Source organism: Megascapheus bottae, chromosome X, assembly GCF_031878675.1.
Source record: "Megascapheus bottae isolate mThoBot1 chromosome X, mThoBot2.hap1, whole genome shotgun sequence".
Lineage (NCBI taxonomy): Eukaryota > Metazoa > Chordata > Mammalia > Rodentia > Geomyidae > Megascapheus > Megascapheus bottae.
Genome location: NC_143547.1, coordinates 31,314,623 through 31,602,980, shown reverse-complemented (window position 1 = coordinate 31,602,980; position 288,358 = coordinate 31,314,623). Strand labels below are relative to the sequence as shown.

Genomic DNA, 288,358 nt, shown 5'->3' with positions numbered 1-288,358 from the left:
GTTCTCCTTTTATTCATTTTATTTTATTCTTTGGCACTTGTAGGGGACTCGAATTCAGGGCCTAGGCATTGCCACTTAGCCTTTTCACTTAAGAATAGTGCTCTACCACTTGAGTCACAGCTCTGCTTCTAGTCTTTTAGTGTTTAATTGAACATAAGGGTCTCATGGTCTTTCCTATCCAGGCTGACTTAGAACCACAGTCCTCAAATGTCAGCTTCCTGAGTAGCTAGCATTATAGGCATAAGCCACTTCTCCTGGTCCATTCATTTTAAATACCAGCTTAACAATGCTGGTATTGATCCCATTAGTGTTTTGTTGGCCAAGGGCATGGCTGTTAATAATAATCAAGAGCTTTAATCTGAACTGTCATACTGACTGACACCCAGTGGCCAAAAGGTTGGAAGGCTGTGCCAGCAGAGCTGTGAACTTTTGCCCCCATTTGCAGCAAAAGGTAAAGGACATAAACTACGAAAACTAGACCTCACAGGATAAAATCCTTCTTTCATCTTCAAACATTTTAAGTACATCCATGTGAACTTACATATTATACACCTAACCTACTTTACTGAGTGCATGGATCTTATTTTTTTAAAGAGAAGATCAGGACCTTTTACACAGAAACTCTTTAATGTCTTGACATCCCAGAATACTTTTAGAAGTTGGCATTCCAACTCATGCTCAACACACCCTCAGGTTTATGGCGCCAGCCATCAGGCACACTAGGCCCAAACTAGACTTCTATTTGTTTTCTCAAACTATTCCACACTCCCATCTTACAACAGTCTTTCCAAGAGGGCCCACCCATACACCTGCCCCACCCTGCCTGAAAAGGAACCCAAACCCAACCTCTTCAGCAGGCTGTCTGGGGGAGGAACTGCCTTTTCCTTTGAGTCCTTGACATTACTCGTTTCCTGAGGCAGGGTGTGGTTGCTAAGGAATACAGCCAGGAAGGGTCTGCTCTGAACTCTTCAGGGAAAGGAATGATTCACACATCCTGTGTGATTGAACCTGTCATCTGCGGCTGAATCCTTTCCAGAGTCCCTAAATGCCTGCATGTTCCACACTCAGCCCAGGACACTTGCCTAATCTTAGGTATCCTTCTTTTTAGTCTCATATAATGTGGACAAACTTCATTTGTACAGCTCTCTGCTGCATTTCAGAAGGAAATCCAGATCCCTTTTTGTGACCTACAAATCTCTGCCTCTTATCAGCCTCCTAAACCACCATTCCACAAAATGCTTGTAAGCTCCATCTTCTCCTTGCTCTTCTAAAGCTTGGTTTATCTTACAAGCTTCAGTTCACTTCTTCAAAAGTACCTTTCCTGATTATATATAGAGATTCTCTTCTTGAATACTTGTTTAACACGTCATTTGAAATATGATGTAAAAATCAATGTTAATAAATTCTTTAAAAAGTACCTTTTCTAATAACACCAGGGAAGCAGATAATTGTTATTCCCCATCCCAACAACTTATTTCAAAAATAAAAGATATGGACCGGGAGTTTGGCCTAGTGGCAGAGTGCTTGCCCAGCATGCACAAAGACCTGGGTTTGATTCCTTGGTACCACATACTTAGGAAAAGCCAGAAGTGGTGCTGAGCCTCAAGTGGTAGAGTTCTAGCCTTGAAAAAAATCTAAGGACAGTGCTCTGGCCCTGAGCTTAAGCCTAGGACTGGTAAAAAAATAAATAAAAAATAAAAGATATGAGTGTAAAATATGAGAAGGATTTGGGAAGGATTTGGGGTGGGGGAACCAGTGGGAGGAGGGGATGAAAGGAGACAGTTAAGATGGGAGTGGATATGACTGAAGTATTTTGTATGCTTGTCCAAAAATAGAACAATGAAACCTGTTAAATTGTGCTTAAAGTGGATGGAATGGACCATAAGAAAGAGGAATGGGGGTTAGGGGAGGGAAGGGAGCAAGATGATGAAATAAAGAACAAAGGATGAACTAATGTAACAGCAATAATACCAAGACAATATGTTGGAAATTAACTTTACAACTTGGGGTGGTGGGGGAAAGAAAGTGGGAGAAAAAACATGAGCAGGTGTAACAATGTTGGAGCAATGTACTCAATATTTTATGTTCTTATGTATGTAAGTGTAACTCCCCTGTACCTCACACTGACAATAAAATGAAATTTAAAGGGGCCAGGAGTTTGGCCTAGTGGTAGAGTGTTTGCCTACCATGCATGAAGACCTGGGTTCGATTCCTCAGTACCACATACATAGCAAAAACCATAAATGGTGCTGTGGCTCAAGTGGTAGAGCCCTAGCCTTGAGAAAATCCAGGGACAGTGCTCAGGCCCTGAGCCCAAGCCCAGGACAGGCAAAAAAAATTAAATTAAAAAAAAGAAAGTAATAGATAAAATTTTTATCACACACATATATACTTGCATATATATAAAATTATACAAAGTAAATATATAAAAGTATAAAGTAAATATAAGTATGTAAGTATATATATATACAAATGTATATACACTTCAATATATATACTTTGATATGTAATGGTATATTTATATGTATAGAAATAACACCGAAACCCCTTTCTACAATGTACATTAACAAACAATGTAAAAACAACCTATTCAATTATTTGATAGCACCATTTGCCATTATTAAATCCTCCATAAGAACATGGAGTTCACGGGAGTAGGGTGTTTTACTTGACTTCATCACATCCGTATGCCAAGTACTCAGTAATTGCTGAATACACATTGATTGAATTCATCTTCACCCACACCAAGCTATTTCCTCTTTCCTAAATCAGAATATATATTTCACAGCCTATATGCACAGTCTCCTTTTTTCACCTGTACCAGTTCAAAAATGATTTCCTCAGAGAATCTTACCATCAGTCTTCTTGCTTGCTTTTTTTTTTCTCCAAGCAGCCATTTCTTTGTGGAGCTCTGAGTGCTCTATTGTTTAACACCTTCCAAAGTCTTGTTCCTATTGTAATACTGTTATGCAATTATCTATCCATTCTACAGTATGGATCTCTAGATCCATAGAGGTCAAAGAAGTATCTCACCCAAATCCATTCTCAGGTACTCATTTCAAATATGTTGCGACTCGAGGCATGGCTCAAATGATTGAGACCCTGAGTTCAAACTCCAATTTCACCAAAACAACAACAACAAAAAAGAAATCTGGGGGCCGGGAGTTTGGCCTAGTGGTTAAAGTGCTTGCCTAGCATGCATGAAGACCCGGGTTCGATTCCTCGGTACCACATATATAGAAAAAAGCCGGAAGTGGTGCTGAGGCTCAAGTGGTAGAGCTCTAGCCTTGAGAAAGTCCAAGGACAGTGCTCAGGTCCTGAGCTCAAGCCCAGGACTGGCAAAAAAAAAAAAAAAGGAAATCTGTTGGTGATTCAACATGGCATAGTAATTTAAAAAGCTCAGGATCTGGAGCATCAGATCCTATGTTTGACACTTAGTTGCACTGATTACTAGCCACATGGCATGGATAAACACATTCTAAGCCTTAGTTTCCTCATCTAAAGAGCGATTGTTACTACTATGAAACAAAGGAAGATTAGGTTAAGGGGCATGTTAGTAAAATAATGTTTTACAGTGTCTGGCATACAATCAGCTCGTGCTAATGGATAGTTCCAGAGGGTTTTCTTACTTGGAGATGGGGAGTGTGGATTCTGTCCACAGTCATCTCTGGAACTAGTGAAAGTTCTGGATTAATTTCATCAGGTCCCCAAGAGTTCCTTGAAGTTGAAGGGTTTTTTTTTTTTGTTTTGTTTTTTTACCTTCCTTAGAGATTCCAGTACTTCTGCTCTTTTCTAAGGACAGTATTTAATGTAGTTATTCAAAACAGAATTGAGCATGATGGGAACAAAATTCCAAAGCATGTTTGGTACTTAAATCCCAAAGGAGCCAATAGGATTGAATAGGAAAACTGCTCCTCATACAAGAATGACAGGGGTATTACATTTTATTTTATTTTTTTTAAACATTTTTTTTTGCCAGTCCTGGGCTTGAGCTCAGGGCTTGAGCACTGTCCTTGGACTTTCTCAAGGCTAGAGCTCTACCACTTAAGCCTCAGCACCACTTCTGGCTTTTATCTATGTATGTGGTACTGAGGAATTGAACCCGGGTCTTTATGCATGCTAGGCAAGCACTTTAACCACTAGGCCAAACTCCCGGCCGGGTATTACATTTTAAGACTTTAGTTATGAAGTAGTTACAAACAGATTTTAGAACTAGTCTTGAGCTCAGATCTCCTCTTTACCATCTACTGTGTGACATTTGCAAGTTACCAAACTTCTGTGGGTCTTAGTTTTCTTATCTTTAAAATTAAGCTAATTGCTCCTGGACAACCTACTGTAGTGGCTATCGTTAAGGATTGGCTACGATAAGGAAGATCAGAGTCAGACATTCAGACCTTCAGATGTGAGCTTGTTTCAATCCTATCTGAAGCCATATAGTCATGCTGTTGATGGGCCTCTGCTTTGTTCTCATAACTCAATGTTGTTCTCATGGTCTGCTGACTAGTCTCCTCCTGGCCCACAGGGAACTTCCTGATTGTGGGGAAAACTTCACCCCTGACCTTATATAAAAATCAGAAGGATACCATAAAGCCCAAACAGGACAGGACAAAGGCATGCCAAAGACGACCTTACACTTGAATGTATAAAATCCTTAAACCTGCTGGGCACCTGTGGCTCACGCCTGTAATCCTAGCTTACTCAGGAGGCTGAGATAAAAGGTTCATGGTTCAAAGCCAGTCAGGGCAGAAACATCCATAAGACTCTTATCTCTCATTAATCACAAAAAAAGCTGGAGGTGGTGTTGTGGCTCAAATGGGAGAATGTTAATCTTGAGCAAAAAGAAGCTCAGAGATAGCACTCTGACCCTGAGTACAAGCCCCAGGACTGGAAAAAAAAATCCCACCCCCCCCCCAAAAAAAAACCCCACAACTTTAACCATCCACACTCACCTGCTCTTTTTAATTCTCTGACCCTGCTAGGTGTTACATGAGGTCCCTCTTCAGCAGTGATTAAAGTCGGTTTGTATCTGCCAAAGTCTGCCTTCTTTCTCTCCTTTCATTCCCTTTATTTTTCCTAACACCTGTACCCTTTGCCTGCTTACAGCAAATCACCATATAAATAATGCATCACAGGAATGGAGCTGGCTATTTCTCAATTCATTTTTCAGAATCATAACAAGCCCTAAGACTTTTTATAGTCAATAGAGGCTAAAACTTTACTTGGTTGTCCCAGGGCCTGGAAAGTAGGCCCCAAGGCAATCTGGTGTTAAGTTAGAGCCCTAACCCTAAAAGGAAGCAGGATTTCAGAAGGGTTTATTTTTCCCCAAGTTTGCCATCCTTTCATTTTTTTTTTTAGCCTTGAGCCATCAAAGCCATCACCAGGCAATGAAAATCGACAGTAAAGCCAAATTCCTTTTTTCTCCCTTCTAAAGCAGTCTGGGGGCAAAACTCACCTCTGAGAGGCCTTGCAACATTGGCTGAGGGCCTCACCAGCCTCACCATTGTGGCCCCAATGGTGCGGTTCTCCCTTGGGTGCCCATGTAGGTCAGCTGAACGTTGGTACAACTTCAGCATGTACCGCAAAGGATACCCTTGGGGCCATGGCTTTATTTGCTGCTTGCCAGGGGCTTCTTCTAGCAGCTCCTGAATCAGAGGCAAAGCAGGGTCCTCAGCAAGGGGAGTCGCAGAGGGCTGCTCTGCTTTGACAATTTGGACTCTCTGTTCCATAAAAAACACCAATCCCCCAAAAAGAATTCGAAGAATGATGAGGAGGGCCATCTTGAAAAGCCTGGTGTTCAGCAACAAGTTCCAACCCAAACCCAAAGCATGTCTCTCTGGCCCCTTCTTTTCATACAGGTAACCACATCCTGGCTCAACAAACACCATGGATGTGACAAGGAAAAAAGGCAAGGAGGCAGGCAGACAGGCAGGTAGGCAGGCAGGCAGGCAGTCTCTGGACTGCTGCTTCCTGGATTAAAGCAGGTTTCCTAATAACTTGGCCTCTTGACATCAAAACAAAGAGAAGCAGAAGGGACAAGGCAGCATGCCCTTCCCACCTTCTAACAGTGGGAACAGGAACCTCTTCAGGAGACTGAGATAATCCAAAGGGAGAGAGCCATTCCAGGAATGGTGACCTCTCCTTAACCAGGAAGATGAAAGGAAGCAGCTTTGCCTTGTTGGGCTCTGCAGCTTTAAAGGAAATCCCTTCATCCGACCTTAAAGGGCCAGATGCCTCCTGTTCCTACTCTACTTTCATACCCCTAAAGCACTTTTCCTCAAAATATCCTCCTGCTGCGTTGGGAAGCCATCTGGGATGATTGTGAAGAAGGCAAACACCTGAGTCCAGACTCAAACATGGACTCTCAGGGAGCCTAGCAAGTACTGAAAAGTCCCCAATCCATTAGCACTAACATGTGGAAATCACTGCGCCATTTGTGAGGCTGAAGCTTGAAGATTTGCGCCTTTACCAGGGCCTTTCAATCCCAGCACTATTCACTGGAATCACCTGGGGAATTTCCACAATTCTTGATGCTTGTGTATAAGCCTTGGAGATTTGGATACAATGGGGCTAGGGTATAACCAGGGCAGTAAGACTTTTTTAATTTCATAGATCATTTTAATATGTACCCATGTTTGAGAACTGTACCTTAGAATTCTCTAGTTTACTGGGGACTGAGTGGTTCTCATCAGAGAAACCTGAGGCTGTGGAAGATGAATCTGTGGAAGCTTGCCTAGCCTGGCTGGTTAATGGAAAGCAGCAAGTCTAGGCCATTTGGTTAAGACTGTCATAGATCATGATTCTGTAAGTAGTGGGTACAGACCTAGGAGTGATGGAGAAAAACTAACGGTCAAGATGTAGGCCTAGAATATACCGAGTGTGTTGTGATTTGTGGAAAGTGTTTACCTCATAAGGAGCCTACCTAAAGATCTGCAGCATTATTGTGAAAATATATAGATTGGATTATGTGCGCGTGTGCTTGCGAGCATGCTGATTCGGGTCTTAAATTCGGAGCCTCAGCACTGTTCCTGTGCTGCTTTTTCTCAAGGCTATATAGCTCTACCACTTGAGCCACAGCACTGCTTCCAGCCTTTTCTGAATAGAGAGATTAGAGTCTCACATATTTACTTGCCTGGACTCATTTTGAACTATAATCCTCAAATCTCAGCCTCTTGAGTAACTAGGATTATAGGCATTCCCATTGGTACCTGGCTTTTCCCCCCCACATACTTATTATTATTATTATTATTATTATTATTATTATTATTATTAAATCTATTTATTTTCCAGTTCTGATACTTGAACTGAGGGCCTGGGCTCTGTCCCTGAGCCTCTCTGTGCTCACGGCTAGTGCTCTACCACTTGAGCTACAGCATCACTTTCAGCTTTTTTTTCCCTCTTTAGGTGGTACTGAGGAATCAAACTCAAGGCTTCATGCATGCTACCACTAGGCCTCTTTCCCAGCTCTCCATATACTTTTCAGTTAATTATATTTATTTGAGCACTCTCCTTGAGCTTTTTCAAGGCTAGAGCTCTACCATTTGAGCCACAACACCACTTCCAGCCTTTTCTATGTATGTCATATCAAGGAATCAAACCCAGGTCTTTGTGCATGCTAGGCAAGCACTTGTCACACTTTCCAATCCCATTCCTTTTTTTCTGCCAGTCCTGTGGCTTGAGCTCAGGGCCTGAGCACTGTCCTTGAGCTTTTTCAAGGCTAGAGCTCTACCACTTGAACCACAACACCACTTCCAGCCTTTTCTATGTATGTCATGTCGAGGAATCAAAATCAAGTCTTTGTGCATGCTAGGCAAGCGCTCTACCACTAGGCCAACTTCCTGGCCCTCCAATCCCATTTTTTAGCCTCAAAATTAAAAGGAAGATTATTTCCTAATATTGCATCACTCCCTCTTGGTTCAATATATTGTACTGCCCCAAATCTCCAGAAGAGGGCACCAACTTTCTAGCCTTGGATGGGAAGAGGCAGGTTGTAGGTAAGTCAAACAGGATGTCCTGAATGATAGTTACCAGCCTTTTCCTCCTTCAGAAAAAGTCAGTAAGTGGGGAAAAAGGAAAAAGAAAACCTACTTACATAAATTGGACAATTTAGGAGGTGATTATTGGCATGACAAAAGGGTTTTTTGACACAACAAAATGGGTCACCACAAGCTGCTCTAAACAGCAGGAACTCTTAATGTGTGCACTGTAGGTTAATTTTCCAAACTACAATATGCTGGGTATAGCTGTGAAAGAACATAAAATTTACAAAGGATAGATCTGTAACCAATTTGGGGGCAAGGGAGGGGCTGTGACCATTGTGTTAAGTACACATGTATAACGAAAGCCTTTCTTTAACTAATTCAACCTCAGATTTTTATGAAACCATATTCATTCAATAAATATGTCTACTAAGTACATCCTATGTGGCTTTCCCTATTAAGGGTGCAGTCCCGGAGTGAGATCCCTATGTTCAAATCCCAGCTCCACCACTTAACTGCTTTGGCAATTTGGAGCATTTGACTTAATCTCTGTGCATCCAGCTTCCTTGTCTAATAACTAGGACAATAATAGCACAGTTTTAGATGGCTATTGTAAGGAAAGAATATAGTAATTCACTTAATAAGCATGCTGATTTCTGAATTATACACACAATACCCAATCCTAGGAGCACAGAAATTAATAAAATAGTACCCCTGTCCCAGCACCCAGGCCCTATACTTAGCACTATGGTTAGTTGTCTGAGGGGACGGCGTCATGATAAAATAGATTCTTTCTTGAGAAGGTAACAGCTTGGATAGGGACATAATAGATAGGAATAGATGTTCTATAACCATGACAGTTCTTCTGATTATCGATTCTGAGGTCCTAAAAAAAGGAATCCATTCTCTAGAGAGATTAAAAAAAACTTTTCCAACTTAAAGTGCATAGGGTAATTTATACCAGTATTTGGTGATTTTTGCATTTGGCTCTATCCTTTTACATACTACATAGCATTGAATACTATTAACTTTGTAAATGGAGTGTTAATTAAAGGTGAGAAGGATTACAAATCAGAAAAGGCAACTTGCACTAGCTGTGAAGTACTTCAATGGTAGAATCCACTGAGATGTCAGCCCCCTGGCAGGCTGACCTCTGAACTCTTTTCTTTAGACTTGTAGGATAAAGTTTCTAATGAGCATTTAGCACCATAAGAAGAAACAATTCGGGTTGAGAGTTTGGCCTAGTAGTAGAGTGCTTGCCTAGCATGCATGAAGACCAGGGTTTAATTCCTCAGTACCACATACATAGAAAAGCTGGAAGTGGTGCTGTGGCTCAAGTGGTAGAGCTCTAGCCTTGAGAAAGCTCAAGGACAGTACCCAGGCCCTGAGTTCAAGTCCAAGAACTGGCAAAAACAGAAACAATTCCTCCCCAAGAACTGGCAAAAACAGAAACAATTCCTCTAAAAGGAGTTCCACAGAGATTCTTCAATGTGGCTTTAAAAATATAAGCTCTAGGGACAAGAGCATAGCCTAGTGGTAAAGTGCTTGCCTAGTATGCATGAAGCCCCAGGTTTGATCCTTCAGTACCACATACACAGGAAAAACTGGAAATGGTGCTGTTGTTCAAGTGGCAGAGCACAAGCGTTGAGCAAAAAGTGTCCAAAGACAGTGCCCAGGCCCTGAGTTCAAGCCCCAGGACTGTCAAAAAAAGTTAAAAAAATAAGCTCTATTCAGCCCGATAATATTATATCCAGTTCTTCATACATGATCTAATTATGTGGCTCTGACTGGCCTTAAATTCCCTACATAGTTCAGGCTTGTCTTAAACTAATGATCCTCCTGTCTTAGCCTGTTGAATGCTGGGATTATAGGCATCTACTACCATTCTCTACCCCTTCAACTGTTTGGTTTTTTTTTTGTAGGTGCCCAGTCACTATCTGTAGAACAACTGCAGTAAAATCTTTTCTTATACATTTTAAGATATTTTCTTGTAAACATCTGTGTTGATGGGCAAACTCTTGTTGAAAATGTTGCAATGTGTCCTCAGAGTAAGTGCTCCTGAGTTGTGAGGTAAAGTTGGAAATAATCACATTCCATTTTGGTTTCAACTATTTTTGTATTGCCAGTATTGAGTTTCTTGTAAACCTCTCCATCCTTAAAGATGTGGGGAGGCCCCCTCCCCCCAGGAAACAATATGTCCCTTTGTCATGCACGGGGGGAAGAGGTTATTTTTCTTAACATGAGGAAATGGACATGGCACCAGCCTCCCTAACCTAAAGAGTGAGACAGATCTAACCAAACTGCAGTTGGTTTGGACTCAAACTAAGGGAGCTTCAGGTCACAGTACACGAAGTCACATTTACCAAGCCTCAGTGGTGTGGAAGCAGTGTTGCATGCATAATAGTAAAACCCAATATAAAAAAACAAACATTGGTCTAGATTGAGTACCAATGACTCACATGGGTAATCCTAGCTACTCGGGAGACTGAGATATGAGGATCAAGGTTTTAAGCCATGCCTGGGCAGGAAAATCCAAGAGATGCTAATCTTCCAATCATGTATCAGAAAAGCTGTGCATTGTGCTGTGGTTCACATGGAAGAAGAGCACCTAGTTTGAACAAATGCAAAAAGAGAGCAGAAGATCCTGAGGTCAAGCTCCACAACTGAAATAAAATAAAATGGCAAACATGTACTGTGGTTCTGAGTCTGCAGCAGATCTGTATGGCTGGAGCATAAAAAAGAGAATAGAGATGAGTCCCAGGTCAGGATGGTGTGGTAAGGATGAACCGTAATATGTGTGACCTTTTAGAGGATGCTGGTAGCACAGATGTTGTTCTGAAAATGAAAAGAATAGACAAATTAGTCAGAAGCTGATTGGCTCACACCTGTACCCCAGCTTCTCAGGAGTTTGAGATCTGAGGATCATGGTTAGAAGCCAGCCTAGGCAGGGAAGTCTGAGAATCTTCTTGCTAATTAACCACCACAAACCCAGAAGTAAGATAGCAAAATAGTTAAGAGACAGGGCCTAAGCCCTGAGTTCAAGCCCCATGACACAATCCCCCAGACACAGATGAAACAAAGTACAGAAAGGTGAAATAGATAATTTTGTGAATACATGAACAGAACACCAGCTAGATTTTAGTCATTGCATGCCTTATTAACAGGACATCTTTGTGTACTGGACTAGATGTGCAGCCATTTGCAGCTGCCAACGGCCCTATTTGTAAGGCTTTTAGTCTACTTAATGACTTGCGTCTTCTTGTTTTCTTTGTTTTTCCAGCAAACTAAAGACCTTTTTGCCTCAAGAGCTTTAAATAATATATACTACCTTCCCTAACTAAAATACTCTCTCCTCTTCTCTTTTCCCAGGGTCCTTTCAATCCACCTTTATATCTTAGCTCAAGCTAAGAGAAAGTTCTTCCCTAGGCCATAGACTAGATCTAAAGAGCATATGCAGAAGATTTGCTGTAAAGCTGACATTTGAATCACATTACAAATTATGAATATGAGTTTGATAAGTAAAGGAAAGAAGCTATGCCATTTTTAGATCCATTCAAACAATGTTGCCCTGAAAAGGTTAAAGGAGGATTGAAGAGACTTGAAAGATTCTTCAAGCAAGACCTACAGGGCATTTTGAGACCCTTAGAGAGAGGTGGGCAGCAATTGTATGGAATCACAGTTATAAAGAACAAATTCAGGGGCAAATGACTCATTAATCATCTACTCCATACTGTGTTTATTTTGTGTTATTTCATTAACTCTCATGTGAAGTAAGTATAGGCATCCATGTTTATCAGAAAGAGGGCATGAAGTTCAAATCAGTTATGAAGTTTAACATCAATCAAAGCAATTATTTTATTGTATTTTTTATGGTAACATTAACATATACAGGGGTTACAGTTACACAAGTCAGATAATGAGTCCATTTCTTTTTGAACAGTGTCACCTTATTTTCTCCAAGGTTTTCCTGTCTCCCCTCCCTCCCTTCCAAGTTGTATAGTTCATTTTCAGCATGGTGTCTAATGAGTAGCACTGCTAAATTAATTTACCCTTTGTCCCATTGTTTCTGTGCAGGCCTTCTAACTGCAAGTCCAGAACTCTGAGATGTCTGTGCTTGTATTCTGTAACATTTTATAGGCCTAGCTTACTTTGCTTTGCTGGATTTCCAGAATGCGCTTTTACTGTGGGAACAGAGAGATTTCTATCTAAATGGTCTCTACAGGAGTTCCTCCTCAGTATTCCAGGCATCTTTGGTTTGGAGGATCTCTGGAAACAGTGGTCTAGAAACAGAACCTCTCAAACTTTAGCATGAGAATGTAAAATGTTAACATGTGTGTGTGTGTGTGTGTGTGTGTGTGTGTGTGTACGAAGTTGTTCAGATTACACTGTATGAATCTATGGCATCATCACAGTGAAACTCCCTTGTACTCTGAATAGATACTAAGAAAAATTTTAGCTTTTATTATTGCTTATAAACTATAATCATTCCAAGGGCAACCAGGAGATATGCCATCATTTAGTCAAGTAATCCAGCAAAAGCAATGTATGAGCAATGTATGATAATCCTTTGAGGAGTCTTTTGGCTCCTTCATTGGAAGCATTAGTTGTAGTAACCATTCAAGTTCACGGTTATCTTTGAATAATCAAATCACCAGTAAATCATCAAGCCTATTCACCCATTCCCATTCTCTGGTCTCTGTAGCCATTTCTATATTTTTGGAATTTTATAAAAAAAGAAAATGGCTAGGTGACTGATTTCCTCCTTAGAGAAAGGTTGACCTTTTAAATGCCCAGAGACTAGCTTTGTCAGAATCATTCCACTTTCTTTTGCTTATCAGCTTTTTGAACCCTGGGCATAGCAGAATCACAAAGGAACCTGGGCCAGAAAGATTAACTACACAGCAAAACTTCTGGATTCTTAAGTCAAAGGGAAAGGAGATTCAGAATATTTTACAAAGAAGTAGAACACAGCAGTTTAAAGGGTCCCATTGCAAAGAAATGCTCAACACTTAAGGAGGTAGAAATTCTAAGTATCTTGAATTTATCCTTATACATTGTATAACTGTATGGAATTATGACTCTTTGTGTTATAAATATATGACATTATGTATAAACTAAGAATACAGATAAGTAAAAATTTCCAAAAATAATAAAAAAGAGGAAGTGTAGGTATTGTTCAGTGGTAGAAATTTTATCCAGCATGTACAAGACCCCAAGTTTAATCCTCAGCACTGCAAATAAATAAAAAAGTAAATAAACATATGAAAGGCTTCTTTGAGGATCCAACAGCCAATTTCCTTCTTTGCAGACCTACAAACATCTTCCTCTCAAAAAAAAGGGTAGGACCAGCTGGATATGGAGGCAGACAACTATAATTCCAGACACTCGGGAGGATTGAAGTTCAAGACCAGCCCGTGCAAAAACCAAGCCAATTGTTGTTGCTCATCACCTGTGTAACCCCATTTATGTAGGAGAGAGAGAACGGAAGGTCACAGTCCAAGGTTGGACTGAATAAAAATGAGCACAACTTGAATTATAAATGAAACCAAAAAGGGCTGGTGATGTGATTCAAGTAGTAGAGCGCAAGCACAAGTCTCAGAGTTCAAATCTCAGTACCAGAAAAAATTGAAAATAAAAAAAACCAAGGGAAAAGATCCAGAGCTTAAAATCAAATTAACCATCTAATAGTAATAGTGATGAGTAAAAGAGGCTTCTTTTTTGAGTTGTCATTTTCTCTCTCTAAATACATTCTTGACAGTTGCTGGAGTCAGGTAAGTCCATAAATGCTGCTGTCTCACTTATTGATACTTGGAATATAGTAAAAGTTGCTTTGCTTTGCCTTGCCTACCCTCCCTTGTTTCCTTCTTTCCTTCCTTCCTTCCTTCTTTCCTTCCTTCCTTCCTTCCCTCCCTCCCTCCTTCCTTCCTTCCTTCCTTCCTTCCTTCCTTCCTTCCTTCCTTCCTTCCTTCCCGCCTTCCTTCCTTTCTTCCCTTTCTCTCTTTCTCTTTCACTTTCTCTCTCTCCCTTTCTCTCTCTCTTTGTCTATTTCTCTTTCTTTCTTTCTTTCTTTCTTTCTTTCTTTCTTTCTTTCTTTCTTTCTTTCTTTCTTTCTTTCTTTCTTTCTTTCTTTCTTTCTTTCTTTCTTTCTTTCATGAGGCTTAAACTCTGGGCCTAGGTGCTATCCCTGAGCTCTTCAGCTCAAGGCTAGTGCTCTACCACTTTGAGCCAAAGTGCTACTTCTGGGTTTCTGATGGTTAATTGGAGATAAGAGTCTCATGGTCTTTCATGTCAGAGCTGGTTTTGAACCTCGGTCCTCAGATCTCAGCCTCCTGAGTATCTAGGATTATAGGTATGAGCCACAGGCACCTGACTCTTGTCTAACTTTTATTATGTTTCCTTCCCATACTGCTATGAAAAGCCTTTTATAAAGATTCGGCAGCACTTTCATGGCTGTGAGACAATCTGGACATAGCCACAAAGTCTCATAGCCTCATGAGGTTTGAATGCACAGATCTCTTATTTCAATTTTTCTACCTTGGGCCCTGAGTTTTACTGCTTCATTTGAGTCATGAGGAAAGCCCAACTTTCTCTCTCTCTCTCTCTCTCTCTCTCTCTCTCTCTCTCTCTCTCTCTCTCTCTCTCTCTCTCTCTCTCTCTCATTGACACTGAATATTGAATAATAAACATTTATGAATGATCAATTAACTCCAGAAAAATTGATTGTCTAAACTTGAAGACAATCCAACACGTTGAACCAAATTTCTAAGAAGACCTTATCTTTTTTGGATTCCCAGAAAATGAAATTCTATTGTGTTTGTTTCTTTTCAGGTTAAAGAAAAACCAGGAAGAGGTCTGGGATTTACTACACTACAACTTGTAGAGGAAAACTGGTTTGAAGTATTATTGAGAATGTCATTGAGTTTTCAAAGATAGTTTTGTGTATTTACTCCCCTGACCCTGAAGTTGGCTCCCAAACTCAGAAGGTCCTTCCTCTTTAATTGAGAAAACCTATATTAATTCAATTATTCATATATCTGTTCATTGAGTGGGTATTATCTCTTTGCTATGTGTCTATTCTGTGTTCCTATCCTTGTAAAGTGTACAGGCAAAGGAAGACAGACAGTATGTAACAATCCCACAAATAAATATTTAAAGATATTATGATAGAATATTATGAAGATAGATAACGAACTGATATGAGCACACCATTCTGCAGAGAATGAAGATGGTACATAGAGAAGTCCAGAAAGGTTTACACTGAAAGATTTTATCTTGAAGATTTCAGGAAAGAATATTTCAGAAAGATGCAACATATAAAGACAAGTGTAAAAAAATTAGGTCTGGCTATACCTAAAAGAATTAAGAGAAGAGCAAGTTTGGCATGAACCCAGACAATATACTTCAGGGAATAAGCCATGGAAATTAAAGTCTCAAGAGTGATCATTTTGGTACATTCTATTTCAATCTTAGTTGCCCTTATTACTGAATTTCAGTGCACAGGAAAATTAATGTATTTAGACAGGAAAGGAGACAATGAGTTTGATATTGGATATTATGAGTTCAAGTGCATGTCAAATAGGTAATTGGATGTAGTAGTCTAAAGTTTAGAAGAGAAATCTGGAAATATAAAATTTGGAGTTGTTGACATATGCATAATTACTGAAAACTTGAGATACAGCTGAGTTTATGGAAAGTAGAATGAGAAAATGAGTGTCTAGGAAGAAACATTGAATAATTCTTTTTTTAATACAGGATCATATAGCAAAGGCTATATGTAATTCAAACGTAAAAATCTGCTGCTTCAGCCACCCAAGTAGCTGGGATTACAGATATGTGTCTCCACACTTGGCTTATTCTCACATTTTAGGATTGGTTACAGGTAAAAGTTCAAAGAGGCAGAAGGAGAATCAAGAAAGTGCTGAATTCAAAGACTAAAGAAAGTGTTTCAAGGAGAAGCAAATGATGAACTGTTATTGAACTGGGCACAAAAGTAAAGAAAATGAAAACTAATCAAGTGATCTTTTTCAAATGTAACACCCAAGTTATTAATAAACCTTAATGAGAGTTGTGTGTTGCAATAGTACTCATATGATCAGTTTGAGTTTGAGAACACGTGATAACACAATGGAAAAATAAAGCTGAAAAATCATTTCAGAAGTTTGTTGTAAGAAAGGGAGATAGGGGGAAGAGTGGAAGGAGAGAGAGAGAGAAAGGATAGGGCTAGAGCTAGGGCTGGGAGTGTGACCTTGTGTACTTGCCTCACATGCATGAAGCCCTGGGTTTGATTCCTTGGTACCACATATACAGAAAAAGCCAGAAGTGGTGCTGTGGCTCAAGTGGTATACCAGTAGACTTGAGCAAAAGAAGCTCAGGGATAGTGCCTAGGCCATGAGTTCTAGCCCCAGGACTGGCAAAAAAAGATAAACTTTTAGCTCAAAGAAAAGATAAATCCAGGTTTGAAGTCAGCCTGGACAGCAAAGTCTATGAACCTCTTATTTCCACTTAATCAACAAAACTCAGAAAAGGAGCTATGACTCGATTGGTAGAGCACTAGCCTTGAGCCCAAAAACCTCAGGGACAGTGCTCAGGCTCTGAGGTTCAAGCCTCATTTACAAAAAAGTAAAGTATTACCTGGTGAAGATGGCTGAGAACTGAGGATCACAGTTCAAAGCCAGCCTGGGGAGAAAAGTCCAAGTTAATCGTATCTCCAATTAACCACATAAAGCCAGAAGTGGAACTCTGGATCAAATTGTAGAGTGCTAACCTCAAGCATAAAAGCTCAGGGACCACTCTCAGGCCCAGAGTTCAAGCTCTGGGACCAGCAAAACAATAAAAATAAAAGCAACAAGAACTTATCAATGGAAATTTGTCATATATTAAACTCTTACTAGTCAGACTGAGTCAAGGTGAGGCATAGATAGGAACCCTCGGCCTTAAGCCCCAAGTCCAGATTCCTTTTGAGTGCCTTTTGAGACTCAACTTGTTCCCTCACAATTGTTTTAAGTAAACTATACTTGATTTTTTCAATACGGCCTTCCAAGGGAAAGGACTTTGCAATAATTTTAATAGGCTATGGCCTGTGTTTTACTTCAATGATATCTAAATTCTAGCCTTAGTTTGGCTCTACCTCATCAATGATGATTAGTAGAGGAGTCTTTCTAGAACACACATCTGATCATGTCACTGTCCCTGTTTAACATATTTCAATTGTTTTTAATTATTTTTGAGATAAAGTCCCAAATTCATCAAAATGACAAACAAGACCCCTTCTGGTCTCTCTGGCTTCATCTATGTTCATGTCTTCATTTGCATCCTACATTGCATTCAAGCCAAAGTGCTCACAGTCTTTGAACCAGCCTAGTTCTCCCTTTAATCACTCTTGCATTTCTCATACTCGTTGCTTTGGCCAAATGTGTTCAGCTAAGATTCACTAAAATAAATGAGTTTACCTTCGTTCCCTTGGTGCTTTTTGAGTGGGAAGTGGAGCTGTACATGTTAAAGAGTGTAATGTTTATTTTGTAAATTAGCAGGGAAATATTTTAGTGTGTGATTTCAGTAAGATCTTTCCTTCATTAAACCATCATTCTTGTTGCCTTGTTTTTTGACTATACTCCATGATCATTTCATTTCCCTGAGCAAGGAACTGATATTACTGAAATTCCCTGCAAGAGGAAAGCTGCCATAATGGAGAGGGGTCTATGCAAGAACCTGGAAGGGAGAGACTACAGATGGAAAAGAGCTAACAGTAACATTTTGCTTAGAACTAATATTGCAGTGGCACTGGATGAAGCAAAACAAACCAGTCTAAATGTAATCAAATTGAATAAATAGGTTGCTTTGGTATAGAAATGATACTTTACCAAATTTAAATAATTAAAATCACTTGTAATCTCTATCTCAAATACCCAAAGTAGAGAACTAAGTGGATTGCAGCAGCAGGAAGACGCAGGCCATTTCCAGACACAGATCACTTCCAGCAAAGTTCTTTTTGTTGGAGATGGAGGGAGAGAAATGGGTTAGGATCTCCTTGAAGGGCCAAGTTTGTGACACAAATAATCCCCAGGAAGTCTCAGGCTTTTCATAGTTCTGGTAAGGGATAGGAAGACCTGGATCATAGGTTTCACCAGTTTGGTACAAGCAAGCCAAGAAATTTCCAACTCTGGCCATTGGCAGGTTTGCCCAGATGGAGATCAAATCCAGGAAGACCTTTGGGCTTTTTCTGACCTAACTCCCTGACTAAGGGACCTATTTGTTTTTTCTTTTTAATTCTGATTGTAGTGGCCCAGATCAAAAAACACTCCTAGTCTTCTAGAAAAACATGGAATGCAATGGAGGATAGGAAATACAAAACTCAAAAAGCTGAATAATACATGTTATTGCTTATATATAGAGTATAGACCTAGCGATGATGATGACCCACATGATAGGAATGGGTCACAAGTATAAAAAGGAGATTGTCTAGGAGAGGACTAACTGGAGAAAGGAGAATAAAAGGGGGAATTCTGAGGAGTAAAGAGAACCAAAAGGAGATAATATATACATACATGTGTTAATGCCTAGATAGATGTATATATCTCTATACACATATACATATACATATGTCAACAGAGCATACTGAAACCTTAGCAAACACTGTCTGAAAAAAGAGAGTGGAAGAAGAAGAACAATGAGAACATGGTGGAGGGGGTGATATGTTCAGAATGTCTGTGCACATATATAAAATTACCACAATTAATCCCCCAACTTAGGTTACACTAATTCAAAGATAAAATAAAATATTCAAACCTCACTATACTTTCTCTTTGATACTCTAATCTCTTTTAAGTACTAACATAATTTTCTTCCACTGGCCAATTCAGTTCTGTTTTTGTTGGGCTGGGCATTGCACTTAAGGCCTTGTGCAAACAGATAGACATGCTACTAGTAGGCTATATTCCCTGCGTCCATTAACTGATTTTATCTGTTCTTTGACAAAGAAGAAAATTGGGGGGTTGGATAGAAAATAGCTTGTTTTGTTTCCAATAGTCACAGGATATAAATGAACCTTTGAGTGTGTTTAAATAAATCCATAGAAGTTGTAAAGGGGTGGTGGAAGGACAACAGACCTTGGATTTACGTTATTCAAATTCCACAGTAGTCTCTGATATTAGAAATGTTGTCTACTGGGTTTTATTTTCCCCACATGCAAAATGAACTTAGTTAGTGGGTGCCAATGACACCCATATAAGGATTTAATTTTGGACACTGAGGAAGTGGTCAATCTATGCTAATTAATCTCTCCCCCAATTTGTGGGAAATGATCAGATGTTAGGTGAATTCTGTCTGGAGGGAAGAGGATGGGTGTGTGTGTGTGTGTGTGTGTGTGTGTGAGTGTGTGTCCTAGGGATTGAACTCAGGGCGTGAGTACTGTCACTGAGCTTTTGTAATCAAGCTAGTGTTCTACTGCTTTGAACCACATGATTCTAATCCAAGCTTTTTGGCAGTTAATTGGAGACTTTCTGAACAGACTTTGCTGTATGGGCTGGCTTCACATGAAGATCCACAGATCTCAGCCTCCCGAGTAGCTAGGATTACAGGCATGAGACACTGACACCCAGCCATTCTTATCTTCTTTTTCTTACAACTGTTACTTTCTATTCTTGTATTAAACACATGTCTATTTCCCCAATCCATTTCCTCATCCATTGTTTTATCTTCTATTTGATTATTATCCCTATGAAAGAGACAGTCAAGATTTCAGTCGTCCTTTATCCCCCTGTCTCCTTCCAACTTCGCATTTAATTCCTGTAGTCTACTTCTTAAAATGTGCTGTAAACCTGGTAGCCCAATGCTGTTTCCATTGTCACTGCTGTAGGTGTGGTTCTCATTACCTTACCCTGAACAATTATGATGACCTTTTTGTACATTTTATTACTGCAAAAGTAACACATTCCTTCAACAACAATTTATTAAGTCAATTATAGTGTGCATGGCCTGGGGGTGTACAACCACAGATCTCTCCATAAGCGTGCAGTCCAGAAGGGAAGATAGATGACTAAATCAGAAATGGTCATATGGAAGTAACTACTGTGCTAGATACAAATACTGACTGAAAACTGTGGTACATAGAGGCTGCTCTTAACCAAGAATGAAAGTTGAAATATTCAGGGATGATACCAATAAAAATAAATATAGGAGATCATCTGACACAAGGGGATTGACAGATTGCTGGGCTCTGATGGCTCATGCCTGTAATATTAGCTACCCAGGACCCAGAAATCTGAGGATCATAGTTTGAAACCAGCCTGAGAAAAAAAGTTTGTGAGATTTTTATCTCCAATTAGCCCAAAAAGTTAGAAATGAAGCTGTGGCTGAAGTGGTAGAATATTAGCCTTGAACACAAAAGCCAAGGGATAATGCCCAGGCCCTAAGTTCAAGCCCCAAGACTGGTACTAAAACAAACAAAAAAAGCCAGGAGAGTATTAGCAAAAGCGTAGGAGAAAGAACATACTCCATTGGTGGAATGCAACTTGTAGAGGTGACTAGAGCATAGAAAAAATGAGACAGGAGCCTGAAGTCGTTGGCAGGATAAGATCAGGAAAGAAAAGGTCTAGTGACCCTGTTGAGGAATTTCCAAGCACCTGGGAAACCATCAAAACATTGTAGTCATGAAAGGAATAGGTTTTCTTTGTACTTGAGAGAGTCTTCCCAGCAGTATTGTGGAGACTAAATTGAAGATAGGTAGTTCCAATAAGCTTGAAAAATGAAATACATGTACACAGTTAAAATGATTAAGAAAGCCATACAAAAGACCATTTACTAAGGGTCTGACTAGGCAGGCACTGGCAAAGTAGCCCTATGGTTAACTACTGTGATGGTTAATTGTATGTGTTAACTTGACAAGGCCACAGAGTGCCAATATAATTGGGCCAATTATTTTACCTTTGGTCAGACATTCTGGGTATGTCTGTGAACAGAACAAGAAGGCTACAAAAGGAAACTTCTAGCTAGGGATTGGGCTGTGGCTCGGTGGTACAGTACTTTTGTAGAAGGTACTGGATTTGATATGTAACACTTAAAAGAAAGCAGACAAAGCATATTCTCCTATCTTTCCTCTTGAACTAAGGCATTGGTGTTTGCCATTTGATTCAAGGCCCTGGGTTTCATCTTTAGTTAGCACTTAAAACAAAACAAAACAGTCACATCCTCCTATCTTCCTTCTTAAGCTAGGGCATTGTTTTTTTTTGCCTTGCTCTTGTCAGTCCTGGGGCTTGAATTCAGGGCCTGAGCACTGTCCTTGAGCTTTCTCGGCTAGCACTCTACAACTTGAGCCACAGTCCAATTTCTGGTTTTTTGGAGTTGGCTAAGTGGAAATAAGAATCTTCTGGACTTTGCTGCCTGGGCTGACGTTGAAAGGTCATCTTCAGATATTAGCCTCTTTAATAACTAGGATTGTAGGCATGAGCCACCAGTGCCTGGCAGTACAAAGGATTTTCAAGGTGAGTCCGGAAAGGTCTCAAACAGAAATAAGGCTTTGGAAACCAGAAGAAAATTCATTCCTATAAAGTGGTAAATGACTTAAGTAAATTATTTTTTAGGGTTTGGTGTAATGTAGAATTTCTGAATAATTAAATTATTTAGAAGAGAATATTTTTGTTGTGGGGCTTGAACTCTGGGCCTGGGTGCTGTCCCTGACCTCTTCAGGTCAAGGTTAGATCTCTACCACTTGATCCACAGGGCCAGTTCTGGTTTTCTGGTGGTTAATTTGCGATGAGTCTCCCAGACTTTCATACTAGGGCTGGCTTTGAACTGTGATCCTCAGATCTCAGCCTCCTGAATAGCTAGGATTATAGATGTAAGCCATCAGTGCCTGGCAGAAGAGAAGATTTTTATAGCAAGGTTTAAATGATATACATTGGGTCTTCCTTATTGTATATAATAAAATATGAAAGGAGAGAGCTACATTGACAAATAACTTGTTAGGCAAAAGTCACCATGACATGGAGATTTGGAAAATGTTCAATCTATGCTGCAAAAAGAAAGAAACTTTATTATGAAGAGAACACTACTGACTGATCATTTGATTATGTCTCTATTTCATCAAGCATTTCAACATAAATCAGAAGTAGAAATGGGATTCCACCAGCAGAAACACTGTCAAAGAAAACGGCAATATAAGAAGACTACCAGGCTTCTTAGAATAAGCTGGACATGTGCGAGGTGCTAGTGGTTCATGCCTGTAATTGTAGCTACTCAGGAGGCTGAGATCTGAGGCTCACAATGCAAAGCCATCCAAAGCAGAAAAGTCCATGAGATTCTTATCTCCAGTAAACTACTCAGAAAAATCCAGAAGTGGTACTGAGACTCATGTGGTAGATTGTAGCCTTGACCACAAAGAAGCTCAGGAACAGTGCCTATGCCTTGAGTTCAAGCCCAAGGACTGGCTAAAAAAAAAACACCCAAAAAACAAAACAACAACAACAAAAAAAAAACAAAAGGGAAGTTGGAAAATGACCTCAAAGGCATTTCAAAAGTTATCAGATCTGTCTACTTGATTACCTAGACAAGACCATTTCCTCAATTTTAGCAGATCAGCTTTTGGCCAGAGCCACTGGGTTAGAGGCACCAGCCCAGGAGGTGTGGATTGTAGATACCAAGCCAAAGAACATAGATGGTTGTTATTTTTGTTGATAGTGCTGCTAGGGATTGAACTGGAGGCCTAGTATATGCTCACCAAGTGTTGTACCATTGAGTGATACCCCTAGCCCCAAAGGGAATTGCTTTTAGGTTGTAGGGAAATTTGTCTTATCAGATTTTGAATTTAATTGTGAGCTTTCACTCTTTTTTTTTCTGTCCTACTTAGTCCTTTTAAAACGTGAATAGTTACCTTACTCCTGTTCTACCATTCTATTTTGGAAGCACTTAACATGTCTGGTTTCACAGGCTCTTAACTGGAGAGGAATTCTGCCTCAAGATCCATCCATCTCTCGTTTAGATGATGTTTAGATGAAGCTTTAGACTTTAGAATTTAGAGTTGATCCTGAAATACATTAAGAATGTATGATGTCATGATTAAGATGTCATGAAAAAAATTTTGCATACTCTAAAGACAAATTTTACAGATCCTTGGACAAAATGTTATGAGTTGAATTATGCCCTCTCAAATGCATTTGTAGAAGCCTCAACCCCTGTGTGCTTGTCTCATAGCCTTTGGGAGTGATTAGGTTGAAATGTGGTCATCAGGGTAGATCCCTGATTTAAGAACTTTTTCATAAAAGAGAATGATACAACAGAAATCTCTCATTCCCTTCCCTAACATGAGGGCATGACTTCTGGAACTCAGAAGACAGGCAACATCACAAACTGAACTCTGCCAAGCCCTTCAGCTTGGACTTTCTAGCCTTCAGAATACCAAGAAAATAACATTCGTTGGTTTAAGACTCTTGGTTGGTGATATTTTATAGTGGCAATACAAGTCTACCAGAGCACATTCAAGGACTGATGTTGCATTGTATGGATTTAAGTTTCAGATTTACTACTTAGTGATCAGATAAACTCAGATCACTGGGTTGACTTTCCCATGTTTCTGACTTCTTCTCTGTAACTTCTGTATAGTCAAATGTTCTTGGAGATTTCCTGATAGGCTGTATTTATATAATGCCGATTTTAGTTCTTTTTGTCTTTTTTATCATTATAAAATGACACTATATAACCTTTTTTTTCTTGTTGGTCGTGGACCTTGGACTCTGGACCTGTGTGCTATCCCTGAAATCTTCAGCTCAAGGCTACCACATTCATCAGGTAATAGGTACATTACTATTTGAACATGATACCCCTTCCTATGTTTTTCTTGCACTTTCCCTCCCCTCATCCCCCCCAATCATCTTGTTCTTCCACTCCTCTTCTCTATTTCAAATAAACAATCATATATACAATATACCAGGTACCAAAGTCAGCTACAGTAACAACAGAAAATAAACCATAGGGGAAACAACAGAGAAAAGAAATAACTTCACCTAGTACATTAAGAACAACAAACACAAAGATAAGTCTCTTGTTTCCATAACCTGGAGTTCATTTCACTTAGCCTTATCCTATATGGCCATATGTACATACCTTTTGAGCTATTATGATCCTCTGCTAGGGGAATCCTAGACACATACTAATTATTACAAATAAGGGACATCATAGAGCCTATGTTTCTTTGGGTCTGGCTTACTTCACTTAATATGATTTTTTCCTAAGTCTTTCCATTTCCTTACAATGGGGTGATGTCATTCTTTCTGATGACTGCAAAGATTCCATTGTGTATAAATACCACATCTTCTTGAACCATTCATCTGCTTACGAGCATCTGGGTTGGTTCCATATCTTAGCTATGGCAAATAATACTGCAACGAACATGGTTGTGCTAGTAGCTCTATGTTTAGTGTTTTGAGGAACCACCATACTGCTTTCCAGAGTGGTTGAACAAGTTTACACTCCCATAAACAGTGTAGTGGAGTTCCCTACTCTCCTCATCCCTGCCAGCATCTGTTGTTATTAGATTTCTTGATAATGGCCATTCTAACTAGAGTGAGGTGGAATCTTAGAGTTGTTCTGATTTGCATTTCTTTTATGGCCAGAGATGTTGAGCATTTCTTCACGTGTCTATAGGCCATTCTTATTTCCTCTTCAGAGAAGTTTCTCTTTAAGTCGTTAGCCCACCTTTTAATGGGATGGTTGCTTCTTTGAGGATTTTGTTTTTGAGAGACTCAATTATTTTTTATTTATTTATTTATTTTTGCTAGTCAAGGTGCTTGAACTGAGGGCCTGAGTACTGTCCTTGGGCTTTCTCAAGGCTAGTGCTCTACCACTTGAGCCACAGCCCATGTCCTGGTTTTTCTATGTATATGGTAACTAAAGAACCAAACCTGGGTCTTCATGAATGCTAGGCAAGCACTCTACGAGTAGGCCAAACTCCAGCCAGAGACTCAATTTTTTTCAGCTATAGATATATTTTAATATGAGACCTTTGTATGTTGTATGGCTTGTGAAGACCTTCTCCCATTCTATGGGCTTTCTGTTTAACTTGGTAGCTATGTTCTTTGCCATACAGAGTTGTTATCTTAGAAGAGCTTCACAAATTCTAGATAAAAACATGGAGCTGATAACTGTGGCTGATTGCTCTCTATTGATTGTTACAAGGAAATCTTCAGATCTCCATGTTGACTTTCTCCCTATCCATAAAATGGAAGCCTGACACACAAGAAAACTATGTAACAAAGTAAATATCTTCCATGGATGTAAAAGATACAATGTGAATTTCTAAAATACACTACCTATACAGTAATATCCAATTAAAACACATTTAATAGAGGCTGAATATAAATATGCCACTTGGCAAGTAATTGTACATTGCATGGGTAAACAACCTCAGACTTTTTAGCAGTTCTATTATTTTGTTGTACTGAAAAAAAACCCACAGGAAATATAAAGCACTAGTCTGTGTATTGATCGGAATATATTAGGTCCTGCTTAGGTAACAATTAAGAATTACAATAGATGAAAATATTTAAGGTGGGGATGCATGACACATACTTGTCATCATGGCTATGTGTGAGGCTGAGATCCAGATTTTCAGTCTAGCTCAGGAAAAAAAATTGGGTGCATCACTCCAGTTAGAATGGCCAGGATGAAGAAAACTAATGACAATAGATGCTGGAGGGGATGTGGCCAGGAGGGATCACTACTGCACTGTTGGTGGGAGTGCAAACTCGTTCAACCACTATGGAAAGCAGTATGGCAGTGCCTCAAAAGGCTAAACATAGAACTCCCCTATGACCCAGCAATTCCACTACTTGGCATTTACCCAATCATCCAGAAACAAGGACATACTAAATCCACCAGCACAACAATGTTCATTGCAGCATTATTTACCATAGCAAAGATATGGAACCAACCCAGATGTCCCTCAGTTGATGAGTGGATCAATAAGATTTGGTATTTGTACACAATGGAGTTCTATGCTGCTGTCAGAAAGAACGGCATCGCCCCATTTGTAAGGGAATGGAAAGACTTAGAAAAAATCATATTAAGTGAAGTAAGCCAGTCTCAAAGTAACATAGGCCCAATAGTCTCCCTCATTTGTCATAATCAGTAGAAACCTTGGGCTTTTCCTAGCAGAGATTTACAATAGAACAAAATCTAGAGATATTAGGCCAAATAGTACGACACTAAATGTAAGGAACTCCAGGATAAGGAAACAAAAACCATATAACGAGTGACTGTTGTCCTTAATGTACTATGTTATCTCTCATCTCTTTTGCTGTCCCTTGGTTATCTCATATTTTTACACTATTTCACTTTGTTATCTGATATATTGGCTATATTTGTATTTGGTTATTTGAAATTGGATAGGGAAGGGGGGAAAACAAGATGAGGGGTGGGGGTGGGGGGAGGGAAATGGGGACCAAGACATGAGAAAGGGTATCAATGTATGTGAAGCAATGCACCTTCTATCTGGTGAATATAATGTAATCCTTCTATTAATTACAATAAAATATATATGAAAAAATTCTCTACTGACTTTTTCCCATCCCTGTCCTTCTTACTCTCTCCATTCTGTGGTAGCCCACTGCTTGACTCTTAACTTCTCTGTCACTCAAAAAAAATGACAGGGAGTAATGACTAGGGTGCTTGCCCAGTATGCCCAAAGCCCTGGGTTCCATTGCTCAGTACCACATACACAGAAAAAGACAAAAGTGGTGCTGTGACTCAAGTGGCAGAGCACTAGCCTTGAGCAAAAAGTGTCCAAGGACAGTGCCTAGGCCTTGAGTTCAAGCTCTAGGACTGGCAAAAAAAATGACACGTCGAAGGTGAAGTACTGGGATTTTAACTCAGGGCTTCATGCTTGCTAGGCAGGTGTTCTGCCTTTTGAGTTATGCCTTCCAGCCTTTTGTGCTTTATTTTTTTTAATAGAGTCTCATGTTAATACCTGTGACTAGTCTAGGATGAGTTCTTCCTATATCCCAGGTAGCTGGGATTACAGATATACATTGCCACATTTATTTTATTTGTTGAAAAGGATGTCTCAGTCATTTTTGCCTGAAAATTTCTATTATCTCAAAATTTCTATTATCTTTCAATTTCAATTTCAGTTTATCGTTACAAAGTTAAAGCAACAACCCAAACAATTTTAAGACCTGCAGTCCTTTCTTTTATGTCTGAGTCTTCAATGTGAGCTTCTTCTATAAAGTGTGGTGATCTCAGAATGAAATCTCACACAAAGAACCACTCAGTAAATACTTTTTAATACACTAACGGACTGCGTAAGTGACAGAATGGAATGAATAGGTGAGGTGGTTCCATTGTCATTGAAGAACAGGCCTCTGCAGAGAGCGTTGGGCTTCTTTGCAGGGCAAGCCTGAATGTTAGAAGCTATTGTAGAGAGCTTTCTGGCCTTGAGTGGGAGATTTAAAGAGCTCTACTTCATCCATTTCCTCTAAGGCCACATCTTCTCTGACAGTTACCAATCGGAATGAAATAATGGGACTTGGCCACAGCAGCAAAGAAATAAAACCCAGCATGAGTGCCTTTGCCTTTGTCAGTAATTTGAAAGGTTTCAGGGTAAGAGTTGAGGCCTACTGAACTCTTAAGACTTTCTTTCTTTCTTTTTTCTTTCTTTCTTTCTTCTTTCTTTTTTCTTTCTTTCTTTCTTCTTTCTTTCTTCTTTCTTTTTTCTTTCTTTCTTCTTTCTTTCTTTCTTTCTTTCTTTCTTTCTTTCTTTCTTTCTTTCTTTCTTTCTTTCTTTCTTTCTTTCTTTCTTTCTTTCTTTCTTTCTTTCTTTCTTTCTTTCTTTCTTTCTCCCGAAGATAACAAGCTCAAGGTTTGCAACAACAACAACAAATGTCTCATGATAACAATCTAGCCTAAGGAGTGATCAATTTTTGTTCATCAGTTAAGGGAATAGACGTGTGTCCCTAAGTCCTGGCTTAGAATCCTAGGTCATCTGACCTATGGCATAAGTTTAAAAGAGAGTGGGCTTCTTAGATTTGCTCTAATGAGTAACTACTAAATGCATCACGGAACGGTGTGCATGAATGTGAGAGGATTGGGAATGGCTGTCATATATTCCTAGTAGCAAGAGCACTAGAGATAAAGTGACACAAACAAAAATTAAAGTGGCCGCTCAATTTTCCACATTTTGGTGTATATGCCTCTTGTGCATGAACTTCCCCTTGAATGTAAGTTAGAACCTATGAGTGATTTCTGAGCAATCCAGTATGACAAAGGTAATTCAATGTCTCTGTCTTGCTAGCAAATTCACTCTTCCTGGCTTTGAAGAACCAAACTGCTGTGAATCCTACTGGTACAAAGAAAAACACATTGTCCACAATTGTATCAATGGCCAAGCACATTGTTACTTAGTCAATATATTGTTACTTAGTCCCTATAGGATCTTTGAACCCTGGCTGACATATTTTTTGTTTGTTTGTGGTACTGGGGTTTGAACTCAGGATATCCTGTTTGCTATACACATACGCCTTCCTTTTTTTTGTTGGCTTTTACTTATTTTTCAGACAGGTTCTCCTGTGTTTGCTGGGTCTGACTTCAAATCACATTTCTTTTACATAGGCCTTCTGTGTAGCTGGGATTATAGGCATGTGCCACTGCATGGGCATCCCAGGTTCATATTTTGGCAGAACTGGTTTTGGAACGCAAGGCTTTGCATTTGCTTAAATAATATTCCATTGCTTGAACCTTGCCTCTAGTCCTTTTATCTGAATAATAGATAGGGTCTTGCTTTTGCTCATGCTACCATGTACTGAGATCTTTCTATTTTGTGCTTCTTGATTGTCTGGGATGACAGGTACATGCCACCATGCCCAGATATTTCTGTTGAGATAATAACTCTTGAATTTTTTTCTCAGGCTGGCTTGGATCTGTAATCCTCTCAATCCCAGCCTTCCATGTAGCTTTGAAATCAGAGGATCAGGGTTTGAAGCCATTCTGGGCAGGAAAGACCATGAGACTCTTTTATTTCTCATTAAGAATCAAAAACGCTGGAAGTGGAGCTGTAGCTCAAATGGCAATGGCTCAGAAAAGTGCTAGACCTGAATTCAAGCCCCAAGACTGACAAGGACTGACACAAAATAAAGTAAAATAAGAGCCATGCAAGAGCATGGCTTAATCATTCTATGCTCATTTTGCCCAATTATTTCCCCTGTTGATGTCAAGAGCCTATGTAAAGCAATTTTATGCTCAATAAATGTATAGTATAGTATTTGGCACACAGAACTACTTAATACAAATTTATTGGATAAGTAAATAAATGAACATGCATAGAATTTTGGGTCAGAAAGCAACATCTCCAGTCTTTTTTTATCATCTAGATGATTTTTACAGCTTTGAGTAAATTATTTTTCAATTTCTTGCATTCAATTAGTGTAACATTTCCATGCATGTATACACACACACACACACACACACACACACACACACACACACACACGGCATTCCCATTTGCTGTCTATGTGACCTTGGGCTAGTGTCTTATTTTTCTAAGGCTCCCCTTCCTAATCATAAAAAGTAGGGTAAGTACAAAATATGATTTGATCTGTACATAATTCTTAGAGCACTGTCTGCTACATTGCAAGTTTATGATGAATGTCAATGATTAATGTTACTTTTTTTGTGTTTGCTTGTACTGAGGCTTGAACTTAAAGCCCCTACTCTCCTCTTGCTCAAGGCTAGCACTTCATCATTTCAACCATAGTTCCCCTCCCAGTGTTTTGGTGTTAAATTAGTGATGAGAGTCTCCTGGACATTCCTGCCTGGGCTAGCTTTGAACTGTGATCCTCTGATTTCATCTTTAGTAGCTACAATTATGTGTGTGAGCCACTGCCACCTGATTAATTAAGGATACTTTTATGTTCTAATATTTTCACATATAAATATCAGGCTAAGATATGTTTAATAGCAAACACCTGTAATCTCTGCACTCAGGAAACAGAAGCAGGTGGATGGTAGTTTGAGGCCAGCCTGGGGTATGTACTAAGTTCCTGTCTAGCCTAAGCTACATAGGAAGATCTTGCTTCAAATGAATATTATTTACTGTACCAGAATATCTTAGGAATCCTATAAGGCAATGGATATAGATATAGTCTGTCAATGGAGAGCACAGCAGAGATGCTACAACTAAACCTAGTAAATATCCTGAATCAGTTTCCTGAAGTTTAGGATCTATGTAGTTTAGCTTTACATTCATAAGTGAGGGGTATTCTCTACCCCAGGAGCCTGGAGAAACCTTAAAGATTAGCCCTGATAAGGGTAAAAAGCTCACTAGTCCTATACTAGATGTGAACATGGTGTTCTGTAAATAGTTACATTCCTTCATGTAGAGATCATGGACACATTTTTCTTGACTGGCATTTATTTCTATGACAGCCCAAGATCTGGCTGGAAGAATTCTTGGACACTGAAAGAAACAGACTACATTAAGCAACATGACAAGCAGAAAGAATCTATAAAGCCTTAGGAAAAGTTCTTCCCTATGAATTTTAGGTCTACACTAAGAAAATGGACTGACAAAGACACAGAATGAATTGAAGGGCTTGAAGATCATGATTGGTTGAAGTGGGGTGGACAAGAGTCAAGCATTTATCCAGTAGCTATGGTTCCCAAGAAGAAAGGGAATAGGGAGAGAAACAATCACCTGGCTGTAAACTTTCTGTGCAAATAGAAATGGCTTAAAGAGTATTCTTTATATGTACCAAGATTTCCATAGACAAGTGTGACTACATTCTTCTCAGGCAATAGACCATCTTTGATTTGTCTAGAACACATGCCTCATCCATCCAGCCTCACTGAGTGCAAGAGGAATCCATTTCCTTGTAGTGAGTAACCCGCATTTTTTAACAATGAGGAAATCATGAGGTGTCTGGAAAATTCCCAGGTAGGTTTTCCAGTCCCCTTACTGCTAGTAGCTGCTGACTGAGGTTGGAGAGGAGGGCAGGAAAGGATGGGAGGGAGAAAGATTTATGAACATATGAGACTGGGGTACTGATCTAATGGATGTTGTGGTGAGTACAACAACAAATAATAGCTGGACTGGAACCTGTGCAGACTGCAGATTTTGTGAGGGCAGGCTTGAACAGTAGCCTAGAGCAGATATGTGATATTTTTGTCTTGTTTTACAATACACACAGTGACTACTCTAGGCACACAGGTGTCCCAGTGGGTCTGCTGGGTGAGGCTTCAGTGCAGTTTGTGAAAGCCCGGGTAACTTCACATTGGGTGTGGGAGTAGCACTATATGTGATATGTAATTTTAATGAGATTGTAACAGAAATATGCTGCTAGAGCTCTGAGGTTTGTTTCTTTCCTGGATTATATTGGGTCCACTGCGTATCAACTAGATTTTAATTTTAATTTGGGTTTCCTTTATAATGAGCCATTAATTTGGGTGTAACCTTAAGAGAAGGGGATTGTAGCAGTTATTAAAAATCTTAATCCTTTATGTAACCAGGAAGATAAAAATATAACTTAGATTCCAGCTGAGTGCTGGTTGCTCATGACTATAATCCTAGCTACTCCAACAGGCTGAGATCAGAGGATCACAGTCTGAAGCCAGCCTGAGCAGAAAATTCTGTGAGACTCTTATCTCCAATGTACCAGAAAAAACAAAGGCCAAAGTGGAAGTGTGGATCCAGTGATAGAGCACCACAGGCCCTGCTTTCAAGCCCAATAATGGCACGTGCACATGTGTGCATGCATTCTCTCTCTCTCTCTCTTCTCTCTCTCTCTCTCTCTCTCTCTCTCTCTCTCTCTCTCTCTCTCTCTCTCTCTCTCTCTCTCTCTCTCACACACACACACACACACACACACACACACACAGGCTCACTTACTCAATCCTTAAGTTCCAATGCAAATTGTACTAAGGGCTATTTTTTTGAGTAATAGTATCTTTTATTTTTATTTTATTTTTTTGAACTCAGGGCCTAAGCACTGTCTTTGGGTTTTCTCAAGGCTAGTGTTCTACCACTTGAGCCATAGAACCACTTCTGCCTTTTTCTATGTATGTGGTACATGCATGTCAGACAAGCACTCTACCACTAAGCCAAAATCCCAGCCCTATTTTTCATTTTATTTTTAAGTAGTTGTAAAAAGGGTAATCAATTTCACAAGTCAAAATATAAGTGCACTGTATCTTGATCAATGTCATCCCTTCAATTGTTCTCCTGTCCCCTTCTCATCCATGCCCCAAATGATATCTTGACTCGGTTTACAGACTCCAGAAAGGCAAAAGCAGAATGAGTTATTTGATCTTAAAGAATGGAAGGATTTCTAAGGATGAAAGAAGGAAGGGAAAATGGTATACCAGACAAGAAAACAAAAATAAACCATAGAAAGCTGAAATAAACAGTCGGTTCCAGATACAAAAATGACATGTGATATAACTCATGAGCTTTATTCAAGACACTTCTCCTCTGATTTTCTTTTTAAAAAAGGATTTATGTGGATAGACAGAAACTCATTGTAGATAAGAGTAGTCTGGGCCAGGAAACAAAATCATGGTAAATATCTGTGGATTTGTCACTAATGTACTATGTGATCCTGGACAGGTCATTTGGTCTCTGTGGCCTCTGCTTTCCTATCTCTGTGGCAGACTGGGAACAGAAGTAAGATACTCCTTAAAACCCATAAACTTTAATGATAGGAGTGTTCCTCCTACTTTAACATTCTTCAGAAACAACTAGAAAAGCTTTCTAAGACTGCAGAGCCCAGAGATTTTAGTTTATTAGATGTAGGAAATGACCTGAGGAAGTACATTTCTAACAAAAATACAAACACATGAACACTGTTATCTCATGCTTGTAATCATATCTGCTCAGGAGGCTAAAATCTGAAGGCCACAATTCAAAGCTAGCCTGGGCAGACAAATCCAAGAGACTCTTATTTCCAATTAACCAGCAAAATGCCAGAAATGGAGGGTGTGGCTCAAGTGATGGAGGGCCAGCCTTGAGTGAAAAAGCTAAGCAAGAGCACGAGGTATGTCATTCAAGCTCCAACATACACACACACACACACACACACACACACACACACACACACACACACACACACTCACGGAACAAATGATCCTGCAGCATATGACTTATGGCCCAGACAGTGAGCAAATGTCCAATGGATTTGTATTCAAACATGTGCCAAGGTCTGCTCCAAGGGTTGTAGCAGGAACTTCCCACGTCCCTTTTACTTAGACGGATCACCAAGGATCACATCATGCTATAGTGTGGTATTTCTCTTCTATATTTATGGGGTCATGGTAATACCATGGAGGGACTATGAATGTCATCTGAGCTGCCTCAGAATGAAGGCAGCCATCCAAAGTCTTAACTTGAAGGATATTTGCCTTCAAAGCTGCCTTTCTTTTCCCCAAACACTCCTAACATCCCTCTGGAAAAGCCCTGTGAAAGCTGGGAAGGCCTAGTGGTAAAGTGCTTGCTAGCATGCACGAAGCCCTGGGTTTGCTTCCTTGGTACCTCATACTGAGAAAAAGCTGAAACTGGTGCTGTGGCTCAAGTGGTAGAGTGCTAGCCTTGAGGAAATCCCAAGGACAGGGCCCAGGCCCTGAGTTCAAGCTCCAGGACTAGCAAAAAAAGAAAAAACCCATGAAGTGAACAAGTATTTCAGATCTAACCCGAGGCAATAATGCTGAGATCCAACATCTATGACTGCTTGAACCCATACCGTCCTCAGGAAAGAGTGCAGGAGAAAGGGACACCTTGTGGACTTAGGACCTTGACTTCTGATAGACTGGCAGGTCATGGCCCTGAAGAAGTAGAGGTTCTAGACTCCCACTCTGAGCACCACAGTCTTCTCCCTTGGCCACTCAGGAAACATGGGGCTAAGACCCAGAAGCCTAGAGGCAGAACCAAGCTAGGCTATTAGCATATCAGTCCTCCTCTCCTACTTTGTCCATCTTTGGCCCTCTCCAGAAAATTTCTAAGAAACTGCTCCCACCTTCTTTACCTTCTGCCAAACACTTCCTTCTCCCAGCTTCCAAGCACCCTGGCTGGAGCTGGAAGCCCCTTGCCTTTACACATATGTAGTTCTGCTTGATTTCAGTTTCTTCTTGCTAGTGAGCCAAGAGTGTTTCCCTCCGATTTTTACGTGCTACCCCAAGATCTGCCATCAGGACCATCATTTCTTCTCAGGAATGCCCTTCAAATACACAATTCCAACTGCTGCTGTCATTCCTTATTCCCCAGCCAGTCTTCTGTATTCTTATACTTTCACCTTATTTTGTCAGTGGTGGGGCTTGAACACTCCATTTAGGCATTGTCCCTGAGCTTTTCTGCTAAAGGCTAGTGCTCTACCACGTTGAGTCACAGTACCACTCCTGGTTTTCTGGTGGTTAATTGAAGATAAGAATCTCACAGACTTTTCTCCCTGGGCTGGCTTTGAACTGCAGTCCTCAGATCTCAGCCTCCTGAGTAGCAGGGATTACAGGCACGAGCCACCACACCCATCTTTATACTTTCATCTTATTGGGCTTTGCGTCACCATTGCCAGTGAAGATGATAGTTATCCTGCTGCCTGAGGAATATTGGAGTAAGACAGCTAATTAGCCACTAATGGGCACCTTGGCTTTCATTCAGACTTGTAAGACTTTGAACAATTCATTTTGCCTCTTCATAATTGTGTTTTCCATTGGGTCTTAATGGTTTTATATCTGATAATAGAATTTTTTGTCAGTTGTGGGACTTGAACTCTGGGCCTAGGTGTTGTCCCTGAGCTCTTCAGCTCAAGGCTACTGCCCTACCCTTGAGCTACAGTGCCACTTTCGGTTTTCTGGTGGTTAATTAAAGACTTTAGTGCTAGGCTGGCTTAGAACTGTGATCCTCAGATCTCAGCCTCGTGAGTAGCTAGGGTTACAGGTGTGAACCCCCACATCCGGCTTGGTAATAGAATTTTTTACATTCAATTCCAGCACAGTTAACTGAGAGAAGGATGATTTGTTTCTAGAAATCTCAATGTAGCCCTGAGTGTATATCTTATGGTGTTGAAGAGATAGCTACACATCTACTTTCACAGAAGCACTACTTACATAGTAAAGATATGGAAACGACTTAAGTACCCATTGACAGACAAAAAAGTTAAAAGAAACAAATAACACACACACACACACACACACACACACACACACACACACACACACACACACAGAATGCTACCTGAAAATAAGCTAGGCACAGTAAGGTGAATACTAAATGTTCCGTGTGTGTGTGTGTGTGTGTGTGTGTGTGTGTGTGTGTGTGTGTGTGTGTGCCCCATTCCTGGGGCTTGGAATCAGGGCCTGGAAGCTTTGCTGAGCTCTACCACTTGTTTCACAGATCCACTACCAGATGCTTTCTGGTTAATTGGAAATAAGTCTATCTGGCCTTTCCTACCTCAGCTAGTTTTGAACTGCCATCCTCAGATCTCAGCCTCCTGAGTACCTAGAATTACTGGTGTGAGCCATCAGTGTCCAACTACTCTTACTTTTATGTAACATCTTTAAAAAAAAACGTTAAACTCAGCAGGGCGCGGTGGCTCACACCTGTAATAATAGCTACTCAGGAGGCTAAGATCTGAGAATCATGATTCAAAGCCAGCCCAAGCACTAGTAGATTTTTGTCCCCATTTCCCTACCCCCTCCCTCTCCCAATCATCTTGTTTCCCCCCCTTCACTTTCCTATTTCAAATAAACAAACATGTCTACAATATGCCAGGTAAACAAGTCATATACTGTAACAATAGAAATTAACCAAAGGGCAACAAAAGAGAAGAGAAATAACATAGTACATTAAGAATAACAATCACACAATATAAAGCTCTTGTTTCCATATCCTGGAGATCCTTTCATTTAGCCTCATCATATATGGCCTTATGTATCTAGGCTTAGTGCTATTGTAATCCTCTGTTAGGAGAGTCCTAGATGTGTACTAATTATTACAAATGATGGAAAACATTGTGCCTATGTTCCTTTGGGTCTGGCTTGATCTAAAACTATCCTTCCTTCCTTCCTTCCTTCCTTCCTTCCTTCCTTCCTTCCTTCCTTCCTTCCTTCTCTTTTTTTAAACCCATCATGGGCCTTGAACTCAGGGCCTGAACACTGTCCTTGGACTTTCTCAAGGCTAGAGCTCTACCACTTGAGCCTCAGACCCACTTCTGGCTTTTTTATATGTATGTGGTACCAAGGAATCGAACCTGGATAGGTGAGCATGCTAGGCGAACATGCTACCACTAGGCTAAACTCCCGGCCCCCCTTGAGCTTTCTTAAGGCTAGTATTTTACCACTTGAACCATAGCACCACTTCCAGCCTTTTCTATGTATGTGGTACCGAGGAATCAAACCCAAGTCTGCGTGCATGTTAGGGAAGCACTCTACCACTAGGCCAAACTTCTGGCCCACTTCCTTCTCATTTTTGATCCTGTATAGTGCCTTCCTAGCAAGTGTGAGACCCTGAGTTCAAACCCAATAATCCTCAAAAGAATATAAAAAACAACATGAATTTCTGTTACAATTCCTTACCCACTATCATGCTTAATGGCATAGGATTATCTATTAGAACAATTTCTAATATTTGAAAGTCCTATGGAGTATTTTCAGTTGGAGTATTTTCATTTGGAATGTTTTGGACATATGCAACAGCAGTGGTACTGAACTTTTAGTCTAGTTATCACTGAAAACATCCTTCAGAAGTAGGTAATGTTCACTTAAAGACCATTTTGTGATATTTGATAAATGTTGTGTAGAATCAGGCTATATTCAACATTGACAAAGGAATGGCTTCACCTGCACCAATGAAAGCTATTACAGTCATATGAATAAAAGGTGTATCTGAATGTCAGTTTCTACTTAGTTTCATTTTAAGAAGTGTTGGTGGCCAATAGTATGCCTAGTGGATTTGACTCAATATTGAAGAAAAGAGTAAAGATCAACCTGGGCTGGGAGTTTGGCCTAGTGGTAGAGTGCTTGCCTAGCATGCACGAAAACCCGGGTTCGATTCCTCGGTACCACATACATAGAAAAAAGCCAGAAGTGGTGCTGAGACTCAAGTGGTAGAGCTCTAGCCTTGAGAAAGTCCAAGGACAGGGCTCATGCCCTGAGCTCAAGCCCAGGACTGGCAAAAAAAAAAGAGTAAAGATCATGGGGTTATGGTAATGTATCTTCCATTGAGAGTTCATCTTTGTTTGATACTCATGGAAGAAATGGGCAGTGAAGAACAAGTCTACTCTATCTTTCAATGCTGATTTGAGATGACTATCATGGGAAAAGATATTCTCCCAAAGTTTTTGACAATGATAGTGATAACTGCAGAAAATACCATGTGTTTGAATTTAGTTTAATTGTTCAAGAGCTATATTTGGCGATAGATTCTGTATTTTGAACAACTTGAGCCTATAATTTTTGAATTTGTTACTATTTTATGCTATCTGTATTTTTTGACTTAACTGTAGAACAAAGGTAGCACATAGTTTTTGATTTGATGATTGTGGTCCCTTACCCAAGAGGGAAAATGTCATATTTAAAAATCATATCCACATGATTTAATAAAATGTGAAAAAATATATTTTTGAAATGACTAATATTGAGGACTGGATCCATTTACTATCTTCCAAGCTGAAACATTTGAAGCATGAAATGCTTGTCCTCATGTATGTAAACTGCTAAAGGTAGACTTTAGTGAAAACATCCCATAATTTGGAGATCTCAAATTATCTGCTAAAGCCATTCCTAAGAAATTAATTTTGTGAAATGGAATTTTCTCCCTTTGTACAAACAAAGGCAAAGAATAGAAAATAAATAGATGTCTAGTTTGATCGAAGTTGATCTAAATTGACTAATGCTAGTCAATTTTTATTTAGATATAGGGATCTTTATAAAATATTGCAAAGAACTTATTTTCCACTATAATAAAATGACTATTATCATTGACTGATTTTTAAAAAGTCAGTTCCCGAGCTTTTAATGGATATTTGCATACAAATATGCATATGTATATACCTATATTATATATACATATATGTGTCTACATAAATATACATATAAAACAATACACACATACACATGTACATATGCAGGAATTATGGGCTGAGAAATGAATGCTTCCAATCCAACTATATATTCTCCAGGGCCTTGTTTTTGCTAGGCTGATGCTATGTCATCTGATCCATTCTTCCTGCCCTTTTTGCTCCAGTTATTTTGGGGATAGGGTTTTGTGCCCAGGTCACCATGGACAGGGAGCTCCTACTATTTAGGAGCCAGGATGGCTCAAGTAGCCAGGATGGCAGGCATGCACCCTACACACAACTTTTTATGGGGTTCTCAATACTGTTTTTGCTGTACTACTTTGAACAATATACTGAATCACTGCTTCTTGAGTAGCTAAGATTAGAGGCATGAGCCACTAGCTCCCAGCATTTTTTTTCTGTTGTTGTTGTCATTCAGTCATGGGGCTTGAACTTTGCTGTCCCTGAGCTCTTCAGCTCAAAGATAAACACAGCATCACTTCCGGTATTATGGTGTTTAATTGGAGTCACAGCACTGCTTCCAGTTTTATGGTGGTTAATTGGAGCCACAGCACCACTTCCGGTTTTTTGGTGGCTAATTGGAGTCTCACATACTTTTGTGCTCAGGCTGGCTTTGAACCGTGATGTTCAGATCTCAGCCTCCTGAGTAACTAAGATTACAGTTGTGAGCCACTGGTGTCCAGCTTCCCAACATTTGTAAAGTAGTTCTGTGGACTGAACTCAAAGACCAGTTATTTCATACAATTAAAAAATATCTTATGGGGAGAATAGTATGCTGAAGTTATTCAGTAATATATTATTGGAGCCTATCACTACTGTATTTGTTTTATGATATTCAGTACAATCATTCTCAGTGCATACATAGTCACAATTGTTATTTCCTCTTGGTGGATTGTTTTGTTTTGTTATTGTTGTTGTTCATAGGCTTGAACTCAGGGCTTGGGCACTGTCCCAAAGGTCTTTTGCTCAAGGCTAGTGCTCTACTATTTTGAACCACAGCTCTGCTGCTGGGGCCAGCCGGCAGCAAACCAGGGTTCGCAGATTGGGGTTCCTGAAATAGGGGGCAAGGACTAGGAAGAAATAGAAGAAAGACAGACACACCGGGTCCGGGATGTCTGCAGTCCAGGTAAAGACTGCTGCGTTTATTTTCCACTCCAGCTTCTTCCCTTCTTGAGACCCAGGGAACTTCCAGGTGTTACATTCATATGGTAAATCTCAGGTCATTTAAACAGAATAAGGCCAGAAAACAATAAGACAATAAAGCCATTGTCTGATGCAAATCAAGGTACAGTTTGATTCCACTCTGGCTCCCAACACTCTGCTTCTAGTTTTCTGGTGGTTAATTGAAGATAAGAGTCTCACAGACTCTCCTGCTGTACTAGCTTTGAATTGTGATCCTCAGATCTCCGGCTCCTAGGTATGTAGGTTTGTAGATATGAGTTACCAGTGCCTGGCTAGATTGACATTTTTACCAATATGAAGTGAATTTCTTTGTCTTTCCTGACTAATTTTGCCTTGAAGTTTGCTTTATACAGAGGGTGGTTAATGTTGATTATAAACTTGATTATACTGAGGAATTCCTAGGAGATTAGTAAACATGCCTCTGGATATGCGTATGAGGGCATTTCTAGACAGGATGGACTAAGGAGGAAAGACCTGTCCTGAATATCGGTGATCACTTCTCATAAGGTGGAAATCTACAAAGGGAAAAAAGGAGGAAGGTAACTATCACAGGGATTCTCTAAATTTCTCTGTTTCTTGGCCACCTTGATGTGAGCTGCTTTATTCTGCCATGCCCTCTCCACCAAGATGGACTGAAGCTTCTGAAATCTTGAGCCAAAATAAATGTTTCCTCAAATTGTTTAATTTGTCATGACACTGAAAATTTGACCGACACAAAAATTGCTTACCAGATCATAAAACAAGATCCACCTTTTTGCTGTCTTCTAGAGACACATCTTGCCCCCCCCAAAAAACAAACATTTTCAGAGTGAGAGGCTGGAATAAAATCTATCAAGGCCTTCAAAGCAAAGCTCACACCAATACTCCTCAATATCTTCAATGAAATAGAAAGCAAAGGCTCTGTACCAAACTCGATCTATGAAGCCAGAATAACCCTCCTCCCAAAACCAGACAGGGACTCATCAAAGAAAGAGAACTATAGACCCACTTCTTTGATAACATTGATGCAAAACTTCTCAATAAAATACTGCCCAATCATCTTCAACAACTCCCCCAAAATATACATTATGATCAAACAGGATTCATCACAGGGATGCAAATCTGGTTCAATAAATGCAAGTCAATTAATATAATTCATCACACTGACAGGAACAAAGGCAAGAATCACGTGATTATTTCAGTAGATACAGAAAAGGCATTTGACAAGATCCAACACCCATTTATGCTAAACGCTCTGGAAAAACTAGGAATCCATGGAACATTCCTCAGTATTATAAAGGCTGTGTATGACAAATCTTCAGCTTGCATTATGCTTACTGGCAAAAAGCTAAAGCCATTTACTCTAAAATCAGGATCTAGACAAGGATGCCCACTCTCTACACTCCTCTTTAATATAGTATTAGAATTCCTAGCAAGAGCAATAAGGCAAGAAGCAAGCATAAAATGTATCCAAATAGGGAAAGAGGAAGTGAAACTTTCCCTCTTTGCAGATGACATGACGCTATATTCAAAGAACCCTGTAAACTCCACTCCCAAGTTGCTTGAGCTGATTTGAAACTTTGGCAAAGTAGCAGAGTATAAAATTAACCCTCAAAAATCAACCACCTTCCTGTATGCCAGCAAAGAGAGGAACGAGGCAGAAATCAGCAAAGCAACTCCTTTTACAATAACCTCAAAGAAAATAAAGTACTTAGGAATTAACTAAGAACGTAAAGGATCTTTGTGATGTAAACTTTAAAATCCTGAAAAAGGAAAAAAAAAAACAGAACAGGAAGTGGAAAACCTCCCATGCTACTGGATCAGACGAATTAACATCATGAAAGTGGCAATCTTGGCAAGGGCTATCTACAAATTCAATGCACTACGCATCAATATCCCAATGTCATTCTTTAAGGAAATAGAAGAAGCCATCCAAAATTTCATATGGAATAATAAAAGACCCCATATAGCAAAAACACTTCTTAGCAGAAAGAACAACGCATGATGAATATCAATACCAACCTTTAGACTCTATTATAGAACTATAGTAACCAAAACAGCTTGGTACTGGCACAAAAAGAGGGCTGAAGACCAATGGAATAGAGCTGAAGACCCAGAAATCATTCTGCAGACCTATGGCCACTTAGTATTTGATAAGGGAGCAAAAAAAATAGAATGGAAGAAAGACCGCCTCTTCAACAAGTGGTGCTGGCAGAATTGGTTAAGCTCCTGCAGAAAATTAAAGTTGGATCCTTCTATGTCACTGTGCACCAGGATTAATTCCAAATGGATCAAAGACCTCGAGGTAAAAGCAGATACCCTGAAAATTTTATAAGAAGGCATGGGATACACTAGATCTCCTTTGCACAGGTTGAAACTTTCTTAATAAAGACCCAGAAACACAACAAATTAAAGTTTGGACAAATGGGACTGCATTAAACTGCAGAGCTTCTGTATGGCAAAGGACATAGCTAGCAAGCTAAATAGAAAGCCCACAGAGTGGGAAAATATCTGCATTAACCATACAACAGACAAAGGCCTCATATCTAAAATATATCTACAGCTAAAAAAATGAATCTCTCCAAAACAAATCTTCAAAGAAACAAACATCCCATTAGAAGGTCGGCTAAAGACTTAGAGAGTTCTCTGAAGAGGAAATAAGAATGGCCTACAGACACATGAAGAAATGCTCGACATCTCTGGATATAAAATAAATGCAAATCAAAACAACTGAGTGCCGGGGCCAGCCGGCAGCAAACCAGGGTTCGCAGATTGGGGTTCCTGAAATAGGGGGCAAGGACTAGGAAGAAAAAGAAGAGAGACAGACACACCGGGTCCGGGATGTCTGCAGTCCAGGTAAAGACTGCCGCGTTTATTTTTCACTCCAGCTTCTTCCCTCCTTGAGACCCAGGGAACTTCCAGGTGTTACATTCATATGGTAAATCTCAGGTCATTTAAACAGAATAAGGCCAGAAAACAATAAGACAATAAAGCCATTGTCTGATGCAAATCAAGGTACAGTTTGATTCCACTCTGGCTCCCAACAACTGAGATTCCATCTCACTCCAGTTAGAATGGCCATGAGCAAGAAATCTATTAACAACAGATGCTGGTGGGGATGTGGCCAGGAGGGATCACTACTACACTCTTGGTGGGAGTATATATTAATTCACCCACTATGGAAAGCAGTATGGCGGTTCCTCAAAAGACCAATATAGAGCTCCCCTAGGACCCAGCAATTCCACTCCTTGGCATTTACCCAATAGTGCCGAAACAAAGACATACTAAAGCCATTATTACAACTATGTTAATTGTAGCAGTACTTACAATAACAAAGATATAGAATCAACCCAGATGCTCCTCAGTAGATGAATGGCTCAAGAAGATGTGGCACTTATACACAATGGAATTCTATACTGCCATCAGAAAGAATGATATCACCCTATTCGTAAGGAAATGGAAAGACTTGGAAAAAATCACATTAAGTGAAGTAAGCCAGACCCAAAGGAACATAGGCTCAATGGTTTCCCTCATTTGTAATAATTAGTACACATCTAGGACTCTCCTAGCAGAGGATTACAATAGCTCAAAACTTAGATACATAAGGTCATATAGGATGATACTAAATGAAAGGAACTCTAGGATATGGAAACAATATATCTGGTGTGTTTTTTGTTCTTCATGTACTGTATCATTTCTCTTCTCTTTTTTTTCCCTTATGGTTGATCTCATATTGTTACTGTATCTGACCTTGTTACCTGGAATATTGTATATGCATTTATTTGTTTATTTGAAATAGGAAAGGGAAGGGGGAAAACAAGATGATTGAGGGGTTGGGGGGGGAGGGAAATGGAGACAAAGGCATGATAGGGTGTATCAATGTGTGAGAAGTAATGCACCTACTACTTGAGGAATGTAACTGTAACCCCTCTATACATTATCCCAGCAATAAAAAAAGAGGACAAGCTTTGAAACAAATTGTTTACAGTAAGAAAGTTGAACTAATTTACCTGTGATACTCACTAGATACTATGTTGGAAATTTAGTATAAAACTTGGGGAGACTTGGTAATATGCTATATTTTGGGGGAAATCTATGCCTGACCAATCACAAGTGCCTAAAACATTCATCATTAATCAAAGGTGTCCTGGTGAAGGACAAAGGTCAGTGGACATCGGATACATTCTTTGTAAAAACACTTCAACCAGTTCCATTTGTTGGCTTTCTCAGGTGTCCCAGTCCCTTTATGCATTGCTGAGCGAGGTGGAAGCTAGGGGACTGGGATTTGAGCCTTCCTCTGACTTTGTTCCTTGGAGCCGTTGCGGCACTATCTCTGATGGAGAGAGGAGGGCCGACTCCTTCTCCCCAGTGACACGAAATCTTCCAAGACAGCGCTTCACCTGGGTGCTGTGGTTCCAGCTCGTGAAAGAAACATCTTGGGCCAAGCTGGGATTCTTCTTCTTCTTCCTCTTCCTCTTCCTCTTCCTCTTCCTCTTCCTCTTCCTCTTCCTCTTCCTCCTCTTCTTCTTCTTCTTCTTCTTCTTCTTCTTCTTCTTCTTCTTCTTCTTCTTCTTCTTCCTCCTCCTCCTCCTCCTCCTCCTCCTCCTCCTCCTCCTCCTCCTCTTCCTCCTTGTCCTCCTCCTTCCTTTTGTTGGTCATGGGCCTTGAACTCGGGTCTGGGTGCTGTCTTAAGCTCTTTCTTGGGGAGGGGGGGTTCAAGGATAGCTCTCTAGCATTTTGAACCAAGGCTCCATTATTTCCAGTTTTTGACTGTTTAATTGGGGATAAAGGTCTCATGGACACTTTCCTGCCCAAGCTGGCTTTTTACTGTGATCCTAAAATCTCAGCCTCCTGAGTGGCTAGGATTACAGGCACGAGTCACCAGCACCCAGGCAGACTGGATTCTTAGTAATGGATTTTATAGATACCATTCTACTTGGGATGAAAAACATGGCTATCCTCCAGAGGATTCATTGTTTAGACTCCTGTCAAAACAGATTTAAATATTTTTATAACAGCCTTTTGTCATCAATGCAGATATAGTATTTTTAGATATCTGCCTTGTTTTGTACCTTCTCTACCAGTGTGCTGTATAAATAAATGCCTTCTGGGGCCGGGAGTTTAGCCTAGTGGTTAAAGTGCTTGCCTAGCATGCTTGAAGACCCGGGTTCGATTCCTCGGTACCACAAACATAGAAAAAAGCCGGAAGTAGTGCTGAGGCTCAAGTGGTAGAGCTCTAGCCTTGAGAAAGTCCAAGGACAGTGCTCAGGCCCTGAGCTCAAGCCCAGGACTGGCAAAAAAAATGCCTTCTGGTTGAAGTAGAATTTTAATCTTCATGACTTTGGGAATGAGGTAAGCTTTCTGAAATGCAGCTTTTGCACCTTATACTTCCTGTACTACGATAACTGTTTAATTTTAAAGACATAAGTAGCATTTCCTGTGAATAAATATGTATATATGTCTGTGTTTATTTATAAGATGTTTTCTGAAGTATCTGTAAAGAAAAATACATTTTATGGACTGCAGAGCAAAGCATATTTGCTTGTTAATTTGTTAATAAATTTGGATATCATTACTAAAAATATAAAAAATAAAACTTGGGGAGAGGGGGTCTGGAGGGGAAAAATGGAAGAAAATAAGGTAAAGTGTGGCAATGTCCAAAGAAATGCACTTATTGCCCGATTTGTGTAACTGTAACCCCTCTGTACATCACCTTTACAATAAAAAATTAAAAACTGCATACCAGAGAAGTGGGATCATCGCTCTTTGTGGGCGGAATTTAGAAGGATTTGGAGAAGCACGTTAGAGAAAGCCTAGAATGCTATAAGATCAGTTTTATGTGGAAGTCTAGAATGTCAATTGAAGAAGGTAAAGACTGTACTTGTGAGGTTTCAGGTGGGAAAAAAGGACTCTATTAAGAAGTAGACTAGAAATCATTTGAGTTACATTGTTTAACAGAATGTGTCTACATTCTGCCCACAGTCTAAGATCTGACTAACTTTAAATGTGAACTAGTCAATCTGGTAGAAGAAATTTCAAGGCAGCCCAGCAATCAGTTGGTTACATTTTTATTAATGGCTACCTTTGACACAGTTTCCAATAAGAATTGTGAGCAAAAAAAGAAAGCAGTGAGGAAAGTTTTGAAATAATTGCAGAAGTGGCTCTTGCCTGTAATTCTAGCTACTCACAAAGCTGAGATCTGAGTTCAAAATCAGCTTGTGTAGGAAAGTCTGTGAGACACTGATCTTCAATTAACCACTAAAAAGTCAAACATGGAGCTATGGCTCAAAGTGGTAGAACACTAGCCTTGAGCATAAAATCTTAAGGACAGAGCCTTCACCCTCAGGTCAAGGCCCAAACAAGCCAAATAAAAAGAAAAAAAACTTTACCTAGAAAAGAAGTGTTGAGACCAAGGAAAGTAAGGCTGCTCCAGAGCTTAGGGTGATTATAAAGACGCCAAGAGTTTGGTATCAGAATAATAGAAATTATGATTTGGAAACTCTGAAAATCGGCAGCAGCAAATTTTAGTGTGGGGACCTGGACAGAATAAAGGAGATAAAGGAGAGAACCCATGAGTACAGACATTTTCTGTCTGTCTGTCTGTCTGTCGGTCTGTCTGTCTGTCTGTCTGTCTGTCTCTGGTCACCATGAAGTGTGTTTGCATGGATGAAACATTATAGATTGCAATCATTCTTACTGACTGGAGTCAGCAGAGAATCCTGTGGGTTACCATGGCTAATTTTCCATAGCTTTACCTCTGCCCTTTCCACTATGGATGCCAACAACATGCTTTTCCTCTTGCTACTCTCGCTCTGGTGGTCCAAAACAGCCCCCACACTTGCAATCTTCGTTTCTGCTCTTTCTGGGGCCACTGTAGCTAACTTCCCAAATTGATGGTTCTATATGGGAAGGCACTATGGTTCCCTTTTGGTTAAGCCCGGTTTCCCACTGCATAGAGCTCTCAATACCTTTGATTCAGTTTATCTTCCAAAGCCAAATTGGTTCTTTAGGCCAATATTTGCTGGATCTGCTTGTGTCCTTGCTGTAGGTTCCCAGAGATAAGAAAATGTGACCTTTAACCTTTGATCTTTTTTATGGGGAAGGCCTTCTAAAGATGGCTCCCTTACACTTTACTGCCTTTAAGTGTTAGAGGAGAACTTGCCTCCAGTGCCAGTATACTATGCAGATTCTAGTCCCCTGTCTTTTCAGGCCGCTTCATGGTGCTGAGCTCTGTGTTTGTATTTTCTAAGTTTGTCTACTTCCTCTTTTCCCTCTACTTTCACCCTTTGCCACTACATTGTATATGGTGGTATGGTGCTCTTTCTCACTCTCTGTTCCTTTCTAGAATCTCTAAATTTTATTAATTTTCTCTTAACATTTAAATTTAAGTGCCTTCTCACCAGTATCTACCTGGAAGGGTAGCTACTCTTCCACTGTTCTGAATCTGTTAATAAAGTTGGTGATGGTTCAATGCTTCTAATCTACCATCTTGGAATCTTCCCACTTAAATTTGACATAAGGAGGTAGGGCTATGAATTTTACTTTGAAATCTTACAGGCAATTCTGAAATCTTCAGAATTCCCAAGTAACTATCCTCAACTCATACAATTTCCTACCTAATTCTTTGACATCATGTACCAACACAGCTCCTAAGGCCACATGGAATTAGTAGAAAAACCTGAGAGACTTGAACATCAGACGCACCTGCTCTGCTCTCATGACGTGTGAGATCCGAGTCTAGGTACTTTGCCTTCCTATGGTGCAATTTCCTCATTTGTAATAATTAGACCTATATTTCTATAAACATATCTCAGTCCAGAAATAGTTAATGGATGTGTTTAGCAGAACATGTTGTTTTGAATACTAGATTAATCTCAATTAATAAAGACAACTTCCTCTGTCTATCACTTTTATAATAACAGTTTTAAAAGGAAAGACAATTTTTAGCAATAAGGAATATGTTTTTTCAATGAAATCAGAGGTATTTTGTTTTGGAGCAATCTACTACTTGGAGCTACCAAATATAATTTCTCATCTGAAATCACCTATGTGACCTGAATCTTCTCTGGATAATATCTATACAACAGTTGATGGGCAATCCTTATCTCACCGTGGTATACCTCTGCCTATTTGTGTTATTCGTGAGTCTCGGGCAGCCCAAACACGGTTCACATCCGCTCTTGAAAGCTGATTGTGTACTTTTCAGGAAATGTGCAAGGAAGTTATTAAACACAAGCATCATTCAAAATCAAAGCGCATTAACTTATAAATAAATGAAAGTAATGACCATTTATCATACAACATTAACTATGATTTGGGAGTTATTGATATTTCTCTGTTTTGTCTAGATGATGGAAATCCTATAGAATGTTCTACTGTTGAGCATCTCCTATCAGCGCTGCACCCAGTGATGTCCTATTGGTAGCTTGAATTTGGCCAGGGGAGGGTATTTACAAGAAGTGACAATTTCTACAAAGTAAGACCTCCACCTGCCTCAGAGAGCTAATTGTTAAATATTTACCAGTATACCTCTGAACTTACTTCCCTTCACTCTCTCAGCAATGCATCTCTTTAGTCCCTAGGAAACTGATCTCAAGTGGAACTCTAAGACTAATTTCCATAGCATTACACCGCCAAATGGCATCTCAGCTATTACTCTTCACCGCCTTCTTCACATTTTTTTCTGCACTATAAACTCCCTCCTAGTTTCTTTCTGCCTTCTGTCTTTGTAAAAGGATTTTTTTATTGAGAATATGTATCAGATTTCTCTCCTTTTAATTCTTAAGACCAGGAGCTCTAAACCCTTTCAAATACAAAAAAAAATGAAAGAAATCTGGTTTATACCATAAGGCAGCAGAGATATGATGACAATATTACACATTAATTTAGTCATCCATCTATTCAAATGTTTTTAATCAACCCTTTATTATGTGTCCAATAGCTGGGTATTGAAAATTCTAAGAGAAAATAAGACATATATCTACTCTCAAGAACCTCTAGTCTAGAAAGGGGACAGATATGAAATATAGTTTAATCAGACATTGTAAGTGCTGAAACCGAGATGGCATAGTATTATGGGAAGCCAGAGGAGATAATCAGCCACACTTTCTTGGGGAGAGTGAAGATTGGGAAAGTTTTCACAGCAGGAAAAATGTTTGAATTGAATATTGAGTGATGAATGGACAGCCTTTAAAGCAAGAAGACCTGGAAGGTCACTATGAGGCTTGGAGAAAAGCTGGGGTATATTGGAGGATGGTAGTCATTCAAATGGAAATTTTTTAGACTTAGGCAAATGAGTAAATATAATTGATAGAATCATTGTCTTCCTGTAGCCATGGAAGTAGTAGGCAGGCTATTACTATTGTAAATCTTTGGATTGCCTCACTTTCTCCTGATTGGTCTTTCATTTCTCCCTATCGTCCTCCCTATTAAATGTCTTATATGGACATTTTATATAGGCTCTGTTTACCTAACTGATATAGTTCCTATTCTCTCTGCCAGGCTTATAGCTGACAAAATTCAACATGGGTCTACTGGAGTCACCATGGCTCATCTATCAAAACTGCAAATAGGGCAATTCCATGCATATACCTTGACTTTACTGTTTGAACCACTAGTGGTAAGCAAGATTGGCAAAGGAGGCTGAAATGTCACAGTAGTGTATCAAGGGCAAAAGAAGTAACTATGAACTGTAACCAAACATTTGCCAAGTTTTTGTTTTGTCCTATAACTTCATGGGGGGTATTTTTAAATGAGTTTTCCATGGACTTAGTTAATTATTATAGGTGTTTTCTTTTGACCTTGTCCCTTTGGGGGAATGCTTTGCTGTTGTTGTTTTAGAATATAATAATGCTATGTCTCAGCTCACAGCATGTGGGTGAGGGGGTTGTGTATGGTATGTGAACTTGGAGAACCATGTGAGTGTGGGGGGCTGGGTGTTCTTGACTTTGAGTCTGGTGACTGTAGTTTAGACTTTTCATCTTTAATGTTTGTGTTGGAGCACCTTGTCCCTGGAAATTGAGGTTGGAGAGTTCTGCTGATTCAGTGAGCTTGTCCTTTCCTCTAACCCCTCAAGTCCATTTCTGCAGATGATTGGTTATTGTTGGCCAAGAACACTTAGGAACAGGCAGTGAAGAGACACTTGGGTTGGTATTCAGCCAGAGGTAGGGATTTAAACTCCTTATTCTCTTCATAACACACTACCAAAGTTTCCATCAGAACATGCAGGCTTATCGAAATGAACTCCAGGAAATTGAAACAAGAGAGTTTATTCCTTTCTTGTTCTTGTTTTGTTTTGCTTTGTTTTTTTTTGTCTCATTTGTTTATGTGTCTTAGGGCGGGTAAGGAGGACCACAGAAATGGAGGGACGAAGAATGAAAAAAATGTAACAGTAGTACTCACTACACACTATCTGGGAAATGAACTATACAACTTATGGGTGGCAATGTGAGAGAAAATCTTGGAGAGAGTGAAAGGGTGACATTGTTCAACAAGAAATGTACTCTACCTGACTTATGTAACTAACCTTTCTGTACATCACCTTTATAATAAAAAAATCATTACCTAAAACAAACCATACAATCTGATTTGAAACTATACTGTTCTTCAAATGGAGCTTCCTCCATTTACAAACAGAACACTTATCTAGCTTCTCCTGCTTGAAAAATAAGTAGTGTCTGCTGCCCACAAATCTCATTTCTTTGACACTGAATTTCTTTTAGTCTTTGGCGTTTTGGTCTATGGCCTTTTGCATGGATATGAATTCCAGTAACTTTATCTCTGTAGAATGGGATTAAGCTAGGATGTGTGTCTACTGATAGTTGGTCTGGGTCTACTTAGGTTTTGTGGAGCACATGGTGAGTGACTATGGCTGTTTTCTCTCTTGGGCACAATAGGAAAGGGAGATGATGACTACAGGTAATCTCATGACTAAATCCTTAATCTAGATGTCTCCAAGAATCTAGTCATAGAGATGCTACAGAATGCCAGTCTCTAGTTATACTCCAGAAATAAGTCATATGCATAGACAAGTGTTATGTCTAGACCAGAGATTCCCAGCTGAAGATTTTTCTTTTTTGGGGGGGCCAGTCCTGGAGCTTGAACTCACGGCTTGAGCACTGTCCTTGAGAAAGCTCAAGGCTAGAGCTCTACCACTTGAGCCACAGCACCACTTCTGGCTATTTCTATGTATGTGGTGCCGAGGAATTGAACACGGATCTTTGTGCATTCTAGGCAAGCACGCTACCATTAGGCCAAACTCCAAGCCCCCACGCCCCCACAACTGAAGATTTTATCAGACTTACCAAGAGTGCTTATGGGAAATCTTTGTGGAATTTGGAGTGGCCTTTTCCCATACGCCAGAGTGAAGCCTTGGACCCTAGTTCCAAAAACAAAAGAGAAAACTTATTTTCATAAATAACAGGCATGTATGTTCTAAACGGTCTGGGAAATACCTGAAGGATGGACACAAGATACTTATCTTTCTTATTTTTGTTTGACTTAGAACTCAGGATGGAAAAGCATTTGATGTTGCTCAAAAACACTGAAAGCTGAACTGACAACCCACAGATTTCTGTGGTAAGAGAATACTTTTCATATTTGTACCAGACTATCTAAATCCTGGAACTAAAGCTTGGAGGATTTATTTGGCAAATTAGGACATTAAAAAACACCACGTATGTAGGGGAATTAAGAAGGTTCCATATATACCTAAGGCAAAGTACATGTTCAGAAAATAGATGTTATAGCCCTAAACATTAATCCTGGGCTGATTCCTAACCAAACTACAAATGCAGGGAAAGGTTTTTCTCTTTTAAAACCTGTATGTTGGACCGGCATGGTGGCTCACGCCTCTAATCCTAGCTACTCAGGAGGCTGAGATTTGAGGATCAGAGTTCAAAGCCAGTCAGGCACTAAAGAATGTGAGACTTATCTCCAGTTAAAAAAACTGGGAAGTGGGACTGTGGCTCAAAGGTAGGGCAGTAGCCTTGAGGTGAAGAGCTCAGGAACAGCTCCCAGCCCCAGAGTTCAAGCCCCATGACCAACCAAAAAAAAAGCCCCCCAAAAACTGTGTGTTGAAGAAAACTGCTACAAAGAATTAACAAAATACAAACTAAGAACATCTTCAGTGAATACACAACATACCAAAATGTGTAGGATTCAGCTAAGGCAGTGATCAGAGGGGAATACATAGCATACACACACACACACACACACACACACACACACACACACACACATAGCCTACACTTAAAAGAAGATGTGTCTGTGCCGGGAGTTTGGCCTAGTTGTGGAATGCTTGCCTAGCATGCCCAAACACCCAGTTTCAATTCCTTGGTACCACATACATTGAAAACGCTGGAAGTGGTGCTGTAGCTCGAGGGGTATAACTCCAGCCTTGAGAAAGCTCAAGGACAGTGCTCAGGCCCTGATTTCAAGCCCCAGAACTGGCAAAAAAAGAAGATACGTCTCAAATCAATTACTCAAATAGACACTTGTGGAAATAGAAATAAAAGAACAAACAAAAGTGAGAATAAAGAAGAAAAGAATAGTAGCTAGAAGCTAAAAATAAGATAAAAATGAGGTAATCAATGAAACAGAAAGTTGTTTCTCTGAAAAGATTGAAAAATAGCAAATTTTCATCAGGTGTGGTGGCTTACCACTGTAATCCTAACTACTCGGGAGGCTGAGATCTGAGGATCATGATTCAAAGCCAGCCCAGGCACAAGGCTCAAGGGGTAGAGCTGTAGCATTGAGCTAAAGAGCTCAGAGACAGCGCCCAGGCCCAGAGTTAAAATCCCACAACCGAGAAAAAAATACAAACAACAATAAATAATTAAAATATTAAAGTGGGGCCATTACTATCAATAGTATACAAATATAAAAGGATTTGAAAAGTATGTTATAGAGTTAAGTATGGTACATGCCTATAATTCCAGCACCCAAAAGTTGAGGAAGGAGGATCACAAGATTGAGACCAACGTTTGCTACATAGTAAGAGCATGTCTAAACATATACATATATGCCAATTAAAATAACGATTAGTTTTACACTGAAATATTAGATAACCTAGATAAAATGCATAAATTATTTGGCACCAACTACTTACCCTAACTGAAGTGGAAAATCTCAACACATTTATAAAAAACAAAGTATTTAGTCAATGATTTCAAGGAAAAAACCTTCCAACAAAGTAAAGTTCAGGACTCACAGTTTCAATAGTAAATTTACCATATACTTAAGGAAAATTGAGTACCAGTCTATCTTAAACTTTTCCAAGAAATAAAAGAGGAAGGATCATTTTTCTAATTTGGTCTTAAATCAGAACTGCCCTGACACCAAATCCAGATAAGATATCAAAAGTAAATAACAAACCCATATCCCATGTGAATATTGAAGCAAAAATCTTCAATAAAATATTAGCTAGCTGATCTGAGTGCTGATGGTTCACACCTGTGATCTTAGCTACTCAGGAGGTTGAGATCTGAGGAACACAGTTCATAGCCAGCCTGGGCAAAAAGTCTGTGAGGCTCTTATTTCCAATTAACCACCAGAAAACTAAAAGTGGTGCTGTGGCTCAAGGGGTAGAGTGCTAGCCTTGAGCAAAGAGCTCAGGGACAGTGTCCAGGCTCTGAGTTCAAGTCTCATGATTGACAAAAAGCATAGCCAGCTGAATCGAACAGCATATTTAAAGAATCATACACTATAATTACATAGGATTGATCAAATAAATACAAGAAATCTCAGAATACAAGAATGAATCAACATGAGAAAAACAATGGACCATGCCATATTAATAGATGGGAGAATAAAATTTGTATGATAATCTCTATTCAGTCAGAGGTAGTATTGGGCAACGTCTAATCCCTTTCTTAATTAAAAAAGGCAAAAAACCTAAAAAGTAGTTGCACTGGAGTTTGTCAAGATGTAAAATTTGTGTACATTGCTTTTCGTCATACTGGTGTTTGAAAAACTTTTAGGCATAAAGGGACATGATCTGGAATGTGAAAAAAAATCATCCACAGCAGGAGAGAAATTTGAAAATCATATATCTAATAAGGATTTAATTTTGAGAATATATTAAGGCCTCCTACAACTCAACCCAAACAAAAACAACACAATTGGAATAAGGAAAAAGGTTTAGACCTTTCTTCCAAGAAAATAAATGCCTGACATTAAATATATAAAAATTATTCAAGTGTGTGTGTAGGGGTGTAGCACATGCTGCAGTACTCGTCTTGCATGTTCAATGTCCTAGGTTTAGTACCCAGCACCACAAAAAAGTTTCACATCATCTGTCTTCTGGGAAATGCAAATTAAAACTACAGTGAGATACCCTCTTTTTTTAACCTAGTGGGCTGTCTATAATTAAGACAATGAGAAATAATGAGTAAAGCAGCTCAATTCTTATGGAAAAATAGTTTGATGATTCTCAAAAATCAAAACATACAATTATTCTGTGACACAGTAATTCTACTCCCATATACATATCCTAATGAACTGAAAGCCCATTTCAGACAAGTACTTGTTCAGCAATATTCACTATTACATGCTTCAGCATAGTCAAAATGTAAAAGTAACTGTGGTGTCCATTAGTGGATGGGTAGATAAACAAAGCAATAGATTGAATAGTATTAGACCATAATAAAGGGACAGAGTTTCTATCCACAGTACAATATGCATACACAGTATGTTAAGTGAAATAAACCAGACACAGAAGACAAATACTTTCACTCTACTCAGACATAATAGCTAGAAGAAACAAATTCCAAGAAAGTAGATTAGCAGGAGTTCTCAGGGTCTGGGGAGGGGAGTGATGAGGAGATAAGTACTTACTGCTTTACGAAGTTTCTGTTTTGTTGATAAGAACTGGTTGAAATAGTGGAGATGATTGCGCAATGCTGTGACCATAATTAATGTCACCAAACAATATATTTCAAGTGGCCAATTTTCTGCTCTATCAATCTTACTATAAAAAAATAATAAAAAAGGAGGTAGTTAACTTGGAGAGAAAGATAACAATAAAAACAACTTCCTTCTTGCAAAATCAAAAGTGGACAATGCAAACTAGTGCATAATGACAGAAAGCAAGTGTATGGTTGCTTTGAGAAGGAGAGAATCTGATGGGACATGAGGACAATTTGGGAGGTGATGAGTACAAACATTTTACAGTCATATATTGTTGTTTTTGTTGTTGTTCTTCTTCTTGCCAGTCATCAGGGGGCTTGAAATCAGGGCCTGAGCACTGTTCTTGGACTTTCTCAAGGCTAGAGTTCTACCATTTGAGTCATAGCACCACTTCTGGCTTTTTCTATATATGTGTACCAAGGAATTGAACCCAGGGCTTCGTGCATGCTAGGCAAGCACTCTACCACTAGGCCATGCTCCCAGCCCTGTTATTGTTTTTTGAGCACATAGCATAAGATGAAGTAGAAGGAACGCACTGGGACATTCCAAAGAAAAAGTCCCCCAAAGATGAGTCCCCATGTATCCTTGCATAGTATATGTAATTCATACCACAACAATGCCTGTTTAAAATGAAAACTTATTGAAAGCCAGTTTTGTTAAAGATGTTTCCATGAATCAAAGACACAGATGATAGACAGAGTCTCTGCTGTTGTAGACCTAATGGCATAGTGGGACAGAAAGGCTTTAATTCAAATAATCATAGAAATCACTACATAATTATAAACTGGGACATATTCCTGGAAGAAACATTATGAAGAGCTCTGAAAGTAAATCAACAAGAGTTTCTTCCAGCCTGGGAATGATTGTGGATGACTTTTGATTTTGGGGGTAGTGACTAAATAGGGTTTAATTATATATGGGTTAAGCAGTCTTTTAGGAGAAAAAATCTAAGAAAGTTAGACAGGATCAGACCACGTAGTGCGTTATAAACCATAATAAGATAATAAGAGTTGGTATGGAAGCAAGGCACTGGTGGCTCACACCTGTAATCCTAGCTACTCAGGAGTTTGAGATATGAGGATCAAGGTTTGGAACATGCATGAGCAGCAATATCTTATACTTTTATCTCCAATTAACTACCAAAGAGCTGGAAATGGAATTTTGGCTCCAGTAGTAGAAAGCATACCCTTGAACGAAAAGCTCAGGGACAGTGTCCAGTCCTTAAATTCAAGCCCCAGGAATGGTACACACACACACATACACACACACTCACACACCTGGGTTTTTCTTTTTCATTTTATTTTTTATTATCAATGTAATATATAGAGGGGTTACAGTAACAATCGCCAGATAGTAGGTTCATTACTTTTCTTTTATCTTTTTTGCCAGTCCTGGGTTTGAGCTCAGGGCCTGAGCACTGTCCTTGGATTTTCTCAAGGCTACAGCTCTACCACTTGAGTCTCAGCACCACTTCTGGCTTTTTTCTATGTATGTGGTACCGAGGAATCAAACCCGGGTCTTCATGCATGCTATGCAAGCACGCTACAACTAGGCCAAACTCCCGGCCCCTGTGCATTACTTTTCAGACGTTGATATCCCTTCTTATGTTTTGTCTCCATTTCATTCCCCCACCCCTCCCAATCATCTACTTCCCCCTTCCCTTTCTAATTTCAAATAAACAAACGTATAAACAATATACCAGGTAACAAAGTCAGATAGAGTTACAATATGAGATTAACCAAAGTGTAACAAAAGAGAAGAGAAATAACATAGGACATTAAGAACACCAATCATTCAAGATAAAGGTCTAGTTTCCATGTCCTAGAGACAATTTCATTCAGTCTCATCCTATATGACCTTATGTATCTAGGTTTTGACCTATTGTAATCCACTGTTAGGAAAGTCCTAGATGTGTACTAATTTTTACAAATGAGGGAAACCATTGAGCCTTTGGGTCTGGCTTACTTCACTTAATATGATTTTTTCCAAGTCTTTCCATTTCCTTACAAATGGGCAATGTCATTCTTTCCAATGGCTGCATAGAATTCCATTGTGTATAAATACATCTTCTTGATCTAATCATCTACTGAGGAGCATCTGGGTTGGTTTCATATCTTTGCTATGGTAAATAGTGCTGCAATGAACATTGATGTGCTAGTGGCTTTAGTATGTTCTTGATTCTGCACATTAGGGTAAATACCAAGGAGTAGGATAGCTGGGTCATAGGGGAGCTCCATGTTTAGTCTTTTGAGGAACTGCCATACTGCTTTCCATAGTGGGTGAATGAGTTTACACTCTCACCAACAATGTACTAGCGATCCCTCCTGGCCACATCCCCACCAGCATCTGTTGTTATTAGATTTCTTGCTCATGGCCATTCTAACTGGAGTGAGATGGAATCTCAAAGTTGTTTTGATTTACATTTCTTTTATGGCCAGAGATGTCGAGCATTTCTTCATGTGTCTATAGGCCATTCTTGCTTCCTCTTCAGAGAGCTCTTTCCTTTAAGTCTTTAGCCCAACTTCTAATGGGATGTTTGTTTCTTTGAAGATTTGTTTTGGAGAAATTCAGTTTTTAGCTGTACATATATTTTAGACATGAGGCCTTTGTCTGTTGTATGGTTAATGAAGATCTTCTCTCACTCTGTGGGCTTTCTATTTAGCTTGCTAGCTATGTCCTTTGCCATACAGAAGCTCTGCAGTTTAATGCAGTCCCATTTGTCCAAACTTCATTTGTAATGTTTCTGGGTCTTTATTAAGAAAGTTTCAACCTGTGCCGAGGAGACCTAGTGTATCTCCTATTCCTTCTTGTAAAGTTTTCAGGGTATCTGCTTTTACCTCAAGGTTTTTGATCCATTTGAAGTTAATCCTGGTGCAGTGTGACAGTTTTCTGCACGTGCCAGCACCACTTGTTGAAGAGGCTGCCTTTCTTCCATTCTATTTTTTTGGCTCCCTTATTAAAGATTTGGTGGCCATAGGTCTGTGGGTTGATTTCTGTGTCTTCAATTCTATGCCATTGGTCCTCAGGCCTGTTCTTGTGCCAGTACCAAGCTGTTTTGGTTACTAAAGCTCTGTCATCAAGTCTAAAGTTTGGTATTAATATTCCTACTGTGCTGTTCTTTCTGCTAAGAATTCTTTTTGCGCTATGGGGTCTTTTATTATTCCATATGAAATTTTGGATTGCTTCTTCTATTTCCTTAAAGACTGACATTGGGATATTGATGGGTAGTGCATTGATTTTGTAGATAGCCCTTGGCAAGATTGCCATTTTCACAATGTTAATTCTTCCAATCTAGGAGCATAGGATGTTTTTCCACTTTCTGAGTTCTGCTTTAATTTCCTTTTTCAGGTTTTTAAAGTTTTCATCATAGAGGTCCTTTACATTCTTAGCTAGGTTAATTCCTAATTACATTATTTTTTTGAGGCTATTGCAAAAGGAGTTGCTTTGCTGATTTCTGCCTCGTTCCTCTCCTTGTTGGCATACAGGAAGGTGGTTGATTTTTGAGTGTTAATTTTATACTCTGCTACTTTGCCAAAGTTTTGAATCAGCTCAAGCAACTTGGGAGTGGAGCCCATAGGGTTCTTTAAATACAGAATCATGAGCTTGGCATGGTGGCTCATGCCTATAATATTAGCTACTCAGGAGGCTGAGATTGGAGGATCAAAATTCAAAGCCAGGCTGGGCACAAAATGACCTGAGATTCTTACCTTCGGATTAGCTCTAGAAATTGAGAAGTGGAGCTTGACTCAAGGGTAGGGAGGTAGCCTGGGGCTGAAGAACTCTGGGACACAGTCCAGGCCGAGTTCAAGCCCCATGACCCACAATCAATCAATCAACAGAACAGAATCATTTCATCTGCAAAAAGGGAAAGTTTCACTTCCTCTTTCCCTATTTGGATCCCCTTTATGCTTGCTTCTTGCCTTAATGCTCTGGCTAGGAATTCTAATACTATATTAAAGAGGAGCAGAGAGAGTGGACATCCTTGTCTCATTCCTGATTTTAGAGGAAATTACTTTAGCTTTTTGCCATTAAGTATAATGCTAGCTGTAGGTTTGTCATACACAATCTTTATTATATATTGAGGAATGTTCGATGGATTCCTAGTTTTCCCAGAGCTTTTAGCATAAAGAGATGTTGGATCTTGTCAAATGCCTTTTAGAATTCAGCTGAGAATCCATCAGGTTCTAGGCTTTTCTTGGATGGGAGGTCTCTTATTGCTATTTCTATTTCAGTACTTGAAATAGGTCTGTTTAGTTGGGTCAGTTTGTGTATGTTAATATTGGCTAGAAATTCATCCATCTCTTCTAGATTCTCAAATTTGTTGACATAAAGGTTTGAAAAATATTCCCTTGTGATACACTGGATCTTGGTAATTTCTGTTGTGATATTTCCATTCTTGTCCATGGTTTTGTTTATTTGGGTGTGCTCACTTCTTTTTTTTGGTATTACTTGCTAAGGGTCTGTTCATTTTTTTCTAGGAAACAACTTGTTTAGTTGATTCTTTGTATAGTTTTTTTTTGACTCCAATGCATTACTTCTGCTTTGATTTTAATAATTTGCTTCCTTCTATTGGGATTGGGGTTGGTTTGTTGTTCTTTTTCCAAGAGTTTAAGGTGCGCCATTAAATTGTTAGTTTACAATTTTTCTAGTTTGTTAATGTGGGCACTCAGAGCTATAAATTTTCCTCTGAAAACTGCCTTTGATGTGTCCCAAAGGAGCTGGTATTTTGTGTGCTCCTTTTTGTTAAATTCCATAAACTGTTGAATTTCTGTTCTGATCTCCTCAATGACCTACTGGTGATTCAACAATATGTTGTTCAATCTCCATGAGTTACAGGGTTTTCATTGATGGAGACTGGTGTTCAGCTCCAATTTTATGCCGTTGTGGTCTGAGAGAAATGCAGGGCATAATTTCAGTGTTTCTGAATCTGCACAGGTTTTCTTTGTGCCCTAAAATGTGGTCTATTTTAGAAAATGTTCCATGTGCTGCTGAAAAAAATGCATTTGCTTGTGTTGCTGGGTGGAATAATCTGCAGATTATTATTATTACCCTGTTAGGTCTACTTGGTCTATACAATTGTTCATTTGTGAGGTTTCTCTGTTGAGTTTTTGCCTGATTGATTTATCCAGATTTGACAGTGGTGTGTTAAAGCCACCAACAATCACTGTGTTTGGGTCTATGTGTGGTTTTAGTGTAAGTAAACATTGCTTGATGAATTTTGGTGCTCCAGAATTAGGTGTGAAGATATTTAGGTTGGTTATGTCTTTCTGGAGGAGAGATCCCTTTATGAATATGTAAAAACCTTCTTTTTCTCTTCTCACTAATTTTAGTTTGGAATCTATTTTATCTGATATAAGGATGGCAGCTCCAGCCTGTTTATGGGGAGTGTTAGCTTGATAGATTTTATTCCAGCCTCTCACTCTCAAAATATGTTTGGTTTTTTGGGCAAGATTTGTCTCTTGATGCCAGCAGAAAGATGGATGTTGCTTTTTGATCCAACTAGACAGTCTATGCCATTTAATTGGAGAGTTAAGTTCATTGATATTGAGGGTTAGAAATGAAAAATATTTACTAGTTCCTGCCATTTAAAAAAATTCATTAGGGCCTGTGACTTGCCCTAAAGACAAATAACTAGCAATCAAGAATACTTACTGTACCCAGCTAAGCTCTCATTCATAACTGAGGGAACAATAAAAACCTTCCATTCCAAGAAAAAGTTGTAACAAGTGTAGTGACCAAAACAGCATTACAGAAAATTCTCAAAAATGTTCTACACATTGAAAATCAACACAATTATGTTACTGACAGAGAAATTGCACCTAAAAATCATACCAGCTAATTACAGCAAGAATTGACAAATCTGGGGGTTTTGTCTCAAGGCAGAAACAAAACAATCAACAAAAAGGTAAAATGATCAGGTACAAACTTTGAAAGGTGCACCCTAGGTGCTATTTGATGAATGGAGCATACAGTGTTTGGACATTGTAAAAACCTCAGAGATAACCAATCAAGAATCTCCTGGCAAGAGATGACCATGGCTTGGCAGATAAGTGATCTGATGAGATATGGACAGACTTGAAATAATTTCTATGAACAGGTTAAGTGAGTGGAATTTGAGGATAATGTTATGCTTTGTAATAATTCTTAGTGAACTCTAGCCTGCAGGCCAAACTGACCCTGTCTTTGTTTGCGAATAAAGTTTTATTGGGATAGACTCACCACATTCAATCTGTGGTGGTTCGTTCCAGAAAAAAAGTAAAAGTTTGCTGTTCTCTGACTGTCAATGATAAGTTAGGTATCTATAAAGGTTTGTATTAAGGAAATGAATGGGGAACCAGTGCACATAGGAAACAAAGGCTGAGAAAAAGAGAAGACAGAAAGAAGACATCTGGCAGAAGAAGTATGCAATACATGACAGTAGAAGATGTGAGGAGCAGTTTTAGAACAATACAATAAATGTACAAGGAGGAACCACAGCATTTATAAATGAAGGCATCAAAAGTGTTGGGATAATTCAGATGATCAGATGGGGAGCTGGCATAGGAAGTAGAGATTTCTTTTTGTCTCCATACCATTTTTTGCCAGTCCTGGTCTTGAACTCAGAGCCTGAGCACTGTCCTTGGGCTTTATCAAGGCTAGAGCTCTACCACTTGAGCCACAGAACCACTTATGGCATTTTTTTTCTCCTTATGTGATACCAAGGAATTGAACCCAGGTCTTTGTGCATGCTAGGCAAGCACTTTACCAATAGGCCAAACTCCTGGCCTTCCACATCATTGTTAGTTGCTTACTTAGACACATTTACAAGGCAGAAAAGGCCAGAAATATATTGGATAACAGAACCCAAATCATGTTTATTGAGTTCTCCATACCTACTAAAGTCTGTTCTATGAACTTCATCTGGGCTGTAATTCCTTGGAATAGTCCTGTGATGCAGATCTCTTCATAATAATTTTATAGATAAAGAAAGTGAGTCACATGGAGATGAAGCAATTTGCAGGAACAAATAGCTAGTAAATCTTAGAATTTGAACCCAAGCAAGGACTCTGTTTTTTTTTCCTGTCTTCTCCCACTTCTTCCTCCTCTTAATCATCTTCCTCTTCCTCCTCCTCCCGCTCACCCTCTTTTTCCTCCTTTCTTCTTCTTGTGGTTTTACAGGGGGTTTGAACTCAAGGTTCAGGTGCTCTTCCACTTAAGTAATGGCTAGAGTCATTTTGGTTATTTTGGAGATGGTACTTCAGATTTTTCTTCCCAGGTTAGCTACTCAGACTCTTGAATAGCTAAAATTACAGCCATGAAGCACAAGTTCCAAGTGCAGAAACTCTACTTTTAATAACAATTCTATAAGCTGAAACTGGGAGCTGGGGGTTCATGTCTGTAATTCTAGCTATTCAAGAACCTGAGATCTGAAAATGGAGGTTCAAAGCCAAGCTAGGCAGGAAAGTCTAGGAGACGGTTGTCTCTAGTTAACCAGCATAAATCTTGGAATGGAGGTGTGCACTAAGGCCCTGATTTCAAGCCCCATAATAGCATGCAAAAAATAACAATGTTATGAGCTGAGATAAAGTCAAAGAAAGACCAGGCCTGGAGAAGAGAATGTATTCTGAAAAAAAGTCTGAATTTAACTTTGAAGAAATCATATCCTTTTCCTTTAAGACAGCCCAATATTTTTCATAATGAGCAGTTAGAGCAGAGTGTTAAAGGTTGTACGATTGAAATCAGCATCAGACCAGAGGTCTGCACAGGCTATCGTATGATCTTTTGAATAGCTGCTCCCTATCCTACAACAGAATATTAAACTCTCCTTGCATCCCCCATGCTGGGATGAAACCCAGGGCTTCACACATGCTCACAAGTGCTCTGTCATTGAATGTCACTCCAGCCCATCTTATGATCCCCAGAATTCCTCTTCTCCAATGCAACACTAAAGCCACAATTCTACCCTTTTTCTTTTCCTCTGAGCTGCTCTATTTCCTTTTTGAAGAGACACTTTTTTTGCCATCAGGTCTCCATATGCCAAAGTCTTTCTCAGTACACCAGCTGCTTAGTTCAAAGAACCCCCGCCTTTCTTACTAGACTGGCTGCCAGCATTGCCACACAGACTCTTTGGATCCTAATCCTCAACCCATATGGAGCCATGCCCTGACTATCCACACTGGCTCACTTTTCTCTCGCATTTGAAGCACCGCTGAAAAGCCAGCTAGACAAATGGCCACAGTACCAAATCTCTAAATAGTAAGACTGGAAATACTTGTTTGTCTGGATGCACTAATACCACTTGCATCTCATTTACCTGCCACTGCCCCCACCCCACAGTACCATCTTCCCAGAAACTTCCTTGTTTTTCTTGTGTTGGGGTGGTTTCCTATTCACATCTTTCTGCTTTTCATATATATATATATATTTCTTCGGTTATATTTCCCGTAATGTCTCTATTTTGCCCAAGGCTCATTCTGCCAACCCTTCTGAAGCTTCTTTCCTGTCTCCTGATCCTAGATGACTATCTGAAAACTACTACAATTGGTCTGGCTTTGCTGTTCCTCTGTTTAAACTGGAAGTTCCATCCTTGTTTCATTGTCTTGCCATGTCACTCCCCTTTCTTCCCTCAGGCCATCTCATCTTCCACATATTGGCTGTTGTCAGGACAAAGCTAGAAAAGTCCTTTCCACCTCAGAAGAGACAAAATATATGTGGGGGACAGATGTCATTTCCAGTCTTTCCAGCCTACCTCGAAGAGCCCATATATATGTGCTAAGAGAGAGAAAATGATGATATGATTGCAACTGTGAGATTATTTGAGGAGTATGGGGGAGGAAAATGAGAATAAGAGAAGGATAGAGAGTGAATTATACCAAAGTATATTGTACCTATGTATAAAGATGGCCTAAAGAAGCTCACTAAAAGCTATTTAAATATTAGAGGGGTCAGAGGGACTTGGAAAAAGAGAGCAATAGAGAGGGTTAACCTGATTAAAGTACAATGCATGCATGTATGAAATACCATGGTGGAAACCCTTTGTACAGTTCATGTACCCTAAAGAAAATGAAGGAGGGTAGCAGTACAAGGGAGGATAGTGAATAGAGAGGGTGAATGAGGGTGAATAGAATTAAAGCATTTAGTATACAGGCATGAGTATAGAACAATGAAATATGTTGAAATGTTATTTTTGTTGTCGCTGGTCCTGGGGTTTGAAGTCAGGGCACAGGTACTATATTTGAGCTTTTATGTGCTCAAGGCTAGTCCTCTACCATTTGAACCAAAGTTCCACTTCCAGATTTTTGGTGATTAATTAGAGATAGGAATAGACTTATCTAAGTATAGACTTTTCTGCCTGTGTTGGTTTTGAACCACCATCTTCAGATCTCAGTCTTCAGAGTACTTAGGATGACAAATGTGAGCCACAAGTACCTGGTTGAAATGTTTTTAAGAAGCAGAACATGTGGATGTGGGAAAATGTTAGGGTGAATTTGATCAGGAGCATTGTATGCATGTACAGAAATATAATGAAACTCCCTTGTATCATCAATGTGTGCTAATAAAAAAGAGAAGAAATTAGTGGGTGTGTGCTAGACCCAATGCAGAGCCCACACAACCTAATTTAGTACTCAGCTCAAGCTGAAGGGTTAGGTCTATGCTTTAAAAGGTTACTACATACATTGTATATCACCTAAATACTTGAATACATGCATGGCTATGTATAGAAATACATACGTACATGTATACATTGGATAGTGCCTCAGTACTTGGATAATCACTCACATTCTTTTCTAGTCCATCCCAATAAAAACATACCAGATGAAAATGACAGCAAGAGTCAGAAAAGTCATTTTCTAAAAGTCAACTTTATATGCTGGGTGTGGTATCATACGCCTTTAATCCAGTTCTCAGGTGGCTGAGGGAAGAGAATCACAGATCCAAGCTGCCTGGGCTCCCTGGGCTCCCTGGTGAGATCTTGGCTCAAAAAACAAAGCAGAAATAAAATAAAACTCTTTGCTAAGTGTTTTATACGCATTAGCCTAGTTAACCCACATTCTGAACCTATGAGGTAGAAACTAATATTGCTTCTTTCTGTAATGGGGAAACTGAATCAGAGAGAAGTGTTTCACCCAGTGTGGATCAAACCCATGCTGCCAAAATCTGCATATTGTTTCCAGCAGAGAGAAACCCATAGAAATATGAAATGGGTAAACAGGTATAAATGGACTGGAGAGTCATATAGGATTTCCTTTTGGAGCAAATAAATAGTTGCATAAATGATTGTCAAGATGTTACTAACTCTGTAAATAAACTAAAAGCACCGGTTACCAAAAATCAGGGAAAACATGCAACTTATGTATCTTTGGGTCTGGCTTACTTTGCTTAATATTATTTTTGCAAGTTTTTCCATTTCTTTATGCATGGTATAATGTCATTCTTCCTGATGGATGAGTAGAATTCCATTATATATATATATATATATATATGTTTCTGTGTATGTGTGTATCACATTATCACATTTCCTTGTGCCTATAAATCTACAAATAAACACACTGGATGGTAAAAGAAAGAAATACACTGGGAAATGATAAATTATACAGGTCTCTAGACAGTCACGTACAGGGAGGTTACAGTTACATAGTCAGGTAATGAGTACATTTCATTCTGCAGTTTCACCTCTTCCTTCATTTTCTCTCAGAATTTTTCCTCCCAACTCCCCTTTCCCATGAATATGGTTCATTTTCAGCATAATGTCTACTGAGTATCACTGCTGCATTTGTTTAGCCATTCTCCCACAATTTCTGTGCTCCCCTTTACCCTCCCCAAATCAGATAAACTTACATACCAGACAAAAGGTACAGAAATCAAAAACAGCAACAAAGGAGAAAAAAACAGACAAAACAAAACAAAACAAAAATGTCTTGTTTCCAATTCTTGGAGTTCATCTTTTTTTTTTTTTTTGGTCGGTTGTGGGACTGGGTCTGGGAGCGCTCCCTGAGCTTGTCACCTCAAGGGTACTGCTCTACTCTTTAAGTCCCAGCAGCACTTCTGGTTTTCTTGTGGTTAACTGGAGATAAGTGTCTCACGGACTTTTGTGCATGGGCTTGCTTTGAACCACGATCCTCAGATCTCAGACTCCTGAGTAGCTAGGATTGCCAGCACCTGGTCTGGATTTCATTTCTATAGGCACCATTTTATACAATTATATTCACATAGCTATTAAGCCTTTGTGATCCTTTCCCAATAATATCCTTCTGTAGTTTCACTGTGTGAATGCTTAGAGTTCTGTGTAAATTATCAGGTCCAAGTATAATTTTTTTGGTCTTTTACCATCCGTTGTGTTCACTTGTAGATTTGTAGGCACGTTTTAATTATTACAAATGAGGGGAAACATGAAACCTATCTTTCTTTGGGTCTGACTTACTTAAGTTACTATAATTTTTCCAAGATTTTACATTTCCTTATGAATGATACAATTACATTGTTTCTGATGGAACATAGAATTCCATTGTGTAGGGGCAGGAGTTTGGCCTAGTGGTAGAGTGCTTGCCTAGCATGCACTGAGACCTGGGTTCGATTCCTTGGTACCACATAGTAGAAAAAGCCAGAAGTGATGCTGTGGTTCAAGTAGTAGGATTCTAGCCTTGAGAAAACCCAATGACAATGCTCAGGGCTGGAACTGAAGCCCAGGATTGGCAAAAAAAATCTCCATCGTGTACATGTGCCACATTTTCTTGATCCATTAATGTACTGAGGGGCATCTTGCTGATTCCATATATTGACTACATTAAAAAATATACTGCAATGAACATGGTTTTGCTGGTAGCTTTAGTGTAGCCTTGTTTGTAGTTTATTGAATAAATGCTGAAGGGTTAAATTTTGGGGTCTTAGGGAAGCTCTATGTTTAGTCTTTTGAGGAATCACCATACTGCTTTCCAGCATGGTTGAACAAGTTTGCATTCCCAGGAACAACAGTGTAGTAGCATTGCCTATTTGTACGGAAATGGAAAGACTTGGAAAAAATCATATTAAGTGAAGTAAGCCAGACCCAAAGGAACATAGGCTCAATAGTTTCCCTCATTTGTCATAATCAGTATAAACCTTGGACTCTCCTAGTAGAGGATTACAATAGCTCCAAACCTAGATACGTAAGGCCATATAGGATGAGGCTAAATGAAAGGACATCCAGGATATGGAAACAAGAGCCATATAATGTGTGATTGTTGTTCTTAATGTCCTATGTTATTTCTCATCTCTTTTGTTTTCCCTTGGTTATTCTCATATTGTTACAGTATCTTACCTTGTTATCTGGTATATTGTATATGTTTATTTGAAATAGGATAGGGAAGGGGGGAAAACAAGATGAGGGGAGTGGGTGGGGGGAGGGAAATGGGGACAAAAACATGAGAAGGGGTATCAATGTATATGAAATAATACACCTTCTATCTGGCGAATATAATGTAACCCTTCTATTGATTACAATAAAAATACAAAAAAAGAAATTGTGGGGCAAAGGATAAACAAAGGCATCAGTGGTACTCACTAGACCCTATGTTGATAATGAACTACATAACTTGTGGATGGGGGTGGGAAAGAAAAATTGGGAGATAGTAAGGGATGGAGTGACATAGATTATTCTTTACATGACTTATGTATCTGGACATCTGATCTACAAATAATAAAAATAAATCAAATAAAAAAATTCAAACATCACTCAGTTTTGTACTCTGAGTGTGTGTCTGTGTGTATCTGTGTGTCTCTTCTCTGACAATACTGAGACTTAATTCCAGGAACTGAGTGCTGTCCCTGAGCTTTTGGCTTTGCTTTGTTTTGTCAGTTTTGAGTCTTGAAATCAGGGCCTAATGGCTGTCCCTGAACCTCTTTGTGATCAAGGCTAGTGTACTACAACTCAGCCACAGTGCCACTTCTGGATTTTGACTGGTCAATTGGACATAAATATCCATGGAGGCTTTTCTGCCAGGGCTGGCACTGAATTATAATCCTCATATCTCAGCTTCCTGAGTAGCTAGAATTACAGGAGCAAGCCACCAGAACTTAGCTTCCCATAGCTTTTTTTTGGTGTGTGTCAGAAAAAAAATTTCATTTCAGTAGTACAGACTATTAATAAAATCAGATTATAGTAAATACCATATAAATATGCATATGCTGCATAATAAAAATATTTCTAATCTATCCACAGTTCATCTTATCCTTTATAGCTTTTTAATTTTTATTAAAAGATTTCATTAACATTGATTTTTACATCATATTTAAAATGCCATGTAGCGTCCCTTAGCTATTTATCAAATATTTTTGTGCTAGTCCTCAAGCTTGAACTGAATCTGGGCATTATCCCTGAGATTTTTCCCCCAAGGCTAGCATTCTACCACTTGATCCCCAGCACCATTTCTGACTTCTTTTTTGTAGTTTGTTAGAGATAAGAATCTCACAGGGCCAGGAGTATGGCTTAGTGGTAGAATGCTTACCTATCATACATGAAGCTCTGGGTTCCATTCCTCAGTACCACATATACAGAAAAAGGCAGAGGTGGTGCTGTGGCTCACATGTCAGAGTGGGAGCATTGAGCAAAAAGTATCTAAATATGGTGCCTAGGCCCTGAGTTTAAACCCTAGGACTGCAAAAAAAAAATCTTTCCCAGGCTGGCTTCGAACCTTGATCCTCAGATCTCAGCCTTGCCTCCTGAGTGCCAAGGATTGATTATAAGGTGTGAGCCACTTATGCATCACCAAATGTGTATACTCTAAGTAGGTGAATTGTGGGCATGTGAATGGTATGGGAAATTAATTCAAAGAGGTGAATCTGGCTAGGGAGTAAGGAATGACAAGAACAGATGGGATTGTGGATGCAAAGGGCATTCCTGAGTAGAAATGATGGTCTTGATGGAAGAACTCAGGAGAGCATGTGGAAGCCGGAGGGGAGCAGCCTCACAAACAGGAGGAACAGGCAGACAACAGAACTGTGTGCTTGTAGGAGCAAGGGGCTTCCAGCTCCAGCCAGGGTGCTTGGAAGCTGAGTGAAGGGAGAATGGCAGAAGAGCCAAGGAGTGGCCATCCTACAGGAGGCAGAGAACGTAGGAGCTGAGAATCTGAGAGATTTTCTAGCCTGTCTGGTGAGGTTCTGTAGGGATAAAGATGGACAAAGTGGGAGAGGAGGCCTTCAGTCTTCTGTCTTATCTCTACATAGTTAGGCTTTAGCTCTGTGTTTCCTTGGTGGTGAAGAGGGAGCCTGTGTGGTTTACAAGGGTAGTCTGGAGTCTCTGCTTCTCTAAGACATAGGGGATGCCAGTCCTGAGGCTTGAACTCAGGGCGTGGGCACTGTCCTTGAGCTTTCTCAAGGTTAGCATGCTACCACTTGAGCCACAGAATCACTTCTGGCTTTTTCTGTGTATGTGGTACTGAGGAATCAAACCCAGGGCTTTGTGCCTGCTAGGCAAGCACTCTACCACCCCAGAAATTAATATTCTATCTCCACAAAACAGTACTTTCTGCACTCTGTCCTCAATATGAAGTCTTATTCTAGGACCAGAAGGATAGAAGGGGCTCAAGGCATCATCTTCACTTAGCAACCAAAGATGGAGAAATTTGAGCATCTGAGAAGTCTCATCTTAAACCTTAGCCATTCTCAAACTACATGTTACCTTCTACTTCAGGAATACTCAGAAACCCTCTAGCCTAACTCCACTATGCCGCAAGGTGTGAGATCTCAATGTCTTCATAGACCTCATGGTATCTTTAAGTATAAATATAGCAGCAATAGAAGAACGTAACACAAAGCCAAGAACTTAGGTATCATCTGGGTTTTGCTTTGGAGAGAGTCATATTATGAATGTTACTTCTACTCTTTACTAAGAGCAATCATAGAAATTTTTTTTTGGTCAGTCGTGGGGTTTGAACTCTGGGTCTGGGAGCTGTCCCTGAGCTCTATCAGATAAAGGCTAATGCTCTACCCCTTGAGCCATAGCGCCACTTCCAGTTTTCTGGTGGTTAATTGGAGATAAGAGTTTCACTGTCTTTCTTGCCCGGGCTGGCTTTAAACTGTGATCCCCAGATCATAGCCTCCTGAGTAGCTAGGATTACAGGTGTGAGCCACCACTGCCTGGCTGCAATCATATATTTTAAAAAGTTAGTTAAACCATGTGTTTGCTTTGATGTTGGCTGAATGCCTAATCATAGCTGGCAGAAAAAGCTGAAGGAATTTAAAAATTCTCTATGACAGCATTAGGGGTGGATGCTAAATAGTTGGCAAAGCATGCTTTACTAGACCCAGGACTGATATATGACTGGAATGCACTGGAATGAAGGAAGCTGGCATTAAAATATTAACATACTTCTCTATGGATTTTGTAAATAACCATTCTCCCAGGTCCTTTGAGTACTCATCTTGGCCTGGCCACTTGACCACCCCCTACTCTACATCTCCTCTCCATGGTCCAGTAATGCCAGAAACAACTGGGAGGAATCTTCTAGTATCTAGATCCTATGGGAACCAAATGTGGTTAGATATTTTCAGTTTTAACCCCATTAGGCCTGTCATTATTTTGTCTGGGAAAGGGGACACAATGTCTGGTGCTAAACACTTCCCTAGTAAGAAAAGAATTACACTATGCTAGCCATATAGGTGAAACATGGACCAATTTAAATCAGGAAGAAAAGTCAGTAACCAGCTGGGTTCTAATTCCCAAGGTCATGACTTGTGATAAGACACTTAAGCTCAGAGTAACAAAGTGGATTTACTATGATAAAGTCTAAATAACAGGATTCAAAAGTTTCTGATAAAGAACTCTGGTTTTCTTTGAATCTTTAAAAGTCTTATTTAATCTTTAAGTTAGGGGCTTGTTAATTATTATTGTTGTTCCTCTGAAATTTCTTAATACAGTAAACACCCATTTTTTTGTAATGCAGTAATCCTCCTTGAAATACATCACATTTAATGATAACAGCTAACAATTGCAAACACTTATTCAACCACACACTATTCTAAGCATTTGTATATGTAGAGGCTAATTCAAAGCAATTGAAGTAAGCATAACTATTGTCAATATTTGATGTTAAAGGATCAGAAATCCAGAGATCATTTTTAACATTCTGTACACCCAACTGGTAAGTACTTGAACAGTGCTGTGAACTGAGCAGTCTGACTTCAGCATGCACATGGTTATCTGCTATGATATATTGACTTGATTGATCTGGCTATATATTCCTGCTACATAGCAGGGTACTCTCATACAAATTACTTCATTTCATCTTCCAATAACTACCTAAGGCAAGTGCCATCTTCTTCATTTTGCAAAGAGGAAACTGAAGCTCAGAGATAAGCTATTCACTCAAGGTTCATGGATATTGATTTTATGCAGTTCTACTCATGACTCCCTACAATAGACACAAAATCAGTTTTTGTTGTTGTTATTATGTCCAGTACAGTGGCATAAAGTCAGGACCTCATGCTTTCATTTGGCTTTTTCTCTGAGCTGGTGCTTGAAGCCTACCTTCACTTCTGATTTATTGCTACTTAATTGGAGACAAGAGTTCCATGGACGTTCCTGGCTGAGCTGGCTTTGAACCACACTCATCAGAGCACAACCTCTAAGCTAGGATTACAGGCAAGAGTCACTAGTGCCCAGTTTAGCATCCTTTTTGTGACACTTCATCCTGTAACATAGCCTAAATCTAATCCTGAGGAAAAAATCGGTAAACACAAATTACAAACATTATATATTTTTTAAAAATGGGGGGAAATGAATTATATTCATCAAAGAATGCTGATATCATACGAAAAAGAAATGCTATGGAAATGTTCTAGATCAAAGGAGAGTAAAGATACATCACAACAAAGTTCAGTATGTGATCCTAAACTAGATCCTTCACTAGCAGTAACAAATAAGCAAAAATACCACATAGGACATTTGATAGCCATGATTGGAATGTGGGATATTGTATTGTGAATCACGCAAAGTAAATTAAATTGAAATATAAAATGGATATCTAATGATGTTGATTATGTGCTGAAGTTATATAGGAAAGGTATTTATGAGTAAAAGAGTCATGAAATATACAACACATTTTCAAATGACTCAGGGAAAATCAAAATATATATATATATATCTCTACATATATAAATGTAGATTGGCTGGGAGTGTGACCTAGTGATAAAGTGCTTGCCTAGCATGCATGAATCCATGGGTTTAATTCCTTAGTACTACCTCCACAGAAAAAGCCAGTAGTGGCACTGTGGCTCAAGTGACAGAGTGCTAGCTTTGAGAAAGCTTAAAGATAGGGCCCAGGCCCGAGTTCAAGCTCCAGGAGTGGCAAACAAACAAACAAATAAATAAATCTATGTATATATATATATATACATATATATGCATGTATATTTATGATAGCTTAGACATATCTAAAGTAAACAAAACAAATAGGGAAAATGATAGCCATGGATAAAACTGGATAAAAACATTGGCTTGTCTTTGCAAAATTCTATTCTTATATAATTCTTGTATAATCTTATATAATTCTTATATAATCTATCCAAAGCAGGAATTAAAAATACAAGATCTATCTTAGCTTGGTGGCTCATGCCTGTAATTCTAGCTACTCAGGAGGCTGAGATCTGAGGATCTCCCTTCAAAGTCAGCCAGTGCAGGAAAGAACGAGAGACTCTTTTCCCCAATTAATCACTAGAAAAGGGGAAATGGGGCTGTGCCTCAGGTGTAGGGCAGTAGCTTTGAGCTGAAGAGCTCAGGGACAGCACCCAGGCCCAGAGTTCAAGCCCTATGACCCACAAAACAACAACAACAACAACAAAAATACAAGATCCAGCTGATCACTGGATCTTGCCTGTAATCCTAGATGCTCAGGAGGCTGAGATCTAAGAATTATGGTTCAAAGCCAGTCTGGGCAGGAAAATCTAAGAGACTCTCATCTCCAATTAATCACCAGAAAATCGGAAGTAGAACAGTGCTTCAATCTTGTAGAAAGTTAGCCTTGAGCAAAAGAATTCAAGGATAGAAACTAGGCCTCATGATTGACTTAAAAGAATTAAAAAAAATACAAGATCCAGTTGGGTGCCAGTCGCTTGTGGCTGTAATCCTAGCTACTCAGGATGCTACTGAGGATTGTGGTTCAAAGCCAGCCTAGAAAGGAAAGTCTGTGAGACTCTTATCTCCAATTAATCACCTAATGTCCAGAGGTAGAGCTGTGGCTCAAGTGGTAGCGTACTAGCTCTGAGCAAAAAAGCTCAAGGACAGTACCCAGGCCCTGAGTTTAAGCTCCAAGACCAGCACACAATAAATTTTACAAGATTCATTCTATCCTATTTAGAAACCCTCCCTTCTTAGTTCTGTGGAAGCTTCCAGGACTCCAGAGTACTGAAGTCTGTCACTTGTGAATTTGTGTGTGATAAATATGAGCTCATTCTAATTGGTTGTGAGAGATCTTCCAGAATACTCAATAAGCATTTACTATGTGTCAGGCACTGTGCTCTCTATATGCTGGTATAAAAAGCAAGTAAGGTAAGCACATTTACCTCCAGAAGGTCATGAACAGACACGTAAGCTGTGTGTCAAGTGCTGTGATTAGTGTGCAGAGGTTCTACAAGAAGCCAGAAGAAAGATACCTTATTCAGCCAGGGGTGGGGATCAGAGGTAGCAAAGGAATGTGGACAGGTTGAGAATATTTCCCAGGGAAGTCTCTTGAGTTAATCTTTAAAGGATTTAGCATGTTAAACAATGGGAAGGAGGAAAGAACATTCTTGGCAGATAGAAAGGAATGAGAGAAGCAAGGTATGTGTTAAGAATACAAAACCTTAAACCAGACTGCCTGGGCCCAAGTCCTAAATTTTTCACTTACTAACTGCATATTTACATGTGTATATTAGCTAGTTCTCTCTGTGTCAATTTCTTCATTCTTCACATGGGAGTAAGAGCAACTACTATACAGTATGTGGCTCATGATTAAATTGCAGAAGATGATACATTTAAGCCACTGCTTGGCATATAATAAGTGCTAAGGTATTTTTACATTAGCCTAAAGGCAATATAATTGTTATTAAGGAGTTTTAATGACTTGATCTTATTTATGTTTTAGTAAAAGCCTTCTAGCTTGAAGGATGAAGCAGACTCAGGCCTTGAAGTAAGTTAAAGAGGTCTAGGTATCAGATGACAGGATATGAGACACTGACATAGGGTAGATAGCAGGGCAGAGTGTTTACTGAGGACAGAATATATTCAAGAGACATCAAAGAAATAGAAGTCAAGGTTGAATGCTAAGAGTCTAAGATAACAGGTTTTAGAGGTGGTCTGAAAATTTCAACTACCTGTGAGCTCTCCCAGAAGAGATGTCTAATAAAAGGTAGGTTTGCTATCATCGAAATTAAGATTTGCTATCATCAAAACTCACAAAACAAATTCTGTGTTTTTTGTGAGGCCTTCAAGTAACATATGTCTTTTGTTCCATTTTCTCAATTATAAAATAATTATGATGATTAAAGATGCCCTGAGTAAGTGAAAGGCACTCAAAGTACAAAATATAACATGGATACTAGATATTTTTCTTTGGGATAAAGTTGATGCAGAGTAAAAGAAAATCTTAATTCTTCAATCGTTTTTTATGAAATTTCAGGAATATTTTCCCCTCAGGAGGAATAAAAATTGTGAAGAATCTACAGGTGTAGCTCTCCTCCCCGTTCTAAGCCTGTCTTTTTCTCTCCTGATTTATCTAGACTAAATATAGTTAGCTCAGAGACTTTGAAATGAATCCTACATGGGCTAAACAAAACCAGAGCTCAATGAGGGAATACACAGACCAAATCTTGCAGTATAATTCAAAAGTCAAGGAGTATGTCACTTTTATTGAGATTTAGATAGCTTCCCAATACAGTGGTGAAATTCTAGAATCTAGCTAGAAGTAGGCTGTGAGGCCTTTTATAATGCACTTGATTGTCATCTGCCCTTACGATAGTTACCTACTAAAAAGGGCTTCATAGGAGTTGCCCTAATTCTCAGTACCACATCCCCTTTTTTTCTTCTTTAAAAATTGTACCTGTGCTTCAAGGGCCTTTAGTCACAATTTTCCTATGAATATACTGATTACCTCCCAGATTTCATTTAGATCAGAAGATACAGAATTAAAGCGGGGAGTGTGGCCTAGTGGTAGAGTGCTTGTCTACAATGCACGAAGCCCTGGGTTAAATTCCTCCATACTACATAGGGAGATAAAGCAGGATGTCATGCTGTGGCTAGAGCCACAGAGTTCTAGTCTTAAGAAAGGTCAAGGACAGTGTTCAGCCCCTGAATTCAAGCCCAAGGACTGGCAAAAAAAAAAGACAAAGAATTATTTTATTCTATACAAAAGTGATTCTATCAATACAAGGTAGAATATTTGGAGAGAGATCGTAGTGTTTCGTTGATAGTGTTCAACTTGGTAGATATTTGCATATTAATTATTACTTTGATTGGGCTAATATTTTTGTTACATTCTCAAATCTTGTGATTGTGATCTGAATGAATCATATCTTGAACTTCGCAGGTCTCAATACATATCTAGTAGTTACACAAAATCTTTGTTATTCTCTGTGTAGTTAATGGCAAGCTTCATTTTACACACCGATAAAATACTTCAGAAGCCAGGCACCAGTGGCATATACTTATAATTCTAGCTACTCAGGAGCCTGAGAGCTGAGAATCTCAGTTTGAAACCATTTTGAGTAAGAAAGTCCATGAAACTCTTTATTTCCAGCCAACCAATCAAAAGCTGGAAATGCTCAGGCCCAAAATTCAAGCCCTATAGCCAGCACCAAAAACAACAAAAAACAAACCAAAAAAAAAAAACAAAAAAAACCCTAAAAATAAAAATAAAATTTAGTAATTGCACTGTAAGTTTGTTATTAGAACTATACATAGATTATACATGGGCTATACATATGGTTATATATGCAAGGATATGACTATCTCTTCTCTCAGGCATGATTTAAATTATGTTGTTTGCTTGAAAAAAAATGGATGGAACTGGAGATCATTAGGTTAAGTGAACTAAGCCAGTCCCATAAAAACCAGTGTTGAATATTTGCTCACATATGTGGAATCTTGGGGGGAAAACAAGATTATAACACTAAAGGGAAGCTGGGTGCAGTAGCCTGTAATCCTAGATACTCAGGAGGCTGAGATCTGAGGATCAAGATTCAAAGCCAGCTCTGACACAAAAGAACCTGAGACACTTATCTCCAATTAACCTCTAGAAAACAGGAAGTGGGACTTGGCTCAAGGGTAGGGTGGTAGCCTTGAGCTGAAGATCTCAGGGACAACGCCCAGGCATAGTTCAAGCCCCATGACCACCCCCCCCAAACAAAACTAAAGGGAAAACTATTAGGGATATGGAAAGGCAAAAGATGAAGGATAAGAAACAGTAAAAGAGGAAGCGGTCTGGGCAGTGTCCTTGGGCTTTCTCAAGCACTCTACTACTTGAGCCACAGCATAACTTTCAGCTTTTTCTGTGTATGTGGTACTGAAGCATCGATCCCAGGGCTTTGTGCATGCTAGGCAAGCATTCTACCACTAGGTCACACTCTTGGCCCCTCAAAATATTTATTTAAAAAGAAGAAAGTAATAAAAAAGGAGACAAACCTCTGGGATCTCTTATTTCTATATCTTGGAGTTCATTCCCATATATGTATATATATATATATATATGTGTGTGTGTGTGTGCATAAATATTATTTTTATAAATATAAAGAGGTATGTAGGCATTATGCTTTTGCTTTTCTCTCCTAAGAGTATCCCTCTTTTGGACTCACTGTGTGTGAGTATCTAGAATCCTGTACAATTTATCACATCCCAGTGTATTTTCAATCTAATTTCCACATTTCAGGGAGAGCATGCACCATTTCTCTCTCTAAGCTTGGCTTATCTCACTTTGTTCTAGTTCTGTCCATTTCCCTGTAAACAACATAATTTTAATTCTTTCTAATGTCTGTGTAAAATTCCATTGTGTATAAGTACCACATTATTTTTCAGTTGTGGGACTTGAACACTGGTCCTGGCTCTATACCTGAGCTCTTCAGCTCAAGGCTAGTGCTCCACCACGTTGTGCCACAGTGCCACTTACAGTTTTCTGGTGATTAATTGGATATAAAACTCTCATGGATTTTCCTGCCTGTGCTGGATTTGAACCTCAATCCTCAGATCCTAGCCTTCTGAATAGTTAGGATTACAGGTGAGAGCCACCAGTGCCTGGTTCCACTCATCTATTGTGAGGCATCTCATTTGTTTCCAATATCTTGGCCATTGTGAATACTGAGGCAATGAAATTGGCTGTGTAATTGTCTTTATGATATCCTGGTTCATGATATTCAGGGTAGATGCCCAAGAGTGGTATGGCTGGGTCACAGGGAATGTCTATGTTTAGTTTTTTGAGGAACCTACAGACTGCTGTACAGAGTGTTTGTACTAGTTTACATTCCACCCACATCCCCACTAACCACACTAATTCAAAATAGTCATAAAACTATATACTGATAATCTACTATTGCCAGGCCCTACAGTATGTTAAGGATTCATTAATGACCAAATATAAGCACTCCTATTCTTTGATAGCTGATCTTATAGTGGGGGAATTCTGACACACAAAAAGTAAAATGTATAATATGAAAGCATCAAGTGCTGTGGAGAAAGACAGACAGAGTAGAGGAATAGAGGAGGCCGGGGTCAAAGGTCATCATACGGTTGAGGCTTTTGAAATTATTATTGCTTCTGTTAGGTTTCTAAGCCCCAAGCATTACTTGGATACAGATTTTACACACTTGCAACAGTTGAAAAACATATATTCAGATCTATTATTTGTCAAACACTATTATTTGTTAGGTGGGTAGGGGGGTTGAGTTTAACAAGACACGATTCAATATACCATAAGTGATCAGATATGGGATGGAGAGTGCAAAAGGTTGAGCAGAGTCACTTAGCACAGGAGTGAGGAAAGGCTTCCTGGAGACGCTAATACCTATGTTGAGACTCAGTGGTCAAGAGGAAAGGAATTCAGAGAATGACTTTGACATAGGAAATAACAAGCAAAGTCAAGAGAAGATGAGGTACTGATTTTTGCAAGAGAAACTATATAAAGTTCAGAGGCTGGAAAGTGGCATCAGATAAAATAAGAGAAGAATGCTCAAGTCAGGTTATGTAAAGTTAGGTCACTGACATCACTCAGAGGATAATTATGGAATAATTGAAAGTTCTCCGAAAGGAAATGATATGGTCATAGGTAGCTAAGAAAGGTTTCTTTGTAGAAAAAAGGGAAAGTTAAAAGGCACCATACTGGCTCTAGTTTAAACTAGATTACAAGGAAGACAAAATTAGAAGCAGCTGGGTACTGGGTACAGCTCATACCTGTACTCCTCGCTACTCAGGAGGATGAATGAGATCTGAGGATAGTGGTTCGAAATCAGCCCAGGAAGGAATGTCCATAGGACTCTTATCTCCAATTAACCAGAAAAAAATACAGAAGTGAAGCTGTGGTTTAAGTGGAACACTGCTAGATTAGAACAAAAAATATTCAGGGACAGTACCCAGTTCCTGAGTTCAAGCCTCAGTATTAGCATGCACACACACACACACACACACACACACACACACACACACACACACATGCACACACACACACACACACACACGCATACACATATGCACCTAAATGCAGATTGTCCAGGTATGATGGCACACACCTATAATCTCACCTATTCCAGAGGTAGAAGCAGTACTACAAATTCAAGGCCAGCTCAACCAAAGTTGGTGTGACTCTATCTCAAAAGCAAAAATATAAACAAAACATCTAGGAGAATAGTTCAAGTGGCACAGTGCTTTTCTAAAAAGGGCAAGGCCCCAGGTTCCATTCCCAGTACAGCCAAAAAAAAAAAAAAAAGAAAAGAAAAGAAAAAGAAATTAGAGACAGTGACTCAAAAAGGACACTACTAGAATAAGTGTGTATAAGGGAAGATGAGAACTTGGATGACAGGAGATTGAGAAGACAATATGAATTTGAGAAATATTTAAAGACCAAAATTATAAGAAAGGCTTTACAGGCTAATTCATTAAAAGAACTGAAATATTAGCAGTGCCTCCTAAGTTTCTGACTTAGGTGATTTAATTGGTGGTAGTTCTATAATAGAGCAGTGAAGACTGTGGACCGGCGGTGTGGCTCAAGAGGCAGATCAGAAGCATGAGTGCCTGAGTTCAAATCCTACTACCACAAAAATTTAAATGGTTAAAAAAACAATGGATTGCCCTTGGATATGGGGATGAATTCATTTGGGAATATATTAAACCTGATTCACTAACCTATTTCCAGGGTTACTCTTTGGGTCTTGGTATACTGGACTACCAACAAGCCATATCTGAGCCTAGGCAACAATATGGGGTAACAATAAAACAATTACCTCATAGGATGACAAGGAACAGAATAATGTATTTGAATTGCTTAATTCAACGCTTGCCACAGAGCAAGTTCTAAAGATAGACTATTAGCTATTATCATTAGTCTTTTTCTTTTCTGAATTCAGATCACATCTCCCATATTTTGCTCAACTCCCTTAAGATGGTGTTAAAGATTTTTCTGGCTGACATGCTTCTGACCTTTCAGTGTATTCCTTTGGGAACTACCCCCGTGAATTTCTACAATCTACATTAATCATCCTGCTTACCTTTGAATTTCTTCATGATTGTAAAAAGAGCTTTGTCTTTATTCTGCACATATTTTCCCTGCTGAGTCACCATCTCATGCTCCCCTTGACCTTCAGTTGACCAGGCTTCATATTACTTGTTTAGAGGAATTTTCAACAGTGTATCTCTCTGGGATCCACTCTGATTGGCAACAGCATGAACATTGTCTCTTATATCATCTAGTCATTTAGAAATATTATTTTTGCATTATTAGCAATTGAACTCAGGGCCTTGCACTGGCTAGGCATGTGCTCTACCATTTGAGCGATTTCTTTGGTCCTTTTCACTTTGGTTATATTTTAGATAGGGTCTTAACTGGGCTGCCTCTGAATGGTAATCCTCCTGTTCTCTGACCCTTGGCTAGCTGAGATTACAGGTGTAAGCCACCACCCATCTGGGTTTTTCTTTTCTTGAGATGAGAGCTCAATACATTGTCTAGGATACCTCAAACTCCTGGACTCAGGTGATCAGCTGTCAGCCTCCCGAGTAACTGGAACTATAGGCATGTACCATACCACCACAAACCCAGCTCAGCTTATAATATTGTTACTGACAGAGACTTCCCAGTACAACCATTATGGCAATGACAGCTATCATACATTTCACACCTAATTGGCAAGGGGCTTGACATTTATTCTCCCATTTCACCTCTATAAACTCTCTGAAGTAGTTTCTAGTATCATCTTGTAGCAAGAAGCTAACATTTAGTGAGCATTTTCATAATACCATCTATGTGTCTTAGTCTGTGTGAGCTGCTATGAGACAATACTGTTAAACTTGATGGTTTATTTATTTATTGTGGGTCATGGTGCTTGAACTTGGCTGTCCCTGAAATCTTCAGCTCAAGGCTAACGCCCTACCCTTGAGCCAAGCCCCACTTCCCGTATTCTAGAGGTTAATTAGAGATAAGAGTCTCAGGTCTTTTTATGCCAGAGTTGGCTTTGAACCTTGATCCTCAGATCTCAGCCTCCTGAGTAGCTAGGATTACAGGCATGAGCCACCCGGCCTGGCTAAACTTGATGGTTTATAAAAGACAAAAATGTATTTTTCACAGTTCTGGACTTCAAGATCAAAGTGCACGAAGATTTAATTTCTATGAGGGTCTACTTTCTGATTCATAGGTAGTGTTCTTCTAGCTATGTCCTCACTCTACAGAGAATAGAGAGAGAGGAAGCAATCTTTCTTGTATCCTGTCTTCTTTTTGTTGTTGTGGGTCATAGGGCTTGAACTCATGGCCAGGGTGTTGTCCCTGAGTTTTTTCACACAAGGCTAGTGCTCTACCACTTTGAGCTTGTGGTTTTCTAGTAGTTAATTGGAGATAAGATTCTCATGGACTTTCCTGCCTAGGCTGGCTTTGAACCATGATCCTCAAATCTGCCTTTTGTGTAGCTAGGATTATAGGAATGAGCTACCAGTGCCTAGCTTGTATCCTGCCTTATAAAAGCACTAATCCCACTCTTGAAGATCAACTATCATGACCTAAGAATCTTCCAAAGGCCCTACCTCCATTTATCCTCACATTGGAGACTGGGATTTAACATCTGAATTTAGGGAAAGAGGAATATGAATATTCTGTCCACAATATACTGTTAAGCATGCTAGTGAGAAACCCTATTCATGAAATATTAAATTATTAAGTGAAAGCTATAGTAAATATTATTTACAATGTTTATCATTACTATTGAATTTTTTTTGCCGCTCCTGGGTTTGAACTCAGGGCCTGGATACTCTCCCTGGATCTCTTTGTACTCAAGGCTCTACTATGTGAGCCATAGTGCCAGTTCCAGCTTTTTCTGTGTATGTGGTACTGAGGAATTGAACTCAGGGCTTTGCATATGCTGAGCAAGCACTCTAACACTAGATCAAACTTGCAGCCCCTAAAATATCCAATTGTAATGTCAATAATCAAAGCTACTGACTAAAGAATAGACCAACAATGTTACTCAGAAAGTTACACAAGATTTTATTTTCTATGGTCTTTTCTATTTTGTATTCACTTATTTTAAATGGTTGTAATGATTTTGCTTTTCCTTGTAGTCATTGAATGTTGAAAAATAAGTATTTTTTCATTCATATTACATTTATTTTTTAGCCCTTACATAAAGTTGCTAAACATTTGGATTATTTCCAGTTTCTCATTAATACAAACAATAATGCATTGTCTGTATTTGTGCTTATAGACTTTTGTTTTCCTCTTGCAAAAGTTTGTCCTTAGGATAGAATTCCCAGGGAGAAATTGCAGTGTCAAAGGGCAGAAACATAATTATGGCACTTGATGCAAATTACCAAACTGCTTTCCCAAAGGAGTGGCCTTATTTGCATTGCAGTTGTAAGAGTGCAAGGGTATGATGAGTTAATAAGTTTTATAGTTGCTGTTTTCTTCATGTTTTTAGTTTCATCTTGATCATAGTTGTTTCTATGCTTAGGAATAAACTCAGAAAAATACCAATAAGAAATTAAATAACTAGCCATAATTTAAAATCGCTTTCAGGTGGATTTGTGTCCTGGCGTCTCCCAGCATGCTGGCCTTTCAGTCCTTTGCAGATCCACTTTCTGTAATTACATGACAGGTGGGAATATGGCCAGCCTGGCAGGAACCCCAGAGGGAAGGTTAAGTGGAGAGTGGGAAGGGAAATCAGCCAGCATTAGGGGATCTGATGAGTGGCATGTGTAACTAGGAGACAGAGGCAAAAATCACAGTTTGAAGATGGAATAAAAAAATGATCCTCAGCTTCCAAGTTTTCTCCACTAAGTAACTAATCCAGGCGTCCCTACATTCTTCACACAAAAACGACATTTATGTTGGGCAGCAGTGACTCACACCTGTAATAGCAGCTACTCAAGGGACTGAGATCTGAGGATCATGGCTCCACATCAGCCCCAACAAATCCAAGAGACTCTATCTCCAATGAATCAGCAAAACCTGGAAGTGGAGGGTGGCTCAAAGCATTAGCTGTGCATAATTGTGTGGTTCTAAGTTCAAGCACCACTACTAGCATGCATGTGTTCACATGTGCACACACACACTAATTAGTACTCAAGCTCATTAGAATCAAGAAATAATTCGCACCGGTAGCTAGGAAGAAACGTTTCAGCTATTTACTCCTGGAGACAATGGAGAGACTGAATAATAACTCCTTGGTTTTAGAAAACCTCTTCCATGTGTCCACTATTATACTAAACACTTTTCATAAGTAATGTCTAATCTGCATAACAACACCATCTGATGGGTATATGTAAGTCAATTTTATACATGAGAACTCTGAGGACCAGAGCTGGCAGGTGATGTGGAGTGGTTATTATAAGAATAGGTGCTACTAGAGGAGCAAGAAAAATTGAACTCTAAAACAACTAGAAGAACAGAAATAGCAAAAATCTGAAGTATCAGACATTGATGTGAGATCTACTATACATAAAATTAATAAATCAAGGTAGGTGCAGTGGTTCACGCTTGTAATCCTAGCTACTCAGGAGGCTGACATTTGGGGATCAAGGTTCAAAGTCAGCCCGGGCACAAAAGGACCTGAGATTCTTATCTCCAATTAAAGTCTAGAAAATGGGAAGTGGGGCTTGGCTCAAGGGTAGGGGGATAGCTATAGGAGCTCAGGGACAATGCCCAGGCCGAGTACAAGCCCCATGATCCACAAAAAAAATTAATAAATCAATAAGCTGTCTTTTGAAAGAGTCAACAAAATTGACAGACCCCGGGCAGGAATAATTAAAAAAAAAAAAAGAAAAACAAAAAGGAGAGGGGCCGGGAGTTTGGCCTAGTGGTAGAGTGCTTGCCTAGCATGCACAAAGGCCCGGGTTCAATTCCTCAGTACCACATACATACAAAAAAGCCAGAGTGGTGCTGAGGCTCAAGTGGTAGAGCTCTAGCCTTGAGAAAGTCCAAGGATGGTGCTCAGGCCCTGAGCTCAAGCCCAGGACTGGAAAAAAAAAAGGAGAGTGGAGATTCAAACAAGATTAGAGATGCCACGGGAACAATCACAACCAATATACAAAAAATCCAGACCAGACCTTGAATAAGTACTTCCTGGGCTTATATTCAATGAAACAGTAAAATTTAGTAGAAATGGATTTTTTTAAATAAACATAGGCTGCCCACATTGAACCAAGAAGAGATAAATCAACTGAACAAACCAATTTAATACAGTGAGATAGTGGAAGCAATCAAAAATATGCCAACTAAGAAGAACCTAGACTTTTTCACTGTGGAATTTTATAAGACTTTTAAGATGAATTAATACCTATACTCTTGAAGTTTGAGAAATAGAAGCAGAGGAGCCATCCCAAACTCATTCTATGGAGCCAATATCACACTCATCCACAAACCAGGTAAAGACCCAACAACAGCAAAAAAAAAAAAAAAAGAGAACAACAGACCAATCTCTTTGATGAACACAGATGCAATAAAATACTAGCCAAAATAATCCAGAAACAAATTTTTAAAATTATACATTATGATCAAGTATGCTTCATCCCACAGATGAAAGGCTGGCTTAAAATTGGCAAATCAATTAATGTAATATATCACATTAATAGAACTAATGTTAAGAATCATATGGTAACTTCTCTGATGCCGAGAAGGCATTTGACAAAATACAGCATCCATTCATGTTGAAAGCACTAGAAAAATAGGAATAGGAGGTACATTCCTTAAAATAATTAAAGTTGTATATGACAGACCTACAGTTAGTATCATACTAAATGGAGAAAGACTGAAACTTTTACCCTAAAATCAGGAACTGGACAGGGAGGAGCACTCTCTCCACTTCCATTCAATATAGTGCTGGAACCCTTAGCCAGAGCAATAAGGCAAGAGAAGGACATCAAAGGAATGCACATAGGGAAAGAAGAAATTAAACTATCCCTATTCACAGATGATATGATCCTATACCTGAACAACCCAATAAACTTCCCTCCCAAACTCTTAGAACTAATAAACCACTTTAGCAAAGTGGCAGGATACAAAATCAACCTCCAAAAGTCAGTAGCCTTCTGTATGGCAACAATACACGAACAGAAGGAGAAATCAAGAAAATGACCCAATTTGCCCCCCCCAAAGAATAAGATATTTAGGAATTAACCTAACCAAGGATATAAGGGAATTATTTAATAAAAACTATAGAAGCCTAGGGGCCGGGAGTTTGCCCTAGTGGTTAAAGTGCTTGCCTAGCATGCATGAAGACCCGGGTTCGATTCCTCGGTACCACATACATAGATAAAAGCCAGAAGTGGTGCTGAGGCCCAAGTGGTAGAGCTCTAGCCTTGAGAAAGTCCAAGGACAGTGCTCAGGCCCTGAGCTCAAGCCCAGGACTGGCAAAATAAAAAAAACTATAGAAGCCTAAAGAAAGAAATCAAAGAGGATACCGGGAAATGGAAAGATATCCTATGCTCACAGATAGGGAGAATCAACATTGTGAAAATGGCCATACTGCCAAAATTGATATACAAATTCAATGCACTCCCCATCAAAATCCCAAGGACATTCTTTACTGAAATAGAGGGTGTAATCCAAAGGTTCATGTGGAAAAATAAAGATCTAGAATATCCAAATGAATTGGATAGAATATCCAAATGAATTCTGGTAAAAAAAAAAGAGCAATGCAGGTGGTATTACAATACCAGACTTCAAACTCTACTATAGAGCCATAATAACAAAAACAGCATGATATTGGCACAAAAGTAGACCAGAAGATCAATGGAAAGGAATAGAAGATCCAGAAATAAAACCACATACTTATACACATCTTATATTCGACAAAGGAGCCACAGATATACAGTGGAATTAACACAGCCTTGTCAATTATTGGTGCTGGGAAAATTGGGCAGCCACATACAGAAAACTAAAAATTGATCCCAGCTTGTCACCGGGCACAGCATTAACTCAAAATGGATCAAAGACCTCAATATCCAGCCTGAAATTCTGAAACTGCTACAGGCCAGAGTAGGAGAGACAATAGAATTCATAGGCACAGGAAAAACTTCATAAACAGAGTCCCAGGTTCACAACAGATTGGAAAGAGCCTAAACAAATGGGACGACCTAAAAATAAAAAGTTTCTGCCCAAAGACATAGCTACCAAAGTAGAAAGACAGCCAACCAACTGGGAAAAGATATTTGCCACTAATACATCAGACAAATGCCTAATATCCAGTATCTACATGGAACTCAAAAAAACTAATTTCCCCCAAACCAATCACTAAATGGGCAAGGGAACTAAATAGAGACTTATCAGAGGAAGAGGTTAAAATGGCAAAGAAACATGAGAAAATACTCATCATCCATGGTCTTAAAGGAAATGCAAATGAAAACAACCCTAAGATACCACCATAACCCAATTAGAATGACCAACTTTCTGAACTCAGACAATGACAAATGTAGGTGGGGATGTGGAGAAAAAGCAACCTTAGGCTCCAGGAGTTTGGCCTAGTGGTAGAGTGCTGGCCTAGCATGCACGAAGACCCAGGTTCAATTCCTCAGTACCACATACATAGAAAAAAAGGTAAAAGTGGTGCTGTGGCTCAAGTGGTAGAGCTCTAGCCTTGAGAAAGCCCAAGGACAGTGCTCAGCCCAGAATTCAAGCCCCAGGACTGGCCAAAAAAAAAAGGAACCCTACTGCACTGCTGGTGGGAATATAAACTAGTTTAGCCATTCTGGGAGGCAGTTTGGAGGTTCCTCAAAAAACTGAAAATAGACCTTCTGTACGATCTCACCATACCACTCCTGGGCATCTACCCTGAGCATCTTAACCCTGGATGTGATAATGACACCTGCTCAGCCACATTCATCTCTGCACTATTCACAATAACTAAGCAATGGAAACAACCCAGATGCCCCACTACAGATGAATGGCTACAAAAATATGTGGTACATATATACAATGGAATTCTACATAGCCACCAGAAAATATAAAATAATTGCATTCTCTGGGAAGTGGATGAAACTAGAGCAAATCATGTTGAGTGAGATAATTCAAGACCAAAGAAACAAAAGGTACATGGTATCCTTGATATGTGGCCATTAGAGCCAAACAGTACAAGAGCAATGACTCAATACTCGGGTACTAAAAGTCATTGACATTGACTTGGAGATATAAGTATAGACATATAAAAATCTATGATGGGATATACATTCTATAAACATATTAATATATAGATGGACATGTATCTATGACATACAAAGTCTCAGCTTAATTTTAATTTTGCTCTTAAATTTATGAGCCAGTGATTGCATATAGAGATTCCATTCTTGAATACTTGCTTTTTAAACTTCACATTTGAAATGTGATGTAAAAAAATCAGTGTTAATAAAATGACTTAATAAAAAAGAATAGGTGCTAGAGCTAAAGGACCTGGTTAGAAATCCAGGTTGCTTCTCTGTCCTTTGTTTCCATTGATAAAAGATAACGGAAAAAACTTACCTTGTAAGCTTGTTTTCAGAAATCAAAGAACATGGTTACACAGTAATAATCTGATGACCCAAGATGCTACAACCAGTGAAAAAACATGATCTTGGAGGCCAGCCCATATCTGTTGGCCTGTAAACATTTCCCTGGTTACCTAAAAGGACCCACTTAGAACTAGTATACATTGTTACCACACTCTGTTCAGCCATAGAAACTATTTTATTTTCTTGTACTCTGATCTTATGACAAATATTAATGTTGAGATTTAAGAAAGGAAAGCCCTAGTCCTTGTGGCGTATCAAGTTCCCAGTGGGAGCATACCACTTCTCCCATTCATAAGTCCTTCACTATCACCTTTCCATTCATAAGTCTTAGCTCACTAGCTCACTAGCAGTATCGGAGACAGCACTTCCTGGAGGCATGATCATTTTATACTAAGAAAGCAAAGATAGGGGAGAATGATGGGAGGGGTGAGTTGATCAAGGTGAACTGTACTTAGTAAACTGAAATGTTGAATTGAAACCCCTTTGTGTAGCTATGTAAAGACAAAGATACCAGCCAGATGTTGGTGGTTCACACCTATAATCCTAGCTACTCAGGAGGCTGAGATCTGAGGATTTCCAATCAAAGCCAGCCCAGGTACTAAAGAACAAGAGACTCTAACCTCCAATGAACCACCAAAAAATTGGAAGCGGTGCTGTGGCTCAAGTGCTAGCCTTGAGCTGAAGAGCTCAGCGACAGAGCCCAGGCCCAGACTACAAGCCCCATGACTGACAGAAAAAAGATAATTTTTAAAAGAAAAGATTCTAGATTCTACATAAAAATATTATTTTCCATGGCAGAGATATATTTATTGTCTGTCCTGTTTTATCAAAGCCAAGAAATTGTACTAAATTCAAGTTAAGTCCCTGATCCAGGGCCTTAATTCAGGTCAAATTTAATGGGGAAAGATAAATTGAAAGATGCTGCTATTAATAGTTTACAATAAGAGTTAACAGGAAGTACTCAGTGTATCTTCAATATATAGCTTCTACTTCTGCTTATAATCCCCAGATCAGATCGGTCCTCTGTGCTAAATAATATTCCTATTGTCAGAAGAGGGAACTGGGCATAGTGAATAAGTAACAAGTTGGAGATAACTGAATCAATGATTATTAACGCTAACATTTTAATACAGGGTCCTAAAGCCCACACATACAGTGACTATACTATATCCGCTCTCATTAATAGGAAGAGCCTATTTAGTAGGCATAGGCTATACCTTAGGATATAGCATAGTCTCTAACACATAGAACGTATTTATACATAATTTTGGATGTTGAATGAACTGTTCTGTTCACTCTTTATTTTTCTTTACCATGCAACCCAATAACAATTATGCATTTAGTCCAGGTACATTAATCGTGTTATTAATTTGTCTAAATAGCAATTGAAACATATTTGCCTGGACTTGGCCTTCAGTATGGCAGTATTTAATTCAATCACCCATTCATTCATCCTTCATTGACTGAGAACATTTTCTGGAATGCAAATCCCTTTATTATTCCTAGCAGTGCAGAGATATATAGAAGAATAGGGAGACACTAGTGGAAGAGACACATACATGCATATAGACATAAATTCATACACACAAATACAGATGATACAGTAGTCTAATCAGTTCTGAAAGAAGAATAAACATGGGAGTATATGGGACTGAGTATGAGTGTATATGCTTTTCTACTCAGGGTGTCTTTCTGGTGACAGATCTCATCCCACCTAGATAGGCTCATCTATGGCCAATCACAGGATTCTGTTTTTCTGGCCATTGTGATTAGTTAAGCAGTGGACTAAATCCTGGAACTGTTGCTGATTTAAGTGAGAGGGTAGGCCTGTGTTTGCACTGGGTTGCTAAGTGGTAAGAAACACATATATAGCTCTTGGTGGCTATCTTGACCATCCTGTGGGAGTGTCTGCCTGAGGACTGAGTCAACATAAGAGGCAGTCAGAGCCAAGAGACAAAAACAGATTGCTGATATCATTTGAGTACCTGACTATAGCTCTGCTAAAAAAAAATCCTCTTCTTTTGGCTTCGGTTGATTTGTATTGAACTTCTGTAACTTGTAAACAAGAGTATTCATATAGAATTGTGTTGAGAATCTGTTCATGTATACACATGGGTGGCTGTTCATTCGTTGGAGGGCTTCCTGGAAGAATGAGGCCTGAGCTAAATCTTAAAGTGCTGGTCAGTTATCTAAGTGTGGATGAATGCTGTAACTCACACCTGTAATTCAGTTACCAAGGAGGTGGAGATTAGGAGGATGGCAGTTTGAAGTTTATAGGCAAAAATGTGAGATGGTACCTGAAAACTAACTAAAACAAAAAAAAAGTTTATGGATGTTGTTTCCCTAGTAGAGCTCCTATCTAGCAAGAACAGAACTATGAGCTCAAACCCCAGTATTTCCAGAAAAAAATCAGTTTCCAAACCAAACAAAGAAACTACTCTAGGTAGAGACAGCTTGCGAAAACACAGACACATTACAATTTATGGAGTATTGTAGGTGGTTTAGTGCAGCTAGAGTGGAAAGTAAAAGTCAGAAGTGGGAGACAAAACTGAGGAGCCAGGCAGGAGCCAGTTTCTGAAGCATCTGATATGCTCTGTTAAGAAGATAATAGTTCATTAGAGATGCAACTTCCTGATAGAGCGAGTGACAAGTCTTGGGCTCAGTCCCTTTCACCATATATGTAAACTTTAAAAGGTAAACGTGTTAAACTAAAAAAAAAGTTATTTTAAAGTGATTATTGCAATCTCTATCTACAACACAAATTTTTACTTTTAGCCAGCTGCTAGTGGCTCGTGCCTTTAATCCTTGCTACTCAGGAGGCCAAGATCTGAAGGTCATGGTTCCAAATGAGCCTGGACAGAGACGTCCCCAAGAGACTTTTAACCCCTACTATCCATTCAAGGACAAGAAAGGGAGAACCACGGTGCCCAGCTGTACTTCCTGCTTCTTTCTCTGTGTGTGTGTGTGTGTGAGTGTGTGTGTGTGTGCAAGCCATTGACACCACAAATCATTCCTTTGACTGTCACCTATATATATATATCTCAGCTTCACCAAATTAGTAGTAGGGACTTTGTTGTACTCAAAAAACCCTATAAGCTGGTGTACCTTCTTTAACACTAACGGAGAGCAAATAATGAAAATCTGTGAATGTAGATAGGTAGATAGAGAGATGTGACTTTTTTTTTCATCTGGGTCCAGAAGAGTTACAGTGAATGCTTAATATGCACCTGAAATTTATTTCATGAATGAATGTCACACAGAAAAGTGCATCTGAGAAGCAGAATAAATTTAGTGAACACATAGTTCAAGCCAATGGATAATCTCTGCCTGACCTGTGTACCAAGAAGAGACTATCTTAAAGCCTACAAATTGGATCCTGACACTTCATCTAATTTTTACATGTTTTATATAAGAAAAGATTCTTCCTTCACTGATTAAAACTGCTCTAGAGTAGTGGCAAATATTTATCACAGGTCAGCTGAGCTTGGACTAAATGATTGATGTTCCTGAGGGCAAATGGAGGATTTCCAATTCAGTGTGAGTTTAGAACATAAACAAACCAGTACTACCTCCAAGAAGCCTTATCTGAGAGCACCAACCACCATAGTTGCCAGCTGAAACCTTTCTCTTTCTCCCTCTCCCTCCCTTACCCCTCTCTCTCTATCACACACACACATACACACACACACACACACACACACACACACACACACACACACACACACACACGGAGAGAGACAGAGAGAGACAGAGACAGGAAGACAGAGATTGAGAGAGATTGAAAGAGTCTAGATTTTTCAGTTTAGGGAAGAGGGATGCTTTCAATGTACAATATCAAACCCAAAACCAAGCAGTGGATTTTGGGGTTCTATGAGGAAAGTGATATTTCTTTAAACGGTTAGAATTCTAGAATGATTTAGAAGGTATATATTTTTTGTGCCAGCCCTGGGGCTTGAACTGAGGTCATAGGTGCTGTCCCTGAACCTTTTTGCTCAACCCTTTCACTTGAGCCACAGCTCCATTTCCGGCTTTTTTAAATGGAAATAAAAGTCTCAGACCTACCTGTGAACCTTGACACTCAGATCTCAGAGGCCTGGGTAGCTAAATATTTCAGGCTTGAACCACCTGTGCCTGGCTGCGAGCAATTAGCAGTTAACTTTTTATAAACCTACCAGAGTTAAGACCACCTTACTCCATTAGAATGTACTTACAAGGATTTATTTAACTAGAATAGTGCCTAGTCTACAGTTATAAGTGAAAAGAAACAGACCTCAATCAACTTTGCCTAGGGCAAAATTCCTCAGGAATTAGATAAACTCTCTTAATTTCGTGGTCTACTTAGAAAGGTCCTTGCCCTACCAGGCCTCAGTCTTAGATTCTTAGGTAGTTGTTGAGAAAGAGGACTGCACTGCTACTTTCATGTTATCTGTATATGAATAATACCTGCCACCTCAGACACTTCCCTCTTCATAGATAATTATCATTGTCCCAGATCTCTCCCCGTGAGAAACATCCAGTAGAGTAAGGGTAATTATTGCAAAGGGTGAGATAAATAGAAAAAGATATCCAAGTTGAATAGTCAGATCAAGCTAGTTGATGAGACTAAAAAACAAATATCTTTTGCACTGAGATATAGCGCAAAGCTTGTCTAACATGTATCAAGCCCCGAGTTCCATCATCAACAATATAAATCCTTTTTATTTCTGATCAATTCTGTTTCACAAAATAAATAAATAAATAAATAAATAAAAAGGTCTCTGAGGAAGAAGAGCACATGCTTGTAATCCTAACTACTCAGAAGGATGAGATCAGAAGATTCTGGTTTGAAGCTAGCAAAGGAATCCAGAAGAATTCATCTCCAAGATTACAAGCACAACATGAGGCTGAAAGAAGTGCTCAAATGGTAGAGCACTAGCTGTGAGAAAATGAGCTAGGAAGAGCTTGAGATCTTAAGTTCAAGCCATAATACTGGCAAAGAAAAGTAGTCTGAATTCCCTTTTGCCTAAGAGCCAATACTAGAATTGCTAAAGAAATCTTAAGGGTTTAGAGGGATGGCTAGAAAAACAGATACATACCTTTGGTTTTACCTGCAAATAGCAATTGTAATTCTGATTCTTACATTATATTTTTTGAATTACGTGATGAAATTGAGATGACTTGATAAAATTCACCACAAGGTAACGATCACAAAAGACAAGTTAGATTTCTCTTTGTATGATAGTTTGCTTATGAAAAATGACAACTTCCTGGTGCATAAACAATCTGTAAATAATTTCTGAGCCAGTAAAGAAAGGGATTCTGAAGCAATGACTATTCTCTCTTTTGACACTGCTAGAACATGGATGAAGAAAGATAAGACTTTAGATTTGGAAAGGAAGACAAAAAGAATAAATGGGTCTTTGTAGGTAAAGACTACTTTTAACTGAGAAAAGGATTTTAAAAAAAAACAGTAAAATTATGGGAAAATGGCTGTTAAATCCAGATTCAAGAACATATCTTTATTCTCTTTTCCTTTTCCTCCACAATCCGCCTTAGGACCATATTGGAGCTTGGACACTATACCTACTATATGCTTTTTGTTACATAGATGTGTATACATGGAGGTGATATCTAGTCAACCAGAGGAACAGAACAGAAGGACAATATAGGCTGGGTAAAAATATGTTGGGCAGATATACATGGGGGTACTGGTAAATGTAAACCTTTCTATTTCACTTACAAGCTCACAATCAATTGATGGACACAGGAAGAAGATAGACATTAATATATCTATCTATCCCTATTAAGATCTGTGTTAATAGAAAGTAGGTCATTACAGTCTTGTGAATGGTCCCCTACTTAGCTATACAGACTGCCCAACTTTCTCATCATTTGCTGCTAGGAGAAAGAGAACATGAGAGCTATTCTAACAGAAATCTTTCCAAATGGAAATGGGGTAAAGAAAGGGAGGACCCTAAAAAGAGGAAAAAATGACAAGCCGGATGCAATGGCTCATGTCTGTAATCCTAGCTACTCAGGAGTCTGAGATCTGAGGATTGCTGTTCAAAGCCAGCCTGGGCATTTAAAGTCTATGAGACAATTATCTCCAATTTACCATAGAAAACCAGAAGTGTTGCTGTGGCTCAATATATAGGGTATTAGCCTTGAGCTGACAAGCTCAGGAAAAATGTCCAGGCCTAGAGTTCAAGTTCCATGATTGACAAAAAAAATGATAGGCTGAAATATAATTACTAAGATTACCAATGGATGCTTTCCCACTCTCCTTGCTTAGCACTTTTCCCTTTTCTTTGTGGTGGTGCCAGGGAATCAAACCCCAGGACCTTACACATGCAAAGAACATGTTGTAGCACTGAGCTACCCCCACCCTTATTCTCCAGGTCTAGAGCAAATTTAACATATGAAATTGATATTGTTATATTTAATCCCTCTATTTTCTTCTTTGCTCCCTCTTCTTTTTTTGGGGGGGGGGACATGATCTTGCTATATTACCTATGTTGAATAGGCTAGTTTCAAACTCATGAACTTCCTGCCTTAGCCCCCAGAGGATCAGGAACATAGGCTAGCCCCAGTGTGCCCAGCTATTATTTCAAAGTAAATACGGAAATTCTTTAAAAGAATAAATGTTAAGTCAGTATACACCCAGAATACTATGCAGAGTCAATACAATCAGAATTTGAATGGTATCTTTTTTTTTTTTGGGCCAGTCCTGGGCTTGAGCTCAGGGCCTGAGCACTATCCTTGGACTTTCTCAAGGCTAGAACTCTACCACTTGAGCCCAGCACCACTTCCGGCTTTTTTCTATATATGTGGTACCAAGGAATCAAACCCGGGTCTCCATGCATGCTAGGCAAGCACTTTAACCACTAGGCCAAACTCCCAGCCTTGAATGGTATCTTGTAAAAAGAAAAAAATAACTTCAAAAATTCACGTAATAGGGACCAGGAGTTTGGCCTAGTAGTGGAGTGCTTGCCTAGCATGCATGAAGACCCGGGTTTGATTCCTTGGTACCACATACATAGAAAAAAGCTGGAAGTGGTGCTGTGGATCAAGTGGTATAGCACTAGTCTTGAGCAAAAGTGTCCAAGGACAGTGCTCAGGCCCTGAGTTCAAGCCCCAAGACTGGCAAAAACTTCACATAATACTCAAAGGAATCCAAATATCCCCAAAATATCTTGAGAAAGAAAAATAAAATGGAGGCCTTACAGATCTTGACATCAAAATATGTTATAATGCTGCAGTAATAAAAAAAAAACACTTGGTACTAACATAAAGACATACATAAACTGATGGACAATATGGATGAATCTAGAGCTTATTACGCTAACTGAAGTACAAGGCACAAGAAGGTATATATCACATGTATGAATAATTTAAAATAATTGAGATCACATTAGGAGAGAGTATAAGCTATATGTGTTAGGACCTAGGACAGAGATGGGGAGGTAATTAGTAAAAGGGTACGAACTAAGATCTAATGTACAATGTTTTGACTGTAGTTAATAATATCATATTACATTATTGAGATTTACTGCAACAATAAATCTTGTGTGTTCTCAACATGCAGAGGCACAAATAGACACATACACACAAAAACACACACACAAGTCACCTATTTGAGATAGTGGATATGGATATGTTAACTTGATTGTAATAAATCTCACAATGTATATACATTGTATACACATATACAATGTATCTATGATCATCATATACATACATTGTATACATACATAAAATGTATACATAATCATTATCTATCTCTTTTTTGAGAGAAAGAGAGAGAGAGAGATGCTCATGTAAGCAAGCTCATGAGACCAGCACAGGCTGATCTTAAACTCATGATCCTCCTTGGCTCAGTGTGCTAGACATTTGGATTACAAATATGTGGTCCACATTTGGCACATGTTGTGTTTAACTGTATGTATTTTTGTCAATGATAATCCCAGTGAAGCTGGCAAAAAAATGCAAGTGCTCACTGACATAATGAAAAAGACAAAAAATAAGGGACACATATTGGATAAGGACACACACACACACACACACTGAAATATTATTCAGCCTTAATAAGGAAGAACTGTTATATGCAACAATGGGCAGAACTGTATTTCAGTATGTTAAATGAAATAGGCTGAGCACAGAGACAAATACTTGTATAAGGTGTCCAAAATACACATAGAAGCAGGATTGAGAAAGCTGGCTCCAGGGGTGAGGGAAACAGAAATAGTTACTGTTTTAATGAGTATAGAGCTTCAGCCCTGCAAGGTGGAAAGTTCTAGAGACCTGCTGCATAACTACATATAGTTAACAAGAAGCAGAACGGTGTGAGATGGTTACCTCAAATTAACCAACACAAAACAGGAAGTGGTGCGGTGGCTCAAAGTGGTAGAGTACTGGCCTTGAGAGAAAGAGCTCAGAGACAACAACCATAACCCCCAGTTCAAGCCCCATAACTGACAAAAAGTAGTTAACAAGACTTTAGTGTATATACACTGAAAATTTTATTATGAGGGTAAATTTCATATTAATTCTACCACACAAAAAGAACATCACCTTGGCCCTGACAGCTCATGCCTTTAAACCTAGCTACTCAGGAGGCTGAGATCTGATTATCTCACTTCAATGTCAACTAGGGCACTAAAGACCACAAGACTCTTATCTCCAATTAACCACTAGAAAACCGGAAGTGGCACTGTGGCTTCAGGGATAGGACAGTAGCCTTGAGCTGAAGAGCTCAAGAACAATGCCCAGGCCCAGAGGTAGGGCAGTAGCCTTGAGTTAAAGAGCTCAGGGACAGCATCGAGGCCAAAGCCCTACTACTCACAAAACAAACAAACAAATAAACAAAAACAACATAAACCCAAACACATCTTGCTTCTTAAAATACCGTCTCTAAGTCTCAGCCAAACTGTATACACCATTGTGTGACAATGTACACCTTTATTCAATTTCTTTTCTCATTTGGAGTGCTGGGGAAGCAACCAAGCCTTGGGAATGCTAGGCCAGTGCTCCACCACTGAGCAACATTCCCCCATGTAGCTAGCTATGTGTAGCTATCTTTTAGGGAAGAGAGTAAATAGTTGTTTCTACAGTATCAAAAAAGGTTGTTTGGGGGCACTGTGAAGAAAACTATCTAAATTCATAATGAGAAGGCTTATTTTTTATTCCATTTATTCCATTTATTTATTTATTTATTTATTTATTTTGACAGTCCTGGGCTTGAACTCAGGGTCTGAGTACTGTCCTTAGACTTTCTCAACGCTAGAGTTCTACCACTTGAGCCACACACCACTTTTCTGGAGGTGAGTTGGGGATAAGTGTCTCATGGACTTTGCTGCCCAGGCTGGCATAGTATCTCGATCTTCAGACTCCAGTCTCCTTGAATAGATAGGATTACAGGCCTGAGCCACCAATTCCATGCGTAAGGAAAGATTCTTTAGAGGAATTTTTCTCCAGTGTTCTTTCTCCGCATTTCTGCTGATTCCTGCTTTGTCCACTTCCTTTAGCCGCTTCTTTTAGACTCTTGGTTATCTGTCTTGATTTTTATTTTCGCTATCTTTGTTTTCTTATGGTGCTGGGGATTGAACCCAGAGCCTTCCATAAGCTAGATAAGAATTCTACCACTGAGCTCCACCCTAGCTACTTTATAATACTTTAAATATTTGCCCAATCTAGAATTCCACCTAAAGCTCTCTTTCCTTCTCATTTTGGTTTCTCTGGGTGAAAGTATGTGCCCTAAATCTCTCCAATTATAATCACAACATCTATTCTCAATCACCAACCACTCTTCTGATATGTAGTTTTCTGAGCTCTACTTATCCAATAGACTTTGTAACTTTCTCACACAGGCCATTTAATATACTCGAAACGAATTCATCATTCATCTGATGGCTCCAGTGCACATGCACATCCAGAAGAAATATACTATCTGGCTGGTCTCTATTGCTGTAATCACATTTGATTCATATCTCTCATGAAACCCGTTTGCATATATATAGTATTTAGGTACTTGCCAAGATGTAGTCATAGAATTTGCAAACTAGGGCCTGCTTATAATGTGGCCTAGTGTTAGAGCGCTTGCCTAGTAGACATGAAGTCTTTGGTTCAATTCCTCGATACCACATACACAGAAAAGCTGGAATTGGCGCTGTTGCTCAAGTGGTACAGTTGTAGCCGTGAGAAAGCTCAAGGACAGTGCCCAGGCCCTAAATTCAAGCCCCAGAACTGACAAAAGAAGAATTTGCAAGCTAGAGGAACTTAGAAAATCATGGAGCTCATCCCTTCAACTTACAGAGAGAAGAGTGAGCTGGTCAAAATCATACAGATAGTTAATGGCAGAATCAGATTATAATCCAAGTATCTCAGGCTAGGCTTTGGTATATACTTAGTGTTCAAGAATTTAACATAGAAGAATTATGAGTTTGAGGACAACTTGGGCTGTATAATGAGACTATGTCTCAAAGAATCAAACCAGATTAGTAGTACACATCTGGGATTCTCCTAGCAGAGGATCACAATATCTCAAAAGTTATGTACATATGGCCATATAGGATAAGGATAAGTGAAATGAACTCCGGGATAGGTTTACCTTTGTGGTTGTTGTGAAGTTATTTCTTTTTCTCTTTTTCCCCCTTATGAGTTATCTCATGTTGTTATTGTATCTGACTTTGGTACCTGGTATATTGTGTGTGTGTGTGTGTGTGTGTGTGTGTGTGTGTGTGTGTGTGTATACATGTTAATTTGTTTATTTGAAACAGGAAAGGGAAAGGGAAAACCAAAATGATTGGGAAGGGGTGTGGGTGCAAACTGGTAGAAAAAAATGGGAAGGGGTATCAATGTTCAAGAAGTAATGTACCAAGCTGGGCACTAGTGGCTGATACCTATAATCCTAGCGACTTAGGAGGCTGAGATCTGAGGATCACTGTTCAAAGCCAGCCTGGGCACCAAAGTATGAGACTCTTATCTCCAATTAACCACCAGAAAACCAGAAGGGGTGCTGTGGCTCAAGTGGTAGAGTGATAGCCTTGAGCTGAAGAGCTCAGGGACAGCACCCAGAGTTCAAGCCCCACGACTAACACACAAAAAAAGTCATGTACCCACTACCTGAGGAATGTAACTGTAACTCCTCTTTATGTTACCCTGACAATAAAATATAAGTTATAAAAAGTATCTTACCACCAGGCTCTGGTGGCTCACAACTTGTAATCATAACTGCTGCTGAGGAGGCTGAGATCTGAAGACCTCAATTTGCAGCCATTCCAAGCAGTAAAATCTAAGAGAATCTATGTCTATGTAACCACCATAAAGCCAGAAGTAGAGGTGCGACTCAAGTAGTACAGCACTAGCTGAGTGTGAAAAAGCTAAGTGACTGTGAAAGGCCCTGAGTTCAAGTTCCAGTACTGGCACAACCAAAAATATCAAACTAGGTATCCCAGGCCCTACTCAGAACTCATACTCTTTGTACACTACTCCACTGTGGTGCCTTAACTATACTTCCAAAAAGGAATGAGATTTCTTCTACTAGCAAATAATCAGGATGACCTTATACACAAAATGTCTACTGTTTATGTGTTGTTTGCACAAGGGGCCAGGTAATTTAGATACTTCTTTTACTTTTTGCCAATTCTGGGGCTTGAACTCAGGACCTGAGCACTGTCCTTGGGCTTTCTCAAGGCTAGAAGCTCTACCACTTGAGCCACAACACCACTTCAGCTTTTTCTACTTATGTGGTATTGAGGAATTGAACCCAAGTGTTCATGGATGCTAGGCAAGCACTCTACCACTAGGCTAAACTCCCAGCCCATTATTTATATTCTTTTCCCATAATGATGAACAAAAGATGAAGAGCCAAACAAGATAGCATTGGGGAGGAAGCCTTGGATTATAAATGGTCTGTTGGTTAAAAGCTAAACTCTGTGCCTGCTTTCATAATAAATAAGCTTCGGAGGAGTTTTACTTTTTTCTTTACCAAAGTGTTTTCATATGTATTATTTCATCTTAGTCTCTCAACAGGCCTGGGAGGTAGGAAAGTCAGTGCTTGTTAGCTAAGGTTTACAGACAAAGAAAATACCGCTGAAAAGAGTTAGCTCAGTGATTTGCCCAAGGTCACCCAGCTAGTTAGTGACAAGGCCAGGGCTCTGATGTGGCTCCTGCTTTCAAATCTCTTTCCTCTAGTCTAGACACATAATTCTAGTAGTCCTTGAGTGATGACCGCATGTCCTGTAAACTGAACTTTACAGATTTCAATGTGCTGGGTCTGAAACATGTTAACTTCTACTCAGTGCAATCATATATATATATATATATATATTTTTTTTTTTCCCAGAGGGAAAGCATGCTGTTTTAAAGTGAGATAGTCTACAAGCTGATATGCAATTAAGAATTGACAAGTTGGGGCTGAGGAAATAGTTCAGCTGTAGACTGGTTGCCTATCATGCAAGGGGCTCAGGGTTCAATCTCTAGCAATACCACAAATTAAAATATTGACAAGGTGTTTCACTAACACAAAAAATATCTAATATGAGGAGCTGGGGATGTCACTCAGTCACTTTTCTAATATGAGCAAGTCATTACAGGGGAAGGGGGGAGAGAAAAGGAGAAAGAGAGAGAGATTGGGGTCAACAATTTTAGATGTGTTTTTTCTCAAATATTCTGCTTTCTAGTTGGGAAAGTGCAACACAGTATGATCAAGATCCTCTTCATAGGCTTAAATGTCTAAAAGCTCAAGGGTTTTCTTCTATGTGAATCATTTCTAATGACTATTTTTTTAAAAAGGTAGGCTATGAATACCCAAACTGCCATTGTTTTAAAGGACAAGTCAGACCAGCATCATACAAATCAGTGAGTCCAGAGGACTTAGAAGAAAGGATGGATGAGACATGGGGGAGCCACATGGGAGAGAAGTTTCCTGGGCTTGCTGGGGCAGGGCAGAAGTGAAATGTGTGAAAGAAGAAGTGACAGGTGAGGAAATGGGAAGGGAGGATGGAAAGCTTGATGGTAGTGAGCTGGCTATGGAAGACAGGGTTCACAGTTTATGTTTGCTATGAGGAACAAGGTACAGTAGAATGGGGAAACAGATTGTAGAAGTGAGAAGACTAAATGCCTTGTTGAGTCACCACTGGCTTGTCAACACTTTCCCTGCAAGTGTGAGGCTCTATTAAAATGCACTACTCACTTGTGGATACAGGAGGAAAAAAAAGTCCCCAGAGTGAAGGAAGATAACTTCCTCAGGTTAAGGTTACAAATCAGCATTAGATGTCATAGGAAATATATGTCTCAGGATTGTTCTTGTGGCTGCTTGGTCTGTTGGAAAAGCCTGGGGTGGGTAGGGGCAGGACGGGTGGTAAACAGGTTCAAGCAAGAATAGATGATTAGAGATGTTCCAGACCCAATCTAAAAAGCTGATTCTTCCTAAATGTGCAACATGATTAATTGGCCACCTTATCAATGGATGTTCTTTCTTGTCTGTTTGTTTAGAGACAATACTGCTAGTCATAAAGTTTTCCATCTCTGGCATGGTCTTCTCCATGGGACAAGTGCAAAGCAGTGCCAGGAGCACCAGATCTAGTGGAGTATGCAAAAAACACAGTGCCATCCACAGATGCTGAGCTAGGCTGTGGCTGAGTCCAGGACAGAGGCATCCTCAAAGTGCTCCTTTATTTAAACTCTGCTCTTGGGCAATGTTTCCTAATGACCCACACACCTAGCGCATACACACAGAGCAGCCTACACACACACACACACACACACACACACACACACACACACACACACACACACACACACACACACACACAGTCCCACTGTGTTCACTGGCCTGGTTACTTTACTTTCCACCCCTCTAGGCAAGGTCCACTGATTAGAAGCCTCATAACCCTCCCAAGGGCTCAGTTCTAAAAAAACCTTCAGAAGAAAAATACAAGTGAGAGAAACATGCAGGAACTAATCAGGAAAGCCCACTGAGCCACGCGGGCCATCCACACTAACGACTTTCACCTCAGCTTGCCTCACCGCTGGTGGGAGGGGCAGGGAGCCCAGCAGTAAAGAGGAGGACCAAAGAGGAGGAGGAGGGGGGCTGCTTGAATGAAACAATGTAACAATTGATGTGAGAGGCCTCGCCTTGCTCCCACTCCTCAGCGATCCTATAGGCGAGGGCTCACTCACCGCCCCTCCCCATTGCTCCGTTTTCGTGTCCATTAAGCGCTAACCGTCCGCCTCTCCTTTCTTTTCTTTTATTCCCCTTCCTTCTCCTTTTCTCCCCCCTCCCCCTTTCTCCAACTCCGTGTCATTTCCTCCTTGTGCTCGCTCACTGCTGCCTGAGCGACTCCAGTCGGGAGAGGAGGCGGAGCGGCGCGGCGAGGGTGGCGCAGCGCTGGAGGACGATGGTGGCGGAGCCACTGGGGGCGGAGGCTACGTAGCCCCCGCAGAAAAGAAGCCCAGCGGCGGCGAAGGCGCCCAGAGCCCAGCTCAAGCTGATTCCAAGCTGAGGATGGAGAACCGGCCTGGGTCTTTCCAGTACGTCCCGGTGCAGTTGCAAGGAGGGGCGCCTTGGGGCTTCACCCTGAAGGGGGGTCTGGAGCACTGCGAACCGCTCACAGTGTCTAAGGTAAGGAACTGACGAGTCGGTCCCTGAGGTGTCCAAACTTTGAATGGACTGTAAGGGAATCTGAGCAGAAACTTGGCCTCGGCTGTGAGAGGGGAGAAGCCCCCACAGGGGCTTGAGCAACCGCTGAAGGAATATCTTGCCAACAGCCGAGGCAGATTTGTCCCCCCGCCCCCCAGAATGGCTGGGGTTCGAGTCGCTAACACGGCTGACTGCAGTGTTAAAGTCTGGAGTGCAGACACCGTCCCCAGGGCACAGCCTTTGCACTCCCACATCAGGGAGGCCACTCACCTCAATTTTAGGCTGGAGGAAATGGCGGCTGTTGGGGGTTTCTGTGTGGAGCCCCCCCACCCCGCTCCCTAGCGGGACAGTGAGGGGCTGAAGGCACTGACAATGAGGCTTGATACTTCTCTGAGTTCTCTAGGTGACTGTCCTGCGCGGGACAGGTTGCAGGGCTGGGGGCCGCTGTGGGAATGGATTGAAACATTGGTGGCTTTCATCAGCCTTACTTCCCACAGCCCAACTAGCACACGTCCATTCAGCTCTCCCAGCCGGCAGGCACTGGTAGGCGGGCAGGCGGTTGTTGTTGCTGCTGCTGCGGGTTCGGCTTGGCCTCCTCTCCCAGCTCACGCCCGAGTCCTGCCCCGACTTCAGCGCCGGCGCCTGTGAGATTTCCTGCCTGATTGAGAAAAAGTATGGAAAAAACTTTTTGCGCCATGCTGTGCAGCAGTGCTGGGGTCGCTGCTGCTGTTGGCGCTGCCGTTGCCATTGCCGCCACCACCGCCAGGGTTAGTTGAGTTTAGGGGATTCTTTTCCTGATCAGCTGGAAACTAAAGTCGTGAAGTTGTGGCAGAGGTGCTTTGGAACCTAAAGCCAGCCGCCCCAATTAGGGGTGAGTACGGCTGGGACAGTTTTTGGGACGACTCACCTTGAGGCACCACCAAATTGCCAAGTGAAGAGAGTTCAGGAACTTTTGTCCACTTTTGTTTGTTTTTGTTTCCCTCTCCCAATCTGCTCAAATACAGTTCAGAGTATAGATGTTGATGGAGATGGGAGATAAATGCAGCTTCTTAGTAGGGTGGAACAAACGTGGTTCGAGATTGTGTGTGTGTGTGTGTGTGTGTGTGTGTGTGTGTGTGTTAATGTTCATGTTGCAGTAGAGGTTTGGCCAATCCCACAGCCTACACAACCACTCTCTGAGCTGCTTGTTGACTTGTAGTGTGGGGTTACCCTTCTGATTTGGGGCAACCGTACAGTGTTGTGCTTGGGTGTACCAATGAGCCTGAGGAGTCTGTGAATGATTACACAATATTTTGAGAGGGGGTGCTGGCAGGGACCCCTCAAATCTTTAAGCCTCTCCAAAGTAGTCCAAATTATTGTCCAGCATCCCTCTCTGAGAGGTCTTTGTCAGCCATCATCACACTCTTGCCTAAGGCACTCTCCCTCCTGCATTCTCTTCAAGAAACAAACAAAAAACTTTAAGAACCTCTTTGTAGAAGGGGGGATCATAGTTCTGAGGATTTTCTGCTAATCAAAGGCCTCTTCTCCTCTTTGTCTTTCAAACAAGGTCACAAAGGAATATGAAACCCTCCATGGTCTGCCAGTTCCTCCCTTTTCTATAAAATTTCCACAGTCAACTTAAACAACCTGCCTTGGAGTGGTCATTTTTCAACTTTGCCCAGGCTGACTCAACCTGCCAGGCACCTCTAACAGTGCTTGCTGCTGTGGTCCCGAATTATTTTGTGAGCCCACAGGAGCATGGCAGGGGGTGTTACTAAGTATGGGGCAGCCAGCAATTTGTGGTCTGGCTGGGGGATTATTTGAGGATAGATGAGGGTTTCGTTGGCCAAGCTGTTAAGGAAGTGCCTCGTGTGTGGAGAGGCAGGGTGCCTTTTAATGATTCCCTTTCTGCTCAATGTACACACTTGGCCTTTATTATATGAAGTCTTCTTATTATATGTATTTGGATGTGCAGGGGGTAAAAAAAATCAGTTCTGACACTCTTCCCAAACAGCCTGGATCTTATAGCAATAGCCAACTATAACTGAGTTGGCTGAAACATTATTATATAAGCAGTAAAATTTTTTCAGTGTGTTGTTTGCCTATATCTTTTTTCTTGGCAAGATGCTGTTTGGCATATTTCATTAATCCCCTTTACATTTTTCTACCTTAGTTTTGTTTCCCTTTATGCATCAGAACAATACAACTTTCTCCCTGAAAATAGCCTTCTTAGTCTGCACATACTGGGTGTGGATGGAAAGGCAGGAACTAGAAATAGCATGGGATTGGCAGATGGAAAACTTGAATTCTAATTCTTGCTCTGTCACTCTCTACTTTTGAAATCCTAGGTATAGCACTTGCCTTTCATAGACTTCGGCATCCCGAAGCCTAAAAGGATCATGGTTTGAGGCCAGCCAAGTCCCAAAGTTATCAAGACTCTCATCTCAATACGTCAGCTGTGGTGGCGCACATTTGTGATCTCAGCTATGGGGGAGGCATGTATAGGGGCTAGGAGGATCATAGTCTAGGGAAAAATACCCACAGGATCCAACCTGAAAAATCAAAGCAAAAAAAGGGCTGAGATTTGGCTCAAATGGTAGAATGTCTGTTTGGAAAGCAAGAGGCCTCAAATTAAAACTTAAACTGACTTAAATACAATAACTTTCAGTGATATAGCCAACCTTACCAGCCTCCCACACCAGTGATACTTTCCATGTTAACCTGTAGTTCCATAATAGGTGAAGCTTGACTTATAGGTATATCCTAATGGAACCTGAGCTTAGGGAGAAGAGGAAGTCTGTTTTGGTGACTCCAAATCACTGGAGTCAGGCAAAAACGGATGGTATAAGAACCACAGTAGCAAATGACAACAAATACCTTGGGTGAAACAATAGTGATTGCGATCTGCGATGGTATGTTATTCCTGTTTCCATACTTTCTATAGAAACATCTGGGGAGTGGGGGAAATTTGAAGAAAAAATGTGATCATAAGTAGATTTGACTGTAAAAACTTAGCTTCTGTTTATTATGAAAGAACTTTTGGGTCAAGAGGTGATTAGGTGGGGGAAATCATCCATTCCTGTTAGCTCATATGGCTTTCCTAAATGTGGAGAAATCAGCTTTCTCATGTATGGATACATGCATAGTCTTCTCCTGCCAATCAAGCAGAAGACAGGAAATGTTAAAAAAGTATACTGCTGATTATTCCATATGTTAGAAGATACTTTGTGATTTTTCTGTATGTTGTGGTATTCCTAATGAGATCATGATAACAAATAGAAGAAACATGCTTTAAAAAGAAATTGGGCTCATGACCTTGGCATTATTAATTCCTTTGAGTTAGCCTCTTAGACTATCTTATTAGACCAGGGGACCTGTTTGGATGAAATGAGGATTTTCTTCTAATTAGATATGTTTATCTTGCTACCTAGGAGTTCTTGTTTATGGTGTAGACCATCATCTGTCAAGTTCACTCCCTACAATGGAAAAATATGCCTTTTTTGGGGGGGGAATGGGTGAACTTTGAAGGTTCTGGCACCAATTATTCTGCATCATATATATGAGGTCTCTTAGAGACCTCAGAGAATCCAGTGGTACCCTCTTGTGAGATGTGTGTGTGTGTGTGTGTGTGTGTGTTTGAGTGTGGGGGGCAGGGAGGAGAGATTGAAGCTGAGCTGTAGCATGATATTCCTATATTCATTTCATGATATTGGAAATGTGCCCTGAGATTGACTGAAGGTAGAAAAGTGAAAGGGTTACGACCAGGTGTGAGGATAGAAGGAAAAGAAAAGGAGAAAAATTGAAAAGGACAGGACAGGACAAAATATCAGGCACACATATTTGCCCTTTTCTTGGCCCATTTTTTTGGTGGTTTTCTCTATCTGACACAGCAAGGCAATTGGGGCTAGTTATTAACCTGAAAGAAAGTAGGGTTGGGTAAAAGAGTAGCCTGGAAGAGAAAGAAGCTTTACCTTCATCCATGTAATGTTCACTGATGTCTTTCTATAGTTTCATTCTCTCTAGATCCAAGTCTCTATTGCAGAATGATGGTAAGCATACTCACTCCTTCTTCATTATCATGGATGATGTGAGAAAGAATTGAGCAAACCCTAATACTATTTGATGTCCTTAATTAGGACAATGGCAGGGAATAGTCTTTTTTATTCAAAAATTTTATCATAATTAATAGAAGGGTTACATTATATTCACCTGATAGAAAGTGTATTACTTCACAAGGGAATAATCTTTAAGCTGTTTTTAAGTCCCTCTCCCATCCCCACTCTGATCATATTTCTAGAAACACACAAAAAAGACAGCTGAAACTTCAAAAGGTCATGAATGATCAGAAGAAAGTTGACTAGAGGCTGGTGGTAGACTTGACTGTGACTTTGAGGTCTTGTTGTGTGCAGAGATAGTATTATATAAGCAATGATAGTGCCTGTCAACCCTTAGACCAGGGCCTGGCTATCCCAAAAGATAGCTATGGGGTGTGCTTTCTAGGAATTTAATTAAGCCTGTTTACTTACATGAATCTTGCCCCCCTTCCATGCTGTGTGTGTGTGTGTGTGTGTGTGTGTGTGTGTGTGTGTGTGCGCGCACACACACATGCCAGAACTGGAGCTTGAACTCAAGGCAAGGCCTTTGGCTTTCTTGCTCAAGGGTGTGCTCAGTCATTGAGCTACATTTCCTGTCTGGCTGGTTAAGTGGAGATGGAGTCTCACAGACTTTTTTGCCTGGGCTGGCTTTGAACTTCAGTCTTCCAGGTCTCTGGCTCCTGAGTAGCTATGACTACAGGTGTAAGCCAGTAGCCTCCAGTTTCCCCACCCTGTCTTTGCCCATAGAACAAGCACTGATGTCCATTGCCTCAGTAGGCCAACATCTGCCTTCTCTTAGAAAGGAAAGGGCATCTTGGAGTATTGATAGGAATTCACAGAATGCAGGAGGGAGGGTAAAAATGATGGGGGATATGTCTGCAAAAACCTGGTAATACTTTGGGCTGACTTTAGACTCTGTTGGTTTGGCATACATAATATGCCTGGTACCTTGTTGAAGTCTATGTATATGCTCCCTGAAGGGAAAAAGGCCAAGCCTGTTCGAAGGTTTTCCCTTTCCAAAACCTCAAAGAAAATAATCCAACTGCAGCTGGAAGACACTTGAGCATTGTCCCTTAAAAAGTTTAAATGATTTTTCCCTGTTGCTCTTTCCAACCCCCTCCCCAGGAATTTCTTTAAAGAGAAAAGAAACAATCTCGGACTTGAGATTGGTGGTTAGACGGAGATTATATGGAGGCAAACTCATGGTTTTTCTAGTTAGATTTCTTCAGAACCAATGGATAAAAGATGCTGACCTATCTGTGAGAAGTTAATGAAGAACAGCAGAAAAACAAAAGAATAGCAGCATTTAGGTGAAGCACTGGCTGCTCACAGTGACTGACCATCCACCCCCAGGTGCCAAAGGGCACTCTTAACACAGGCCTGCCACACAAGTGCTCTAATCAGTGGACATCTAGAAGCATAGACTCTCTGAGTCACCTAATGTGAGACAATTTTCAGAGTTTCTTGTGCAAGGTCTCTGAGCATGCTTTCCGGTGATCACGGGGGAGTTCACATACTTACGTTTATTTTATTATTCAAAGCTTTCAGCTTTATGGGTAGCATTTCTGTGTGTTGAGTTCAAGTCATTCTCTTTCACCAGGAACTGGTGACTCCCACTTGTAATCCTAGCTACTGAGGAAGCTGAGATCTTGAGAATCCCAGTTCAAAGCCGGTCTGGGCAGGAAAGTTTGAGAGAGTCTTATCTCCAGTAAAGCACCAAAAAAAAAATAACCCTGGCGGTTGGGGGGAGGAAATTGGGACAAAAACATGCATGGGAAGCCATGCACCTTCTATTTGGCAAATATAAACAAAAACAACCACAAAAACTGGAGGTGGACCTGTAGCTCTAATAGCAGAGCAGTAGCCATAAGAATTAAAGCTCAGGGACAGCTCTTAGGCCCTGAACTGGCACTCAAAAAATTATTTTCATTCTGGCTATCATCTGTGAAGTCAATCTCTACCTTCTGAAAATATACAAAATAAGGACTCTTTCTGTCTTAGGATGGTACTTGTGAGAACTGAAAACAAAGATTATAACTCTTTGTTTCCCTTTTCTGGGTTTAACAGTCCCAGCTCTTTCAACTTTTTCGTATGGGATCTGGGATTCAGTCTCCCTTTCTGGATCTTCTACAGCTTGGCCAGGGCACTTATAAATTATGAGACTCACAGAGACATGTAGTAACTATACAGGGTGACCTTTTTTTTTTCTTCTGTGAGTGTATATGAGAGATTGGACTCAGGGCCATGTGTTCCACAGTAGAACTGCAGCCTTGGACCACTAAAAAATACAGCTTAAGATGGGGACCAGTGACTCCCAACTATAATCCTAGCTACTCAGGAGGATGCGATGTGAGAATTGCAATTCAAAGCACAGCTGGGGAAGAAAAGTCCATGATACTCCAGTTAACCAGCAAAAACCTGAAAGTGCAGGTGTGGCTTGAGTAGTAAAGCATCAGCCTTGAATGAAACAGCTATGGGACAGTTCCTTTGTCCTGAGTGCAAGTTCCAGTACTGGTACAAAAAATACAACTAAAGTCATAGCCATGTCACCAATAGGATGTGTGAGGAAAAATTTCTAATGGAACTATTTGTTCTGCTGTTAATCCATACTTGCCCGAAGTATCTACATTAGCATGGGAGACAGCTGTGTAGTAATTTGCGAGGGACACATTTCGTCTCTTACTATTTATTTAGAATTGCCCCTACTCCTAGCCCAGGCCAGCCTTGGGAAAGGCATTCTAGGAGAGATTAGAGAGAAGACATAAACCTTGACTTCAAGGAGCATATATGTTTAAACAAAGAGGTTATTAAGTTACCGAGGAGGAATTTGTATAATGGAAGAAGGAAGTGGCATTTAATGAATAGTGTCAAAATCAGAATCTCAGATCTCATTTTTTTTTATTTTTACCTCTCTGAACTTAATTTTCCCCTTCTGGGAAAAATAGTTGTCTCTAAGGTTGAAAATGCTAACCATATGTGACATATAAACTGTCTCCAAACTACAGAATCCTGATGGAGGAATTTGGAGTCATCAGTCTCTGTCTCATATACCCCATCAGATATCTGTCTCCTTGTACACTGCAAATATTCCTGAAGTCTTGGAGTTCTAGAGTCTTCTGTCTAGATTGGAATACTCACAAGTCACACCAGATGCAGGTGTTAACCATCCAAAGCCTTGTCTGCCCATGTCTCCACATATACCAGTTGTCATCTGACCTGGTGATGGAAATGCCTTTCTTCAGTACTAAAGCCCCGATCAGAAGTGGATTGCAGTAGAGTTGATCTAAAATATTATTGAAGGGTGAGATATCTAGGAAAAAGAAAATTTGAAATCTAGGAAGCTTGTCCCACTGAAAAAACTCGTAGTGATTAGGATGAGAAAAATTCGGGTGAGTGCTATTTAATCCATAGTGTATGAATTAAAATTGTTCAACATAGCTATAATGTATAGTAGTCTGTTTGTAGGGAATGGTATTAAAAGTTCCAAGCTACTTATTTACAAAAGGTATTTCTGGAAAACAATCCATCCATAAGTTAGGAAGAAGTATGTTAGATAATTAGATTATACAGGTCTGGGCAACTTTAGGATTTCTACTAATATCAATTCCCAAGGTGTTTATGTTCATAATGCAGGGACCAGATGTGTATACATTGCTAAATTTCCCCCAGAAACTGAACTCCAGATTTACTTGAAAGTTATCTTTAATCTTCACCCTTTGTATGTTTATTATGTTGGTACCGAATCACTTTCACCTTGCATCTATGAACCTAAATATTTCATTTCCTGGTGCTTCCAAAAATACTCCCTTCAGATAGATGTCAATTAAGTCATCAATGAATAATTTGGAATACTATATTTTCCTGGCTTAAAATCATATTCCAGGGACTGGGCTGGGGGTAGAAATTTGTTGCCATAAGGAGACAAATAGTGCAGTGCAACTAGGCGAGGTGAAAAGATTGTCATGTGTGTTAATGTTGCAAGGGATGATCAGCTCTTCTTCTTTACATCACACTGGATTATTTATTTGGGCATTCAGCCATCCTGGACTGGCACTGATATGAAAAGGATCAAGATGATTTGTTCTCTTAAAGTGAACTCTAACCTTTTCCCTTTGACTTCATCTCACACTCACCCCTAGTAAGACTAGGCTAGATCACAGAATGAGTATTGCCTAACAGCAACAGAGACCCATTTTCCATGCAGCTAGTCTGTCCTTCTTTCAAGTCTAGCCCTTGGTTCCCAAACCCCACCATTGGTATCCATTGCTTGAGGCTTGCGTTTTTGGATTCTCTTATTCAAGTGCCATTGCCTCTTTGTTCATTCATTGGCTGCCTTGCCCTCTGTTCCAAATCCAGCTTTTATTTCTTCTTTTTGGTCACAGTGGGCCCTTCTAGTCTGCTGGACTAGCTTTGTCCCTCTTGCCTCAGCCCTACTTCCGGTGGGGGGTGAGGGAAGCTCAAAGAGTTGAGGCTGATAACCTTGAAGATACCCAGAAAATTATAGCCCACTCAGTGGGAAATGTTCTCACACTGTATCCTCACTCTATCCTATTTCAATGAAGGACTGGATCATGGTCACCTCACGTACCATATAGGCTCTCACCAGTTTGGTGTACAATCTTGGTATGTTCTTTCACCTCTCTGTACCCTCCTGTTTCTTCTCAGATGTTCCATTGGGCAAGTTTCTGCTTTATGGAAGGCTAGCTAAAGACTCCAGGGTTCGTGCTTGATCTGGGCTGTGGAAGCATGAAGACGAACTGACAGCAGACAGTGCTTACAGAGCTTACAGCTCTTCTCCACATTACTACTTCCTATCTTTCCAGAAGTGGCTGTTTCCTGGTATGTTCTCAGGGACCCGCATGGTCTGTTAACTTTCACTCAAGTCTTTTAATGTTACAACTATGAGGAATGTGGGAGGTGGGAATCATTTGACAGGATCAAGGGTTAAGCCTAGTGAGAACAGATCCTTTGTGGTATCTTCTGGCCCCCACCCTGATGCCACTCAACAGATTCCTAGTTGTTACATCTCTCTCTGTCTCTGCCTCTGTCTCTCTGTGTCTGTGTCTGTGTCTGTGTCTGTCTCTATCTCTGTCTCTGTCTCTCTCTGTGTCTGTCTCTGTCTCTCTCCCTCTCCCTCTCTTCCTGAGCCTCTGGCGGGGAAGTTTTGACTGGTTCTCCTTTTAAGGTCTATCAGAAACTGATTTTTCTTTTGAGGGTGGGGGGGTTGAAGGTGACATGAGGTAGAACTAGAAGTAAAGCTGGTTTGACTAGTTATTCGGGAAAGGGGTTAGAGTCTTTATGGCTGTAGCCCCATCTTTGCTTATGATAGGATGACAAGCTGAAGCCTTGTCTTTGTTGGGCTGTCTCATTGTTTTTCATTTCTTTTTGTTTGTGTTTAAGTGAAAGCCCCCAGAAAATTTCTACAGGTAGGGAGCTTTTAATGGTGTCTTGTCTCTGACTGAGAGTGTGAGTGATGATGTCTTGAGGCCTCAGGGATAAGCATCACGCCTGACTCCCCTGTTTTTTGGAGGAAGTGATTGAGACTTTGGAGTTCTCTTAATTTAAATTGGTAATTATGAAAGATCGTGATGACAGGTGGAAAAGTAGATCAGACAAGGATCTGGATAGTTCCAGATTTCCACTGTGGGTAGGCTTTACACTTTGGTTCAGATTTTTAATCATTTCTCGAACCCAAAGTGTGGTCAGAGCCTAGACATGGTAAGGTATGGCAAATACTGCTGCTTGTAGATGTTTTACATATTTTTCATCTAATTTTTTGTAGTAACTTTCAGGTATATATTGGTGTCCCACTTATGCTTAAATATCACAAAAGTAGAAGAGTTGGCATTCAAGCTTATTTATTTTGGGAACTTGAAAAATCACACAGGAGTAGAGTACCTGTATAGCATGTGTGGAGCCTTATGTTTCATCTACAGCACTACGAGAGTATTGTTTTAATTAGATTTAATGATTTATTTATTTGTTTTTTTCCATATATTTTTGTAGTGCTGGGAGGAAAGTAGATAGAACTCAGGGTCTTGCATATACTACCACTGTGCTACATCTATGATATTCCAATTTACTTTTGTCTGACTCTGTCAGTTTTTTTTCTGTAAAATACCATGTTAATATAGGCTAAGGAAAGAAAACAAAAAGAGAACTGAGAGGGAGATAGAAGAGAAATGAAAAGAATGAGATTCAATGAAGAAACTGGTAATATTGCCAATACTTGCTCCTCAGTGGTCAAGATCAAAAGAAATGTATGGGGTTTTTAAATGGGCTAGGTAAGATTCAGAAGACCTGAAGTTTATGTGTGTGTGTGTGTGTGTGTGTGTGTTTGTGTGTGTGTGTGTGTTTATGGAGTTGTGAACGAAGCTCAGGCCCTTGTGCATGCTAGATGAGTACTGACCTACACCCCAGGCTTCTGAAGACCTGAAGTCTAGTACTGATAACCTTTCCACTCAGAAGCAAGTCATTTCCCTCTGTTTTTCAGTTTCCCTATTTCCAAACTGAAAATTGTAAAACTTGCACTATTCTCCAATAAGGAGGTATAATCATTTTATTCTCTATTTCTTATAAGTTCTAGAGGTATATAAGATTTAAGAAATAATATTCTTCAGATGTCCCTTATTAAAAGAAGGTCTATTGGGAGAATTTTGAACTTAAAAAAATGAAGTGTTCGAAGTTACTGAATCATTGAAAATTTTGTGAAACAGCAGGGCACCTTTAGTGTAATGTCTGCAGCTGTCAGAAGTGGTAAGACCAGATATGATTTCTGGCCAATGTCTAAGCAACCCGCACTCAGAAAAGCTATGTTAAACCTTGCTTAGTTGTCCTAATGTCTCTACATTAAGCCATGCATCCATGCATCTAGGCATGCATGCATGCATGCATGCATCCATCCATCTATCCACCAGTCAACACAGATTTGTTGGGCACTTTGTGTTATTCTTAACTTAGGGAATTTAATTACTGACCACCATGGAAGATCTGGCCCTTGGAGTCTCAGAGAGATAACAGGTTTGTTGAAGAGTAGTGTTTACTGCAGGCCCAGAGAACAAAAAGCTTTGGGTGTTGAAACTATGGGATAAGAGCAATACATATTCAGTGGGAAGAGATTTCATTGTGGGTTTGGAGCTCTATGGGAAAAGGAAGAATTGGAGCTGGACTTAAAGACTTGGATAAATGGGATTTAGGCTCGAGAGAAGGGAGCTCATTCCACTTACTATAAACACTGCAAAGACTGTCCTGAAGATACAGACAAGACTCTGAGATCAACTTGTTTACCTTGCAGTAAGCAAACAATAGAAGAGTAGGATATGGGTTGTTTGTTCATTTATTCACTTACTAATTAACCAAATTTGATCCATTGTTTATTGTAGGAGCATGCTATTCTTTCTATGGCTAATGAAGCCAACACAAAGCTTGCCAGATATCCTTGCAATTTTATTTTCTAGCAAATACTTTTAGAGTGAATGCTCTGGGCTAGGCACACGTTTTCTACTTTAATATTTATTCACTTATTTATTTATTTTTATGTTAGTATTTAGGTTTGAATTCAGGGCCTTGGGATCTCATTTAGCTTTTGTTGTTCAAGGCTAGTGTTCTACCACTTGAGCGACAGTCCTATTTCTGACTTTCTGCTGGTTAAGATAAGAGCTTCATGGCCTTTACTACCTGGGCCAGTTTCAAATCGAGATCATCAGATCTCAACTTTCTCAGAATAGGTAGGATTACAGGAATGAGCCACTTCAGTGCCTGGCTATTAACTCATATATTAACCCTATCTTATAGATGAGGAAATTGAGGCATAGAGTGATTAGACAACTATCCCCATGTCATATTGTTTGTGCAGCTAAATAAGAGACTAAATGGAGAGCTACTTGACTGTTGTAGAACAATGGTCATGGATTTGAGGCACGTATTCTGGAGAAGCCAAAAGATGGGGCTATAGAATGGATGCAAGTTAGAAGTAGATATCTTTTTTTTTGTTACTTAGAAATTTCACACACTAAGAACAAAGTACAGTATAGTATAGCATAGCATAGTATAGTATAGTAATAGTCTCATGAATAATAGGCAGAAAGGGGCAGTTTGAAGAAAGCAGTCATCTTTGCAATGTGTTGACTTGTTACACATTATCAAATTTTATCAGAGGTTAATTATAATGCATATCACAGAAGAAATGAGGCAGAGGTAGGGTACGAGGCCACTTTTTTCTTTCTTTCTTTCTACCTTTCTTTCTTTCTTTCTGTCAGTTGTGGGACTTGAACTCTGGACTTGGGCACTGTCCCTGAGCTCTTCAGCTCAAAGCTACCACCCTACTCCTTGAGCCACAGCACCACTTCTGGTTTTCTAGTGGTTAATTGGAGGTAAGAGTCTCACAGACTTTAGTGCCTGGTCTGGCTTTGAACCATGATCCTCAGATGTCAGTGTCCTGAATAGCTAGGATTACAGGTTTAAGCCACCCCACCCTGCTTGAGGCCACTTTCTGATCTGGAAAAATCTGAGTGATGATAGGGTTTGAAAAGGGGAACTGGTTTTTGTTCATTTGGGGACCTGAACCATCAAGTCTGGTAGGTAGTCCAATAAGTAGTTGGGACAGGAAGGAAAGTGTTAATATTTATTTACTTAAGGACCAGTCCAGTTAAAACAACAAATCATTACCCTAGGAACTCTGTACTCAACAACACCCACACACATCATTTACTAATCTATTGATTGTTGTGGAAATTAGTTAATTGCCAGACAATCTCTTGACCCCAAGCGGTGGGAAACAAGTCTGCTTTGTAATTTAAGAATCTTTTAGACTACAGCCTGTATCTTGCTACCTTCTCCAATCTGCAAGACACTTAGTACTCCCAGGTGTTCAAAGTTGGAGTTTTTTTATACAGCTTAAGGGACTTCTGGTGGTGGGAAAGTGGAAAAAGCAATCAAACAAACAACAACAAAAATGAGAACTGTCAAAAGGCCAAACCTCAGACTGACATGTTAAAATGGTTTGAGCCTGTTAAAAAATATCAGTAGACTTGCCAAGATGTTTAAGGATTGTTTTCTCTATATGAAAAATAAAAATGTGGTGGCTTGGTGAAGCAAACCTCAAACCACTGGAGGTTCAGGTCTGTGTTGCATTTTCATTATTCGAAGTTTTATCCTTTCTGCTATTGTGTAGAAGTAAGAATAATCTGTGAATAACATTGTTACTGTTTTCACAGTAATAGTGGTTCTTCAGTGTAACATTTGAAAAAAAGCATTGTTAAACTTTCTGCTATGATTTGTCCTAGGAGATGTTAACCTTACCACACTGCAAACCCGACTGGAAAATACTGCTTTCTTCCTGAGACTTTTGCAAATTGGGAATGATTGTCTGATCTGCACCCTAGTACTGCTAGGAAAAGATTGTATACAGGTGTGAAATGTGTTTCCTTACTCCCAGATCCCCTCATCTTTCTTGGGTTGGCTTTCTTGGTGCCTAACTCCTTTTGTGCCATATTGTGTGCTTTTCTATGGGGTGAAGAACTGAAATTCAGAATGTTGAAGTGGTGCTTATGCTATGGGACTTTGTCTAAATTCACTCTACTACCTCGTAGAACAATGCTTTCTGCCATAAAGCTAATGACCACACAGGTTTTTTTTCCTGAGCTCATCTCTGGAAATAGATGAAATCACTTGTACTGTATCTTTGAAATAGATAGAAATATCTAGCTGCAGGGGAGATTTTGGTGGAAAAATTGGCCCGAGTACTCTCTGGCTTTTTACAAGAACTAGCTTGCTAACTTTTCTGCAGTGTGAGCCTGGCTGAGAGGATAACTCCCACCCCCTCTGGATGTAAAGGGCTCAATATGTAATTTTCGTGTTTTCCCCGAGTCTTTGGCTCAAGAAATGTGCAATGTTCTGAAACCTGCCCAGGCTCTGCACATACTGTATCTGCTTAAGGACGATTTTGGCTCTTAGCCCTTTTCAGCTGCATTAGGGTTCGGGTTACATCCCTCTCCCCTTCCAGCCACTAATAAAAGCCAAAAGAATTAAGGATCAGGGAGAGTTAATTCCCACTGCTAAGACTGAGGTGGGGCCCTTCCATCTCCCATACTCGTGGTCGGAGCCCTAATTTAAGGCTGAACTCTAGTCTAAGCCTGTAAAGTGACAGTGATCTGGAACAGGCCCCAGAAAAGCCCTTGACAATCAGGTTTGCCCTATGTTGCCTCCCCTCCTTCCCTTCCCCTTTTCTCCTTTCCTTTCCCCTCTTGTTCTATTGAGATCTTAGAGAAGGGTACCCCAGGGACTAAACCCTACTGATGCTACTGTGGTAATGGAAATGATGCATGATACTTCTGTCCATCTAAACTGGGAGATTCATATGAAGCTTCTTTTTTTAAAAAAAGAAAAAAGGAAATTCTCTATTCAGTATAACTTTAGGAGTCTCATTCAGAATGAAAAACTTCATTGATATCTCTCAACTCAAAAGTGATGCATGGTAATGAACTGGAAGATGGTGAGCTCAGAAGGGAAAGGGCAGCTTTGAAGGAAGATCTTGCAAGAGCTGGAATAGGCAGGAAGAAGCTTTCTCCTGGAACAACTACACTAGTGTAGTCGCCTCCTCAATGGTTTCCCTCCCTTTGATCCTCCCCTCCCCCTTTAAGATCATTTAATGATTTCCTGCTGCTTGTAGAATATTGTCCAAACTACTTTTGCTTGGTGTGAGAAACCATTCTCCATCTGGCCCTAACTTTCTAGCATGCTTCCTATGTCTCAGGTTTTCAAGTACAAAGATTTCTTCTGTTTTTCTAAGCTCAGTAGGATGTTCTACCCTGATTTTAAAAAAATCATGATGTTCTTCCTAGCAGGACAGCTTCATGCTCATTCTTGGAAGGCCTTCACTTACTCCCTTCCTCTGCCCTTCTCTATTGGGCCTAGACTTGAAGCCCTAGCTCCAACCCTCTAGGGAATTGTCTCTGATTTCTGGAGGAAGTGACCATTTGCTGGAAATTGGATTTTCCAGTAGCCAACTTTGTGAATTTCAGCTGCCTTGTTGGACCATGACTATATCTTCTATACATCCATTATCCTTACCATAGAGAACAGAGTAGACTTGGGTTGAGAAAATATGTAGTAAGTGTCAACAAAAATGTTATCCCTAATCATTGGTAATCTTGCATTTTTCCACTCCCAATCCCAAATTAGAAAAAGGATATGTCTTGAAGATCTGGACATGCTAGTTAGGTTTCCCAGTTTTTGTGCAATGTTTTGCATAAGTCAGAGAACCCAGAAAAAACAGAGATACGAGTAGAAGTGGAGAGGGACCCGAGATGCAACCCCCACTGAGAAGGGGGAATCACAGTAGTGGAGGATGGAAGGGGTTACCTGCTTGTCCCAAGCTCCTGGCTGCTCAGGCAGCTCATGTATGAGCTGTGTTCCCCAGGCTTGCATGTGGGAGAGGCCTCCTGGCAGATGATTACAGATTCCTCATGCTGTTGGGAAGCGTTGCTGTGACTCTTACCACAACAGCTAGCCCACTTGTTGCTATGTGTTCAGAATGGGTGTAGTATATATCTTGTGCTTGTGTTTTACTCCTTCGACTAAAACAGTGCTAACTTTAAAGGGTCACACTTAAATGTGTGTATGTTTGTGTGTTGTGCACTTTTCACTTTTACTTAAGCAAGTTCTGGCATGTTCTGTCTGACTGCCCTTGGATGTGAGTCACTGTCTGGTATTTATACCTAATGCCTTAAGTGTCCTCATTATTTGACCATGACATTCTTTTTCTCACTATTTTGACTCAGAGTCGAGAATATTAAGAAGACCTAAAAGGAACTGACTCCATTCTCCTTCCTAATAAGATCTCACCTCATTAGTGGCTGTCTCTGTAGTAGCCAGCCAGGTTGTGTAAGGGTACTCACTCAAGTAGACAAGTTGAGATTCAGTGTTATAATTCACAGTGGCAGTACTGTGAAAATTTAAGACACTGGGAATGAGTATCTTGGTTTGTTATTGCCCAGTCTTCCGGTGGAGAGTTTAACTTAGTGGAATGAACTTTCCAGAGAAGGCCTAGAAAAAGACCCTAGGAAGTACCTGTCCTTATCAGGATTACTGTGTTACTGTACGTGTTGGGGCAGGAGGATGGGGGAGAAGGGGGTATTGAACTCAGGGCCTTGTAATTGCTAGGCAAGCTCTCTACCACTTGGGTGATGCCTCCAGCCCGGATCAATTCTGTATGAAAGGAGTAAGAATAATATGATGAAGTTTTAAGGAAGAGATAAACTGGTCTTTGCATGCATTGGTAGAAGATACAGAGAATGGTCACTTGCTTCTTACTGCCATTTCTGTTAAACACTTCAACAATTTTAATCATAGATCCATGCTCCTAAGAGTGGGGGAATGGTAAACCTTATTGAGACAGTGTTGTCATCAAAGGGACAGCGCCTCTGACACAAAGGACATGGCTACTAGCGTGGTCATTTGGAGGCCAGGCAGCCAGTAAATCATTTGAGAAGGAATTAAAGGTTCAAAGGGCAGGAGGGAATTCTTTGGGTGACCTCATAGGTGCTTGAAAAATCAAAGGACTAGCTGATGTGCTTTTATGTTTTGATGGAAGGGGTAAGGGAATGGAAACCTTGCAATAGGAAATTGACATTGTTATTTTCATGTCTTTGGGAGTTTTAACTATGGGATGGAGATGATCAAAGTTACCATTCATTAACTGCTTATTGTGTTCTGGGAATTATACATGCATAATCTCTAATCTTCCTATCATTGCCCTAGTTAGGCAGTACTAGTCCTATGTTAATTAGGAAAACAGTGAAGTATTGAAAAACAAAGTAATGTTCTCAAAGTAACAGAATCAGGGATTGGTAGAGTTGAAATCTGAGCCCAGTTCTACCTGACCCTAAATCCTATGCATGTCCTACTGTACCTAGAAAATTGTTTCAAAATCCTCTTTTTATTCCTCATACTCACTTCTAATCTGACTATTAGTTATTGCTGTGACTGTGTAGCACAGCATTGAATATAGGTGGGTCTCACAGGCCAGTCATTTAAAATCTTTCCTTTGGAGATCATTAAAAAAGACAGATCAGATTCTTAGGAAAAATAATATAATGAATGAGAGGTACTTAGTACCGCACCTGTTCTAAAATACTGACATTCAGCTTGAGGGAGTCAAGTAACTTGCCAAAATTCATTCTAACTTGTAGAGCTAGTATTCTAAATTCAGTTTATCTAATTTCTAAAGTCCCTGCTTTTCCCAAGGCTTCTGTTGCTTCTCATATTGAGAAATGAGCAAGCAATAATCAAAGTACTAGGTTTGACTTTCTTGGTCCCTACAAACCTACCCCTTCCCTACATTTGCCAACAAATTTTAAATGAGGGGTAACCTGCCACTCTCTCTCCCTCCTTTCCTCCCTCCCTCCTCCTTCCATTCCTCTCTTCCTCCCTCCCTTCCTTTTTCTCACCCTTCCCCTTCACTCCTTCCTTTCCTCCATCTCGTTCTCCCTCCCTCCCTTCCTTTCTCGCTCCCCCCTTTCCTCCCTCCGATCTACCTTCCTTCCTCCCTACTCTTCCATCATTCCCTCCCTCCTTTCCTCCCTTCCCTCTTATCTGCCAAAGATAATTTGTTTAAATTGTTGTTTGGGGGAGAAGTATTAAGTGTCCATAGAACAAATTTTATTTTGCTTTTTCATGAAATAACGTTTTTAAAGACAGCTCCAAGTGGATCTATAGATTTGATGTAGCTATCCAAATGAGAATTTTACAGAAACTGACAAGCTATATATATATATATATATGTACATAGTTACATGTATGTGATAATGTATATATATATATATATCTTCATCCATGCCCCTATGTCACCTATGTTTTCTTCCCAGAGACAATCACTGTTACCAGTTCCTCGTGTAGCTTTCTGAAGATGCTGATATATGCATTACACATACTCATGCTGTTCATTTTAATGGTGTGTCCCCAGGGGTCTCTACTTTCTCTCTACCTGTATCTTCCTTAATGCTCGCCAAATGTGGCTTTTACTAAACTTTTCTGAGGTCAAATTTATTGGCTTTTCCGTGTCCTTATGCTTTTTTTTCTCTGCAGATACTTTCCTTTCTCACCTATATGGTAAATGGGCAGTTTATTTACATGGTTTAAAAACCAGTTAGGGGGCCAGGAGTTTGCCCTAGTGGTAGAGTGCTTGCCTAGCATGCATGAAGACCTGAGTTTTATTTCTCGGTATCACATATATAGAAAAAGCTGGAAGTGGTGCTGAGGCTCAAGTGGTAGAGCTCTAGCCTTGAGAAAGCCCAAGGACAGTGCTCAGGCCCTGAGTTCAAGCCCCAGGACTGGCATATAAACCAATTAGTATGAAAAGTAAACAGAGAAGTTTCCTGCTCATTGTTATCCCTCATCTGTGCAGATTCACTCCCCTAACTATGCTTGGATTATTTTTTTAATGTGCCAGAATCTCTCTTTACATCTATAAGCAAATGGGAATGAAGAGTGTCTAGCTTCTGACACCTGAGGTAGTGTGCTAAAACAATCTCTTACACCTTCCTTTTTTCATTTGAATATCCTGGAGCTCTTTCACTGTCCTTAAAATCTTTGAAATAACTGTATTATATTTGCTTGTTTAACAGTCCTCGGTATTGCTCCAAGTTTACCATATTTCTTTTTGGACTGGTATTAGGGCTTGAATTCAAGGTCTCTTATTCTTGGCTTTTTCTTTTTTTTTCCATATACTTTTAATAGAAGGGTTACATTATAGTCACCAGAGAGAAGGTGCTTTACTTCACAAACATTAACACCCTTTCTCATGTCTTGGTCCCCATTTCTCTCCCCCACCCCCTCCCCTTCCCTATCTGATGTCAAATAACCAAATAAGCATATATACAATATATCAGATAACAAGGTGAAATAGTGTAACGATATGAGATAACCAAGGGACAGCAAAAGATATGAGAGATAACATAGTACATTAAGGACAACAATCATTACATGGCTTTTGTTTCTATATCGTGGAGGTCCTTTCATTTAGCTTCATTCTGTATGGCCTTATGTATCTAGGTTTTGTTCTATTGTAAATCTCTGCTAGGAGAGCCCAGGGTTTCTACTGATCATGACAAATGAGGGAAACCATTGAGCCTATGTCCCTTTGAGTCTGACTTAATATGATTTTTTCTAAGTCTTTCCATTTCCTTACAAATGGGTTCTTTCTGACAGCAGCATAGAATTCCATTGTGTATAAATACCACATCTTGTTGATCCACTCATCAACTGAGGGGCATCTGGGTTGGTTCCATATCTTTGCTTTGGTAAATAGTGCTGCAATGAACATCATTGTGCTAGTGGATTTAGTATGCCCTTGTTTCTGGACGATTGGGTAAATGCCAAGTAGTGGAATTGCTGGATCATAGGGGAACTCTATGTTTAGTCTTTTGAGGAACCGATTCTTGGCTTTTCTGTCAAGTCTGTCTGTTACTCTACACTTGAGCCATACCTCCACTTCAGGCTTTTTGCAGGTTAATTGGAGATAATAGTCTTCAGATCTGTCTGGCTGAGTAGGCTTCAAACTGCTATTCTCAGATCTCAGTTTCCTAAATAGCTAGGATTGCAAGTATGAGTCACCATTGCCTGGCTGCTTTATTTTTTAAACCTCAAACCCCCAATATGTCTAAGGGAGAACTTTTTAGCTTCCTCTTGCAAAAGAAGCTCTGTGCTCCCACCTCCCACCCTGCCAGATTGAAATCTCAGAGCCACCACTTACTCATCCCTATATCCGGTCAATCACCACGTCCTGTCCTGTCCATCAGTCTTTCTTTCTTCAAAATAGCCCTGGGAGCCACCACTTTCCCTTCAATTGCTAGTACTCTCACCCTCTTTTGAGCTCTTATTACTTTATGTCTGGAGTTCTCGATTTCTGGCTGGCTTCCCTGTTTCTGTGCTCACCCCCTTTTTAATTCATCCTCTAAGTCACTTCCTGTATTTGAAAAATTATATTTTCCATGTCTTTAAAGTGAAGAAGCAGGACTGACTGGTTGATCTCGGAAGTCCCTTCCACCTCTGACATTCTAAATCAGAACTCTTCCCAGTTTATTCCCATTTCCTGCTATATTCATTCCTTGGGCTGCCCCGTCTCTCTTGAATGCTTATTGCTGACGCCATATCATATCATTCTTATAATCTTTTTTTGCTAGTCCTGGGCCTTGAACTCAGGGCCTGAGCACTGTCCTTGGACTTTCTCAAGGCTAGAGCTCTACCACTTGAGCCACAGCACCATTTCTGGCTTTCTTCTATGCATGTGGTACCGAGGAATCGAACCTGGGTCTTCATGCATGCTAGGCAAGCACTGTACCACTATGCCAAACTCCCGGCCCTCATTCTTATAATCTTTAACTTAAATCAACTTCACTTTGACAGGAATCTTAGAAGCAGAACATCCATGCTGACCAGCACTGACCCACTGCCTGGGGACCATTTGTAGTACTCAGAATTCACGTGACCCAGCTGTGCTTGAAAGCATGCTCTCAGAAACCAGCTGTTTGTATTGTCAGGTGGCTACAGCTGCTATGTATCTCTTATCACAAATTGACATCAGTTCATATGCCTTCATGATAGTCTATTGTTTAAGACCATTTACTCGATGTAAGTTTAAACTCCTTCAAAATCTTGCAACCTATGTTCTTTGTAGTACAGTTCCTGTCTTCCATTCCAGCTTTAAATCTTGGATAAATCCATATATCTTTCCTTAAATAAGAAACAACTCATGTTTATTTATCAATTTTTAGATTTAATACTGAATGATTCAATATGTATTATTTACTGTTCACAGCAACCTTACCAGTTGGTGTGTTTGATTTTTCTTTTTTATTTTGAGGATGGTGACAGTACTAGGTTGTGGATTCAAAGCCTCCTACTCTCACTTTAATTTTTCTTTTTTTTGCCTTTTCTATTGTAATTAATAGAGGGGTTACAGTTATATTCACCATACAGAAGGTGCGTTACTTCTCACATATTGATACCCCTTCTCATGTTTTTGTCCCCATTTCCCTCCCCCCATCCCTTCCCCTCATTTTGTTCCCTCTTCCCTTTCCTATTTCAAATAAACAAAAAATGCGCATACAATATACCAGATAACAAGGTCAGATAATGTAACAATATGAGATTAACCAAGGGGCAACAAAAGAGATGAGAAATAATGTCCTTGGGCTTTCTCAAGGCTAGTGTTCTACCACTTGAATCACAGCACCACTTGCAGCTTTTTCTATGTATGTGGTACCAAGGAATCAAATCTAGGGCTTTGTGCATGCTGGGTTACACTCTTGGTGCCTCCTTTTTATTCTTAGGACTAGCAATCTGCCTCTAGAGTCACAGTTCCACTTCTAACTTTTGTTGGTTAATTGGAGATAAAAGACTCACAAACTTTTTTGCCCAGATGTCTTTGAACTGAGATATCAGATCTCAACCAGCTCCTGATCATATCAGTTTTGTGTGCCAACTCTCCATTCTTCTTTGATTTCTCTCCGCACAAAATTCTTATACTACCCTCTTTTGGTGCTTGTGATAATGTTCTCCCCCTCCCCACTTCTATTTTGTCCAATGTGGTTGAACTCAGGGTCTGGACACTGTCCCTGAGCCTCTTTGTACTCAAGGCTAGTGCTCTACTACTTCAGCCACAGCACTACTTCTGGATGTTAGGGTTTATTGGAGGTAACAGCCTCATAGGGACTTTTCTTCCTAAGCTGGCTTCCATCCCTGACCCTCATTGGGATTACAGGCATGAGCCACCAGCTCCTGGCTTGCCCTACTCACCTCCCCTCTTTTAGTGACATTCTTTTATTATTTATTCCATGATTTACTTGATGGTGCTGGGGATTGAATCCAGTGTTTAAATATGCTAATGTCCCCCACCACTGAGCTGCCTCTCCATTCTCCTCCTCCACATTTTCATTGTGTGTGTGTGTGTGTGTATGTTGTACTAGGGCTTGAACTTCTGGCCTGAACACTATCCTTTAGCTTTTTCACTCATAGCTGGTATTCTACCACTTGAACCACACCTCAACTTCCAGCCTTTTGCTAGTTAGTTGGAGATATGATTCTCACGGAATTTCTTGCCTGGGTTGGCTTTGAACTTCAGTCTTCAGATCTCAGCCTCCTGAGTAGCTAGTATTATATATGAAACACCAGTGCCCAGCCACCATCTTATTTTTTCTTATGAGCTCTGCATACTCCATTTAGATATATCATGGGATATTTTATCTCCTTGATTGTTGAACCTGTAGATATAAACACTATATCAGGCTTTTTACCTCAAATTGCTTCCATAGAATATTTAACAAGTAGAGTGAGGCATTAGGAACACGTGTAAGACTTGAGATGCTTCTTTTTTTTTTACTTTAATCAAATTTATTTTATTTAGTAAACATTTTAGTATATATTTTTCCAATTTATTTATTTTTATTATTTCAATGTATAGAGGGTTGCTGTTATATTCGCCAGATAGAGGGTGTATTACGTCTCACTTATTGATATCCCTTATGTTTTTGTCCCCATTTCCCTCTCCCCACTGCCTCCTCTCTATTTTTCCCCTCCTATTTCAAATAAACAAGTAAACATCTATATACCAGGTAACAAAGTGGGAACTTCCAATTTATACCATGACTTTTATGAAACATTTTAGATGCTGGAGAACAGAACTACAATCAGTATTGAGATGGCTTTTTAATTGGTGAAATAAAGGCTGGAGGAGGTAGGGAAGCCTGGGAAGAATTTTTATTGTGATTGTAACGATGATGTACAGAGGGGTTATAGTTACACAAGTCAGGCAGTAAGTACATGTCTTTTTAAATAATGTCATTTTGTCCCTAGCTGTCTCCCAATATTTCCCTTTCATCCCCACCTACAAGTTGTATAGTTCATTTTCAACATAGTGTCTAATATCACTGCTATATTTGTTTACCCTTTGTCCCTACCCTTTCTTTGCCCTTCCCTTACCCTCACAAAGACAGATAAACTAACAAACAAGACAAAAGGAAAAGAAAACCAAAACAGCAACAAAAAAACTTATTTTCATTTTTTGGGATTTGTTTTGATAAATATTATTTTATATGATTGTGTACCATAGCTATTGAGCCTTTGTGATCCTCCCCTAAGAAGAACTTCCTTTGGTCTCTGTGTGAAGCTGTAGAGATCTGTAAAATTTATCATGTCCCAATGTATTTTTTAACTATCCAGTGTGTTTACTTGTAGATTTATAGGCACATTATAGTTTCCACAAATGAAGGAAACCATGCAGCCTATGTTTGTTTGGGTCTGATTTACTTCACTTACTATAATTTTTTCCCAAGCCTTTCCATTTCTTTACAAATGGGGCAATACCATTCTTTCTGATGAATGAGTAGAATTCCATTGTGAATATATACCATGTTTTCTTGCTCCATTCATCCACTGAGGGTCATCTGGGTTAATTCCATATCTTGGCTATAGTAAATAGTGCTGCAAATGAGCATAGTAGTGCTGGTGGCTTTAATGTGGCCTGGTTTGTGGTCAATTGGATAAATGCCCAGGACTTGAATTGTTGGGTGATAAGGAAGCTCTGTGTTTAGTCTTTTGAGGAACCTCCATACTGATTTCTAGAATGGTTGAACAAGTTTACATTCCTACCAACCATGTAGTAGTGTTACCTTTTGGCCACATCCCCACCAGCATTTTTTTATTGTTAGTTTTCTTGATACTGGCCATTCTAGCTGGGGTGAGGTGGAGTTAAGATGCTTCTTTTCATGTTTGAAGTTTGTATAAATCTCTTTCTACATTTTAGCTTTATTTTGTGTAAATTTTATTTTATTGTTGGGGTGATATACAGAAGGGTTACAGTTACATTCATCAGGTAGTAGGTACATTACTTCTTGAACATTGTTACCCTTCCTATGTTTTTCTCCTACTTTCTTTCCCCCCACCCCCAAATTTTAGTTTTCTTTGGTAGGTTTTGCAATCATTTCTGTCATTTCTTCATTGTATGTTTATTCTTTCCTAGCTCAAGGATAGTGCTAGAGAATAAACAATTGTTCAAGCGCTGCCATCCATAGTTGCAATTTAAGCATATATAAAAATAAATGTACATGTATGAACATACATACACACACATATTCAAAGCTGAATGAGGAATAGCACATTCACTTACAATCTGATCTTTTCTCGTCCTGGCTTTTAAGATTTTTTCTACCCAAACATATAAATTTTGTTTTTAAAAGCAAAGACATTTTATCATGCAATGTACAGGCAGTGGATATTCTTGTAGAGTATGTGTGTAGTGTGTGTGTGGAGGGCAGCTTTAAGTAAAAGAGTGGGAAGGGAAGCCAAGGTGTGGTAGTTGGATGATTGAGGTAGTTATTTTGGAAAAAAAACTGGTCTTGGTGAGGGGAGGGAAATGAGGACAAAAACATGAGAAGGGGTATCAATGTGTGTGAAGTAATGTTCCTTGTATCTGGCGAACATAACTGTAACCCCTCTATTAATTACAATAAAAATCTATGAAAGAAAAAAAGAAAAAAACTGGTCTTGTACTAAGAAGCCCCTTTAAATACTGTATCCTACAGAATTTCCTCTCCTACTACTTCTTTCTCTTCCACTTCCTCTACCATCCCCTTCTTTCCTTTCCCTTCTTCCCTCTTCTCTTCCTGTACTTTTTGCCATATTTTCACACTGATTGTGCTTGCTGTTTGTTTTTTACACGATTTGTATCTGAAGTTGGCCAGGCTCACTGGTTGAGTGAGATATGCTAATCTAGCATATTAGAAAAGAACATGATTTACTACCCAGACAGACAGGCTAATTCAATGGATAACACATCGTTCTCTAAAGGATCATGATACTGCTGTTAATTCCCTGTGTGTACCAATTTAATTACATTTCAGAAGTCAGAAAAATTTAAGTAGTTCCAGTTGCAGTGTTGCAGTGTTCCAGTTCACTAAGCAATAACTATAAATCACTAGTGGTACTTAAAATTTTTCTGTTGATGGATTAGCTGGTATTTTACATGAGTATGAGCCACCTGCATAAGGTTTTGCAAAGTAAACGTGCTATTGATTTCTCTCTCTGGCCTCATAATATCTTGGTCAACCCCCTCCTACTCTGTGCTACTTTCACAGGCCTCCTTTTCTTCTCCCTTCATGCATTTCATCAGACTCTTTTAAGAGAGTCTTGGACTGGTTATGATTATTACTGAACCATATGGGAACCACACGTCTTTTTTTCCTACTCTATTCAATAATGGCTAAGACTTTTTAAATGAATGAAAGAAATGCACGATTAGTTTTAACTATTGAAAGACTTAGTACTAGAAAGCTCTGTCTTAATTTTATCATCCAAGAAAGCTGCAGTTAGTAATCCCTCTTCTTTTCCTTTTAGCTAACACTGATACCTTGTCTTCAGAGGGATGATGGAGGTTGTTTGCAGTATATATTAATTGTTTTTTTTCTAACACCATTCTGTATTAGAATGGTCTGGGAATCATTATATATAAACTACTCCTCCAAAATGGATTGTGCCTGCTCGGTGAAGTTTAACTACAAAATAAGTGTACTGATTTTTTCCCAATGTTGACTTTTGAATTTTCAAATGCAGAAGGTATATTTGTGGTAGTCAAGTTTTATGATACCATAAGATACCTTTCTGAGACCTGAGACAAACATGGGAAGAAGAAAGATTTATATTGGGTTACAGTTTTAGACGTTTTCCTCCGTGATGAGTTGGACCTGTTGCTTTGGACTTCTGGCGGTACATTCACCTGGTAGAGTACAAACACTCAGCTCTCAGAGAGGGGACAGGACGAGTGAGAGGGAGAAAGGAGGCTAGAGTGGGTGGGATGGGGAGGAAGAGTGGAGAGAGAGAGGGGGGAGAGGGAGAGGGAGAGAGGGAGAGGGTTGTGGGAGGAGGGAGAGAGAGAGAGAGAGAGAGAGAGAGAGAGAGAGAGAGAGAGAGAGAGAGAGAGAGAGAGAGAGAGAGAGAGAGAGAGAGAGAGAGAGAGACAGGACAGACAGACAGACAGACAGACAGATCCTATAATCCCCTTTGAGGGCATGCTCCCAATGACTTAAGGACCTCCTATTAGGTCCAACCTAATAAAGTTTTCACCATCTCCTAATAGTGGCAAAATGGGGACTAAGCCTTTAACACTTGGGTCTTTGGGGCATACTCACCATCTAAAACATAGCAATATTCATATGCCTTGTAAAAATTTTACATTGATCTACCTTACTTTTTATTGCAGTGAGAACATTTAACATGAGATCTGTATTTGCAGCAAATTTTAAGTGTACAATATAGTATTGTTAACTTCAGGCATGAAGTTGTATAGCATATCTCTACAATTTATTCATCTTGCATAACCAAAATGCTATGCCCACTGAACAGCAACTCCTAATTTCCTCTCCCCTCCACCCACTGGCAACTACCCTTTCACTCTCTGCTTCTATGAGTTTGGCTATTTTAGATATGTCATGTAAGTGCAACCATGCATAGTTTTCCCTCTGTCCTGGCTTACTTCACTTAGCAATGTCCTCCAGCTTCATCTATGCTGTTGCATATTGTAAGTTTTCTTCCTTAATAGTATTTTGTGCTATACCAGGCTTTCCCCTATGCATCAATGGATGAACATTTGGAATGTTTCCATGGCTTGATTATTGTCAGTAATGCTCTAGTGAACAAGTCGTGGAAGACTTGCCGAGTAAGTGCAACGCTCTTTGTTTCATTGACAGCTCTCTCTGTGAGTGCATGCATATGCACGTATGTGTGTGTTTATACATGTTTGTGTGTGTATGTGTGTGCATGTGTGTGTGTGTGTGTGTGTGTTTGTGAACTGGTTCTGGGGCTTGAACTCAGGCACTGGGCACTGTCTCTGATCTTTGTTGTTCAAGACTCTAAGACTGCTAAATACTCTACCACTTGAGTTACAGTTCTACTTCCAACCTTTTTGGTAGTGTGTTGGAGATAAAAGTCTCATGGACTTGACTGCCACGGTTGGGTTCAAAGCGGTTGGCTTTGAACCACCTGTCCTCACACTTCAGGCTCTTAAGTAGCAAGACTTACAGACATGACTCCACAGAACTCAGGTAGTACTTAGAGACCAACTCCTAACTATGAAATTTCTTGATCAGTGTTTCAGTAACCTCCATTTAGTTTTCCACAAATGACTATGCCATTTTATGTTTCCACCAAAAGTATACAAGTGTCCCAGTTTTTGATGCTATCATAAATGGGATTTTTTAAAGAATTTATTAATGTTGATTTTTACATCATATTTTAAATGACAAGTTTAACAAACAAGTGTTCAAGGAGGGAATCTCTATTTAAAATCACTGGGGCTTAGTATTTAGAACTTCATCAACATAAATGGGATTTTTAAATTTCCTTTTTACGTAGCTCATTGTTAGTATATAGAAACAGTACTAGTTATTGATTGTTGAATTTTATAAGATGTAATTTTACTGAATTCATTTGTTCTAACATTTGTATGATTATGTGTCTGTGTATTATGTATAAATTATTCTATATATGAGATCATGTCATCTACAACAGATAATTTCTTTTTCTTATCTGATTACTCTGGGTAGGATGTCTAGTACTGTATTGAATATTAATGTGGAAAATATTCCTGATTTTAGATAAAAAGCTTACAGGGTTTTACCATTGAGTATGATATTAACTATAGCCCTTTCATAATGGATTTTTTGTTCAAGTAATTTCCTTTTATAAAAGTAGTATTTTAAGCTGGGCTCCAGTGGCTCATACCTGTAATCCTAACTACTCAAGAGGCTGAGACTGAGAATTACAGTGTGAAGCTAGCTCAGGCAGGAAAGACTCCATGAAAAACTACCAAAAATAAAAAAGCTGGAGGAAGGGGTATCAATGTTCAAGAAATAATGTACCCACTACCTGATGAATGTAACTGTAACCCATATATATATATATATATCATATCGACAATAAAATACAATTTTTTTTTAGAAAAAGCTGGAAGTAGAGCTGCGGCTCAAATAGTAGAGCACTAGCTTTGAGCAAAAATGTTCAAGAGAAGTGTCCAGGCTCTGAGTTCACCCCCCAGGACCAGCACAAAAAAGTAATATTTTGTTATTTTTGATAACTATTTAGATCATCATGTGACTTTTATCCTTAATTTTATTATTGGAATGTTTGTATTTGCATATGTTGAACCACCCTTACATGCCAGGGACAAATCCCAGTTAGTCAGGGTATATCATCTTTTTTTTTTTGCGGGTCCTGGGCTTGAGCTCAGGGTCTGAGCACTGTCCTTGGACTTTCTCAAAGCTAGAGCTCTACCACTTGAGCCTCAGCACCACTTCCAGCTTTTTCTATGTATGTGGTACCGAGGAATTGAACCTGGGTCTTCGTGCATGCTAGGCAAGCACTCTACCCACTAGGCCGAACTCCTGGCCTTTCAATGTGCTTTTAATTTTGATTTGCTGAATTTTTTAGGAGTTTGACATTTATTTTAATTGTGGCTATTTTTCCTGTGAGTTTTCTTTTGTTTGTTTTATATTATCATTGTCCAGTTGATATTAAGGTAATTTTGGCCTCATGAAATTAATTTGGAATTTTTCTAACCTCTTCAGTTATTTTTTAAGAGTGGAAGAAGGGTAGGTGCTGGTGTCTTACACCTGTAATCATAGTTACTCAGAAGGCTGAGATATGAGGATCATGATTCAAAGCCAGTCCAAACAGGGAAGTCCATGGGAATTTCCAATGAACCACCAGAAAAACTGGAAGTGACACTGTGGCTCAAAGTGGTTAAAGAACTAGCTGTGAGCAAAAGAGCTCAGGGACAACAACAACAACAAGAATGCGAGAAGGACACTAGCCTTAATTCTTTTTTAAATAATCGCTGGAATTTACCAGTAAAACTATCTGGTCCTGGGCTTTTTTTTTTTGAGACTAAGTGTCATTATGTAGTTCAGGCTTGCTTCAAACAATATTTTCCTGCTTCCTCCCAAATACTGGGATACACTTGCACCTTTCTGATCTTTGGCATATTTTTGTGGCAAGGTGTTTACTGATCTAACTTCTTACTAATTACAGGTCACATCAGATTTTCTACTTCATCATCAGTCAGTGTTAGACTAGGTTGTATGCCTCTAGGAATTTTCTAATTTTTCTAATTAATTCAACTTGTTAGCATACAGCTTACTAGCTTATGATTGTATGTATTTATGTAGCATCTGTTGTAATAGCTCCTCTTTCTTTTCAAGTTTTATTTATTTGATTCTCTTTTTGTTGCTAGACCAGATAAAGGACCATTAATTTTGTTTATCTTTTCAAAATACCATCTCATTTTGGTGAACATGATTATCTCTATTTCTGTCATGAAAATGATGTGATTTCATTATTCTTTATGACTGAATAATTAATTTTCCATGGTATATATTTATAAAAAATGTATCCATTCATCAGTTGTTGGGCACCTCTGTTTATTCCCAAGCTTGGAAATTGTGGATATACATACACATATGAGCATGCACACACACACACAGACAATATAACAGTACCACAGTTACATCCAATATATAAACAATACCACAATTTTTTAAAAAGATTTTATTAACTTTGATTTTTACATCCTATTTCAAATGTCATGTTTAACAAATAAGTATTCAAGAAGGGAAACTCTATATACAATCACTGGCACATAGATTTAAGAACATAATTAAAATTAAGCTGAGGGTTTGTATGTCATAGATACATATTAATCTATGTAATAAAACATTATGTCCATAGAGTATATAGCCTATCATAGATTTTATGTCTATGCAGTTATATTTATATCTCCAAGACCATGCCCATAACCTTGGGTACCCAAATAGTGAGTCATCACTCTTGTGCTGTTTGGATTTAATATCCACATATTAAGGATACCATGTGCCTTTCTAGCAAGCATGAAGACCCAGTTTCTATTCCTCAGTACCACATACATATAAAAAGCTGGCAATGGTGCTGTGGCTTAAGTGGTAGAGTTCTAGCCTTGAGAAAGCCCAGGGACAGTGCTCAGGCCCTGAGTTAAAGCCCCGGGACAGGCAAAAAAAAAGAGTGAATATAATCAAACTAGAAGGGATTTGGCTGGGTGTGGTGTATGAGTCATTACACTCAGCTAAATCTCTTACAATTTTAGAGGACAGTTTGTTTTTAAATCAGGTATAGTATTCTTTGCTGATAGTTTTCTTTTTTTAAAATTTATGCACCTTGGATATATGCCCCATTCCTTTGTTGCCTATAAGATTTCTACTGAGAGATCCACCTTAGGAAGTTACCTTGTATAAAGTAAACTGACCTTCCCTTCCTGCAGCCCTTCCTTATTTCCTTCCTTCTTTTCTCCTCTCTTTCCCTCCCTCCTTTCCTCTGTTTCTCTTTTTCTTTTCTTCCTTCTATCTCCTTCCTTTATTCCTTCTTTCCTCCCTCCCTCCTTCCTTCATTTCTTTCTTTCTCTCTCTCACTCTCTCCTACTTTCTCTCTCTCTCCCTCCTACCCCCTTACTCCCCTACCTATTTTTCTTTCTCTCTTTCTTCCCTTTCATCTGTTGTACTAGGGGTTGTACTTATGCTCCTATGCTACTATTTGAGCCACACTCCAGGCCATTTTTTTCTGAATTTTTTTTATAATGGGGTTTCACTTTTTGTCCAGTCTAGCCTGGACCACAGTCTTTCTATATATTTTCATATTTCTCCCTGCATAGCTGCATGACAGGCATGCATTACTGTGCCCAGTGTTTTATTGGTTGAATTGGGGGTCTTATAAACTTTTTGCATGGGCTGGTCTTCAGTTGTGATCCTCCCAAGTGGCTAGGATTATGTGCATGTCTGACAATGGTTTATTTTTTTATACTTTTCTATTTCTTCCTTACAACAATTTATAATGGGTTTCAATCTGTGCACCAGTGGCTCACTGCTGTAATCCTAGCAACTCAGGAAGCTGAGATCTGAATGAAGATCATAGAAGCTTGGGGAAAAAGTCCCCATGACACTCATTAATAAACTACTCAAAAAGCAAGAACTGGGTGGGCCAGGAGTTTGGCCTAGTGGGAGTGTGCTTACCTAGCATGCATGAAGCCCTGTCTTCCATTCCTCATTATCACATACTTAGAAAAAGCCAGAAGTGGTGCTGTGGCTCAAGAGGTAGAGCACTAGCCTTGAGAAAGTCCAAGGACAATGCTCAGGCCCTGAGTTCAAGCCCCTGGACTAGAGGGAAGAATAAAGCCAGAAGTGGCTCTGTGGTACAAGTGATAGAGCATTACCACAAAGAGTCCAAGTCCCAGGACTGGTAAAATAATAATAATAATAATAATAATAATAATAATAATAATAGAGTACAGTGTGTTTCAGTTTCTATGAGTTTATCTTATTTTGCATTCATTGAAACACCTGGAGGTAGATGGCCATTTGTCTTCTAAATTTGGCTTTTCTCTCTTTCTCTTTCTCTCTTTCTTCCTTTCTCTTTCTCTCTTTCTCTTTTTTTTGTTTCTTTCTGTCAGTAATAGAGCTTGAACTCTGGGCCTGGGCGCTGTTCCTGAGCTCTTCAGCTCAAGGCTACCACCCTACACCAGGAGCCAAAATACCACTTCTAGTTTTATTTTTTATTACATAATCAATTATTAATTTTATTAGCCAGTACTGTTATTATGAGTGCATCAATGAAATAACAGAGTAGACAAGTTAATTTTGCATGCCTCCACAAGAGTATCAAGAAACTATACCAGATTAAAGAGAAATGGTTATAATGGAGATCATGTCTTCTTCCTGGCCTTTAGAGGACAGTGTTTGATTTTTATCAATGAATATGATATTAGCTAGTTTTTTCTTTTTTTCATATATTTTTATTGTAATTAATAGAAGGGTTACATGATATTTGCCAGATAGATGGTGCATTAATTCCCATACATTGATACCCTTTCCATGTCTTGGTCCCTGTTTCCCTCCCCCCACCCCCACCCCTCATCTTGTTTTCCCCTCTTCCCTATTCAATTTCAAATAACCAAATACAAATATATCCGATATATCAGGTAACAAAGTGAGATACTGTAACAATATGAGACAACCAAGGGACAGCAAAAGAGATGAGAGATAACATAGTACCTTAAGAACAACAATCATTCATTCTATGGCTTATGTTTCTATATCCTAGAGATCCTTTCATTTAGCGTCCTACTATATGGCCTTTTGTATCAAGGTTTTGCTCTATTGTAAATCTCTGCTAGGAGAGCCCAAGGTTTCTACTGATTATGACAAATGAGGGAAACCATTGGGCCTAAGTTGCTTTGAATCTGGCTTACTTCACTTAATATGATTTTTTTCTAAGTCTTTCCATTTCCTAAAAAATGGCTCCTTGGCACAGGTCGAAACTTTCTTAATAAGGACCAAGAATCACAACAAATCAGAGAAAGGCTGGATAAGTGGGACTGCATTAAACTGCAGAGCTTTTGTATGGCAAAGGACATAGCTAGTAAAATAATCAAGAAGCCTAGAGAGTGGGAGAAGATCTTCACCAACCATACAACGGACAAAGGCCTCATATCTAAAATATATCAACAGCTCCAAAAATTGAATCAATCTAAAGCTAATCTCCAAAGTAACAACCATCCCATTAAAAGATGGGCCAAAGACTTAAAGAGAGTCTTCTCTGAAGAAGAAACAAAAATGGCCTATAGACACATGAAGAAATGCTCAACATCTCTGGTCATAAAAGAAATGCAAATCAAAACAACTCTTAAGATTCCACCTCACTCCAGTTAGAATGGCCAGGATCAAGAAAACCACTTCTAGTTTTCTAAAGGTTAATTGGAGATAAATGTCTCACAAACTTTAGTGCCCAGAATGGCTTTGAAGTGAGATCCTCAGGTCTCAGCCTCCTGTGTAGCTACGATTACAGGCGTGATCCACAGAGGCCAGCTGGCCATTATTTCTTAAAATAAGTTTTCCAGAACTCCCATCCCTCTTTTCTTCTCATGGAGCTTCTGTAATGCATATTCTGATCCCCGTGATGGTATCTCATTAAGTCTTTACTTTTTTTGGTTCATTTTCTTTTCTTTTTTGTCCTCATGATTCGATAATGTGTAATGTTCTGTCTTGAGTTTGGAAATCTTTCTTCTGCTTGATCTAACCTGCTGATGAATTCATCTTGTGAATTTTTCTCAGCTCAGTTATCATGATCTTCAGTCCTAATATTACTGTTTTTTATAAACATTCTATTTCTTGAAGTTTTTACACACACATATATATATATATATACTAATCTCCTGATTTTATTGAGCATTTTATGATATTTTGATTTCTAGGTAAACCATATATCACCATTTTATTATGCTTGGTTCCATAATTATTTTGGCCCTTTGGGACTAATTTTCTTGCCTTTGGGTTAGATTCTGCTTAGTAGTTATAGAGCTACATCTATTGGAGTCATGTACAAAAGAAGAATCATTCTTCAACTAAGGATTTTGGTCTTTTAAACATTTTTCCTAGATAATCCTACATTTTTATTATTAGTATATCCCCTAAGCCATCAAAGAGAAGCTAAGAACTTGGATTTCTCATCTGCCAGCTCTGTGCTGAGCTGAGGGGACTGGCACTAAACCACTAACTCTAATCTCACTGGTCCCAAAGTGGCTGGAGTATGCTTGGTCCTAATATCATTCCAAGACAAACAAAACAGACACCAAGCTTCTGGACAGTATGTTGGTTCCAACACCATTCCAAGACAAACAAGACAGATTCCAGGCTTTTGGGCAGTCCCTGGAAAAGCCAGAATGTCTTAACTCCTGCCTTTCTCAGGGAGAAGCTGTTCTCTGGGGAGTTTCCTACTAGTCATATGGCATTATACAGTGGGGAGGGATTATGGTAAGGAGGTGTTTTAGCATTCCTCTACTAGTTTTGATGTTACTGGTCTCTCACTTACATGGGCTTCAGGAGTCCTTCAATTATGTTCTGGATTTCTTGTGAAGAGAATGTGTCCGTTTTGCTTTTGAATTTCTTATGTGCATTCATTAGGGAGGGAGATTTCAGGCCTTCTTATTTTGTCATCTGCCTGACATCATTCAAGACATTTTTTTAATTGTTTTTTAGAAATCAGTCTGATTTTACAGATATATTCACTATAGTATTATTGCAAAATTGACTTACTTTTACATTTTATATCTTTATTGAAGAATAATTGATATATAATAAAATGTATATGTACCAATTCACACACAATTTGATATGTTTTGACAATGTTAATGAAACCACTACCATAAATAAGATAATACACATAGTCATCACACCCCAAGTTTCCTGTGCCTCTTTGTAACGTATCCCTACAACCTCAGGTAATTCTTAGTCTGATTTTCATCACTATGGGACTATATAATAGATGTCCTTTTAAATTTATATTTATTTTTGAAAATACCCATCAAAATTCAAGGGTAGATGTCTATTTTAAAAACAAAATCTTAGGAAAGATTTTATTTTATTTAATTACCTTTATTTTTAAGGATATCAAAGTTATAATCTATGTATTTATTTTATTTGTTTAGACAGTCCTGGGGCTTGAACTCAGGGCCCATACACTGTCCCTGTGTCTCTTTGCACTGAAGTCTAACACTCTATCACTTGAGCCACAGTGCCAGTCAGGTTTTTTGTGAGTCATTTATTGCAGATAAGAGTCTTACAGACTTTTCTTCCTGGAGTGGTTTTGAACCATACTCCTCAGTTTTCAGCTTCCTGACCATTGGGTGCCAGACTTACATTTATTTTTAAATTTTAATTATTGTTATCTTTAAATAGTTGTATGAAGCAATTGCCGTTTAACAAGGAGTTGATAAATATGATGCCTCTTGATCAGCGTCACTCCTTTCAAAATTCTATACCCCTCCATGCCCTTTTATCTGTTTTCTTTCCCATGGCACAATCATATCTGTCCATATTGTTGAACATGTCAACAGTTTCTTCCTTTTTATGATGACTAATATTTAAATTACTCACTATGCATCATGGTTTGTTTGTTCATTCTTTTATTGAATATTTGCATTGTTTCTGGATTTAGAAATATTTTTCCATTATGCTGTAAACATTCACACATAAGTCTTTGTGTGAGCATGTACTTTCATTTATCTTAGATCTATACATGCCAGAGCTGAATCATGAGACAGATATGTCTATCATTTTAGAAGATTGCCTAATTATTTTTCGAAATGGTTGTAAACATCATGCAACAGTCATTTTAATGGGGGGGGTGATGTTGCATAACTTCTCCTGTACTTATTTGCCATACTTTAATTTCTCTGGTGAAGTCTAAGTACTTTGCTAATTTTTATAGTCTTTAAAATTCTAATACTGAGTTATACTGTTAATTATAAACTTATAGTATTAATGTATTTGTAAATTTATCCTTTTCATTTGGGAAGTATGTGGGCTTGAACTCAGAGTTTTGAGATCGCTGCATAGACAGTCTACCACTTGAAAGCCTCCCCTAGTTTATAATGGCAAATATACAACAACTATAAGAGTTCAATTTTATATAATTTAAAAGTAATATGTTTTCTAAATTGGCTAGTTGCATAAAATTGAACCTTATTATACCAGCAGAAATTCAGACCGAAGGTGTGACTGAAATGGTAGAGCACTAGCCAAGAGAGAAAGCTGAGTAAACCTGAGGCCCTGAATTCAAAACCCAGGACTGCCAAAACTATTTATGTATGAATTTGACAACAGTTATTCAAAACCAATAAAGTAAGACTAAATAAACATGGACGTGTTAAAAAAAATCTAAGTAAATGGAGATATATACCGTTTCCTTCGATTGGAAGAATAATATGGATAAGGTGTTAATTGAGCCAGGTATAGGTGGCTCATACCTATAATCCTCAGGAGATTGAGATCTGAGGATCATGGTTCAAAGCCATCTGGGGCAAGAAAGTCTGTGAGAGTTTTCAATTAGCCTTCAAAATGTTGAAAGTAGAGATGTGGTTCAAGAGGTAGAATGTTAGCCTTGAGCACAAAGAGGCTCAAGGATGGAGCCCACACCTTGATTTCAAGCCCCAGGACCTCAGGACCAACACACACACACACACACACACACACACACACACACACACACACACACGAAAACGCACTCACGCATGCATATATGTTAATCAGTCTGTTGACATAGCACAACTCCAATACAGTCCTCAGGCTTAAACTCAGGGTCTAGATCCTCCTTCCTTGAGCCTTTTTGCTCACTTGAGCCATGATTCCACTTTTGGCTTTTTAGTGGTTAATTGGAGATAAGATTCTCATGGACTTTCCAGCTTGGGCTGGTTTTGAACAACAATCCTCAAATCTCAGCCTCCTGAGTATCTAGGATTACAGGCATGAGCCACATGCTCCTGCCATATATAGTCTTTTAAAATGGAAGTTAACAGCCAGGCATGGTGGCTCACGCCTGTAATCCAAGATACTCAGGAGGCTGAGATCTGAGATCAAGGTTCAAAGCCAGCCGAGGCACAAAAGGACATGAGATTCTTATCTCCAATTAACTTCTAGAAAATGGGAAATGGGGCTTGGCTCAAGGGTAGGCCAGTAGCCTTGAGTTGAAGAGCTTAGGGATAGTGCCCAGGCCGAGTTCAAGCCCCATGACCCCCCCCCCCCCAACAATAGAAGTTAACAAGTAGATCATATGAAAAAAATTAAACAACTGAGACTCCTTCATGCATCTTTATAAAACAGCATCAGAAGACATTATTAGCATAAAGATAAATATGAAGGTTAATGATTCACAATGGATGTCCAATAATAATCCCTACATGTAGAGGGTCAATGAATATTTGGCAAAGTGACCAACAAAAATAAATGGAAAGATGTTAACACTTTCAACAAATACTGTTGGAAAAGCAGCTGGGTTGGTAGTACATGCTTGTAAAACTAGAACTTGGGATGTAGAAGTAAGAGGATGAATAGTTTGAAAATAGGCTGGGCTACATAGCAAGAGCCTGTCTCTAACAGCCAGTTGCTAGAATGTATCTCACTGGTACAGAAGGCTTACCTTTTTTGAGCTTACTTAGATTGATGTTGTCACTTCTCAGACATAATATTCAGAACTGCACATTATTTCAGGTGATTCAGTTAAGAGAAAACCAGAACAACAAACTGATCACAAGGAGAGGTGAAGGAATAAGGGGAGAGAGATCATCTCTCCCTCCCCCCACCTTTTTTTTTCTTTGTTTCTGACTCGAGTAGACTAAGACTCGTTTTGGCTGGGACAGCAAATTAGGTTGGTGTCTTTAGGAAACAGTTTGCAATGACTTCCAGATCCCTTTCCTGTTTAGCGATGATAGCTAGGAGCCAGTGTTTCTAGAGGCAGAAATCATTACCTCCATACTAGAAAGGCATTAACTGCCTTGTTTTTGTGCCTGCTGAGCACCAGAAACTGCATGTATGCTATCTGGGGGACTCTTAATCTCTCAGCATGAAAACATAACTAGGTCAGACAAAAACCTTCCTGGAAGAGTCCAGGTACCCCCATTTCCATCTTTGCTTGTCCGGTGAGCAAGAGCCCTCACATGCATATTTACAAAACTTCCTGCTATTTTTCTCTGCCCACTCTGCAGTGGGGTCCAGGTCGCTGTATATGGCCAGTGTTGTCTCAGTCTGTTTTATGTTGCTTCAATCATTTATCTGGGACTGAGTAATTTATAGAACAAAGAGATTTCTTTCTCAAAGTTCTGGAGTCTGAGATGTCCAAGATCAAGGGACCATATCTAGTGAGAACCTCATTGCATTTGAACATGGTTGATATCATCATATGGTATGTTAGTTATTTAGTCACTGTGCTAAATATATGAGAAAATTTGAGGAAAAAATTATTTTGGCTTGTGGTTTCAGACTATTGTCACTCAGATCCTTGGTTATGGGCCCAGGGTGAGGGAGAACATCATGACAGAGGAAAACTTCGTTACAGGGCAACCAGGGAGAAGAGGTTCCCTGGAGAGGGACAGAGGCCTAGGACACCCTTTAGTTACCTACTTTTTCCAGCCACATCCTACCTTTGGGAGATTCCCAGAACATCCCCAAATTATGCCACCACTTGAGGACCATGCCTCCCAACAATGAACTTACGGGAGACATTTCAAATATGAACCATCACCTTAAGACATGGTGATGAAACCCAGCCCTCTGCCACTAATTCCATTGGAGGAGCCTCACCCTCAAGAGCTTATTAAGCATAAGTATATCCTAAAGGCCTTACCTCCAAATTCTACCAACATAGGAATTTGAGGTCCAAATTTCCAAGACATGAAATTTGGGGAGGCCAATTTAAACTATGGTAAGTGTGGAACAAAAGTGTGCTTTGGTTCAAGAAAAATGGTAATAAAATGTTTATACCAGACTGCCCTGCATTAGTCTTATTACCATCTTGGATCTTAAAGTTATACAGGGGCTGTGTGCCAGTAGCTCATGACTGTAATCTTAGCTCCTCGGGTATCTGAAATTATTTTATTTACTTTTTTTTGTTTCATGTTGGCTATGGAGCTTTAACTCAGGGTCTGGGCCTGTCAAGGATAATGCTCTATCACATTGCACCACAGCTCCACTTCCAAGGAAGCTAAAATTAGTAGGACTGTGATTTGAAGCCAGACTAGGCAGAAAAGTTCATGAGACCATCCTCCTTAACCAAGAGTTTTTGGCCCTGTGCTATGTATCTGTTGTCTTGAAAAACAAAACAAAGCAAAACAAACAAACAAACAAACAAAACAGTGGGATCTCTCATAGGTACATGACAGGGCAGGAATCTAGACCTTACTCACAAATCACCAGCAAATACAGGAGCTTCAGTGTTCCTGTCCCTAAAATGTAAGATATGGAATTTTGCAATTTAATTTGATATAAAATTAAAGATTGACTTACTCTTGTGTCAGAGGAAAGAATGTTCCCAGGTCATCTCAGATTAACTCTTGTAATCAGAGGGATGAAGGGGCGGAGATAAAGGAAAAGACTTGTGTCCAAATATTAGTTTTCTCTGGACTTTACTATGGGAGGAAAAGAGGACACTCAGTAGCCTGACTATTAAATAGTTTCCAGTGCTTCTGCACATACATGGGATAGGCTCTTCTTTCCTAATTTTTCTGATCTCTGGGCCCAATCCCTAAACACTATCCACCATTGGCTTCTGTTAAGAGAAGTGCATGGTTTTCCCTAATGAGTGGTGATGGTGATGGTGGCTGGGTAAATCTCGAGGGCATAAAGTAAGAACAAAGTTAATAATGTCTGTGGGAGGAGTTTTGGAGGCATATTATGGGCCTCTCTCCTCCTTTTTCCTGTGTGTTCCAGACTCGCTGATTCCAACATAGAAATATCTGTGCCTGCTTCCTGTCCAAGGGAAGTCCGGGTAGTTGGGGATGTGAAGATTGCATTAACTATTTCTTGGTGTGAGATAGTTGAAGGAGAATATGCCAGAAGCCCAGATGATTACTTCTGGTTTGTTCTCCACAAACTATTCACTTTGTATTTGGATGATTGAATGTAGCATCCACAATACTAACTTACTATTATTAGGAGTACTTAATATTATATTGAAGTGCCTGTTAGCTCTTATAAAACTAGATCTGTTTTTCTAATATCTTGGCACTCTAAATTCAAACCATCAATTTTTATGTAATGCTATGATATCTTAAAACCATCATATCTCTTTTCTCTACTGTCATTTAAGCTCATTGCTTAGACATATTAAAGAACACAGAATCTGAAATCCTTTGGAGATGAATTCAAGTCTAGCTCCATACTTTGCCTTCTGTAATAACAAAGCTGGTAGTTTATGGTAAAACAATTGCCCAGCCTGTGCTCAGTTCTGTGTTCCATTCTCAGCAGTGCTACATGAATGACTGAACTGTGAGAATTCAGTAAAACTATTGCGAGTTTTTAGCCATGATTATTAGTTGTGTAGCCATGATTATTAATGGCCTACATTTAGAAATATTTATTCAAATTATCTTCTAAGGAAACATAATGTCCCAAACTCAGTATGGAGATTGCTGTACTAGCCTCCTATATCTTTATTCATTTTATTCACAACAAATTTTAGAGGTAGGTGTTATTAATATCTTCATTGTACAAAGGAGGAATTGGAAACATATGTTGGTTAAGTTCCGTGCCCAGGGTCACACACCTGGAAAGTGATTTTGGATCTTAGATTGGTAGTCTCCAGACTCTATATTCCTAATGACTGTAAATTAAATCATTTTTATGATTACTTTTAAATGTGGTCATTAAAACTCACTAGACACAGCCAGACATGGTGGCTCATGCCTGTAATCCTAACTTCTCAGGAGGCTGAGATCTGAAGATCTCAGTTCAAAGCCAGGCCGGGCACTAAATTCCGTGAGACTCATCTCCAATTAATCCCTAGAAAATTGGAAGTGGCACTGTGGCTCATGGGGTAGGGTGGTAGCTTTGAGCTGAAGAGCTCAGGGACAGTGCCCAGGCTGAGTCCAAGCCCCACAACCAAAAATAAACCCTCACTAGGTACTATGTTAAAAATGAACTACACAACTTGTGGGAGTGAATGAAAGCAAAATTTGGAGAGAGAGAGAGGGAGTGACATTGTTCAAAAAGAAGTGTACTTTTTATCGGACTTATGTAACCATTTACATATCTCCTTTATAACAACAGTAAAATGCAAAAAAGTACAAATATACTTTAAAATTATAATAAAAACCAAGAAGTCCCTATTTAAAAGACTATTAGTCAATAAGCACTTGGTGAAGTTCCTATTGGATGGATTGTAGGGGTTAGGGCAAAGGAAGGGAAAGATATGTTATACTTTTTAATCTTACCATCCAAAAGAGACAAAAGACAAATACTCATGAGAAACTTGAGAGATCAGAAACCATAAATGAATCTTTCAATTGATTACAGCTGCCAATCCATTGCTTCCCTTGCCAACTTTAGGGTCTTTGAAGTCAGTGCTTCTGAAATTTTTACTGTGCCTATGGAACCTCTGGCCGATACTCTTAACTGCAGATTTTGGTCTAGGAGCTCTGGATGGAGCCAAAGGTTCTAACACCTAGCTGAGGATCATCATATTGAACCAGAGGCAGGACATGGAATAATACCACACTGTCCCTTACACTAAGTATGCAGTATGTAATGAAAAGCTTTATATTTAGACAAAGGCATGTTAAAGACTTTTGAGCTGATTATATGTGGCCTGGGATGATAGTTGGAGACTGTCACTGAATAAAATTGCCTGAAAATTCATGTGTTGTTTGTTGAGTACTCAGGAGTCTCTGTGGGAGTGTGAGCAAAGGATTGACGTGGTCAGAAAGGGTATTTTTTATTTTGTAGTAGACAGTTGCTAGAGACAGGAAAAGATCCAGTTCAGAGATTGGTCTAGAAATCCAGGCATTGACAGGATAAGGGGATGGTGTTTGGTTCTGCTGGTAGTAGACAGGAAGGCCTCACTTCAGGAGAGATTGATTACTGCAAACCACCAAAAAAAATCACACATCTGAGATGTCCTCAGTCATATCTCGTGAAAAGTAGGCTAACGTTTGAAAGATCACATTATTTTTCTGACTCCAGTACTGGGACTTGAAATTGGGCCTTGAAATCTTAGATTTTCCTAGTCAAGACTGGCTCTCTACTACCAACCCACAGCACTACTTCCAGCTTTTGGCTAGTTAATTACAGATAAAAGTCTCTTGAATTTGTCTTCCCCAGCCCGGTTTTGAGCATCAACTTTTAGATCTCTTTCTCTTAAGCAGCTTGAATTACAGGCATGAGCCACTAGCGTTGGACTGTGAATTTTTTCCATATATTTTTCATTGTAATTGTAATTAATAGAAGGGTTACATTATATTCACCAGATAGAAGGTGCATTACTTCACAAACATGTCTTTCTCATGTCTTGGTCCCATTTCCCTCCCCCCACCCCGCCCCTCATCTTGTTTTCCCCCTTTCCCTATCCGATCTCAAATAACCAAAAACACATATATACAATATATCAGATAACAAGGTGAAATACTGTAACAATATGAGATAACCAAGGGACAGCAAAAGAGATGAATACATTAAGGACAACAATCACTCATTATATGGCTTTTGTTTTTATATCTTGGAGGTCCTTTCATTTAGCATCATACTATATGGCCTTACGTATCTAGGTTTTGTTCTATTGTAAATCTCTGCTAGTAGAGCCCAAGGTTTCTACTGATTATGACAAATGAGGGAAACTATTGAGCCTATGTTCCTTTGATGGATTGTGAATTTTTTTCATATATTTTTGTTGTAATTAATAGAAGGGTTACATTATATTCACCAGATAGAAGGTACATTACTTCACATACATTGATGCCCTTTCTCATGAGGACTGTGAATTTTTATGTGAGGTATCTCGTGTGTGTGTGTGTGTGTGTGTGTGTGTGTGTGTGTGTGTGTGTTATATGTGCATGTGTCAGTACTAGGAACTTCATTGAAAAGGTGATGAGCAGGGTGTTACAGTTACATAAGTAAAATGATTACATTTGTTTTTAAACAATATTACCCATCCTTCATTTTCTACCGCTTACCACTCTCTATTCCCTTCTCCACAATTTTTTTCCACTGGTGCTCTACCCCTTGGGCCATGAAAGTCACTTTCACCCCCATTATTCCATTTGATCAACACAACAACTGCAGGAGTTTAGCAGTTATTTCTCTCCAATTTTACAAGTGAAACTGCTTAACAACATCTAAAGTCATGTCTGAGAAAATTCAAACAAAACTATAAGAGAAAAGGCATGGTAAAAAGGGTCACGACTGTTCATCATATTTTTTATACTTGATTTTTTTCACATTAAGAGAGTAATATATTTTCACTCTAAAAGTAATTTATATTCAAGCTCATATATATGTGGGTCATGTTCTCTTTATCCTCCCTTCCATTTCTCCTGCTTAATTTATTGCAGTATTTTCCATTGACATTAGAAATATTTTGAAATGTTAATTTTAAATGACTTCATAATAATAGCCCTTCCCATAGACGCAGTGTCACTTAACTTACTATTTCCATGCAATTGACCATTTAGATTTCTCATTTTTTGCTATTATAAATAATATTGTGAACAGCATCTTTGTATATAACATCCTGATCTGAGCATCTGATAATTTACTTGAAGCCTTATCAACTCTTTGAAACATCTTCTTATTGATTTATAATGGGTTGATTTAATGCATCAATAAAGGATGATGTCAGTTCAGGGCTTATGTTGGTTTCTCAAGCATTTCTAATTGTTCTGATTACATAGTGAACTCCTATTGAACTCCCAGATTAAGCAAGTTATCTTGGAAGGTTCTGGTGCTTTTGGTGTCACTATTGATCCTGGATCTTCTTGCATGGGTCTATCAGCAACAGATTTTTCTTCCCATTGGGTTCTGGACAAGAGCTGAGTTGGAATGGGTAGGAGAAATGAAATGGAAGGTCCAGTCTTGCCTTTAAGGGGCCTATAGCTGCTTGGGGAAAGAGACCACATACATGTGGGATAATTAAACATATCAGCAGGGTATTGGTGGCTTATGCCTCTAATCCTAGCTACTCAGAGGCTGGGATCTGAGGATCATGGTTCAAAACTAGAAAGGGCAGGAAAGTCTGTAAGACTCTTATTCCAATTAACCACCCAGAAACTGAAGTGGAACTGTGACTCAAAGTGGTTGAGTGCTAGTCTTCTACAAGAGCTCAGAAACAGTGCTCAGGCCGAGAGTTAAGCCCCAAACCTGACCAAAAAACAATAAACAAAACCACAATAACCAAGTCAAATCAAGGCACTAGTTGATGTATCTTGAAGTTCTTGAAGATCCTGAAGTCCTTTGGAGATAGTCTGTAGTTATACTAATGACATATGGGTGATTATTTCTTGAGAATTCCTATTTTCTGTGGTTATCCATAACAGAAAAATAAAAAGGATAGTGCAGTATGAATCTGGAGGCTGAGAGGACTAAACTGAAATCCTGTAGTTTATTTCCCATGTGACCTTAACTCAATCTCTTCTGTTTTGGACAGTTTTTCAATTAAACATTTATTTAACAAATAGCTATTGAATGCAGAGGCACTATAATTATGTCCCAATACTGCTATATATCAAGGCATTAATGTGCTTTGATAAAATTATTAAGCTTCTCTGAGAGTAAGTCTTCATCTGAGGATTGTGACTAATAGTATAATTTATATGGAGATATTATTCTAATGCAGAGAAATTATCTGAACCATTTAGTGCTGTGCCTGGCATAGTCTTGCTCAATATGAACTACCTATTAGTATTGTTTTCTTCTTTTTGGTTGCATGGGCCTTGAATTCAGGGCCTTATGCTTGATAGGATGGAACAATGCCATTGCACCATGCCTCCGGCCCAATGTACCTATTATTATTCTGAATATTATATAGTATTTAAGTAAAAGGTGGGAATATACATATACATTATGTATGAGTGTATGTATATATAAATATATATAAACTTATAACTATAAGTACTATATAATCATCTCCCATTATAAATTAATATATATATATATAGTTATAAACCACTTATGTAAATTGTTGCACTATAGTCTTGGTTGGTCATGGGCTTGAACTCAGGGCCTGGGCCCTTTCCTTGAGCTTCTGCTCAAGCTTAGCACTCTTATAATTGTATATGTTTATAAATGATATTCATATCATATTATGTTGTTATTATTATTATGTGTGAATGGTGGTGGTGAGATTTGAACTCAGGCCTTGTGCTTTCTAAGCAGATGATCTACCACTTGAACCATGCCTTAAGCGTCATGTTATATCATGTGGACGTATTCGATACATTTGTCTATGTAGCTATATATGTATTCATGATTATGTGTTAGCCTTTTATTCAAATGAGCTAATATTCATAGTAATACTAGGTGGTACTCGCAGAAAGGATGCAGTCTATAATATAGAAGTATATTTGGAGATAGTTCTATTTAGAATAGAATAGGCAGAAAGGATGCAGTCTATAATATAGAAGTATATTTGGAGATAGTTCTATTTAGAATAGGCAAGAATTCAACTAGAAACCTAGTTTTGATAGCAGTGTTTCTTTGACAATAATCTAGTGGAAGCCCCTCCTTTGCCCATACCCACACCTATTTTCCTGGTTGGTTCCTTTGCTGTTTTAGAGCCCCAGATATCTGTGTTGAAAGGCAGGAAATTGTCTTTCCTCACCTGGTACCCCTGAGCAATTTCTGTGAAGCAACTCCCTTTCTCTCCCGCTCCTCTCTTATCAACTGACCATCATAATTAAGGCAGATGATTGCTGGAAGAATTAGAAGAAATGTCACCATATTTGGGCCCATGGTTGAGGGCAAATTATTTTTTCTTAGGATTTCTGGCTACGTTAGCTGGCAAATCTCCTCACTTGTTTTTGCCAGTCCTGGGGCCTGAACTCAGGGCTTAGGCTTTCTCAAAGCTAGCATTCTAACACTTGTGCCACAGAACCACTTCTGGCTTTTTCTGTGTGTATGGTACTGAGGAATTGAACCCAGGGTTTGAAGCATGATAGGCAAGTGTTCTACCACTAGATCACATTCCCAGCACCTTCCTGAGTTTCTTTTGCTCAAGGCTAGCACTCTATCACTTGAACCCCAGTGTCACTTCCAGCTTTATCTGTTTATGTGGTACTAAGGAAGCTTCATGCATGCTAGGCTAGCACTCTACCACTAAGCTACATTCCCAGCCCTCTTCCCATCTTATACCTTGATTAAACTTTGCTTCCTAACATATCTCCTTGACTTTGTCACCTGTATCAGGTGTGTTAGTCTCATCACAAGTAAACATTTTCCATTTTTTCGGGAGGCTACTGAAAAGTGTGCTTCTTGGATTTCTGTTACCCTGACCTCCCTTTTGCTTGCCCTTGTAAGCTGGCCACTTCTTTTACTTTACTGGCCCCAGAGCTGCCCTATCTTTTGATCAGCTGGAATGGAAGTGAAATTGAGAGCTTTTTATATCAGAGGGAAAGAGAAGTATCTTCATGAAGATGATATAAGAGCATATAGTTATTGGTATCCTTCAGATCTGGGTTGAAACTTTGGCCTTGTCACACTGAAGCATTAGGGTAATCCTCTATGAACTTATTTCTTCATTTGTAAAATAGATATGTTACTGAGTTATTGTGAAGTTTAATACATTAAAACTGCATTCATTGTTTCTTGGTCATATACAATTTAGACCATCATTATTATCTGATGCACTATTTAAGCTTGGTGCTAATTAGCATTTAAGACAGTAGGCATGAATTATTGAAAATGTTCCCTGAATAGCTCTCGTGTTTATAGAAGCCTCCACAGCAATCCATTATGTTTGCGAGCTGGGCCAAATAAAGTAACAATTAGAAAATGTTTATATAGGTATTTGGCTATTAAAACCATTCTACTTCTAAAATGATCATTGGATTCTAAGTGGTGAATAGAAGATCTGTGGAGAATTCTAAAGGTTTGTGTTTGTTGGACTTGTTCCATTTTGTTTTCTTATTAAGCCTTTCCTTTAATCTATGTTAACAGTTTTGTGGTTGTGAAAACATATATTTTATGTAAAGTATTTAGTCTGGTTTCTGCCATGATCAGTAAGGATTTAATAAAATGCTAGCTGCTATTTTTTATAGCAGCTGTAGTACCAATGGTGGTAATAGTACTGTAAGATATGTTGTAGTAACTAACAGAGCACAGTGCAGTCATTGCTCAGAAATATTTGCTGGATTTGGCTAATTGGATCCATATGTGTACTATTCTTTGTAAGTGTAGTTAAAAAAAAAGGACTTGACCACCTGTTTCCTGTCTTGCCAGATTTCTGGTTCTGGCCCTTTGGTCACTGCTCACATTTCACCAGAGTTTGTTCTCAAGCAAGGCTTTCAGGTGAACTGATCTGCCCGTTGAGGACCAGATTTCACATTGTACAGAGACAAGGAGTTGCCTTTCTTTGACCTGGCACATGATAGGTACTCAATTACAAAAAAGTAAATGGATGAAAGGCTTGAATCAAACAGGGATGCTCTTTACCACTGTGAGATTTAAGGGACCAAAAGGTTCAATTGCTAATTTTTAGTGACTGAGTTTTTGGCATCAGGCCTTGATACATTATTTCAAATCATGTTCCAAGTTGGAAATAGTTGTATTTCTAATGGGGTCTCTCTGGCATAAGCATGAAAGCTGGCTTTAATCCATGGCTTTGAGCATCAAAGAAAGACATGACCCATGAAGAAGGTGGTGGTAAAGCAACAAATACAAAAGCAAGAGATTTCGAATCAACATAACCTTAGTGTTGTCACTTTCTAGCTGCATGTCCTTGGGAGACCTTTAAGTTCTTTCAGGCTTTCTTCCCATCTGTAAGATTGGGACAATATTTCATACCTCATAATGTTGTGATGAGATTTAAATAGAACTGTACTTAAAACTGTAGTACATGTAGTTGCTCAATAAATGTTTGCTGCTGTTATTGTTAGTGTCAAATGCCTTATCTCCTCTCCATTTCAAAGCAAATAATAGTTTTATTCTTTTCAATGACATAAAATGCTGTAATGATCGTTATTTTGATGTTAACTTAGACAATGTATAAAAAATTAAAGAAGAAAATTGGGCACATTCTTAATATTTAAGAGATTATATGCATTGATTGGTATTTTGGAGTATGTTATTTCACAACTTACTTTTCTATGTTTATACACACCTCATTATAACCAGGTCATATTAAATGTATTATTTTTCATCTAACAACATCGTGTGGAAATATTTCTGGCCTCCACAAGCATTTGAATGACATCATAGAATCACAGTTTACATAAGTGCTAGAAGTATTTTAGCCAATATCATTTTAATTGACATTTAATTTGCTTCTAAAGTTTTGCTAATATAAACAGTGCAACAGTGACCATTTGTGTAGATATATCTTCATACACTTATGGGATTATTTTTTATGAAAAATTTGTTTATAGAAGAAGCAGAATTGCTAAGTTGAAGAAATACACTTAAAAAACCACTCCATTAATGATAGCACATACTGCATTAATCTTTACTAAATGGGAAAATGAATGGGCGGATGCTTTATAGATTGTCCAGTGCTGTGCTAATATGAGCTATTGTATCGCACTTGTTAGTATTAGACATATGGCAGACCAATGATCTTAAGGGCTAGGAGAGAGAAAAAAGTCTGGTTCCTCCCCAATTCCTGTGAAATACACCTACATAAACATGCATGAATGAACAGTTAGTGTTTATTCTAGCAGAATGTGAGGACTTTTTTTTTCTGCCAAGGGCCATATGGATATTTGTAACAGTAAAGGCCACACAAAATTTTCAATACTGGCAGAGCAGCTATGGATTGCCAATGAGAAACATTATGTATCTCTCTTGCCATATAGCAAATGATTTTTGTGAGCCTTATACATACTTCAGGCTAGTTGTTCTCCATCACTGAAAAGAATCTCCATCTCCATTGTCTCTGTCGATTTGCCAAGATGAAGAAACACACTCGTAATATTGGAATGAAATGATTTGATTGCTTTGAATATCGCTGTTTCCATTCAGTTTCAATGCTGTTCTTTGTTAACCTGAAACTCTAGCTTAGCATTTAAATTGAGAAGCACAAAATCTCCTGAGCCACTTCTACCTGAATTATTCTTCTATACTCAAGAGAATCAAGCCTATGGGCCTGGATTCTTTCTTTGTGTGTATGGAGCTGAGATTAGAGTTGGAGAAGAAAGATATTTAAGGGAAAGCTGGTGGATCAGGTCCCAGTGTAAAACTTCTGTGATCACACCTTTAAATGAAGGAACTCAGCTTGCCAGGGAGGACATTCCACAGGGCTCAGGCCAGCCTAGAGACTAATTCCTCCGCCCACTCTGCTGGCTTCCTGTTTTTCTAGCAGCCAGAGTGCCTCTTGAGTGTAACTTTACTGTAAGCATGGTTCAGGATGAGAAGTGTATGTTGAGAAATCTTGAATCTGGATCTCCTCATCTAGCAGGCTGCATTCTCTCTGACTTCAAAGGCTGGGCACAGATCCAGGACTGATGCTTTTGGCCTCTTCTCGAAGGTGGGGCTAGGTGTGGGAATGCAAACAGACTGTTGGAAGTCTGTATGAGGGGCTATGGAAGGGAGAAGATGCTTGTGTACTTGGCCACAGGTTGGGCTCCACTTTACAAAGGGTGTTCCTGGCAGGAATGTTTTCAGTGATGTGGGTCAGGGAGCTGGTCCTGTTTGAACCTCTAAATCTGAACTGATGTTTGCCATAAGTGGTGATGAATTTGGAAATGATTTACTCTGGGACTTTGTATTGTTATTTTTGTGCTGATACTGGAGGTCTTGAACTCAGGGGTTGGGAACCATCCCTTACTTCCTCTGTTCAAGGCTGGCACTCTACCATGTGAGCCACATCTCTGTTTCTGGGGTGGTTAACTGGAGATAAGATTCTCATTCAGGGGTTGAAGTTTGGCCTAGTGGTAGAGTGTTTGCCTAGCATGCACGAAGCCCTGGGTTCAGTTCCTTGGTACCACATACACAGAAAAAGCCAGAAGTGGTGTTGTGTCTCAAGTGATAGAGCACTAGCCTTGAGAAAGCCCAAGGACCATGCCCAGGCCCTAAATTCAAGTCCTAGGACTGACAAAAAATAGTCTCATTGATTCCTGCCTGAGCTGGTGTCAATCCATGATCCTCAGATCTCAGCCCCCTGAAAAGCAAGGAATACAAGTGTGAACCACCAGTGCTGTGCTTGATCCTATTGTTTTTAAGTCACTGGCATAGTAGGTTCGTGAAGCCTATTGATTCTCAAATGATTTCCCCAAGTCTCTCAATAAATCCAATTCATCATCTACTTATCACTGCGTTCTGGCTGTGTGTATGTCTCCTGCCTGAAAAGCAGCACCCTATGGAGATTTGGGGACTTCTTCATTTTCTTGCCTATCCAAGTCTTCAGTTCACTGACCTGTGAAATTTCACCAGCCCTTCACAGTCTGTTTACCCTCTCTTCTGATTATTTGTAACCAAATCTGCAGCATCCCTCTTTGTGTGTTTGCATGTGTATGTGCATACACACATGCTTGCCTCCCTGAGGCCAGATGGAATTCTTGGGCTTTGAGGATGTGTGTATGTGTGTGGGAAGGGATGTGTCTCATTTATGTGTATTTTGCCTTGAAACTGGACAGTGAGGACAGTGGGGTAGACCTAGGGGCAGTGGAGGTGTCATGCTGGACAATGATGATGGGCTTCTCAATTGGAGAAACAAGCTATGGTAAGTCTTTCATTGAATTGCAACTGAAAAACAGGAAAAGGACCCTCATTGTCCGGAAGATAGATGGCAGATTACACTGACTCTGAAAGGAAATGTCTCATTCTCCTTTCCCACATCCCCTGACAGGAGATGAGATGCACTATTCAAACAATGAATGAAGGGACCAGACTAAAAATAATTAGGTTTTGAGATGTGTACGTGGACTTTATGCATCTTATCTTCTCCAACTTCCCCTATATTTTAAGCTCATTCTGGGTACTTCTCTATTTTTGTATTTCCTCATTGTACCTCAAATCAGACTGGGAAATAGAGCATTAAGACAGTAGGATGTACTGCCAGGCTTGTCGAGATTGTTAATAACCCTGCAGACTCCCACATAGCTCCTCAGGAAGGAAGGCTTGGGCCCTGGAGGTCTTGTGTCCAGAGCTGGCCATAGACAAGGGGCCCGCCCTCCTCACTCATGAAGTAATTGGCAGCATGGCTAGAACAAGTGAAGGATTGTGCCATAATTAGTTTATGACCTGAGGGCATGCCAGTTTGTAGCCCTGCCAGTCTGTTAGCTGCCACCAAGACAGAGAGAGATGTCTCATAAAAGGCAAAGCAACAAAGCTACAGCCCTATTCCCTGGGCTTGCTAAGCCCAGTGACTCAGGCCTATGAACTGAGAATGACTGAACTAGTGTGGTAACATTTCCTGAACTGACCTTTTCTGTTTTCATTTTATGCAAAAGTAACCTTTCAGTTTATTACAATTGCTAATCCTCACTTTGACTTAATTGTAATCCCTTCCCTCACTTACTCTCTCTTCCTTCCTTCCTTCCTTCCTCCCTGATTCCCCACCTTCCTTCTGCCCTTCCTCCCTTCCTTTTTACTTCATTCTTTCCTCCCTATCATCCGTTTCTTCTGTTGTTTCTTCCCTCTTTTCCCTCCTTTAGCTCTTCTTCCTTTTCCTCTCCCTCCCTCTGTTGTTTAGGGAGAGTACTTATACTAGGGCATAAGGGAGCATCTGGCCCATTGTGCGACAATAATTGAAAGCATTCCCTTCAGATCTGCTCAGGAAATGGCTCAGCCAACATCTCTTTCAGGTCCGACTCCCCTGTCTTCTTGTTGGCATGGTTGTTGTCCAAATAGTCTCTTCTAGATTCTAGAGAGTTCAAGCAACCCCCATTTATAATGAGAAATCTATCAACCTGGCAACCTAATTCATATAAATGTTTACCAGACTGCCAGTGCCAGACATCAGCAGATCTGGATTCTAAAAGGGGGTTTTTGCCTCTCTCTGCTCATCAACCTGCAGTGCACGCTTATTTCAGATGCTCAGCACATGGGACTCATTGGACCTGTTAAAGTTGAATTAATAGTGCCTATACTAGTTTTTCTTGATCAAAGCACTATGTAGCTCATACTCAAAGGTAGAGAAAAAGATCAGTGGATTCATGAATAGTTTTTTTTTAATAGAAAAACATAAAAGTCAGTTGTTCTTAATTCACTATGCTATTTCTTTTCTCTTTTTTTCCCCTTGTGGTTAATCTCATGTGGTTACTGTATCTGACTTTGTTACCTGCTATATTGTATATACATTTATTTGTTTATTTGAAATAGGGAAGAGAAGGGGGAAAACAAGATGATTGGGAGGATGTGGGGGGAAGGAAATGGGGACAAAAACTGAGAAGGGGTATCTATGTGTGAGAAGTAATGTACCCACTACCTGATGAATGTAACTGTAACCCCTCTATACATTACCCCAACAGTAAAAATGAAAGCAAAAGAGAAATATAAATAAAAACAAAGTCAGTTTTAGAATGACCACATTCAAAGAAGTGTTGTCTTTCAATAATCCCTTTCAGAAATCTTAGGATCATTGTTTCCAATATCATACAAGTAAACTTCACATTTCCAGGCCCATCTAGAGAGCAGACTTCAGGTGGAAAACTCTTCAATTTTAACTTCTTGTTATCACAGCCAAGTGTTTTGTTTTGTTGGTTGTGCTGTTCAAAGTGAAGATACCTTTTTTTATATGTTGCCAGGAATCACTTTTTCCATCAAGAATACTTTTTTCTATTTGTTTTCACTTGAAGTGTACACTGACATCTTTAGTAGGGCTGGTGTCCAGGGCTTTTACCAAAAAAAAAAAACCTCCAACACAATTATGGGAGGGTCTGTATCTGATCTTTGCTTTGATCTCAGACTTGAAGGCTAATCATGTGTGGTTTTAAGTAAAAACTTCCAACTCTAAAGAGCACTGACCATTTGTTTTCAGAAATAAGTTTGAAACAGGATTCTTGATGAAAATTGTAATATGTTGCAGCTTTCATATATTTGAGAAATTCAAGTACATTATTTTGAAACTGTAATGAGCTCTGAAAAACTAAAGGGACTTCCACTTAAAAAATATATCTTAGCTGATAATAGGCATTTGAGCATGAATCTAATAAATGAGTTTATTACCTGTTCCTGGATTTCTCCTTAATCTTAACATGGCCACATCTTTCCTCAAAACTTGTAATTCATAGAGTTTAATGCTATATTTTCTGATAAAAGGTATTTCCTGTAAAAATCTTTGTAGTATGAACTAGAAGAATTTTGTTCAAATATGTAGTGTTCGTGAGATGCACAGTTTTATGATAAGCCTGTAATTGAAGTAAATAATTTTTAGTAATGCACTAATTGTCCTAATACCCAGAGTAGACCTTAACCTATTTATCTTCCCTCCCTTTTTCCCTCCCTCTCTTCCTCTCTTCCTCTCTCGCTTTCTTCCTTTGTCTGTTTCTATCCTTTCCCTGGTTTTTGGAGACCATGTCTTACCTTGTAGCCTAGGCTGACCTGGAATTCCTAGTCTCAAGAACGCTCCCATTTCAGCCTCCCTAGTAGCTGGGAATATAGGTAAATGCTACTGTTCTTGGCACTGGGCCACTCTTATTCCGCAGTTATAGTAAAATAAGAACAACTCCTTAAAGGTAGCAGATTGTGTGGTTTGGGGGTTACTGTAGAAATAGGCATAGTGGCAGATGAGTATTATACAATGAGGATGGAGAAGCCACCAAAGCAAAGATCTGGTAATATGGAATAGATAGAGAACTTGTCACAATAAAATTTAAGGTAGTAGTATTAATAAGCCAGGTTTTGCTTAGCCATTTAAAAATTATTGGTGAATTAACTTATTTAAAAAATTTCACTCTGTTAAGATGCTGTAATAGTTTCTATAAGAATCGCATTTCTTCGGTTGAGAGTTATTGCTTTCTGGTACTACCAAAAAGCAATATTAAAGCTGAGCTCCAGTGGCTCCTGCCTGTAATCCTAGCTACTCAGGAGGGTGAAATCTGAAGATTGTGGGTTGTAGCTAGCCCAGGAAGGAAAGATTGTGAGGTGTTTTTTTTTTTATCTCCAATTACTAGCAAAAACCCAGAAATGGACGTGTGGCTCAAGTAGTAGAGTGCTAGCCTTGAGTGGGGATAAAGCCAAGGCCCATGCCCTGAGTTCAAGAACCAATACCAACACACACACACACACACACACACACACACACACACACACACAAACACACACACACACACAGAGTGTATTTACTAGGCCAAGAACTAGAGAGCTGTTTCATAACTGTTATATGCTGCCAGATTGTATTCCCCAAACGTTAAAGTATGTGAGTATGCCTATTATCAATGTGCCCTGCCACCCTGAATGTTATCCTTTTAACATTTTTGCTAGTCTAATAGGTATGTAAGTATACACTCTATTTGGTCTATTGTTGGTTTAATGAGGGTTTTCTTTTTTATGTCATAATTTGCTTTCTGATTCCTCAGTTATTTTCTTTCACCACTTCTCAAATAAAATCTGATCCTTGACCTTGTATATTTTTATCCATTCCTTATATTTTGGATAGCCAACTTTATCATTGATAGTTGTCACATGTTTTTCTAATTTTATTGCTTTCATTTTTATGTGTGCTCTATCATATTTCACTATGCAAAATTATTCTTTTTTACATTTATATATTCAAATCCATCCATCCTGCCTCTGATGTTTCTTTCATTTTTTAATATTGAGAAATTTACCACTCCTCCACAGCTGGGGCAAATATGTGATTCTGTCTTTCCCATTCCCTCCAGGGTGTTTTTTCTTTATTGTGTTTAATTCTTGGGCCCATCTGGAATTTATTGAAGTGTATGGTATGAGGTATGGATCTAAAGTAAAATCTCCATACTGATATCCAAATGTTTTAGCAATTCAATTTGGCAACTATTTCTTGAACTCCTCCTACACGCTAAGCATTGTGATAAGTACCACCAGAAAATTTTACTTCAAATGAGGCAAAATCCATGCTTTCTAAGTGTGTGATACTCTGTGGGTATGCGCGAATATGCTTGTGTGTGCCTCTGTCATTCTTTCTCTCACTGGGGAGGTGAAAAGTGGCAGTGGATTTTAAAAAGTTACACATTTAAAATAGACACCCGTGGCTTAGGCCTGTAATCCTAACTACTCTGGAGGCTGAGATTTGAGGATGGTGCTTCAAAGCCAGCCCAGGTAGAAAAGTCCCTATGGAACTTTTTAAAATTTTTTTTCAATTTTATTTTATTGTCAGAGTGATGTATAGAGGGGTTACAGTTACATTCATCAGGTAGTGGGTACATTACTTCTTGAACATTGATACCCCTTCTCATGTTTTTTCTCCCAGTTTCCTTCCCCTCATACCCTTCCAATCATCTTGATTTTCCCCTTCATTACCCCTTTTCAAATAAAACAAAGAAATGTCTATATAGTATGTCATGTACCAAAGTCAGATATAGTAACAACATGGGATAAACCATAATGAGAGAGAGCAGGGAAGGAGGAGGAAGAGGAGGAAGAGGGGAAGGCGGGGAGGAGGAAGAGGAGAAGGAGGAGGAGAAGAAGAAGAGGAAGAAGAAGAGGAAATAACTCATACAGTAAGATAAGAACAACAAACACAAAGATAAAGCTCTTGTTTCCATATCCTGGAGTTCATTTCACGTATTTCCATTAAACTATTTAAAAAACGCTGGAAGTGGCACTGTAACTCAAGTGGTAGAATGTTAGCCTTAAGTACAAAAAGGCTCAGGGACAGTGCCTGGGCCATGAGTTCAAAGCCCCAGGACTGGGAAAATGGTACATATTTATAAGACTATGATAGATATCATATGAAGTTTGAAAGCAGGAACTATGAATGTAGCTCTGTGTGGAGCACTTGCCTACCATTATGAGACCCTGGGTTTCATATTTAGCATTACAAAAAATCAAGGCTAACCAAACCAAATCAAACAAACAAAAGATTAGGAACAAGAATCTATAGGTATTTTAATGAGTGTAGATTCTTTTCAAAATAAAGGTGACATTTTTAAAAGGCTTATGGACTGGGAGGGTTTGAAGCCAGTGGTAGAGTGCTTATCTAACAAGTGCAAGACTGAGTTCAATCCCATATATTCAAATACGTACGTACATACATACATACATGTACACATACATACATAAAATGGGTTCAGATTGATAGAGTATCTTTCAATAAAAAATAGATAATATCTGTTCTGCTGGGATTTTTTTTTGCTGGGTTTCGAGATGGACAAAGCACAGTTCCAATTCTCAAGAACGCAGACTAGCAAAGATTAGCAATACTTCCAAGGAAATATCAGAGGACACAGGTATGGTTGGATGAAGTTCCAAGTTGAAGAATGGTTAAGTGCTAAAGGCTAAGACTAGAAGAGAAGGTTGGGACCAGTTTTTAATGGACTTTAGATGTCAAGAGGAAGCAACTCTCTTTAATTGAAAATAGGAGAGGTTAACATGACAGTGCCTCAGTCTGAGTAGATGTTTAGGTTAGTCCATGTCACTTAGAAAACTGCTACCTGTTTGCGATATTGTTCTCTGAAATGTGAGTCAGGTAGATGTGTCTCCAGTTTTGATCTTTGGGATTCTTACCAGTATTTCTTGAATCCTTTATAAAGTATTATTTAAATGTCTAACCTTTAGATATAGTTGACAATTTTGTAATATTTTTCATATGATATTTTAGATGATTCAGTTTCGGCAATCCTTCAATTTCTTTCAAATATTTAGGATATCTCCTTTTGTATAAGTCATATAAGAGACATTTTACAGTGAATCCAGCGAGATGGCTGAAACAAAGTATCTTGTGCGCACAGAGAGTATTCAGTTATAGAAAAACAGCCCAGTCTCACTTTTTGCTGGAAAAAAATAACTTGACTGTTTCTACTTACATTAACAATAATTTAAAGGACCAAACTGTGAAATGTTTCTTTTTCTTGTTGGCCTTTGTTTCTTGATTTGTATACCTAAAGCCTAGAGTACAGATATTAAATGATTAGTAAGTGGATCCAGGCTATCTGCAAATCAAAGGGATTGATTTCTAGATGCCTAGAAAAAGCTTAAAAAGCTGGGCACCGGTGGCTCAAGTGGTAGAGTGCTAACCTTGAGCTGAAGAGCTTAGGGACCAACGCCCAGGCCTGGAGTTCAAGCTCCATGACTGACAAAAGAAAAAGCTTAATAAGAATCTTAAAAAAAAATTCAGAATGGCTATGTAGAAAGCATTACAGATCCTTTTCTTAGCAAAACAGCCATTTAATTGGTTTAAAAAAAGGTGTATGTGGGTGGGGGGAGGGTAAGCAACCATTTAAAGACTCTGGAAATTGACTTAAGGGAAATCAGCATATTGAGAACACTTTTTCAAAAATCCACTTAGTTTCGATAAAGACAATGAAGGTTTAACTAGCTGTCATCACCTATCTCCAACCCAGCTCTGTACTGAGGAAGATTTACTCTGGATAGAAATAGCCAAGAAGATGGAGTTCCCTTAGCCCGAGTACCATTCATAGGACTCCAGTTTCACCTGGGGAAAAGCAGGCTGCCTAGCTTTCTTCCCCTACTGATCTTTATGTTGTGAGTGCTTCATGTTAGGTTGGCATAATCAAACTGCGTTTCCTCTCCCATATTTCAGACTTTATGTGTAGTGTCAAGGTACAATAACAACAAGGTATACCAGAAAACTTGTGTGCATGTTGCGGGGGGTGGGGAAAGACTACTAGCCCTACTTCCTCCCTTCCAGTTACTGCATCCTGGATATATCACTCAGCAAGAATCAGCCTGTCACCACACTCTCACTCTGTGGAGGCTGAGGCTGCAAGGGAGCTTGGGTAACACTGGTGGACCAGTTGCTCTTCCAAGCAAGCTGACAGCTTGGAACAGAGCATCCAAGAAACTCATTCCTGAAAGTGTTATCCAAAACAATATGGTTCTTCATGTGGAGTAATGAGAAGGAAACTAGTAGTTCCATGAAAGTAGAAGCAACAAAGGAAGTGACAGCCCAGCCAGAAATTTAACAAGGAAAACTAGAGAGACAATTATAAAGAGCCCTTTAAAGGAAATCACTCTTATTTCTGAGATCAAGAATTCGATTGAATTGATTAAAAAGCAGGCACGGCGGACACTTGAGAGCAATGAGTCACTGCTTGAACATGAAAATAATTTAAAATATTTAAAATAAAAATAATATTTAAAAGCATTCTCTAAACCATACAGAGACCCTTTATCTTAGTTCTAAAGCCTTTTGATCTTAAGAGACATAAGGATAACGTATAACCAATCACTATAACTAATGAGTAAAATTTAATGCTTAACCTCTAACCTATCAGTATAACTTAATGTTTATACTGAATCAGAAATTACTCTAAGGTAGAATACATATATACATATGTACATACATTAATAAAATATCAAACAAAAATAAATACAGAGCACAAGAAAACAAACCATGGCAAAGTAACTGAACAATATTATTAAATATTGCTTAATGCAGGAACATTAGTATTTGTAAACTAATTCCAGGAAAATTATTAGCAAAAAACCCCATGATAGTGGTAGGATGATGGACAATTAGAATTGTGAGTTTCTAGAGTATCCAAAGTATACATACAAAGAAGATGAACAGTAAAATCTCAGTAGAGGGTACCTGGAGGGTGAAATGATATACTTACAGGCACACACACTTCAAAACAGCTATTATTAATATCCTCAAAAGTAGAAGAGCCAGTTCAAAAAATGTTGAATATGACAGCAAGAGAATGATCAAATCAAAAAGAGGGTTTTAAGAAATAGAAATGACAAAATAACATCCTAAGTAAAAACAAAATCTAGAGTTGGAAAACACAACTGAAATAAAGAATTCACTATAGAGCAGCGCAGGAAGCGTGTCCTAATGGTAGACTACTTGCCTACCATGCACGAAGGCCTGGTTTGATTCCTCGGCACCACATACACATAAAAAGCCAGAAGTGGTGCTGTGGCTCAAGTGGTAGAGTGGTAAACTTGAGGAAGCTCAAGGACAGTGCCTAGGTCCTGAGGTCAAGCCCCAGGACTGGCAAACAAAAAAATAATTCATTAGAGCACCTTTGCAACAAAATTAATTTGGAAAGCATGGAATTAGTGAATTTTAGATTATAGATTATGAGAATTGAAGAACACAAGAAAAGCAAAAGGAAAATGAATAGAGCCCCAGAAACATTGACAACTTTTAAGGGCTCCACTATGTATATGATGGGTGAAGTAAAAGGAGAGGAAAGAATTGGACAGATAAAATTTGGAGTCATAATAAGTGAAAATTTTCAAGGTATGATAAAAATATGTATGAAAAAACTACAAAGTAATATCTATGAAAGCTAAAAAACATAAAAATATATACCACATAGGCATATTATAGTTAACATATTAGAAGCCAAAGCCAACGGGAAAAGTTTATGAGAGAAGTAAAAGAAAAAAAAATGACTCATCCTTTATAAGTGAACCCAAATAAAATCAGTAGTTGATTTCTCATCAGAAAATAATGGAGATCAGAAGGCACAGGAATGACATATTCAAAGCACTTAAAGAAAAAATAAATCAACCCCAAATCCTACATCTGGTAAAGCTTTCTCTCAAAACTTCAAGCTAAAAAAAGACATTTTCAGATAAAGAGACAGAGCAAAAATCTTGGTTTTAAACTTTCGTTACAAGTAATATAAAAAATTTTTTTCAGTCTGAAAAAAAGTGATACCATTAAAATTAATCCTCAAAAATAAACCACCTTCCTATATGCCAACAATGAGAGGAACGAGGCAACAATCAGGAAAGCAACTCTTTTTGCAATAGCCTCAAAGAAAATAAAGTACCTAGGAATTAACTAAGAATGTAAAGGACCTTTTTGATGAAAACTTTAAAACCCCGAAAAAGGAAATTAAAGCAGAATTGAGGAAATGGAAAAACTTCTCATGCTCCTGGATTGGAAGAATTAACATCGTGAAAATGGCAATTTTGCCATGGGCTATCTACAAATTCAACACAGTACCCATCAATATCCCAGTGTCATTCTTCAAAGAAATAGAAGAGGCAATCCAAAATTTCATATAGAATAATAAAAGACCCCGTATAGCAAAAACACTTCTTAGCAGAAAGAACAGCACAGGAGGAATTTCAAAACCAAACTTTAGACAGAACTGGTTAAGCACCTGTAGAAAACTAAAGTTGGATTCTTCTTTGTCACCCTGCACCAGGATTACCTCCAAATGGATGAAAGACCTCGAGGTAAAAGCAAATACACTGAAAACTTTACAAGAAGGAATAGGAGATACACTAGGTCTCCTTGGCAAATGTCAAAACTTTCTTAATAAGAACCAAGAAACACAGCAAATCAGAGAAAGTCTGGATAAGTGGGACTTCATTAAACTGCAGAGCTTCTGTATGGCAGAGCAAATTAACTAGAAAGCCTACAGAGTGGAAGAAGATCTTCACTAACCATACAACAGTCAAAGGCCTCATATCTAAAATATATCAACAGCTCAAAAAATTGAATCACTCCAAAACTAATCTCCAAAGAAACAACCATCCCATTGAAAGTGGGGCCAAAGACTTAAGTCTTCTCTCAAGAAGAAATAAGAATGTCCTATAGATACATGAAGAAATGCTCGACATCTCTGGTCATAAAAAAATGCAAATCAAAACTACTCTAAGATTCCACCTCATTTCAGTTAGAATGGCCAGGATCAAGAAATCTAACAACAGATGCTGGAGGAGAAGTGGCCAGGAGGATTCACTACTACACTGTTGGTGGGAGTACAAACTCATTCAACCACTGTGGAAAGCAGTATGGCAGTTCCTCAAAAGACTAAACATAGAGCTCCCCTATGACCGAGCAATTCCATTCCTTGGCATTTGCCCACTCGTCCAGAAACAAGGACATACTAAAGCCACTAGCACAATGATGTTCATTGCACCACTATTTACCATAGCAAAGATATGGAACCAACCCAAATTCCCCTCATTTGACGAGTGGGTCAACAAGATATGGTATTTATACACAATGGAGTTCTATGCTGCTGTCAGAAAGAACTACATCTCCCCATTTGTAAGGAAATGGAAAGACTTAGAAAAAATCATATTAAGTAAAGTAAGCCAGACTCAAAGGAACATAGGCTCAATGGTTTCCCTCATTTGTCATAATCAGTAGAAACCTTGGGCTCTCCTAGCAGAGATTTACAATAGAACAAAACCGAGCTACATAAGGCCATATAGTATGACGTTAAATGAAAGGACCTCCAGCATATAGAAACAAAAGCCATATAATGAGTGATTGTTGTCCTTAATGTACTATGTTATCTCTTATCTCTTTTGCTGTCCCTTGGTTATCTCATATTGTTATAGTATTTCATCTTGTTATCTGACATATTGGATACATGCGTATTTGGTTACTTGAAATCAGATAGGGAAGGGGGAAAAACAAGATGAGGGGCGGGGGTGGGGAGAGGGAAATGGGGACCAAGACATCAGAAAGGGTATTAATGTTTGTGAAGTAATGCACCTTCTATCTGGTGAATATAATGTAACCCTTCTATAAATTACAATAAAAATATATGGAAAATATAAATATCACTAAGACATTTAAAAAAGTGATACCATGTGGTAATTTATATAAACATTTTTTAACCTACTTATGTACTAACTATAAAAGATTACCTGGGAAGCAGAGTGAGGTGGCTCAAGCCTGTAATCCTAGCTACTCAGGACACTGAGAGCTGGCTGAGATCAGAGGGTTCAAAGCAACCCTTGGCATTAAAATGTCTGTGAGACTCTTAAATCCAATTAATCACCAAAAAACTGCAAGTGGAACCCTGGCTCTCAAGTGGTAGTGTGGTAGCCTTGAGCTGAAGAGCTGAGGGACAATGCCCAGGCCTAGAGTACAAGCCCCATGACCCACACACACCAAAAAGAAATAAAAAGAAAGAGGAAATGAGACTATAATAAGCAAGATTTTATATCTTACTAGAATTAAATTAGTATAAAACTGAATTAGGGTATGATTTAGAGTATAAACTGTAATCCCTAGGGCCCCAAATAAGGATAGATAAGCATTAAATTCAGTTAATATAAAACTGAATCACAGCATAAATTAAAATACATAGCATCATCCACAAGGCAAAAAAGACTATTATAAATAAATATTTTTATTTTTAAATAAGGGATAATTTTTATGTAGAGATTAAAATTTGATAAAGATTAAAATGCTAAATTGGAAAAATACCCATTTCATATGAAATGGAGTAAAGGTGGAATAGGAATTTTCAGTGTAAAATATAGAAAAAAAAGAGTAAAATAGCTAATGTTAATTCAGCCATATTAAAATTAATGTTAATTGTAAATGGACTAAATAATCCCATGAGAAGACAGGTGTGATCAAACTGAGTTAAAAACATATGTATGTACATGTTGTTTAAAAAGAGCACTTTTGCATTCAAATGATGGGACTGGGTGTATAGCTCTGTGATCTTTGAGTTAGATCCCCAGCAACAAAAGAAAAAAAAACCCTCATAATTTTAAACTTAAAATAGGATTAAAAGATATGCATGATATCTGCAAGAATAGGACAGCTGGTGTAACTATACTAATGTTAGACAAAGTGAATATTTTTATAATTGGTCGTATTTTTATAATTGGTCATGGGGCTTGAATTCTGAGCCTGGGCACTCTCCCTGAGCCTTTTAGTTACGGGTATGCTCTACCACTTTGAGCCATGTCATCACTTCTGGTTTTCAGGTGGTTAGATTGAAATAAGAGTCTCATGAACTTTAGTACCTGGGCTGACTTTGAATTGGGATCCTCGAATCTCAACCTCCTGATTAGGTAGGATTACAGATGTGAGCTATCAGCATCTGGCAGACAAAGTGAATATTAAGACCAAAAATGGGACTAAGAATATATTTCAGTGGAATGCATTATCTAGCATACACTAGACCCAGAATTTGATCCCCAGCCTTGCAAAAAAAAAAAAAACCCAAAACATCACTAGAGATAAAATGAATATTTTATAAAGCTAAAATATCTAATTCACTAGGAAGCTATAATGACATTAGATACACAGATACTTATAGGGCCTAAAATTATATGATGTAAATATTAGCTAATTTGAAAGGAGACACAGATAATTTAACAATAACACAAGTACAATACTGGAGTCACATGAGTATGGGTATTTTATTACACAGTAGGATTACTAGTTAATACTACTGTATTGTGCATTTCAAAAGAAGTAAAAGATGGGGTTTTGAATGTTCTCAACATAAATAAATGGTAAATGGGGCTGGGATTATGGCCGAGCAGTAGAGGGCATGCTAACAGACATGAAGTCCTATGCTCAATTCCTTGGTATGAGTAACACAGAAAAAGCCAGAAGTGGTTCTGTGGCTCAAGTGGTTGGGTGCTAGCCTTGAGGAGGGTCAAGAACAGTCCTTAGTCCCTGAGTTCTAGTACTGCATTAATATTCAGGAAAGTGAGTCAAGGTGTTATAGTGAGCGTGGCATCTCCTTTCAATCGTTGATCTGCAATTGCCACTTAACATTGCACATACTCTCACCATGGTAGGCCCTTGGGCTTGTGATAATGAAGCATATGGCCCTATGTGATGAAGCATATGGCTAGATGTGGTTGTTTGCACTTGAATTTTTCAGTCTTTAAAGGTGTGATCCCGATTCCTTTTTTTTGTGTGCCAGTCCTGGGCTTGAACTCAGGCCCTGAGCACTGTCCTTGGACTTTCTCAAGGCTAGAGCTCTACCACTTGAGCCTCAGCACCACTTCTGGATTTTTTTTTCTATGTACGTGGTACCCAGGAAGCAAACCCAGGCCTTCTTGCATTCTAGGTGAGCACTCTACCACTAGGCCAAACTCCAGGCTGATAATGGTTCCTTTGTCTCTAGCAGATCCCTGTGCATCATGAGGTGAGCATCCTTTGCCACCTGTTCCTATTGTCATGATATTTGGCCCCACAATAGTCCCCGAGTCAATGAATCCAAGAACTATGAATTGAATCATCTGAAATTAAAATAAAACTAAAATAAATCCTTGCTTGCATTGTTTACATCAGGTATTTTGTCACAGTGATGACATTCTAAGAGACACCATACCCCCCCCCAGGAATTCTACTCCTCACTGTATACCAAGAGAAATGAAAGCATACCTGTAACCCCAAACTTGCAAATAAATGTTCATAGCAACCTAGCTGGCACTAACTCAGTAGTGTAGGCACTTCAAGCATTCATCAACTAATAAATTGATAAATAAAATATGGATTCCCTTGCATGCACTGGGTTTGATTCCTTTGTACCACATACACAGATAAAGCAAGAAGTGGCACAGTGGCTCAAGTGGTAGGGTGCTAGCCTTGAGAATGCTCAAGGACAGTGCTCAGGCCATGAGTTCAAGCCCCAGGACTGGCAAAAATAAATAAACAAAAATAAAATAAAATATAATATGGTATCTTAATACATTAGAACATTATTTAGCATTAAAAAGTAGTGAAGAACTGTTATACACTTATATATGTATAAACCTTAAAAGCATTATGTGCTGGGCATGGTGGCTCATGCCTGTAATCCTAGCTACTCAGGAAGCTGATATCTGAGGACCAAGGTTCAAAGCCAGCCCAGCACAGGAAAGGACTTGAGACTCTTATCTCTAATTAATCTCTAGAAAATGGGAAGTAGGGCTTGGCTCAAGGGTGGGGTGGTAGCTTGAGCTGAAGAGCTCAGGGACAGCACCCAGGCCCATGGGAGTGTGGTAGCCATGAGCTAAAGAGCTTATGACATTGTTACAGTATCTCACTTTGTTATCTGATATATTGAATTTATTTGTATTTGGTTATTTGAAATTTGATAGGGAAGGGGAAAACCAAGACAGGTGGGGGGGTCGGGGGGAGGGTAATGGGTACCAAGACATGTGAAAGGGTATCAATGTATGTGAATTAATGCACCTTCTATCTGGCAAATATCATGTAACCCTTTTATTAATTACAATAAAAAATTTAAAAAAAGAGCTTATGACAGTTCTCAGGCCAAGTTAAAGCCCAAAGACCCCCCCAAATAGTATTATGTTCAGTGAAAGAAGATATTATATGTACACATGTTATATGATTCCATTTTATGAAATAATTCAATAAAGGGCAAATCTGTAGAGGCTGAAAGTGATTAGCATTTGCCTGGTGCTATGTGTTAGGAATGAGGACAGACTCTATGCCACAAAGTTTCTTTTTAGGATAGTAGACATGTTCTAAAATTAATTGTAGTAACGGCTGTCAAACTTTAAAATGATGTTAAAATTCATTAAAGTGTGTACTCTTTGCATATATAAATTATATAGTAATGACATGGTTAAAATTCAGTTACTTAAAAGAGTAACATTTTGATGGTTTTATAATGAATAATACCATCACCAGGAACTGGTAGCTTACATTCAAAATTTTAGCTGTTTGGGAGGCTGAGATCTGAGGTTTGTGACTTGAAGCCAGTGTAAGGCAGAAAAATCTGACTTTCCAATTACTACCAAAAAGCAGAAGAGTTACTGTGACTCTGTGACTCAAGTGTTAGAGTATGAGCATTGAACCAAAAATCTAAACCTAGCCACACACACACACACACACACACACACACACACACACACACACACACACACACACACACACACACACACACACACAAATTACAAACGATACCACCCAAACAAATGCAATTATGAAATTTTTCCCCAGGTAGTTTGATTTCTAATTTTCTATTCCTGTTTGATTTTCAGAAATTTTTCTTATGAAAGATTCTTCCATTTCCTCTTCCTTAAGGCTACAGCTTTACCACTTGGGGCACAACACCACTTCCAGCTTTTCCATGTATGTGGTACTGAGGAATCAAACCCGGGTCTTCATGCATGCCAGGCAAGCACTCTACCACTAGGACAAACTCCTGGCCCCATCCTCCTCCTTTAGATTCTGTGAGCCACCTTTTCCTTGCCTTGAGCCTGTTTTCCCTTACGAAACTTCTGTCTTTGAGCATTCTGGTATATTTGCTTGCCTTTGTCCAAAAGCACTGTTCTCCTGGAGCTTATTTCCGACTTCCGAGTGTTTTTCTCAAAGTTCCACTCCTGTTTCTTTGCTGACAAGTGACAAATAATTTCTCCTGAACTTATCTATATATGTAACAGATGTTTACCAAGCACCTACTGTGTACTTGGCCCTGTGATGATACCTGTGATGCCGTATGCTGCTGATCTTTGTACTTAGGGAGCAATAAGAATTTTTAATGTGCCACAAAACTGAAGAAATAATGAGTAGCTGTATTTCATAACACTTGTTCCCCCTTCTTCAGCTCAGAAAAAGGTCTCTTTCAAAATGGCAAGTATGCAATTGCCTTTTCTTTATCTTGGAGTTGTTCATGTGTCTTGAGGTTTAAGCTAGTAGTATGATGGTAAACAGCTTTCCAGGAAAACAATAAATAAGTTTAATTTGTAGCATTTGTGGTTTCTGTACTGAATACACTAAGGGCAGTTTCAAGTTGCTGGTATGGTACTACTGAGTAGAGAGCTGGTGGCTGGTAAACTAGCCAGGATAAGCTCTTTACTAAGAGGCAATTACTTAGTCCTAATCCCAACAAGAATAGCTTTCACACTGTCTCTTAAATGTCACCCAGCATTGTTGAAAGAATTTGGGAAGAAGATAAATGATCCATCTGGGATATGATCTTTGTGCCAGCTGTCGGGCCTCCTCATAACCTTGTGAGAAAATGATAGCCCAGGGAATTAAAATGCTCTGCTTGAAGTCACTGTATACCACACAGCTAGCATTTGAATACTTGTGACTTGTGTATTGGGGCTCAAACTCAGGGTTTTGTGCTCTTGCTTAGCTGTCTGCCCCCCCTCAAGCCTAGCACAAATAGGCTGAGATTTGAGGATCAAGGTTCAAAGCAAGCCTGACTAGAAAAGTCCATGAGACTGTCTCCAATTAATTTACCAGTAAAAAGTCAGAAGAGGTATGGTTCAAGTGGTAGAGCACCAGCACCCTACAATGCACTGAGTTCAAGTCCTGGTACCTGAACACAGAAAAAAAATGTAAAGTGGCCTAGAGCATGGCTTAGTGATAGAGTGATAGCCTAGCATGCACAAAGCCCTGAATTTGATTCCTCATATACAGAAAAAAAACTAGAAGTGGTGCTGTGGCTCAAGTGGTAGAGTGCTAGCCTTGCAAAAGCTCAAGCATAAGGCCCAGGCCCTGAGTTCAAGCCCCAGAAATGGCAAAAAAAGTGGAAAAAAAAACCAAACAAACTCTGAAGTAGGGATGTATACAGTGCTTTGCCTGACATGTGCAAGGCCCTGTATTCTTTCAAGCAGCATGAAAGAAAACAACAACAGAAAAGGCAAATCTTTTAAAATATATTTTAATGTAATTAATGGAAGGGTTACATTATATTCGCCAGATAGAAGGTGCATTACTTCACATTGATACCCTTTCTCATGTTTTTGTCCCCATTTCCCTCTCCCAATCCCTCCCCTCATCTTGTTTTCCCCTTTCCCTATCCTATTTTAAATAAACAAACATATATACAATATATCAGATAACAAGGTAAGATACTATAACAATATGAGATAACCAAGGGACAGCAAAAGAGATGAGAGATAACATAGTACATTAAGAACAACAATCACTCATTATATGGCTCTTGTTTCTATATCCTGGAGATCCTTTCATTTAGCCTCATCTTATATGGCCTTATGTGTCTAGGTTTTGCCCTATTGTAAACCTCAAGCAAATCTTGAAGGTCACATTAGGACTCTCAGCAATACAAGTTCCCTCTCTTGAACTTAGGAACTCAGAAGGTGAATACAAGTTAGCTCAACACCTTTCCCTCTTCCCCACAATTCCTTGATACCTCTTCTTTTTGTGCTGATTTTGAGGCTTGAACTCAGGGCCTGGGGGCACTGTCCCTGAGCTTTATTTTTTTCCCTTGAGTAGTGTTCTACCATTTGAGGCACAATTACACTTTTGGATTTTTGGTGGTTAATTGGAGATGAGAGTCTCATAGGCTTTCCTACCTATGCTGGCTTAGAACTGCAATCCTCATCCGGACACGGTGGCTCATGCCTGTAATTCTAGCTACTCAGGAGGCTGAGATCTGAGGATCAAGGTTCAAAGCCAGCCTGGGCACAAAAGGACCTGAGACTCTTACTCCAATTAACCTCTGGAAAACGGGGAGGTGGGGCTTGGCTCAAGGGTAGGGTGATAGCCTTAAACTGAAGAGCTCAGGGAAAGCGCACAGGCCGAGTTCAAGCTCCATAACCCACAAAACAGAACAGAACAGAACAAAACAAAACAAAAACAAAAAAGAGCTGCAATCCTCAGATCTCAGCCTCCTCATTAGCTAGGATTATAGGCATGAGCTGCTGGCACTTGGCATGATACCTTTTTAAGAGTCTTGTCATCTCTTATTTTGTAAATTCAAAAATATTTACAGAATATCAGCTGTGTGACAGGTAAGGTACTAAGTCAGCACTGATAAATAGGAATATAATTACATATGTATATATATAGAAATTATAATAAGAAGGCTGGTAGTGTAGCCTAGTGCTAGAGTGCTTGCTTAGCATGTATGAGGCCCTGGGTTTGATTCCTCACTACCACATACACAGACAAAAAGCCAGAAGTGTTGCTGTGACTCAAGTCGTATAGTGCTATCCTTGAGAAAGCTCAAGGACAGGGCCCAGACCCTGAGTTCAAGCCCCAGGACTGGCAAAAAATTACAATAAGTAATGTAATCTATTACATATTATAGAATATGTAATTATATTGTTATGCATTATATTTAATATATCTGTATATTATTCAATAATATAGTTATCATATAAATAAAATTTACCAAAAAGTAGGAAAATATTAATTACATATCTCTTTTTGCTCAGCATATCAAAAACATTAAGATTTTACCACGTACACAAGTGATATAAAAAGTTTCAGTGAGATGTTTTAACTCTGTGGGATAAATCAGTGAAATTGTGAATGCATATTAAACTTGCAAGCTCCTCTCAATATAGATTAACCCCATGTTCCCATGTTGGCAGTATACGACTAATGTACTGGACAGCTTACCTTGTTCGCAGAGATACTCAGATGTATTCTCTACTCTTCTATGAAGTGAAGAGGAAAGCCACAGCAACTGGAATGAGCTCAGCCATCATTTATTTTTGCAGAAAATTCACTTACTATTTATGTAGGCTACCAATCACAAGGTTAACTCCCAATCTAGCATCAATAGTCTCTTAAGTCAATTGGAAATCTCTGCTGCTGCTGCTGCTAAGAGAATAACTTTCTTAGAGCAGAACATCATCTTTATTCTGTAAGCATTCTTTGAGACAGCTAGCAGGTCACCAAAGCTGCAGGGTGACTGTGAACTAATGCAGGAAACAATTTAAGATAGGGACTTCAGGGTTATTAAAGAAGAGATACCTGCCATTCAGGTCATTTAATCCCTAAGAAAGACCAGTGAAGAACTGTTAGCATGGGAATTATTTTTCTGTATATACTGACTGTCCCCATTGTGCAGAACATTCTTAGTCATGCATGGGCCAGCTATGTTAGAAGTGGAGGGTGATTTTAAAGATTCCTCAAATTTATCTAGGAATAATTATTTACAATATTATTCTTTGATGTTATCTGCTTGGAGGAAGGAGATTCAAATTAATAGAGCCAGAATTTAGGCTCTGAGCTAACCTGACATTTTCTGTGGCAAACTTTCTATAATTGTGGCAACAAAGGAACATCAAAAGCTAATTCTTCTCTTTGGGAAAAAATAGTTTACAATTATTGTGTCACATAAAGAGCTTTCAGAGTTGTCTTAGGATTTCAATAAGCTTATTTTATTGGAGATTTGAAACGAGGGCCCTTGGTGAGGCAAGTTTCCTATCTTCCTTTTAGAACAATCTTCTGCAAAATAAATTCTAGTTATTCAGTTTGATTGCAGTGACCATCTGTGTAATGGGACTAATCAGCTGCAAAGTCAGGCAGATAGCCAACGTATTTTTCTGAAACAAATACACTCTCAGAATATTTTCCTCTTTTCCCAGAGAGAAGAAGCAGTTCTAAACTAGCATGTCAAAAGAAGTAGGGGGGGGGGGAGAAATAAGGCACATTCCACAGGATTTAGTTATGGCTAAGATTTAGCCTGTCTGCACTATCAGGATAGGAAGCACTTACAGACTCCATTTCCCAGAGGCCTTAGTCTGCTCAGAAAAAGTATTTGCAGCTAGAAGTAACTAACCCAGCTCTAGTATGGGGAATTCTATTGGTATTTGCAATGAGCTATGTCAGAAACATAGATGTATATGTTTGTCTTTTCACAATGTCAGAATGTATTCAATAACAATACATTCTTAAGCTATGCCAATTTCATTAGCATTAATTCACAAAATATTGTTGATTTATCTTGATACTTACGATCACTGGCAACATGACATATTTGATCCCAATCTTAATTACTAATATTAATTCTCAGATCACTCATTACATTTCACGCAAGGTTATATAGGTTACAGAATGGTGAAGCAAGGATTAAAGCAGCACAGAGTTCAAAGGGATGGGGCGAGATGCAATGAGTGACTGCAAGTAGTTAGATATTAACATGAGGAACACGGTTCCAGAGTTGTTCAGACACAGGACTGCAAACGCACAGAGCTAGTTCAAGGCACAAGGTTCATTCCAGACATACTTGAGCTGGAGGAAATGAAGTTCAAGGGGGCCAGGTCAAAGCAGGGGACTGATGATGATTTGATCACTGGTTATTATTGGTTGCCATACCTCAGTGTTAATGGCCCCTCCTTTTATATGATCCAGGCTAGGGTATTGTATCATTTGTCGCTTTGGGCAATCTGATACCATCTCAAGCCTAATTTTTCTACTATGCTTTGCTTTATGGAGGTGGCGATATGGTACTGGGAGATTAAACTCAGAGTCTTGCACTGGTTAGGCAACCACTCTACCACATGAACCCTGCCTTTAGCTCCTTTTTGCACTGGTTAATTTTGAGGTAAGGTCTCACTTTATTCTTGTACTGGCCTAGGCTCTGATCCTCCCAACTTGTGCTTTCTGATGTTATTGTGGATGCCAGGCATGTGCCACTGTGTCTAGCTTTTGTGCTTCTCTTGTAGCTGGAATAACATTTCAACATTACCTCATCTAGCCATTGAGATGAAATCTTCAGAAACTTTTATGTCCTGAATGACTTTGTTCTGTAATCCTCCGTCTCTACTTTCCAAGTAGCTGGGATTATAAGCTTGAGCAAATATGCCTAGCTATGTGTTTTTGTTGTTATTGTTTTTGTGCTGCTAGAGATTGAATCCAGCCTTGTACATGCTGGGCAAGCAATCTACTACTAAACTATATCCAAAGCACTTTGGTTGATATGCCCATATGTTCCTAATTTAATAAGTTCATAAGTGGTAATATTTTATTTGTGTAAATAATCTATGTTTCATGACTTGTGCTGTACAGATAGTGGTTGTTTACTTGTATATACAAGCAAGAGGCAAAGCTATTTTGCCTCAATATTTGTACTCAAAATGGGGCAAACTGCTGCTTTATAAAATGGAATCCCCCAGGGCAAGACACAGCCTGAAAACTGCTGTTTTGTATAATATGCTGTAACTGAAAGTAGGACACAGGCTGATCTCCACAACTGGGCACATAAAACACGAAACAAGTTGGGTGCTGGTGGCTCATACTTAAAATCATAGCTACTCAGGAGGCTGAGATCTAAGGACTGCAAAGGCTGTGAAACTCTTATCTCCAATTAACCACCCCCAAACCGTAAATGGAGCTGTGACTCAAAGTGATAGAATGCTAGCCTTGAGTACAAAAGCTTAGGGACAGTGCCCAGGCCCTAATGTCAAGCCCCAGTGATGGTACACACACACACACACACACACACACACACACACACACACACACACACACGTACACACAAAATGTACATATTTCCCCAATCATGGAACAAATTTTTTTCTCCTCAATTTTTAGTGAAAGTTTAGTGAACACTTGCTTAGTTCCAGATATTGGGATAGCAGAAAGGAAAGGATTTACAGACATACACTAAGTTCTTGATAAAATCTTAAGGCCATCCTGTGTGGCAGACAGTCTTTTCTCCACTTTATAGACGAGGGGACTAAGATGCACAGGACTAATGTGATTTCCATAGCTACTCAGAGGGGGGAGTTTCAAATTTGAATATGCCTTATTCCAATGTCTTCCTCCTGAACAATGCTGCTGTCTTAAATCTTCCTGTCTCTATTTTCAAGAAACAGCCAGAGAAAAGAAATGATCATGTTAATAATAGCTAAGCTTTTGATAGTGTGAAGTTGTGACAATAGGCATTTGGCAAGATCTCAAACAGATAAGAGAGACTGTGTATTTCTGTGGTGGTATTTTTCAATGTTAAACTGGCAGAAGGAAAAGTGGATAAGGAGATGCCAACAACACAGCCTACTATTGCTAAAGGAAAGGACTATAATCATGGCAAAAACAAACATGGACCAACATTGGACAGTGAAACCCAGCTATTCCTGATGTATAGGATATCATTAGCTTTTTTTGCTGTAGTCATACAGAGACACACTTTTCAACAAACTGAATCTGTTTGGTAATAGAGAAATACTAATCCTCTATTGTTCCCCCAGGAAATACTGCTTAGATTCAATGCCTACTATTTTAGAATATAAAGATCCTATTTTTCTGCCATTTTGTCACATCATTGGAGGAATAAAAACGTCACAGTTGACTAAAATGGTAGTCTTACATGGGTTGATCCATGTCCTGGACTATATTTATGTAGACTTCATGATTTCAGCTAGAATGGCAGAATCCAATCATTTCCTCATGGTCTTTGACAAAAACCAATTGTTGGTTGAGTGCTAATGGCTCATGCATATAATCATAGCTACTCAGGAGACTGAGATCTGAGAATTATGGTTTCAAGCCAGGCTGGGCAGAAAAGTCTATGAGACTGCTATCTTCAATTAACCACCAAAATGCTGGAAGTGGAGGTATGGCTCATGTGGTACTATACCAACCCTAAGTAAAAATGGTAAGCAATGGTGCCCAGGCTCTGAGTTTAAGCCCCAGTACTGACATAGACATAAAGATACCACACATAGACACACACAGAAGACACAAACACAAACACAGATACACACACACACACACACACACACACACACACACACACACACACACACCAATTAGTTGTCTTGTTAAAAAGAACAAAAAGCGGCGGGCCGGGAGTTTGGCCTAGTGGTAGAGTGCTTGCCTAGCATGCATGAAGACCCGGGTTCGATTCCTTGGTACCACATACTTAGAAAAAGCCAGAAGTGGTGCTGAGACTCAAGTGGTAGAGCTCTAGCCTTGAGAAAAAGTCAAGGACAGTGCTCAGGCCCTAAGCTTAAGCCCAGGACTGGCAAAAAAAAAAAGAACGAAAAGCTTAAAACTAAAACACATTCTTCTATAGTGATATCTTTAGAAAATCCAACATTGTAACTACTGTCTACCATTTTCCAATCATTTGGGAATGATTGAACAATCATTTCCATTTTCTGGTATTTTGTTTCAGGGTGATAAAGGATGATTAATATTACAGATAAAGATTCTTCCCTTATATTCCTTATAGTCAATTGAAGTCAATGAAGCTTCACTTTTTTGTTTGTGCCAGTCCTGGGGCTTGAATTCAGGTCCTGAGCACTGTCCCTGAGCTTTTCTACTCAAGGCTAGTGCTCTATCACTTGAGCCACAACTTCACTTCTGGCTGTCTTTGGTAGTTTATTGTCGATAAGAGTCTCATGGACTTCCCTACTTGGGCTAGGTTTGAACCATGATCTTTAGATCTCAGCCTCCTGAGTAGGTAAGATTATAGGCATGAGCCACTTGTACCCAGTGAAGATCTGCGCTTAAGAACTAATTCCACATTTGAACTACCATAGTAGACTCATAGCAGTAGAGACAGGAGGACTTTGAACCATTTTTAGAAGGAGGCTATCCACAAATTCCTTTCCTTTGAGGAAGGATGCTTAATACCAACAGTCAAAACTCCTGGTAGGAGCCCTTTGGACACTTCCTTCTGGAAATAGAGGTATAGGACTGATATTGGCCAAGGAGCTGACATGTTATGGCTCTCTTTTCTGGTTTCTCAGTGTTAATGTCTCACATAGGTAGATCTGAATATATACTCTAGTGAGGAACTCCATACCAGTCTTTCATTCCTGGAATCACTATCTGGAGGAGGCCAAGACAATAACTTGAGGGTTAGGTCCAGTGGGTTGTGTGAGTCTTCAAGATTCTTTCCTGCTATTTAATTGTAGCACACTGTTTGCTCTGCTAATTCCCAAGACGTAAGAGAGATGACCAGATTTCTATTGCAAGGACACAGTCCAGTCTGGGGTTAGCAGTGAAGTTCATTTAGGGGTTTCACAGTTGATAAGTTCAATGAAAGTCTTAATTTTCTAGAGACTCCCTTTAGCAAGAGCACCTGGCAATTCTTACATTATCCTATTCTACAATCAACTCAACTGCGTTGCTCAACAATACTAGGATCTAGCCACTCCTATGGTCTTTGCGTGTGTTGTTCTCTTTGTAGGAATATCTGCTTTCTCTTTCTACACAATGAACTTTTCTGCCATTCTTCTGCCATCTCTAATGCTATACACTTTGTGTCATTTTTGTCTCATTCCAACTCTGTTTCAATGGTCATAAAACCTATTGTAGGGGTCTCTAGCATCACCTTTACTAGGGAGTAAATCATCTCTGAGGACATATCTAACTGTGACCTTCTTAGAGAATGGAATTGTGTCCAACTGATATCCAAGTATTGCTGTTCTCTAGAAAAGAATCTGATGTACATGACCTTGAATTGAGTAATCACTAATTGAGTGAATGAATTATTTATTCAGATATGGCTATGACTTCATATCCATAAATTTTTATCTTTAGGGTTTATTTGGTATGCCTGTATCCGAACCTGTATTTTAGGGCTTCCTCTCCCCTTCCTCCTGCTCCTGCTCCTCCTCCTCCTCTACCTCCTCCTCCTCCTTCTCCTCCTCCTCCTACTCCTTGTCCTCCTTCCTTCACTTCGTCCTCTTCCTCTTCCTCTTCTTCCTCTTCCTCCTCCTCCTTATTTACCTGAAGATTGAACCCAGGGCTTTACACATACTACATACACACTCTACCACTGAACTATATACCTACATTTTTCAATTATTGTTATTTATTTCTTTGAGTAGAAAGGTACATTTGTAGCCTTCAAGTGAATTGATCCAATGTACAGATTCCTGTGGAACAGCACTGTCTCCCTCTTGTGAGGTAGTCTCAGAATTTCTCGAATTTCTTAGGAAACCTATGGCCAAATTCCATGGCTAACTTCTTAGCACAGGCTGAATGGGCACCTAAATGTTGAGAATAAGCCAGTTCTTCCTTGGGAAGCTATATGACCTTCATTTGACAAGAGTGAAGAAACTCATTCAGCGAAACACCTGCTGGGAATCTTGTTTAGTTGTAAATTTGAACTTCCTAGAGGTGTAGGGGTTTTTAAGGAAGTTAACCTTCACAACAGAATCCCGCCAAGCAACTCCTGTCAGATTTAAGTTGTTCTCTTTTCTAGAATTTCCTCTCTGTTTCAGAAGACTATTTCTCTTCAGGAACGACACTCTTATCTCCAAATGGTTGGTCTAGGTTCTAATCTTTGGAAGCCCACTCAATAGTCTGTGTGTGTCTTCTTAATAACTAACGTGCCAGGCAATGGTGGCTCATGCCAATAATTCTAGCTACTCTGGGCTGAGATCTGAGGATAATGGTTTGTGTCCAGTCTGGGTAAGAAAGCTTGTAAGACTCTTGTCTCCAATTATCCACCAGAAAGTTGGAAGTGAAGCTGTGGCGCAAAGTGGCAGAGTGCTTGCCTTGAGCAAAAAAAGCTCAGGGAAAGAGTTCAGGTCCCGAGTTTAAGCCCCATTTCTGACAAAATAAAACAAAAAAAAGCCAAGAAAATAAACTTGTATTTAGACAGTTAAAGACAAATGTAGATACTTTGTGACAGATTTTCAACATCCAGTTTGTTTTTTTTTAATGTGAGCCAGGTGCTAGTGGCTTATTCCTGTTATTACTAGTCACTCATGAGGCTGAGATCTGAAGATCACAGTTCAAAGATAGCCCAGACAGGAAAGTCTAGCAGAGTCCAGTTAACTACTAAAACAGCCACAAGTAGAGCTGCGGCTCAAGTAGTAGAATCCTAGATTTGAGAGGCAAAACAAACAAAAAAAAGCTCAGGTAAAGGCTCTGAGTTCAAACCATAAATAACAACAACAAAAATATTTTTCAGCATCTTTCTAGTGCCAGGTATCCTGGGTTAATTTCCTCCAGATCTTTGGAGTGTGCCAGGTTTCCAGTTCTCTGAACCTTTTCTAGATCATTTTCACCTTGTTGCTGGCTCCAGAGTTTATAACTTTTATATGTGATCCTTCTTAAATGCCCATTATTCTAGCCAGCTCAAATCTTTTAAGACTTTGTCATATGTGGGATCTTCTCGGTCCTAGGTGATTCTGCTTACTTTAGTTCATCAGTATAATCTCCCAGTTATAGGACTTAGGAATTAAATAGTTCTTAGGAAGCAGCAGGGTTTAATTGAATTGGAGGGCACCACGTATCATGTTGTTTATTGAACCTCTGTGAGACGAATGTTCCTTCTTTCAAGGTTTGTTGTCAGGACTTTTGAGATACTTCCCACCAAGCATTAAGCACTATAGTTTGAACACTGGGTACACAACAAAAGTTAATGTCCCTCTCTTTTCCAAACAGCCTTTCCCTGCCACCACTGCCCTCTACTGAGGAGAATCAGTAACTGCTTTGTAGCTGATTTTTTTTTTCTTTTCTGGCTTGAGCCAGGTAACCCTATTGTATTTAATCCTTTTATTGCCCTGTAGAGATGACAGTCCTTCGGAAGGTGTAGCCCAAACTGAAAGATGACAGTATGGTCTCAATTTTGTAAAGTAGCTCTTGTAAAAAGCATTATAGTAGGTATCTTTGCCAACATCTGATTACAGCATAACCCAGTTATGGTTCTGTATTAGTGCATGGATAACTATCTGTGAGAACTTTTATTTTTTTTTGTCAGTTCTGGGGCTTGAACTCAGGGCCTGGGCACTCTCAGGGCTAGCGCTCACTTGAGCCACAGCACCACTTCTGGCCTTTTCTGTGTATGGTGTAACAAAGAATCAAACCTAGTGCATGCTAGGCAAACACTCTACCACTAGGCCACACTGAACTCCCAGCCTTCACTGGTTTTTTTTTAATTACTATAAGATCCCAAGGTACTACTCATGGGCACTTGGAATATAATCAACATTTTATGATTCAGTATCATATAGATAGTGTAAATCCGAATTCATTCACATGAACAATTTTAGTAGTATGTTTTTCATTTGTATTAATGGGTGCATTTGTATTAATGGGTGCTTTTAATTCTTCTAGCAGAATTTGCAGAAGATCTGTACAAATACATGGACTGAGGTAGAGCTCACTAGCACACTGGTGAAAGGCCATACTGTTGCAATCTCTTTTATTTAAGGGTTTTGGAATGTGGAAGAAATACTCTAAAGTTGGTAGTCTGATATAGTAAAGTTAACTGAAGGTAGTTTCAGAGCTGTCAAACCTCAGAGATTCTATTCCCAGGATTTTTGCTTGGTTGAATGATATCTTGGCCTATTTAGTATATTAAGGAAAGAGGAGTCTGGCACGATGGTTCAAGTGATAGAGCATATTTGTCTAGTAAGCACAGGACCCTGACTTTAGACCTCAGTGCCATGAAAAAAACATAAGTAAAAAAATAAAAGAGGGCCTGGGCACTTCCCTGAGCATTTTGCTGAAGGATAGTGCTCTACCACTTGAACCAGAGCTCCACTTCTGGTAATTAATTGGAAATAAGAGTCTCACAGTATTTTTTGCCTTGGCTGGCTTCAAATCAGTATCCTCAGATCTCAGCCTCCTGAGTAGCTAGGATTATAGGCACTGCCACCTGGCTCCAAGTCTGCCTTATACCTGTAATCTCATTGTAATAGAAGGAGAAGTGGAAGAATGTGGTTTGATGCCATCCTGAGCAATAATTTGTAATACCCTGATATTTCAACAACACAACCTAGGTATGGTCATATGTGCTTGTAATCTCAGACCCATGGGAGGCTATAGGGAGAAGTATCAGTCTGAAGCCAGTATAGGCAAAAGCATGAGACTCTACCTGAAAAATAACTAAAGCATAAAAAAGTCTGGGACGTGGAAGAAGTGGTAGAACATCTGCTTAGCAATTAAGAGACTCTTAACATTAAACCCTAATACTGCGCACATGCATATATGAGACACAGAGAGAGACCTTTGCCATACATGGTCTCTTGTGCATAGGGTACCAGTTACTTGGGAAACTGATGGAGGAATCTTACTCAAGTCCACAAATTCCAAGAGTTTGAGACTAGCCTAGACAACATATTGTGAAGTCATCTCAAATGTTTCCTTATTTTCTATTTAATGTGATATTATCATCACTCTTTCTTTTGCTCTTTTAGACAAGTTTTCCTTAGGAAATTTTGACCTGATTGTTTTTCTAGTGTATGATGATGGTTTATATCACCGGAAATATTTTGTTAGCAAGTAGACATTTTATTTGATTTTTAAATTTTATCAATATATTATTAAAAGGAATAAATTGATATATCTGTGGAGGAAAATGGGTGTGATATATAGTATAATAATATATAATAACAATATAATTTTATATACCATCACTAGGTTACTAGTACCTCTTTTTTTGCCAGTCCTGCGCTTGAGCTCAGGGCCTGAGCACTGTCCTTGGACTTTCTCAAGGCTAGAGCTCTACCACTTGAGCCTCAGCACCATTTCTGGCTTTTTTTTTCTATGTATGTGGTACCGAGGAATCGAACCCCGGTCTTTGTGCATGCTAGGCAAGCACTCTACCACTAGGCCAAACTCCCGGCCCTAGTACCTCTCTTTTGAAGTTTATTTTATTTGTTTTTTTATTTAGTGGCTGAATGGATTTTTTTGTGGTGTTGGCACTGGGGTTTGAATTCAGGGTCTCATGCTTGCTGGGCAGTTGAGTCCCACTCTCAGCTCTTTTGTTTTTCATCAGTTTTTTTTTTTGAAATAAGGTTTTGCTTTTCACCCCAGCTGTACTCCTGTTTGTGCTTCCTACATAGAAGGATCATAAGTGCATGCCAAACATGCCCAGTTTTTTATTAGTTAAGATGGGGGTTCCATAATATTTTTTGCCTGAGATGGACTTGAACTGCTGTCCTTCAAGACACTCTTCCAGAGTAAGTGGAATTATATATATGGACACAAGCTACTATGCCATGCTTTTGTTCGGGTTATTGGAAAACACTACTCCACCTCCCCCACAGGGTTGAGTTTAATATTGATTCTTTGGGGGAACCACAGCTTTTGGATGACAAGGGTACTATTAAGGAGGCTCTCATCCTTTTTATCCTTAACCAAATGCGAGCCAATTGTCTTATGGTTACAGTGATGCCTTTGGGATATGAATTCTAAACATGTATGTAAATAAATCTATGCCTCTTTCCAATAAATAATTCAAGATATTATTTGATTTTTCTTCTGACTCTAAGAAAGTTCTTTCCAGCTATCTTACTCCCCTGTTCCTACCTGCAAACGCAGCCAGTCTACAGTCTCCATCCACGAGATCACTTTCCACACCCTTCCTGAGTGCATTTCTACATGTCTCCGTTTCTCCATGCTGTTTTCAGAATGAAGTCAACTTCTTTGGAAAGAATGGGACCTGTCAGCTTTACAGTCTATTTCTCCCCTCAGGGAAAATATCCAAATCGGAACAGTCAGTGGTAGTGATAATGACAAATTCTCTTTGCATGACATACACACTACCAATAAAGGAGCTGAACACTAGCTAGGTGGAGAGAGGGGTCATTAGCTTGCCTCTCCTGGGATAGAAATATCCAGAACAGGACCTTCAAGCTTTGTTGTTTTCAGCAACCCATGCCAACAAATGATTCCTACCTTCTGACTTAACTCACAAGGAACTTCTCAGTATGGGCAGCCTTGGGCAACTGGGAACTATGGAAAGCCTGTTCCTGGGGTTGTGGGGGAAAGCAAGCCCTGAGGCTGCAGCCTCAGGTCTGGACTGCAGTAGATGAGGGGAGAGGAAAGGACAGGAGAGAGTAGTTTAGGAAGTATCACTGACTTGCCTTTCTAAGCCATTTTTCATAGATTTTCTACAAAAACACATGTTTTTTTAATATTTGCCACTTTTGCCTTTAGCTTTTACTTTGGTGGTCTTGGTAGGGCTTAAACTCAGGGCTTTGAGCTCTGATTTGCCTTTTTTTTTGCTCAGGACTGACACTCTGCCACTTGAGCCATGCCTCCATTTCTGGCTTTTGACAGAAGGCAACAGAAGTTGCCATGAGCCTTTGAAAGATAGGGCAGTGGCAAGGAATTTAGCCCCGAATTCTAAGTATTACATATCTTTTGGGTCCTGATCAGGGACCTACAGGAGAGGCCATTTCCACAAGCCATTTCATCTCCTTCCATTTTCACTGATAAGAACTCCATACTCTTTCTGCTGGCACTGCTCCTGTCATTGTCCCTTGCCCACTAGCAGCCACTGGTCCATGCTGCCACAGGACCTGCTTGGGTAGCCCCAAGCTAGTATTCTGTCCACCATTTCTTTGTGTTACCAGCTCAGCAAAGATATAACTGTTTGAAGCCATGTTTTGTTTTCATTTTTTTGCCAGTCCTGGAGCTTGAACTTGGCCTTGTCACTGTCCTTGAGCTTCTTTCTGCTCAAGGCTAGCACTCTACCACTTGAGCCACAACCCCACTTACAGCTTTCCCAATTTCCTTGCCCAGTCAAACCCAGGGCTTCATGCGTGTTAGGCAAGCACTCTACTGCTAAGCCACCTTTCCAGCCTCTATTTTTTATTTTTTAATTCAATTTCTTCAAATTTTTCATGTACATGGGTTTGACCTTAAGGCCTGGGCACTAACCCTTAGCTTCTTCACTCAAGGCTGTTCCTCTACCACTTGAGCCACAGCTTCACATCTGGCCTTTTTGATCATTAATTGGAGATCAGAGTCTCATGGACTTTCTTGCCCTGGCTGGCTTCAAACTTCAATCTTCAGATCTAAGCCTCTTGAGTAACTAGTACTATAGCTGTGAGCCACCTGCACCCAGTGAGAATGTCTTTATTGAGGACTAATGTTGTAACATGTTTAGGGCTGTGGAATGTAATAGGCTATCAAGAGTAAGAAAATACAGGAGGGTTTCACCCAGCTATTCACAAAGTGAGTTGAGCAGTCTGTTTGTAAGGTCAGAAGGGCATGTGAACAGGGGGCCTGCATCAGTCCTGGCACCTCTCATGCCAATGAAAGATTATGACTGTACCAATTATGGCAGCCACTTGTGAGAGTGAAGGACTTTGCACCAATCATGAAAGCCCCTTATGTAAATAAAGGAGTATATCTACCCTGATTACAGGTCTTTTGTTGAGTTACCAGGGGAAATGTTGGGTTGGGTAGAAATAGATAGACTAATCTAGAATTACTGAGACATAGTGTCAAAAATTATTGTGCAAGCTGTTCGTTGGTACAGTGCAGAGCCTGAGTTGTGTTTTTGCTGTGTACCTTCTTGGTGTGTCTGTATAGTGTTCAAAGCAGCTGGTGCTGGCATGAGGGCAGTCTGGCTGCCTTCTTGGCTGATAGGCCTTCAGTCAAGGCAGCCAGAGCCCCAGGGAGTCAAATTGCCTTAGCTGCAAACATCTCAACACACATAAAGGAAAAATAAACATTAAAAAGGGTGCTTACAGCAAGAACTTATAATTATCATTAGCAATACTTTAATAGTATTTTATAGTGCTGTAACAATGTTTAACTCCTGTCCCAGAGCTCAAGGGAAAGGTGGATATCTACCATCTGTTTGTTTTAGCCATGATTTTTCTAATATTTTTGAGTTACTTCACTCCCCCCACTTTGGAACTTCCAGTATATATGTTAGATTCCTAATGATACCACACATTTTTTGGTCAGTTGTGGGCCTTGAACTCTGGTCCTGGGCACTGTCCTTGAGCAATTCAGCTCAAGGCTAGCACTCTAACACTTGAGCCACAATGTCATTTCCGGTTTTCTGCTGGTTAGTTGGAGATAAGAGTCTCAGGGACTTTCCTGCTCTGGCTGGCTTTGAATTGCGATCCTCAGACTCAACCTCCTGAGTAGTTAGGATTGTAGTAATGAGCACTGGCTCCAAGAATTTCTTTGAGGATCTGTTCTTTTCTATATTTTTTTTATTGTGTCATTATGAACCTGTCTTCAAGTTCATTGTTTTTTTCTTCTGACAACTCAAATCTACCCTTGAGTCCTTCCACTGAATATTTCATTTGGATAAAATATTTCAGCTTGGGGATTCTATCTGGTTCTCTCTATAATTTGTTTCTTTTACTGCTTTTTTATTATTGGTGGAATTTTGTAGCATATATTTCTTCTACCCCTTAAGAATAGTATTATAACATTTTATAATAGCTGCTGGGCTCAGGGTATAGTTCAGTGGTAGAATATTTGGTAGGATGTATAAGGCTCTGGTTCAATCCTGTGCACTGGTAAAAATAAGAACAAAGACAAAAAACAAAACCCAACCAGATAATATTTTTTTGCCAGTCCTGGGCTTGAGCTCAGGGCCTGAGCACTGTCCTTGGACTTTCTCAAGGCTAGAGCTCTACCACTTGAGCCTCAGCACCACTCCGGCTTTTTTTGTATGTATGTGCTACCAAGGAATCGAACCCGGGCCCTTGTGCATGCTAGGCAAGCACTCTACCACTAGGCCAAAATCCCAGCCCCAGATAATATTTTTTGGAAGTTAAATATGTGTGCTACTTCAAGGGTTTGTTTTTTTTCAATATCTGCTTCTTTTCCTCCGTATGAGTCACACTTTCTTGCATTTTTTTGTCTTACAATTAAAATGTATACATTTAAAATAATGTGTACATTGATTTCCAGTTTAATATGAATAGCAGTGTTTTTTAAAGCAGTTTTGAGGGTGCTGGGGATTGAATCCAGGGCCTGAGGTTGTATAAAAATGTTAGTCAATGACCATTTCTGGGATGTATATTTATTTATTTATTTTTCTGACGTGTCTGGATTAATTCTGTGAAGTCTGTTTCTGCTACACTGTGCAGCCTCTGATGTCTTTGCTCAAAACTTTCTTTGTTTTTAATCTTTTAGCCTAGCTTCTTAGGGGTCATTCCTGGGTCTACACAAACCATTTATTCGTTGAAGATTGTGCTTACTTCCCATAGCCAGTTAGACTTTGACTCCTTATTTTGACTGTGTGTGTAGCTTGGAGTTTGTTTTCACAGTTTGGGGTGTTTATGATTTTGTCTGCATTTAGCCAGATGTTCTCTCTCTTATTTTTTTTCCTGTGAGGGTGCAGCCTCAGGCATGCACACAGTGTTCCAGACCGCTAGGGATGAATGCGACTTTCTTTTAGGCCTGAATTCCTAGGAGCAACCTCTGGGTCAGAATAGCTTGTTGTTTAGCCAGCATTTTTATCAGAGGTTGTGTTTAAGTCCCTTGATCTGATAGATCTGTGTGGCTTGAAGAAAACTTTTAAGTCTACATCCCTTCCCACTCAGGTTACTCCTGAGAGAGTGCATGTACACACAGACTTCCAGATGTTGGTTGTTCTGTTAAGCTTCTGGTCCCTTGGCCATTTCATTAATTCTTACTAAAATGCTGGAGCTGGCAGTTTCTTCTTAATTGCACATTGAGATCTCCATTGTTTTTGATACAATCCTTAGACCTAAAGCTCTCCACGTTCTGTTCCAAATAAAGTCAGGTCCCTGAGGCACAGCTGTTAGAACTTTCTATCTTTTTTTTCTTTTGGCCAGTCCTGGTACTTGAACTCAGGGCCTAAGCACTATCCTTGGGCTTTCTCAAAGCTAGTGCTCTACTGCTTGAGCCACAGCATAACTTTTGGCTTTTTCTGTATATGTGGTACTGAGGAATTGAACCCAGAGCTTTGTGCATGCTATGCAAGTACTCTACCAGTAGGCTACATGCCCAGCCTTTCACTGTCCTGGAGCTGAGTGGCTATTTGTTCTACAGTGAGACCCTTGTGGCATAAGCCAATATCATCTCTGATATTCTTTGCTTGCATAGCTGGGCACAGAGCTTATGCTCTATGGTCATGATGTGGTGAGATGACTGGGGCCTCATTGTTTTTTGGTGGCTATCAGTAAGGGGTAAGTAGGGGAAACAGACCCAATTTTTTCTCTTCCACCTGCTGAGAGCAGTCCTTTTGTCTATACCAAAGGACCTAGAGAGGATAGGAGACGTTCCCCAGCTGGGGTAACACCCTAAACTAACCATAGGCAAAGTTTAAGCCTTGGTTGAGAGCAGAGGAAAAAGGGAATTCCCTTCTATTCTTGCCCACATTTGCCTGTAGAGTAGGCCACACATGCCTATAACATGTGGATAGAACTGGGATGGGAACATATGATCCAAATGCCACTGATTCCTACTGTTCTGACCATTGAATGTCTTCATCACTTTCCAACATATCATTAGATTGCTCAGTCTTTCGTTGTTTTCACTAGCTAAATTTCTGTTTCTTTGGGGATGACAAAGCTGCCTATGGCTCCTTTTGGAAATCCTACCAGCAATCAGTTCTTAGATACAACACAAAAGAAAATAACAGATTGATAAATATCAGAATCAATAAAAATGTGAAAGTCTTGTGTTTTGAGATACATGTTAAAAATAAACCCCAAACTTAATTTTCCATCATTATTGTGATAGATTGCGACAAACCTAGTGGCTTAAAACAGTAATTATATATGTACGTATACAATTGTTATTATAAAGGTGATATACAGAGGAGTTACTGTCACACAAATCAGCTAATGAGTACATTTCTTTTTAACAATACCACCTGTTCCCTTGTTCTCTCCCAGTTTTGACACCATAATTATTTTTGCGGTTTGACAGATGAGAAATATAAGACATAGCTTAGTCTATTTTCTGCTACTATAACTAAATATAACAGACTAGGTACTTCATAAAGAATACAGGTTTATTCAGATCATGACTCTGGAATGTGAAAGGTTCTACCACTTAAGCCACTCAAGTGGCTCTACCACTTGAGTCACAGTACCACCTCCAGCTTTTTCTTTGTTTATTAGAGATGAGAGTCTCACAGGGATTTTCCTGCTCTGACTGGCTTTGAACCATGATCCTCAGATATCAACTTCCTGAGTAGTTAGGATTACAGGTGTGAGCTATCAGCATCCAGCTCACACTGGTTATTTTAAGGGATCTACTTGAGATAACTCAATTTATTAATCCATTTATCAGTGAATGAATTATCAATCCATAAGACAAAGCCCATGTGAACTAATCAACTTTTTTCTTTGTAGAGACTTTTATTAGTGTAGGTTAATTATGTAAAATAGTGTGTCCCTTGTGACACTTTTATACATATATAATATAATTTAATCATATTTATCCTCAGTGAATATGATTTTTGTCTCCCATCCCACAGGTCCCCTTCCTTTTCTCAAATAGTCCCCCCTCTAAGCTTATACCTTTCCCTAATCACCTCATAAAGGATCTCCTTGGTTCCACCTCTTAATACCTCAGAGGGGGATTAAAGTTCAATGTGAATTTCTTCTTGGAGGCTCTAGGGAAGAAATTAACTTTCTTGCCTTTTCCAGCTTTGAGATGTGTTGGCATTCTTTGGCTCCTAGTTCTCTTCCTCCCTCTTCAAACTTTGTATTTCTCTTAACAACTCTTTTGTAATCACATCTTTCTCTGACCACAACCAGGATAGGTTCACCATTTTTCAGGATTCATATAATTAGATTTCTTTATTTGAATTTCCTTAAGATAATCATATGCACAAAATCTCCTTTTACCACTCAAGGTAACATGTTGACAGATTCCTAGGATTAGGATATAAAAATCTTTGCATGCTATTATCGTCCCTATCAGAACAACTGATGTGCCAGGAGAAAATATTTTCACAACATTTATATAAAAGGAATTTGTATACGGAAAACACACACACACACACAAACACACACATCAATAGTAAATACAAATGACCCATCAAAATGTTCAAAGGAGAAAAAGAGCAAATGGGCAGTAAACGCAGGAATAGATGCCCAGTGTAGTTATTTATTAGGGAAATGGAATGAAACTCAAAATGACATACCATTTCTTACTTGAAAGTTACACTAAAACCACAGAGAATAGCAAGTGTTGATAGAATGGTGGAAAATTGGAACTCTTAAGAAAACACTGTGGCATCTCCTCAGCCTTTTTAGTATCAATTACCCTATGGCATAGCATTGCTATGTATCTACCAAAAACAAAACCAAGCTAACCATGCAGAAAGTTGTTCATAGCATCATTTTTCACAATAGCAAAGACATGGTAATATCTGAAATGTCCACTGATTTTTTTAATTAAAGAACTTATTAACGTTGATTGTTACATCATATTTCAAATGTCATGTTTAACAAATAAGTATTCAAGAAGGGAATCTCTATATACAATCACTGGCACTTACATTTTAGAACATAATTAAAATTAAGCTGATGGTTTGTATGTCATAGATACATATTTATCTATGTAATAAAACATTATATCTATAGAGTATATATCCCATCATAGATTTTTATGTCTCTGTAGTTATGTTTATATCTCCAAGACCATGTTCATAACCTTGGGTATTGAGTCATCGCCATTTAACAGTTTGGACCTGATATCCACATATTAAGGATACCATGAGCCTTTTGTTCCTTTGGTCTTGACTTATCTCACTCAGCATGACTGCCATTGAGTAGTGGGAATTATTGAATGTCCCTATGATGGTATACTATTTGGCCATAAAGAGACTAAAAATTCTGATACTTGCCCCAGCATGGATGAAGCTAGACATCATTATGCTAAGTAAAAGACCACAAAGATCACATACTTTGTGATCCTATTTATAGGAAAAGTCAAATCTATAGAGACAAAAAGTGACTTGTGGTTGCTTAGGGCCACTGTGGGATCATAGACCAGTTACATATCAGCTAAAAGTATCATTTTAGAAGTCATGGTGATGTTCTAATATTATATTGTGATGATCATTGTACAACCTGTAAATGTACTAAAATCAGTGTGTTACTTTTTTGCATCACATTTGAAATAGATGCATTTTCTGGTATGACAATTTCATGGTATGTAAGTAGATGTCAATGAAGCTATTAACTAAAAGATGACCGTTGTGTCCTTATGTGCTATAGTACACTTCAATTGAGATATCATACACACACACACACACATACACACACACACACACACACACACACACACACACACACACACACACACACGCGCGCGCGCGCGCGCGCGCGCGCGCATGCGCACACACAACATGCTTTAAGGGAAATGACAAAAAAGGAAGTGATAGAAAAAAAGAATTCCTGTTCTCATAGTCATTTTTCTGCAACTGGGATTTCAGTTGTCAAATTGCTCAAGTATAGGAATCTACTGTTCTTAAACTGGGATGGAGACCTATCTGAGAAGGTATTTCATCTTGTGTGTACATACATGGCAAGACAGAAGGAAGCCTGGGAGATTTTCCTTAGGACCCTCCTATTCTTTAGAAGAGTAGGCTTCCCACAGCATTTAGCTGACTGTCTTTACCTGTGCAATGCATTTTGGCACATTAGAATGCTTGAATTTCTTTCATGAATGGAGAGGGGTCCACACTGTGGAGTTAAGCTGAGGCTAGAGGGCTACAGCAAATGTTTATAGCCAGAACAAAATCAGCTCAGAGTGCTGATAGCAGATGAAACAAGGGCTAGAGGCTGGCTTGAGACCTGGATCCCTCAGGTAGAAGGATTTGGCCTGACTCTGATTCACAGTGCTGGCTGAAGCCCTGTCCCCACCCCTTCAGCAGGCACATTCCCTTTGCCTCCCCTTCAACACTGCTGTGGCCCCCATGCTGCGTTTTCCATCCTCCTCTGGACTTCAAAAAAACATCTTTTCTGCATTGCTGTAAACTTTCATTTTCTTTCCCCCTCTGCTATTACTTAACTCAAGGATGGAGAAAATAGCCGCAGTCCAGAAACATACTTAAAAAAAAAAGAAAGAAAGAAGTGGGTGGGGAGCAGGGATAGCCTTAAACTCATCCTAAATCTTTTAGAAAATAATTCTGTAGGCTTTGGTCTCCATTTACCATGCAATACAAGGAATGTGAATCTTGTGCTAATCAAGACATTTTCTGCTTTGAATCTACCTGACGTCTCCCCACTCTCCCCAGCCAGCTGGGCTTGGCTGGGTCAGGGGAGGGGGAGCCTCGAAAAACAAAACGTGTTACTCTTTTCAGGTAAAAGTTAAACAATGGTGGTTATGAGATGGGCTAAAGAAGGCTAGATGCTACCCACAGCCCTAGAGCATTCTCTCCCTCCCTCCCTCCCTCCCTCCCTCCCTCCCTCCTTCTCTCTCTCTCTCTCTCCCTCTCTCCCTCCCTCCCTCCCCCCTCTCTCTCTCTTACTGAGGGTTGAATTCAGAGCTTTCTACTTGCTAGTATGCTTCAGCCACACGAAGATCTTCTGCTTTTAGTTATTTTTCAGATAAGATTTTTACTTTATGTTCAACAAGTAATATACTCATTTTATGAGTGTAACTGTAGCCCCTCTATACATCATCCTGACAATAAAATCAAATTATAAAAATGATTTGTACTTTATATACCGGTCACCCTCAAAGTCTACCTTCTGAACAAAGAGATTCATTTATTTATGTGTATTTTTGTGACTGTGCTAGGATTTGAACTCAGGCCCTTGGACTTGCTTAAGCTTCACCCCAAAACCTCTGTAGGCTCAACCAGCTTTGAGATTAAAGATTGAGGCTGATTCACAGTGAATTTTCTAGAGACAGCATTTTTGAAGCTGGCCTTCTTTCAGTTGGCTATCCTGACTCTCATTTTAACTCTTTCCCTACTTTACTGGCTAAGTCCCCCTGTATACAATCAATCCCTCCTCCAAAGCTACTGCTCTTTCTAAACCAGACATCTGACCTGTTTCTTTATTTTCCTCCAGTCTACCTTATGTCTTCCAGAAAAAAATTCATATTCCTTATTGTGATTTACGATGTCATTTATAATCTGGCCTCACTTCTAGTCTTATGTACTGCCATCTGTCCTTACCTGCAGGAGCCTTACAAAAGTATGTCCTTTTCCTGCATTTTTTTCTGAACATTTAAAAATAGCTTTATTGTTATTTTTAAGATGTTGTACAGAGAGGTTACCATTTCATAAGTCAAGGATTGCGTACATTTCACTTTTGGACAATATCATTCCTTCCTTTGCTTTTTCCCCAGCTTCCCCCTCCTGTCCCTGCCTGTAAATTTCATAGTTTATTTTACATATAGTGTCTGATGAGTACCACTCTTGTATTTGTTCACCCTCCCTCCCTTAATTTATGTGCTCCTCTTTTTTCCCCCAAAGAGATATTAAAGAACTAACAAAACAAAATGAATAAAAATAAAAACCACCACTACCACCACCACCAACAAAGCACCCCATGTTTCCATTTCTTGGAATTCCTTCCAATAAATAGTATTTTAAGTGCTGAACTGTTTTAAACCTCAGTGCCTTTGCATCTGCTTGCCCTTCAGAAAGGAATGACTGCCCATCTCTCCTTTTCCTCTATTAGGGTGCATCCCACTCATTATTTAAGACCAAGTACCTCTGTGAAACCTTGGAAAAGAGGTTTCAGCTCTCTTTTTCTCAGATTACTAAGCATATTCAGATAAGGTAGAGTGTGACAATGGGAAGAACCTATATTATAGAGTCAGACTGACTAATAATCAGTAACTGACTCATTCTGTTTCTTCATCTGTGAAATGGGAATATGAGGCCAGACATCATGACTCACTCCTGTGCTTCCAGCTAGTCAACACATTGAGATTGGAAGATTGGGATTCTGGGCCAGCCTGGACAAACTTGAGATATTATCTCAAAAATAAGCAGAGTCAAAAAGTCTGGAGCTATGGCATAAGAGGTAGAATGCCTAATTAGCAAAACATGAAGCATTGGGTTCAAATCGCATTACTGCCAAGAAAAGAAATATGAAACCCTGTAGGACAAAATAGCTGATACAGTTGTCAAACACAGTACTTGGCAGTTCAACACAGTATAAAGGAAATAGAAAAATGATTGCTCTGTCTATGGTTGATATTTGAAGAAATTTTTTCTCATCAAACAATAAAATGGCTTGTATTATAATCTTAGCCACCAAGGAGGCTGAGATCTGAGGATCTAGGTTTAAAGCCAGCCAAGACAGAAAAGTCTGTGAGACTTATCTCTAACCATCAAAATTCTGAAACGGAGGCATGTTGCAAGTGGTAGAATGACAAACCTTGAGCAAAAATGCTAAGAGACAGCACCTAGACACACACACACACACACACACACACACACACACACACACACACACGATATTCTCTGGGATCTACTTTTCTAATGGTCTTCTTGGTGTTCACTTGCTTCTGACTACCTTCATGGCTAAAGGGTGTTCTAGCAAGCGTCCCACCTACTGAAAGCAACCATCAACTGCCTTTTCCTCATAGTCTCTAGAAATCTGTTCAGGCAGGTATGAGAGGAAACAGATGAAATTTTAACATCTATTTCTTGTTTTCCCCATGTCCCAGTTATTGCAACCATGCCCCAAGTCTTATAGATATTTTGTAGCAATCATTTCCATGCTGGCCTTACTTCTTTCTGCAACCTGCTCCCTTGGTCTCTCCCCCTCTTCCATCCCTTCCTCTGCTTTATTCCCCTTCCCTTCCCATTGGAATTTCAGAACTGAAATTGTCCATGAGCAGAAATCTGCTGTTTTCAGATTGGGATGGACATACACATGATCTGGTTTCTCATCTGGACTCTATTTCAGAAATGTACACAAGATGTCAAAAATATACCCCTTGGAACAGAGCAATATTTGTTTGGAAAAATTAGGGGGGAAATTTCCTTGCTTCAATTCCTACTGGAATGTAAAATAAGTATGTGCTGATGTTGCATTTTGACAGCATCCAGCTAGTTCCCCTCAGGGTCGCTGGATGAGTGGTATGTGGGTCCACACGCATGCACTCTTCATACACACAAGCATGGATATTCAGAATGTGTTGTTGTAGACTTGGAATTGCAGGCATTGACTGTGATAGATCCAGCTATTTATTACTAACAGTGTGCTTTTGGTGCCCAGCCTTGTGCTAGGCATAAGGAGAAGAACAGGAGAAGCCAAGGAAATAGAAATCACAGAGTAATAAGAGTACAACAGGCTAGAATAAATAACTAATGTGATAATATAGTAAGCAAATATTTAAAGGGGAAGGCATCAAGGTGGCTGCATTGGAATCTCAAGGGGGTGGGTATGGTGAGATTCCTTCTGACCTTGAAGGATAAGATTAACAACTTGGAGTTATCTGTGTATGCTAAACATCCTTCTTATTGACATGGAAGGAAATACAGGGACAGCTTATCTGGGAAACCACCATTACAATGAATAGAATGGGCATTCATCTTCAGGAGGTGAGAATAAGACTAATGTTCATGAAATTGTCTTCTGAAAAGGCCATACAGGAGGCTGAGAGGAATGTGGGGCCAAGAGGCAGAACACTGTTAGTCCCAATGTCACTACTGATTCATTATAGGTAACCATATTCAAGTTTCTTCACTTTGAACTCCAGTTTTTCCATCTATGCAATATACCTCACTTATATCATAGAACCATTATTGGGAGAACAAATGAAATAATCATGACTGTGCTTGGGAAAAGTAAATTACCCTATTCACAATATAGACTGGGATTACAAAGGGCCATGTTTATATTGTAGCTGGAAATGGGATGACCTCGATATTGGAATAAATCTTTTTTCCTTAGCAAGCCATAATTATAGCCTGCCAGCTACCAGTTGAGTATGCATCCGGAAGCAGGTTCTGTCATCCATGAAGATACTATGTGTGTGTAAGTTTGCAGTGGACTAAAAGATCAGAGCTACAGGAGCAAGTCTGGAGAACTCTTTTTTTTCATCTATTTTTTTATTGTAATTAATAGAAGGGTTACATTATATTCACCAGATAGAAGGTGCATTACTTCACATACATTGATACCCTTTCCCATGTCTTTGTCCCCATTTCCCGAACTCTTAAGAACAAAGGTAGATGGGTGCTGGTGGCTTATGTCTGTCATCTTACTTACTCAGGAAGCTGAGATCTGAGTGTCATGGTCTGAGGCCTGCCGAGGCAGGAAAGTCCGTGAGACTTTTATCTCTAATTAATCATGCAAAAATACCCAGCAGTAAGGCTGTTATTCAAGTGGTACAGCACTATCCTTGAGCAAAAAAGAAGCTCAGAAACAGCACCCAGGCCCTGAGTTCAAGCTGCAGGACTGGCATACAAAAATAAAACAAACCTACAAAAAATAATGGTAGTCTGTAGAGATGGAGATGAGTGCGGGCAACTTTAGGTCTGCTTATAGCTTAAAGAAATACAAACCATGCTGCTACTGCAGCAGTTTAGGCCATCATTCACTTTCCTTTGTGTATTACAAAACTTGCCTGTTTGCCCTCCTGACTTTCTGCTGTTGTCATCCAGTCCATGGTTCACGTACTCCAAAGTGCGCTTTCCAACCCACATGACATTCCTAGACTGGATCCTCACAAGATAACAGACACACTCATTCATATGACGTGGATGTTGGTTTTATTCAACTGGTATGTACTAGTTTGATCATGATTCTTATTGAAATTGTGGACTATTTGATAGCATTGCTCCTTTGAACCCCTTCAATATGTTTCTGTTACCTCAGCTGACCTATTCCTCACCCTTGGATCCAGCCTCAGCAGAGGATCTGAAGGTTAATGTTCCATATGTTTCCCTGAACCCATAGTACTTAGTTCGTTTGGCTGTTGTATTGTTTCATTTTTGTTGTTTGTTTTGTGCAAGTACTGGGGCTTGAACTCAGGGCCTTATGCTCCTGCCTCGATTTTCCACTCAAGGCTGTCACTTTATCACTTAAGCTACTTAAAACACAATTCCACTTATGGCTTTTTTCCCCTTTTGGTTGTGGAGCTTGACTTCAGGGCCTGGACCCTGTTCTTGAGCTTTTACGCTCAAGTCTAGCATTCTACCACCTTGACCTACAGAGCTACTTCTGGTTTTCTGGTGGTTAGAGATGAGTCTCAGACTTTCTTGTCTGAGCTGGCTTTGAACTGAATCCTCAAATCTCAGCCTCTTTGAGTAGCTAGGATTACAGTGCTGAGACACCAGTATCTAGCCTGTCTTTTTGCTAGTTAATTAAAGAGTCATGGACTTTTCTGCTCAAGATCTCTTTGAACCCCAATCCTCAGATCTCAGCCTCCTGAGTAGCTAGGCTTACAGGCATGAACCACCAGTGTCTGGCTTGTACTAGATTTTTTGCCAGTCCTGGAGCTTAAACTCAGGGCCTGGGCACTATCATTAGACACATTTTGCTCAAGGCTAGCACTCTGCCACTTGAGACACAGAACCACTTCTGGCTTTTTCTGTGTATGTGGTTCCAGGGAATCGAACCAAGGGCTTTGTGTATGCTAGGTAGGCACTCTACCACTAGGCTACCCTCCTGGCCCTTGTACTAGTTTTTAAATAGAGATTATCTATGCATCCATGATTCATTTCTGCCCAACACATCTTTCTGGCTTCAGTTCTCACTGCTTCTCCCTACAGATGTGGACACCATTTAAATTTTCATATTCCATGTCAGAGTTTATATACCTAGCTCTCCCATTGTTCTGTGAACTCCTTGAAAATAGAGATGGCTTTCTCATCAATGTAATTCCAAAGCCCAGCTCAGGACTCATTACACTGAAGATATTTAACGTGTGTATGTAGCTTAACATGGTGCTTGCAGATGGAACCATCCTGTTCATAATCCTATAAACATTGGTGGGTCCAGGCTTGAGGGTGATACAAAGCACTTTGAAAATCTTAATACAGACCTCGTGAATGTCATTCAACTTTCCAGTGTCCTCAAAAGAAAAGGAAAGAGCAAATTCCAGTTCCATTCTTTTACTGGGGAAATACACATATTCCAAGTGTGTGTAATAGTACTGGGACATAAAGTAATCTCTCTGGAACTTTTCCTTACCAACACTGCTGAAAAGGCCATTGGGATTTCAAGGTGAAAACTGTTGCCCTAATATGAATAATTGAAGACTGCTGCCTTCTGGAAAGGTATCAGCTTGCAGTCTTTCTAGAGAGGCCAAAGAATTATCTGTAGGAAGTGACATAAATATAAAGGTAAACATTCTACTCCTTCTCCCCAAGCCCTGCCAGAAGACATAAATATGGCTTTATAACTGGGTGCCAGTGGTTCAAGCCTGTAATAATAGCTACTCAGGAGGCTGAGATTTGAGGATTGAGATTCAAAGCTGGCTGGGATAGGAAAGTCTGTGCAACTCTGATTTTCAATTAAGCATCCAAAAAAGCTAGAAGTGGGGCTGTGGCTCAAGTAGTAGAGTGCCAGCCTTGAGCAAAAAAGGCTAGGAGACAGCACTCAGAACCAGAGTTCAAGCTCTAGTATCAGCACAACAAATGAAACAAAAAAAAGCATGGCTTTATAACCGATGATCCCTTCAATAACATTTTTTTCCAGAAAGGGTCTCTGTATCCCAGTCTTGTCTTAAACTCATGATCCTTCTGTCCCAGCATGCAACCTGATAGGATTACAGGTTTAGGCCACCCAATTCTGTGCAATTTTACTTTAATTTCAGGAGCCTCTCTGATACCCTTTCTCTGAGATCCATCTTCGCTACCCCCACAAGAATAGCCCAGGATAGCAAGCCACACTGAAAGTTCTAGACAGAAGGCCTGACTGCGGAAAATGTTAGCTTCACGAAATTCAGTAGTAGAAGGTGTGGCTTAAGTGGCAGAACACCATCCTTGATTGAAAAAAGAAAGTCAGTCTTCCTTGGAAAGTAGGCCTTAATCAATAGGTATGACTTGGGCCAAATAACTGAAATCTGAACTTCAACTTGCTTAAGTAAGCAAGAAATTTATTGTGTCACATAACAGGAAATCTAACAGAAAAGTAGGTTTCAAGATGAATGGAGCTGTTCATAAGTGTCACTAAGTACTAGTGTAAATCATTACCTGTTCTTGCTGGAGAGAGAGGATCTAGTAATTATTAAGTGCAAGAAACCATGTAAGTGTTGACACTTTCTCAGTCTATCTATACAAGAGGAGACAAGCATAACCAGTGTAGAACAACTTAGATTCAGGATACGTCCTGAGATCAGATCATTTCTTTTAAGAAGGATTCTTGCTAGTTAGCCCAGGTTTGCCTTGAACTTGAGATATTCCTTCGCCAGCCTCTTGAGTAGCTAGGATTATTTGAAATGTTCCACCATGTCTGGCTTATTTAAATTATATGTATATATATACATATACATATATATATATATATATAGGACACAACAGGATGTTTTCAGATAGTTATCTCTGTCACATTGTGGATTGTGAAATGGACATATATATTACTACAAATTTGACTTTTTTTGGAAGGGGAGGGTGGGTCATGGGATTTGAATTCTGAGCTATCCCTGAGCTCTTCACCTCAAGACTAGTGCTCTACCACTTTGAGCCACAATGCCACTTCCAGTTTTCAGGTGGTTAGTTGGAGATAGGAGTCTCATGGACTTTGTGCCCAGGCTGGCTTTGAACTGCAATCCTCAGATCTCAGCCTCCTGAATAGCTTGGATTACAGGTGTAAGCCACCGGTGCCTAGCTGCCAATTTTTTTTAAAAATGTAAAATACTTAAAATCTACTCTTTTTGATAGTCTAGTATACAGCAAGATGTTGTTACTTTCTTCCTCTTCACTATCTGTTAAAATGTATCCATCTGACAAGTAGGCCGGTCCATGGAACAGAGCCTCAAAATATGCCAGTGAGCAATGACTTAAACCAAGTGCTAGTGGCTCACACCTATAATAATCCCACCTACATAGGAGGCTAAAATCTGGGTATAATAATCGCACCCACTTAGGAGGCTAAAATCTGGGGACTGAGGTTCAACGCTAGCTCTGGCAGACAGATCTGTGACACACGTATTTCCAATTAATTGCCAAAATGCTGGAAGTGGAGTTTTGGCTCATGTAGTAAAGTGCTAGTCTTGAGGGAATATAATTTTTTAAAAAGCCGAGTAGGCATGTAAAGCCCTGAGTTCGAGCCCAAATACTTGAAACACACACACACACACACACACACACACACACACACATACCAAACAAACAAACAACAAAAAACAACAAAACTTGACTCCCATAGGCAGAACAGGATCCAATAAAAGTATTTTAGAGCATATCATCTGAGAATTACTGATTAGTTCCATTAATAACTGGTTGGCACTATGGAAAGCAGTATGGCGATTCCTCAATAGACTAAACACAGAGCTCCCATATGACCTGGCAATTCCGCTCCTTGGCATTTATCCAAATGTCAACAAACAAGGACATACTAAATCCACTAGCACAACGATGTTCATTGCAGCACTATTTACCACAGCAAAGATATGGTAGCAACCCCGATGCCCCTCAGTGGATGACTGGATCAAGAAGATATGGTACTTACACATAATCGAATTCTGTGCTGCCATCAGAAAGAATGACATCGCTCCTTTCGTAAGGAAATGGAAAGACTTGGAAAAAATCATATTAAGTGAAGTAAGCCAGACCCAAAGGAACATAGGCTCAATGATTTCACTCATTCGTAATAATTAATACACATCTAGGACTGAGTCTTCTAACAGAGGATTACAATAGCTCAAATCCTTGGTACATAAGGCCATATAGGATGACACTAAACGAAAGGATCTCTAGGATATGGAAACAGCTTTATCTTATGTGATTGTTGTTTTTAATGTACTATGTTATTTCTTTCCTCTTTTTTTCCCTTATGGTTAATCTCATATTGTTACTGTATCTGACCTTGTTACCTGGTACATTGTATATACATTTATTTGTTTATTTGAAATAGGAAAGGGAAGGGGGGAGTAAGATGATTGGTCAATAGGAAAGGGAAGGGGGGAAATAAGATGATTGGGAGGAGTTGGAGGGAAGGAAATGGGGACAAAAACATGAGAAGGGGTATCAATGTGTGAGAAGTAATGCACTTACTACCTGATGAATGGAACTGTAACCCCTCTACACATAATCCCAACAATAAAAAAAGAAAAAAAATAACTGGTTGGGACTTTTGTATCATCTTTTTCCAAAAAGATAATTTTAACAATAGAGTCTCACATATCCTATCATAAAACATTACAGTCACCTAGCCTATATTCCTATTTTAACATACTTTGAACTAAACTACATTTTAAAGAGTTCATTTGTTTATTTATTATGTCTCTCTGTCACCCAGGCTGGCCTTGAGCTTTTTTGCCTTAGTCAATCAAGGGTTGAAGTTCTAAGTGTGTACCAAGTTTAAAATCCATTACCAAAATGACAAACATTACTTAAATATAAAGCCATGATTTAGTTATTCTGTTTTCATTGTCCCTATGAATTTCTTGTGCTGCACAAGGCCTGTTGATGGCACTGTGAAGGCAGGGTATATAAAATCTGCAATATGTAATCCCTGAAGCCAACCTCAGGCTTAGATGCCCAGGCCCAGTGACATAGCTTCGCTGGTAACCACTGTCTTGTGTACACATCTTTGCCGTCCAGGGTTCTTTGCTTCCTTAAATGCTTTAATTATACCTGATTAAATTTGATCACAGAAAGGTTGGCAGCATTTTGAGGTCATGGTTTTCTGTATAGAGAATTCTGTACTCCTGTTTGGCAATCTCATAAAGCACCCTCTGGAACAGAATCTGAGTCCTGACACTTCCTTTCTGACACTTTCTAGGCTTTGTTATGGCCAGAGGCAGTTACCTTCCTGCCTATTCTCAAGTTGCTTCCTGAGACCCAAGGTTTAACAATGCTTTCTGAAGCAAAAGGGTTGTGGGGAAGCTTAGCCAGCTCCCTTCATGGAACTAGCTTTGGCTCGCCAAAGGCAGAGATAACCATTTACAGAGAAGCATGTTCTGACCTTAAACAGTGAAATCTTTCACCTCTTTTTTTCTGAATAGTGAATGATAGGAGAATGCACTGAGAATAAAAAAACAAACAAACAGCAACAACAACAAACTAACAAGGGCTGAGCATAGTGCCAAATGATAGGATCCCTTTTGGTCAAGAACCATCCCAGAGTGGGAAAAGATGTTAGAGCTACTGGGGAAAACCAGTGAAAAGGCAAGCTAATAATTAAGTTTTTTAAAATTAAATTTGACTTTTTCTATTTTTTTGTGGGTTGTGGGGCTTGAACTCCAGGCCTGGGCGTTGTCCCTGATTTCTTCAGCTCAAGGCTCTGCCCTTCCCTTTGAGCCACAGTGCCACTTCCAACTTTGACTTTTTCTATTATAGATACTGTGATTGGATTCTGGGCCTTACTCTTGCTAACAGGTGCTCTGCCACATGAGCCATCCCCCCACCAGGTTGTTCTGCTTTAGTTATTTTTCAGGTTGGGTCTCAAACTTTTGCCCCAGGCTGGGTCTCATAATATTGATTTAATTTTCTCACTGTAATCTCTATGTTTATATTGACACACTCACTTTATTTGGTTGACATGAGTATCTCACTAAAATTCATCTGGGCTAACCTCAAACCAAGATTCTGCTTATCTTCTGCCTCCTGAATTTTGGGGATTATACACATAAGTCACTATGATCCGCCTCCATCAAGCATTTTGGCTATGAGCTCAAATGAATGCAGACTGGACTACCATAAACCACACTCTGGCTTTACCCTTTTCTTTAAATTATGCTTAGTGCTTCTTTCCAACAAAATTCTTTCTAGTTTATTTATTGACTTGACAAAGGGTAATTTACAACTCAAAGCTTGGTTGAAAGGGAATCAGTTTAGTACTGTACACAGACCATAATCCAAAGTGTTGACACATCTACAAATGATTTCCAAGAAACAAAAAGTGTGCTGTTGAGGATTTCCATTGTGAGGATCTTGTAGATCCCTCAGGAGATGAATAAGAAACATCTGATATTCTCTATGTATAGATCTCTCATTAAGGGATAAACTTTTTTTTGGGGGGGGGGTCAGTCGTGAGGCTTGATCTCGAGGCCTGAGCACTGTCCCTGAGCATTCTGCTCTAGCACTTTGTGCCACAGCACGACTTCTGGCATTCTGGTGGTTAATTGGAGATAAGAGTCTCACTGACTTTCTTGCTCAGGTTGGCTTTGAACTGTGATCCTCAGATCTCAGCCTCCTGAATACCTAGGATTACAGGCATGAGGCACACTTGCCCAGCCAGAAAAGTAATTGAAATAAAAGTCCAACAACCATCCTGAAAGGTAAGTTATATTACTCTCTCCATTTAGCGGTTAATGTATCAGGCTTTGGAAAGTTGAAGGGATTCACTCAGGGCCAAATTACTTGCTATGAAACTGCTGAACCCATGCTTAGCATATAGTAGAGTTTCAGCTCACCTACATTGTTTGTAAAACTAATTAATGAAAGTCTGTTGAATAAATTTCTTCTTTTTTTTTTGGTGCTGAGCCGCTTTTCCTCAAGGCTAGTACTCTACCTTTTATGAAAGTGAAACCACAGCTTCTCTTCCAGCTTTTATTTTATTTTTTCACTCCTGGAGCTTCAACTCAAAGCCTGGGCACTGTCCCTGAGCTCTTCAGCTCAAGGCTAGTGCTCTACCACTTGAGCCACAGCACCACTTCCAACTTTTTCTATATATGTGGTACTGAGGAATTGAACTCAGAGCCTCATGCATGCTAGGCAAGCACTCAATCACTCAGCCATGTTCCTAGCTCACTTCCAGCTTTTAAAAAGTAGTTTATTGGTGATAAGTGTCTCATGAATTTTCCTGCCTTGGCTGATGTGAACCACAATTCTCAGATCTCAGCCTTCTGTGACAACTAGCTAGGCTTAAAAGCATGAGCTACTGGCACCCAAATTTACCTTGTTTTTATTTCTGATATTTTATAACAAATACATAGAAAAGCTGTAAACAGTAATACCAATAGCTTCTGCTATAAACTTGCCAGTTCATGTATCTCCTTCATCTATTGATTTCCTCTATCCATCAATATCTATTATTTTCTGACACATTTAAAAGTAAATTGAGGGGCTCAGTATAGGTTTCCATGAAAAGTTCAGCATGTAGCAAGGTGCTGGTGGCTCATACCTGCAATCCTAGCTTATCATGAGACTGAGATCTAAGGATTGTAGGTTCTCAACCAGCCTGGGCAGTAAAGTCCATGAGACTTTTATGTCCAATTAATCACCACCACCACCATCCCTCCCTCCCCCCAAAAAAAGATGGAAATGGAGGTGTGGCTCAAGTGGTAGTGTGATAGTCTTGAGGAAACAAAAACAAACAAAAAACTAAGAACAAAACAAAACAAAAAAATCCTCAGAGACAGTTCCCAGGGCCTGAGTTTAAAACCCAGGATAGCAGAAACAGTAAAAAAAAAAAGTTCAGCATTTACATCTTTGAGTAGTCTCCAGTCTGTACAGTTCTTTTCTTTTGAGTTAAAATTGACATGAACTGAAATACATAAATCTTCAGGGTCCTATTAGACACATTTTTGACACTCCAGGGATCTACATTTCCTAAATACATAAACTAATATGGAGAATGCTACCATCACCCTATCACTCCAGAAATTTCCCTCATAGAGTTGTGGTGTTTGTGTGTGTGGGGTGCTCATGCACTCGTACATCGGAATTGGGGGTTTGAACTCATTGTCTCTGAGATTTTTTGCTCAAGATTGGTATTCTACATAGACTTAAGCCACTTTCACTTTGGACATTTTGGTGGTTAATTAGAAATAAATGTCTCATGGACTTTCCTGTCCAGGCTTACTTGGAACTGTGATTCTCAGACTCAGTCTCTGGAGTAGCTAGGTTTTTAGATATAAGCTATTGGCTCTTTGCGTTCATGTTTTCACCTGTGCTGTGGGGCTTCTCCAACAGAATCAGTAAAGCTGTTAGCTAGAGGTCAAGGACTCTAAGGAGGTTGTGTGGACATCTTTGTTCTCTTTCACCAACTGATTTTCTGGAGAACCAGATTGGTCCTCATTGATCTTCACTTTGATAATTTTTACCTGAAAACATTGCTTCTTTCCTTTGAAGCACAGCTTTGTAAAAGATTGCCAGTTGACTACAGCAATTAACTATGGGCTTAAATCCAGGCGAAACAATGAATAATTGTTTTATTTTGTTGCAATTTAATGTTAGAGGTAAGGATTGGTATTAAGTGGTTGTCTTTTTCAGCAGGGACTCTTTCATCTCAGTGTGCTTAAAAGTCAAAATAATGCTGCTAAACAGAAAGTGTTCCTGGCTTCATCCTCCTCATATTATGCTCTATTCCATTGATTGGTTGAGATTCAGATCCAGGATAAGGGCTAAAATACTGAGAGAACTCTCAAAGATGTGTGTGTTGGGGTGGGGAGGGGCTGAGGAGCATTTAAATGAGAGACCCAAAGAGCCTTTGTCCTTTATGGAAGAGATCTATTAGTGCAAACAAGCCAAATTACCTTCTTGATACCCAGACTCAGATAATGTCATCCCCCAGCATCCTGAGGAAATTGATTCCAGAAATTTCCAGTTGCCCACTCCCCACAACAGATAACCAAAATGCACATAAACCCATCCCTTATATAAAATGTCACATTTTATGTCTGTCCTTTTATAGAACTTTAACTCATCTCTGGGTAAGCTTTAACACCCATTACTAATGCTAGGTAAATAGTATACTGTATTGTTTAGGGGATAATTAAAGGAAAAAACCCCATGTCTATGAATGTTCAATATAGACCCAATTTTTATCCCCTCCAATTATTTTTCATCTGCGTATGGTTGAATCTACTGATGTAGAACCTGTGGGTATTGAAGAATCACCACAGTTTGGAACATAGTAAGAGACTATTCCATAATCCAGGGATTGTATGAGACATCATGGGCTGAGTTGGCAAAGACACTGATGGGCTAATGACTGCCCATCCCGAGCATGCATACTGCTTTGATCTTTTGCATTAATGGTATTGTTGGTTGGCAATGTAAGCCGCATCAAGAGAACATCTAATCCAGGGATTTTCACAATTTAGTTCCCGTCATGATCACCGGGGAGGGATTAAAGCATAGATTGCTGTTCCTAGCCGAGTTGGTGATTCAGTAGTTCTAGGGTGGATCTTCATAAGTAATATTTTTATTTTTGGCAGTGTTGAGATTTGAACTCGTGGCCTCAAGGCAAGCATACTTGAGCCAAACCCACATTTCTGTTTGTTTCACTTTGTTTTCAGATTGTTCTCAAGGTTTTGCTTGGGCTGGGCTTGGAGCTGTACCTCTTAAATATTTTGGATTACAGCTATTCAGCAGGACATCCAGCTTGGGTTTTTTTTTTTTTGATAGGGTCTTGCAAATTTTCTTCTGCTTAGCTTCAAGCTGTGATTCCTCATCCCTGCCTCCAGAAAAGCTGAGATTACCGGCGTCCATTACTAGTCCTAGCCTTGGTTGTTTTAGTGTCTTCCAGGAGACACTAATGCTGCTAGTCAAGCTGCAATGTTTTAAGAACCATAGCACTCAGGAATGAATGAATGAGTAAATGAAAAAGATCCCTTATCCTACAAGATAATTTTCCCCTCTATAATCTGTGGCACTATTTGTGGTAAGAAAGAAAGGGTATGCCCCTTGGCTCTTACTGTAATTTATAGTGTGTGTGTGTGTGTGTGTGTGTGTGTGTGTGTGTGTGTGTGTGTGTGTTTATGAGGGTGGAATGCTGCCAGGGAGGACACTTGCATAGCAGGAATTTCAGTTTGTATTGGGCTTATTATGATGCTAGCTTTCCACAGTCATGATCTAGTTAGAGACAAGGAAAGAACCCAGTCCCCAAACCACATGGCACAGTCTTAATGAACTCTGTCTTCTGTCCTCAGAAAGAGATAATATGTGGCAATGGAGATCATACGTCGTAGATTTCTTCGGATAGCTATGATTTCACATATTCTCTCCTTTTGTCCCCATAAATACAATTGTCAAACTGTGTCCTGCTTTAGGGTACAGAATATATTGTTCCCATATGCATGGCCTAATGGTCCTGGGGAGCCAAAAGCAAATCTTTTCTCTTTCTTGGGCCAGGGCAAATGCTTGGCTCCTCAAGACAGGAATAGGGGGGAGTCTGAACATTTAAGAGGAGCAGTAAGCTGCTCCTTAATTCTTTCTTTGCAAGTGTTTAAGGAATCCTTGTTAGAGCCCCTGGAATGTTACAAAGAAGTGATTCTGCTTGTGGAGAGGTCCTGCTTTGGACTTTTAGCGGCTTCTTTTTCTCCCGACCTCCTCCCACTCTGTTCAAGGACCACACAGAAATAGCCCTGTCAGAAGAAGGAAATTCCATAACCCTCACTGACCAAACACTTGGTTCAATATTTGCCCTTGCAGAAATTTCTTCCTTCTTGCTCACATCAGGCCTTTGCATTGCAATTCTTTTCCCTTGCTTGCTCTGCTTTCTATCAAAACTGAGAACAATTGGTTTTCACTCTCTTAAGTCCTTTACATGCTTAAAAGTTGTATGAAGCCATCCTTTCTGGGTCTATGTTTAACCATCCTTGGAGCTCCTTTATCATTCATGTACCTATGTGAACTTGCCAACTATGAATGACTCATCCTTATCATTGGAAAGTGGCTCACAAAATCTGGGTAAACAGCACAGTAAAGGCTAAAGCTTCATGGTTTGTGCTAATGGGCATGCTGAATGTTTAGCGGAGATTCTTTTCCAGCATGCAATTGTGAGCAATTTAAAGTGGACTGTACATGGAACCCATTTCCTCTCCCGGCTCCCCCAACAGGGCCTCTCCTTAGCAGCTGAAATGAGTTAGCAGCAATCAGTGCAGAGTAGGAATCCTGTGGTTTCTGCCCTTCCCTCCTGCTGGTTCTGTGGCTGCTAGCCTCTCAAAATGAGCTTTCTCCTTAGTAGAGGAAGCCAGTGGGACTTGAAAATCACTTGGACAAAGAGTGGAGGAGTCACCTTAGCGGGAGAATGGGAGTTACCAGAGCTCTGGCACCAGCATCAGGGTTTAGGAGAGATAAAAAGGGACACAGGCGTGATCAGGGATTGATCATAGAGGTTGGGAAGTTGTTAAAGCTTTGTGGGCAAGTTTGTAGAGTGTTTGTGTTTTACCTTTATTTGTGCACTTAGCCACTTTCCAGTGACCATGTCTGGGAAAGTGATGCCAGCAAATTGTGGCAGAATCTCAGAATCTCACAGCCAATTAGAGGGTAGTGACCACACAAGAAGACTCTCTTTGTCAGGCAGCTTACCTGCCCTTGATAGACTGAGTCCCTGCCCTGCCTGTGTGGCTAGGAGGGGGCTGCTGACTTAGGTCCTGCTATAGAGTGGGGCCATGGCCTCTGTTCATCAAGATGAATGGGATCGAGCTGCTATCTCTACAGAGGAAAGGATTATCTGCCCTGCTGTCTTTTCTCTGTTAGCTCTTGCATTTTCATCAAAGCTTTCTAATCATTAGCCAGGAGGTTTTTCCTAGCAAAGCTATTGGAGCAGTTAATAGACTCGACTATAAGGAAGGAATAGAAATTGTGCCAGGAGCATGGTCTAGTGGTAGTGTGCTCACCTAGCATGCATGAAACCCTTGGTTTGATTCCCCAGAACCACATACACAGAAAAAGCTTTAAGTGGCACTGTGGCTCAACTGGCAGAGTGCTAGCCTTGAGAAAAAAAATGTCCAAGGACAGTGCCTAGACCCTAAGTTCAAGCCCCAGGACTGGCAATCAATCAATCAATCAATCAATCAATAGAAAGAAAAAAGAAGGAAGAGGAAAACCAGTCTTTGTGATTGTTGTTCTTAATGTACTATGTGAAGTTATAGTTTATCTCATGTTATTATTGTATCTGACTTTGTTACCTGGTATATGTTTATATGCTTATTTGTTTATTTGAAATAAGGAAGGGAAGGGGAAAAACAAGATGATTGGGAGAGGGTGGGGGTAGGGAAAGTGAGACAAAAACATGAGAAGGGGTATCAATGTTCAAGAATTAATGTACCCACTACCTGAGGAATGTAGTAACTGTAACCCCTCTATACATTACTCTGACAATAAAATACAATTTAAACAAAGAAAGAACAGAAAGGGATAGGGGAGGGGAGCTTTGGCATTAGTATGAGAGTGTCATCGAAGACTTCATCACAGATATACTGAGACAGGAACAAAAATTGTCTTGGTGTGGGGGTAGGGAGAATAGCTTGATTGAAGCATTAGCTGCCTTGGCTCTGGGCCAAGGCAAATTGCCCGAGAACCATTAAACTCTGTGTAATTCCATATAATTCACAGCAGCCCCAGGTAATCTGAATCAGACCTGACAAAACTTCACTATCAGTTATTGTCCATTAGTGCCGAATGCAACTGCAGATATTTAGACATTTCTGAGCCATACCCTGGTGGCCATAGTTTCCAAACTACAAATCAGGAAACCTTGACAAGGGTTGATAAAGAATTTATTTTTCTGACTTGTGAAATTGTTTATATGGAAAGCCCCACAAAGGTATAAACACTAAAATCATAAAGGTATAGAAATCTGAAGTCAGTGAAAAAATAGGTCAGGAAAAACTCTCATTTAAACAATGGTGGCAGCCCCCCCACAACATTTTAGAGGTATGAGGGAACTGGTTAAGCACTAAATCATTGTAGACTCTGGTTTATGCTCATCATCTGGATTTGCTCTTAGACTTTTCAGGGCTAGTAGACTGAAAAGGACTGTTGTACACAAGAAGGTGGAGTCCACGTTACTTTGAATTCCCAGATGCTGGACGTAGTTAAATATCCCAGTGTTCATGGTTTGTTTGTGAAGCTGTGTGTGTGTGCATGTATGTTTTAAATTAAATGTCTATGGTTGGGAATGTTCAGAATGTAGGAGAATCATATCTGAACATAAGATATGATTGCCATGCATCTACATTTCTCCATTTCTCTGAAGGTTTCATTCATCCCAGCAAATTAAGACTCTTAACATTTCCCCTTGGGAACCTCATTGCCAAAAAAGAATTATATTAGGAAAATTTTCTGATATAATCGGAGCCAATAATAATGCTTTTGAAAAGCAAGGTGTAGTGGCACACGTACCTGCAATCCCAGTAACCACAGAGGCAGAAATCAGGAAAATCGTGATTCAAAGCTGGTCTGGGAAGAAGTTGGTAAGGCTCTTATTTCAGCAAGTAGGCCAGGCATGGTGTACATGAGCCCTTTGTTCCCAGGTATAGAGGATGCCTAAGTATAAGGAGCCGCCCCACCTAAATGTGCAACCCTAACTAAAGCAAAAGGGTTTAGGTATATTGTAAGTGCTGCCTAGCAGCTTGAGGTCCTGAGTTCAAACCCCAGGACTGATAAAAGACAAAAGCTAGCCAGACACTGGTGGCTCACGCCTGTAATCTTAGCTACTCAGGAGGCTGAGATCTGAGGATCGCAGGTCAAAGCCAGCCTAGGCATGAAAGTCTGTGAGACTCCTATCTCCAATTAACCACCAGAAAACCAGAAGTGGTGCTGTGGCTCAACGTGGTAGAGCGCTAGCCTTGAGCTGAAGAGCCTCAGGGACAGTGTCCAGGCCCACAGTTCAAGCCCGACAACTGACCAAAAAAAAAAAGCTTAAGATGCAGCTTTAGCAAGAACTCTTTGTGATCTGAATTAAGGATCATGAATATTAATATGTTTATAAAAAGGAAAAAGGTTTGGTCATAACTTTGCAGAAGGAAGTATTTATATTGGTAAGACTTGTAACATCCTGAAACTCTATAATATGATCAACAAAGTGAAAATAATGTTATGTGTGCCAAATCAGGCAAACCCTGAGAGCCTTGCTATTTCTAATTTCAACAAATATTTATTGCGTAACTGAAAAGTGCTCAATAAAGTCATTTGTTTTCCTAGATGCCAGTAACAGTGCTGTAAAAAGACAATAACTCTTTCCCCCACTGTAATGTAAGCATCCTGATAGAAAGTAAACACACGTAGAAATAAACAAAAAGAGACAAAATGGTGATAAATTTTATGATGGTAGTAATTTGCTGGAGAGTAATAGGGAATGGTATGGAGAAAAAGAGAAGGGCAAGACAGGCAAGTCTTAGGAGGCAACATTTGAGCTGAAATCTGAATGATAAAAGGAGTTAGAAAAGGATCTAGACTGATTGCAGCTGTGAGAACAGTACATGCAAAGGTCCTGAGGTAGACATGACCTTGCTGAAGAACAGGAAGTTTGGTGGTGTGACTGCAGTGTGTGTGTGTGTGTGTGTGTGTGAGAGAGAGAGAGAGAGAGAGAGAGAGAGAGAGAGAGAGAGAGAGAGAGAGAGAGAGAGAGAGAGAGAGGGGTGGAGGGAGAGGGAGAAGGAAAGAGAGAGAGAGAGAGAGAGAGAGAGAGAGAGAGAGAGAGAGAGAGAGAGAGAGAGAGAGAGAGAGAGAGAGAGAGAGAGAGAGAGAGAAAGGAGGTCAGTGTGGCCAGATCATGTGGACCCTCTAATCTGCTGCTATTTACATTGTAAGAATCGTTCCTTGGCTTGTCTGGTTTAATTAGTGAACATAAGTAGCAGATGTTAATGGTAGGGTGGTTGGAATTTGCCCATAGGAGATGCTGGGGTCAGGGACAGGAGATGGGAAGCCCAGGGGAAGGATAAGGCCGAGAAAGGAGGTCTGGAGGGAGGTAAGAGTGAAGAGAGATAGAGGGATGGTTAATGAGGTTTTGAGAAAGTTTGGGGAGAGGTGGAATGGTACCACAGCGACCTTGTGTGTGTGAAGTCTTCTCTCAGAGGGGTTCCTTATATTGTGATGGCAAGCCTGTTACTGGTCCCTAAGGATAGAACAACAGAAGTGAGCAGAGACAAGAGCTGGAAAACTGCTTTCTCTGCATTGAGACCTAACCTGAAAGGTGAGTGGATGCCAGAAAGAATGGTTTCTAAACTGCTCACCACAGGTTTGAACTCAAATGCCCATCATTTCCTCTTTTGTGTGCCTTTTTCAGGATAATCCTGGCTTTTTAGAGGAAAAAAGAATCTCATAATTATAAGATAGAAGAGCTCCTATCCACCCATTTTTAATGCATAGAAACAATTGTGTGCTCATTCTCCCTCCCTTCCTCCCACTTCCTCCTCCCCCGTCCCCGTCACCTTCTTCTCCTCTCTCACTTTTCCTCTCCCTCTCCATTTGTGGAGGAAGCAGGTTTTTTTTAATATTGTTTGAAATATCTTGCTGAGCGGGAAGGAAATGATGTGTCATTTCTCAGTCACCATGTGAACAGGGCACTCAGAACTGAATCGTGATGGCTCACTTGTTTCCAGATTTGTAGCACAGTGTGAAAGCAGCAGGGACTATGCCAGTTTAATTTAAAGGTGGCTCTATCCTGGGGTCAGTAAAAGATATTACTGTTATTGCCTTTGCAACCTACATGTCTTGCCTGGGCACGTTCATCCTATAGAACTACAGGCTTAGGTAACAATTCTTCAGAAGGACAGTAGGCAGTGAAATGCTTCCTTTCTGCTCCTTTATTTCCTACGGGTCCCAGGACTAAGTGAGACCAGAAATTCAAATCACTGCAAAAGGGCAAGGAATTAGATAGGGGCAAAAACATGTTCTGGAAGTGGAATGCAGTTGGCCAGCTCTGGAAAAGAGCAAATCCCCATCTCTCTTTCTACAGCTGGTGGAGGGACAAGGCTACCACTAAAGATAGATGGGTGGTGTCCAGGCAATAGAGTAAGGCAGTGCTTTGCAGAAATGGCCTTTCCTCCCTCCCTCCCCAGAAGAGTGCTTTACATTAGTCCTTTTCAGTCAGAAGTGACTAATGTTGGGTATGTGCATTCTTTAGAAACTGTCGTTGGCTTTTTGCATAATGAGTTATAAATAAATGGCTTCAGGGAATCAGCCATGAGTTACTCAGTGAGCCTGGCTTTGAGATGGTTCAGATTCCTGATATTAATCACATCCTCTTGGGCTAGATAGCTGACTCTAACTCATTCAAACTCAGCTGGCAAGGTTAAAAAAATGGATTGATCAACTTGAGGAAGAGTTTTTGTACTCAGAAATGGATTGAACCTGGAGAAATAAAGATTACATTAATTTAAGTGGCCTTACTGCCATTGCTCTCTAGTCATCTGATGGAATTTAACATGCATTCTTCTTTTAATTCAGGCATTATGCATAGTTCATAAATGCAAGTGAGGTGATAAGTCCTCTTTACAGTGTGGGCATATACATGCATGTGTGTAGGTGTGTGTGTGTGTGTGTGTGTGTGTGTGTGTGTGTGTGTGTGTATGTGTGTGTGTGTGGTGCTAGAGATGAAATCCCTGGCCTTGCTTTTAACATCAAACCACACCCCTATAAAGTTTTGCATTGAATGTTTTGTAAAAGATGGATTTATTCTGGCTCCTAGGCTAACCAGCTGGCTTTACACACAATACAATATTCATGTTCCAGGGCATCATGGACTTTTCTGGTTTGTCCTAGACTGTTTAAACACCACACAATGGAGCAAATCATGGCCGTCTTTAGTAAACTCTGTTTCTGACACTTTCTTCTAGAAATCAGGGGCTAAGATTGACTCTTCTGATTTCTTCTACCCCGGGTGAAGAAAATCTCCCTGCGCTCTCACTACAACATCAGCTTTGTAAATGTCTTTGATCATTTCTCCCACTGAGGGCCTTATCTCATTGGACAGCCAAGAAGCAAGGGCCATCAATCAAAGGGCAGTAATGATGCTGAGGAAAAGCTAGTTGCTTGAGTGGCAATAGCCTAAAGAAATTTAGCTTTTAGGTGTGGGCTGCAGCAATTCTGAGGATTTGTATGGAAGAGACATCTGAAACAGACCTAAGTTGTTGCAATGGATGGCTCCAATATTGCGCGAGGACTGATTTGGTGTTTAGGAGATATCAAGATAGAAAGTGGTTGGCGATTAACAACAAAACAGAATAAAACTTTTGACCTTAACCAGTTGGCAGGTAAAAGAAAATGAAGTGTTGCCCTTTATTTTCATGTCCTGCTGAAAACATCCACCTGGGGAATAGAGTAGAAATGGAAGAAGAATATTTGAGAGCAGAGGGGAGCCCTGGGTGGGAACATTCATAAATTAGAGTCCTATTGTGGAGGTGTACTTTTAAAAGGGAAATGTTTTGCCTTGCAGACATATAAGCTGTATACTCTAGAGATCTTTATTTTCCAATTTTTCTCTAATTAAAAATAATTTTCATACCCTAAAATGCACAAATCCAAATGATTTTAAATATGTATATCCCTATGTAATCAGCAACCAGATGAATATGCATAAGGATATTTCCTGACTAAGTTACTCATGTGCCTTTCCAATCTCTTTCCATAGTTAACTCATTTTCAGAGTTATCATCATTGATTAGTTTTTCTGTTCATTACTTTTATATAACGCGGAATCATATAGTGTCTTTTCTTTTCTTTCAACATAATGCTCTTGGTATTCATGCATTTTATTGCATACGTAAATAATTTGTTCTTTTTTTGTGGGTCATGGGGCTTGAACTTGGCTTGGGTGCTGTCCCAGAGCTCTTTAGCTCAAGGCTACCACCCTACCTTTGAGCCAAACCCCGTTTCTCATTTTCTAGAAGTTAATTGGCGATAAGAGTCTCGGGTCCTTTTGTTCCTGGGTTGGCTTTGTACTTTGATCCTCAGATCTCAGCCTCCTGAATAGCTAGGCTCACAGGCGTGAGCCACTGCACCTGGCTTAATTTGTTCATTTTAATGCATGTAATGTGCCATTTTGTGTACATGTATGTTTTGATGAACCTTTGGATCCTTCTTAGTTCTTGTTTGTTATAAATAATTCTGCTAAGAACAAGCAAATATTATTTTCTGCTGATCCTGGGGCTTGAACTCTGGGCCAGTGCTCTACCCCTGACCTTTTTGTTCAAGGCTAGTGCTCTACCATTTGAACCACAGCTCCATTTCTGAGTTTTTTTCCATTGGTCATGGGGCCAGGGCGATATCCCTGAGCTCTTCAGCTGAAGACTAGTGCCCCACTACTTGGAGCCATAATGCCATTTCTGGTTTTCTGGTGGTTAATTGAAGATAAGAATCTCACAGACTTTCGTTCCAGGGCTGGTTTTGAATGGTGATCCTCAGGCCTCAGTCTCCTGAATAGCTAGGTTTACAGGCATGAGCCACTAATGCTCAGCTTTGGTAGCTACTTTTATGGACACATGTATAACATACATACACACACACACACACACACACACACACATGCACACACATATTAGTATATTAGTATTGGTGTTTGAACTCAGGTTCTTGGACTTGGTAGGCCTGTACTCTACCACTGGTACCATGACTCCAGTCCTTTTTTGTATTAGTTTAATTTTTCAGATAGGATCTTGTCACTTTGCCACAGGCCAACCTCAGACTTTGATGCTCCTATGTAGGCCTCCCATAAAGCAGGAATGTGTACCATATCCATGTGGGGCACATGTGTAGTTGTGTAATTGTACACTCCTGAGAGCAATGTAGAGAGTTCAAATTGCTTTGCATTCATGCCAGTAGTTGGCATTTAAAGTCTTCTTAATGTTAGACATTCTGCTGAATACATAGTGATATTTTACTATGAGTTAAGATAGTATTTCCTTGATGAAAAATTGTATTGAGCACTTTTTCATATGTTTATTGGGCATCTGGCTATCTTCAATGGAGTGCTTATTCAAGCCTCTGCCAAATGTTAGTTGACTACTTATCTTTCTCATCTTGACTTATAGGTTTTTTTTTTACTTTTTTATTGTATTTTATTGTTGGGATAATGTGTAGAGGGGCTACAGTTACATTCTTGACTTGTAGGATTTTTATTTTCTAGATATGTGTATATTCTAGTCCTTTGTCAGATATATGTATCATAGATATTTTCCATTTCCAGACCATGGCTTGTCTTTTCATTTTATTAGTGACATCTCTGATGAGGATATTAATTATTGTTGTGTTGATGAACTTGAGTGTATCACATTTTCTTTTATGGTTTTTGTGTCCTTCCCAAAACATGTCTGCCCACGTAAAGGTTACAAAGAGCCTGGCCTTGGTGACTCACGCCTATAATCCTAGCTACTCAGGAAGGTGAGATGAGGATCACAGTTCAAAGACAGCCTGGGCACGGAAGTCTATGAGACTATTATCTCTGATTAATCACAGAAAAAGCTGGAAGTGGTGCTGTCTCTCAACTAGCAAAACCTTAGCCTTAAGCATAAAAGAGCTCAAGTTCAGCAACCCAGGCCCAGAGTTCAAGCCCAAGGACCAGAAAAAAATTATAAAGATATGCTCCTATAGTTTCCTCTAAAAGTTTTGTGGTTTTAGCCCTTTTATCTAGGCCCATGGTCTGGACATTCTTTTTTGTTGCCAGTCCTGGGCTTGAGCTCAGGGCCTGAGCACTGTCCTTGGACTTTCTCAAGGCTAGAGCTCTACCACTTGAGCCTCAGCACCACTTCTGGCTTTTTTCTATATATGGTACCAAGGATTCGAACCCAGGTCTTCATGCATACTAGGCAAGCACTTTAACCACTAGGCCAAACTCCTGGCCCAGGTCTGGCCATTTTTAAGTAAATATTTTTATTAATAGAAAAAATTTCAAACATATGGGACCAATATACCGAATTTTACTTATGGAGTAATATCATATACTTTCAATAATAATAAATATTAATAGAGTTTGGTTTTTAATTTTTTAATGAATATAAAAATAAACAGAGGTTCTAATGGGCCATTTTGTGCACAGCTTAGAGTAGACCAATTTCAATGCCATGGTTCTAAACATCTAAATATGAATGTGTATGACAAACCCTGATAATATGAAATGTCAGCAGAAGAATTTTGTGTATTTGTTATATTTTTTAGTCTTTTTTTAATTTCAATGTACAGAGGGGTTACATTTATATTCATCAGAGAGAGGATGCATTACTTCTCACATATTGATATTCCTCTTTATGTTTTTGCCTGAGTTTTTAAATATGTAACAAGGACCTTAACTGAGCCTGTATGCTGAGCGTGTAAGAGAGCCTGGGCTTACCTTGTTGCAGTCACGTTTGTCATCTCTTATCTAGCTCACACAGTCTGCAGGGCTATCTGCCTCAGGAAGAGCAAAGACAATCTCACCTTTGACTGTTGACATCAGCAGTACTTTTACATCCCTATCCTTGTCCTACTCATCAGTGTTCTAGAGCTGAGCATGGCATTGGGCCAACTGAGTTTTGGGCAAAGATGCTTAGGATTTCACTTGTGGTCATCCACAGGGAAATTTAATGATTCAGAACTTTGACAGTCTTGGTTGTGTGGATTAGTAAACTAGATGGTGATAAAGCAGCTGAGGAGGAATTTGCTATCTGCAGGGCCAGGTGATGCTGTGGGGCACAAAAATTCCATTGACTCAAGGTCAAGGGAATGGGCGAGCCAGATCCACAGTGCATTCCTGGGGCATCGACTTCTAGGCTGGTGACTGTCAAGAATGGCTCTGCACTTGTATCTATTTCTTCACTAGAGCTACATAACCTAGTATAAGTAGGCTAGGTTATATCCTTTTCATTGATTGCTGATTTTTGCATTCTCATTTCTTTAAGAGATTGGTTTTTGTAGCTGAGCACCAAGGGGCTCAAGCCTGTAATCCTATCTACTCTAGAGGCTGAGATCTAAGGATCTTCCCATTCAAAGCCAACTCAGGCAGGAAAGTCTGTAAGCCATCAAAAAGCTGGAAGTGGAGCTGTGACTCCACTAGCCATGAGCAAAAAACAAAAGCTCTGGGACAGCACCTAGGCTCTGAGTTCAAGCCCCAGTTTCCCTCCCCCCCCCTCTCTCTCTCTCTCTCTCTCTCTCTCTCTTTCTCTCTCTCTCTCTCTCTCTCTCTCTCTCTCTCTCTCTCTCTCTCTCTCTCTCTCTCTCTCTCTGTTTCTCTCTCTCTCTCCCCCCCTCCCTCTCTCTCTCCCTCTCCCTCCCTCCTCCTCCCCCTCCCACCCCCCCCCCTCTCACACACACACACACCACAGCACACACACACACGAGATTGATTTTTGTTTTCTTTTGCCTTTTAGGAAGCTGGGGGGTAAAGTAGGAAAAAATGAAATGATTTACCACAGAAATTCTTTTTTTAACCCTTTATTGGGATTGGGTAATTACATGCATAATCATTTTTTCATTCACACTGATAAGGATCAGCATTCTGATTTACAAAGCTTATAAATAATATAAAATGCAAAGAACTCAAGTTATACATAGAAAGAAAGCTTAACTCTTTGAACATTATTGCTACTTTTTTTCCTGATAGGGTGATATGTACCTTCCCTTCCTGTTGCTTAGCATCAACTGTCCCCTCCCTCCTTCCCTCTCTCTCATTTCCCGCCCTACCCTCACCACCCCTGAGTTGCTCAGTTTACCTTTCACAGAATTTATTTTAAAAAATCAAACAGAACAACCAACAAACCAAACTGCTTTGGAAATTTGAAAAGGATTTTTAAGGTAGGAAGTTGCTGAGAGAGACAAGTTAGGGCAGCTAACTTGTCTGCAACCGGAAATCAGAGAGTTGATAGTCATCATAAGGAAACTGCAGAAATTCAAAAGCCCACATCTCCTATGTTCAGGGCACCCTGATTAATTTCTCCAACCATGAAGAGATTCTACAAGATACCAGGAAGCAAGAATGGAGATATGGAAAAGAGTTCCAAGAGGGTAGACAAATGAAGAGCAGAACTGGGGGAGAAGGCAGTCATGAAATTCAATGCACATGCTACAAATTAAGAAAACGGAAGGAAAGGATTGGGATGGGAGCTGTGGGGGAGAATGATGAAAGGTATGACACTGATTAAGATGCATTATATTCATCAACTGCTTTGTTGAATGGCAACTCCTTTGTACAACTACTTAAAGATTAAAAAATTACCTCAAAAATTCAGTTCACTCAAGTTTTCACAGAAAGCTTCAGAAAGACCAAAGACTTCTGTTACACACTGTGGGGTGGGAATGTAAAACAGTGCAGCCACTATGGAAATCAGTATGGAGATTTCCTAAAAAACTAAAAATAGATCTTCCTTATGACCCTGTCATATTACTCTTAAGGAATGTATGTGAACATACAGTTGGGATAGCTACATGTCTTTGTTTATAACAGCAGCATTCACAATAGCCAAAATATGAAGTCAGCCTAGATACCTATTAGCTGATGAATAGGTAAAGAAATTGTGATAGAGGTACACAGTGGAGTGTGATAAAGGAGAAGGAGATTATGTTGGTTGCAGGAAAATGGATGGAAGTAGAGATCATCATATTAAATGAGATACACCCATCATATATTCTCTCCAATGCAGAATTTCGTCCTTAGAAATAAATGGCAGGGTTATAAAATCTGTGTGTGGGTACCAGTAGGTGGGGGAGGGTAAACCAAGGGATAGTGGGAAGTTGAATGTGGTTGGAATATTTTATACTCAAATATGAAAAGAATCTATCCTGTTAAATTTGCTTTAAGATAGGAGTGGAGGGACAGGGGGAAGTGAGAGTGTGTATAGATTTGATCTCATACATTATATACATGTATGGAAACATCACAAATGAAACTCCTTTGTACAATCACTGTATGTTAATAAAAATGGAACAAAGAAAGAACAAGGGCTTTATCATTCTTGGATGACCCTACCTTTTCTTTTCCACTCCTGGATTTGAGCTGAGGGCCTGGTCACTGTCCTCAGGTTTTCTCAAGGCTAGACCCCTTCCCCTTGAGCCACAGCACCACTTCCAGCTTTTTCTATGTATGTGCTACTGGGGAATTGGACCCCAGTCTTCATGTGTACTAGGCAAGCACTCTACCATTAGGCCAAACTCCTGGCCTGGATGACCCTACTTCTTAACAAACTTCTCAAAGTCAGCTTCTCATCATATCTAGTGTTTTTCTCTATAATTTCCCAGAAAAGATTAAACTGCTGAACAGATGTTTATAGTGTTATTAAAAACTTGAAAATCTTTCAAAGGTTCTAAAGAACCTCAGAGAGGAAAAGGTATATATATATATATATATATATATGTATATATATATATGTGTGTGTGTATGTGCATATATGTGTAACAAACTGTATTTTCATGTGGACCTTTTCTATTCTTTTGCAAAAAAAGCACATCAATTAACATTTGTAGTTAGGCATTGTGGTACATATCTGTAATCTATAAGCACTTAGGAGACTGAGGAAGGCCAGTATGGGCTACATTGTGAGACCCTGTCCTTTAAAAGAAAATAAACCAGGAAAGCCAATTGCATTGTTCATTTGTTTACACTATAGACATGCTGATAGAAGTCAGAGTATGTGTCGGGTTGCTAATTTGGCCAGAATTGCTGAAAATTAAGAATCAGGTAATATTTACCTTTTCTACAATTATTTTGGAGAAAGCAGAGATATTAACAATCATGTCATTGATTTTTTCACATTATTTTTAATTGCTTAAAATAAAGAGTATTAACAACATTTCCCTATGTACGCATGATGTACTTTGATCATATTCACACCCTCTATCACACTTGTCCCCATTTCCATTCCACATGCCTCACAGTCCCTCTTTTATTTTCCATTCCCCTTTCATATACTCCTTGGTTCCACTGTGAGGAAAGGTATGATACTTGTCCTTGTGAGATTAGATTGTTTCTCTTAACTTGATGGTCTCTAGGTCCATTTTCCTGCAAATGACAAATTTCCATCAATGTTCATGGCTGAATAATACTGCACTGTGATACATAGATATTTTCTTGATGTCTTCATCTGTTGATAGGCACTTGGGATGACTCCACAACCAGATTATCCTGAGTAGGGCAACAATAAATGAGGATGTACAGGCATCTGTGTGGTAATCTAACATAATTCTTTGCGGGTATATACCTAGAAGTGGTATATCTGGATCTTGTACAAGTTCTAGTTTTATGCTCTTGAGAAACTTCCGTACTGATTTCCATAAGGGCCACAACTTATTTATATCCCCACTGTGTTAGTATATGAAGGTTCATCTACACCCTCAGTCTCAGTTTGGTATTCTTGAAGATAGCCATCCTCAGGAGTAAGAATTAAAGTATGGTTTTAATTGGCATTTCTCTAAGGGATAAAGATGCTGAATAATTTTTTCATGTTTTTTTTTTGGCCCCAGTCCTGGTGCTTGAACTCAGGGCCTGAGCTTTTATGCTCAAGGCTAGCAGCCTACCATTTGAACCACAACTCTACTTCTGGCTGTTTGGTGGTTAATTGGAGATAAGGGACCAGGGACTAGGGCTGGCTTCAATCCATGATCCTCAGGTCTCAGCTTCCTCAGTATCTAGGATTATAGGCCTGAGCCACTAGCACCTAGCTCTTCATTGATTTTTTTTTGCCAGTCCTGGGCTTGAGCTCAGGGACTGAGCACTGTCCTTGGGCTTTCTAAAGGCTAGAGCTCTACCACTTGAGCCTTAGCACCACTTCCAGCTTTTTTTCCTATATATGTGGTACCAAGGAATTGAACCTGGGTCTTCATGCATTCTAGGCAAGCACTCTACCACTAGGCCAAACTCCTGGCCTCTTCATTGATTTTCAATGCTGCACTTATACTACTATAATAAGCTTTGAATGCTTCTTGGTTATTAGTGTTGCAGCTGATATTTTTCCCTCTAAATTCAATTTAAAATTGTATATCTGATTAGTATTTCATCCCTTCACTTTTGCATTATCTCCTAAGCATATTCAGAAGACACAACAAATATCTGCTTGTATCTGATTAAATAGAAACTGCTAGAAAGCCAATTGGTCCTGCTCAGCCTATTTTTCTTTGCCTATTACTCTCAAGGGGCCAACTTGTCACTTTGTTGACAGCTATCAGAGAACTTCATGCTTCATTGGAAACCCATCATACATCTCCATACTGCTAGCTCATTAGCACAAAATGGGGCTTCGGTAATCTTTTTCTCCCATTGTCCCAACTATGCCTTATTAAGTGTTCCAGCCTTGGTGGACCACTGAAACAATGGAGAAAGTCCAAGGGGAGTTGAGAGATGGCTGCTAATTAGTCAGTTTTGCAGGAGTGTAACATGGATAAAGGCAAAGCACAACAGGGAGAAAAGCTAGGATTATCTATGTCAGCAGAATAATAATGCACGACTTTGCTATCCACTTCACAGGTCACTGAATGTCAGAGCTATCTAAGCCCAGGGCTCTTAGAGCCCCAGGAGAACATCTAGTCTGGCCTCTACATTTTACCAGTAAGGGTGAAAGAGGCTACTGGGGGAAAAAGTGACTTGTCCAAGGTCATTCAGCTCTCCCCAGCTTTCTAGATACCAGCTGGCATTTGGTTATATAACATCTATGCAATCAATTCTCAGTTTTGTCAGCTACTCACCTAGTACAACGATCACTTGGATAATCCAGAATGACATGTAAGTGAACCATGGTTTACATTGAGCTTTGTGCTGTGTGTTTATACCAACAATCCAGTACATCTGGCTTAAATCTGAGAATTAACAACATTTCAAATGAAACAGGATAGCCACCCTGAAGGTCTGATTCAGGACGAGCTGGATATTATACAGACCCCACAAAGGGGATGTGAATTTCAACAAGTTGTTTTGATTCACACCTTTGCTGGGCCCCCCGACAGAGATAGGAGGAGAGTTGTGAAAAGGGGAAAATCAAAACTTTCTAAACTTGTAAAAATCTTTAAAATGTATGCATATTTTAAAATATGTCAAGATTTAAATATAGTTAAAGCACATTAAAGAATAGTATATAATAGTATAGAATGGCATATATAATATACATAATTATACTATATTATATAAAATATAATCATATAGATATTATATCATCTATTCTATAATACATAGAAATATATTATAGAATAAAGTATATTATAAAATTTCCCTTCCTCTGTCTCTTTGATTACTTCTTTTTCCTTTTTTTTTTTACATTTTCCTTGCAAGGAACATGAACATCTGCTTCATCTTCTATGTAAACAGATATATGGTTGAGCCACTGACCTAATGAACTTTCTGTCGGGAGGTCAAACAATAAATGAAAGACTGGATCTCAAGAATGAAAACATAAGGGAGAAGATGGACTAGTGAGCAAAAAATACTAAAAGGACCAATATGCAGGGAAGAGTAATGAGTCAGAAGATGTACAGCTCAGTAAATATCCTGTTTCTGGTAAAGGGTTTGTTTGAGGTTGAATCCAGAAGATCTTTCATTAAATGGAATCTCTTTTCCTGATTTGGACCCACCTAGGCTCAGGGATTGTGTTAGGTCTCTTATTAGGGCATCCTCACACTTGTACTAAAGTGGCATTATTACATTCAATATATCTTCTCTGAGGAAAATTCTGGCATTTAACAAAACAATCTAGGAATACAATACCTGTTGAAAGGAAAACTTGCTATGGGTATCAGGAATATAATAATTCAGTTGTATGAGTAAAAATGAGGATATTGAACATCAACAGGGGAAATCTATTAGCATCCATTAGTTAGATTCTCTTATTTGTAGCTAGATGTTGGTAGCTTGTCTGGAAATCCTAAACTACTCAGGAGGCTGAGATCCAGAGGCTTTGTGGTTTGATGTCAGCCTAGGCAGAAAAGTCCTCAAGTTCTACCTCTGAAAATAACCACCAAAAAGCAGGGCTGAAGGTGTGGCCCAAGTGGTAGAATCCCAGCTGAACAAGCAATCCAAGTTAAAGTGAAGCCCTGACTTCAAACCCTAATACTGCTTCCATCCATCCATATCCATCCATCCATCCATCCATCCATCCATCCATCCATCCATCCACCCACCCATCCACAGATTCCCATTTGTGGTTTTTTAAATTTGTTTCAGAAAGTCATTTCAAATGGCTGGTCCCATTGTATCCTCTGTATTGAAAGTTCTGCTTGTGCTGAGGGCCTTCCAAGGATGTTAAAAGAATGAGTCATTCAAAGAGAATGTCTGAAGTTCAACCGTAGCCCTTTACTTTGCTTTCCCTTTACTTTTTTTGAGTGCAGGCAGCAGCATCTGTAAAGTAATAATGACAATGGAAATCAAAGTATAATCCTAATTAATTTACTGGGAGTTGACCCCCATTTAACAACAGTGACTTGTTTTGTCTAGGGTGGCCCAGGAATGGGATCAAAGGTATATTCATTGTCATTTGGCTGGCCTATCATTTGTCACACAAAGGTTAATATTTTTTTTAAAAGTTGGATTAGCAGCAATCCATTTAACTTAGAAGTTCAGTTTCTTTGATGGAGTTTAAAAAATCTTGAATTAGTATTTCCCTTTGAACTCAGAGCTGTTGTCTGCCAAATTGCATATAAGCTACTCGATCTAAAGTGTTATTCTAACCTCTGAGGGGTGGGGACAGATTTAAGGGATGCTATAAAATTCTGAGAGAAATATTAGAACAAGAGTAGAAAGGGTATACACACTTTAAGGAAAAACCAGTTCTTAGTTGCCCCATTATACGATTTTTATTTACCATATATTTACCCATATATTTACCATATATTTACCCACTGTATGATTTTTATTTACCATACATTAGTTGTACAAAATGGTAGTTCTATGTGACATTTCATAAATACATGGAATATGTCCCAATCAAATTCACCCTATCTATCACTGTCCCCCTTACCCTCTCATCATTGTTAAAACAATTTCAATAGCTTTCATTATTCTATTTTCAGATATTCAAATATTTACCCCCATTTCCCCTCTCGGTTTCCTTCCCCCTCCCACTGATACCCCCTCATGAAGATGGCATGTAGAATCTCAATAAAAGCTATTGATCAATTAGGAGCAAGAAAAAAGAAAGCAATGGAAGTTCTTCTGACTAAAATATAATATATGCACCTCTGAAATATCATGGCAGAACCCCATAGTACAATTAATAATTACTGAAAAAATGAATGACAGAAAAGGGCTGCATGATTTAATTCATCTGACCTCTATACATCAAACAAACCACTCTGGATTATGTCTGTTGGATCTCAGCTGAAATAGTAACTTTAGTCAGTGACTCCCTTCCTATGCTAGGAGCTAGGAGCAGTGTTCATTCCGTATCACTCTACTGTACCACTTGTTATGTTGCCCTGTACATAATAAAGATTTGCTGAATACTTGAAGGATGAGTTCATGGGTAGATGAGACAACTCCTGACACACTTGCTGGAATCCATCGTCTAATAGGGCGAGAACTCGCCTTTGTAAGAAATGGAATGTTACATGTAAAAATGGCCATAAGCAAGACCCACTGGGGACATTCTGACTTGCTTTTCCCTACCTTTCAGGCTATTACCTCTGCTTTTGCTTTCCATAGCTCCAGCCTGAAAACCTTCTCACACACACTTCCCTCCCTGCTCAGTGGGAATGTGTAGGCTGTTGGACAGTAAATCCTCTGCATTCCCAGTTATAACTGAGTGCCTCTGGGTGGAAATGCTATGCTGGGAACTTGAAGAGACATAGATGAATGATAGCTATTCTTTGTGTACCTAACTATGTATCTTTTGAATTTGAAGTTCCACTCTCAGAATATTGCACTGGGCCATCTTCAAGGTCTTTCAGTGTTGACTCCTTTGTCACTCTTGATTCCTTGCTTATATGTGTTAAGCATTCACCACTCCCAGCGAATTTGTACATCAATAAGCTTGTGAAGTAGGTATTCTTATGATCTATATTTTTAAGACAGAGGTAACAGAGACATAGTTGTTGGGTAACTTGGTCAGGATTCCAGAGGTAGAAAATAGTAGAGGCAGAACTCAAAGACAAGTTTATCAGACTTCAAAGCTTTCCCAGAGATAGGAAAAGAATTGGCAACTTATACTGGAGCTTGGCTCTTCTAATTTCTGTGCACCCTGTACCATGCTTTGCTGTTACTTTAGCCACCCTGTGAGCTTCCTTCTAAGGCATCTATGCTTTTTTTAGAGGTGCGTGTCTCCCCAGATGGACTGCTCATTCCTCTAGGCAGGGATTGCATTATTTGTGTCCCTCCTTCCTCAAGGGCTTACCCAACCTTTGCTTTCAGTAAACAATGGCCTGTGATCAACTCCTCAGCTGCTCCGGAGCTGCCTGAAGCCATTCCCCAGCATTATTTGTGGCTCCAAAGCTGGGAGGAGCCAGAAAGTAGAATTATGGGGAAGAAGTCCCCTCACCACTTGCTTTCTGTTTTATTCTCTGCAACACAGATTGAAGATGGAGGCAAGGCAGCCTTGTCCCAGAAGATGAGGACTGGTGATGAGCTGGTGAATATTAATGGCACTCCATTGTATGGCTCCCGCCAAGAGGCCCTGATCCTCATCAAAGGCTCCTTCCGGATCCTCAAGCTGATTGTCAGGAGGTAAGGCACAGATAGTTCAAGAGGCTACGGAAACTGTTTGGCTGGTGTAAAACCTTAATAGAATCTCATCTTTAGCATTATCATTGAAGGGAGAGGCAGTTCATTGTGAGCAGGCTTTTGTTGACAAATGAAGCAAAATGACAGGGACAAGGGCTTTAAAGTATGACTTTATCTCATACTAACCATACCCACTTTTGATGAATTTATTTTGCTTCTGTAAGATTTGGCTTTTTAATTTGTTCTTCACAGGAATAAATGTCTCAGTGCAGATCAACGACCAATTTTTCTGTCTCCTTCAGAATGAGTGACTGTTTATTCAATTACACATCAATGAACATTTCAACACACCCAACTGCCAGTTAGTTGGGGGTAAACTCTTAAGAAACCTGCCCTCAAGGAGTGTACAATATGACGGGGGGGGGGGGATAAAGACACAGCTATGCTAAGTTCCTTAGCAACATCTTTTTAAGGAAAGCATTAAAGGAGGTTTTCACAAGGTGGTGTGTGATTGTCAAAGAGATTGTTCAGCTAGACATTCCTATGAAAAGCAGAAATTCCCATTTCTATTCCTATTAAATTCATATGAAAAGAGATCACTTCAGACAGGCTTGAGAAGAAGAGATGGTATTTGAGCTAAACAGTGGGTGGAATGGGAACACTTCAGCCTCAGAAAGGGAGACATAGCAAGTGGAATGGTATAAGATGGAAGAAGGAAGGACACAGTTGGAGAATAGTTATTTTCCTGCCAACCAAAATATCTTCCCATTATGGAGTTTGCTACATGGTTTCTGTGGGGATGTGATGCTGCTAACCGAGCCCAGGCTTCACATATTACCATCCAACTACTCCTGCCTTTGTTTCATTTTCTTGCTGTATTTTTGATTTATGTTGCTGGAGCTTAGACCTTTCCATTTTCTATGGAATGGTTTCTTTTATCATTATGGATATGCCAACGTTTTCCATCTTAATTATTATTATGTTCTTAAAAAATAAGTCCTTACAAATGGCCCTGTGGCGCAAAGTGGCACAAAGTCTTGAGCTGAAGAGCTCAGTGATAGCGCCCAGGCCCAGAGTTCAAGCCCTACAACCAACCCCAACCTCCAAACAAAAATAGATCTGTAAGTAGTTGTACAAGCTGTGTAGGAATATCTTGATCACATCTTAATTACTTTATGGGATAAAATGTAAAAGCCTTATCCCGTAAGAATACTTCTTGATCGGGCTGCCACTCTATTTTCCTCCTTCAGTGTATACTTCGTTTCAGAAGCAGAGTCTGTACTGTATGCATTGTGTCAACTTTTGTATCTGCCATTTAGCTTTTCAATCCCTGTAGTTTGATTTTGGCTCTCAAAACTCCTCTCAGGGTACACCTTTTATCTTCTAGTTTCCAAAAACAGTAGGCTATTTTCAATCTTCACCACGTAGGATTTATATATGGCAAATATGTGATGGCACTTGAAGTCATTACTATGTCCGTGTATGAAATTCTTACTTTGAAGATACCCTGTAATCTGTTCTTTTCTTCCCACTTTAGGGGATCTGTTCTTTTCTTTCTTCTTTATTTTCCGGGTATAATAGAGTTTGAATTCCAAGACTTGTACTTGGTATGCTAGTGCTGTACTACTTGAGCTATTCCTCTAAGCCCTTTTACACAAGGTACTTTTCAGATAGGGTCTATTTATTTTATTTTCCTAAACAAATCTGGGATCACCATCCTCCTATGTAGGCATCCCTCATAACAGGGTTTGTTGAGATGGGCTCTTCATTAACTTTTTGCTTGGGCTAGACTCAAATTATGATCTTCCTGATCTCCCCTGCCCAAGTAGCAAAGAACACAGATGCAACCCACCACGTCTGGGCCTTCTTTGTTCATTAAAAAATTAGGTTCTTAAAAATTAGTTTCTTTTGTTACCTGTTATTTTCCTTACTCTCCTGTAAAAGCTGACATTTTCTCTAGCTTCCTTCTTTCTAACTTCATTCATTAGCTATGAGAAATCATGTTTTTCTACCTTCTACTTATTTCTATGTGAATAACAGGATCTGTGTCCCATTCATATAAACAACTTTCTACTGCATATTTATTCTTAGGGGTCTTTGAAGCATTTTAAGCACAATATACTCAAAACCCAACACATCATCTTCCCTTACTCAGCTCCTTACACTGGAGACCATACACTCAGCATACCAATTCAGAAACAGCATTTCTTCATTGTTTTCAACCCCATATCCAAATAATTTATACTGAAAAAGATTTGGGTTTAGGAAGGGGAGGTTATATAGCATCCCACTGGTGTATTACTATTATTTACTGGTACCTAAGATTAAGCCAAACCTGTATGTACCTGAACAGGAGTGATATATATATATACACACATATATAATTATAAAATACATTATACTATACAATAAATATATCATCAATTCAGTTTTGCTTTGTTTTTGTGGTGCTATGGGTGGAATCGAGGGCCTTGTGCATATTAGAGAACTATTGTACTAAAGAGCTACCTCTCTAGAGCTTTGGTTTTAAACAAAACTCCTTGGAGATTAGGCTTGATAAAAATTCTTATTTGGGAGTCCAAAAGGCCCACTACACCCTGATTATATCCTAGTATAATGTCTTTCACATAATGGGGTCTGTGCCTTTGTCTGAATAAATGAAGCACAACTGCAGTTGGAGGAAGCAAACATTGTTAAATAGGGAGTGCAACAGAAATGTAGTATGCTTTGTAGCCTAAGCTCTTACTGGGAAGCAATTAGGGATGGAAATAATTGCCCTGTGAGATGCTGGTCATACATAAATAGCATCCCTTCGAGTGAGCAAAGACAGCTTGTCAGTGGCTTCTGAGGCAATTTCACCAGAATGCTAGGTTCCTGAGTTTTACCCACTCAATTTTCCTTGAGGATTTTCTAATCTTTCTCCCCTCTATAGCAACAGTTGCCACTAGAAGTCACTTAGGAATGGCTGTGTTTATGGCCTTAAGGTCCTTTGGTTTTCATGGTTTAGCAGGTCCCATGGCTCCCTGAGCTTGTAGTTTATCTCTGCTCCTATCCTATTGGTGGAGGCCTTCAATGCATAATTTATGAGGTGATGCTGCCCTCTTGTGGAAAACTTAACCTTTATCTATGGACTACCCTGGACATCCCTTGCTTCCATCACGATGCCCCTCTCCCGACTAAATTTGTGTCAGACTTATCTGTTCTTCATAAATTCACACATAAAGAAATTCAAGTTCATTGTAGTTTATGAAAACCCAGCCTAGGGTTTTTTTTTCCTTAATGGTTTGAGTAAGCAGTTGACTGATGATGATCCAAACTGGGCTTTAGGGCTTGGCTTGAGTCCTTAAGAATGAACTTTAGAAAATGGCCTATCTTGGAAGTGGCACTGTGGCTCAAGGGGTAGGGTGGTAGCCTTGAGCTGAAGACCTCAGGGACAATGCCGAGGCCCAGAGACCAAGTCCATCAACCAACAAAAAAAAAAAAAAGAAGGAAAGAAGAGATAAAGAAAAAGGCCTATCTTGAATAGCTAGCCTAGCTCATCCTCCTATATTGTCTTTGAGATAACAATTACTCAGAAATCTAGGTGCAATACAACCTTCCCCCTTGCCTAACTCCTGATTCAAGTAATTTCAAGTCTTAATGTTTTTAACCTGCTAAAAAGCTTTTTGTTGCTTTCATCTTAATCCAATCACTCATGATTTCTCACCTGGACTATTTTAAGAGCCTTCCCACTGGTTTCTCAGCATTAAGTCCACCTCCTTCCAATCAATCCATTTTCTAAATAGACATCTGAACAGGTCAGGAACAAGAACCATGTCGTTCTCAGAAAGATACATTTTATATTGACAGAAGATGCCAGCTGGATCCAAGATAAACTATTTTCTTTTACAAAAATATGTCATCTAAATATATAAATACACAAAGAAAAGACTATTAGTAATACAAGAAAGAAAAATTATGGCAACGTCTATATGGGAGATTATGACAGCAAAGCACACTGAAACATGAATACTTAAGAGGAGATGAGAACATGATTCATTACAGAAAATTAATAAATTTCAAAACATTTATGCTCTTTTTAAATATTCAAAGATCATTTAAAAATGATGGTGTTATGCCACAAAGAAAACTTCTACAAACTCATAAAAGTAGAAATTACATTGGTTTGTTTTCTGATGCTAATATGTTATTTACAAATTTATTAACAAATTAGACTAAAATCTTCAACATGATTATATCAGAGCACATTTATATGCCATTATTAGCTCAAAAACACTAGAAAACTAATAAAATACTAAAAATGAGATCATAACTTATCAATACTTTGAGATCAGTACTCAGAAGTAAATTCATAATCTTAAATATTTTATTATTAAAAATGAAGATTTAAATTACATGACTAAGAATCCAATATAATGTAATGCCAAAGGCTAGGTTATTTTGAAGAAAATAAATTAAATAGATAAGCCTCCAGCAAATTTAATCAAGAAAACAAAGATGAATTTTAAACTAAGTTTCAATAAGAAATGAATAAAAACAAATGCAATGACATTTTCCAAAATTAAAGACAGTGCTATAATTATACCTTTGTAAATATGAAAAATCTTATAGAAATTTCCCAAATATAACATCATTTTAGTTATGAAAATTATTGAGAAGTTGTAAATTGAATAGGCTTGTAACAACAGAAACATTGAAAATAATTATCAATGAAAAATTTCAAAACTACTATAGATAAGTGAGTTCCTTTATATTTTCTAAATTAGACGATTCTAATTTTAGTAGTGTTAAAAATTTGAAAATGTTGTAGTTTTTCACATTATTTTTGAAGATAACATTATTTTGATACCAACACCAGACTGCTGTAAAAGAGAGTATTCTACATTGTGAGTTTAGTTTTAAAATCTAAATACAATTTAAGTATAATTCTATAAAATCTAATTCAGTAATATAAGGCAATGAGAATTACACTAAGTGTTAAGTTATCTGTATCCACATCCATTTTTTTTTTGAAGTAGGATTTTGGTATGGAGCCCAGACTCTTCTCTGAATTGTGATTCTCCTGCCTTAGCCTCACAAGTGCTGTGATTATAGCTAAAATATGTCCAGCTAAGATACTTTCTTTTGTCCAGTCCTAGGTTTGAACTTGGGGCCTGGGCACTGTCCTTGAGTTTTCTCAAGGTTAAAACTCTACCACTTGAGCCATAGTGCCACTTCTGGCTTTGTCTGTATATGTGGTACTGAAGAATCGAACCCAGGGTTTCATGTATGGTAGGCAAGCACTAGAGCACGCTCCCAGCCCCAAGACAGATTTTTTTTTTAAATGTAAAAATTTTGACCAGGCATGGTGCATACCAAGGCCAGCCTGGAGCAAAGTTAGCAAAGGAAACTCTGAAAAAATAAAAATTAAGAAAAGAAAAAAAGGGGAAAAAACCTAAAAAATGAAAGGACTGAGAATGGCTCAAGTGATAAAGCCTTTGCCTAACAAGCATGAGAAAAAGTTTTATCCTTAGTATCACAAAAAGGTCAAATCTTAGCTCTCCTGCAGACATAAAAATGAATAGGGGCTGGGAATGTGGCTTAGTGGTAGATTGCTTGCCTAGCATGCAATAAGCCCTGGGTTTGTTTTCTCAGTACAATAAGTACAGACAAAGCCAGAAGTGACACTGTGGATCAAGTGGTAGAGTGTTAGCCTTGAGCAAAAAGAAGCTTAGGGACAGTGCCTGTGCCCTGAGTTCAAGTACCAGGTCTGCCAAAAAAATGAACATATGTTAATGATTTTACTTAACTATAATGAACAAGCTGTAAGTAAACTAGTTAGTTCTAAGGAGAAGTCAAGGTATCACAAATTCTGTTCAAAGGTAACAGATCACAGTAACAAATTAGGGACTATAGGAAGAAATATCTCCACCTCCTATTTCAATAATCAAACAACAAACACTGGGGAATGACCTCAAGAGGAAATATACAGGGGACACATAGGAGGTATATGGAAGAATTCATAAAAATATGCAGAAAAAAATCTGTGAACAAATAATTTTAAATAGTGTGACTGAACTTAAGGCACTGTGTTAAGTAATTTTTTTCGGTCAGTCATAGGGCTTGCACTCTGGGCCTGGATGTTATCCTTGAGCTCTTCAACTCAAGGCTACCCCTACCCTTTGAGCACCACTTCTGATTTTCTGGTGGTTAATTAGAGATAAGAGTTTCATGGACTTTAGTGCCCAGGCCTCCTGAGTAGATAGGATTACAGGGGTGAGCCACCACGCCCGGTTTAGTAATTTTTTTAAAGAGCAAGACAGAATTTAATGAGAAGTATTTTCATATGGCTTGGCTTAGATTTGTTCTCCATAGACAACTTTCAAAGCATAATTCTTGTAACCTGTTGCCAGATCCCTTTCACATTTGTAATTCAAAGAAGTGTCATTTTCCCACTTCCATTTTATGTTTTAGTATTTACTTCATTGGCATCCTTTTCTACCCTGAATCCAGCTATCATATTGAGATTTCATTGTTTTTTTCATATATTTTTATTGTAATTAATAGAAGGGTTACATTATATTCATCAGATAGAAGGTACATTACTTCACAAATATTGATACCCTTTCTCATGTCCTGTTTCCCATTTCCCTCCCCCACTCTCCCCTCACAAAAGCCATATAATGAGTGATTGTTGTCCTTGATGTACTATGTTATATCTCATCCTCTTTTACTGTCCCTCGGTTATTTCATATTGTTACAATATTTCACCTTGTTATCTGATATATCTTATATATGCTTAATTGGTTGTTTGAAATAGGAGAGGGAAGGGGGGAAATCAAGATTTCATTGTTTTTAAAGGATCATAACCTTCAGAATCTTACGGGTCTTAATCTTATTTAAGGGATCAACCTTTCTATACCAGGAACTTACTCCCTTGAAGATATGCCAGAGATCTTATCAACTTTTCTGATATATATTTTTTTGAGACAAGATCCCATGACATTGATCAAGCTGGCCTAGAAGTTACATAAACATTCTGTCCTATGCTCTTAAGGGCTTTTAAGTCAGGAAATATTTATGAAATTTTGGAGTTGTACTGGAGTATGATGATTCATTCAGTCATGAACAATATGGCTATGGTCTCTGTTCTTGGGGACCCCTGACACCTCTAGTCTTTCTCCATCAGGGTGCCTCAGCCAAAATCACAGAATACAGAAAATAATTTGTAACTGTTATTTTACTTTTCTCAAGGATGATATATACTTAGAAGCATTCTAGATGCATCATAGTGAAATGAATTCATTTTATGCAGTGGATGCTTTAAGTCCTTGATTCTCAGTGGTGAGTGTTTCTTAGGGATTGGTTTGAAATGCAAATTATTAGGCACTACCATAGACCTACTGAATCACAATTGCGGGGGTGGTTTCCAGCAATGTGTTTTAAAAAGCTTTCTAAAGTGAAAAGGTGACAGTTTAGAGCTATTATCTTGAAGTGTTAAGACTTAATTCTCAGTAATCAATTGAGAAAAACTGCATTTGAGTATCTGCTAACAACCTCTTTTTCATCTAGTTTTCTCCTACTCCACTCTTATTTTATACTGCTTTTCCACATCATCAAAGCCTCAACTGCAGTGTTTTAAAAGATCCCATGACCCATAACTTTCTTTATTCTAGCCATTACATCTGAGCTGTCCTATTCACTCACATCTATAACTACTACATGTGTGATAATAACTATATTTCTAGTTCTAACCTTCTATAAAATTCAGATTCATACTTTCAGAAAGCTTGATTTAAAAAAATCATCTTAAGAAAAACTTAAAACTAAGCCAAGGTCTAGCGGCTCAGCACTGTAAACCCAGCTACTTAGGAGTCTGAAAATCAAAGGATCATGCTTCGAAGACAAAGAGAGTAGGAAATAGGAAAGCTTGAGACTTTTCTTTTTTCCTTTAGGTCCAAGACCAGGACTCAAACTTAATACCTGTTACTTGTGCTCAATGGCTAGTGCTCTACCAACTTAGCCATACTTCCAATCCTGAGACTCCTATTTTGAATTAACCAGCAAAAAGGTAGTAGTGCAGGTGTGGTTCAAGTGGTTCATTCTTGACCAAAAAGCCAAAGGTCATTGCCCAGGCCCTAAGTTCAAGCCTCAGTGTTGGCATTCACATACAACTTACATACAGAAAGATTAAAGAATTCAACAATAAAAAGATTGAAATGCAATATGTACAAACCTGGACTCATTATGTAGCATATTAAACTGCTTTCTTTGCCAATAGCAATTGATTAATGCCATCATCTACCTGCTCATCCAAGTGAGAGACCTAAGAGTCATTCTTGAATTCTTGTACTCTCTGAACCACACTGAGGTTACCTTTTGGACACTACTGGAATTCATCACCTTCTCTTCATTTCTTTTACCATAGCCCACGCTCCGGTACTTGTCATCTCTCTCCTGACCTCTTTCTTAGCCGCTCAGATCTTGGTACAAGGCCTTGCCATAGACACAAATCCAAACTAGGGATTTAATTTTATCAGTCACCTACTGGAAACTTGCCAGTGTCCTTCATTGTCCCAGAAGCATGATATGTAGGATCGTTTATTTCCTCAACTATACCCATTACTCCATTTATGCTGGAGTAGTACTAGTCCCCAAGAATATCATGATGTTTATCAACAGTGTGACTGACTCTTCCTTCTCTCCATTCTACCTGGAATATCTGTTCATTTTCTTTTCTGGTTTATGCATCCATATTAACCTTCACATGGTTGAAAAATGAGTAGCAGAATGATCATTTCTAGGATACCTTCTTTGACTCTTTTAGTTCATTTAGGCAGCCTTCCTCTGGTTCTTATGGAATTCTAGCTTTTATCACAATGTATTCATTCATTTCTGTTTCTGTATTCTGACTACATCAGGGAATGGACCCTGAACAAATCCTGTTCACCATATGCTTTTATATGGCCTACTAACTAAGAGTGTAGCTTACTTTTAAGTATGATTTTAGTGGTTGGGGAAAAAAGAAACATATTATTTCAAGATACCTGAAAAGAAGTAAAACTCAAAGCTGGATGCTGGTGTCTCGCTATTCAGGAGGCTGAGATCTAATGGTCAGATTTCACAGCTATCCCAGGAAGACAAATCCAGGAGACTCTTATCTCTGGTTAACTAACAAAATGACAGAAGTTATGGTGTGGCTTAAGTGTTAGAGCACCAACTTTGAGTGAAAAACCTAAAGGCCCTGAGTTCAAGCACCAGAATCTGGCACGTGCCCATGTGAACATGAGTGTGTACACACACACACACACACACACACACACACTCCTCAAATGTCAACCTGGTGCACTGGTGGCTCATGCCTGTAATACTAGCTACTCAGGAGGCTGAGATCTAAGGATGTAGGTGCAAAGCCATTCTGTGCAGACCAATCTGTAAGACTATTATGTCCAATTAAGTAGCAAAAAAGCCAGAAATAGTGGTGTGTTTCAAGTGGTACAATAGCAGCTGTGTATAATAAAGCTATTCAATACTGGGAATTGCTAAATTCAAGTCCCAGTCCTGGCACAAAATAAACTTTCAACTGTCCGTGTTCATAAATTGCAATTTATTGAAACAGAACTGTACATATTTATTAATGTACTATCTATGCTGCTTCTGCACTAAAATGGCAAAATGAGAACTCATTGTAGACACTGTATGGTCTGAGAGGCATAAAATATTTATTATTTGATATTTTACAGGAAGTTTCTGACCACTGGACTAGAACTTACTACTTATTTACTGTTGTTTTTCTCAGCATGTACATTACATGACTCACAGGAAGGAGTTGGGGGTTATTTGGTCCACATCCTGCTGTAGGAAAGTAGGAAGAACTCAGGAAAAAAATTAAACATATCCTGAGATTAGGAAATAGGCATGAATCAATGATTCACTTGAGAGGCATTTTTCATGGCTACGTAAATTGCATTGCAGGGTAAAAAAGCTAAAGGATTGTCCAGAAGCCAGCAGCCCATGTCTGCAGTTCTAGCTACTCAGGAGGTTAAGATCTAAGGATCACAGTTAAATGTCAACCGAGTCAGGAAAGCCCATAACGCTCTTTTCCCCAATTAACCACCAAAAAGTCTGAAATGGAACTATGACTTAAGTGGTAAACTGCTATCGTTGAGCAAAAATGTTCAGGGACAGTGCCCAGGCCCTGAGTTCAAGTCTTAGGACTAGTATTAAAGAACAATTGGACACCAGTGGCTCACGCCTATAATTGTTGCTAGTCAGGCGGCTGAGATCTGAGGATCACAGAACCACAGGGCCTGAGCACTGTTCTTGGGATTTCTCCAGGCTAGCACTCTACCACTTGAGCCACGGCACCACTTCTGGCCTTTTCTGTATATGTGGTACCATGGAATCAAACCCGGGTCTTCGTGCATGCTAGGCAAACATTCTACAACTAGGCCAAACTCTTTTACAAACTAATCTTTGCCCAAGGAGTTCATCTTGCCTGGATATGGGAGAATGCCTGGTCCCACACCCTGCTTTTCCTTCTTCCTGAGCTCCAGATTGGCATTAAAGTGTGTATTATTCCTCCTTACAAGTCCTGATATCACAATTTTAGTCTAAGGCATCTTTCCTGTCGCCCCTAAATCAAAACTCTCAAATGTAGGGTTCTCTACAATTCCTGCTTTTAGCCTTAACCGTCCCCAAGCCTTTTCAGAGTTCCCTCCACAGTGTTTCTAATATCATCTCATCCATCTCATTTGCTTTGTTTCTGCCACTGCCAGGGACTCATTACCTCTTGTCTGGATGCCCTCCAACCCATTCTTTGCACTTATGCCAAATTAATCTCCCTAAAGTACATCTCAGTATTTATTTCAATCAGCAATAATTGTGCTTTGGGTAAACCTCATGAGTTATGATATCTCTGTTGTGCTGGCCCTGGGTCATGTCTTTCCCTTTCTCAAAAAAAGCCCCAATTGCCTCCAAAACTAAGTCAAAACTCTCCATTAAATCATTTATGACCTATTGTAGATGGGTCTGAGTGACTTTTTTCTATCTTTATGTTCCTGAAACACAAAGGAGTATATTTCTTCCTCATTTGGTCATAGATGTCCCTTTTTTTCTCTTTTGACCCATGACCTGGATCTCATTCTTCTTTTACTTTTTTTTTTGTTATCATTTATCAACTCTGGGCCTAGGTGTTGTCCCTGAGCTCTTCAGCTCAAGGTTACTGCCCTATCCCTTGAGCCATAGTGACACTTCGTTTTCTGGTGGTTAATTGGAGATAAGAGTCTCATGGACTTTAGACTTTCCTGCCTGGACTAGCTTTGAACCATGATCCTCAGATCTCAGCCTCATGAGTAGCTAGGATTACAGGCTTGAGCTACTGAGCCTGGCCTCCTTTTACTTTATTAAGAAATCTTTCTCCTCATTGGCTACCACTGGCTCATAAGCCTAGCTACTCTGGAGACTAAGATCTGAGGATCAAGGTTTAAAACCAGACTGGGTAGAAAAGTCCATGAATCTGTTATCTCCCAATTAACCACCAAAAAAGCAAGAACTGGGAGTGTGGCTCCAAGTGATATAGCACCAGTGTTGAGTGAAAAGGCTAAAGGACAGTTTTTAGCCTCTGAGTTTAAGCCCCAGTACTAGTGACCCCCCACCAAAGGAATCTTTCTCCTCCTTTAAGTCCCTCTCCCTTATTCTGATGTTGTCAATATATTTTCCTCTCTTGCTCTACTTTTTTTCCCTGACTCTAAAAACTTGCTCAATTTTCTCTCATTTTGAAAACTTTTCCTGGACCATTGTTCATGTTTAAATGCTACCCTTTATTTCACAACTAAACTACTTTGAAAAGTGATCCTCTTTCTTTTGGCCAGCCTTGGACTTGAACTTGGGGCCTGGACACTGTCCCTGAGCTTCTTTTGCTCAAGGATAGAATCTTCCCACTTGAGCCGAGGTGCCACTTCTGGCTTTTTCTGTTTATGTGGTACTGAGGAATCAAATCCAGGGTTTCATGAATGCTAGACAAGCACTCTACCACTAAGCTACATTCCCAGCTCAGACATCTTTTCTTTTCTTGTCCAGCTTCTGGTGGTTATTGATAACTATGCCATTTCTTAGCACTCCAGTGTCTGCCTCTGTCTCTATAAGGTATCTTTCCTCACCTTAGTTTATCTTTTTGTGTTCATGTTGCCTTCTTTTGTGTTTTCTGCCAGTACTAGGGCTTCAACTCAAGACCTTGTGTTCTTTTTGGCTCTTATACTCAAGGCTGGCACTCTATCACTTGACCTACACTTACACTTACACTTCTGTTTTGTTATTGTTGATGATGATGATTAATGGGAGATAAGAGCCAATTGGATTTATCTTCCTGAGCTAACTTTGAACCTCAATCTTCAGGGCTCAGCTTCCTGAGTAGCTGGGATTATAGATGTGAACCACTGGTTACATACAACTTTCTTTTTTGTTTTGTTTTGGTTCGGTTTTCGTTTTTTGTGTGGTTAAACAAAATTTTGCCAGTCGTAAGGCTTGAACTCAGCCTGGGCACTGTCCTTGTGCACTTTTGCTCAAGGCTCGCACTCTTCCACTTGAGCCACAGTACTATTTCCAGGGTTTTCTGTGTATGTGGTGCTGAGGAATTTAATCCAGGGCTTTGTGCATGCTAGGCAAGCACTCTATCAATAGGCCACACTCCCAGCCCCAATTTGTCTTTTACTCAGATTATACAGCTTTCTTAAAAGTCCAGAAGTCATTGGATTTAGAGCATATATTAGTACATTGTTACTGTGATATGTTAATTAATTATATTTGCAAATCTCATAACTCCAAATAAGACTGTATTCTGGAGTTCTTCATGGGCATGAATTTAGGGGGGGGCATATTCAACTCAGTGCAACCTATAATGAGCACTTAACACTGTTTAACCCTATTTCTTTCTCAAAATTTCTTCTCCCTTTCCCTCAGTAACATTGCTTCTTCCCCTGGTTTTTCTTGCCTATTCCATCTCTATGATTCCTTTTCCTATACTCTCTTCTTAAGTATTCATATCCTCCTATGTTATGTACCCATATATGATAGATGACTTAATTCATTCTACTAGCAAGTAAGATTTAAAGCTGTCACTTCTCCTGTACCATTCTCTTAAATATCCCACTTCTTTCTTATCTCTAGCCACATGATCCACAAGTATCTCCACAGTGCCACATGAACATATTAAAGTCATCAACTTCCACCTCTAAATCCTGATAAAATCTGTATCTTCCCTTATGTGCCTCTGTAAAAGTGAACTGTTGGCAGGAAAGCCAATTTTCTTGCCTCATTTCTTTATCTGACTGTTCAAGCATTGACCAGTTTTACCTACCGAAAAATCCTATTTCCCTATTTGTATGTGTTCCAAGTAGCAATCTCAATTTCTCTATTTCTCAGCTTTCCATGTTCCCTACATCCGGAATTTATCCTGTAATTACAACAGCAATCATATTTTAAAAGGAAACCTAGTCATCAAACCCTTACCAGAATCCCTCAAAGTTCTTCACTGCGTGCAGAATAAAATCCAACCTTTTTAACTTTCTTGACTAGGTCCTTTAAAATATAATCCATGGGAAATGGAGAGACTTACAAAAATTATATTAAGTAAAGTAAGCCAGACTCAAAGAAAAGTAGGCTGCATGATTTCCCTCATTTGTAGTAACTAGAATATGTCTATAATATTCTTTTTATGATATTCTTAACAGGGCATCCCCATAACCCAATTGCTTAGTACATAGGACCACACGTGAAATAGCATATCAACTTGAACTCCAGGATATGGACACATGAGGTTCTTATTATGTCCTATATATTGTTTTTGTTTGTTTTGTTTTAGCGTCTCTTTATTTTCTGTTCCTTGTATATAAGATTATTCCATATGTAGAAGGGAAAGGGAATCAAACAGCAGGACAAAGTGTGAAGTAATGCAACAATGATACTCACTTGACAATATGTTGGATATGAACTTGTTGGGAGGGGGAGAATAGGGAGGGCTAAGAAGGATAAAGTGAGGGATGGGATAACAATGTTTAAAAATAAATGTGCTCATTAACTCACTTATGTAACTGTAACCCCCTGCTCAGCACATTTCCAATAAAAAATAAAGTTTTACAAAAAGAAAAAAAGGAGGAACTGGGCCTTTGACCTAGTGGTAGAGTGCTTGCCTAACACGTATGAAGTCCTGGGTTTGATTATTCAGTATCATAGACAAAAAGCCAGAAGTACTGTTTTAGCTCAAGTGGTAGAACGCTGCCATTGAGAAAGCTCAAGGACAGTGCCCAGGTCCTGAGTTCAAGCCCCAGGACTGGCAAAAAAGGAAAATAAAAGAAAAAAGAAAACAATATATAATACATATGGCCATGTGTGGTGATGTACACCTGTGATCTTAGTCACTTGAGCAGCAGATACTGGATGAATTGTAGTTCAAAGCCAGCCCAGGCCAAAAACAAGATCCAGTTTTAGCCAAGTCAGCTACGGTGGCATATGCTTGTAATCTCAGCTAGATGGCAGTGCTATATTTGGGAATTGTGGGTGGAGACAATTGTGGGTGGAGCTCCAGTCTGTGGGGAGGAGGGATGATGTTAGATTCTACCTAAAGTGGAAAATATGATGGTAGAAAGAAGCACTTGCCTAGCAAGCTCAAGCCCCTACGTTCAAAACCCCAGGGTTATGTATGTGACATTTATTACCAATGTTGCAGCCAAAGCTTACACTCTTAAGTTATGGGCATATTTAACTATTTGTTCTTCAACTACAATATCTTTTCTCATGAAATTGTTCCTTTGTACATTATGCTCTTTCTTTCCAGAAAAAATTGATTGCTCATTTCTCTTAACTGACTCTTACATAATACCTTTGACCTAAACATTACCACTTCAGAGATTTGACTAGCCATTGCATCCCAGAGCTGAATTTTTTTTTCAAATAAACCACATCCTCTGGTTTCCTCCATGGTGTATTGTAGTAGTAGCAGACTATCTTCCGGTCTGTTTCTCCTTGTAAGTTTTGGGCAGTATCCATATAGTGCTCATCAATATTATAATTTTGATATTTCTGTCCTTGTGGGTAGAAAGGTTAAGTGTCAATACCTATTTGATATCTCACTGAATTGCAGCAAGAGGTGGACATCAAGAATACCAGAAATGTGGGCCAGGAGTGTAGCCTAGTGGTAGAGTGCTTGCCTAGCATGCATGAAGACCCAGGTTTGATTCCTTGGTACCATATACCTAGAAAAGCCGGAAGTGGTGTCGATAGCCCAAGACAGTGCTCAGGCCCTGTGTTCAGTCCCTGGGACTGGCAAAAAAATAGAATACCAGAAAAGTTGGGCTATAAACTTGAAAGTTGAGGTGATTGAGTCAGTGAAGGAGAGGTATGTCTCAAAGATGAGTCCCAAGTTTCTTAAGAAACTGGTTGATCTCATGACCTGATGCCAGGCACAAGACTACATTTATTGAATGCTTACTAGGTCCTGACTATTGGACTAGGTATTTCATATGCATTATATCAAAAGGAAAGAGAAAGGAAGTAGTTTTACCCCTATGGTATTAAAACATTGTAAAGTACTCACACATAAATGACCAGTATGTCTTCTCTCATTGTCAGTGGAAGGTCAGTCCATAGTTTGTGTTTGAATAACTGTCTGGGAACAGTTAAGAATGTGAAAGCTGGGCATTGGTGGCTCACGCCTGTAATCCTGGCTATTCAGGAGCCTGAAATCTGAGAATCGCAGTTCAAAGCCAGCCCAGGCACAAAAGTGTGTGAGACTCTTATTTCCAATGAACCATCAGAAAATCAGAAGATGCACTGTAGCTCAAGGGGTAGGACGGTAGCCTTGAGCTGAAGAGCTCAGGGATAACACCCAGGCCCAGAGTTCAAGCCCCACGACTAACAATAAAAAAAAAGAATGTGAGAAAGACTGGAGAGGGAATAAGTTTGGTAGGTAGAGGAAAGAAGCTACGGAAGATGTATTTGGTTCTACACATATTAAACATGAGATGTGTATTTGGCCATGCTAATGTAAATAATAAGTTAGAAGAGTCTAAAGTTCAGGAAATATGTGAAGGTTGACTATAAATTTTGGAGTCACCCTCTGATCACTAAAGCTTTGAAATAGAGATCACTAATGGGTTTGGATTCAACTCTGGGCATGCCATTGTGAATCAGAGGAAGAAGAACCAAAAGAAGAAGCATGATAGTGGCTGATGAGGTGAGAGAAAAACCAGAAAGAGTAGTGTCCCATAATTCAAGTGAGGATACTGATTCAAGAAAGAGAGTGGTCAGCTGTGTCAAATGTTGGTATGAGAATTGACTATTGATTTTGATAACATGAAAGTTATCAGTAACCTGATAGAATAGTGGAGACAAAAACCTAGCTGGATTGTTTCATGAAAGAATGGAAGGTGAGCCTAGGGCTCATGGCTTACACCTACAATCCTAGCTCTCAGGACAATGAGGTTTGAAGGTCATGGTTCAAAGCCAGCCTATGTAGAAAAGTCCATGAAACTTTTATCTCCAATTGAGCAGCAAAAACAAACAAAAACCAGAGGTGTACATTTGGATCAAGTAGGAGAGGACGAGCCTTGAGCAATAAAAGCAAATGAGAACTTGGGACCTTGAGTTCAAGTCACAATACTGGAACCAAAAAAAAAGGAAGAAAAAGAATGGGAGGTAAAGTATAGACATTGTCTTCCTAGGAATTTAGATGTGAATTAATATAGAAGAATGGAATGTTAGCTTAATGATGTTCAATGGGACTTATACAGTAGTGAAGAAGAGTTTGGTATTATATAAAGGAAAGAATAATTGCAACAGCAAGACTATGGGGAGCAGAAGTGGAGAAATAAACTTTAGTAAGAACAAGGACAGTTCATCGACATTAAGAGAATATAAGGCAAGGTAAATTGATGGGAAGTAATGGAAAGAAGAGAGAGTTCTCATTTCAGTACTTGTCCTTTAATCAAATATAAATGGACACCATCAGCTGAGAGAGAGGAGAAGGGCACGTGAAAGGAGAAAGCAGAGGCAACAACAGATGTGGGAAGATACCATGGAGGAGTCGTATAATTGAGTCCAAGGTCAGGGAGAGGATTGCAAGAAGGAACAGTCTCCCAGTCAAGATTGTTAAGTACTATCATGGTCAGGTCAGATGAGTACTGAAGATACTATTGAGTTTGTTGGTTCAGCGGTGATTGGCTGTATTTGGTAGAAAATACTACATGAAAACATTAGTGGCAAATGTTTCAATGAAGAGTGAATGGACTGGGGTTATAGCTCTGTGGTAAATAGCTTAGCTAAAAGTATACAAAGCCTGGTCTTCTATGCTCAATACTAAAAGAAGAATAAATGGAGGGTGAGGAAGTGTGTGTGTGTGTGTGTGTGTGTGTGTGTGTGTGTGTGTGTATGTGTGTGTCTGTAGGTGGTATGTACGGTATGTACGTATATGTGTATCGTGCATACATCCATGACCTTTCACATGCTAGATAAATGTTATACATCTTCCATTATGACCATTCCTTTTAGGAAAAGAAAGTGGCACAGGATAATTTGGCAAAGAATAAAACCATTTTTCTCTTTTATGAGCCCATGAATTCCTTGAGGGAGGAGAGTATGTCAGATGTAACACAGTACAGCTTTAGTGGCTTATACAGGATGGCATTGAAGATTTCTAGCAGAAGTTAAATGTGAGAGCAAAGAAAGAAATTCTGTACTCAGAGTCAACAAAATCGTCTACAGTGTTCTTTTGAGAAAAGTAGAGTCATTCTGCTACCCTTAAAACATATGGTGTGGGGGGAGTGTAGCCAAGTGGTAAAGTGCTCACCTAGCATGCATGAAGCTCTGGGTTCAATTCCTCAGTACCATATACAGAGAAAAAGGAAGCTGGAAGTGGCACTGTTGCTCAAGTGTTAGAGCACTAGCCTTGAGCAAAAAAGTGTCCAAGAACAGAGCCTAGGCCCTTAGTTTAAGCCCCAGGACTGGCAAAAAAGTATGGTGGGGAAGCATTTCTGAAAGTGTGCTCAGGTACACAAAAGGAATGAGAGTAGAGGTAACAGATGGTGACTCCAATCCCCATCTAGATCCCTTCTCTGCCTGATATAGGTGATGTGTACTTTCAGAGCTATAAGAAATTAGCTGGTATTTAAGGGTAGGAAGCACTGAGATGACTAGAAATTGTTTGGGTCTACAAATTCCCCCATGAGGGCAGTTTTAATAGTTCTTTGTGAGGGAGAAAGGAGGGAATTGAGTACACTGGGTACATAGCTATATTTGAAGCTCATAAATATTTGCAGCAACAACAAAAAAGAATTGTATGCAATGGGATCAGGGTAGATCAGAGTATAATTAGATGAAATCAAGACAAGGGTTCTTTAAGTTGATTATCAGAGAAACTGTCTTGACAGCAAAAATGACTGGACTTGGGCTAATCTTTGAGAGGAATTCATGGATCCATCACAAGAGTCATTTGTAATTATTTACAATTAGACAGGACAATGTCGTTGAGAAATAATGTAGCATAATACAAGGAGTGGTTTTGCTCTGTTCCCAAAGGGATGGACTGGATGTGACCTAATAGCTTTTTCCTACACTCATTTGGTTGATTGTGTCAGAGGAAAAAAAAACAGGTTGAGCCTTTTGTTTGTTTTCCCTTTGCTGAATGACTCATACTTGACCATAGGCATACAACAGAAAGAATGCCCATTGATTAGCCAGATAATGGAAGAGAGAATGAGAAGTCTGATAATCTAACATAGAGAACTCTGAAAAATGTGTAGAATTAAGTTAGGGGCAAGTGAAATGCCTTCAAGCCAGGATCTGGTGTTATGCATAATTGATTTTTAGGACAAGGCTCCATAGTCTAGAATACAGTATTGGAGAAATGAACTGATAAGATGTAGCTGATGAATGAATGCAGGAATACCAGTTTAAGATGAGCTGTGGACTGGTAGGTTTAGTGTGTTCTCTAGTTGCCTGGATGCACTTTTCTCATTTCTTTTGCAAGAATTTATTTGGAGGATGAAATGAATTCAGGTAGATAAGGTGCTTTGAATTTAACATCTTAAGAAGTATTTTCCCTCTTTTCCATCTATTTTCCTAGACTCTCCAGACAGTTCTATTTATTCTTTATCACATTGAAAACAGAGAACATTATGCCTTTCCTTCTTAAAAATAGGTATTTATATTAAAGCAGCTTAGTTTAACATTACCCAATAATCAAAAGCAATTTTAAAAAATAGAAAAGGCATTACCTGATATAATATTCCTTCACTTATTCTGCTTTTTATTAACTTTCCCTAAGTCATAAATAAAAATAACATCATTCTTCTAACCATATATCTTTATCCTCAGAATTTGCCCAGCATCAAAAGTACGCAATTTTGTCTCTTTGCCTCTGTGTGTGTGTGTGTGTGTGTGTGTGTGTGTCTGTCTGTCTGTCTGTCTGTCTTGTTTTATCTTTCTTTCTGGTGGACTATCACCCACACTGTTCTCCCAGCCTTGGCTGTGTGTACTAAACACTGAGAAACTCCAAATACACCTATTCAAACCCGCTTGTGATGAGATTTCCTCCTTCTGTTATTTTTATCCTTCCCCATCATACATAATTTACAGGGAAAAGAATGGCTTCATTAAGGAAGTGATAACATTATGAATAGGTCAAAATCCCTTCTCAACCTTTCCTTAAGCTGGAGATATTTTCAGCTTTTCTCTTTTGTGTCTCTTCTTCCTTTCACTTAGCTGCTTATTTTTAGCTGGAATTAGGAGACACCAGTTCAATTTGGGTAAAATAACTGGACTTAATTAATATCCCAGAGCAACTCACTTCCTTTAACAATACTGCCTGACACTTTTGTTGCTCCAGAAGGTGTTTTCCCCTTGAGGGCTTATATTCCTTACAAAGAACAGAATGTTTTGAAAAATATTCAAACACAGTTTTTTGATCAGAGGGCTAAAGTGATTGTATCATAACAACTTAAGGTGGATATGAAGAACTTTTTAAGCAAGCACAGAAGTGCTGTGGATAGAACAATTATTTAAATTAAGGCTTTCTTAAAGAATTAAGATTGTTCAACCTAAAGAGAAAATGTGTTCAGATCCTTAGACAGATAGCCACTTGCCATAGATGTTTTAATAAGTAAAACTTAACAATGCCAACCTAAATCATTTTATAATCATCTCAATATCCATAGGAAAAATGTTGACCAATACAATAAATAAGCTTCCTGGGTGTAGTGGCTCACGCCTGTAATCCTAGCTTCTCAAGAGGCTGAGATCTGAGGATTGCAGTTCAAACCCAGCCCAGGCACTAAGGACCGTGAGACTCTTATCTTCAATTATTCAGCAGAAAATGGAAGTGGCACTGTGGCTCAAGGGGTAGGGTGGTTGCCTTGAGCACAAGAGCCCAGGGACAGTGCCCAGGCCCAAGGATAGAGCAGTAGCCTTGAGCTAAAGAGCTCAGGGATAGCACCCAGGCCCAGAGTTCAAGCCCCATGACCGACAAAATAAATAAATAGATAACTAAATAAAGAAATACTTCAGCTCTGCCCGGCCTGCCTGCCTGCCTGCCTGCCTTCCTTCCTTCCTTCCTTCCTTCCTTCCTTCCTTCCTTCCTTCCTTCCTTCCTTCTTTCCTCCCCTTCTTCCCTCCCTCCACCCTTTCTTTCTCTTACTTTCTTTTACTTTCTTTCCTCTATCTCCGTCCTGAATGCTGGAATTGTAAGTATGTACTATCATACCCAGTTTATTCCTTATATATTTCTTCTGTACAGGAGGAAGTGATTTAATAAATCTTGAAGGAGCACTGATATATGTATATATATAGTATAGTTTATAGTGTGTGTGTATATATATATATACATTATATTATTTATTTTATTTTTTGTTTACCAGTCCTGGGACTAAAACTCAGGGCCTGGGCACTATCCCTGAGCTTCTTTTCCTAAAGACTAGCACTCTACCACTTGAGCTACAGCTCCACTTCCGGATTTTTCTGTGATTAATTGAAGATAAGAGTCTCATGCACTTTCCTGCCTAGGCTAGCTTCAAACAATGATCCTCAGATCTCAGCCTCCTGAGTAGGTAGGATTACAGGCGTGAGCCATGGGAACCTGGCTGAAATATATTTTTAGAAAAACTCTCTGCTTTTTCTAGAGTTCTAGAAATTGAGTACCAAGGTCCATTTTATCTCTCCATTTTCCCTGTTAACCCCAAGACCTTGCATCAGACACTTTGTTCTTGAAACCTCTGCTTTTCCTTGAAGTCATCCCAGAAAATATGATCGTGTGACCTGTGTAAGAGGTTATCTGTTTTCTTTACCATTAAGAACAAGAAGAAATGACATTTGGAGCAGAGAAGATTTTTAGCTAGCTATTCTAGTGGACTGCGGCTCACTTTGTGTACCCAGTGCTGGATCAGCAATGAAAAGGATGGAATTTTCTTTGGGGACTCCAACAGATTATTACCTCACCAAAGATGCCTTCCATGAGACCAAACGACAGGAGCTGGCAGCAGAGTCTAACAAATGGATGAATCACAGCCTTTTCATTTCTTTTTTTTTTTTTTTGCCAGTTATGGTGCTTGACCTCAGGGCCTGAGCACGGTCCTTGGACTTTTCTCAAGGCTAGTGCTCTACCATTTGAGCCACAGCACGATTTCCGGCTTTTTTCTATGTATGTGGTACTGGGGAATCGAATCCGGGTCTTCATGCATGCTAAGCAAGCACTCTACCACTAGGTCAAACTCCCAGCCTAGCCTTTTCATTTCTTTGTCTTACTCAAATCAGATTCTCCAGTCGTAATGCCTTGAGGGGAATGGAGAGTACTCTTGTGAATGACTAAATGGCAAGCAATCAAAAAAAGAGAATTGGACTTTGCTCTCATTTCTGTCTTGCACAAATGCTCATAAACCAGGCTTCTCTGTGTGTTCTTGCAGTATATAACCCAATTTGTTCCTGTGGCTTCAACTACTTGAATATGAATCCCTCTCACTAATTTACATCTCTAGTCCCAAACTATTTTCTGAATACCAACTATGTATCTCTAGTAGAGTATTTTTACCTATAACTATAAGTGCCTCAAACTGGATGTTATTGAAAGTGTAATCTCTTCATTTCCTGTTTTTGATCATATTTAATTATCTAGTCTTCTTAAAGTAAAACTTCTATAAGTATCTTGAGATGCTTCAAATACCTTCTCTCAATTACCTACTTGGCCTTTTTCATATTAGTTACCATATCCTGTTGCTTCTACCTCACATATGCCATCTTTCAAATCTCATGCTAGGAAGTGTGGCTCAAGTGGTAGAGCCGTGCCTATCAAGTACAAAGCCCAAAGTTCAAACCCAAGAACTGCAAAACAAAAAAATATGCAAAACAACAAAAAACCCCAAAACCCTGAAACCAATACCCAAACTAAAAACCCCTGCAACACAAAACAAAACAAAAACACCCCACAAAAACAGCTCTACTTTCATACTTTTTGAATGTCTTGGCCATTTCCTGAATACAGGGTCCTGTCCCAACTCTACCAATGTCTTTGCAGATAATGTTCTCTTTACTTGGAATAATTTCCCACTCCTCTTTTACCTGGTAAGCCGCTGCTCATTTCCACAGAAAAGACAATGGTTCTTTCCCTTGTGTATCTATCACATAGCTATCCGTTTAGGATGTTCTTTTCCTTACTAAAATATGAGCTCCTTGAAGACAGGAAATGCCCATATATGTGCACATGTGCATGCTTGTGTGTGTGTGTGTGTGTGTGTGTGTGTGTGTGTATGTGGGCATGTGTGTGTGCATGTGCTTGCATGCACATGTGTATGCTGGACTGAAGTTTGAACAAAGGGTCTAGGCTCTGTCTGTTTTTTTTTTTCCCTCCAGGCTGGCATTCCACCATTTGAACCACAACTCTTTTTTTGCCTTTTTGTAATTAATTGGAGATATGAATTTCATAGACTTTCCTTTCCTGTGCTGGCTTCGAACCAGCACAGACTTCCTCAGATCACAGCCTCCTGAGTACCTAGTATTACAGATGTGAGCCGTAGGAACCTGGCTGAAAAATGTTTTTAGAAAAACTATCTGCTGATTTGCAATAGAGCAAAATCTTGATACATAAGGACATATAATGTGAAGCTAATTGAAAGGACCTCCAGGATAGTGAAACAAAAGCCATATAATGAATGATGGTTGTCCTTAATGCACTATGTTGTCTCTCATCTCCTTTGCTGTCCCTTGGTTATCTCATATTGGTATAGTATCTCACTTTGTTATCTGATATATTGAATTTATTTGTATTTGGATATTTGAAATTTGATAGGGAAGGGGGGAAAACCAAGACGGGTGGGGGGGTGTGGGGGGGGAGGGAAACGGGTACCAAGACATGTGAAAGGGTATCAATGTATGTGAATTAATGCACCTTCTATCTGGCAAATATCATGTAACCCTTTTACTAATTACAATAAAAAAAAGAAAAACTATCTGCTTTTTCTAGAGCTCTAGGATTAAAGGTATGAGCCAATTCCAGCAGAGAATTCGGTTTCCCCCTACCCCCAGTCCTGGGCTTGAGCTCAGGGCGGAATGTGGTACCTAGAAATCAAACTCGGGTCTTTGTGGATGCTAGGCAAGCACACTACCACTAGGCCCAACTCCTGGCAGCAAGAATTCATTTTATTGTCCTTAAAATTCCGACACCAAATAGATCATAGTTTCTGGTAACAATTACTAAAAGAATGAACACTGTAAGGTAACATTTATCACTATAAAATGTTTGTAGTTTGATAGTAGGTCCATGATCTATTTTGAAGTTCCCTCCCTCCCTCTCCCTCTCCCTCTCCCTCTCCCTCTCCCTCTCCCTCTCCCTCTCCCTCTCCCTCCCTCCCTCCCTCCCTCCCTCCCTCCCTCCCTCCCTCCCTCCCTCTCTCTCTCTCTCTCTCTCTCTCTCTCTCTCTCTCTCTCTCTCTCTCTCTCTCTCTTTCTCTCTCTCTCTCTCTCTCTCTCTCTCTCTCTCTCTGTGGGTGTTTAGTTTTGTAAGAATAAGACTTAAGATTTATTTTTAGACCCATGGTTATACAAATAATATAGCACTGTGTGTGGAAAAGTCTCTTTTTCTATACAGAATTACATTTATAACTTTGTCAGAAACAAGTTGGACATATTTAGGGGGATATACTTATGCCATTTCTATTCTTCTCTATCAATGTGGATAATTCTCCACCAGTATCACTGAGACTTGATCACTGAAGTTCCTAATTCTTAAAATCAGACAGACTGATTCCTTTTACTTTACGCTTTTTCTCTTAAACTGTTTTAGAGATTCTAGTTCCTCTGCCTTTATACAACAGTAATTCTGTATCTACAATATGTTGATGAAATTTGGACAAGAATTCCATTAAATAGGTATAGGCATTAGGAGAGAATTGGTGTTTTTACTACATTGAAACTTCTGGTCCACAAAATGTCTCTCCATTTACTTAGATCTCCTTTGAGATTTTCTTCAGTGTTGTGTAATTCCAGCATATACATGTTATATCTAAGCATTTCATTTTAATTGCAGTAATTATAAACAACCATGTTTTGAATTTGTCTCTACATGTCTAATGTTAGTGGTTAAAAATGTGATTGTCTTTCATTGTGTTGGTCTTTCATATTTCAGACTTATTGGACATACTAGTTTTCAATTTTTTGTATTTGGTTAGTTTATTTTGTTTTAGATTCCTTAGGACTTTTGATCTCTATCATCTCCAGATAAAGATAGATATTCTTTTTCCTTTTCAGAATGAATGTGTTTCATTTTTTCCCTTTTAAAATTGTGCTAGCTACAAATTTAAATATGAACACAATGATGTCACTGTCTTATTTCTGATCTTAAGGAGAAAGCAGTCAGTCTTTTATAAGTGTGGTGTTAATGTAGAATGTTTACAATGCTTTTCTATCAAGCCATAGATTCCCCTTTAACTCCAGGGTTGCTGAGAGTTTTTATGAATGGGTGTTGTGTTTTACCACTTTTTATTTTACTGTATGATAAATCCTGTTTCCTTCCTTAGCCTATTGAAATAATTTATTATATTGATTTTTGTGGCATTAGGGTTTAAACTTAGACACTGATTGATTTTTAAACATTTGTATTATAGGATTAAGCTGTATTTTATACATGATTTTTGTATATACAATTCTATTCCCTAATGTTTTCTTAAAAACTTGTATCATTGTTCAGTAGGTTTGTAGTGAGTTTTTTCTTGTACACTATTTTTCTGGTTTACCTATTAGGTTAATCTAAACTACATAAAAATTATTAAATATATAAAATGAATTTCCTGCTCAGTTTTCTAGAAGATAAACACACACACACACACACACACACACACACACACACACACACAATTGGTACTACTAAGCAATTTTCTTTAAAAAATTTTGGGAATGGTTCTGGCGTTTTAACTCAAAGCATCAGGCAACTATAAGTTGAACCATGTCCCCAGCTTTGTTTTGCTTTATCAGGTAGAGCCTCCTGTTGCTGCCCAGGCCAGCTTTATAACTGTAATCCTTATACCTATGGAATTCCAAGCAGCTGGAAACACAGGCATACACCATTATTGACTGAACTGGACGATCACTAACTTTTTGCCTGGGCTGCCTTCCTGAGCTCTATACCCTGGTAGCTGAAATTACAGACATGGAACCACAGGCATAAACCATATATGCTTTAGGCTTTTAAATTTATTTAGTCATTTATTCATTCATTCATTCATTCAGTGCCAATCCTAAGGCTTGAAATCAGAGCCGGGGTCCTGTTTCTGAGCTTCTTTGACTCAAGTCTAGCACTCTACCACATGAGCCACAGTATTACTTCCAGCCTTTTCTGAGTCTTTTTGTCCCCTTTTTATCTTATTTTTTATTGTAATTAATAGAAGGGTTGCATTTTATTCACCAGCTAGAAGGTGAATTACTTTACAAACACTGATAACCCTTCTCATTCTTTTGTCCCCATTTCCCTCTCCCTACCCCTCCCCTCATCTTGTTTTCCCCCCTTCCCTATCCTATTTCAAATAAACACACACACACACACACACACACACACATATACATATATATATATATATATATATATATATATATACAAGATAACAAGGTAAGACACTATAACAATATGAGAATAACCAAGGGACAATGAAAGAGATGAGAAATAACATAGTATAGTAAGAACAACAATCACACATTATATGGCTCTTGTTTCCATATCCTGGAGGTCCTTTCATTTAGCCTCATCCTATATGGTCTTATGTATCTAGGTTTTGCCCTATTGTAAACCTCTGTGAGGAGAGTCCTATGTTTATACTAATTATGACAAATGAGGGAAACCTTTGAGCCTATGTTCCTTTGAGTCTGGCTTACTTCACTTAATATGATTTTTTCCAAGTCTTTCCATTTCCTTACAAATGGGGCCATGTTGTTCTTTCTGATGGCAGCATAGAATTCCATTGTGTAAAAATACCACATCTTGTTGATCCAGTCATCTACTGAGGAGCATTTGGGTTGGTTTCATATCTTTACTATGGTACATTGTTGTGCTAGTGGGTTTAGTATGTCCTTGTTTCTGGACGATTGGGTAAATGCCAAAGAGTGGAATTGCTGGGTCATAGGGGAGCTCTATGTTTAGTCTTTTGAGGAACCTCCATATTGTTTTCCATCATGGTTGAATGAGTTTCCACTCCTATCAACAGTGTAGTAGAGATCCCTCCTGGCCACATCCCCGCCAGCATCTGTTGTTATTAGATTTCTTGATCATGGCCATTCTAACTGGAGTGAGGTGGAATCTCAGAGTTGTTTTGATTTGCATTTCTTTCATGGCCAGAGAAGTTGAGCATTTTTTCATGTATAGGCCATTCTTATTTCTTCTTCAGAGAAGACTCTCTTTAATCTTTGGCCCATCATTTAATGAGATGGTTGTTTCTTTGGAGATTAGTTTTAGAGTGATTCAATTTTTTGAGCTATTGATATATTTTAGATATGAGGCCTTTGTCTGCTGAATGGTTAGTAAAGATCTTCTCCCATTTTGTGGGCTTTCTATTTAGCTTGCTAGCTATGTCCTTTGCCATACAGAGGCTCTGCAGTTTAATTTACTCCCACTTATCCAAACTTTCTATGATTTGTTGTGTTTCTAGGTCTTTATTAAGAAAATTTCGACCTGTGCCAAGGAAACCTAGTGCATCTCCTATTCTTTCTTGTAAATTTTTCCATGTATCTGCTTTTACCTCGAGGTCTTTGATCCATTTGGAGTTAATCCTGGTGGAGGGTGACACAGAAGATCAAACTTTAGTTTTTTGCAGGTGCTTAACCAGCTCTGCCAGCACCATTTGCTGAAGAGGCAGTCTTTCTTCCAATCTATGTTTTTTTTCTGGTTCCCTTACCAAAGACTAAGTGGCCATAGGTCTGCAGGATGATTTCTGGTTCTTCAGTTCTATTCCATTGGTCCTCGGGCCTCTTTTGGTGCCATTACCAAGCAGTTTTGGTTACTATAGCTCTGTAATAAGAGTGTAAAGTTTGATATTAAAATTCCTCCTGCACTGTTCTTTCTGCTAAGAATTGTTTTTGCTATACAGGGTCTTGTATTATTCCGTATGAAATTTTGGATTACCTCTTCTATTTCCTTAAAGAATGACATTGGGATATTGATGGGTATTACATTGAATTTGTAGATAGCCCTTGGCAAGATTGCAATTTTCACGATGTTAATTCTTCCAATCCAGGAGTAATGGATGTTTTTCCATTTCCTCAGTTCTGCTTTAATTTCCTTTTTCGGGATTTTAAAGTTTTCACCGTAAAGTTCCTTTACATTCTTAGTTATGTTACTTCCTAGGTACTTTATTTTCTTTGAAGCTATTGCAAAAGGAGTTGCTTTCCTGATTGCTGCCTTGATCCTCTAGTTTTTGGTATATAGGAAGGAGGTTAATTTTTGAGGGTTAATTTTATACCCTACTACCTTGACAAAGTTTCCAATCAGCTCAAGCAGCTTGGGAGTAGAGTCTATAGAGTTTTTTTTTTCAATCTTGGGCTTGAGCTACGGGCCTGAGCACTGTCCTTGGACTTCCTTAAGGCTAGAGCTCTACCACCTGCGCCTCAGCACCACTTTTGGCTTTTTTCTAAGTATGTGGTGCTGAGGAATTGAACCTGGCCCTTCGTGCATGCTAGGCAAACACTACCAGTAGGCCAAACGCCTGGCCCTCTATAGGGTTCTTTAAATACAGCATCATGTCATCTGCAAAGAAGGAACATTTCACTTCCTCTTTCCCTATTTGGATCCCCTTTATGCTTGCTTCTTGCCTTATTGCTCTGGCTAGGAATTCTAATACCATGTTAAAGAGGAGTGGAGAGAGTGGGCATGCTTGTCTCATTCCTGATTTTAGAGGAAATGGCTTTAGCTTTTCGCCATTAAGTATAATGCTAGCGGTGGGTTTGTCATACACAGCCTTTATTATATTGAGGAGTGTTCCATGGATTCCCAGTTTCTCCAGAGACTTTTAGCATAAAGGGGTGTTGCATCTTGTCAAATGCCTTTGCTGCATCTATTGAGACAATCATGCAATTTCTTGTCCTTGCTCCTGTTGCTGTGTTGAATTATATTAATTGATTTGAGTATATTGAACCAGCTTTGCCTCCCTGTGATGAATCATGTTTGATCTTAGTGTATAATTGTTTTGATGAGTTGCTGAAGATGGTTGGCCAGTATTTTGTTGAATATTTTTGCTTCAATATTGATCACAGAAATGGGTCCATAGTTCTCCTTCTTTGATGAGTCTCTGGTTGTGGATGAGGGTTATGTTGGTTCATAGAATGAGTTTGGCAAAGAGCCTTCACTTTCAATTTCATTAAAGAGCTTGAGGAGTATTAGTATGAGCTCTGCTTTGAAGGCCTTATAGAATTCAGCTGTGAATCCACCAGGCCCTGGGCTTTTCTCAGATGGGAGGTCTCTTATTGCCATTTCTATTTCAGTACTTGAAATAGGTCTGTTTAAATGGGTTAGGTCTTCTTGGTTTAGTTTGGTATGTTATATTTGCTAGAAATTCATTCATTTCTTGTAGATTCTCAAATTTTTGGCATAGAGGGTTGAAAATATTCACTTATGATGCTCTGAATCTTGGTAATTTCTGTCATGATATTTCCATTCTCATCCATGATATTGTTTATTTGGGTGTAATCCCTTCTTTTTTTGGTAAGATTGCTAAGGGTTTCTCAATTTTCTTCATTTTTTTCAAGAACGAACTCCTTGTTTTGTTGTTTCTTTCTATAGTTTTTTTGGAATCTAATGCATTTAATTCTGCTTTGATTTTAATAACTTGCTTCCATTGACTGGGATTGGGGTTGGTTTGTTGCTCTTTTTCCGAGAGTTTAAGATGTGCCATTAAATTGTTGCTTTGTGATTTTTTCCAACTTGTTAATGTAGGCACTCAGAGCTATAAATTTTCCTCTGAGAACTGCCTTTGATGTGTCCCAAAGGAGCTGGTATTTTGTGTGCTCCTTTTTGTTAAATTCCATAAACTGTTGAATTTCTGATCTGATCTCCTCGATGACCCATTGGTGATTCAACAATATGTTGTTCAATCTCCATGAGTTACAGGGTTTTCATTGGTCGATACTGGTGTTCAGTTCCAATTTGATGCCATTGTGGTCTGAGAGAATGCAGGGAATAATTTCAGTGTTTCTGAATCTGCACAGGTTTGTTTTGTGCCCCAAAATGTGGTCTGTTTTAGAAAATGTTCCATGTGCTGCTGAAAAAAAAGTATATTCTGGTGTTGCTGGGTGGAATAATCTGCAGATGCCTCTTAGGTCTAGTTGGTTTATACAATTGTTCAATTCTGAGGTTTCTCTCTTGAGTTGTTGCCTGGTTGATCTGTCCATAGGTGAGAGTGGTGTGTTAAAGTAACCAACAATCACTGTGTTTGGATCTATATGTGGTTTTAGTGTAAGTAAACTTTGCTTGATGAAGTTGGGTGCCCTGGGATTAGGTGTGTAGATATTTAGGATGATTATATCCTTCTGGAGGAGAGATCCCTTTATTAGTATGTAATAACCTTCTTTGTCTCTTCTCACTAATTTTAGTTTGGAGTCTATTTTATCTAATATGAGGATGGCAACTCCAGCCTGTTTATGGGGGCCATTAGCTTGATAGATTTTATTTCAACCTCTCACTGTCAAAATATGTTTGTTTTTCAGGGCAAGATTTGTCTCTTGAAGACAGCACAAAGGTATATCTTGCTTTTTGATCAAACTAGACAGTCTATGCTGTTTAATTGGAGAGTTAAGTCCATTGACATTGAGGGTTAGGATTGAAAAATAGTTACAAGATCCTGCCATTTTTAAAATCTTTCATTAGGTCCTGTGGCTTGACAGTTCTTGCGGTACTTAGCTGGTATGATTTTTAGGTGCCATTTCTTTGTCAGTACCATGTTTGTGTTGGTTTTCAATGTGGAGAACATCTCTGAGAATTTTCTGTAATGCTGGTTTGGTTGCTACATATTGTTGCAAATTTTCCTTGGAATGGAAGGTTTTTTTTATTGTTCCCTCAGTTATGAATGAGAGCTTAGCTGGGTACAGTATTCAGGGTTGGTAGTTATTTGTCTTAAGGGTGTGACATATATTCTTCCAATCTCTTCCTGCTTGTATGGTCTCTGCTGAGAAATCTGTGGTTATTCTGATTGGTTTTCCTTTGTAGGTGATTGTTCTCTTCACCTTGGCTGCTTTTAGGATCCCTTTTTTGGTCTCTATTGATCCTGTATGGATTATAATGTGCTGTGGGATGTCCTTTTCTGGTCAAGTCTGTTTGGGGTTCTAAAAGATTCTTGTATCTGAATGTGCCTGCCATTCTGTATATTTGGGAAGTTCTCTGAGATGATTCCCTGAAGTATATTTCCAGTTCCATTGACCTCTTTCTCCAGGCCCTCCTCAATACTGATTAGCCTTAAATTAGGCTTCCTAATTATATCTTGGAGCTCCTGAAGTGATCTCTCATATTTCCTAGATTTGGTTTGACCTATTTTCTGGTTTTTCTCTATAATATCTAGATTATCTTCAACTCTGGAGATTCTTTCTTCTGCATTGTCTAGCTTGCTGTCAATTCTTCCTACTTTGTTCTTCATCTCCCTTCCTTCCAATTAGTTATTTTTGATGCCTTGCATCTCTTGTTTTAGACAGTGTACGGACTTCTTTACCCCCTGGATTTCAATTTGAGTGATCTGTTCAAAGTCCTTTAGCTTAGTGGCTATACTCTCACTGGACATTTGTTGGAGTTCAATCAGCTTTTTTGTGTGTGTATTCTATGAATTCATTCATTATTCTTTGCTTGGCTTCCTTACATTCACGTATTTCCATCTTCATGGCTTCCTCATGTTCACGTATATCCCTGTTTATGGCTTCCTCACATTTACATATGTCCTTCTTTATGGCTTCCTTTCATTCACGTTTATTTTCTGTATGTTTTCAAACTTTTCATTAATCACATTTAGCAATTGCATATGTATAGCTTTTAGAGAACTCTCCTCTAGGGTTACCATTGACTGCTCTACTGCTTGTTTATATTGGGTGGGAGATGCTATTTCTTGATTTGCCATTTTTCTTGAGTATCCTGTTCTGCCCATTTGAAAATGGGAGCAAGACTAATACCATGCAAGATTACAATATTAAGGTATAACCAACCTAGAGCTCTTTAGCTGGCTAGTAGAGCTCTTTAGCTGGCTAGACAATAGAAGTTCACAATTTTAGACTGGTGTTATCAATCTCTTTCTCTTTCTGTGCACTTACAGACAAATCTAACACCATCACCGAATAGACTTATGACTAAAAATCCACAATCCAATTTCTATGATATTTAAGTCACTCTGGACCTACAGTATACATACATATACAGACTTGGTCAACAACAATCAACTGCAGATTCATGCATTATAAAAATTGAAGAAGGAACAAAGGACCAGAGATAGAAAAATAGTATGAAATACAATAGGGGAGATAAGAAAAGAGTAATATAGGAGTATAAGAATAATTTAATAATGAAGGAAAGGGTAGAGTGAGGATAGCGGACATAAAAGTGATAGAAAGGGAAAATTGAATACAAAATTTAGGAAAAAAAGATAAAACTTATAAAAAATAAATAGAAGAATCAAAAGAATATATAAAGAAAATAGGAAAGTGCATATGGGAGAGATCAATGATAAAAATAAAAATTTTTAAAAAGGAGGGGACACCTCACAATTGTGAGTTCTTAAGAAAAACTAAGATTAAGAACTGACAGATTAAAAAGCACTGGACTGTATCAATAAAAATATAATTTGTAACAAGTCTGTATACACAGTGCTGTCACTGTGTTTCTAGGAATGACCACAATGACAGAAGGAAAGAGAAAAAAGAAAAAAATAAAAAATATATTATTTAAAACATGACAGAAAAAAAGAGGATGTTGGTAAAATGGCCAAAAAAAGAACAAGTAAAAATGCAAATGAAAAAGTAGTAAAATGTGCAAAGATTATGGTTAGAAAAAAAAAAGGAATTCTTAGTGGTTTGTGTGGGGGAGTGGGAAACTTGTGTCTCCACTAAATTCTGGATCCAAACACTTTAAGAAGGCTTTTTCTACTGTGATTTGGCTTTGTGGTTTTTCCGATCAGTTTGGATTATTTTCAGTACTTTAGCTTTAGCCAGTTCACCAGAGAGCCTGTGGTGGAGCTGCCTCTGGCTTTGTTTACCAGGAGAGCGGCCCCGCCCAGGAGGAGGAACTTCCGCTAGCGCAGGGAAGCAGACTTCCGGCTAAGCTGACTCTGGGAAAAAAACCTTCGCCCTTTTGAAAGATGGCGCTGCCAGCACCACTTCTCAGGCTCCAGCTGGTATGGCAGGGTCTTTGCTAGTAATCAAGATGGTACTTCTGTGGGCTGGTTGGGTAGGGCTACCTTCCCAGTGCTGTTCTGTGAGCAGGAGAGAAAATGTCTCTAATGAGGTATTCACAATTCCTCCGTTGTCTAGGTCCATGAAGCTGGCAGGTCCACATCCTGGCTGGGTGATGGGCTCGCGGCTCCGTCAAGCTCTGTCTGTAGGCTGCAGGTCTGCGATGCGGAGAAGCGCTGTCTGTTCAGCTTCCGGAGGGAAGCTTTGTTTCTGTGGCTGCTCATTTAGGGAGCGACTGGCGCCACAGCCACTAATGGTGTGGGTTGTGAACTTTCTTCTTGAGCTGGCCGCCTCGCTTTTTCCTCTCTGACTGAGATCTCTGTGGTGCTAAAGCTTACTTAGAATCCAACCTTAGGTATAAACTTTTCACTACGATGTTAAAACTGATATCTGGGCAAGAGCTCAGAAAGAATCACCCTGAACCGCGGCCATCTTCCGCCGATATCTAAAACTAATATATACGTATTTTTGCCAGTACTGGGCTTGAGCTCAGGGCCTGAGCACTGTCCTTGGGCTTTCTCAAGGCTAGAGCTCTACCACTTGAGCCTCAGCACCACTTCCGGCTTTTTTCTATGTATGTGGTACCGAGGAATCGAACCCGGGTCTTTGTGCATGCTAGGCAAGCACTCTACCTCTAGGCCAAACCCCCAGCCCTCAACATAATATTTTTGATCATTAATCGAGTTGCAGAAGAATAGGCATTTACTTGATGATGAAGTACCATTTTGTTTTTTTTCTTTTTGGTCAATCCTGAGGCTTGAACTCTGAGCCTGGGTGATATCCTTGAGATATTCAGCTCAGGGCTACTGCTCTACCACTTGAGCCACAGTTTTTTGAGTCTTGAGTAGTTTGTTGGAGATAAGAGTGTTACAGATTTTCTTGCTTTGACCGGCTCCAAATGTGATCCTCAGTTATCAGCCTCTTAGAAACGTGAGCCACTGACTTGTTTTGTTTTTAATTGACATATAATAATATCTTTGAGTGTTCTGTGTGATTTTTAGATAGAATTCCCCAAGGATGACATATGGATCTTTTTTTTGTTGTTTTAGTTTACAAAATAATTGCCTATTTATAGGACTATTTGAATTATATATTTTATACTGAGTTACATTTGTTGTTATTCAGAGAAGTGATGCATGTAAACTGCAATGTTTATGTTAATAAAGTTTTTCATATTATTCTTTTTTATGAAGTTGTTCATATTATTCTTTTATTGTCTTTTGCATGTCTTCATAAACCTGATTTTATTTCTGATGTTTGTGTCTTTTTAATCTGTCATTCTTGCTAGAGGTTTGCCAATTTATTGCCCTTTTTAAAGTGCCAGCTTTTATTTCCATTGATTTGTTTTGCAATTTTTTGTTTCAGCTTCATTAATATGTTCCTATATTTGTTGTTTTCTTTCTCTTGCCTTCTTTTCTCTCTCTTGCTTTCTTTAGATGTTGAAAGAGGAGCTCAGATTATTTATGAGTCATTTATCTCATTTTATTTTAAACTTTTAGTAGGATAAATTTCCTCTAAGCTAAAGCACTACTAAAACAGAATTTCACAAATTTTTCTGTTATGTTTATATTTTCATCCAGTTAATGAACTTTTCTGGAGAGTTCAGCATTGACCCATAAATTAGTTAGGGATATGTTGTTTACTTCCAAATTGTTTCTATTGTCCAATTCTAATTTGATTTCATTGTGATAAAAAAATGTACTGTTTAAGATTTCAGTTCCTTTAAAATCAATAAGATTGGTTTTATGGGCCAGGATATAGTCTATCTTGGTACATATCTTACGAGCTCTTGGAAACAATGTGTGTTTTAGTGTTGGTATGTGGAATGTTCCATAAATGTCAATTAGGTCTTGTTAGTAATGATAGTTGAATTCTCTCTCCTTAGTTTCCATGAAGTTTGTATCAATTGCTGAGAGATAGGCTTCAAAGCTTGCAAGACCAGTATGATTATAGATTTGACTGTATATCTACTTTTAGTTCTATCTAAATAACTATCATATATCTTTCAGTTTAGCTGTTTAAAGCATTTGCATTTAGGATTTTCATGCTTTTTTAGTGTCTTGATCTCTCTTTTTCATTGTGCAACATTCCTTTTGTTTTTTTGCAACATTCCTTTCTCCAGTTACTTTCTTTGCTCTAAAATGTCATGCATCTGCTAGTAATGTAATCATTTCTTCTTTTTTGATCAGAAATTATATAGTTTTAGAACCTTTTACCTTTTATCAGTCTATATTGTTTCATTTGAGGAGAATTTCCATTGTTGGTTTGTCATTGCATCATGTGATTTTATGTGTTGACTGTCAATCTGTGTTTTTAATAACTGTATTTAGGTGTAATTATTAATATAATAGATCTTGATTTTAACATTTTTTCATTTTTCCCACTTGTTTATTTTTTTAATTTCTCTTTCTGTTTTTTTTATTTTCTTCTTGCCTTCCTGTGAATTACTTAAACAATATTTACAATTCTATTTTGAAGCTATACACTGGTGGTTCACTCCTGTAATTCTAGTTATGTAGGAGGCTGAGATTGGGGAGGATTGAGATTCCCAAGCAGCCAGCGAAGAAAAGTCTTGAGACTCAATTTCAACAGAAGAAACTGGGAATGGTGACACACATGTCATTCTAGCTACTATGGGAAGCCTAAAAGAAGTACATTGTGTTCCAGGCCATAGTCCTGTCTCTGCTTCCCAAGTAGTTAATTAACAGGCATGATCCACTGCTGCTGTCCCAGGTAATTTTTTAGATGTGCTCTCTTCTCTCCTTCTAAAACTCTGGTATTGTAGATGTCAACTCTACATTCCCAAAGATACCTATTCATTTTTTCGAATGTATTTTTTTTCAAATCTAGTTTCTTTCTGCTTTTTGTATAGGACAATTTTAGTGCTCTATTTTCAAATTTATTGATTAATTTTTATCTCCTGTGTTTGCTGTTTTGAGTGTTGTGTGTGTCTGTGTCTGCGCGCGTGCACACACGCACACACACACACACACACACACACACACACACACACACACACACCAATCCCGAGCCAATCCTGAAACTCAGGTCATAGGTGCTGTTCCTTGAGCTTTTGGCTCAAGGCTGGCACTCCACAACTTGAGCCACAGATCTATTTTCCACATTTTTTTATTAGTTGTAAGTAAGAATCTCATGGTCTTTTCTGCCTGGGCTGGCACTGAACTATGTGATCCTTGGATCTCAGTCTTCTGAACAGCTATTACAGGCATGACCCACCAGCACCCAGCTGAGTGTTGTAATTTTAAGTCCTAAAATTTCCCTTTGGTGGTTCTTTGTATACCTTTGTCAAGATAATATGTTTCTTCACTGAAATTTTTTGTTTTGTCATTCTTTTCATGCATACCTGTAATTACCCATGGAAGCATCTTTAGGATGTGTGCTTTTTCATCTACTTCTAACATGTCTGACATCTTAGTGTTAACATCTATTATCTTTTTTGTTCAGCTCAAGATCTTCCTGGTTCTTAGCATGGTGAATGATTTTCTAGTGAAATGCAGACTTGAGGATATTATGCTAGGGGTTGATGAATTATATTTAAACTTCCTTTGAGCTTCCTTTGACACTACTCTCTCAGGAGATGATGCTAGTGATTCATTCTTGTTTTTGCTATGTGGAAATGGAAGTCAAGTTCTTCACTTGCCCTCCTGACACACAAGGGAGTAGACTGTTCATTTCTGCTAGGTATCTATTCATTTCTCCTTGCTTCTGGTTGTATGTAGCCTTTGAACCTACTTCTACAGAAACAGAATGGCTCCTTGTTGTGTTCCCCATGTGTTATCCATTGATAATGTATGGAAATCAAGGTTTGTCACAACTCAGCATGGATGAAAATCTCTTTTCTTTTCTCTTTTCTTCTTCTCCCTTTCTTTTTTTTTTTTGCCAGTCCTGGGTTTGAGCTCAGGGCCTGAGCACTGTCCTTGGATTTTTCTCAAGGCTAGAGCTCTACCACTTGAGCCTCAGCACCACTTCCGGCTTTTTTCTATGTATGTGGTACCAAGGAATCGAACCCGGGTCTTCATGCATGCTAGGCAAGCACTTTGACCACTAGGCCAAACTCTCGGCCCTCTTTCCTTTTTTTTTTGTGGGTCATGGAGCTTGAACATGCCCTGGGCACTGTTCCTGAGCTCTTCATGCTCAAGGCTACTGCCCTACCCTTAAGCCAATCCCCACTTCCCATTTTCTAGAGGATAATTGGCAATAAGACTCTCATGTAATTTTGGGCCCGGGCTGGCTTTGAACCTTGACCCTCAGATCTCAGCCTCCTGAGTAGCTAGGATAACAGGCATGAGCCACCGTCCCAGCTTGAAAATCCCATTTCTCTATTGAGGCTTTTCTGCCAATACCTGTGGTGGGTGGGGGTGAGGCCAGAGATTGAGACAACTCATTACATCCTAGCTGGAGTGGAAATCTAGGCTCCAAGATCAGCCTTTGATTGAGGACAGAGTCACAATTTATCTGTGACATTTGGCTATAGTAGAGCAGTTATTGTTTATAAACATTCTGCCTTTTTAGACCATATTTCTCCTTCTCTTCTCAATAATGAGAGTGGGTTTTTGTTAGGGTTTATTTTTTCAGTACCCACTAAGGTGTCCAGGTTGGTACTTAGCCACAAATCTGGACTATATAGAGCAAAAAGAATTCCTTAGAAAGTTCTCACTGTGTTATGCCTTGGACCCATGTTTTCAGGGTAGTCTGTTTTCTTCATAATAGATAGTAATAGAAGCCATATTCATTACCTTAAGATACTTCTAGAATTATAGTAGGATTTTTTGATTTCACCCCCCTTTTTTCCCTCAAGGCCAGCACTCTACACTTTGAGCCACAGTTCCACTTCCAGCTTTTTCTGAGTAGTTTATTGGAGACAAAGGTCTCATAGCCTGTCTTGCTTAGGCTTGTTTGAACCAGTATCCTCGAATCTCAGCCTCCTTAGTACCTAGGATTGCAGGCATGAGTCACTGGTGCCCAGTGCCTCTTTGAAATATTTTTATTCACTCTAAATAGTGGACCTTGGACAGCTTTGTGTTTTACAAGTATTTTCTCCAAGTAAGTAGGGTCTGGAAAAAACTGGAGAGATTTTATGTTTATTTCATATGCAATACCCAAGGGTTTTAGTTTTAATGTCTCATCTTAAGAATTATTACCTCACCTTCCCCATATTATTTTGGACTAATACGGGGCTTGAACCTTGTTGTATTCTTTCTTGTTTTTCTCACTTAAGGCACCTTGAGCCTTACCTCCATTTCTGGCTTTTTGCCTGTTAATTGGAGGTAAGAGTCTCAAGCATTTTCTTGCCTGGGCTGACTTCAAACTGAAATCCTTAGATCTCAGCCTCCTGAGAAGCTAGGATTACAGGTGTGTGACATTGGTGCCTGGCTTATTAAGCATTTGGTGCTTTAACGGCATGGTACCCCATACATATAATCTGAGCACTCAAAAGGCAGATGTTGTAGAAGTATTAGTCCCAGGTTATCCTGGACTACATAGCAAGACCCTGTCTCAAAAACAAAACCTTAAATGTCTTAATTAAAATAGTGAAATGAGTTAAGCTTTCAGTGCTGCTTCTTTTAGCTAATGAAAGCAACATGTAAATCAAAGATACTGAATATGCCTTGCCAGTCCTTATTATTTAATAAATTCTTCAAGTGTCTCAGCTTTAAAATGTGGGTTCTGCTTAGTATGCCAACTCTGGCCTCTGGATCTTAGTACAAGTGTCATGCTCCCTTCTGGGGATTTGTCTCTTAACTGCCAACCTTCTGGACTTCAGGCCAGTTTCTATTTTGAGTGAAGGCTCCAATTTAGTAAAAGTGCATTGATTGCTTTCCAGCTAATCAAAGGGAAAGCATTGCTTGGCCATTCTGGCATCTCTGTTCAGCTAAAAATGATTATGTCTCTGGCTCCTAATGCAAAGATATATTCTTCCCTTTTTCCCTGTGATGAGGGTACAGAATATCGTTTAATTTTGTTAAGTATAAAGTTAATGTATGCCTTTGAATGGTCTTTGAAAAGTTATATAGGATAGGGTTTCGTTTTCTTCTAGGGTAGAGGGCAGAAAATCATGTGCCTTTCTCTTTCTCTCCAACAGAAAATAGTTTGATTTAAACTTCTACACAGTGAAGGTTACTTACTTCAGTATGTCCCTCTTTGAAATGTAGTAAGAGATTTATTGAAATATGCATGACCCTTGAAGAGAACTAAACATTTTGAAAAAAAACTACTGATTCTGATGTCCATTTTGTATGAGATGAAGAAAATTTTCTCTTGTGAAACCTTTTTCCCACTTTTTCCCCTCCAACCCTACCCTTTTTCACTTATTCTGTGAATGCCATTCTTTCTTACCTTTTATTTCTGAGAAAAGCTGGAGGTTTAATAAAGGAAACTTTTAGGCTGAATAGAAGCTAGCAAGGGTGCCTGATCTATCATGTATGATTAAGAGTCACAATTATGAATCTTCCAAAAAAGGAAGATTTGCTACTGTAAATCTCAACTCTAAAAAAAGTCTTTTCTTTTTCTATTGCTCACTAGAATAACTGCTGGTATTGACTATTGGTTTACCACAACTAAACTAATATGGTGGCTTTATATTGTCTGTGTACTATATCTCAAAATCTTAATATTTTTATTACTTATTTGTTTATATATTGCCAGTTATGGGGTTTGAACTTAGGGTCTGGGCACCGTCTTTGAGCTTTCTCAAGGCTCATGCTTTACCACTTGAGCCAGAGCACCACTTTCAGCTTTTTCTTTGTATGTGTTACCAAAGAATTGAACCCAGGGATTCGTGCGTGCTAGGCAAGCACTCTACCACTTGGCCACGCTCCCGGCCTTATCCCAAAATCTTAATAGCATACTTGAATTGAGACCTTGTGAAATACGGGCTATTATAATGATAACCAGATGAGCACTTGTGGCTCACTCCTGTAATCCTAGCTACTCAGGAGCCTAAAATCTGAGGATTGTGTTTAATGGAAGCCTGGCCAGGAAAGTCTAAGCTTCGAAGTGGAGGTATGGCTCAAGTGGTAGAGTGTCAGCTTTGAGCAGAAAAAAACTAAGGCACAGCATCTAGGCCCTGATTTTAGGCTTCAGTATTGGCACATGCATTCAAACAATAGCAAACCAAGGCACATAATGAATATGCCAGTTGTCTTAGGCCATCGTGCTAATTGGAGTCAGAGCTAGGATCAGAGCTGTATGCACCTCTCTCTTTTCTCCAATACAAGTGGAGTTATTTTGGGGAATTCCAGTTATCAGACCTATGAAAGTAGCATTGCTCAGTGGAATGGTACTATGGAAGTCCTCTACTAAAGAGCTTACCCAAACTGTTCAGACTATGCTGGATGCCAGTAACTCTTGAGTATAATCTTAGCTAGTTAAGAGGCTGAGGTGAAGAGGATTGCAATTCCAGGACAAGGTTGCAGAAAGGACTGTGAAGAGTCAATATACTCAGAAGGAAGCTCTATATTGTGTTTGTGCCCGTGATCCTTGTGACTATGGGAAGGCAAAATTAGACCAACGGTGGCTCAGACACATATATTAAGTGGAAAGTAAGACCCCATCTCAAAAATAACAAGTGAAGAGCCAGGTGAGGTGGCTCAAGCCTGTAACCCTAGCTACATAGGAGGCTGAGATCTGAGGATCATGGTTCAAAGCCAGCTCTGGCACTACAAAGCCTGGGAGACTCCTATCTCCAGTTAACACCAGAAAATAGGAAGTGGTGTTGTAGCTCAAGGGGTAGGGTGGTAGCCTTGAGCTGAAGAGCTCAGGGACAGTGTGCAGGCCCAGAGTTCAGGCACCATGACCAACAAAAAATTAAAAAATATTTAAAAAAATAACCAGTGAAAAATAGGGCTGGAGGCATGGCTCGTGTAGTATTTGAAGTAAGTTATTAGGGGATTCCATGGTACTTTTCTACTGTATGTTTAAAGAGATTAGGTAGAACCCAGATCACTTGCAGAATTCTTGATTCCAAAAGTGTTACATAAATGTTAGCTCTGTCCCTCTATGCTAGCTAGCCCTTACTATGGATTGTAAAACAAGCCAGACACTCTACCATACACTGTATTATTTCTTTTTGTTTTTTGTTTGCCAGTCCTGGGGCTTGAACTCTGCACCTGAGCACTGTCCTTGAGCTTTCTCAAGGCTAGCGCTCAAATGAGCCACATCACCACTTCTGGCTTTTGCATGCATGCTAGGCAAGCACTCTACTAACTAGGCCAAACTCCCGGCCCTATCATTTCTTCTTCTTTTTTTGCCAGGCTTGAATTCAGGGCCCAGGTGTTGTTCCTGAGCCTCTTTGTACTTAAGGTTAGTACTCTAGCATTTGAACCACAGAACCACTTCTGTTTTTTTCAGAGTAGTTTATTGGAGATGAGAGTCTCACCGACTTTCTTGCCAGGGCTGACTATGAAGCATGATCCTCAGATCTCAGCCTCTGGAGTAGCTAGGATTACAGGCATGAGTCACCAGTGCCCAGTCACCATATCATTTCATTGTCACACTATGTTGTGAGGGGAGAGAATGATTATAATCATTTTTCCTTTTACAGATGATGAATTTAGATCCAAAGATATGCAGTATCCACTGTCTCAGAGGTCTGCCCAACCTCATATCTACTGTCCAACCTCTTACATACTGTGACAAAGTCAGTTCTTATCTATTTCTGGCTGGTAGTATTTTCAGGGACTGGGAATGGACTATTTAGCTGAGTTCTTCAGATATCTTTCTATCCATTTTCAAGTCTTCAAGTTGTGCATACTCTCTCCCTTGCCTCATGAGTTTTATCCTCAACTAGTAATCTTGGCCTAGTGGACCTCCTGGCCAAGGGCAGGGTAATATCAATGGATCAGAAAGGATAATTGAGCCTCTCTCACTTACTCAGGCTTTCATTTGCCTTAACCTGAACTGCCTGCCAGTTTTCACAAAAGAATGAGCTGAGTTAATTGACTTTTGAATGGGTGAGGGCTAAGGTTCTAGGTGGGAACAAGTCTGCCTATGAACTGAAATGATGATCACTAGCTGCCTGTATGAAGGTATTCAATAGCTATCTGTGGCAGAGAAAGCATTTTCTTTTCTGACCTGAAGCTAGGTCAGTCTTAGTCAGTGGGAAAATATTGTCATTTGCCTTCTGCATTCCTCTTTTGTTTATTTGGGATGAATTATGTTTAATAATATGTACATTAGGAGATACTGAAAAAAAAGGTTTTTATTCTAGTCTTTTTTCTCAATAGGTTGAGGTTGCTTCCCTAGTGAGTGTGCTTGCAAATATGTGTGTGTGTGTGCCTGTTTTAGACCAAGTATCATTGGAGACATTGACACCTCATTATGTACAGGTTATTGAGTTTGTGGAACAAAGTCTCCCCTAAGTGATGTATCTACTATGTGTCATAAAAAGTTAATTCATTTTATATGTGTGAGTTTTCATTGCAGGCATCTTAATAGGGAAATCTATTCTAGTACATTAGTTTACAGTGTCTCTAAACAATAAATCATAAACACCAATAAAAGGACACATCTAAAATGTGTATATTTGAGAGTCAATTATATGTTGATTAACCTTATGTACTTTTGTCATAATTCTTACTATTGTCATTGTCCCTTGCTGCCAAACAACAATTTATTTTTGGAACATATGATGCATAATTACGAATGTTAATGAAGCCCCCTGCTGCGTCGCATCTCCCTTTGCATTGCAGACCAAGTTTACTTCCAGAACACAATGATAACCTCTCTCCATACACATGGCAACTGTTATTAGACTCTAAAAGTTGGGATATAAATTTATTCATGATTTATCTCTTTTGTTTCTGAGAATTTTTAACATCAAAATTATTTTTAATAGTGCTTAGGGGCCGTGACATTGGCCTAGTAGCTAGAGTGCTTGCCTAGCATGCATGAAGACATGGATTAGATTCCTCGGTACCACATACATAGAAAAAAGCCAGAAGTTGTGCTGTGGCCCAAGAGGTAGAGCGTCAGCCTTGAGAAAGCTTAAAGACAGTGCTCAGGCCCTGAGTTCAAGTTCCAGGACTAGCAAAAAAATAGTGTTTAAAATTCTATTACCAACAATGGGGCCCTATTTTAAAAATAGAAATAAAGGATTCTGTGTTCTGAGGGATTAGGCAAGGGACTTAGGAAGTGTGTGGGTATGTGTGTGGGGGTGTGTGTGTGTGTGCACATGCACATGCTTGCATGCATGCATGTGTGAATGCTGGAATTGGGGCTTGATTCAGGGCCTGGGCACTGTTGCTTAATTTTTTTGTTCAAGACTACTGTTCTATCACTTGAGACACAGCATCATTTCCAGCTTTTGCCTGGTTAATTAGAGATAAAACTCTCAAGGACTATCCCACCAAGGTTGGTTTTTTAATGGTTAATTGGATATAAGAATTTCATAAAACGTCAGGAGTGTGGCCTAGTGGTAGATAGAGTGCTTGCCTAGCATACATGAGGGTTCAATTCTTTGGTTCCACATACATGGAAAAAGCTGGAAGTGGTTCTGTGGCCCAAGTGGTAGACTCTAGCCTTGAGAAAGCCCAAGGACAGTGCTTAGGCATGGAGTTCAAGCCCCAGGACTAGGGGAAAGAAAAGAATCTCATGGACTCTTCTACCCTGACTGGCTTTAAACCTTGATCCTCAGTTCTTAGCCTTCTGTGTAGTTTGGGTTACAAGCATGAGTGAGCAAAGACTTAAGGATTTTAAGTGCACTCTGGGTAGTCAGTGGAAGTAATGAAAATACTGAGCAAATTTTAACATACCTTATTATGTTTCTTTTTTTCATATTTTTATTGTAATTAATAGAAGTGTTACATTACATTTGCCAGAAAGAAGGTGCATTAATTTACATACATTGATACCCTTTCTCATGTCTTGGTCCCCATTTCCCTCCCACCCACCCCCACCCCTCATCTTGTTTTCCCCCTTCCCTATCCAATTTCAAATAACCAAATACAAATATATCTAATATATCAGATAACAAAGTGAGATACTGTAACAATATGAGATAACCAAGGGACAGCAGCACTCCAGAGGGATAGGTCTTATCTGATAACACATAAATAGATGCTTTGGTCCCGAAGTACCTGGTAGTGACTATTCTTCCAATGATCATTGTGCTTGATATGGCATTTGAAGGGTAAAAAGAAGCTGGACATTTTTCCCAAAATTAATTCACCGAAAATCTCTTTAAATTGCATTTTATGACAAAATTTCTTTGATTCAATCATTATTTTTGAGTTATTGGAGCATATTTTAAACAATGGAGTGAGGAGTAGTAGTGGGATATGTTCTAGCCTGGCAGTCTCACTGAGAAAGAGAAGACACGGACAGATAAAGTAGCTGAGCAGAAGTAGATGTGAAAGTGAAGAATACGAGCAGCAAGTAAATTTCAACACTGGTGGAGGAAGTTGAACATGTTGCCTGTGAAAAATGTCAGGGAGCTTGACCTTGATTTCTAGGTGGTTTGTGGGAAGGTTGCAAAAGCAGATGGAAGGAAACCTAAGGTTGAGAGTTATACTAAAGAGGCTCACAACACTTAAGACAAAAATAGTAAAATACATACAAAAAATCGCAAGATCTATATGAGGTTTATACAAGCAAATTTTACTTAATGAATGGGGGAACCACTACAGGATTGTGAGAAGGAAAATGGAAAATTGGCACTTGTGAAAATTGCAGTGATTAGACATAGGAAGATACAGTGATACGATTGCTTATGGAGCATTGGCATAGGTAGGATACATTAATACGGGGAGATACATCAAAGCCACTACTTGGTAACTCATTCAGTATACAGGCTAAAAAAGAAAAGGAATAAATGATGATCACAAGATTTTAGCCAGGGGCCGGGAATTTGGCCTAGTGGCAGAGTGCTTCCCTAGCATGCACAAAGGCCTGGGTTCGATTCCTCGGTACCATATACATACAAAAAAGCCGGAGTGGTGCTGAGGCTCAAGTGGTAGAGCTCTAGCCTTGAGGAAGTCCAAGGACAGTGCTCAGGCCCTGAGCTCAAGCCCAGGACTGGCAAAACAAAAAACAAAAACAAAAACAAAAAAAAAACCCCAAAAAGATTTTAGCCATTCACAGATTTAACATAAGCAAACAAGAAATAAGTTAGCAGAAACTGGGCTTAGTCCTTACTTGTATGTTGCTTTTATTTTAAGGTGATTGGTAAGATATATAAAGATCACACTGTTTTTATAGGGAGTAGGTAGAACTAAGGTGGTGTTTAGAGGAGAGATTAGGGCTAGAGATTGCCCAGCACCTACAGAATGTGATTCCTAATCTAAATGAACTTAAATTCCAATGAAACACTTTCAGGTGATCTTTTCATCATAAAAACATCATTTGCCTATAACTATCATCTTCCAACTCTCAGTCTTCCTTTTCATTCACAGGAAAGCTTATTAGAGTTTAATAATATTTTTAATGACATTTTCCTCATTTACCCACCTCCAATTTTCTCATTTCCCCATAACTTTCAATAGGATTCCAAGCTGAATGAGAGTCTTCTAGATTAAATATATATATACATATATGTATGTATGTATGTATGTATCTATATCTATATCTATAGATATGTTAAGGTATATGTGCCTTTCTTTTCCAATGAGCAATTTTGCAGCAATGTACTAGGCTTGAACAAATTGAACTATAGGTCTATCATGTACAGCTGTTGGTTTATAATAAAATGGAGTGGAATTATCTAATAGCTGGAAGACCTTAAAAGGATTTATATTATATTAATTATTTAAGCCATCTAGGATGATTTAAAGTATATAGGGAGATTCGTTTAGATTCTATGAAAATACTACAGCATTTCATTTGGATATTTACAGATTCTTAGAGCTAATCTCTCACAGATACTGAAGGATAAGGATATATGATTTTAGTATATGGGGTCACGTTGAAATATTAAAGATTGTTCTGAATAAAACACAAAATCTGAGAGCCATAAAGGATAATGCTTGAAATTTGACTATGTAAAATTAAAATAGAAAGAACTACCAAAATACACAAATGAAATTCATCGACAACTTGGGGAAAGGTTGTATATCTTTTTCTAAGAATAGTGCAAGGACTGATTCCCTTACTATTTGAGGAGTTCTGTAGAGTCACTGAGGAAATTGACAACAAACCATTCTAAAAGAGGGGAAGGAGCCAAGTGCTGGTGGCTCACACCAAGAAAGGAGTCTGAGATCTGAAGATCTTTACTCTAAGCCGGCCCCAGCAGATGAACCTGTGAGACTTTTATTTCCAATTAACCACCACAAAGCTGAAAGTGAAAGTATGGTTGAAGTGGTGGAGTGCTAGCCTTGAGTGAAAAGGCCATGTGAAAGTGCAAAATCTTGAGCTTTAGTATAGGCACACAAAAATAGGAGAGAAGGAAAAATATCCTGGCTCAGCAGTTTAGACATAAATGATAAAAAAATAAATGGAAAACTGTTTCACAACATTCATACCTAAAAAGATAGATATTAAGTTAAGGCATAAGATACAACTTTCACATATCACATGGGCAGAAATGTGAACATTTAATACACACTATTTAGTAAGAATGTGGAGTAATTGTGCCAGCAGCATCTGCATTAAGTGAGAGTTTTTATTTGTTTATTTATTTTGTTGTTTGTGGGGCATGAACTCTGGGCCTGGGTGCTGTCCCTTCAGCTCGAGGCTAGCGCTCTACCACTTTGAGCCACAGAACCACTTCTGGTTTTCTGGTGGTTAATTGGAAATAAGGGTCTCATAGACTTTCCTGGCCAAGGCTGGCTTTGAATCTGGATCCTCAGATCTCAGCCTTCTGAGTAGCTAGGATTACAGGCGTGAGCTACTGGTGCCTGATTATTCATCCCACCCGCACCTGACAAGTAAGCCCTTCTGAGAAATGCTGTTCTACCTCAGACCCATTGGATCCCTACGTAATTTAAAGTGCTCTAGCACCTGAGCCTCAGCACCACTTCCGGCTTTTTTTTTCTATGTATATGGGATCGAGGAATCGTACCTGGGTCTTCGTGCATGCCAGGCGAGCACTCTACCACTAAGCCAAACTCCCGGCCCCATCTCTTAGCATTTTTAAGGATTAAAAAAAGATACGTGATCCGGATGCCTGTAATCCTAGCTACTCAAGAAGCGGAGATCTGAGGATCACGATTCAGAGTCAGCCCAGTCAGGAAAGTCCATGAGACTCTTACCTCCATTTGACCATCAGAAAAGTGGAAGTGGCACGAAAACCGGAAGTGGCACTGTGGCTCAAAGTGGTAGAGCACAAGCTAGACTTGAGTGAAAAAGCTCAGAGACAGCACCCAGGCTCTGAGTTCAAGCCCTATGAACAACACAAAATAAATAAAGTAAAAAAATTAAATAAAATAAGACAAATGGAATAATTCAGAAATGCAGTAGTCCAAGTGATCTGTAAGTTGGGGAATGAAAGGGGAATATTTGAGAACGATCCAGTGTAGAAAATAGAGCCAGTAAGTCCTGGTTTCTGGCATATAAGAAGGGAGGAGTAAAGAATCATCCAAAGTGTCTCCCAGATTTCTTACCTTAGTAAATAATTCAACTTCTCGCCAGCATCAGAAGAGTAATTAGTTCATTTTTGGACAAGTTGCTCTTCAAATATTTCTATTTTTAAAAGCATTGGTTAGCTCACAGGAGACACTGTATATTCAAATACTGCAAAGGCAGTATATACAATGAAATAGTACCCTGCCCCCAAAAGGAAACTTACTGGCAACATCCCCAAAGGGTATGTTATTTTTTCCATCTAGGGAGCATTGATTCCTCTTCTTCCATGTCCTTAAACAACTTCCTACCAAACTGTTACACTTCCTTATTCTAAGGGTAGTTCAGCATACATAAACCCATACATGTGATCTGCCACATTAGCCAAAAAAAAGGATATTGTATGGTCATTTCACTAAATGCAGAAATGTATTTCATGAAGCTGAAAATACGTTTATGATATTTAAAGAACTCTAACAAACGAGGCATCAAAGAAATGTACCTTATCATAATAAAGGATAATAAAGAAGTATATATGAAGTTGAGCACCAATGCCTCATACCCATAATCCTATTTATACAGGATGCTGAGATTTGAGGATTAAGGTTCTAAGCCAGCCCTGGTAGACAAATCCTTGAGAATAGAATTAACTCGCAATAAGCCATAAAGGGAACTGTGGCTCAAGTGGTAAAGCACCAGTCTTGAATGGTAAAAGCTGAGCAAAAGTGTAAGGATCAGTGTTCAAGTCCCAGAACCAACACACACACACACACACACACACACACACACACACACACACACACAGTGCATCGCATCACATTGTATAGAATAGTAGAAACTTGGAGTACTTTTCTCTAAAATAAGAAACAAGGCAAGGATATTTACTCTTATTGCTTCTAGTCAGTATAGGAGTAGATGTCCTAACCAAACCATTTAGGTAAGAAAAGGAGAAAGAAAGCCATCAAATTAGAAAGGAAAATTTAAATTGGATTTGCGATGTTATGATCTTATATGTTAAACTCCCCTAAAATTCTACAAAAAAGCTGTTGGAAATAGCAAATAAATTCAGTAAAATTGTAGCATGTAATAAAATCAGCTTTTGAAAAGCAATAGCATTTCTCTTTGCTAACAAGAAATTGTCTAAGAATGAAAAAAATCCTATTTACAATAGCAACAAAACCAATGTAAATTAATTCACAATAAATTAAACAACTCTGTACACTAAAAAAATGTAAGTCACCGATGAAAGCAATTTTAGATAACTTTGATGGAACCATTTGGATGTCTATCCTAAAATGTTTGTTAAGGTTTTGGTTCTCAACATTCAATGTGGTAGCCTTTGCCTAGACTTTCTAACTCAGAAGATATGAGCTGGGAATTTAATTTCTGATACATTGGTAGGAGATGTAGTTGCTGGTCTTCAGAACAAATTCTGAGAACAATGTTTAAGTAGGAAAAAAAAACAGGAATTTGAAGAATTTTATATTCAAGTTGTACATAATTTACTTCAGCCTCTGTAAGCCATGTTTCTGAGGTGGATTTGATAAAATAGAGGTGGTGATTAAATCAAATGATGTCTATAAAAGTTCTAGTTTATAAACTACAAATATCACATAAAAATATTAGCAGTTAAATAGCTTCAAAAATTGTACTTACTGCCACCTCCCACCAGATTTCCTGTGCTTTGTTTTCTCTCCACCCAAGTTTGTCCAGAAGGTTCTGAGTAGCTTTATCAACCCATTAGCTCTACCCTTGATACTGACTTTGACTTGACCTCCCTTTTCCTTTGCTAGTTTTCCCCTAAAGCTATCTCCTTGTGTTCAATTCTTGGTCTGATTTCACAGCAAAGAACAGTATCCACTACTAAAACTGGGGAAAATTGTGAATGGCTGAGTATAAAAAAGGAAGAGCAAATGTTTTGCATACACCCTAAGTTCGATCCTAAGCACTGCAAAACAGAAAGCCACCTGTCACATAGCATTTTTCTTTAATTAGTGACATTCCCTCCCAAACAGCAAAACAGTATTGGGAAAAGCATTTTGCTAGGTTGGTGGGTTCTGGCCTGATTTCCATGAGGGCAGAATCCTTATGTTTAAAATAGTTAAATAGAATCCCAGAGAAAACTACAGACTCTATAGATATAATATTTTATTACATAGATTAATATGTATCTATGACATACAAACCCTCAGCCTAATTTTAATTATGTTCTAAAATCTAAGTGCCAGTGATTGTATATAGAGATTCCCTTCTTGAATACTTGTTTGTTAAACATGTCATTTGAAATATAATGTAAAAATCAATGTTAATAAATTCTTTAATAAAAAATAATATTAATAAAGTAATGTATGTGTGATGTTGAAAACTTAGAAATATTTTAAAAGTAAAAACTGATCCTTAATCCTATAATACAGATATTTAAATAAGCTAATTAGTAAGATATATTCACATATTTGCATCCAACTTTTTAATTTGTGTTCACTTGTATATGAATATGTATGTATATATTTTTGTGCCAGTCTGGATCTTGAAACCAGGGCCTGAGTACTATTCCTTAACATTTTCTGCTTAGGCTGGTTTTGATTTCAGATCCCAGCCTCCTGAGTTGCTAGGACTATAGGAGTGAGCCACCAACACCCAGCTTTGCTTATGTAGTTTAAAGTTGGTCTGGTGCTATGTTCAGGTTTTTAAACAATTTTTCACTCACCCTTAATTGCAAGCCTTTCCCAGAATCATTAAATAATCTTTGGAAACATGGTTTTCAATGGCAGACTTTTATTCCTTCATACCTCACCCAAGCCTTCCAAATATTGGACAGCTAGGACATTCCGCATTTTCCCATTATAAATAGCTCTGCAGTGGTTGTTGCTTCATGTACATATATCAATATATGCATCTCTACTTGCCTTCTTAGTATAACAATCTTAGGAGAGAAAAAAGTAAATCAAAGTGTAAAAACATTTGTTTAAATAGATCGTTTGCATACTATAAAAGGCACCACTTCAAATATGCAAGTCAGTGGTTTGTTCTACATCCACAAGGTCATGAGACACTTACCACTAATTCTAGAAGAAATCCTGAGTGTCTCCTTGATTTGCAAGTCACCCTAGTGCAGGAGCCATGCTAATTTCCCCTGTAGCATTCTAGTTTTAGTATATGGCATCCAAAGTCTTGCACAAAAGGAACAATGTCCGTCTTCTAATGCCATATATTGAAATTCCCTCTGTACTCATTTCCTTCCCCACCTAGGAATGAAATAGGAATGCCCATTTCACTACAGCCTGCCTGACACCTATTATTTTTCTATTGTGCTTGTACCTAGTTACCAAGGAGGGTAAGAATTGGATGATTGTGGCTTAAAACCCGGTTGGGCAGAAAATTCTGAAAGATTCTTATCTTTAGTTAACCAGCAAAAAACTAGATTGGAGATGTGGTTCAAGTGGCAGAATGCTAGTTCTGAGAAGAAAGCCAGGAGAGAGTGCAAAGCCTTTAGTTCAAGCCCCAGTATACACACTCACATCCACATACCTCCCCACACACTATGCGAATGTCATTGAAAATTAGTTTCAATTGTTTAGTCTCCTTTCTTTCTCTCCTGAAGAATAGGTGTTCTGTAAATATCTGTCCTCAGTTCTCTTTCCCTTGCAAACATTCACTTTGAACAGTCATATCCACTAGAGCAGTAACAACTGCCTCCTTTCTGTAATGGCCACATACCCATATCTTGTATACAACCTGCCCTGCTTCTCACTGGGCATCCCTAGCTACAGAATTTTCTAACATAATGACTCATGATCCAAATCAAACTGCCATCTCCTGAAGCTTACTCCTCCCAACTTCCTTGCCTAAGTTCGTGATGTCATCATTCTCCTAGGTGCTTGGCAGCCATCTTCTACCATTCCTTCATATCATATTAATAGTCTAATCCTGTTCATCATTCCTCCTACATTTCCTGCCCAATACAAACTGATTATTGCTCTAGTTCAGTAATTTTTGTAATATGTGAGTTTGAACTCATGACCTCATACTTGCTAGGCAGACACTCTACTTCTTGAAGCATGCCTAGCCCTTTTGCTTTGGTTATTTTAGGGATATGGTCTCGTGATTTTTTTCCACATGGCCTGAACCACATTCCTACTTATGCTTCATGTGTAAGGGATGGCAGATATAAATCACTATGTCTAGCTTGTTAGTTGAAATAGGGTCTTACAGACCTTGAGCCATAGTTTCCCTAGTCTCCACCTCCCAAGTAACTGGGATGCTGGCAGAAGCCATTGTGCCTGCCCTGATTTGACTTTTTATTATGTGTTTTATATTAGCCTACACTCTTCTCTATGTGATTTTTTTGCCAGTCCTGGAGCTTGAACTCAGGGCCTGAGCACTTCCCTTGGGCTTTTTTAAGGCTAGTGGTCTGCTACTTGAGTATCAGCACCACTTCCAACTTTTTCTATGTATGTGGTACCAAGGAATCAAACCTGGGTCTTTGTCCATGCTAGGCAAGCACTCTACCACTAGGCCAAACTCCTGGCCCCCTATGTGATTCGTGTAGTGTTATCTACATGATGTATAGTATATTATGCATGGCTATGAGAGTACCCATCCTGTAACAGTGCTTGTATTATATTACTCTCCTATACTGGAACCTCCAAGGCTTTGTGCCTAATTTGTCTTCCTGTGTGCTTTGTAGAAACTGTGTGTTCTTTCTGCTGGTGTATTCCTGCCTTTCCCACTTTTGCTCATATAAACCTGGCAAGACCTCTCTTTCCCGATTTTTCAGTTTAAATGGCACCATGTATTCTAAAATTCAATCAGGTACATATTCTCCTTTAACTCCCCTCTGTTTAACATTTCTGACATATCTGCTATTCATTTGTTTGGTAAATTATTTAAGCCTTTTCCCCTTCCCCCACATATTCTTTATGTTATAAATTCCTTGAGCACAGAGATTTTTGTCTTCTTAATTTCTACAATATCTCTCTGTGCACCTTAGATGCAGATAGAAGCATCTTAAATGCTTGGATAAAAGAATGATGATGACTGCCAACTTCTTTTTTTTAAAGCTATAATGACTCAGTTTCAGGAATTAAGTGTGCTAAGAAGACACAGGTGCCAGATGACCCAAGTGTCATAGCTTATTCTTGTTCCCTCACTTTCCACATTCAATCTGTTAAATGCTGTCGGCTCTCTCTCCCTCCCTCCCCCCTCTCTCCATAATATCTCTAATTAAACATCTTTTTCCTACTTACTTCAATCTCCTCAGAACAACCTGCCATTCTTTCTTACCCACAAAAGCCTTTGAATATGTTCCCTGCTTTCTGATCCTACCCCCCTCAAATTTGTCAGCCAAGTGAGATCTTTGTAAAATGTTGATCATCTTTGTCTTTTGCTTGCCAATCTCTGACAATCTCCTATTTCACTGAGAAACCACTTGCCATGGTCTTAGCAAACTCCATTTTTTAGCATATTCACCTCCCACCTACTTCATCTCCACTAATGTCCATCTTATTTACAAACCTCCAGTCCTGGATATTTGCTACGGCTCAGTGTATATAGTAGTAGAAGTAGTTCTAAGGATTTTGAGAACTGAGTCTTAGTATTCCAATTGTGGATTCCAGCAGCTGCATAAAAACTGGGTACTGGGTACAAATTAAAAGAGATAATGAGTTTAAAGAAGGAAGAAAAGCCATATAACGAATGATTGTTGTCCTTAATGTACTATGTTGTCGCTCATCTCCTTTGCTGTCCCTTGGTTATCTCATATTGTTATAGTATCTCACTTTGTTATCTGATATATTGAATTTATTTGTATTTGGTTATTTGAAATTTGATAGGGAAGGGGGGAAAACCAAGATGGGTGGGGGGTGTGGGGGGGAGGGTAATGGGTACCAAGACATGTGAAAGGGTATCAATGTATGTGAATTAATGCACCCTCTATCTGGCAAATATCATGTAACCCTTTTATTAATTACAATAAAATTTAAAAAAAGAAAGAAAAGCTTGTATTGTTCCCACTGAATTAATCCCAAAGGTTGCCATAAATATGACTGATGACTGATAGAAACCAGAGCTGGACAAACAGCCTCCACCTTCCTTATCATTCTGGGTGTTGGTCCAGGAAATTGGGCATCCTGGCAAAAGCTATAAGGTCATCTATTGAGTCAAATAGTGTTCCGTGTATGATTATCTCTCTGTGTGCCTCTAAAACATCCCTCATCCCTGCTGTTACATCCTTAGCTTTGAATCACAGAGGAAGAAAAAAAATCCTCTTTCATTATTCAGATTTTTGACTTGCCCATTTTCCTACAAATTTGGAGTCATCCACCTCCTTGCCTTTAGGATCACTGGCCAACACCGTCATGTAGTGGGTATATTTTATCAGAATAGATGTAGAAAAACTACAAATTTCTCTCTAGCCTGCATGATAATTATGACTACTTTCCTAAATGACCACTCATTTTCATAGCTCTTGAAACCCATGCAACTCTCCAAGTCATTTGGATGATTATATATTTTCAAAGTTCTTTGGAAAAACATGTATCCCATGTTTTAAAGATCTTACTGGCCAGGCATGGTAACTCATACCTATCTATAGACTCAGTTCCTCAGGAGGTAAAGATTGGAAGGACTAGGATTTGAGGCCAGCCCAGCCCCATCTCAAACAAATAAGCCACTTGTGGTAATTCATGCTTTTATACTCTAGCTATGTGGAAAGTGTAGGTAAGAGGATCATGGTCCCAAACTGTCCCAGGTAAAAAAAAATAAAAGCATGGGACTCTATCTGACAAATAACTAAAGCACACAAGGCTTGAGGAGTGGCTCAAGTGGTATCGTGCTGTCTAGAAAGCATAATGCCTTGAGTTCAAACCGTAGTACCACTAAATATTTTTTTAAAAAGATCTAACACTACAGTAACAAAAGCAGAAGGTCAGATGCAATGATCCCAATCAGAGGAAGTTATTATTCCCTATTTTGAAAGCCTCCTGATACACACACTGCTATATTTGGAGGGTCTCTGTCCTCATTCCTTTCCCTTCTTATTTCCTCCCTCATGTTCTCTCTCAGTCTCTCACTCTCATCTCTTTCTTTTTGTTGGTTGTGAGGCTTGAACTCTGGGCCTGGGCACTCTCTTGAGATGTTCAGCTCAAGACCAGCACTCTACCAATTTGAGCCACAGCGCCACTCCTGGTTTTCTGGTGGTTAGTTGGAGATAAGAGTGTCATGGACTTTCATGCCCGGGCCAGCTTTGAACCATGATCTTCAGATCTCAGCCTCCTGGGTAGCTAGGATTACATGTGTGAGTCAGTGGTGCCCAGCTTGGGTTTCATTATAGCCAGAAATGGACCTTAAAGTAGAAGCCAGGAATAGACTATGGATAAACTGGACATGGCTATTTAGAGGTGGAAGGAGAAGTATACAGTTTGGGAGACAGAACCAGGTACCAAAAGATGTTTCTCCAAAATGTACCTGTCTTTTGAATAACCAAAATTGTAGCTTTCCTAGGTTGATGACAAAACCACAATCCTGAAAGTTCTCTATAAAATCATTCCTGCTTCTAATTACATGCCTCTTTGGTTTGGAAGGGTCTCTAGATTACCACACTTAAGCATCCCAGCCAGCACTGGGGTGTGGGTAAATAGTCAAGAGCTCTGTATCCCTCCATGGTGACCAAGCAGCTTTTACCCTCCTGTCAGATAAACAAGCCATGCATTGTTCTGCTTGTTTGCAGCCTTCTCTTCCTGCCTAGCAGTCAGAATACTCTTGGACTCCTTCATGTGAGGCAGGTGGAATGTGCTGATTGGGAGGAGGCTAGGAGTCACAGAAAGTAAACAGCTAATCAAGGGCTCTCTTTTGTGCTTCTCCTTAGTCAAACACTTACTGAGAAGGAAAGGGCCCACACTATATTATGGCTTGAAGCACAACCCCCAGGCAACAGCAGTCACATTTCCTTCTTTTCCTGATTTGGGCAGAGCCATGGTTCTCTTCCTGATTCTCTTCTCTCACCAAGTATCTTTTACAAGATTTATTGGGAGCCATGCCGAAAGACAAATGGTGCTATCAAAAGAATGGTTTCCCTGCCCCCTTCTCCTTAGCTCTCATAATAGATTCGCACTGTGTGTGTGTGTGTGTGTGTGTGTGTGTGTGTGTGTGTGTGTGTGTGTGTGTGTGACTAGAGCTTGAACTCAGGGAGGACTTTCACCTCATGATGGGCTTTGCCATTACATTTCTACATTTGGATTTTTTTCTGGTTCACTTTCTTCCCAGGCTGCTTTTGAACCATGATCCTCAGATCTCAGCCTACTGAGTAGCTAGCATTATGGGCATGAGTTACCAACACCAGGCTTTCATAATAGTCTTTTGACGGACTCTTGGGAACCAGCGTCTGATTAATCTCCTCCTTAAGCCTGAGTATGCCCACCTTCTTTGGCTTCCAAGCCATATTCTTGTTCCCTGGGTGCTGGAAAAAGGAGTAGTCATGTTTACTTCGCTCCAGCCCTAGGAAGTTATAATTGCTCCCGTTCTCTGGAGCTCAACCCTGCTAAGTGGCAAAGCAATCCTTTGTTCCTAAATCCCCCTAATTGCACACTGGCCAAACTTTGCTTGAATACTTCACTTACTTTCCCTTACCCAAGGATTTCTTAAGTATGTTTGTTTAGGCCACCTGCCTCACAGCCATCTGGGACCGCCCAAATGTCATACTCCCAACTGTGCCTTTGGTAGCCAGTACCACAGACAAGCTTGTGCCTCTAGGCATTTTTTCCTCAACCCCAACTAGTCCCCACTGTCGAAGTACTTGCTCTTTATTTTGGTAGGAAGTGACCTTGGCGACTCTCATCAGGCAAGCACTTGCATGGGATACTAAGTGGAAGGATGAAGTCACTTGGCAATCAGGAGACTAGGGAAGGCTGATTACCCAGGCTAAATACTGATGTGACAGGAGACATTAGACTGGTCCTTTTGGGAGAACCAGAGACTCTTTCCTAGTATACTGATGCTCTACATGCAGTTATTGTAGCAGCCAGAGCATCATTCTAGAGCTTGTGGGAAAGGTAGAACCTGGATACTATTCTGGACCTGATAAATAAACAAGTTCCTGGAGATAAGAATCTCATTGACTTCCCAGGGTTACTTTGAACTGTGATCCTGAGATCTCAGCCTCCCAAGCAGCTAGGATTAAAGGCATGAGCCACTGGTACCTGGCACAGATAGCATTTATCAAATTCCTGTCACTTACTAGGCATATTTTACGGATGAGGAAATTGAGTTCTGTGTCATGCCTGAACAACTAGTTAAAGATGAAGCTGAAGCTCTGCTCCAGACTTATATGCCTCTCCAAACTCCCCAAATTTCTTCCTTATGGTACTACCATAAGTTGATAAAAGCCAAGTCAAACTTCCATAAAAGGTAAAGATGAAAAGGGGAGAAGGGCCATCAAGATTTCCCCAGAGAAGAAAGTTCCTAACATACTTCTTCCATCAGCCTTCTTAGGGGTCAGAAATTCCTGGAATTGGGGCCAGAGGTCAAGAGAAACTGGTGTAGGGTTCAGGAATATTATGAAGGGAAACCTTCACTAAATCTCTAAAAGAAATTAAATTCTGATGTTGGGGCCTGGGCTTAGGGAGTACAGCAAATCCCTGTAGAGCTGCTCTGGTTTCTGGCTAACACAATGGTCAGTGAAGACTTCATTAGGTGAGCTACTACATCATAGTGTGTTCTATCTGGAGGGGCCATATGTGATGGTTGAGTTCAGTGTTTTCTGTTTTCAGAAAGGAAACAGAAGCCCAGAGATGGAGCGTAAGTAGTCAGAAAGGGTACAGTATATTTATAGCAGATCCAGGTACACTGATCCCAACTACTACTTTTCCAGAATTGTTAACAGGCACCTATTTGTGGAGTTGGAGCCTCTGGTGGGAAATTAAGTTTACTTTGGATCTGCTCAATTGAAGAAACTGTAAATATAGCCTAATCTTTTTGCTAGCCCTTATATTGCAGTAAGACCTTCACCTTGGAGAATGTCTAAGTCACTTTCCTTCAGCTTTGTAAGATCAACTGTAGGGCCTACCCTCTGGATCTGGAGGCAGTGAGGACTGTCTGCTAATGGCTTTTCGTTTGCCAGATCCCTCTGAGAACTTGAGGAGATGGCTGGGTGGGGTCAACTCAGTCCAGGAAGTGCAGGAATTCTTTTAAGTATATGTGTCTGGGGGTATTTTTTTCTCTCACTTACGTGTATTTTTAAAAATTCTTTTTAGACACGCGCTTTATCTTTCCCAAACATCATTTCCTTGCTCCTTTCCTGAGTTCTAGCAGTGGCTGGGGGCCCAGCTTCCTTATTGGCCTCTGAGCTGTGGAGGGGGTGGGCCAGGGCTCAGAGGAGGTGGGAGTCAGGAACAGGGGGACAGGGGGGGCTGTTTATGCTGCTGGAACTGCCTTTCATTCTTTCCTTTGCCACCAGGGTGCTGACTGGTCCCTGGAGTAGTGTCTGTCTTCACTCCTAACCAGTTCTTGACACTGGCTTCCAATCCTTAAGGCTGTGGCTACATCTAGGCCCTGCCAGGCTGATGACATGCCTTGCCTCCTGTGCTACTTTATCCCATTCTTGGAATTAGAACTTAACTGATCCTGAGTCCCTTGGATGACACTCAGGATCTTGGACTGCTAGTTCCTCACTCCAGGAGGTCTTAACTAGAGGGCAGATGGGTCCCAGCTAAGAGAAGACGCTGACTACAGGGTTGTCAGAGAGAGTGTGAGTGAGCTAGCTGGATACTTCATTCTCTCCTAAGCCATCTCTTCACCCTGGGAAACTTGGTAGGTATAGTCAGTCATTATGGCTGTCATTACTACTATCCTTCCTCATCCTGTTTGTCCCCCCTTCAATATCTTTGTGTTTCTCCTTTCTAAAAAAGGCTTTGGGGGTAATGAATGGTAGAGTGTTTAGTGACAGTGCCTGAGCCAGCCTTAGGAGAAAGGACATGGGCTGGAATCATTACTCTAATATTTGGGTCTGAGCTGCAGGTTTGGTGGATGGAATTTTCTTACCTCTGTATTTATCTGTTCCCCCCTCCTCTTCCTTCCACCTTGTCTAAGGAGGGGATGATTTCAGGTCCAAGACTACTGAGACATCCCTTTTTGATATACTTTTTAAGGTAATGGCCATAACATTTCAGGTCTACAAGTTTTCTGAGCTAGACTCCTTTAGGAAGGAAGGTTTGTGTGATATCCTAGGAAGAGCTGACAAATCTGAGACTTTATTGCTATTTCATTAGTTTATAGCTAATTGCTCTTGATAACTTGGTTCATCTTTTTGTACTGCTATTTCTTTATCGGTAAAGTGGGAGCAATAATAATGCCTATGAATAAGGATGGAGTGAAGATTAAACCAGCTTATGCATGTGAAATATTCAGTGTTTGGCACACCTTAAATCTTCAGCCCCTATTGAGTTTGGGTGTTTTGGTTTGTTCGTGTTTGTGTATATGTGTGCATGTATATGTGCATATGTTAATGCGTGCATGTGTGTGTGCACACATGCACACTAGTATTGGAGCATGAATTCAGGGTGTGGGTGGTGTCCCTGAGCTTTTATCTTGCCAAGTATAGCACCCTAAAATTGAACCACAACTTCCCTTCTGATTTTTGCCTGCTAATTTGAGATAGGAGTCTCACAGACTTTCCTGACTTGGCTAGTTTTGAACCCTAATTCTCAGATCTCAGCTTCCTCAGTAGTTAGGATGACAGGTATGAGCCACTGGTACCCATCTGATTTGGGTGCTTTTCAGTTAATACAGTAGTAATCAAGCACTATGCCAATTGATGCCAGACATGGCACTGATTACATTTAATCCAGGCTGTAAGTCATGAGGAAGAGGTGTTCATCTTCCCCATTTTACAGATAAAGAATCTGTGGGCTGGCGAATCACCTTCGTTGTATAGTGCTTACACAGAATGCATAAGACTCTAAGGTTTGGTACCCAAAAACCTTTCCCAAGAAGAATCTGCAACTTAGAGAAATGACGTGCCCAAGATCATACAATCCGAATTTTGAATACTAGAACTGAATTTGAAATCTGGATGATAGCAATTCAGGAATAGGAATGTGTAAAAATATTAGATCCTACAAAGTTTATTTTCTTTTCCAAATTAGAGTTAGAAGTCTCCTTCTCTCTCTGTCTCTCTCTCTGTCTCTCTCTCTGTCTCTCTCTCTGTCTCTCTCTCTCTCTCTCTGTCTCTCTGTCTGTCTCTCTGTCTGTCTCTCTGTCTGTCTCTCTGTCTGTCTCTCTCTCTCTCTCTCTCTCTCTCTCTCTCTCTCTCTCTCTCTCTCTCTCTCTCTCTCTCTCTCTCTCTCTCTCTCTCTCCATTTTCTTTACTAGGATTTTCTTCCTTCCTGACTTTTCATTTGTTCCTAGTATCTCCAGAGCCCACACTGCTCTTTTTATTCTTCATTGGGATGATTTCCTAGTCCCAGAGTAACCCTAGAGCAGGAAGGGCCTTTGTAAGTGACCTCTCAACAGTATGATAAGAAGGTTTTTTTTATCATAAGGCTTGAACTCGGGGCCTGGACACTGTCCCTGAGCTCTTCAGCTCAAGATTAACACTGTACCAATTTGAGCCACAGTGCCACTTTTAGTTTTCTGGTGGTTAACTGATGATAAGAGTCTTATGGATTTTTGTGCCAGGGGTGGCTTTGAACCGTGATTCTCAGATCTCAGCCTCCTGAGTAGCTAGGGTTATAGGCATGAGCCACTAGCACCCAGCTTGGTCTTATAGTATGGCAGATTTTTGACAGTGGATGATCAGACTCCCTTGAGTTCTCCAAAAGGATGAGTTTGAACTAATAACTGCTATTGAAGTGCCTGCTACGTACTGACTACTTGCTATGCAGCAAGATTATGTTTCAGGTGCTTGGAGAATATTTACTCTAATCCCTACAATAACCTAACCAGTTAAGAATAGTTATTTCCTTAAAATGGTACAGTTGGGATTTGAACCTACATCCATTTAAGCCCAGGACTGGCAATAATAATAATAATAATAATAATAAGAAGAAGAAGAAGAAGAAGAAGAAGAAGAAGAAGGAGAAGAAGAAGAAGAAGTCTTAAGGACAGTGCCCAGGCCCTGAGTTCAAGCCCTAGAACAGGCACAGTAAAACTTTGGTTAGACAGTCAAAGAGAAGTTGGTCACAAAGCTAACTACCCACATTTTACATCTCAGATGCAGAAGAACACCAGGAATCCTGAATCTGGAAGAAGAATCTGAAATAGGACAGATGCCCCCTTTCCCATTATAACCTCAATGCGTAGAAGCACAGGACATAATAGATATGCATGATACACAGACCTGATGTAGCCAGTACCATATCTGGAAGATGCTTGATAAACAGGTGTTGATCACATGACTACTGGGTAAGAGCAGCTGGAGACGTCTCCCAGCAACCAGGCTTTGTGTGGCAGCCTGGAGGCCTTCTAGCACCCTCAGCCTTCCCACTGGGCACTCTGTGTTCCAGAACAGAACAATGTGATTGCTTGCAAAAGCAAGACCTCACCTTGTTTTCCTCCCTGTAAATCTTAGCCACTGCTGTTGACCTGTGGTTCTGACATTTGACAAGTAGCTTCCTCTTCCCTTCCTCCTGTGTCTGCATCTATCTGGCCTATGACCACTTCATCCAATTGCCCTAGAAACACCTTTGTAGGCCTCAGTCTGGCACTTCTGGGCTCATCTGTTTTTTCTCTAGTATGGTGGACAGATGCTATCCATTTTCTGTCTACTTAAATATTTCTCTCCCATCATTCTCAGTTCTCTCCCTGTCATGTCTCATCTTACCTGTAGCATCATTCTGCCCCTTCTGCCCTTGCCCTTTCCTCTCTCCTTGCAGTCTTGCCTTCCACTCTTTCCCTCTCCTATTTCTCTGTCCCTTCAGCCATCTCTTAGCCTCTGGAATTACTTATGTCGCTTGTATGCTCTTCTTCACTTGCAAAAAAAGCATTTATTCATGTGCAAGTGGCAGAGCTGAGTCTTGCGTAAGCCAATCAATGCAAAAGTTGTTGACTTGGCCTCCAGTACCAGACAAATTCCTGGCTGCATTCAGTCGTCAGCCTCAGACCGGTTTCCTTTCCTCTCCCCTGATTTCCTGAGCAGTCTATTTCCCTCATCTGCGTAGCTCTGTGCCATTCACCATTTTGTTCTATTTCTTCTCAATGGAGCAAGGACTTCCTGCTTAGTACTCTGCCTACAAATTCAAGTGTCTCTCATCTGTGCTCATCACTGTCTCGGTATCCTTACCTTGCTTTATTTGAATTAGCTCTGTCTCTTCTTGTGAATGTTCAGTTCTCAAGGCCGAATAAGGTGCTTGGTTCATATTTGTACCTCCATAATTCCATACAGGTGGCAGATAGTAAACACACAACAAAGGCTTATGGAATGTGTGAGTGAAAATGGGAGAATTCACAGCTTGGTGTTGAATTGTTCTAACTTCTTACTCACTTGTCTCCTCCTGAAGAGGTTAACCACATTGTTGCGTGTTTTTTTTTCCCCTCAAAGGGAAATGAGGTAGACACTCTGTTCTTTGATCAACTATTGTCATGGATGCCACAAATATTTACTGAGCATTGCCTATGTGTCGTGCATTATTGTATGTACTTGGGATGCTTTTATAAACAAAATAGCCCTGTCAAGCTGGCATGCTGTATCTCTAGGTTTCCACTCTCCCAGGATGAAGGATTTGAGTATTGGGAGTTGAGGGAGAGCACTCAGATTCCTTGCAAGATGTTCTACATTATTGAAGGGGAAGAGGGGGTGGGGTGGAAGCTGCCTGGGAAGTGATTTCAGCCCTGGTTCCCTAAGCCAACTTCCTGTCGCTTTCTGGCTATAGGAGGAACGCCCCTGTCAATAGGCCGCACTCATGGCATGTGGCCAAGCTGCTGGAGGGATGCCCTGAAGCGGCCACCACCATGCATTTCCCTTCTGAAGCCTTCAGCTTGTCCTGGCATTCTGGTTGCAACACAAGGTGAGTCTAGGATCTGCCGATCCAGGTGGGTGGAGAGTGAACAACCTGGACACTCCTTCTTTACTTGGAACCCTATTGAATGCTTTAGATATAAGAGTGCTATAATCAAAAACGACATAGGAGACTAAAATACCCAGATCCTTGTGTGATTTTGGCTCATAAATTTCGTTCTTGATGTCTTGATGTTCGTTGTTGTTATTATTGTTGATCGTGGGGCTTGAACTCAGAACCTTGGTGCTGTCCTTGAGCTCTTTTTGCTCAAGACTAGCACTCTACCACTTTTAGCCACAGCACCACTTCTGGTTTTCCTGGTGGTTAATTGGCGATCAGAGTCTCATGGACTTTTTACCTGCTCCAGCTGGCTTTGAACCTCAATCCTCAGATCTCTGCCTCCTGAGTAGTTAGGATTACAGGTATGAGCCACTGGTGCTTGGCTTTTGATGATTTTTTTAATAAAAATACTTCTCTTGGGTTGTAAGATACCAAACAGCCCTCCTTATCATCCTGTTCCTTTTTTTGTTGGTGTTATTGTTTATTTTGTTTTTATTGGTACCATGGTTTGAACTAAGGGCTCTGAGCTCTCTCAGCTTGCTTGTTCAGCTGGCACTCGCCACTTGAGTCATACCTCCAGCTTAGTTTTTGATGGTTATTTTGGAGGTAGAATCTCATGAACTTTTCTTCCCAGACTGATATCAAAATAGAATCTTCCAGGTCTCAAGCCCCTGAGTAACTAGGATTACAGGCATGAGCCATCGCCACTTGTTTCTTACCCTATTTCACTAGCTGCTTGTTTTCAGTCTCTTGCCCTAATTCCTTTTTTTTCTTCTCATTTAATGTGAAACAACCACAGAGTTCCATTCTGGTGGCCTTCTGCAACTCGGGTGACTCCCTAGGAACCCCATTAAATATACATCATCCACTTTACAGAATCAAAGGCATCCCTGCCCCGGGGACCTCTCCAAATAACAAGTTCTACCAGCAAGGAAGATCACTCATTTCAAGGACCTTGCTGGTGTGTGTTGTTGCTATAACTACCCAAAGGGCAGACGATGTTTTTGCAGAGAGAGAGGAAAATCCTGTAGCTTGAATTCAGAGCCTGGGTAGGGTTTCTAAGCTTTTTATGCTTATGCCTAGCACTCAACCACTTGAGCCACAGCTCCATTTACCCTTTTCGCTAATTAATTAATTCCTGTCTAGATTGGCTTTGAACTGTGATCTCCAGATCTCAACCTCCTGATAGCTAGGATTACAGTCACGAGCCACCAGTGCCTAGCAGACAGTTTTTTGATGTGCTCTGTACTGGCCACCACACTGTCCTCGGTTATCTTTCCCCTTCCATAACCAGATCTTCCCACTGCAAAGGCACTTGGAGACATTAAGTGGTAAGAGTTTCCTAACTTGGTGACTTTATTTGGCATTGCAAGCAATAAGCTTGGGGCAGAGGCACTTTTGTTTTAGAAGAATATACAGAAACACACACTGATCTTGGCTTCTGTTTGAGTGGGGGTGTAGTTTCTTCAGCAGGAAGGGTGGAAGGGTGGGTAACATGTTTCCTTTCCAACAAGAAACAGATGAATTTGTAGCCTTTAGCACAGTGAGCACACTGGCTTGGGGGCGAGGTAGGGAGCAAAGAATTAAGGAAGGCTGATGCAAGAGTCTTGTGGACTGTTTGTTACAGCTCAGCTACAGTTTCGTAGGCTATGGGCTTCCTGAGAGCAGCCTGCAACCCCTGGAGTTCTAGTCAAAGGGAGTTACTGGCATGATTTGACTCAATAGGGCTACATGTATGGGAAATGGTGCTTAAAATTCAAGATCACATTTGATCAGTGGTCTCCCAATTTGGCTTTGCTGTGGGGGATGAGGTGGGCAGAGGCTACTTTAGCGTCAACACTAACATTAGTAAGGCTATGGATAACTAGTACCACCATACAGAGAGCTGCCCCTGCTATATAGTAAAACCTTGCTAAGTGCTCTACATTGTGTTATCTGATTTCATCTACACAGGAGTCCTCTTGCAGACATACTATTGTCATTTCCATTTAAAACATGGTCTTTCCAATATATGGAAACAGATTTTTTATTATACTGTTTTTAGTTATTTCTTTTTTCCCTTTGGTTTATTCCTTGTTGTCACTGTTTCTGATTTCTGTACGCTTTGTCTTTTGTATAAGTTTGTTTGATTAGGGGAAGGGAAAGGGAATCAGAAACAATGGGATAGAGTATAAACCAGTGCAACAGTGCTACTCACTAGACACTATGTAGGAAATGAACTTTGCAATTTGAGAGGTGAAGGGCAGTGGGGAGTGGTAAGTGGGAGAATATGTGGGAGGGGTAACACTGTTCAAAAAGAAATGTACTCATTATCTCAAGTAAATGTAACCCCCGTGTACATCACCTTTACAATAAAACTAAAATTAAAAATAAAAACTATATAAATACATAAAGAAAAGATGGTCACAGAGAAGAGTTAAGACATTGAACTCAGAAAACCTGAGTTCCAATTGGAGCTCTGCGTCTTCAGTAGCTTAGCGAACATGTCCGTTTACCTTCCCTGCCTGTTTCACTCTTCTCAGTTATTAAGTAGAGATAATAATTTTCTCATTTGGGCTTAAAATGGAGTTTCGTGAAGTGCCTGGCAAAATTTAGGTTTTCAATTAATACCCATGTTACTATCAAGAAAAGAATGGGAGGGGCTGGAGATGTAGCTTAGTGGTAGAACACTTGCTTAGCATGTGAAGACCCTAGGTTCCGTCTCCAGCCACTGTGTGGAAAAAAGAACAGAAGGGAATGCAATTGAGTGGAGAGGGGATGGGACAAAAGAGAAAAGGAGAGTATAACAAATAGAAGAATAGGATAGGATAGAATAGGATAGGATAGGATAATAAGAGGACCACCTAAA

General features: G+C 39.4%; 2 protein-coding genes and 1 non-coding gene across 3 annotated transcripts in view; 1 reads left to right on the top strand and 2 right to left on the bottom strand.

Annotated features, from left to right (window-relative positions):
- The window catches only part of Bmp15 (bone morphogenetic protein 15), a 7,695-nt gene extending 1,918 nt beyond the window's left edge, over positions 1-5,777 (bottom strand). The window contains exon 1 of the mRNA XM_090326589.1: positions 5,453-5,777. Within this exon, the coding sequence (XP_090182715.1) occupies positions 5,453-5,777 (325 nt within the window). The remainder of the gene's footprint in view (positions 1-5,452) is intronic.
- Positions 5,778-99,298: 93,521 nt separating this feature from the next.
- Positions 99,299-223,340, top strand: LOC150040753 (protein Shroom2-like). Its single transcript, XM_090327091.1, has 4 exons — positions 99,299-99,379; positions 100,555-100,839; positions 222,885-223,036; positions 223,286-223,340. Exons 1-4 carry the CDS (start codon positions 99,299-99,301, stop codon positions 223,338-223,340), a joined length of 573 nt encoding a protein of 190 aa, XP_090183217.1.
- Positions 223,341-273,533: 50,193 nt separating this feature from the next.
- LOC150040752 (U6 spliceosomal RNA) lies at positions 273,534-273,639 on the bottom strand. Its single transcript, XR_016534006.1, has one exon. It is a non-coding gene; the product is annotated as a U6 spliceosomal RNA (small nuclear RNA).
- Positions 273,640-288,358: the final 14,719 nt, after the last annotated feature.

Coding starts and splice junctions, on each gene's coding strand:
- LOC150040753 (XM_090327091.1), top strand. CDS start 99,299: ATGGGGAAACAGATTGTAGAAGTGAGAAGACTAAATGCCTTGTTGAGT. Junction 100,840..222,884: donor AACCGCTCACAGTGTCTAAG/GTAAGGAACTGA, acceptor TCTGCAACACAG/ATTGAAGATGGAGGCAAGGC. Junction 223,037..223,285: donor CTCAAGCTGATTGTCAGGAG/GTAAGGCACAGA, acceptor TGTTCTTCACAG/GAATAAATGTCTCAGTGCAG.